General features: G+C 40.5%; 3 protein-coding genes across 6 annotated transcripts; 1 reads left to right on the top strand and 2 right to left on the bottom strand.

The window, feature by feature from the left end:
- Positions 1–41,687: 41,687 nt before the first annotated feature.
- On the top strand, positions 41,688–80,608 carry ECHDC1 (ethylmalonyl-CoA decarboxylase 1). 2 transcript variants are annotated; one of them, XM_048936336.1, is made up of 7 exons: positions 41,907–41,982; positions 42,445–42,604; positions 51,221–51,442; positions 55,859–56,001; positions 59,303–59,355; positions 61,258–61,338; positions 76,603–80,608. In XM_048936336.1, the coding sequence occupies exons 2-7, from the start codon at positions 42,583–42,585 to the stop codon at positions 77,006–77,008; spliced, it is 927 nt and encodes a 308-aa protein (XP_048792293.1). In that variant the 5' UTR covers positions 41,907–41,982; positions 42,445–42,582; the 3' UTR covers positions 77,009–80,608. The 2 variants fall into 2 exon arrangements, with proteins under 2 accessions (XP_048792292.1, XP_048792293.1); XM_048936335.1 differs by lacking the exon at positions 42,445–42,604 and having other exon boundaries at positions 41,688–41,982.
- A 1,692-nt stretch (positions 80,609–82,300) lies between these two features.
- On the bottom strand, positions 82,301–92,357 carry RNF146 (ring finger protein 146). The gene is made up of 2 exons (XM_048935406.1): positions 92,245–92,357; positions 82,301–84,065 (listed from the first exon to the last, which is right to left on the bottom strand). The coding sequence occupies exon 2, from the start codon at positions 84,062–84,064 to the stop codon at positions 83,006–83,008; it is 1,059 nt and encodes a 352-aa protein (XP_048791363.1). The 5' UTR covers position 84,065; positions 92,245–92,357; the 3' UTR covers positions 82,301–83,005.
- RSPO3 (R-spondin 3) lies at positions 83,951–174,452 on the bottom strand. Of its 3 annotated transcripts, XM_048935408.1 has the most exons (6): positions 174,127–174,452; positions 139,649–139,840; positions 138,137–138,283; positions 135,625–135,822; positions 87,684–87,841; positions 83,951–84,065 (listed from the first exon to the last, which is right to left on the bottom strand). In XM_048935408.1, the coding sequence occupies exons 1-6, from the start codon at positions 174,221–174,223 to the stop codon at positions 84,048–84,050; spliced, it is 810 nt and encodes a 269-aa protein (XP_048791365.1). In that variant the 5' UTR covers positions 174,224–174,452; the 3' UTR covers positions 83,951–84,047. The 3 variants fall into 3 exon arrangements, with proteins under 3 accessions (XP_048791365.1, XP_048791364.1, XP_048791366.1); XM_048935407.1 differs by lacking the exons at positions 83,951–84,065; positions 87,684–87,841 and adding an exon at positions 115,124–116,190 and having other exon boundaries at positions 174,127–174,451; XM_048935409.1 differs by lacking the exons at positions 83,951–84,065; positions 87,684–87,841; positions 174,127–174,452 and adding exons at positions 115,124–116,190; positions 173,844–173,929.
- Positions 174,453–277,686: the final 103,234 nt, after the last annotated feature.

Below are 277,686 nucleotides of genomic sequence, written 5' to 3'. Positions count from 1 at the left end.
AATGACCTAAGCATTGACCTTCCTTTAATACTGGGGTCACCTATGGAAGCTGATAGTTTTCCAAGTTATTTTTTAAAATAGGATTTTATTATTCTTCAATATGCCATCTGTATGCCATCTTCCTGGGGAAGTGATGGAGTTACTTTCTCTGGAGGTGTTCAAGAAATGTGTGGATGTGGCACTGAAAGACATGGTTAGTAGGTATGGTGGTTACTGACTGATGGTTTGGGCTAGGTGATGTCTTCCAACTTTAATAACTCTATGGTTCTATGAGGAAGTCTTAATGCAGATACAGATTGTTCTTACCTGTGCTCTGAATGAGTCTATGGTCTTGTTATGGCGTGGTTAGGGACATTAATACTGAAACGCAGCAGGAAATTTTCAAGGTGTAAAACCCTTAAATGGAGTTGCAGAGAGGACACTTGAATCAATGCCCTCTCACACACAAAAAGCCAGCTGCTCACTGGCACATTTACAAGCTATCAGAGCTAGGGGATACCACTGGGAATCAGCTGGCTGGTGCTTAGCTGATGGAAGGGATTGTTCTCTGTTGTGGTTGGAGATGGAGGCATTATCTTTCCTTCAAACTCTTAAGGAGGAGCATGGAGGGGCAGAGACACTGACTTAATCAGACCATGCCTACAGATACAGCATAGCAGGCTATCCCAGTTCTCAAGAACTGGGCTAGCTCATGGCTTTTGATAGAGGCAGAAAGAGTAGAGGAAAAAAGATGTACTTTTAAGCTTATGGATATCATTCTTCAAAGTCAGTGTATATTCCCACTGAATGTTTCATCTTTACAGTGTTAGTGATAGACTTTTATGTATGTTTAAGATGTTGCTGAGGGATGAATTTTGCATGTTCTCCATCGACAATAAAATTATCTTTTGACTATAATACATACTGTAAAGGAGTTAGCTGTTAGATATAGAAAAGAATCAGCAATCAGCAGAATGTAATTTTCCAGAGCATTCAGAGCACCAGTTTATTTCTGCAGTTGTTTTTGTTGCTGTTTTTCTTTTTAAGAATTTGTTTCTGTAAATAGGGATTTTGTATCCAATGGCTCAACAGCAGCTCAGCAGGCAGGCCATTTCCCTTGGAGTTTTGTTATTTCTGGACCAAGCCTAAATTTCCTAGCATGCGAGAACTTATGCAATTCTCACACTGTTGCTATGCAAACAATTCCTTTAGCTTTGAGATCTGTAATATACAGCTCTAGCTGTTACACTTTTGATATTCTCTATTGAACAAATCTGTTGCAGTCTCTTTGATTGCTTAAATGCTCTTTAAACTGGAGGGCAGAATGCATTTGCTCTCAGTGCACTAAGTCAGTGCCCCTTTGGCCTTTCCATCCCTCCTTGATCCCAGTGAATGTTTACTGACATTGCTCTTTATGTATATGCCATACCATGAGACTTTCTACTTGTATTGATGTCAAAATATTTTGGGACAGCCTATTCTTAAAAATGCTGGTATTATTATAGCCATTCAAAAACATATTAGACCTTAATCTATTGTTTTGCATCACTGAAAATACAATTTTTTCATCAACTGTTAATGGCATATGTTATATAAAACTTGTTGCTCTCGCTTTTTGAAATGAGGATTGATGTGCTTTGCCTCTAACCCTTGCCCATACACCTTTTCTGTTTTGCATAGTACTTGTATCAGCAGAGGTGTGTTTCTGATGTATGTGGTTCATCCTGTTATTGTGTGGCTGTGGGAGCTCATACCTAAGGGTGCCTTGCTAGTTGTATACCCTAAAATCAGCTGTATCAGATTTTCCCTCGGGGAGGAGAGCTTGAACCCTCAATGAGTTCAAAGTGGAAGTGTACAAATAAAAGTCAGAGGAAAACAGATCAATTGAGTAGGAGAGTGTAACACTTGTTCATGCTGTGGCTAGTTCTTTGCTTCTAATGGAAGATCCATGTGTTCTGCCTATTTTGAATCTCCTGGAACCTCCAGTAATGTACTCTTTTCTCAATCAGCATCTTTCTATGTATCCTTTTCCCATTCTGTGAACTTGTAGTAGCAAGAAATATTGAAATGTATGTTAGATTAACACCAGTCCTTCCTCTTTCCATATTTGATGGTATGATGTTTACTGAAGTATTTTAAAGTTTCATTTGTTAATCCTTTCATTGGCAGCAGTTGGTTTTACCAGCAGGTACATGACAGTGCTCATAGCATGAACATTCCTGAATGCAAAACAGATTGGAGCTTCCACGCACACAGGATTCCCAGCGCTGAGCAAGGGGACACTCTGTCATGCTGCTAAAACATAGAGATTCCTGGAAGATGAATGTAAACCAACATTTTCTTGAATACAACCAGAGCCAGACTGTATTTCATCTCCACAGGCTGTGCCAGGAAGCATGATGAGAGTACAAGCAAAGTCAGTTCCTTAGTACAGGATATTTTTCACCAGAGTGGTACAAAATTTACAGTCGTATGATCTTTTGTGGCTGGGTGCCCTTCTCAAAGGACATCTGGGGAAAAAAAAAGGGAATCACAGAATCACAGAATGGCACGGGTTGGAAGGGACCTGAAGGATCATGAATCTCCAACCCCCCTGCCACAGGCAGGGCCACCAACCTCCCCGTTTAATACTACACCAGGCTGCTCAGGGCCCCATCCAATCTGGCCTTGAGCACCTCCAGGGATGGGGCATCCACACCCTCTCTGGGCAGCCTGTTCCAGCACCTCACCACTCTCATAGTAAAGAACTTCCCCCTGACATCCAACCTAAATTTTCCCTCCCTCACCTTAAAACCATTTCCCCTTGTCCTGCTGTTATCTACCCTTTAAAGAGTTGATTGCCCTCCTGTCTGTAGGCTCTCTTTAGGTACTGAAAGGCTGCAATGAGGTCACCCCGCAGCCTTCTTTTCTCCATGCTGAACAAGCCCAGCTCCCTCAGCCTGTCTTCGTAGGGAGATGAACCAGCCCCTGATCATCTTTCTGGCCCTCCTCTGGACCCTCTCCAACAGCTCCCTGTCTTTTTTGTACTGAGGGCTTCAGACCTGGACACAGTACTCCAGATGGGCCTCACAAGAGCTGAGCAGAGAGGGACAATCACCTGCCTGTCCTTGCTGGCCACCCCTCTTCTGATGGAGAGCACATGTAGCACATATTCTAGAACAGGGCATCTCATGAATTTGAATCAGATCCATTTCATGTAGTCTTACATTCCTTACTATCTAGGGAAAAGTAGGGGAAAAAAATCCAACTACTGGTTGCACTAACAAATCAGTGTTTATTTTTGTAAGTGCTAGGAAGGCTCCTATCCAGGCGCTGCTGCTTTATGCCTTTACTTTAACAACTGCAATCTACAGTGTTTCTGTGGAAAGGTCCAGAATCTGATTTCTCCTAGTGATGCACTTCTGTGTGGCCAAAAAATCACTGTGGTCAAGGTTCTCTGAAAAATGACACTGTAGGGAAAAATCCCTACATCTTACTTTTCAGTCTCAAACATTTGGGCTGTATTGCATGAGAGGTTTCCCTACTAGGGAGTAGATGGGATCCCAATACAAAATAGAAGGGAGAGAGAGTAAACACTGCACAGATGCGTAATACAGATAAGCAATCTGCACTGCTTAATACCAATTAGTGAGCTAAAATCCCTTGACCAGTCACTCCAGTAAAGCAAAATGTTATTTAATATTTAGTCTCAGTGGACTTCTACTTAGTAGTACATTCCATCCTAAGTAGTTGACAGTGGCTGAAAGAATTTTTAGTTTCACCAAGTCTTATTCATGACAAAAAATGTCTTTTATTAAAGAAAATTACACTCACATGTGCACTGTGTGAACATGACACTGCTAGTTGGCATAGTGACAACAGAAAATTATGCTGAGTTTTACACCTGCATCATGAGATACCTACAGCGGATCATCTCTGCTGGTATTACGTGTAGTGGAGAGCTGCTTAGAATATTGTTGATGGAAGTGCACCACAGACAAATATATGCGTGTGTATGGACTGTATGTTCCTTTGCAGAATCCTTGTTTTCATAAAGATATTCTGACTGTTCTGGAAGTTTGGTTTTTCAAAATCACCTGGAGGCAGATGAACTACCTAAGCTGCTCCTGACAAGAAGTCATACGGAGAATTCTGAAACAAAAAGTAGCCTGCTATCAAAAGAGGTAACATGTTCACATGCTGGCTCTTATGCTGTTGTATCTCCTGTACATATACATATATATATGCAAAGGCACTGCATCTTCTGGATTGAATGATAACATCCCAAGTGACACATTAGCACTTTTCCCTCAAGGAAGCCCCATAGTGTTCAGTGTAGCTGGTTTTGCTCTAAGATACCATACAATTTGTAGATGGGTACCACAGTCAGACATATTGCAAACAAACTGTCTCCAATATTGTGTGTAAACAAACTCTTCATCCTACAAATGGTACTGAAATGCTTTATACATTAAAAACAGCCTGTGGGTTAATGAGACCCACAAGTTTCTGAGGGCTCATTTTCTTTTAAGTAAGTAAATGCAATCAAAGCTTTTACTGACAAAAAAATACTTACAGATGCCACATTTTCCTTCCAAATGTAAGCCTACTGTGCAACTCTGATTCCAATTTTGCCTCTTTTTCTGCAAGAAAGAAAAAACAATGTGGAAATCTGAGATAGTTAGAAAAATCCTTTGCTTAGGTACTGCAAAATGACATGTATTGTTCTCCCTGTGTGTGGGGCTGAGACTCATGTAGTACTGTGACATCTTAAGGTCAAACAAACAAAACCGCACTCTTGTCTATGCTGAGAAGCTGAACCTGCATTTCTCCCTGCTGTAGTTTCACTTCTTCACCACCACTCCTTCCATGAGGAGGTAAAGCTTCAAACACCCAAGCTGAAGGGAAATGGATCTTGGGAAAGCAGCTGCCTGGAAGGTTCTCTTCATTTTCCAGCTCTTCTTCTGCAGGTCAGCAGAGCTGTAAGGCATGAGAAGTTTCCATGGGCATGCTCTGAGCAGCCAGAGAATTTGTGTTTTTCTGGCAAGAGGTGTTATTTTGGGGCCAAATAATTTTACGGGTTTTTTGCTTTTGTTCTGTGCAAAAAGCTTTTGCCTCTTCTGCGCAGGAGAACCCTCAACAATGGATTTTTGCCATTGTAATTCTTTTTGTAGCAATTGCAGCAGCTTGGACAGAAAGTGAAGAATTCCTCATTCACTATTGAAAGGTAGCCAAAAGCTGAACTAGAGGCATAAAGGGCCAAGAAGAATTTAGAACTGTTTAAAAATCTCCAGCCTGTGATCTGCAGTCAACCCAAAATTTTTAGAACCGACTGATCTGTTGAAGCTTGGCTCTGGGAAATAGGCAAGCTTGTTTCTGTGGTAGTGAGTGGAAAGCAATGATGGAAATAATCTTCAAAATTCAGAAAAACAGTGATCAGGTTATTTAAACGTCACTCTACTACTTGTACAATCTCCTATGAGCAGTTAAGTCTTAGATATTTAGTTTTTCCAAGGAGATGCCATTCATCACTAGTTCATGTCTTTTGGTCTAGACTCCTGTGTTTTGTAGAAAGTATGCATTGATGTATGTCTGGGAGAACCAGGATGATGTAGTGCTGGAGATACCATCTCTGTGGCTCTGTAACATTTGAGAAAAATCAAAGCTCACTAGTTCACAATGCTTGCTTTGCTTTTATGCACCCAACACATGCATATATGCACTCATCTATTTTTTACTGCTTCCTTCTTGATTTCACTTTTAGTTCACTCTGTGGAAACATCTACGGTGGGGCACATATACTGAATCAATCGGAGCTAAACTGAAACAAATGGTGGTATTACATTGGCCTTGGATCTCAACTGACATCCTGATGAAAGTAAATGTTGAGACATTTCAGGGTAGGGACTTGGACCATGTCATTTATTATTCATTTCAGCTAAAGCAGCCCTAATCCTTCCTTGTGATATTCTGTTCAAACACAGTAGGTTTGCTGCTATATCTATAGGGCCCCTTTGAGTATGTTCATATTTTTCCCTGCCTACATTCTTTTATGATTGGGAGAAACATAGGCCATATGAAGAAGACTTGGAATAAAATTGAAGGTTTCCCAAATTCAAGAGTCAGTCAATTCATTTGGGGCAGAGAGGTCAAAAGTAAACTGTCTCTTTACTAAATTTATCCAAAATTGGAGAGGAATATAGTTTTCATATTCAGACCTCTGGTTTAGTCTAATATGTTCAGATTGGTTTTTTTTTTTTTCAAAGTTTTTTCCTCAATGTTGAATGTACTCAGATTAGTCTAATTTGCACAGTCTAGCAATGCAAATTTTGTCTGGCTTATTCTAGCTAGGAAATGTGCAACAGTGGATAAGTAATTCTGTAATTCTGTATTCACAACTTGAAGAGTTCATTTTTAAAATGGAACATCCACAGATATTCACCCATGTACTCATATTTTGGGCCCAACTGCTGCACTCGCTGTTAGTTTCCTGTTCTTGTTTGTCTTAATCCAAAGAACAGAAACAGCAGCAAGATGGAGCATGGGACTTAGACTGTGGAGATCTCTGCTCAGGTTTTTTGGGGAACCGAGAGGCAAATAAATCTTGCTTGAATCAGTGGGTCAGCTTATCAAAAAAATTTAATGCTTGTTTATTTCTGCAGGAGAGAGTAAAGCACTTGCATAGAAGGTCTGCACTTTCATTCCCCTTCTACAAAATAGTGGTTATAATATGCTTTCTTTGGCTGCCGTGTCTGTTTAGATTGTGTTAGTCACTGTAGATTTATCAAAGAGACAATGGGAACTCCCTTTCAGGACAGAAAGTATTGCAACGAATCCAAAATCCTTTGAAGTCATTCAAAGTCTTTTCTAGTTTGGGTCATGCCCTGTGTGTTTAAGATCAATTTTCACCTTATATTTCCTATCATTGAATTTGGGAGAACAATAAAGAAAGGAGCGTGGAAAAATGGCCTGAACAGATGTAAAGAGAATTCTTCAATTAACAAATGTTTCCAAATTAACTCTGGCAATATCTGCTGAGTGTTAGTTCTAGTCCTGGAAAAATGTTGTTGACATGCAAAAGGCTGACTAAGCATCTCACAGAATGTCATCAGAGAAGCTTTTTATTATCAAGCTAGTGGATAAAGTTATTAAAATATTGCTGAATCTACCATATAAGGCACACTGAGCTGGTCTCTGACTGACTGCATTAACCGATTCCAAGCAGTAGATTCCAAATCTGTGATTCTTTATTCTTCTGCCTCTAATTAAGGTCTTGGATCCATACGACTCACATTTAGTTGCACTCTTCTCAGTTAAAAGCACATTTTTAATCAAGCAGTGGCAGCCACAGCTTGCACAATCAAATGTTCTAATGAAAGAAAGAAGTGGTAGGTGCTGCCAGCAGAGCTCACACAAAGCACACTGAAAAAGAACGCAAGATGTTGGCTGGAAAGTTTCTGTCTTTTTCCTTCTCTTTAGTAACCCTTTCCCTCTCCTGCTGACATTTTCTAACTCTGTAGAAGCTGCCAAATTGCAGATGGTCGCAAGGCCTGTGTGAACCAGAATAAAACAAGGAAGTTATTATCTGTAGGAGAGATTGGAACAGTAACAAATATGACTGACCTGATTATTCAGGCATGGTCAGATATGATGCCAGAGTCCATTTTCTGATATTTGCTGAGTGCTTTATACACCAGCTCTGTACAGAAAGCAGTCAAAAAATCACTGTATCCCCTTTTGTCTCCTCTGGTGGGGCTCCATGGGCTGCCAGGTGCTTTGGACCTGCTGGTCTTCAAACTTTGCTGTATTAATACCTCAAACACAGCTTCCTGTGGGCAGCAATACCAAATCTGAAAATGTTTGCACATACAGTTATAAGTATAGATATCTTGTTACCAAGTTTTTCAATTCCTGTGCAGCCTCTACTCTGTCTAGAGGAAGATGTGATGCTGCTGAAACTACACCTGTAGTTTTAGCACTGTAACCTGTGTATGGAAAACAAGCAAAGGGTCATCACAGTGTTGCCAAAATTTGGTTCCAAGATTCATGCTGAATTCACATTTATTATCTTTTCTGATGCTTCTTTGTTGAAAGTCTGTTCAGGAGAAGAAGTGTAGATATCACTAAACATTTAAAGAACACAGAAAAGGTAAAGGGATGCTGAGTCACTGACAGGAGACAGTGAGTTCTTCTACCTCTATGGTGTCATAATAATCCCCACAAAATAATCCCCATCCAGGAGCAAGACCATTGCAGTGTGAGTCCTGCCTGCCTTGCTGGTTGTCAGCAGTAATGTATTATCTGGGGCAAGGAGAAAAAAGGGAACAAGCAGAAGTAGGAACTTGAGTTAATTGTGAAGTAATGTTTTTAATTTTCCTGGTGGCATGAATATGTATCAGTGCACTTCCTAAACGTTGATGGATTGGCCCTTATGCATTTTTTGGATGGAGAGCAATGCCATTGTTCCCACTTTGTAACTGGAAAGCAGAGGCACAGAGAGACCCATGTTTTAAAGGCACTGACATATGTAATTCCAAGGGCTCCTCATGGGAGTTTGGTTTCCAAACCAAGTTTCAGCATCTGGCTCTCTATTGTCTTTCCTCTCTCCCTACTCAAACTGAAATTACAGGGTGGAGAAGGAAATTGAACCCATATCTCTCGCATCCACCATTGCAGACACATCCAGCCATTCCCACCAACAAAGACTGGAACTTGGAACCTGTCTACTCCTATTGAAATTGTTTTCAGGTTTAAGCACAGCTAACCTGCACTTCTTTCTCAGGGGTGCTTAATTTAAGGACAACATACATTGTTCATGTGTTGAAAATGTGTATATTTTTAAACTATTTTTCTTTCATTTTCTCTCTTGTAAGAGAGAGAATAAATTCTGAATTTCTGATGCACTTTCTTGATCTGGATTGTTTCATGTTCTTCTAGTCTTGTTCCTTTTTGGTCAATCTTTTTTCTTCAGTCTACAAGAACTGCCTCCAAATTTTCATGGTTCTTTACGGTTAATTCTGCCATGTCTGATTATGCTTTGAGTTGCCTCTAATACCATCCAGTCCTCCCAGAATAAGCAGTATTCTTTGGATAAGAAACTCTCCATAGATTATCAAATGACCCAGAACATATTTCATACTGCTCTCCATCCTCCATTTTTTCTATTCTGTATTCATCAGCTATTATCAGCACTTCTACAAAGAGGTCAGAGGTCAGAGGTCTTCTGTAGCTCTCTATGCCAACACCAAGTTATTTCCTAACGGGGATGCTCTAGGCCACGTCTGCACAATGGAGTGGAGCTTGAGCAAGCACTGACGTGAGCTACTCTAAGCCACCAAATGTTGCTTTGTAGTCATCTCTGAGAAACTCAGCAGTGTTTAGTTATGAATTAGTACCTGGGTCACAGCTAATGAACCCTGCAGGTTCACTTGGTGGCTCTGAAAGATGATTCTTCTAGAAGCTCTAGACATTTACATAGAGGCAATTAAATTGCTGTGTCTATTTATTCTCCTGTACACACATAAAGAAGAATCAACTTTCCTTTTAGAAACTGGTCATTTTGTTTTGTATAGCAGTGGGCAGCAAATGCTAATGAGAGACTAAAAACCATCACACAGCCTAAATGACATGTCTCTTTCTGTGGACAAATATAACTTGCATTGAAGTCCATGGGAGTTTTGCCAATGACGAGTAGAAACACTAGACGTTCCTCAGGGACAGACAAGCAGTAAAACTATACAGGGAAAAGCCCATCTGAAAGCTGCAAGTCTTCCTTATAAGAAATTCACTGTCTAGGTCTGCACAGCTGCTCAAGAGCAGCCCCCAGACTAACCCTAGAGCCGAACTCTCCCTCTCTGGGACGCAGCGTCAGATGATGCTCCTCAATGGGTTCCCTGAGCTACAGCAGCTCCCCTGGCCCAGCTCCCTTCTGCATGGAGTAACCCTAGCACTGGCTCCTCTGGTAGTGGCAGATCACAGGTGGAGAGGGGTCAGTCCTGTGTCATGCCGAAGAAAAACATCCTTAACTTTTCCTAAAAAAGCTATTTGCCATGGGGCACATGAAACTTATGAGCCTGAGTTCAGGATGTCTGAAAGAGCAGGGGTGCTGCAAGTTCAGCCTGTACTGGTACAAAGCAGATGGGTCTTTGTGATACAACCCCATTCAAAGCTGCTAGTAAAGCAGAATCCTCTCCCCCTTTAAAAAGAAGATAACAGCCAAAATACACAAATGCAGCACACAGAATCCTGCTGCTAAGCACAGACCAGTGCGGTGATTCCTGACTTGATTAAAAAGTGTTTAAGTGGATAATTGTGTTTCAGTAAAAATAAGCCATTATCTTAGATAACAAGAGATTACTTAGTGTTCAGCCAAATGTAAGATTTGGAAAAAGATATTCTTTAGAACAGAGTAGACAAAAGGAAGAGGGTGGGATGCTGGGAAATTGATTAGAAACATCACAATACTAGTAGACATGCATTTAACATGGAAAACACAAATCCATGGAGTCAACAGATCTGGATAGCAACCGCTCCATACAAACACATGCTGATCAGAACTTGTGGGCATGAATAATTTACAACATAAAATGGGGAAAACAAGGCAATTAAAAAGTTGTCCTCGTGCTGAAAGTTGCTGCTGTAGGCGGAATCAGAGAGAAAATGTCTCTGTAACTGTTATAACTAAAATAAGTGTAGTTACTGCATCTCCAAATACCCTAGTGTAATTTTCCACACCAAGAAGCATCCTGCATTTCTTATAACTGTGCAGACAAATATTAAGAGACACTTTACTGCAAAATGAGATCAATTTTCTTTCAAATGATCTCATAGACTCAGTAAGTTTAAGAGATCAGCAGTAACTCATTTCTGAGTGAGTAGGTCACAGCAGTGCTACTAACTATAGTCTGGTATTGGAAGTATTGTGTGTGACCTCTTCCTAACATTGTGTGTTTACATATTTACCCTGGTGATGATATATACATAGCTGTGGTCATTTGGTGCCTATAGGCCTCAGTACTGCCTGTGAAACTGGATAGTATAACCAGAAATGGAAGAGGAGGAGGATCCCACCCACTGACCATGAGATCCTTGCACACCTGATGCCTATTTGATGCGTTAAAGATACAGAGCTTTAAGAAGCAATGATTTGGTAATGTGAACTCATGTTTGATGTCAGGATAACCACTGGACATCCTTTAGTAGATGTAAGACATGGTATCTGTCCTTGTGGGTGAGTACTACCAGGACTTTCCACAGCGAGAAGAAAATTAATTTTGGCTTCTGAAGAATGACAGCATCCAAATGTCCATCTCAGTAATATACAGTTTCTCTGGAAATGAAGATGCAGATATTAGGAACTCTTGTCAGAAAGTATTAAGCGCTCCGGAGAAACCAGGGATGTAATTGCTGCTATGTAAAATAGATACAGGAAATTACAATAATTACCATTGTGCTTACCATCGTAATGCAGTACATGATTGAAAGTTTTCCTTAAAGCTTTTAAAAGGCAGCTCCTGTTCTTTTCTCACAGAGATAAACACAGATCGAAAGATAAAACTTGCACTTTTCTCACTGTTAATTACTTCCAGTACTTCATTTTTGAAAAGGAAAAATTGCTGAAAGTTGAAATTATGTGCTTATTGTAAGTCCAATTCTCATTGTGTTAACGCACAGTATTTGGATTTAATTTACTTTTGTTTTGAACATTTGAAGCCTGCAGGTTGATCACGTTCAGTTAGTTTTCCTGACCTGTCATCTTCCTTCTTTCCCTTGTATTTTTTCTCTCTCCTGTTCACTGTAGTTAGGAAATCTTGAAGGGTCGTATGCCCTTGCAGTCTCTTGACTTCCCCATACAAAGAGATATTATCTTTGTTGAGGCTTGCATGCAGCTAGGATATGAATCTTTTCATTTAATTAGCTTAGAGAGTGCTCTTGTGAAGACAACTGGTCATGTGGGCAGTACAAGCTCAGAGAAGGGCCCTACATGTGGATTGCAACAAGCCCTGTGAATGGGACGTGGCCTGAACGCAGGCAACCACAGCCATTATTTTGGAATATTCCTAATTGAATGTGACTCCTAACAAAACCACTGCTGTGAGTCACACCAGTGCTGCAGCCTAAGTACTTCTCTCAATCAGACACAATAAAATATAATTGGAGTCAGGCTGTTGTTATTGATTAGATCATAATGCATTAGAGAACATCCTTTTTAATACATTCTATTTATAGTGTCTGCATCATGGAACAGTCGTTACAGCTTTTCCATCCTCAGTGCTCAATCATGAGCAAAGCATTAAAAATGCATTCCTGATAGCACACTAACTCATGCCTGTCAAAAATGACAGGCACTAAAGCCAACCCAAGCTTTTAAGGAGGAAGCACTTCTGTCAGAATCTATCCAAGTAGAGTGAAATGTAGGGGAGGAGGGGAGGGATTTATCAAGGGGTGTTAATTTTCGATGTGGGAAATGCTACATGTTGAAGACACGATATGCACTTGCACTGCCAAAACATTTACAGGAAGATGGCACTCTATGAGCCTTCTCTCCCTGGAAAAGCAAGCCCAGCTTCACAGCTTTCCATTCAGTCACTCCATAGACCTGCAGCCCCAGGAGAAGCCTTTCTTAAATTGGCTTAAAGAGGAAAACTAGGCTTGTGTTCTGCCAGATTCATTTTGCCTTAAATATAGTGCAAAAAAAGCCCCAGAGAAACATATGTCAATTGAACGAGGAATCTATTAATGGGCACGCAAGCAGAAAAGTACCTGTAGGCTAATACAGTGCAAGTGTGTGCACAGAGGGAAACTCGTGTGTTAATGTGTTCTTCCTATGCCTTGCTGTGAATGCCACAGAGGGTTCCACTTGGCTACCACTATGCCCAGTGCTGTAGGTGCTGGTGGTGACAGCGCAGTGTCACCTGAAACCTCTGATACAGAGGCTGCTTTCTGCAGAGGACGCACAAAGTTGCCCTCTCAAGAATGAGGTGTACGTTGGCCCAGATGGATGGTGAGTCAGCACGATGAGTTCCAGGGGAAAGAGGAACATGTAGTGCTCCTGAACTTTTGGATTAATGTGTGCAGTCACCTCACAGAGCCCCAAGGGCAAGTCTGCAGGAGCTCACTGTCATACACATAGCCAGAATCAGGGCCACCATTCTGCAAAGGAGATAAGCACATGATTAATAGCTTGAAGTCAAACACTTAGTCAAGAATTTCACTAAACTGGAGCTGAAGGTGACAGTGAAGGAACAACTGAAGACCAAAATAAGAAGTGTGTTACTGGAAACACTTGTGGCAATTCTTTCAAGTCACTATGTACAAATATAGCCCTCCTTGTTTCTCCCCTGCTTGCACCCTGTAGCAGCCATGCGGAGCTCAGCTGGACTGATTCACCTCAGAGGGCTCTGCATTTCAGTGGCAATTACTTCAGAAGCAGAATTTATTCTGACTGTTAGTAGTAATTATCTAGTTTTCTGGCACATAAATTGAGTTGCATTTAGAAGTGAGTAGCAAACAGCAGTGGCATCCTACAACAAACTGTTATTTACTAAACATGAGCAAATACATCTTGCTCCAGATTGCATGTCCATCAGCTACAGCAGACCCCAGACCCTGGAGCAGCACAGAGCAATGTGCACCTGCTACAAATAATCACTAGTAGGGCCATTTGAGAGTGTTCTGTAGGTACCAAGTATTTTTTTCAGGATTAGTCCCTTCATTTATCCTTCATGGTACGACCCAATATGAAATTATATTTGCATGATACATTAAATGGCATATTTTGAGGGGTCTGCCTCTCATTAATATCAAAATAGGCAGCAAAAACACCAATGGAGCTGATACAGAGTTTGTAATTTCTTGGTTGTATAAAAGGCTCACAGTGGCTGTGAACACCAGTCCCCTGGCATCAAAGACAGCCATGTCCCTCAGTGACATGCAAAATCTCTATTCAAGGGGAAGAAAGCATGTCATCCCCTTTGCTCAGGTAAAAGTATAAGAGGTGTGACAGAGGGAGTATAGTCCAGCTGGGTAATCTCATCAGAGTCCTGTGAGTCCCACTCCTCACTGCATGTGGTCCATGAGGTTTTGCTGAGCAGCATGCAGATCCACATGAAATCATAGAATTATAGAATCATAGAATCATAGAATCATGGAATCATGGAATCGTAGAATCATAGAATCAAAGAATGGCCTGGGTTGAAAAGGACCACAATGACCATCTAGTTTCACCCCCCCTGCTATGTGCAGAGTCGCCAACCATAGACCTGGCTGCCCAGAGCCACATCCAACCTGGCCTTGAATGCCTCCAGGGATGGGGCATCCACAGCCTCCTCACCAAGGAATGATTTGATGATAGCAGCAGCCTGTGGTCACTGAAAAGGTAAGTGCCATTCTTTGGTCCATGACGTGTGGGGTACTGGTTTTATCTTGAGCACTGTGTAATGTAAAGAGGTGTCTTACAGCCTCATAGGAGAGTGCTGGAGAAAGCACCCAAGTTGCTGCATAGTGAGGACAGAACCTGTTCAGGCACACAAAACTTTCATACAGCCACAAGCTAAAAGGCATACATCATCTCCAAGGGACTACAGGAGATCTCTGTTTTTTATGGGATGGAGCTAGAATGACTATGGCTTTTAACTGAGGTGAGCCAAACCCAGGAGCTTCTCCTGGCCCACTGCTGGACAGAGAGGACACTGAATGGCCTCCTGCTCCTCTTGAGCCTTCTTGTAGTGCCCAAGCTTCCATGGGAAGGCAGATTCCTTCTTGAAGGATTTCTGTCCTACTGCTGCCCTGACAGACTGAAAGGCATTAGAGCATGCAGCACTCAAATGGAAGCGAAGGTCACTACAGAAGGAAGCCAGGAGATCAGGCACTGTTCCAGGCTCTGCTTCTGATATATATCATATAATCCAATTGGCATGCGAGCCCCTATATCTTCCAAACATTTCCCAAGAAGAACTCAGGGTGGTCTCCAGGGCTGAACCACTGGAAGGAAAAAATGCACTAATGGCAGCAAGATGGGGAAGCTTTGCCAAGTCCAGACAAAAATCATATGTGTACCACTTTTCATGCCTCTGCAGAAAGCTCTGTTTTGTCTGTGAGAAAGGATCTACACATGGACACTGTCATGCACACAACCACTCATGCTCAGCTCAGGCATACACAGCCCCAGACAGCTCACAACTGCATCACTATGCCCCCAAAGGCATGCAGAACCTGGGGAGATGTCCAGCCGCTGCATGCAGGCTGAGGGAACAACAAATACTGATGTCCAGTCTGAGATATTTCCCAGTGTGTTTTGTCTTGTGTTCCTGCCTCAGCTGGTGGCCATTCAAAGGAGCTTTGGGAATGTGCAGAGGGGCCAGTCATGTCCCTTTGGAAGACAGTATGAAATCAGATCTGTTTAACTGCATGCAAAACCCCAGTCTGGTTCAGAGAGGTCAGATCTGCAGGAGAATTTAAAAGTTTGTTTCAAGGAGACTGTTTGTGCATCTGGACTATCCTTTGGACTAAAATAGAAGCGAGTATTAGCCATGAAGAATGTTACCCCCTAGGTACACAGATGAATTTAGGCTGCTTGAGAGACCAATCGCTGGCTGTCCCACTATCCTGCCCATTTCCCTTCACTTGCCCCTTCCCAGCTGTCTGTCTTCTTGCTGCAATGGATCTGGAGTCAGCTGAAGACCACGCAGAGCAGTTCAGCACATTAAAGCCTCAGCAAATTAACCCACCACCAAATGAAAACAAATTCTCCTCCATCAAGACAGGGGACTGACATACCTTTTGTGCAGGATCTGATAGTCATCAGAAAGTGCTTGAAACAAGTACGTAAGAGCAACAACTGTGGCAGTTTGTGGTTAAATTCATGTGGGCTCCCACCCTGCAGCAACAGCCCCAGATGAAAATAGCCACCTTTTGGTCTGGAACAGTGCAGTTCCTGACCTGGTTTGTGACAGGTGAAAAAAGTCAGAGTAAAGTTTAATTCTAGCCTTAGATCTTACTAGTGCTGTGTGGTTAGTTTTCATTGGAATAATCCCCATCTAAAAATACTATGGATTTGCATCCTTGGCTTTTTATCCATTGGTACACAGCAGGCAGAAGGTGTTGAAATAAGAAATATCTTGTCCAGCTGGAGCAGTTCATTGATGTTCAGGATCACTTCCACCAGGAAGAAGAACCAATTAACATGAATCAAGTATCCCTCAGTGTAATCTTATTTGCTGTACAAATACAACCCTTGACATCCTAAGGGCAATTGGAAGGAATGGGTACTTCCCATACTCAGTACCCACAGCCTGCCATACCAATGATCTCTGTGCCCATGAAGCCTGGTTTCTGCTTCTCCCCAGAAATCCCACAATGGATTTTCTTTGGTTTTGGCTGTCAACACATTAGCACATATGTTCATCCTGTGCATGTGACTTGTTAGATTTCAGTGCCACAACATATTGTGCAGACTGCACTAGCTGCTTCTCTTGTTTTCATGAGGCTTTACTGACAGCAGCTGGTAGTTGTTCCCACTGACTTGAGCACACCTCCGTTTTTGCAATCATGTCCCTCATGCCATAATACCAATTTTATAGCACAATCATGTTGTAGGACAGATAAAATTGTAAGGAGATGGTCAGAACTAGTGCACTCTAGAAGACAGGCCTTCAGGGGATGTGGAGAGGAACAGCCCTGAGCAGCCCTGTCTTCCTCTCACACATAGGGTGAACAGTTCCACTAATGCAACAAACTCATGGTCTACACATGACATGGTCCTGCAGCATCACAGGGTGATGCTGAAATGAGTGCCATGTACTTGCTTCTGCTCTACAGTGTATATGTTCTGATTTTCTTATCTATTAATGTCTGCTACAATTCTGTTCCCTTCAACTACATTTTTTGTTTTCTTGTTTCTTTCTTTACATTTTTGTCCATCAAGAAAGTGCCATTTCCAGCTGCCATCTCCCTAAGTCAACGTACAGCTCTGCATGCCTTTCTTGCTGTACAGACTTGCCTCTGTCTCAAAGAAGGCTGCTTGCCTGGTTCCTGGGAGTGCTTTTGAATTGCAGCAAAACACTTTGCACTGGCCTGAAACATTAGTATGTGTGCGGGCTGAGAATTGCCAGTATTGAACATTCACTGGCAAAAAAACTCCCTGCAACTCACATGGACAATTATTTGGCAAAGAAGTTATATAACAAAACAAAATAAGACTGGATACTAAGTTGCACACCAGCCCACTGGACTATTTTTCTTGTACCAGACGGATGTGAGAATGAAGATGATAAGTGGCACTGGAAACACTATGTCACCATTCTGTGCCTGGTCTGGATCCTTGTGTTTGAGAGGAAAAGAACAATATTTGTCCTCCCACAGTGTCCTGACAACTCATTAATTACCATTTGTGTCACATTCCAAAACTCTCTGCTGGGACACAGGATTGTGTGGTTACTACAGGAGTGGTTTCAGTCATGAAAGCAGGTCTGTTCCAGCGGCTGGACACAACACTGTGCCCTCTGCTGTCGTGCCAGAAACTCAAAAGTTCAAAGGTATTTCACGGGTCATGTTACTTTGGCCACTTCTCCACATCTAATATTGAAATCCGATGTGTTTTTTGGAAGAGGCAGCTTCCCCTAATCCAGCAGGACTGTTTTCATTATAAACAAGTCTCTTGGAGTCAGAGCAGCATGGAGCCTGCAGTCACCCGCCCCTGCTCCAGCACTGCTGCAGCCACAGTGCATCCCAAGCCCCAGTGGAGCCAGTGTGACCACAGCTTGAGATGGTGTGGGAGCATGGAGGGGTGGGAACACAACTCTGGTGACCAAGTGAGAGAGGCGAGAGCTGGGGTGGAGGGAATCAGTGGAGTGGGCAGAGGAATGGAGAGAAGACAGTTATTCAGAAAATCATGAAACACAGAAGAGTGCAAATAAGGAGAGAGGGTGACTTCAGGCTCCTGGCAGGGAAATGAGATGTTGGGAAATGGAAGAAAATGTAGGATGGCAGCAGAGGGACACATGGAGCAAAGCACCATAAGGAATGGCATGAGAACTGGTGGAAAATCTATGGGCAGAAGAGGGATGGGACCAGAGAAATACAAGTAGGAGAGGGTGAAAGGAAACTGGGCTTGGGGAGAAGAGTTGGGAGAAGAAAAAGGGAATAAAAACACACAAGAGGTTAAAATAATGGAGAGTAACAAAGAATTAACATGGAGAGGCAAGGAACAGTCTGTGACTTTTGGAGATTTCAGCTCATTCAGGCTTGTTCCAGCCAAGTTCTTAAAAGCGACTCTCAGGATGGGCTAAGGAACCCATGTTAAACAAATTCTGCATTTTGAAAATTTACTTCCAATAATAATGAAGCAAAGCGTTTGAAAAATGTTGTGCTTTCTGTAGCATAGAGGAGATGTAAGGAAAGAAAAATAATAGACCTGTCCATAACAAAATACAAAATGTAATTACAACCATATGTTCACATAGTAGAACTACTTTTAAAGGGTTGTTCTTTGTTGTTGTTGTTGTTGTTGTTGTTAATTGTCATTGGAGATGAAAGGGACCACTACAAGAACAGTAAGGAATTGATTAACCTGTGTTTGCAGTACTGCCTGCTGCTGAATACTCATGCTTGTATGTTGTAGGATATATGCTCATACCACGCATCCTTTGGCAAATAAGGTGCTGAGGTGCAGTTTCACCAGGGGCCTTAGCCATACTGTCACTGCAGAGCTGCTTCTGCTGAACTGCAGGACCCTGGGCTGCTCAAAACCCTCTCGGGGTGCCTCACCATGGAGTTGACCCCAGTCTCTGCACAACTTTGTTCTCATCAGCTAAAAGCAGGACCACTTACCATGTGGCCCCATCAAGGTCCCACAGCCCATGCAAGTCAGACATCACCCACACTGAGGTTGTTTGCAGCTGGATTGCCTAGAGCTGAGGTAGATCATCTTGTGCTGAAACAACTGCAAAGTCTCATATGACTTCACCTGGCAGTATGCTTGTGACTGTAAAACCAGTTGCTCACTTTTGATGCTGCTATATGTGCTGAAGCAGTGAGGAATGGAAAGCTGTAATACTGTGTTCCATGTCTTGTCACATTTCAGTCACAATTGCAATCCAGCCCTGTCAAAACTTCTCTAGCATCAGATGAGGCAGTCTCCCCTTGTACATGCAGCTTACAGGCTTCTGGACAAAGCCTCCACTATTCTTTTCATGAGGATGGGGAGGTTGGGCTGTGCTGCCAAACCAGGGGGCTGGGGTGAGGAGCAACGCCCCACTTGTGCCTGGGCATCAGCCTGGAGGAAAGGGAGTGCTTTCCAGAGAGAATCCACTGGCATAGCTCTGTCCATCTCCCAGGATGAGCAAAAGCAAAGAAATTTATTGCAAAAAGCAGCCATCTCTCTGCATCCTCCAGTAATGACAAAGCGTCAGAACAGAGGCTTTAATCATGGACAAGCAATGCTATGAGAGCAAGGCTGGGACTACAGAGGAATCTTTCCACCAGTTGTCCTGCTTTTGTGAGCTTACAATGTGCCTGCCTGGGGTGATGATATACTTCATCTTGTGCAAAGCATTTGACACTGTTCTGCACAACATCATTGTCTCTATATTGGAAGGACAAGGATTTGATGGAAGGGACCACTCAGAGGATCAGGAGTTGACTGAATAGTTGCACTGAAAGAGTTGCAGTCTCAGTGGCTCAATGTGCAAGAGGAGACCAGTGACAAATGGTGTTCCTCAAGGGTTTATAATGGGACCAGTACAACTTAACATCTTTGCCAGTGGCATGTACAATGGGATTGAATGCACCCTCAGCAAGTTCACAGACAGCATCAAGCTGAGTAGCATGGTCAACATGCTGGGAGGAAGGGATGCTGTCCAAAGGAACCCGGATAGGCCTGAGAGATGGGACAGTGCATGAAATTCAACAAGGGCAAGTGCAAAGCCCTGTGCCTTGGCCGGAGCAATCCCAAGCACAAATACAGTCTAGGAAATGAGTGGACAGAGAGCAGCCCTGCAGAAAAGGACTTTGCAGTTCTGGAACGCAAATCTAGCCAGGAGTGTGCTCTTGCAGCGCAGAAGGCCAACTGTATCCTGGGCTGCCTTAGAAGAGGGATGGCCAGCAGAGAGAGAGATGTGATTGACTCCCTCTATTCTTCCCTTGTGAGGCTCTATTTGGAGAACTGAACACAGGCCAGGGATCCCTAGCACAAGGAAGACATGGAATGGGTCCAGAAGAGGGCATAAAGATTATCAGAGGGCTGGAGCATCTCTCCCACAAAGACAGGCTGAGGGATTTGAGCTTGTTAAGCCTGGAGAATAGAGGGATCTGGGAAGATATCATTGCAGCCTTTCAGTACTTGAAGGGAGCCTACAGCAAAGCTGGGTAGGGACTCTTTATCAAGGAGTGTAGTGAGAGGACAAGAGGGAACCGTTTTAAACTTAAAGAGGGGAAACTTAGGTTAGATGCTAGAATGAATTTTTTTACTGAAAGGATGGTGAAGCAGTGCTTTAGGCTGCCCAGAGAAGCTGAAAGTGCCCATCCCTGGAGGAGTTCAAGGACTGGTTGGTTGGGGCCCTGGGCAGCCTGAGCAGGTGGGTGGCAGTACTGCCTATGGCAGGAGGGTTGGAATGAAATGGTCTTTAAGATTCTTAACAACACAAGCCATTCTGTGATTCTATGATTCTGTACATACAGTGAGAACAGAGGGCAGGCAAAATGATGACCATGATGACCATGATGACCATGGGAAAAGCCCTCCCTACTTGGTTCCACTGACTCAATTCAGTGTCATTCTTCCTACATGTGCCAGTGCTTCTCTCCTGATGGTTCTGAGGATGTCCTCTGCTAACAAAGCAGCTGTGAGTACCATATACTGCAACTATCCTGCTCAGGAATTTATCTGCACTGAATTTTGTTGAAAGCTTTAAATAAGCAATAGCATATTGAGCAGTTAAGTACTCAACAACATTTTAAATATCTTGTTTACCATGTGTTACATTAGAGAGCCACTTTTTAATGCCACGTTCAAAGAGGTGTGTAAGTCAGCATGCACTGAGATAATTGTTGCCTATTAGCACTGCAAATGTACTGGAGGTGTACTCAGAAGCCTGCCTGCCACAATAAGTGGGGAGGCATTGCCAATAGCAGCAGCTCAATTAAAGATAAAGCTAAAACGGAACTCTGTATAAGTCAGACTTGACTGAGCAGCAAACTCTTCTGAAAATCTAGCTGGAAGAAAAGGCTTTTGTTTCAGGATGGTATAACGAGATCACTTAACAGCATAAAAAACAGAATACATATTAGTTTAACTCCATAGAACACAAAAAAATAATAGTATGAATACCTGGAATTAAGAACAGAAATTCTTGTCTTCCAGGTAACCAGTGTATCTGACTTCAGCTGCATACAAGCAGCTTTGTTTACTTCAAAACTGTCAAGGTCATAATGTCTTAATAAAAAACCTTTTGAGATCATCATCTCATTTTATAGGTTATTCCTTGAGTGTTCTTAGGAAATGGTCTGGCTTACGGCATGGAATCTCATTAGAAACAGTATTCTATTGACTGAAATAGATTGTAAATAAATTTGAGCATCAGCAGGCTGTTTCTTGTCACAGCTCACATGTACTTGTTGGAACCTTATTTTGCAGAAATGCTGACACTTGCAGTTCCTGCTCATGTCAGAAACACTTTTTTTCGTACGAAAACATTTTGAAAATCAGGTCAAATGGAGTTTTCAGTATTGCAGGCCCCATTTCAAGAGCACCATGTTGGAGTGGTATGGCCATAGGGAACCTGCTCCCAACACATCTGTTCTGTGCTCCATTACAAGAAATTGCTACTTGTCACTGTCAGCGTATGGATTGCTTATTTTTAACTGGGTAGTGAATTCCCATAATAATTGCCAAGTTTCCACTATCCCACCAGTCTTTCCCTTCTGCATCCTTGCATTTCCAACTTGCTTATAAATTTATTCTGAGCTAGCTGTATCCTAGAACTATACCTGTGGCACAAAATGTGAATGGACTGCTTCTTAAGGGGCTTCCGAAGAAAAAGCAAGCCAAGGAAAGTGAGAAAAAAAGACCTGCTCCTCTTCACGGAAATGTCTGATGCACTGAAAACAAGGAGAGCAGCGGGCAATCTTAGCTTCTCTTCAGCAGGAGTGCCTGTGCACTTACAGCCTAATGGCTTTCCCAGAATGTGCTGTAAGGTTATCGCTGCCGTTTCTCATTCCCCCTTTCTGCTTGTTTGCTTTTGTGTTCCGTGATTTGTTTGTTCGATTTTCTTTTGCTTTATGTTGACTAAATGGCCATATATAGATGTTATTTCTTTCAATGACATTACTGACTTTCTTTCATTGGCTGATGCAGGATTAACCACTAAGGTAGGAATTCCCAGGGAATTACAGACATTTCTGAACGTAAGCAAATTGCACTCAAACCATCAGCACCTGGAATAAAGTGGAAAGCTCCCAGATGCTTAATAAAAGGAAAGTTATATTTTTGCCATGAAAGGCCTGAAAGAGAGGAAAACTCCACTGATCAGGCTAGTTTAATCCCAGGAAAAGGTAGTTGCTTTCTGGATTAACTCCAAAAAATGATGAGAAATAGGGATGAAAGCAACTTCAGGAGGAGTCTCAAATATCAAGGCAAGATCAGCCAGACTTGAAGCCCTTGGGAGAGCTCCCTTTCCATGCCTTGCTATCCCAGACATCGGGTATCTTTCTCCAGAAGACAAACAGGACTTCCAGTACTGAACACTTAATTTGAAACCCTTCCTTCTTGTTTTACTCACTGTAGTCTTGGAAAATTGTTTTCCCCTTTATTCTTGCAGTATTTGCTGTCTCCAGATCTTTGTATCAAGGATCCTGCTCCAGGGCAGTGCTGTCTGTGTCACTGCTCCCTCTGCAGCTGAACACTGCCAAAAGTCTCCTTGCTGCAGCTTTTAACAAGATCCCTGCAGAAGATTTAGGAAGACCTTTGTTTCAGGCCTGCATGCTGCATCTAAGCTATCAGACACAGTGTCAGATAGATGTAGAAAAAGTGCAAATACACCTCAATACACTTCAGCTCCTCTACCAAATCAACACACATTTTCATTGGCTTTTGGCTTCTTTGCATAAAAACTGTAAGTTTTGTGGGCAAGGGAAGTGGAGAGAGAGAGAGCACATAGAGCCAAGTATAGTGGCAGCTTATTATCTTGGATTATCACAAAACTGTGCTTTTAAGTATTTTAACCATGATAAACGTCTATCTGAAACAGATGGCAATCATTTAAAATTTAACTCAGTCTCAGCCAGCTTGCAGCACACATATTGTTTCCTGATGTCAAATTGTGATTTGGTGCCTTCTTACTTTATTCTTGCAAAAGGGCTGAGTATGCATCTTGAATGGATTAATTTCACTTCGTATGTAAAGCTAGAAAATTGTCCATAGAGCTAATCTATATGAAAATGAAAACTGTTCTCTTGGTAATAGCTCTTTCCTCTGAATTCTATATTTTCTTTCATTATTATTATTTTTAAGTTCTAAGAATCTATTTTTACACTACACCTGAGTTATGTGTATTTGCATTCTTGTTTTTTGTTTTAACTACAACTACATTTTTGGGACTCAGGAAGCAGCACTCTGTGTGAGCCCTGCTTCACAACATTTGATTAACAGTCCCAGAGCTGTACTGCCATCATAGAAGAAAAAATGCTTTATTAATGCACAAAGTAACAGACTTCCAAACAGCAGGGTCTGCAAAGGGACAATGTAGTTGAGAGTTTGACCTGTTGAGATGCCCATCTCTCACCTGAAGCCAATCTGATATTGATAAACTCTACCATTTCCCATGTATTCAACAAATACCAGTGGCCTCTGCTTTTATTAACCTCCTGTCACCATTTTAACTTCATCCCACACCAGGTATCATCTATTCTCCTGATGCTCATGGACAGTTTTGAGCTGCCACAGACTGCTGCTGTGGACTTGGGTTAAACTGGGAAGAATGGGGTTGATTGATCTCACCAGTCCTGATGGGGCAGGCATTGCTCAGGTGCACAGCAAATGACTGGAGAGCAGAATCATGAAAGAGAGATGGGGGAAAAAAGTTAAGCTTCAGGAAATAAGTAAAAGACAAACAATAATAAACTCCAAATGAAATGATTTGAAAATAATTAACCGAAGTGGTATGGTATGGGGAAAGAATAAAGCCTGATATTTCAGTGAAGCCTTTATCCAAAGCACTTCCTAATCATTGCAAAAAAGAGGCAGCGTATGAGATGGTTTCTCTCACTTTGCGGGCAGAGTGTGAGAGTGGGGGTATGTGGGTGGTGGATTTGCCTGAGATCCTGCAGGAAACCTGTGCCCCTGATGAATGAGTAGCTGTGCTGAATCCCAACAGCAAGTGAAGTCATCATTGCTAGGGTGAGCATAGCTGAGTTTCTACTTTGTTCTTCTCCTATGTAAGCACAACTTATAGCAAGGATCCCTGGTGCTCCCAGGTGCTTTCAGTACCTTCCAGCAGAAGATAAGACTGAGAACAGGATGGGCCAAGAGCAAAACAAGCCATTGAGCACAACAATAAAGTAAAAATAGAAATAGTAGTCCTGAGGGAGGCAAGGCCCTGAATTCACACAGTTAGACTCGTGCAGCTTTCAGCTCAGGAAACTGGGAGAGGGCCGGATAGATGTGCTCTTCCTATGCTGCTTTATTGCATCCTGCTGGGGGAAGATTCCATCTTTTCAACAATATGGATCTGGTGAAGGAGACAGAGCAATAAGAATTTGTGTGGGGAGAATTATTAAATTCTGCTCCCTTTCATTTTCTTGAGCTATTATGTAGCAGCAATGGTGAGCCAAAGATCAGTTTTCTAATTTTTTGTGAATCAGTTGCAGCCAAAAACTAAAAGGTGAGCGTAGTAGTCTGAAGCCCAAAACCCTTTAAACTATTCTAGAGCAGTTCTTGGGTGGGATGCTTGGTAGAGGGTGGTTATGGCCTTGAAATGGGATTTGCATTTACTCCTTTAATCCTTCCCTGTTACTGAGGCTTTTAGAGAGTTGCATCTTTAGGTGATGAGAGATCAGGTGATTTTATTCTGCTTCTTCTATATAACGGGACATTGAGATATTTTATTTCCTTGGGAATGAGGCATCTAAGTATTTGGGGGCAAATATTTGCAAAGATAAATCTTTCCTGCATTTACAAAATTTCTGTTCATCTATCCGCAGCTAAGTGCCATCATCTGCCCTGAATCTTGCTGTTCTCAGCAACATGTCCTGTAGTACTTTGCTGAGTCTGCAAGCTCAGAATCTCCCCTTTATGTAAGAACTACCTGCTGTGTAGCTTAGAAAGTAATGCGCTAGTGTGTGGGTAGCAGGACCTTCTCCTGCTACCATCTGCACAGCAGGGTGGAGAAAGTCAGGTATACCCTCAGAGTAGAGAATTTTCTCCTAACGTGGATCCAATCTCTTCTCAGTGACATCCAGTGATATGACAAGGGGAAACAGGTACAAACTGGAACATAGGACATCCTAAATAAATATGAGAAAAAACTTCTTTACAATAAGGGTAACAGCCTGTTCTAGTAACAGAACACTAGAACAGGCTGCCCAGAGAGGTTGTTGAATGTCTCCTTCTCTGGAGACATTCAAAATACACCTGGATGCATTCCTGTGCAACCTAATCTAGGTGTTCTTGCTTCAGCAGAGGAATTGGACTAGTCCAACCTAAATCACCCTTCTTTGTTTTCAAACCATTCTTCTTGTCCTATTACTGTTAAGCTGTAAACTTCCAGTACTAAATTGTCTGGCTTTAAAACATGTGCTCACTTGCACCGCTTCTGGAGAGTGCGTTTTGGCAGTAGGTTTGGCTTTTGTAGCACATCCTTCTTAAGGACTGATCTGACAGGGCAGAGGTGAGCTGCCTGTGTTATGTCCCCCTGCTCCCTGACAGCTCCAAACACACCGTAACATTTGCAACTGGCAGCTAACCTGAAGCAGTCTGAGGAAAATGATCTCAAAGAAAACAGATCCCTGTATGTGTGAAGGTGGAAAATAACTGTAAACTCATCTTCTTTGGGGAGTAAAGTGTAAAAATAGTCAGGACCTATTAAGGTGGAACAGATCAAGAAAACTTTGACAGTTTTACTACATATCTGTGTTTTCTCACACTCCGAATTGCTGTTTTCTCACTTTAATGGCCAGATCTGTTTCTTCACTAGAATTTCAGCAGTCAGAAAAATGAAGGCACACAAAATCATGCTCTAAATTTGCTCCATCTGCTGGCTTCTTTGCCTCTGCACTCCAACTTCAACCCTGGACTTTCACCATTCAGTCATTTCCTACTCTGATAAACTCTTTATTCAAAAGCCAATACCCTGCACAGTGTAATCCCATTAAGCCTCTAGTATGATCAAATCTGAAACAGTGATATGCGTATGGTTGAAGACACTCAGGTGTTGGAATGGCTTGGATTTCTAGATGATGCCAACTTCTTCACTTGTAATCATAATACTTATGTGAATAAAGGCTCTGGTCTTTTTCTGCACAGAGGATTTTACTAGGATTTTACCTCTTTGGGCCACTACCTCTGTGCACCCCACTTTGCAATGCAGTCCTAACCTTCTGCTACCAGAGCTGCAAATTAATATTTGGAAATATTTTCCACTTGCAACTGGTTATAGTACTTGGAGCAACAGCTCTGTTGAATTAAGGTGAACTCCTTGATTACAATAGTCACAAATCTTTCTGAGTGCTCCTACTGTGCCATCAGTGACATTATATATTGAATAGATAAGTTACCTAGTCCTAACCACTCAATGTACTATCATATAGTCTTGAGCAGTAGGTTTTTACCTTGGGTTCATAGTGTACGTCTAAAAGGTTTGTGAGAAGAAACAAAGGAACCCATTGACACTAACATAAAAGGCCAACTGCAAGAGGAGGCTGGAAGTTCTTTGGGTTAATTCCTGGCTGGTTACAGAGGAGCCAAACGCCTCTCAACACATGGCTATGATCTCCCATATCATACTGTACTCAGAGCATAATCTTTGGGGCATCACTGCAACAAGTGCAAAACATGGGTGCTTGGGTTGAGTGTTTTTCTTAAGGCTGACTTTTTGAATAATTGTTGCTAACACTTTTGTTAATAGGCCTGAAATCTATCTTGTTGATAGGAACAATTAGATCATCCAATCTGTCTTCATGCAAAATAGCAGACTATTACGCTTCACCCAGCTTTTCCTGTACTGAGTTCAGTGATTTATTCTGATCTAAAACTGATGTGTTTCGCTAATGTTTCTGGTAAGAGGCTAAAGATGAGAGAGAGTGAAGCTCTGCCATGCCATTCAATCTGTTCTGGAGCGTTTGGTTTATCTGTGTATGAATGCAGCCTTACACATACACAGCACAGATATAGGTATGTCTCTAACTTCTAGCACATGTTAGTTTGGCTTCATTTTCCAGCCACTGATTTTGTAACATCATGTCTATAGTCATCTTAAACCCCACTTATTTCTTCATGAAATGTGTTGTAGCCATGTGACCTTTTTTTTATTATCTAATTCTTGTGGTCACTTTGTTAGCTTGTTTCCTAGGATAGTGTTTTTCAGTCTGCTGGTCTGGCTTATATCTCTTCTTCCTTCATGTGAAAATACGCTGTTTTGTGTGAAAGCCATTTTCACTGAGTAAGTCCAGTTCACCAACTGAGTGAAATCATTCTGGTTGTCAGTTTTAGTTTGATCTCCATCTATTTTGTTTTGTCTTAGCCACAAGTTTTAGCACCAGGGATTTTATACTTATTTCTTGGTCCATTACAATAATGGTGGCTATTGCTGGACTTGACCAGAAGCACTCAAGATAAATCACTGTTCAGTGATGATTCCTCACTAAAAAACAATTTTGAAATATGTGGTCATATAGACTTTTCTACAGGAGTGCCAGAGATTTTAAAACCAGAATGTTGTGTTTCAAAACTGATTGCATTACACCGTTGGATGAAGCTTAAGTTTAAGGTCATATCTGTTATTAGAATTTCCAAAATCATAAAAGGTTACATATGTGCATGCTATTTTTCAGCAGCTGAGCTCCTCAATGGGTGAAATCAGATTGTCTTACACTAATCATTTTTGTTTAGGATCCCTTGAATGAAGTCTGGGTAGAAGGACATTTCAGCAGTTACACATATTACTGCCTTCCCTGAAAATTAATTGTTTTCACATGGCTTAAGAGAAGAAGATGAAACAAAAATTTAACTGCAACTTGTCCCTTGCTTTATCTTTCCTGTTAACATGGGAAAATTATTTAAACATCTGAGTTATTTTTTCAGTTTTATGGATAGTTGCTTGTGAGAAATGATTCTGACCTTTATTTGCCTGCAGAACAGGTGGATTTTTTTCCAGTGTGTTTTTTGCTTAAATTCACTCGTGCTGGCTCATGAAGGGAACACAAGAGCAAGTCACTCTGATGCTGCTTCTTGCTCTACTTACTGTCAGACTTCACATGATTGATTCTGATGGCACTGATTCAGACGAATGCAAGCTTAGATATATCACTACATTTATTTATTTATTTATTTACTTACTTACTTACTTACTTACTTATTTATTTTCCTGGGGAATGCAGTAGTGAGGAACTCCAGAAACTGAAATAATTTATTTTCCATCCAAACAGGCTTTATGTGGGATGTGTTTCCAACAGGAAAGAGGGTTCTGTCAGATTTATTGCCTGGATGCACAGTTTACATTCAATTTCCTTTCCCCATCATCACACAGGTTTATTTCCATAGAAATAAGGAATAATCTATGACTAAAGCAGAAACTAGAGATCCAGACTCTTAGCATGCCTTCTATCACCAAGGTAACTCCTCCTGCTTAAAGTGGAGACAAGGCATACAGACAGAAGATTTCTCAAATGATAAGAAGAAGCAAATCTGGGCTGGAAGGAAGAAAAGACCAAGTGCCATGTGATTCATGCGTTCTGGTTTGTGAGATACCTCTTTGGGCAGATAATGCAATGATTTACTAGAGACACTCTAAGGCTAGCTTGGTTTCTGACGGAAGTTAGGAAATATTACTTTCCTGAAAGAGTGGTCAGGCACTGGAATGGGCTGCCCAGGGAGGTGGTGGAGTCACTGACCCTGGAGGTCTTCAAGGAACGTTTGAATTTTGTGTTGAGGAACATGGTTTAGTGAGAGCTATTGGTGGACAGTTGGACTGGATGATTTTGTAGATCTTTTCCAACCTTGGTGATTCTACAAAGTTAAGTTGTCTCTAGGACGCTTTGGCATGATGGATTGGTAATGGAAAGCGCTCCTTGGCAAGGCAGCAGATGACATTCGGAACAGGGGCTGAACCTCTAGTCAAAAGAATAGGCAAGTTGCATTCTACTGACCTTCCAGTTGTAGAAATTTAGGTTAAATCCTCATTTTGATATATCATTTTTTACTTTCAATAGAGCATCAGAGAGCCTCTCTGATAGCTTGTAAATCTATGTCACACACAACCTGACTTCAAGAGCTGTCACTGGGGATGAAATCTCTTCTAGAATGTTCCTGCAGAAATAAATATTTTATCTTTGAATATAAACCTTCCAGGACAAAGAGAACAGCTGGAGTTCATTGTTTTCTGACTTATGACAAACACTCCTCATTGTATTTTGCAGTACTAGCTTAACTTTCCTTACTTCCTGAGGAGAGAAAACGTTACATCTGTCTTCCTGATCAGGTTGCAACAATTTATTCATTTCCTAGGAATGCTAATTCTGTGCCTTTCTTCTTTCAGTTTTTATAGTGAAATCACTTGTGAAAAAGTCTGGGAACAACCCATAATATTTTAAAGCATTTCACACTTTGTATTTCATTATGCTGTCTCATTGCTCAGCTACCTAAGAGAATCCAGATGATGACGTTACGAAAGAGAGTCTTTATTATGAACATAATGACGCTTGTGTGTGTATATAAATATTTGTAGCAGTTAAATACATCTCATAGACTGTGAAGCTGGTGTGCTAATCTGAAGCAGCAGGTTGTTTTGGCCTCTGCTTCTTTTCTGTGTAGCTTTATCATCATATGGATGTGTTCAGTGTTAGCACAACATGCAGCAGCTCTTCTTGCTAAGCAAGCAATACTACTTTGAAACAAACCCGAAATGTGACTGGGATTTTCATTTTTCCACCAAGGTGCTTAGACATTGGCAGAATTATGGGGAAAAAAAGCTTTTTAAGATGAAAATTGCATCCAGTGAGCCTGCAGGCAATTTGACTAACTATGCTGCCATGTAGTGCCTCTCTCAACCTTATTAGGACTGCTTTCTCTGATATATTATTACAACTGGAGGAATTAGTTGTTGAGCTGAACATTCTGTTAAATTGAGCCCTTATAATGTTTCTTTGAACTGATTAATAACAAATTTAAGCAAAAGCAATTTGTCTGTCATAGCTATGCCTACTTTAGAAAGAGGTCAATTTTGCATGGCCCAGGTTTTTGCCAGTCTGCCTATCTATCTATCTATCTATCTATCTATCTATCTATCTATCTATCTATCTATTTTGCCTCAATATAATGCAAAATCTGTCAGTTTGCTCAAAGTGGATACAGAACCAGACTTGTTTGAAGAGTTTAACTGAGATTACCTTGGGTCTTAGAGATTTGTTTGACTCTACTCTTCCTCCTCATTCCCTGCCTGACTCAAACAAGAAAGTAATCTTAGTCTTGCTTGCACAAACTAAATGTTTATAAGAATGCCACCCTGTAAATAATATGATTCTTCCGCCTTGTGCAATTTCTATCAAAATAACAAGCTGTGATATTTTCAGTAAATATTTTGCAAATCCGACAGACACATGGCCAGTTGTTTGCATATTGCTGAGGGGCAAACTGAGCTGTCTGCAGCTGCTGGCAGAGAGAACGAGGAAAGCAGAGGTCTGAAGCAGTGATTGAAAATGACTCCTGTCACTTTTGGCATGAATTCAGGGTACAGTAGTGCTGCGCTTGGGATGTGACATTGCCTGTTTTCTGGGTCTTGAGGTCTTCCATTTCACCTGACACTGCCTCAGCAATCATGAGTCAGCCACTGTAGCTTGCTGCAGTAGCAAATAGGCACTGCTCAGCACTATCTGTTTAACACTCTGTTTTTCTTTGCCCCAGTCCCCTATTATTTGTTTAAAGAGATGCTCTGGAGTTCACTTGGGGACTTAAGACTTTTGAAACACTGTCAATGAATTGAAGACACGGTTTCTTACAGGAGATTGTTCATCTCTCTGACTTTGAGCGATGATGGCAGAGGATGCATTATTCATGTGCATTACAGAGCACAGAAGGTGAGTGAAGCTTGGAGGAACTGAGGGACCTTCAGATTGTAATACCATGTCATTAATTTTAGGAAGTTATCAAATTATAGCCTGGGGCGGGGGGGCTTTTCTTGCCATTGGTCTTCATGTAGTGACAATAGAATGGAATGGAATAGTTGGAAAAGACCTTCAAAGACTATCCAGTCTCAATTCCTGCCCATTTCAGTGCCAACCAAAAGGTAAATCTCATTATTGAGGGCATTGTACAAATGCTTCTTGAGCACTGACAAGCATGGGGCATCAACGACCTCTCTAGGAAACCAGTTTCAGGATCTGACCATCCTCATAGTAAATAAATGTTTCCCAATGCCCATCTGACCCTCCCCACTGAAGATTAGTGTTGTTCCTATCCTGCCGTTGGTGACCAAGAGCAGCTCCCTCAGTTTCCCCTCCTCAGATAGTTGCATAAATAAATAATCTTATAGAAAATATATATAGAAAATAAATAATTGTATAGAAAATGACTCTGCTTCTGCACATTCATCTTCACTGTTAATGCCAGATCTTTGCACCAATACACACTTATGCTGTCTTATGTTCATAGTGAAAAACAAAGCAGTTAGCCTGGTGAATAGAATGAGAAATGCCATTGTGCTGTGCCACAAAAATTCCTGTGTGGAGCTCTGATAGCTATTTCAGCCCCAGCACCTCTTTGAGCCCTGTAGGCAGCACTAAGCCACTCTTGGTGACCTCCTTGTATTCATGTGCAGCTGTCAGATCAATGACCAGGATTATATACGAAGCACAGCAATAGCTTAAAAAAAAAAAATGCTCTTCCCATTCAGGTCTTTGCAACACCTTTAACTGAGGTGGAGCTGTGCTTCAGTGAACAGCATCTGCACATCTAACTTCTGCCACAGCTCTGCAGGCAAGGTAAGAGGTGCATGCCACACTGCAGTTTTTCCTGCTTGGACAATCAGAGTCTTGGTCTGCTTTTGAAAAGAAAAATAAAGACCTGCGTGCACATTTTAGTCTGGTTCAGCAGCCAGGCCCAAAGACTCCCTGCAAATTTACTCACCACAGCAAACCAGCTCTTTTATTTTTCATTCTGAGCCCTGAAATAGTAGCAACCTCTTATTTAATTTCCCTGGCAACTGTATGGAAGGGAATAGAGTATTCCCTGGCATAGATATGCAGAGCAGTAACTGAACCTCATGATGAGCAATTTCAAAATATCATCAGTCTTTCCTACTGCAGGATATTTTTTCCTCACTTCTCCCACAAAATCCTGCCTACAGTCAACTGTTTTTACACTCTCCCATTTGTTCCTACACAGGTTCCCTAACAGTTGATTACCACTCTGGTCAGACCCATTGGTCTGCTGTGGCTGTTTTGTAACACCACCAACACATTGCATTCATGAACCTGAAACTTGCTTTATAGCTACATGCATTAGCAGGAGCCTCAGGCCATAAGCTGAGCCCAGCCCTGATACAGCAGCTTGAAAAATCTCTACCAATGACTTTTAGGCTATATCATAATACATGCCTTGCCTGCACTCACATTATTTAAAATACTTGTTTTTATCTCCAGGGTGCATTCAGTCTGCTGTAACACTCTGCACTCAGCATGGCACTTGATGATATTTGACACTGATTTATGAGATCTGAGGTTAGGACAGCCTGACCATTTGAACAAAACGGACCATTGTGTTCCACCCATTTGTTCCTATGTTACTGGGGAATGTGACTCAAAAACATTTGAGTCAAAAGCACAGAGAGCTTTACTCTCTCTCTTGGCATTTGTTGCTGTGGGTGTAGGCCTCTTCTCCCAGGTAACTAGTGATAGGATGGGAAGTAATGGCTTTAAGTTGCACCAGGGAAAGTTCAGGTTGGATATTAGGAAAAATTCTCGGAAAGAATTTTAAAGCATTGGAACAGGCTGCTCAGGAAAGTGATGGCTCTGGAGGTTTTCAAGAAAAGGGTAGAATTGGGGTCATTATTTAGTGGGCATGGTTGTGATGGGAGGACAGTTGGAGTAGATAATCTTAGAGGTCTTTTCCAACCTTAATGTTATTATGACTCCAGGATTCCTCACTTTACCCATGTGCTTAAAATAAGTGTGTCTATTTTCTCACCTGTGGGCATGAAAGATTACTCACTTGACATTGACTCTCAGTCATTGGTTCCCACTGTGATGGGCACCATGGGGACATGAAGCATCCCATGGAAGCTAGTGGTTTTTCCTTCTGAGGGAACCTGGTCATGAAATCCCTCACAATATGTTGAAGACAGCAGTACATGAGGAGTTGTAGTGTTCTCCTACGAAGAAACTGTAACTCCTGAAGTCTGAGGTAAGCCCAAGATGCAAAGCTTTGGTATCTTCTTGAAGTCAAGATTGTCTCATGAACACCAGCCAAACCAAAATGTATGTTGGTTGCTGCGCTGCCTTCCCTGGAGTTAAATCATTAACAACACCCAGTGTTAGCTATTATGTTATTTGTTCCTCTTTCCTGCTGTAGATGTGGGTTTTTCTCACTTGTCTCAGCCTGCAGGGAATTTGAATTCACTTACTATAGTAGAAAAAATATATTTCCACTACAGTTTGTTAAGATACTCCTCACTTACTTCAGGAATGTATACCACTCCTCTTACTGATTAACAATAATTTTTTAATCTGCAAGAAATGCTGAGACACCCAGCAGCTCCTACACTGTTTGTTTTAAGGCACAGCTCTCAGTTGTTATCGCAGACCAAAGGCAGCAGTACAGTTGCTCTGGAAGTTCTATCCACTTGGCAATGGCTGCAGGAATCCAGGGCTTGGGCTGGGACGGAAAGAGGCTGAAACCAGGCAGTACTGTGCATGTTGCTGAGAATCATGGTTTTTCTATAGTCTTCTAGTCCCTGGTACTACACTTAGCCCTTCTGGAAACTCAGTGCAGCCCCTGCTGAAGGATGGACTTGGACAATAATTCGTGTCTGCTCTCTGCATCCATTTTTACCTCAGAAGAGAGGTCAGAGACCAGAGTGGTCATGCTTCTAAAACTGACATTTTTGTTTTATGCCAACACAAGGCTGTGTAGAACAAATTGCTCAGGACTATCAAACAGCATGGTGAAGTGAAACCAGACCAATATAATTATATGCCACACACACTTATCCATCTGTATAAACAGAGAGTGCTTCCTGGTTTCTTTTCCAGACAGGTCACTATGAAGAAACACTAGAGTACTTCATCTTTTCTCACATATGCCTCAGTAAATGAGTTCTGACCAGTGTCATGCACCCACCCAACAGGAATGCACCTGGGCACTTATATGCCATATGGACAGTGCTCACCTATCAGCACAAAACATCAAAAGGCACAGCCACAAAAGAATTCCTGATCAATGTCAAAAATACTGACTTGCCAATACCATCTTTGCAAACAGATCTGACTGCCTTCTGTCTTGGTGAGACCAAGTTATCTGCACTCAACACTTGACCAGCTTTCTTCCCTCCTGTTTTCTTGTTGCTCTTCTGACACTTACCTTCTGTCTTCACTGTATAAACTTGCCATTGTTATTAATGTCTTGCTCCTTGTTCCTTCCTGGCTTTACTTTATATGGAAAGAACAGAGAAGCTGCCCCCCTGAAAAGAAATAAATGTTATTGCAACAAGTGGAAGAAAGCTCCATGGCTCCTGGGCTGCAATCCGTGCAGAGGAGCTGCACTCCCCACGTTGTCCTCGTTCTTCTTGGAGAGTCAGACAAGGCAGCCAGAGTCCTCAGGCTACCCACACTGCACAAGCTGCAAAACCTGGGAAATTGTGTCAAGAATCTCCCAGTACATAAGGCAGATGACCGTGTTACAACAATAACATCCTTCTCTGGGCTCATTCTGCTTGTAGGTGACGGGTACAGACAGATACAGCCTTATGATTTAGTGCATGTGTGTCTAAGTGTGGTGCCAGAGAAATGCTATATGCACCAGAAGTTATGCCAAAAGCTGGTGTGTCTGATTGCCTGTGAAATTAAAAACAGAGGTTTCTCTGGGTTGGACTGCTGTGAGATACACATAGCTCCACGTATTGGATGGATTGAGTCCAGAAAAGAATCTCAGAGCACAGGGCAATGCGGATGAAATGCCAGAAAGATATTAATATATTGGGGAACTGAGAAAGCAGGAAGGTTTATATTTATTCTGTTGAAAAAGCTGTTATGATAACTCAGATATATGTCTAGGCTATGCTGTGTAAAAGGCACAGCTTTATTGATGAGACTGAATATCAGCCAAGAAAGTCTCATTTCTATATACCTTACCAAAGCAGGTTATAACAGTTGGTGCACGAATCATCAGAAATGCTAATCTCTGCTGAAGCAACCAAAGTTATGACTCCATGGACCTTTATTCTGCTGCAATGATTGCTAAAGTTCCCCCTTCTTTCTTTTCACGTTGTTGTCTCTCTCCTACACTGCACTTCCCTCCTCTGTTGGGTCTGGCACAACTGGTTGTACAGTCATGCAATGGACTAGACCAGAGAGCTTATCTGTCTGAAAGCCAACTTGTTTTTACCTGACCATGTTTCTTTTCTTCCAAACCAAAACACTGACTTGATGCCTGATCTGGGTACACAAACCCTCGCACCAGTACAATGGAAGAGGCATTAAGTTGGGGAAGAGCCCCTAGAGGAATGTAGTGTGTTGTGTAAACCTTAGCAGCACTGCTCTCAAAAGCAAGAAAATTATTTGTGCAACATCTGTAGTCTCTGAAACCATGACTAATGGTAACACTGTCCCAGCACATGATCACATTTGTAGATCCAATCAACATGTACTGAGAGATGCTAATGGTCCCTGCTCCAGGGCCTTGCTTGTCTTGCTATATCGGTAATTATCTCTGAAGTTATTATGCCATAAATAAGTAATGTATGCAAATTTATGTATGCTCAGAGGGTGATATAATCTGTCAATTTGTATTCACTTGCTGAAGCATTAAGATCAGCAGCAGCCATCTGGCCAGGTGGGATCTTACAAAAGCATCATTATGTTTCCAAATCAAAGCAAAAATAGGTGAACCTCCCTTATTGCAGGAGCCGGAGAAAAACTGGTGCCACTATCAAATTAAGAAGAAAAGGGATAGAGGTGAGAGAAAAAGGCATAAAGTAACGAATTATTTCAGATGACCCAGCTTTCACTCTTTATTAAGGGCTGCCAAGTTCATCCTTGCTACCAACCTCCTCCTACAGCATCAGCCACAGTGACTGAGTGTTCCTCTGTCAGGCTGCAGGGGCTGTCAGTGGGGACACCAGTTCTAAGTAAAGCTTTCCCACTGAAAACTCTTCCCTTCAAAGATGGGGAAGAATTTTGTGTTGTGGGACATGGTTTAGAGAGAGCTATTGATGATAGGTGGATGGTTGGACTGGATGATCTTGAAGGTTTTTTCCAACCTTGGTGATTCTGTGATTGTGTGCCTCAGCCCCCTTTTTCTACTTTCATCTCAAAGACCTCCATCAGATGCATTTAGAGCAGTACTTTGGCTTCTACTTTGTAAGGGTATGTCAGTTGTAGCCCTTTGGCAAAATGCTGTTCTGTACCACTGGACAACAGAGGAAGAGACAGAAATGCTGTAGGAGAGGTATATGGACTCTGTAAGTAGCATGCTCCTTAGTCTTCTTAGGAAGTGTCTGTTCCCACAGGTAATCCAATGATTTTGCAGTCCTGGTACTTCAGGCCAGCTGTCTATCATGCATCTATCCAAAACAAATAAAATATGGATGGACAGCACTGCTAATGAAAACGTAGCAAAAATTATGAGGAAACTCAAAGATACTCACATCCCTGTGTTATTCAAGTTAGCTGTTATTTGTCAATAGAGAGAAATGGGTCAGCACAGGAAGTGCCAGTGACATAACACGTCTATTCTGCATCCAGATCTCTCTGCCGGTACTAGCTTCAAATTAATCACAAAAACAGTAAATTTTAACACCATAAAGTGTGATGATCTAGAATAATACACATGTACAGGATTATGCTTTCAAAGGAGAAGAAATGCAGGTGCTGTTTATTCCTTAAAGAATGACCCAATGATGCTGCAGCCATGGAAGCAGGCAGGCTGCCTTGCGTCAGTCCAGCTGAGAACCTCATTACCCATCTTTTGAAATATTTCAGCTGCAGAAGCAACACACTTACGTAACACTCACTTCAGACAAATAAAACAACTCCACTTTTAAAGAGAAGTGCTCTGTAGCTCCTCCTGCTGCTTAACCCTCACTCTTACAATATGCTCTTTACCTATGAATTGTGAACCATAGTAATATTAAAAGCAAAAAGAATGTTAGTCCTGCAAGGTCTCTTCTGGAGTGGGCAGGTTTCAGATCAGTCCAGAGCCAAGAGCTTGCCTTTGCTCTAGTTTCTATATGAGATAAAGCTATGAGATTTGGCTGCTACATGGATAAAGCTGTTGTCAGAAATGAGACTGTTATTTTTATGTCTCCAGCAAAGTGTCTAAATGTGCTTCATGCAACACCATGGCACTGCTGCAGAAGACTGAAATCTTTAAGCAGGTCACAACACGGTTTCTGATGGATGGACCACCAGCATGGGCATCTAGGCATGAAACTGCCAGCACCTCCTGTGATCTCATGCTGCAGCCAAGATAACTACTGTAACTGCTCTTTGGGAATCTGTAATGCACCACAAAGGAAAGCATGAGGTCTGGCAGGCAGGATGGACCTGATTCAGCTTCAGAGTTCTTGTATGTCGCTGACATCAAGGGGACTGCTTAGGGTCTTAATTGCCTTGCTGAATCTGAGCCAAAGAGGAAAAAAAGTGAGATGGTAAGCCGCAAGACTATTCAGACTGAGACATTTGGATCCTTTTTTGATAGGATGATTCTCCCCAACAATTCAGGGTGGTTTAGGGGGCATATACCTTGCTTTCTGGCCCAAATTTAGCACACATTTTGGTGCCTGTGTGATATTATTTGTATGGATCGTGCTATTTATATAGGAAAAGAAAGACACGAGTGAAGTGCCGCAGTGGGCTGTTTGTAGGTCAGGGCTACATTTTAATATCTACAGTGTTCCTGCTAAGGTTTTACAACTGCTAGAGACATCTGGACCTAACAGTGACATATTCTCAGCTACCGTCCCTGTATCTGTGAGTGTTCTTGTGCCAGAATACTTATTCTTAATCTCTTTAAAAGAAAGAACAATATGTTCTGCAAGTTATAAAATGTTTTTATTAGTAGATAAACATTAGACAAGTAAAAGATAACTATTCCAATATCAATGTTGAAATATTTCTTTTTTGTTGTTGTTCTCACCGGTTAGTCAGAACCCATCAAGAATTGCTGTATTTGCCCTAATTAATGGCCCATTTTCAGAGAGGCTTTTAATTAACAGCTGACATTTAAGCAGCATTACAATATGCTGTGCAATTATCACCTGGCCTACTTCTGTGTGATTCAAATGCTCTTGCAGAAAAAGGTACAATGCCTGTTTTAATGAAATTTCATAGAACACCGTAGTGAGAGACAACTGAGAAAAAGAGGAAATAGAGTTGCATTGTCAGAGGGGCTTAGGTTGGCCTTTCCCAATACAATTTACCTGGTCCAACTGGACTGGTTGCCCCTCAGAGATGCTCACACATCTCCCAGCTTGGCCCCAGGGCACATATTTCTAATCTACTCCAACTCCTCAAATTCTCTGTGTCATGTCCACCACAGAGTAAAGCAACACAACTGAGCCCATTTTATAGCCTGGTGCTGTTAAGGCAGGACAAAGTTCTGCCTGGAATATCCTCTGTCTTTGTTCCACTTGTTGGCATTCCTGAGGCTTGCTTTCCAGCAACCCAGTCTGGTTCAATTCATTAGCCATGGGAACAAAACAAAAACTAGAGAAGTTTACTGCTTGTGGGTGAGCTCAGCTGGCTGTGCAGCCACCCTCACTCCAAGGAAGGAGAAAGAAGCGTGGAACCACCATGCACTGCTATGCAGGGAAAAGGTACTCATTTAAGCTGTACTGTAAATTGAGCTATGTTGTGAAATAAGATTCCTGCTTGTGCAGGAAGGTAGAACATACATGAGCGTATTTTTGTATTGTATACACTTTGTGCCAGAACACAAATGTCCAATCAAATGATGGGGCTGGTAGCAGGGAAAGGTGTGACCAGGTGGCAGAAGCCTTCTGGCCCTATGGCAGTAGCCATACCAAGCCCACTCCTACAGCACTGAGCTGTAATCAGAGGACTCTGAGGAGCAATCACTTGCTTCATCCTGCCTCTTTAAACTGCTCTATATTGCATGCAAGAACTTAAAGGAGGCATTAAGGTTTAAATACATCAATATTTGCTGGGTCACCAAGAGACTGAGCAAACACTGAGCTGTGGCCATGCTGAACCTCTCCCCTACTCTCTGGCCTGATGAATATTTAATTATTCTGCAGCAAGAGAAATAGCTTTTGCACGGATGCTTGACTAACCCAGAGTACACTGTGGCCCAGTGATCAGAGAAATGAGTTTGTCTTTCTGGGTAGAAGAGGGCCTTTGACACAGAATCAACACATAGTGGGATCGTAGGGAGTTACCCAAGGAAGAGTTGATCCCTTTGTATACATGTTCAGTGGCAGCAAGTTAGTTGGGAAACAATCCCAGCCATGAGTGTTCATGGCTTTGGTTCATGGCAGGGACAGGCTGACACACAAGTGACTGATAAGGTTACAGTCCTGAGGTATGCACAGTGACTGTGCTGTCCCCAACCAGCCCTGATCCAACGAAATCAAACCAAATTTAACTTGGCATGCAGAGCTGCATTTAGAAAGCTATGACAGCTCAGGGGTATTTCAGAGATCTGCGGTGGGGACAGGAGAGACAGCTGGGGTGGCAATCCCGTTAGCCAGCCTGATATAAACTCCCCCTGTGAACTGAGGCTGTCAGGCACCAATGGGATTTGGGAGCCTCCAGGGTTGGGCAGCTGATCAGCAAGGAGAAACAGAGTATCATGATCTCAGATTTAGAAATTCAAATTTGAGGAATCTTTGAAAAATACAATGCAGGTACCCAAGCTATTTTTGTGGATCTACTCTTTGAAGTGTGTGGCCTTTTATTCTTTCCAAACAAAGTTGATGATGTTTTCATCCCAAACATTACAGTCAAGGGACTATTTAAGAATTGACCATGGGGTCATGTGTTGGTTAGTATCTAATAATTCCTGAGATGTCATTGGTTTGTTCAATGACACTGAAAGGAGCTTGTAAAAATAGTTCCATGGAGCTGTGCATATATTGGAATTCGATATTTCAGTCTGACAGCCTTGAACCTAAGAGCGAGGCTTTGTTCTTTTAGCCAGTGCACAGCCATCAGCTATAATGGAGTCGAGTCGGGGTCAGTGATGGGAAACAAGAACATGCTCAATAATTCAGGCGATGACCTGACTTTCCTATGGTTTAGCAATACAAGGAGAAAGTGTCTCCAAAATTAGTGGGATTTTTGAGAAACTGTTTGCAGGATTGTTTGTCTTTCTTTCCTCTCTCTCTCTCTCTTTTTTTTTTTTTTTTTTCTTATTGCACAACAAAGCATGCAGGAACAAGTGTCACTGTCGTGCTGGTGCAATTTTCAACATGTAAGGGATCAAAGAGAATCTTATTAGTCTGTGTTTCTACAGTCTTCATTCCACAGTAGTAATATATCCTTTTCCAATCACGACAATATACAAGAATGAGACAAACAACGAAAATTAAGGTCAGGCTTGCGCTCCTTTCTTCAAGCACTGCTAGGTGGCAATATGTTCCCTAGAAAACCACCAACTTCCTTCCAGGCACTGCTCTGCCGTCCTCAGGACAGCCTGGGCACTGCTTCATCCAAGGCGAGAAGGTTTTGGAGGACGGCATGCTGAGGGCTGCTTCCTTCCCACAGTCTAATTTGGGACTGAGGATTATCAGAAAGAAATGCAGTACCAAATCCTGCTGGAAAAGTCTCCACGAATAGGAGAGGAAAAAAATCTTTACACTGAATGAAGGAACAAATTGCCTGGGGCATTATTTGTGTACTGGGAATGCTGTAACAAGGAAATGAATCCCCCTGTTCTATGAAGATATTGCCACTTAGGACTGGAGTGTTTCATATCCCTACAGGATTCTCTTAACAATGGAAAATTAAAAGTATCTATCTGTTCAGAGTGCAAAGATTTTGTTTCTTCTAAATGCATGACTAACTGAAATACTTTGCATGTTTAATCATAATATTTAATCAACTAGACCAACTACAGGACATTTGTATTGACAGTTCAGTTGATATACAGCTTTAATAAATGTGGAGAAGCACTTCCAAGGATATTTTTTTCATCCATGCTACAAACAAGTGAGTCATCTCACACACGTATATTAACAATAAAGGCCGGCTGGCATCTGCATATCGCTTTGTATGCACCAGATCTGCGCTGGAACCCCCATTTATGTTCCTGGGTTTGCTTCCCCCAGGAGGGGAGCTCAAGGCTCTTCTCTCGTTACAGCGCGGCGGGAGCTCCGTGGGCTAACTCCTCCGAGCCGGGGCCGTCCTTCAGCGGTGTCACCCACAGACTGGCACACAACCTGCCCTGCCCAGTGCCCGTCCACCGCCATCACCTCCCGCAGGGGGCTGCCCCGATATCCGCCGCAGCCCAGCAGCCCCCGGTTGTGCGTTGCGGGCTCTTAGGGCGCGGCGCCGGTTCCCGGTGGGGCCGCATTCACCGCAGCACCGCCCGCCAGTCCGGCAGAGCGAAGGGAGCGGTGGTGCCGTGTTGTGCCGTGCCGCTGGCAGGTCAGTGCCCGCCTCTTCTCGGGCAGCCCGAGTTGTAGGGCGAGCAGGTGCTCCGCGGGGTGCCGGGCTCGGGGCCGCTGCTGGGGCCGGCCATGCGGGAGGAGTAGCTCCCAGCCGAGACGCAGCCGGGCGGCGGGCCGGGCGGAAGGAGCCTGGGTGCGCTCCTCATTAGTGGGCCGGTCCGCGCGGCAGGCGGCATCTGCGTGATCTATTTTGGTCTGGGCTGGGGATCCCGCCGCTTGCTCAGCTTCACTGGAGATCTCTAGTGTTATTCTGCAGGAGCTGCCTCCCCTTCGGCTCTGCTCGGCCCGGAACTGGAGTGCAGGGCTTCTTTCCCTCCCTTTGCTGTTGGTTTTGTAGAAGAAAAACGCATCTGCACCAAAAATGCTTGCTTTGATCAGCTGAAGTGCTGCAGTGGTTTGCAGCTGGAATTAATTCACCTTCATGCTTTTTATGGCTTAGGGTTTGGTGACTGAAAACCTGCTAGTGGTAATTTCTATGCCTGCGGAGCACTGCATCTGTTCATCTAGCAATGTCCAAAGCTCACCAGTGGACTTTGAGCTGTGTGTGGACTTGAAACCTGGGTTCTGACAGTGCTACATGGAGTCCTTTGCTAACAGAGGTAAATAGAACCTCTTCACATCAAGACTTTAGAAATATAGCATCTGCAGAAGGTGAGGGGTTCTTGCTCTCACTCTCTGCTATGAAATTCAGTCCATGTACTTACCCTGTGAACACACTCAAGTGCTATCATGTAGTAGCATGTACTTTATTGAAGAGCTTCTTTTACCAGCTGTTTCCTATCCTTGAAGGCCATTATTTTTCACTGAACCTCAGATAAGTGTGATTGGTTTATTAAATCTTAAAAGTAATTGAAACCTGATTAAAAGAGAGCATAATTGCTTAGGAATGGAGAGACAATTCAAGTCTAAACTTTAGCCTGCAGAGACCATTAAAAGTATAATGCTCAGCAGCAGAAAACAGATAACTTGAAAATCACATAACTTGTCATCCCCAAAATTGAGCTGTTCAGTAACAAGGGAAAAACAAGGGGAAAAAGAGGCAGGAAGAAAAAAATAATAAGAGATCAGGTAAAAGAAAACAGGTATAAAGGGTAAGCCAGACTAAAACTGAAACCATAGACAAATTAACTTGTGAAGTTAAAAGGCTTTTTTCAAAATGTATTTTGTGTACATGATTTGAAGCAACTTCAATTAGTTTCACCATCTCACTTGTTCTCTCAGCTTCTGGAAATATAAACATATTTTTTTTTGGCTGACATGGGGAAATTGGGAGACCTAAATCCATTGTTCTTTTCTCAGTGGTACTATAATGGCTAAAAAAGCCCTTCTTTTATAGGCTATTTCTAAACTCCATTCTTATAGGAATTACAAAGCTCTTTAAGGATCTTCACAGTGAAGTGAAGGGATATTTGAACCTGCCTTGTCTAGCATGTAGGTACCAAAGACAATATACTAGAAGTCTGAACAGGGTTCAGCAAGTTAAGAGCTAGAATGCCTTGAGAAGGGTATGAGCCTTAGGTAGCTGCTCTTGGCTTTAGCAGGAGTTCCCACTTTGTCTAGAAATGCCATAATGAGATGCTTTTCACTTAGGGCTGTAGAATATCCCAAGATTTTTTTCTGTTTGTAGGTTATGTTTTGTTGCTAAGTTTTGTGCTGCTGCTCCCATAGCCTGTTCAAGATCTGCTTGCTGCTTTCTTCCAGCAGAATTAAGCCAGTTGAAGAGGTTATTGCCCTTAGCTTGCCTTAGCTGATAGTTAACGGAATGGGAAAAACCTGTCAGGTAAGGTGTTCAAGTAAACTTGACCACACATTGCTGAAGGAAAGAAGCATGGTGTATGTGCAGATGAGGTAGGCAGGGACTCAGTAATCTTCAGGTGAGCGGTTGTGACGACAGTTGGATGGGCTGATACATCCCACCTTCACTTCTCTTGCATCTTAAGCCAGGGTTCTCTGACTTCACTATCAGGCCCATGCCCTTGTTTGATTTTCATCTATGCTGGCCCTCTTGAATCTTGCAGTTTCTGAATTCCAGCACTGGATGTTTCCTCCCCTTTTTTTCCCCCCTAACACTCACCAGCTACTATCCCTGATTTCAGACAGCTGATGTTTACGATTATCACTCTTTGTACAAGAGAACTATTGTCTTGCTTCGGATATATTTTTCCTTTGCTCTTGCTCTTTTGCCTGCTTTCATGCTGTAGAGACCATCATGCTGGTCCTCAGCATTGGGTCACCACTTGTTTTCATTTGTTAGCTGGTCACTGTGGGGAGCTGGTGAAGCATCCAGCAGTCACACTCACTGCACCCTGGTACAGATGGGTACCTTCCATGCTGTCTGGTGATGCACGTGCATGTTGAGCCATGAGTCATCTCATAATCATCTTCAGTTTACCTCTTCTATCCCTTTCTCTATGCCCCTTCTTTACAATTCTGTGCTTGTCACTGAAATTACTGCTGTTGGAAGTCTTTGTCAAGGTCTGTGCTTCTTGAACTGTCAGCTGCCTTTTAAGTGTTTGACAGTGTCACATAAGTGTCTTTATAATGCTCTTTTGTTATGATGTTTAAATATTTTCTTTCTCTTTAGATTTCTTTTGTGGATTTTGTACGTTATATCCCTTTCTTTTCTGCTATACTTTATCTCAGGATACCTTTATCCGAGACAAAAAATTCAGCTGATGTCCTTTACAAATGACACATGGTTCTGTCTGCATTTCATACCTGTCATCTCCTGCCCCCATGAATGGGCTTCTTTATTTCTCTGGTCTCACACAGGTACCTGGTAAACTCTGCATGGTGAAAACACATCTCTGCATACTTTCTTTTTTCCTTATTTGTGTCAGTAATTCAGGCATTATTTTTGAGTGTTTAAGAGTTTCCCCTGCTTGCATATTTTAATTTGCCTATTATTTTTGTGTAGCTGCTCTGTGATGCATGCAGCTCAAGTTCTTATTTGGGCTCCCAACATCCAGTTCTCTGGATTGCCTTAGTTCACAGGATCGTAGGGGTTGGAAGGGACCTCCAGAAATCATCTGATCCAGTTCTTTTAAAGCAGGTTCCCTACAGCAGGTTACATAGGAAACCATCCAGGTGATTTTGAATATCAGCAAAGAATGACACTTCACAGTCTCTCTGTCACCATCACGGGGAGCCTGTACCAGTGTTCTGTCACATTCCCAGGAAAGTTATTCCTCATATTCTTCCTGTGTGCCAGTTTGTGCCCATTGCCCCTTGTTCTGTTGCTGGGTACCACTGAAAAGAGCCTGGTCCCATCCATGTGACTCCCACCCTTCAGATATTTACAAGCATTGATACGATTCCCCATTAGTCTTCTCTCCAGGCTGAACAGTCCCAGGTCTCTCAGCCTCTCCTCATAAGTGAAGTGCTCCAGGCCCCTCATCATCTTTGTGGCCTTCTGCTGGACTCTCTGAGGTTCCCTGTCTTGAACTGGGGAGCCCAGAACTGCACACAGTGCTCCAGATGTGGCCTCAGCAGGGCAGAGTAGAAGGGGAGGATCACCTCCCTCAGCTGTCTGGCCACACTCTTTCTAATGCACTTCAGGAAACCATTGGCTTCATGGCCACAAAGGCACACTGTTGGTTCATGGCCAACATGTTGTCCACTAGGACACCCAGGTCCTTCTCTGCAGAGCTGCTTTCCAGCAGGCCAACCCCTAACCTGTACTGGTGCATGTAGTTATTCTTCCCCAGGTGTAGGACTCTGCACTACCCCTGTTGAATCTCATCAGATTTTTTTCCTCCCATCTCTCCAGTCTGTCCAGGTCTCGCTGTATGGCAGCACAGTCTTATGGTGTATCATCTACTCCTTTCAGCTCTGTATCCTTAGCAAAATTGATGAGGGTGCATTCTATCTCTTAATCCAGGTCACTGATGAAGTTGTTATGCCCGTCTAAGATTTTGCTAGGTATATCCTGTACCTACTGCTCTGGCCAGCCAAATTCATGCTCTCTGGAAACTGCAGCTGGGTGCTGACTGAGGTTGCTATTTGAGGTAGTGTGTTTTTAGAGATTGGAAGAGAATAATGGCATTTTCTAGGACAAAAATACTTGCTTGAGTCTTGAGGTTTATTATTTACTCAGTGAATCTGATCAATTAGGGAGTGTTTATGGTTTACTTATGGTAATATTTTATTTTTTATTAACATCATGAGAGCTGAATTTTAACTAAGCAGTTACAGAGGTTTCCAAAAGGACTCTGAGAAATATATATATATATATACATAATATATTTATATATATATATACGTTTACATATATATATATATAAAATAAATACATGCACAAAAAATAGAAAATGCATGTCTGTGTATGTGTGTATTGCTCTGTACATTGTGTATTATTTCTACAGTGCTGAGTTGTTGACTTTCAGCATATGTTTGTATTAATCCATGATCTTCCAGTCCATGGATAAGTGCATTAAAAATCATTTAAGTACTATCTGGGATCTAAACTGTTGCATTATGTGACAGATACAACAACTGGTTACTGATGTAGCTGCAGGTTGTGGAACATGTAACTCTTGATATCTACCCTGGTGGCTTGTCTGTCCATTGTTACTGTTGATATGTTAGAACTCTAGCAGTTTTTACAAGCAGAAAATTGGCAATTGTCCATAGTGTACTGTGTTGTCAGAAAGTTGATCGTTGTAAAATCATGCATAAGTTGTGCGTGTTGCAGATGTTAATGGATATAGCATGCCTGACTTTCTGAAATTAGACAAAAACTTCATTTCTGTAAATTATCTAAGTAGACAAGTATATTAAACTGAAAACTTCAGTCTAGTAAATGTATCTTGTCGTGTCCTGTGGCATTGTGCTGGTTAATGCAATTTGCCCTTGCACTCCTTCATTTGCACTACAAAAAATCCATTTGAGTCACATTTTGGATTGCGAGCATTTCCTACTTGAATGTTGTTTATCAGAGATCAGCAGAAATTCCTTTAGTTTGAGAGCACTGAAGCATAAATATCACTGTTTTCCTGAGTGATCAGCTTTCTCAGTCTGAGCAGTTAAAATAATCCTGTATTTATTAGAAAAGTAGTGGGTACTGCCCAGTGCTGCAAAAGATGGATTTAAAAAGAATAATTCAGTGATAATACCTTGCATGAGTCATTAATCATGAATCATGATCAGCATGCAGTGATGTTTAATTTGTTTTTTAATTCGGCACTGGCTGATGCTCTTTATTACCATAGTGATAATATTAAAGAGCTGTTAATGCGTATAACCACACAGTTAAAAATGACAGACTTGGTTTTTTTGTTTTGATTTGTTTTTGTTTTTTTTTGTTTGTTTGCTTTTTGTTTTTTTGTGGAATAAAATTTCCATATCTTAAGTCTGCTTTGCTTTGTACCTTCTTTGACATGTAAAGTCTAGGTAGTATAAAGGTGATCAAACAATTGTGAATTGCCAGGGACTTAGGTTAAGTAGAGAGACTTTTTTCACCTTCTTAATTTTTTTTTCTATTTTTGTTGTTGTTTTAGGCCAGTCATTGTGGTTTCCCAAATAATTAATTCTAGTCCTTCCTCTTTGGAGGGTTGGGGAAGATTTGTATTCATTAAAATTGGAAACTAATTGCTTTGTGTTGAGTCAAGCATAGTACAAACTAGAGTTTGCAGCAGGAGCCTGTGCCCATCCCTGTTTTTAGTGTTTGTTCTCTCTGGCAAAAACTAGTAGCTGGGTGGGAGTTTTATTGTATGAATGCATATGTTGAAAAATGAAGTTTTAGAGAAACACTTCATTTTCAGTGCTTTATGTGGATTGCCATAAATCAGAGCTGAGTAAATTAATGGAGCTTGTCACATTATTCCCTTATGTAGTTGATTTATTTATTTATTTACTGTTCTCTAGCACCTTGCTAGTTAAAATGAATGAGAACATGGAAGGCTGTTTCTCTCCTGAGAGCCTGAACATAAAAAGAAGAATGTGGCTAAGAAATTGGCTTTGGTAACCTGTTTTCACTTTTAAATAAAAATTATAAAGAAGCGATTTTACAAGCTGTGAAAGTGATGGCTGAGGTGTTAGAGATATTAGAATGTGCGTAGATAAAGAACAGGAGGTTGATGTTATTTGTGGAATTATTCATCTTGTATTCAATCAGATTTTAATACATTTTAATTAGCTTTACATACATTTTTATTAGCTTATACATGAGTATGCAAAAAATGATTATGACAAATTAAAACCTTGAATTTCATAAGGAATTTAGATGGAACTTCAGAATATCTTATCAGATGTTAAGCAATGATTCCTTTACCTACTCCCATGTATATGATGTTATAATATATGGCTTTGTATAGGTCTTACCAGCATGTTTGTGAGATAGCAATGTGGCAGAACCAGTATGAATCTGTTGGCATAGGTGGCTCTCTTTGAGCTCCCCATATAGCATATACTGTTTTGCATTCTGTTACATGGCTGCTGTGCAGACTCCTGCTCTGTTTAAGTGGGGATTGTATTTGCCCCAACAGAAGCATTTTCCCACTTTAGTATCCAATGATACAAGCTAGTTGTATCACCTAACTGGATTGTTTTCTTCTTTCATTGTAAAATACTAGATAAAACGTGTGTATTTAACATGTATTTGCTCTTACATATATATAATAACGTTCTCAACAATTTTAGTCTATTATGAGCTGTGAGGTGACCTGGGCACAGTATAGAATATATTTTTCACCAAATTTCATCTCTATTTTTGCTTTAGTTCCACCTTAAAATTCACGGGGGCTACTTGCCAGTTCTGGAAGAATCTTGTTTCTGCCAAATATGTCTGTCGGAGGAGGTCTTTTCCCAGTTCTCCAAGAATTGAACGTTCACCATGTTTTGTGCACAGGTTTATGAATTAAAAAGGGACCAGAGATAAAGACAGGGCTAGTCTAGCAATACAGCAAGCCTTTTTATGTGTCCTGTTCTTTTACTTCCCACTCTGAGTGGCTTCTAAGACCACGCTTTCTTTTTCAGACCAACTCTTCAATTCGGAATTTACCCAGCTTTTTTCAAATCGCTTGTAAATCACTTTTTCCATTACAATGCTTTCCAAGTGAATAAAGTGAAGCCAAACATCAAGAATAGTGCTTTATGACTTCCTTTTTATTTCCTGGTGTACATTTTCAGGAATAGTAGATCCTGTCTGATAGATCTGATTTAATTCTATGTCAAGGTAGATGAAGGTAAGGCTGTCAGTGTGGTCTACTTACTGGACTTCAGTAAGGCTTTTGACACTGTCCCCCATAACATTCTAGTTGAGAAGCTGGCTGCCCATGGTTTGGATGGGTGCATGCTCCTCTGGGTGAAACACTGGCTGGATGGCTGGGCCCAAAGAGTTGTGATCAGTGGAGCTAAATCCAGTTGACGTCTGGTCACAAGTGGTGTCCCCCAGGGCTCGGTGCTGGGACCACTTCTATTTAACATCTTTATTCATGATAATGAGGGGATTGAGTGCACCCTCAGTAAGTTTGTGGATAGCACCGACGTGGGAGGGAGTGTTGGTCTGCCAGAGAACAGAAAGGCACTACAGAGAGACCTGGATAGACTGGTTCGATGGGCCAGTGTAAACTGAGTTTCAATAGGGCCAAGTGTCGGGTTCTGCATTTTGGTCACAACAACCCCAGGCTTGGCGAGGAGTGGCTGGAAAGCTGCCTGATGGAAAGGGACCTTGGTGTACTGATAGACAGTTGGCTGAATATGAGCCAGCAGTGTGCTCAGGTGGCCAAGAAGGCCAATGGCATCCTGGCTTGTATCAGGAATGGTGTGGTGTGCAGGAATAGGGTGGATTGCAGGAAGCAATCCTGCCCCTATAATCAGTATTGGTGAGCCTCACCTTGAGTAGTGTGTTCAGTTTTGAGCATCTCAGTACAGAAAGGACATTGAGGTGCTGGAGCAGGTCCAGAGAAGGGCAACAAGGCTTGTGAAGGGCTTGGCGAATGTGCCTTGTGAGGAGCGACTGAAGGAACTGGGGCTGTTTAGTCTGGGGAAAAGGACTCTGAGGGAGACCTTATTGCTCTCTTCCAGTACCTGAAAGGTGCTTACAATGAGAACAGAGTTGGTCTCTTCTCACTGGTGACAGGACAAGGGGACCAGGGGTGGTTTAGGTTGGATATCAGGAATAACTTTACAGAAAGGGTTGTTAAGCACTGGAATAGGCTTCCCAGGGAGGTGGTTGAGTTACCATGCCTGAGTGTGTTAACCATTTGGATGTGGTGCAGGGACATGATTTTAGGCTATTAGAGTTAAGGTAGTTGCTGGTTAGCTTGCTGTTTGGCTTGATGATCTATAAGGTCTTTTCCAACCCGAGCTATTCTGTGATTCTATGTGGTTTTTTACTAGAGTGGAGATAATGGAGGAATACGCCATGGGTGTGCTGGTACATACAAACAGACTACCAACGTTACGTAGCTGTGTAGGAAGCAAGGGCTATGCTCAGTTCATAATGCTTTTGTATAGTTGCTCCTCTGGGGTACTCCTTTGATTCTGGTGCTCAGTGTTGAAATGAGATCAGTTCAAAGAGGAACAAGCTACTGGAACGACTGTGGAAAAACTCAAAGCTACCCAGGGCCTCAGCAGTATCACAGGTTGGTGGAACATGACAAATGCATTAATGGAATTAGGCTACATGGAGCTGAATTCAAGGAAAAGTTTTCAGTTTTTAATTTTTGTGTTCCGCAAGTAATTAACCTGAGAAAATATTGCTGTAATAGTTGCTTGTAGCCAAACTGGAGACACACCTCCTGAAAACTAGAGGATTTGGTAGGATTTCTCCTCCAATGCAGATGTGTTTCTTTCATTTTGTTTTAGTTAGTTGGTTTGCTTTGTCAAGGGAAGGTGCTGAAACATTGCTGTAGAGTAAGCTGGTCTAATGGAATACACAAGTATTTTACTACATTTCTTGAGCCTCTTCCATGTTCTGCGTTGAAACATATTTTGGATAATTCTTACAAAAAAAGATTTTAAAAGATGCTACTTTCTGTCTTAACTGCTGAAATCACTGCATAACATTCAACTGTTAACTCTGTGAGAGAAGATTCCAGATAAGAATTTTGTGAGTACTGTCTTTCAATAAATTTTTGTAGATCTCTGTGATGGCATCACTTTGATACTAGGTTTTGCTGTGCTTCTTCTCCTTCTGTAGAGGACTGAATTAGATCTCAAAGGAAGATGATGATGATGATGATGATTATTATTATTTTACTGTTTCTTTCCAGAAATGGCAGTTTTCCTATGGAAAAACGTATTTCATACTACAAAGGGGAGGATGCTACAGCAGAGAAGGGCATCTCTGTATAATGGTGCTCATGGCTATGACGAAGAATTGATAAAGAAGAAACTTCAGCAGTTTGCTGGTGGATCCATCAACCTTTCCAAAGAGCACAGTGGCATTGGAATACTTACCTTGAACAACTCCCGGCTAATGAATGCCTTCACAGGTATTAATCAGTTGATGAGGATGCTGGTGGTTGCTTTCTTTTCCCCTTCCCTTTGCATAAACAAGGTGAAAAGCTGTATCTTATCATTTCTTAGGTAAAAGAAGAAATGTTTGATTTTTTTTTTAACCAGAGGTATAGTAAACATACATGGTTCTGTGTGGTAGCTTTGCCCTGTACATCATAAATACAAGAAGTTCTCAATGACACAAGAAATATCTGATAGAACCTTTTTTTCAATGGAGGTGATTCTGCTGCTGTGCTCTCTCTTATTTCTCATTTCATTTTGCCTCTACTGCTTTAGAAACATAAGGTATTTTTACAGAGAAGGGAAGATATGATGTAGATGTATTTGTAGATGATGTAGAAAAGACAATATTGTATTATTGTTTTTTACCTAAAATTTTATCTTTCTCTTAGGCTTCTGCAGTCTGTGGTAATTCACCTAGATATCTCTGCAGTTACTCTTTTGTTTCTTCTTAAAAGCTCTTCTATAAAATCATTGTCTAACTTGAGAAAATGCAGCTAAAAGAACTAGCATGGAGATTGTCCCTCTGAATAACTCCCTGTCAGCATGCATGTTATTATGCAATCACAATTACGCTCTTTTTCTACAGGTTTTTTTTCTTATTTTTGACTTAAAATAGATCTGTGCAAAGTACAGCTGTGGGCTGTGTGTTCGTAGCTTACTTGTTGTGGTAGTTGAAACGGGAATGAGAAATAAGCGGCAATAGAAAGAGAAAAGACAGAAAAATTGCAGTCTGCTGTGGAGATCAGGTGTGATATAAGCCATGTTGCTTAGACTAAACTTAATTTAAAACTGTGTTCTTTGTTTTCTGCTTGCTTGACATGAGAGTCTCAGAAGTGATATGTAGAAGTGTTAAGCAGTCACAATTGCTATTTAGGCCACTGGTAGCTATGTTTTGACTATACTGAGTGCTATATAATGTTAATGTTCTGAAATCACATCACATACCTCAAATCACAGTCAAAATTAGCTCATATTTTGTGTCTCAGTTAGTGTTCTGTAGTGTAATCACTCTTCATGTGATTGCTATGAAAATAAATTATTAGTATACACCAATAGCTTCTTGTTAGCCACTAGAACATAAGCTATAAAAACCCAGGGGAAATAAATAGCTGTGTTTTTGTAGTGAACCCAGATTAGAAAATGAGCCTGGGACCAGGCAGTTATCATAGTATGTAGAACCTTGTAGAGAGCAGTATTTCATCTTGCTACGTGATAGCAACAGAAATTTGCTCTGGGAGATGTTACTCTGTCAGTTTAGGAGATTATTGCTTTTTTTGACTGTGCATCTTTGCCAGAAATTTTTGCTGTGACAGCTGAGAGTGCAGAAGCAAAGTCATGCTGGCCCCTTGGACACTGCAAATGATGATATGGCCTACTAATGTACACTGCTCTTCATTTCATTTTAATTTTATTGTAAGCTGTAGATAATGAGGAACTAGTAAGCAACTTATCATTTTCAGTTTGCTGTATATTGATTAATACCCTTCAGGAGAAGTATGAAAAGGAATAGGATGAGCAAACCTTAAATTGCTACAACAAGACCTAGCTGTCTTCATTTGCCAGAGCCTGTAAAACGCAGTACCTAAATGAAGTACTGTTGATGCTGTATCTCAGAGCTTCTTGAAAATGGCAGATGTGAATTCACGATACATGTATGCTTCCTTTAGAAAGATGCAAAATATAATTAAACTGTTGAGAGAAATCCTGTTTGCCCAGGCATTTATTTTACACAGCAGCTTTTTATCTCAAAAGAGAACTATGTTTATTCTAAGCTCAAGCAACACATTGAGCTGAAAATAGAACAAAATTATTGGCAAATTGCTAATGGACAGTGTGGAGGTTGTTATGCCTTTTTTCTCTTCTTAATTGGAATCTGATAGCTACCTGTTTGAAATGGTTTCTTTGGAAACAAGTGTTAATAATGTCAGTTCAAGCCTAGTGGAACCAATTTCAGCAGCCCAACTTCTTTCTAAACTGAAGTTGAACTTCATTTAAGATAGAAAGAAGGTAGTCTGCGTGAACTAGATAATAATGGTGATGAAGTCAATTATAGAAAATAAATTCAAAGTATTTATTGTTGGATTATAATTAAAATGCAAACAAGTGATTTATTCCAAGTAGATTTAGTGCCGTATGGAGAATGAACTTACTGGTATCACATAATGAAGGACTAAGACTGGCAGGATGAGTATTTTCTTTGGTATTGTGTCCTCACGCATTGAATCAAATAAACTTGGTAGTGTCTGTTGGTGAAGTAATAGAATTAATGGTGGTTGTCAGTGTACACAGCAATGGAAGAGGTGATCTCCCTGGAAGGGAAGCAGTTGCTGACCTTCTTCTCTAGTCTCCCCTGCTATTGCACGCAACAGCCTGATACAGTTCTTTTTTGTATATTCAGTTTTTCAGTGTTAACTGATTAAAAACTAGATGTTTAACTCACAATACTCTGTGGAAAGACTCAGTAGCTTGCTGCTCTGATTATTTAGAGCACCACAAATGATTGTGCTGTATCTTGACTTTGGCAAAGATTTGATGTCAGTCAAAATAACTTTATTATAAGAAGGCTTGAGTTACATGCAAAAAAATAAATCCAGGGGAATGATACACATTTATTTAAAGAATATTTAATGTCCACTTAATTCTTGACTTCCTTAGGAACATTTTCAAAAAGTAGGAAGACTAAGGTGGATGTCCCTTACAGGGTATTCTTGACCTGGTGCTAACATGCTTCCTTTATAAGGAGTTGTAAGGAAAACAAGCAGGAAGAAAGAATCTTCCACATCAGGATGGATGCTATCAGGCCATTTTAAGACAAGAAAAGATTTAACTTAAGATTTAAGATTTAGATTTAACATTAGGAAGAAGTTTTCTAATATGAGAGTGGTGAGGCTCTGGAACAGGTTGCCCAGAGAAGCTGTAGTGACCCATCCTTGGAGGTGTTCAAGGCCAGGCTGGATGGGGTCCTGGGCAGCCTGGTCTGATGGGTGGCAGCCCTGCTTTAGCAAGCTTTGGAAGGGGCTTTAAGGTCCCTTCCAACCTAAATGATTCTATGCTTCTGTGATTCTAAGATGCTGCTGTCTGGGACTAGCTCTAGAAACGTGAGTATAGAAATCTGTGTCAGGAAGATTGGGAAAGTTGTCCTCACTAGTTGGTCAGTCAGCAACGATTGAACAGCTTTTAATCATATGTTTATGTGAAGTAGATTAAAAACAGAGATCCGTAACTGGAATGGAAAGCTTTTCTTGCTGGAGAATGAATTATTTTGGATGTCAAATATTAATTCACACTTCAATGTTATGCGGAAGAAGGTGAAAAGAATCACAGACATGGAATGTTGCAGTAATTGATCAAATTATGTATACAGTTGATGAAGACTATAGGTGTGGTCAAAAGGCTTTGGAAGTAGACCCTGCCAATGCAAGTTCAGGGGATTGCTTTGGATAGTGCATAAAAACTAAGTGTTTTCACTGAACAAACTATACTCTAACCTCAGCAGCTTGTGATGACACCTCTGAATTGTTCTTCAAGCTTCTCAATTCTGCACTTTAAATGTGATCTTCAACAAGCTCTCGCATAGCACTGATAATCTTCCACCTTTCAGCCTTTTTCTCAGTTTATTTAGAGCAGAAATTAATTAATCCAAAGAAATCTGTTTCATAACACAGGAGATTAGCATAGTTACAACAGTCCGTAGTACGAGAAAGTTCTCAAGCTAACGAATGAGAGTATTATGCTTAAGCTAGAAGTAAAGAGCTGGTATTATTCAATCCCTACATTTGAAGCTTAGGGTGTAATTTCCAGAGAGCTTTTCTAGACAGTTACCATAGAAGGAATAAAAGAAGTTTCAGAAATATCTTTTAAAACTATTCTTTTAAAAGACAAATGTAATTTGCTTCTAGTTTCAAATCTTATTTTTATTATTTTTTGAATGGATGCTTGTCATTGACCTTCAACATATTTTGCTCTTGAGCCTTTTTTTAAAATATATTTTTTAAAATCTTTTCAGCTGAATATGTAGAGTGAAATATGCAGTGGTGCTAAAATGAAGAGCTGATCCGAATAGACACAAATAAGTTCAGATGTCCTGAATTCATGCAATTACAAACAAAAATAAATCAAGTACAATTTGTGTTTACTTCTTTGCACTTCTTTGTTTAGCTTTGAGTGTAATGCAAATTGCAGAATACTCTTTAGAATTCCAAGTGCATCGCTGAGTAAAAATAGTCAGTGTTTGCATGAGGGGAGACAGGAATTTAAGATGATGCTTTCCTTTGTGTTTTTAAGCCTTTCTTGTATTAACTTGATGTAGATATTGAAAAATGTAATGTAAAACGTGCTGGTCATAATTATTTTGTTTTAAAAGTGTTGCTTTTCCCCTCTTGTAACAGGCACTATGATGCTAGAACTCCAGGAGAGAGTAACTGAACTGGAAAACTGGAAGGATGGCAAAGGCCTTATCATCTGTGGTGCAGGGAACACTTTTTGTTCAGGATCTGATTTGAATGCTGTCAAAGCAATATCCAATTCCCAGGCAAGTAGTGGTAGAAAGACTTTGGAGAAAAATGAGCTTTCTAGTTGTCTGAGGTCTCTTTCAAATGGAGGTGTTACACTGTGGTTATGCTGCGACTGTACATGCAAGTCACAGGAATGAGCTTTTCATGGTTGAAAAAATGCTGGCAGCCCTTTTAATCCACAATTTAAGTATTATGGTAATAGATCCATAGCCCTGAATTTCTGTATTAACATCTTTTTAGCCTTTTCTTTAAAAAAAAAAAAAAAAGTCTTTTCAGTTTCTCAGAACATTAGATGGATTAGATTGTAAACTGACTCATAAAAAAAGTGTCCTTCAGTAGCTTCATCTTTGAAAGCAAGGAGAAATAATCATTTCTCATATATTCTCAGGCCAGAAATAAATTTGAGTAGCATGGCTGCTATTGCAAGAACATTTCAATTTTGTCAGCAGAGTGTCTGGACCCGGATAAAAAGAGAGATGCAGTTCTTGTCCAGTTGAGCAATAGCGTTGATTGTGACCAGTTAGAGCAGTTGTGAGTAAGTTGGGCGTTGAAAAGGTAAGGGTTGGATGGCGGGTTTTCACTTATGCCTCCTTATGTTGACAGCTTTCACATGTGCTGTTGTTTGGTTTTTTTTTTTTTTTATGGGTTAATATATGGCTGTTGGCAAGGCTTGACTTCATTGGCAGCAAGGGAAGTGGGCCTTTCTGTAATACTCTCACATCCTGATTTGAAATTGTGGTAACGGATAGGCTGGTGCTTTTCTATGCCCAGTTACAGGATTTGACCACACAAATTAGTCCTTATTGAATGGTTTAGTAAAAAAAAATAAACTATTTTTTATTTTTTACTTAGTATTTTTCTTTAGTAATTGCTTCTGTTGATGAAATTAGGCATCTTAAAAAACCCTGTCTGAAGTATTTCTGGCCTGGTAACACAAGTAGGATGGTCCAGCTTTCAAAAGGTACAGTAGGTTTTGTTTCATCTGTGGAATACCCTGAGAGGTGTACTTTTTCTGATATGGGGGGCACTCTACCTTATAAATACATTTTTTGAGGAATTTTCATTTTCTGTGTTTATTAGCACTGCTCATTTTTAAAATAGAAATGTATTGGTGATTTTTTATTATTATTATTGATCTTTTTTAGTCTGAGTTTTTCATTTTTTTATAGCATTGTAGAAAGAGAAAGGGAGTGAAAACCAAGCATGGGCTTTCTTTTATCCACATCTGCAGTCTACGCTTTCTTTCAGACTTCTATGTTTAGTAATTCTCCATGATTCTGCTTCCATCCTCTCTTTGATGTTTAATATTCTGTCTATATGTTTATGTAAGTTAGTTTGAGCCACTGCAATGGGAGATAAGGCTCCTAATCTTTATATGAGACCTAGCAGAGATACTGGGCATGAGGAAATATGTTGGTATTAGTTATAACTGTGTTGAAAACTTTCTCTCAGAATGTAGATCTCACACTAGGACTTAAATAAAAGTGCAAGTCATCAGAAATAATCTGAGAACAGTTAAACCTGATTGCTTTATGTTTCTTTTGGAGAGTTCAAATTATTTATTTTGAAGTGAAAGTTCCTTCACAATAGCACACTCCTAAACCATCTATTGGGATTTAAGTCTTTATTAAATAAAACTTTAATAGAATAGGGAATAGCATTTGCTGCTCTTTAGTCTTGCTGAACTCTGCTTTCTAACTTGCTGCAAATCAGAGTTTTGTTTTCTTTCAGGTTAAAAGAAGATTAAGTTTTCTATCCACAAGTGTCTCTAAGGTGTTTTGTTTTGTTTTCTGTTTTGTGAGGCTGCTTTAGCCCGTAACTTTTAGCAATGACAGGTGATGCTCTTGAGTGAGGGCAATCCCAGACGTGTATACAGACTGAGAAGGGAATTTTGAGAGCAGCCCTGCCAAGAAGGGCTTAGGGATCCTGGTAGATGAAAAACTTAATGTGTGCTTGCAGCCCAGAAGACCAGCAGTATTCTGAGCAGCAAAAGTGGGGCAGCCAGCAGGGCGAGGAAGGGGATTGTTCCTCTCTTCTCTGCCCTTGTGAAGCCCCATCTGGAGTACTGCGTCCAGGCCTGAGGCCCCCAGCACAAGAAAGATGTGGAGCTTTTGGAGAGGGTGCATAGAGAGGCTGTGAGGATGACCGGAGTGTTGGAGTATCTCCAAGGCAGACAGAAGGAGCTGGGCTCGTTCAGTCTGGAGAAGAGGAGGCCGTGGGGAGACCTCATTGTGGCCTTCCAGTATTTAAAAGGAGATTATAAACAGGAGGGAAATGAACTTTAATGTAGGTATTTAGCAATAGGGCAAGGGGGAATGGTTTTAAACTAAAGGAAGAGAGACTTAGATTAGATATCAGGGGGAAGTTTTTCACAGTAACCTTATTTTATTTTATTCAGGAAGACTTTCAAATTATGTTGTCTGAGACTCAAGCTAGCCGATTTTGGTTTTTTTTTTCAGGGTGTTTTCTGTTTAGATATTTTTCCATATGATACACAGTAATCGGTCTACTAGTTGATTACAGGAAGACCTTTATTTTTCTCAGCTCAGTCATAACTACATTCATCAAGCTGGCCTGTTCTGGCATTAATCTTTCTTTATATACATCTCAAATTTTGGCATTAACTGAAGTGGCCATCTTGAATGCAAGAACTCAACTGTGATGAATTGAAAGTGCCTTTTTCTGCAGAGCTTCTTTTCCAGCCGCATCCTTGTGGTTATAGTATGGGAACTGTTCAAGTACATTTGAGAACTGATACCATGGATAATTGTGTGAGTTTTGAACTTCCTGATGAGAAATGTTAAGGCAGCTATCATGGAAGATTTATTATCTTTAATTTGGTGTGGACATATTGCTACTGATCTTAATGGACACAGAAGGTGGCTGCAGTGAGTAACAAAAGCCACTGTTTTTAAACCAAAATACTGAATTGAAGCAGGATCAAGTTCAGAGCCATCCATGGTCCTATACAGACCTTTAGATCTCTTTGGATGTTTGCCTGGGAGAAGTGAGAAGAGGAAAGGCTGTAAAATTTCACATCGCAGAAACTTGCAATTGTTTTAATAGTGTCTTAATTCTAAATGAAATTCTAAAAAGTGATTGAGAGTTTTGTTTGTTTTTAACTCAATCCATATATAGTTTTTCTATATGTTTTTAAATAGGTTTTCTATTGGTGCTTATTGAGTTTGGGCTGGAATTTGAGCAAGATTAACCAAATTCAAACCTTTTAGAGTGAATATAATGAATACTCATATCTACTCTTTTTAATTGTGACACGTTAGAATTACTTATCATTTTTAAATTTTCTATTCTTTGTAGGATGGGATGAATATGTGCATGTTTATGCAAAATACCTTAACCAGACTCATGAGGTAATATATTTTCTTTACCCTTCTTTTAAAGTAATTATAATGATTGAAATTTGTTTTGGCTAACTCTTTAATGAGATGTTGAAGCATGTGATTTTGAATCCCAGAGCTTGTATTTGTGTATACTTATTCAGGTAAGTATTTGTGGATTGAAATTAAACTTTGACAATTTGCATTGTTAGCCTTTCCAGAGATTGGAACAGAAAAAATTAAAAAATAACCTGTAAGTTTGTATATGGAGGGACTGGGAGGTAATTAGAGTTAAGGAACTCAAGATCTTGGAAGTATCTTACTCGCTAGAAATCAGTTGTTCTTAAGAAACAAGCAGGGCTAGCTTATACAGCCTACGCAGGTAACATTTATCTAATGTATTTATTTAATCTTCCCACTTCATAAGGAGAACATATTCAGTTCTACCATCTGGTTCTTCTGTTGTTTTTTGTTTCTTTTTCTTTCCTTTAGATTAGGCTTCTTTTAAGAAATCACATTTTTATTGCATGCACGTGTGGTAGGTTTTTGTTGTTTGTTTTTTTTTTTTGTCTGTTCAGGGCCCTGGAAAGATAATTATTTTTTCTTTTCAAGTAATATATATGAGAAAATGTTATAAGCTAACTTTATTTTGTAAAACTGCCCTGGAGACTGGTGACTTATTAATACTAATACTGTATTGTAAGGAATCCTCAGGATCAGAATTAGCATCCATTTGTATAAGCTGGCCTAAGTATAATAAAGATTGATGTGGCAAAGCGAAGAAAATGTATGAAGATTAAGACTTCACCTCAAGGGTTTTAACTTAGGGTATCTTACACTGTATTCCATTTGTGGTTCAGGTGGAGCACTAAATTGCTGTCTGGCCAAATCTATCTTACAGGGGATCAATTTCCATCAGAGAGAGCTGAGGCAAACTGTGGTCCTGAAGGAAGTGCCTCAAACGGATGACTGTGGATGTAGGATACTTGGACCATATCGTCTGGTTCCCTATAGACTATAGGAATAATGAGATTTCTTTCTCCTAGTGGGCTCCCCTGTGTGATTTATCGTGTAAAGTGTATTGCAATAAGTGGACTTGGTCTGTAAGAAATTGTTGGTGGTTCTATTAAGGTAGAAATAAAACCAAATACATGATTGTGGTTGGGAGGCTGACTTCTGAATGCATTTTTAACACTGAACAATGAATTAAATGTTTCTTCATAGTAAAAATGAAACAGCTTTACCAGTGTGAAAAGTCTAGGACTAGTTATCTTTATTTTCTAGGTTACTTAGCTTATCCTAAGTCAGTCACTGTTTATTAGTATTAATTTCACAATTAGAGAATAGGAAGGATTTATCCCTATGTACTGTTCCTTCCTTCTGTCCTTTAAATTACCTTGAATGTGATTAAATACAGCATCATCAAAGGTAGCAGATTGTTGCTATCCTCAAAGGACGGTTTTGTCCTCTAAGAAGTTTTGTTGGTTGAGATGCTGCTGTTTGAAGAACCTGCTGAGGTTGTTACACTGAATCTCATTATTTTTAGATAACCCAGCTGTGCAGTCCTTATCTATTGCTCTATGTACTATATCAACTTAGCGTTTAGTCTTGTGTCACTGTTCTTCTTGCAGATAATCTTTTCAGGTATAATCTGTGGCATATATTTTTCCATAACATAATACATGATCTGCTTTGCTGTGATTCTGTTAGCTACTTCTGTCTTGCTGCTTCAACACGAGAGCCTGAGTTAGTTGTGGAATAATTGTTTCTGTGCAAGTGGAGTTGGTATTGTGCCGATTATCTGCAAAAGATGTAGTTATTTGAATAAGATGGAGCAGTATGTTTTTCTGAGCTTCTACTATAGAGATAGTTTGTCTGAATCCTTATTTCTAGAACTTCACGTGTGAATTTTGCTCACAAAACTCTCTTGCTTAGGTTGCCATTGATCAGCATTGCACTAGTCCAAGGAAAAGCTCTTGGAGGAGGAGCAGAACTTACCACAGCATGTGATTTCAGGTAAGATTAACAGTTTGAGTAGTCACCACGTTGCTTTGACAACTTAATGACTGTACCTATGAAATGTAGGAAGCATTAGGCATTGCTTTTTCTTGGAGTCATGTCCGTGGATTCCAAGGTATTAGGAATTAGGCCTGTTTGCTTGGTCAGTAAACTTCAGGAAGCTCCATCTTTTCCTGTGATAGTATGAAGGAAAGATGTTTTACTGCTGAGTTATATAGCTAGAATCAGTGTGTAAAACAAGAGCAGTGAGGAACTTTAAGAACTATCACTGAACTATCACTGAACTATCACTCTTGTTACAGTCTGTATTGCAGCATTATAAATACTTGGTAAAAGGTGTCTTGTTTGACAGCTGTAGTATTGGCTGGAATGCACCTCAGAGTCCTTTGCAAGTCCACTGACAGAAAGTGGATCGTGCTATCCCTAAAGAGGAGTTTAAGGAATATAAGCATAATGAAATGGAATCTTTTGGCTTTCTGAAATATATACTCTACTCTTACTCCAGCTATGTTGTTTGACATACTCTATCATTATAATCATTGTCAAGTAGCTCTTATTTGCATAAGTGAGCAGCTGCAGTTCCTTTAATGCGCTGCCATAATTTTCGCAATAACTACAGTTGTTGATCAATTTTCCACTGCTTTCTAACACACTCATCCAGTGCAACTAAATAATAGCAATTCAGAAGCAGCAAATGGGGCTTAATTAATAGCAGAAACAAGCTAGAGAAAAATACCGTGTGCTGTTATTGCTCCTGAATTATATGATTTCAGTACTTGGCAACAGAATCGCAGTTCTTTTGAGAACTATGAGCAGATATTACTGGAACAGAAATTCTGTCTTGAATCAGGAGATGCCAAAAGAGGAACCTGAGAATGAATCAGAGAGGTTTGGTTTTTATCTTGAATAAACTGGTCAGAGAGAATGAGTGAGTTGTGGCTGCTTTTGATTCTCAGTTTTCGACTGAGAATATTTTTCACTGTTAAGCTACCAAAATGTTTGGTCCTGGCCTGGAAAACTTTGTTTATCTATACCAGTCTGTTCTGCATTATTTATGTTGATGTTGTTGAAGTGATTCACTTGAATGAAAATGGCTTATATTCCTTCTTAGAAATGTGTTCTGGTAACGTGTTACAATCTGTACTGAAGTAGAAATGTGGACAAATTCAATTTTAAAATAGCTGATGTGGTTTAAGATATTATTGGTGTTAATAGACTGTTCTTCCAGTGGCAGTTCTTGTGGTTGTCTCTTTATTCTATTTTCCACCAGCTCATTTAAAATTGGATTAGGTAGGTCTTGCATAAACTTTGGCAATTTATTGCTGACACAAGAGCAGTGATGGGAGGAGAAAGTATCTTAGGTTATTCCACCTTCTATCTGGAAGAGGATGTTTTCTCAAGGCATCTTCAGTCTTAGCTTACTTATGGAGTGTTGCAGTGTGACTCTTCATAAGAAGCAAGATCCTTTTAAGATCATAAACACACAATTTGTTTTTTAAATTGTTCTCTAGCCAAGCATGAGGTCAATAAAATCCTTTCAGGCTTTTTTTTCTGATATGAAAATTAGGAAGATGAAGCTTCTGTCATTGTAATTATCTCACTTGTCTATTCCTGTAAATCTGAGCAATGTAAAACCATGCATGTTTCAAACTTGTTTGGGTAGCAAAGCTTTTTAGTAGTTTCAAGAAATCTAGACTTTCTTCCAGCGTGCCACTGCTGAACATTTTCTCTTCTGAATCTGTGAAGGCACCTGGGGGATTCTGCTGCCTACCGTCGGTGTATGTTGCAGTTCTGCTCAGCACTGCAGCCATTTCAGTGAAGTACTCAAATGCTTGTGATGCTGAAGCTTTCACCTGATTCAGTGATGCAATTTTACAAAAAAAGTTAAATGAATTCTATGTGTGGAAACCTGAAATATGTCATATATTTGCACAGTGCATGAAGTTAAGGAGCATGGAGTTTGCAGATTGGCTAAGGAATTTGAGGAAGACTTGCTTACAGTGGGTTTCTGGGCAATTAATTAATGATTAGGTATGGGGCAGAAAGTTTGATAATGAATCTGTCTGTACAATTAGCAGAACATGGTAATCTCTGAGCATATTAATATCGATAGGCTAGCAGCCAATAGCCAGGAAAGCTAATTTTGTGTTCTGAACTGTCCTATTTCACACTGTTGTCTTTGAGAAATCTCACTGCTGTAATCTCACTGCAACAATCTGTGTAGGTCTTCTTGTTACTTGTGCAGCTCTGTAAAAATCCATCTGTACCCCTCTTGGTGAATGGACTTCACTGTACCTCAGCGTGTTTGAAAAATACACTTCCCTGGCACCACCCTTTAACCAGGATAGAGACATTGCAGTTCCATGTGAGTCCAGTGTAAAAGGGAGTATCTCCAGGCAGAGAGCAAGAGTAAAAAGATGAAAAGCCGCCCACGTCTTGTATCACTAATGTCAAAATGGTTCATCGATAGAAGCCGAAGTATAATTGCCCTTTCTAGAAAATAAGTTAATCAACTGTAATTTCTTGAGGAGGAACTGATTTGGCACAGTTGAATCACAAGGGCCCAATTTCACTGTTCTTGTTTGTGCTTAGCCATATTTTTACCTCATAAAAAGCACCAGTGATTTAAAGAGGCATTTGTTTTCTGAGCAGTCTCTTGCTGTCTTTAGCAATGGCAGAATCGAGCTTTTAACAAGGGAAGGAGCTAATACTGGTGGTAATGCATTGATACCATATTGGCCTTGCTGCATTTTAATCAGGTGTTTTCTGTATTTTTGTGAAACATGTAAGCATGCTCCTTAGTATTTTAAGGTGATAGGTGTGTTCCATTAGACACATAAGAAATGCACTGAAATGCACTATTATTGGATAGCTTTCCTTGTGTTCTTGTAATGATTAGTTCATGTACTTTTACAAGCATGAATTAAATGTAATTTACTCAAAATGATAGGAGCAGAAGAATACAGACGCATTATAAATGTAGGCCCACTATGACTGACTTCTCAGTTGTAGGCACTCATCCTTTTATTAGTTTACAGCTCATTTGTTGCTCCTTTAAAACAACAACAAAAAAACCCCATCAAAACAAAAAAAGAGTGCCTCAGTACTGAAGAGAGCATGGTATGAATGGTACAGTGTTACAGGAGGCAATTCACACATTCATGAGTTCTTGCAGAATCCAGGCTGACTTTACCACACGTGACTCCAGAAATAACATAGCTGCACATTGTCAGGGACAGAATCGGGAGCTAAATCTAAGAATGTGTTCTCACAGCTTGAGGTGCTTACTGGATGCCACCGATCACTTGTTTAGCTATATTTAAGTTCCCTCTCACATTCATATGTGTGAGTGTGTGACAATATCCAAGCATAAAATGCCCTTCAAATCAGTTGGCAATTTAAAAATTTCATTGCAGTCATGCACCACTTCACGTTTTTAGAACCTTGAGAGGTTTCTTATTACGATTTTCTGATGAATTTTCAAAGCAATGGATTATAGAAGCAAACTGTGTGAAACATTTAAGAATGCGGTTCTTATTTTCGACCTTGAATGTTTGGCATCTCATTAAGTAACCACAGTACTACTAAAAAGGGACACAAAAATCTGTACGTCTATGGATTTGTATTTTCTTTATTACCATTTTTAATTGGATTTTGATATAAGTAACAACAACATAATGTGAATTTGAGTTGAAGTTTTCTTTCTGAAGTCATCTTTTTGTAGAGATTTACTTCATTCAATTTTTTTTTTTCTTTAGGAGGCCAAACCATCTTATTGTGATTGAATGAGATTTTTGTTTTCAGCATCTATTTACACTACCTTTAACACTAGGCAACCTCATGTCCTTTTTGTGTACGGCTAATGCCATGCAGGAATAGTAGAGATAGCCCAGACAGTGAAAAACAAGATAAAATAGATTTTAGGGAATGCAGAGTTGGATACATGCTAACTCCTGCTGAGACACCAGGCTGTCATTTCGCTGTGGAGAAGCATTCTAGGTTCAAGAAGAATTAGTTCAGGAAAGGTAGAAATGCAAGGAAATCATCTATTACAACTGCATCTGTGAAGTGATTCATCCCCAGTGTAGATAAAACAGCCTCCAGGTATTTGACACTCCACTGCTGATTTTCACTGCCAAAATAATCTTCCTTTCCTTATTTTTTTTCTTTATATCAGATACCTCCACAAGTTGATTAATGTAAAGTCTGGGAGACACTTAGGTATTCAAGTCTACTGACTATGAGGTGGAGTTATACTGAACTATGATTTCAAAAAAAGGGCAAACTGACTGAACAATTCATCTTGATGTAGGAGGAGTAGAGTGTCCCTGCTGCTCTCCTCTGCTCACTGCTTACTCATGTGCCAGGTACCACTGAAAATGCCTGTATGAGTCAATTATCAAACCTAAAGTAATGGAAAGGCTAGATACTTTTTGTTTCTGGAGTGAGTGATTTGCAGAAAGCTGGAAATGACTAGAACCAGTGTAAAGGTGGAACTGGGCATCTAGGAGAGGATGACAATCAGGAGAGGATGGCAATCTTTTGGCTTTAGGGAACTCTCAGGTTTTTGCCTCAGTTTTGCCCTGGTACTTCCTGACTTATCTAAAATCGTGTAATTGTGTAATAAAGAATGCAGACTCTTCGGACCTGTAAACATGGGTAGATTCAGCTTCTTCCTTTCTGGATTCTATGGTTTGTAAAAAATGAGTTGCTACTGCTGTAACTCATCAGTTACAGTAAGGAATAAATAAAATTTTAAATTCCTACATTAAATTCCTATTTTCCTTAAATTGTCGTGTGTTTAAGAACCTATGGTTGAACGTACCACCAGTTAGTGATCTGAATCTGTCTTCACTTCCTCATCAATGTAACTGATCTGTCATATTAAAAAGTTAAAAGTTGGAGAAGCCAGGTTACTGTTGAATGTCAATGTTATCATTGTCTTTCTACTTAAGCTTTTTTGACATGTCCTTGTGACACCACTCCCCCAGTTCTAAAAAAAAATATAAAAAAAGAGATGAGCTCTGAATTCATATTATATCTGGAAAACTTGAAACAGCCACTGTGATCACTTTAAAAAAAATAAATAAATAAAAAAGCTTCAGTTCATTAGTGTAGTATCCTGACAAAGCGGCAACATGTTACGATTTAATCACCAGTGACATAAAATGATCTTGTTGCTGTAGTCAGAAATTGCTGGGTAGGATGTGCAAATTCAGCATCACTCAGAGCTGAATTTCAGTGTGCCTTGTTCTCTTCAATCTTGCAAAGGTTTATTAGTGTGATGTCATGACAGTTTTTAGATCCCTCAGTGCTGAGTGTTGCAGAAGTGTGGTGTTATCAGGCATATCCTCAGGTATCAGAGCAGTTCAGACCTTGCAACTCCTAGGGTCAATATTGAGAAACTTTGTTACTTTCCAATCAACTGAGTTTAGTAGACCAAAATGAATTTTGCCTGTTTGACATTTCAGATGCCAATCTGAATTTTTTAAAAACTCCCTCTCCCCTTTTACATACCAGGAACAAAAGCTTTTGAGTTTCGTCCAGGAGTATTTTGTTTGGCTTTCTTTGGTCTTGATAAACATATATGACAGAAATAATGATTTGGGAAACAGAGGTTATTAATATAGGTTATTAATATGCTGCAAAAAAAAAAAAAAGTTACTTATGAATGCCTGTTTTTCATTTAAAAAAAAATCTTGTAGAATATTACTGTGGATCTTTTCTAATGGAAATATTTTGTTCAGTCTGAAAAGCATATCTGCTGTTGAAAGCCTTTATTTGAATGAAATCCAAACAACTCTAGTTCCTTTTTCAGAAGAAAAGACAGGTAATATTTTAGGTTTCTAGCATGAATAATTTTTATGTGAGCCTTATTTGGCTTTCACTCGCTTGTGTTTTTAGGTTTTGGCAGCCTATAAAGAGTAGCTGAAACCTGCTTCATGGGCAAGACCAAAGTCCTATGTGAAGATGGAAACTACTCAAAATAATTGTGTGATAATGGAGGTTGCAGTGTAACTGTGGCTGAGACCCATTGAACTGACACCAGGGTAACGGAAATAAATCATAGCTGGGAATTAGGAGAGGAAGAGAGTAGGAGGGGCATCAGTACTTAAGGGAGGGACAATGTGGTGGAACCCATGGTACGTACTACACAGCTTTATCACAGCTGTAGGGAGGGAAAAGGGATCCAGGCACCACATTACAAATAACGGGCCTTCAGTCCCACATTGTTGTTCTGGTGATTTGTGGTAGGTTATCAGAGTTCATACCTCACACTTCAGTGACGTTACAGTCCCTGGAATAGCTATCTGTTTTGTTTTCTCTCTTCCATATACTTTTATAACATGCTGTGTGCACGCTTTCATAAACCTTTTCAAGGTCTCCTGCTGCTTTCTTGGTCTTCCAGGTTACCTTGAGTGCTCAGGCATGAGAGCGAGGATGAGGGACCAGTTCCACATCTTGTATAACTTTTCCTTCACATTGCACCTTGTAACAGGGCCACATGATATCTGCATGTAGCATGTCGTGGTGGGCAGCATGACCTGCTGTGCCAGAGCTGAGCAGCCTGGCCAGCCCTCTGCTTTTACCCCAGCACTTCTGGGGTGTGTGAACCACATCTGAACCTGGGAAATGGATTGATTCCTTTGAAGTTAGGCCAAATAATTTTCCTTCCTGTCAGCTTTCTGAAAAATGACAGGAGAAAAAAAGAAAAAAAATCCCTCTTTTTTGCTTCCTTTAATACTGCATTTGGAGTTTTAATCAGTCATGCTTTTTGGGTGCCTATTTCTTGCCCTGTGAACTGTCATCTAATTCAATTTTTCATTCCTGTTACAGAAAAAAAAAGACTCTGTAATTTCCAATATTGAACTTCATTTATACCTTTTAGAATAAATATAATTTTAATAGCAAGCTCTTCTGTATGAAACCACAGGCAAGAAAATGCCAGCCTGAGGTAAAAAATAGAAAACAAAAATAGATCTAAAACCCTTAATTCTCAGCTACTGGCTGAACCTTCATCCTTAATTGACTTTTGGGAGATTCTGTTTCAGAAGGTGATTAGAAGAGCCATCACCATGGATTGCAGCAAGTATTAGAATAAACATCACCTGTAGAAGACTTTTGGGTGGCCCTGTCTACCTTTTCTCGATGAGGCTGATTCCTTGGGGGGTATTTGCAACAACTTCTCTCCTTGCTTTTTATTTATTTATTTTTTTTCCATAATCTCTTTCTAATCAACAGTCTTTTTGGCTCTGTTTTACCCTCTTACCTCTGATCAGGGAACTGTTTGAGAAATAAAACTTTTTCCATGCTCCAGTCATTCTTATGCAGTCATGTTCTGGACTGGTTTTGGTCTGCTTTAAATCCTGTTATTCAGTAGACCTAGTAACAGTATTGCTTTTGTGCTTCTTCCTCCTGAAACTAGTAATCTCTTTGAGTTGGCCCTGTACTTTTTGGAGGCTCACCTTCCATTGAGTGCCTCAAAGTTTGGGCCATAGATGACAGAATTACCCATACCATTTTAGTTGACTCTGAGTTGATGTGAGAAAGCATGATAGGATTGTGGTTGAAAACAGTTAAGTTTCCCCATAAATGTGCTTCTCATTGTTAAGGTCTATCAGCTCTGGGAAGTGGACTCAGGTTCCATACCCAACTCAGAAGTCTTAGCTCTTCCACAAGATAACACATCTGTAACGAGGAGTCTATTTCTGGGTCCAGGTTTTGAGCTTAATTCTTAGAATTCTGAAAAATGCATTGGAAAAATCTGACTGGAGGGCAGCAGCAAAGTTAAAGGCAATGCATGCTGGCAAAATGTGAGATATTTTCTCTTAGGCTACTTTATGTGAATATTGAGCAAGGGGAGGCGGATGCACTAAGCGTGTTACAAAATAATTCTGTAACTATAAATAACATTCTGTATAATCTGTAAGGCAGTTTGAAAAGAGCTGTAAGAAAAGTGAGCTCCCTTGCTGGTGAGATTTGTTATGCTGTCCTTAAGCCTACTTCTTTGACACTGAGTTTTAGAAAGTACGTAGAACTCTCTGTGCTTGGGAGAATCTTTTTTATTTTGGTTCTTGAATATAATTTTAATGTATTTAAATCTCAAGTAAAGAAGAAGTGTTTGTGATTTCTTTTTTTTTTTAAATCCCTGCAAGGATTTGAGAGAGCTGACTGGATCTACATCTTTCCATTGCGTTCCTGTAGTGAATAGTACAGATTAATGTTTATGAGCAGGAGAGATGATTAATATGCACAATGTCTTCTGACCCCGGTGAAATTGGGGATTGCAGAGCAATATTGAGCCATTATACATGCATAAGAACGTGGTTTCTCCAAACTCCTAAACTGTCTTCTCTTTACACCCTCTACTGGTTACCATTTAGGTATCTGTCATGAGTATATTTATGACAAAAGGATTTTCAGGAAGAGCAAAGATTTGAGAGTCAGTCTGCATGGACTGTCGTGGTCAATTCCTTTGTTTTATCAGTTTTAGAGTATTTTCGTTTTAGAAATCTCTCTTCATGTTATCACTGCTCTGAAGCAGCTATTGCTGTGATGCTTAATTGTTTTATTTGTGTTGGGCAGAAACATGAGAGGCTCTCCATGAGACAGAAGATATGAGAGAGGAGTAGAGGGAATTAATACTAGTAAGTTGTGCTGGAAAGCACTAAGCAATTATGGCTGATCGATACTTACTGCACTGTTAGTTTGAAAAATCTGCTAAACATAATTAGCAAGGAGTCATTCATTAAGTTTATAATCGGGGCTTTTTGATCTCTTTAAAGCCTGTGAGATTGAAGGGACAGGTGAAATTATGACTAACTATTCTCAGGATGAATCAATTGTTAGTCTTTTCAGGAAACTGAGATGTTTTCTTGATGACAGTGTGTGTAGTAACATAGCTGAATTTCAGAAAAATCTTTAGATGTTTTATGTAGATAATCCCTTGATGGAGTAACCTGGATAATTATTTGGTGGTGTAGTGGTAAAGAGACCTTGCACTATAGGGCTTACTTTTTGGAGGAGACAGTCTTATTTTAACAGCATCTGTCAGGAAAGCTGAAACAAGGACAGGAAACTGTTCTTCATCAGCTTTGCTGACTGCCTAAATTACTTTGGTGTTATACTGCATATTTCTTCTGCAGAATATTCTTCCTGCAATACCTGCCTACTTCAGCATGCATTGCAAAAATAACTAGTTAATTTGACTGTTGTTTTAGTAGGACTTCCATAGAACTGTGGAATAGTTCAGGTTGGAAAAGGCCTCAAGTCCAGCGTTGCTATAATAACTATGGAAAGCTTGTGTGTTAGAATATGGAACAAACCTAAAACTTGGTTTGTTTGTTAGTTTGTTTTCCATTAAAAATGAAACTGATAAAAGTATTCCTAGCCTTTCTAATAAGATTTATAGTCCTGAGAACATTTTGAGAGACTAAATACTATTCAGGACAAGTTGTCACTAATAGAACATGATATTATTATTTAATTGCAGTGTATTAAATTTCCAAGTAAGGTCTCCATTGGTATGAACTGAGCCTTGCCTTTATCAGTTATATCAGGCTTTGTGTGCCTTTGTGAAGATGAATATGAACCACTGCCTTGACAAGTCTTATTTTCACAATTATACTCAGAAATTGCTTTTGTTGTTAAAAGATTCTGGAGGAGGTAGGCACGAGTTTTATGGCAAGATGCCACAGAACGTTCGTATACAAGGCCTTAAGAATTTGACTTTGTAGTATCTTAATGCCAAGAACGTGCCACAGTTTCTTGCATGCATTAACATCTGAACGTGTGGGCAGGGTTCAGATACATTGACTGGGGAGATGTGTGGTATCTGAAGTATTGTTCTGACTGAGATTTGATGTGCAGATATCAGAAGTTGATTGAGCATGAGATCAGCAGGGCCATTCCCCTGCTAAAGAAAAATGAGAGAAGTCAGTTAATATCCAAACTGCAGTTATGTGCTGCTATGTGAACCATTCAAAGTAGCATGCAGTGGCAGCAGTGCTTGACTGCTTTTTTGATGGCCTTGCCCAAGCTTCAGGCTGACTGCCCTGATTGTAGGTTTGCTTGGCCCTTTTGTGGCTATAGGAAGAGCTTTAATCTGTTTGTTGGCTGAAGGCCCTCTTACACATTTGCATCTCCTCAGGCACAGATGGACTCTGGTTTTCATGTTCCAACATGGGCAGTATGGGAGAATTCCAACTACTCAGATCCGATAGTTTGTACTGCACTTTAGAGACCTGTGGCAGTTCTTTTTCCTCCTGTGAAAGAAACATATGGCTTCTTTCTTTTAAGGAAATACTCTTGCATTCAACTGCCCGTGTTTTACCTCATCTAAAGTTTTGTTTTTCAGCCATCTACTTTAAAGCTATTTTCTTTGCAAAGGCAAAGATGTAGTATGCTGTCTGGAAGATAATACTTGATCTATGCAGTGTGAGAGACCAAGCTGAAGTAAAAGACTTTTGGTCCTAAATCAGGGCTTTTGTTACACAGATAAAGGAGCTGGTAGTTTATTTATTATTCTGATGCTGTAAGTTCAATAGATGCAATTCTCCCTTACTTTATTTTAACTTACTGCTCTAAAAAACCTTAGTTGGCTAAAAATGCCCAATCTTTTGCACATCTTTGGCAGATTTTGTGCATTAAGAGCAGTGCTTCTTTTTTTTCTTTTTTTTTTGTGGGTTTTGCAAGCATCAAGAGGAGAAGGGAAGTCAGAGTATGGATATTACCTGTGTAACTCTGTCTGCTGCCTGAGTCACAGACACTGGCTGCAAGGACCCACCATCAATACTGGGATCTTCTGTGCCACTTGGGATTATGGAAAAGTGTAAGGAAGGTGGAGTGAGACTGAGGCACAGTGTGCAGGTGAGATGATGGGGTGGGGATTGTATTTTGGGGAAGTTGAAGTACAGTAAGGGAAGAAGTGGCCAATGGACCCAGGACTTTCAAGCTCACTTATAGTTTAATGTGGATTTAAGAGCTAATGCAACTTCTGTTGGTCCTATTAGTACTTACCAAGCAAAGATAGAAAATCCTGAGCTAGTTACTTGTGACCTTTTATCACTTGCAAGCAAGGTCCTCGAATTTTAATGCCCACGTAGTGAAACAGTTTCTGTTTGCGTAATTAATGCCATCCACAGGCAATGTAATGTCTGACCTCTAACAAATTCTAGAACTTAAACTTTCCAGCTGCATTTATTTTAAAAAGCTGCTGTGGCTACCTGTCAGCGTTGCTCAGTTGTTGCTTAATTTAACAAGAGTTAATTAAGCTGATGGCATATTGATAAATGTGTTAGAAAAACATATACATTGGCAAAATTTTACTGAATTGTGTATTAACTTTGTGCTTCTATTGTCTGTTGGTTAAAATAAATGTTCAGCCCTTGGTTACCTTCTTTCTGTTACCATCGTCCTGTTGGACGATTTTTTTTTTTTTTCTTTAATATGTTTCTGTGCTTAAAATACTTGTATATGTGGTTTGGATTGTTGTCTGAAAGCTTTTGATGTCAGTACTGCATTCTTGCTGGTTTCACAGAGTACTGAGCATCTTAAGACCTTTGACTGTTTTTAGAGTTATCATTTTGTAAAAAAGAAAAATAATAATAATTTTTAAAAATCACCTTACAGATTTACCAAAATGTATAGATTTATTTCATAGAGTTACCAAAATGTATGGAAAAAGTTAGCTAGCACATTTGGTCAGAGAACCATATGACCCAAAGGCCTGTTATTTGTGTTGACTGGAGATTTGAGAGGAAGTGGTAGGAGGCCAAAGTATGTGTGGGAGAGATGAAAGTGAGCTCCTGCAGTTCTGGCTGCCTTCTCCAGGACAACTTGAGCTGAGAACCAGGTGCTGCAGCCCTGTGTGACGCTGGCTGCTTCTCTCCTTGATGTGTCAGTGTCAGGCCAGATCATAGGAGAAGACTGGAAGTAAGGATCTGTGTCCTTATATGACACTGAGAATCAAGCAGGGTTGAGAATGAAATCCAGGTTGCTGACAGCATGTTTAATGTTTTAGGCATCCTTTTTTCCATCATGGCATTCAGAAGCATAGTGGCAGAAACTTTTAAAATGCATAATGTGATATTTGTCATTAGTGCCTTTGCTTTGTCAGAATGCTGAATTGAATTCAAATCCCAGAATTTCAGTAGATGTGGAAGTGAGGGCCAGCACAGACTGTAAAACAGTTTGTATTCTACCTAAGAAGCTGATTATACCTATTGGAACAGTTCAGTAAAAGGAGTGCTATAAAAAGCAAATTTGAAAAACTTAGAGAATACATTTCAGTTTGCATTACATTTCCAGCCTTCATTGTGTATGCTCTATCTTCAAGTAGCTGGAAGGTGCATTAGTGCAGGAAGCATCACTCTTAGCTCAAAAGGAGCACTGTCTTTAAGGAAGCTCAAGGATGGGACTCATTTGGCTGCCTTGGTAATGGCAAACATGGTGTTTTTCTCACGTGCATTTTTGGTGATGTGATGTGATGTGACAGTCAGTTTGTGGCCACAACAAGATGCCCGTAAAGGAATCCTATCAAAGGTGTGGAGGGTTTGTAATATTTAGTGGATCTGAGAATACTTTAAGATGCAGAGCAGGAGTATTTGCTGCAGCTCATTTGCTTCAGACAAACCCAAAATTGGATGTGGCCCCTGGTAGCTGTGCTCTCTTCCTAGAGGTGTTGTAGTGTTTGTAACATGGGATTATAATGTTCTTAGAGAAGGTTTGTGCTGCTCTTTAGTGCTTCTAATGCCTTTTCTTCTGTGTTTTAAGATACAAGGATTTCACTGTTCTGAAGGATGTTTCTCTGCTTCTGAAGTCCTTCAGTTACATGGTATATAAATTGTGTTTGATAAATGTTTTTTTCAGCATTGTCATGCAACAGATTTTCATTTTTTTGGGGACAGAAGAGGCATGTGTCCAGGAGCCTCATTGTATGACCTTCCCTTGGGATGTAGGAGACCCAGATTTTAATTCTCTTGACCTAGAAGAGAAATACAGACATACTAAGTCACATCAGAGACTCATTTTGTATTCATCTCCTGTTGTGTTTCAGACAGGGCCAGTAATAGATGAATAAGCTATAAACAGCTCAAGAATAGAATGGTGCTTCTGTCTTTTTATGTCTGCATCTTTGTGTTTAGTAGCATTTGATGTACTTTTTGTTACATAAATTCGTTTAACATTAGATCAGATCTTCATGTCTCAGAAGACAGACTCAACTCCTTTAATAAAACAAAGAGGGAAGTATTTATGCAAGGCTGTAGCTGGTGGTGTTTCAAGGCTGGTTAGCAGCTTAGCAGCAACCTTTGCCTTTTGAAATGTGCAGAATCTGAGCTCAAGTCTCCTTCACTTCCCTGAGCAGAAGGATTGGAATTGTGCAGAGTAACTAAATGGAGAGAGTGATGGGTGGTTTCTAAAAGAAGTGACATAACTTAGGAGAGGATTCATAGTTGAAAAGCCTGAAAAACCACAGAAACCTTTCTTAAGTTTGAAGACAGGCAGAGACTACATTTACACCTTCTGTTGACCACTTAGTTTTCTCTGAGCAGCTTGTTCAAAGGTACGGTATAAGGAGAGGTGAGTGAGAGTGAGAGGTCTCTCACTTCCTGTGGGAGTCTGGAACTTGCAGCCAGACATTTATTTTCCTTTCAGCTCATTTGGTTTCATTTTCTCTGAAGAGGGTGACAACTGAGCAGGTTCACATATTCTTTCCCACACAGTAAATTCTTTTTTTTTCTTGATGGTACTGAGGGATTGACCATGCTTCTAACATAAAATTCAACTTTACATGTGAGCTTCCAACTGCATTGACAGAACTTACCAGATGAATCCATGCAATTTCCCACAGTGTGTTCGCTGACATGTCTGTCCCTATGTGCTTACACAATCTCAGATTCAACAAACATGGCACCACTTTACTCATCCATTGTGGCTGTGTTATGTGGCTGCCTACAGATCATCTAGCATCGTCTGACTCGCTGTGTATGACCACTTCTTTTTTTTAATGCTTTGTGTTGCTCAGCACAGCTAGAATTAAGCCCTTAATAATGTTTTCATTATTGCTTTCCCAGTAGGACATAGGGTGTCAGCAAATTGCAAAGTAAGCTGCACCAAGAAAGGAATTTTGGAATACTTGCAGAATTTGAACAGGAGAGACTTGAACCTCTTGGGGTTTGCTGCATTTGGGAAGCACTTGCTCATGTTAGCTAAAAGCCTTTCTTCCCCTGCAACATCATTCTCTTCTTTTTGTCACATTAACCTTCCTCCACTATCTCCACAAAGTGGCCTTCATGCAATCTGGCATGTCAGCTGTTGCCTTTGTGCATTGTATTGGGGGTGGGATAAAGTGTTGTAAGCTCTTCAGCCCTGGTGCTTTGTAATACATCATGAATGCTGATAATGCTCTCATTAAGAAAAAAGGAAAAAAAAAGCAACCAAACAAACTCACAATTAACAATAACTAAGCAGATTTGGGAACAGTGAGTTTCCAAAAGCAGTTCCACTTTCAAAGAAGATTTTCTTTTTCTTCCCCTTTTTAAAGCTGTTCACCTTGGTATTTTCAATTATAGAAAACTGCATTGTTAGGAAACACTCATGTAGATATTAGTATTACATGCTTTATCTTCAAAAAGCCAGTTAGTGTTTGGATGGAAGTTAATCTGCCTCACAAGTATAATTCACAACCCTTGTGTTAGAAGTAGCAGCAAGCAACCACACTGCAGAACCATATCTTAAGAATGAGAAGTACTGGCCTGCTTCTGTACATCTGTCCTTCGTGTTTCTATTTTGAGAGGCTTTTTCCACTAACCCAGTGTGTCAGTATGAATGCCATGCAGAGAGTACCATCCACTGCAGTAGAGCTCCTTCAGGGAGAGAGCTTAATCAACCCTGAGGTGAGTTCTTAAACAGGGAAGGTGACAGACTGAGGAAATGAAATAAAGATGTGAAATATTTGAAAACAGGAATGTGAGACTATCTCCTGGAGAGGAGCAATTCTATTGCACACCGTAAGGCATAAGCAGAATTCTGCTACACATTGTGTGGACTCTATAAATTAGATCAACAACAACAGAAAACATAATGAAGCACCAGTGATGTAAAAATTAAGATTTTACAGCTCTGGCTGTCATTAGCAAACTGTCATACTGCATTATCATTTGGAAGCAGAAGGGAGGAGATGGAGGAGTGAATGCCAGAGAGCTGAAAGCTGAAGTCACAGCTCAGACTGACCTCTGAATGTCTGTTTTTCATTGACAGGTTGATGACGCCAGGCAGCGAGATTCGATTTGTCCATAAGCACATGGGCCTGGTGCCAGGCTGGGGAGGAGCCGCCAGGCTGGTGCAAATTGTTGGCAGTAGAGCTGCCCTCCAGCTGCTGAGCGGAGCTCGTGGGGTGGACCCTGAGAGAGCGCTGCATCTCGGGCTGTCAGAGGGGACCTTGTCTTCTTCAGATGAAACTGAATCACTAGAAGAAGCTCGAGCCTGGCTGAGTCAGTACACAGAGGGTCCAGCTAGTGTGATTCGAGCTGTGAAAATGGTGGTCACAGCTGGAAGAGAACTGCCGCTGGAAGCTGCCTTAAGGACAGAGAAGGATGTTTTTGGAACTGTGTGGGGTGGGCCTGCCAATTTGGAGGCATTGGCTAGAAGACAAAAGCATAAGTGATTGTCAATATATAATAAATATTCTTGATATTTTACACACAAAGCTTTCACCAAAGCAGATAATAGATTGATCGTTTAGTGCCACTTTAAAGGAACAAGTTCTTAACATTCCTGTCATTCATGTCTGGCAGACATATTTGGTGTGCAACCACACAGTAATCCCCAGAAGATCCCTTACTGTTTTAATCACCTACTGAATGAAGATTAGTGAAATTCCTATGTAAAGGTAAATACTGTGCTTAGAATAGAATCTAATTATTTTGGAATGAAGCTGAAGATTATTTTCTTTGGAGTAATTTTGTTTTTTCTAACTGGTATAGAAATGAGTTGTGTGAGAGATGAGAGGTTTCTTTATTTACAGAACAGGTGTGCCCAAAGCTCTAAAAGCTCTAAAACCTTAAAGCAACTTTGAAGCTTTGATAACTGGTAAGAGTATCATTTTTTCATCTTCAGTCAGTTCTTGGTATAATTGTTCAGAAAGTATACAAGGATGTGTTACTTTTTAGGTTTTTGGTGTTTTTTTTTTTAGAGAAATTGTTCTAACTCACCCAAGAGCTTGTAGACTTTATTTGCTGTTGTGGATCCGGATCTTTAAGTGCATTTAGGTGTCTACTCACAGCTTTGGAAACCAGCTACCAACAAATGCATCTGTGCATTCCCACAGCATTGGTCTGTGTTGCTGGGCACACGCAAAGCTGCTGACATCATTTTTCACTTTGAATCTTCTTGAAATTTTAGAAGATTATGGTGTATAATGCTCCCAAATACAATTTTTTTTTAGCGAGATGCTCTCGGTACTTCAGCATTCGTGGGAGACGTGTCTGGAAGGACTTGTTTTCCTATTACTAGTAGTACATATTTGGGCTGTGAGAGACCAGATCATTGGAACTCAATAACCGTGTGTATGGGAACCATTAGGTCATGGCCTGAACCAGTGATTGAGCACCTGGTGAAGGGACACAGCCAGCCCTGGGATCACAGTGGAAGCAATTCACCAGTGCAACCAGAAGGGGTGAACCCAGGTCTGCCCCTCACTAACCTCATTTAAGGGCTGGCATCAAAAGGGAAGCAACTCTGCTTGAAGATCATCTCCCCTGATTGTTTCTAGGGAACCCTGATCTTGGGAAAAGGGGTAAGCTATTCATTCTTCATTACTGGGTTGTGACTGTTACCTTTCCTGGGTGATTCGAAACTGCTTAAAGGCAACTGTATCAACTGTCACCTTTCTTACACCATGCTAGTGTGACTGTGTGAATTACTAGATAGCAGGGAGAGTTTTTCCTTTAGAAATTAGAAACTGAGACAGAGTCCCTGCTTTGGCTGATGATTCTTCATTTAGAGTGCAACATCTGTGAAAGCAGAAATGTACAGGCATATCCATAACTGAGAATTTCCTATACAGCTGATCACCTTGTCTCTCAATCCAGTGATAATGAGGGCTGGACCTGGGACCCACGTACCCCAGGGGAGCATGTTAAGGAGGAAACTCTGGACTATTTGGCATGGATGTGCATTCTTGCTCTCACTAAGCGTAACTAACTAGGTGCATGGTTCAGTGTTCCTTAGGAAAAGGAAGTGATTCCTTGCATGAAAATCCATGTTATGATTTTCACAGTGTGGTAGGATTACCAAGCTTGAGACAGTGAGGTAACTATATGTAGGTTTGGGGATTTGGGGACAGATCAGTGACAGGAATCAGGCTAAATGGCCAGCTAAGATTCTGTAGCTTTTGAGTATATGCTACGTTCTGCTGGGTATTTTATTATATGGCTTTCACAGTGGGGAGTGTAGCATAAAGCAACCAAAAGAAATGCTGAAGAAAGGGGTGTGTTTTGAGCTGGCAACTTGCAGAAGATGAGCAACTTTGGCCTGTTGATCCCTCCTTTCTGCCTTTGCATGTTATACTACTTTCAGAGGATGATTTCACACCTCCCTATCCTAAAAATAATGTTTGTGATTTTTTTTACTTCCAGGTTAGAGATGGGAATAGGAATACAGGGAGAGAGTATTGTCTATTATGTGCTTTCCCTCTTCCCCTTTTTTCTCTAGCAGCTCATTGTTTGATAGCCCTGTGCTGGTGGGTGTTTTCCTATACTCTAGAGGGTTTCAACCCCATGACTTAAGAAATAAGGATGTTTTAATATAGTAAGGGAATACTTGATTCATTTGTAATGAAGCTGATTTGCTTTTCATGAAGTCTCTCAATCCCTGAGGGATTCCAGATTGCCCATCTGTCTGTACCTTCAAAGCATGTTCCGGTCCATGTTCCCTCCTCCTCATGCCCTATTCAACTTTGTGAAGCAATAGCACCTCACATTGTCAGTCAAAAAAATGTGCTTTCTATGGCAAGTAAGTAGGTCTCTGCCACCAACAATTTGCCAAGTTTGCTGTTGCTAATATTGTGATTTTTTTTTTAATTTTTTTTATTATTTTTAATAGCTGTGAATATTTGAACCTAAGAAAGGCCACTTGTATCTCTTTTATTTTAATCAAAGTGCTATAAGGCCCCCAGTAGTATATTCTGTGAGCTGAGTGATACAAATTGGGTAGGAAACCGCGGTGGAAATGCTGCATCTGTTTTATGTATACAGTTTGAACTAGACCTGTGCTGTCAGTAAGTGAAACTAGGTATGTATGTACGTCCTATATGCACAAGAGTCCTCTTTCCAGTTTGATTTATAGACACGGAGCTTCTTGTTTCAGCAAATGCCTTTCTCCAGCAATCCCCAGTGTTTGTTACTAAGAACTGGACATGTAATTAACTGGTGCTAGAACAGCCAAGACACTGTCAGAAAAGGTTACAGGAAACTCATTTTTGCCCTCTCAGTTGGAATCGCAAATACACCAAACACTACTGTAGGAGATTCTCGTAATTATAGGTGTTTGCTTTGATCAAAGATTTGGTGCACAGTCTAATACTGTATTATTCTTCTTCATTTTAAAAATAAGTACAGTCTTTACTATGAAAACCAGCCTAACTAAATTACTGTGAGTGCTATCATGAGGGCTCCAGACTGAGATGAAATGGAATCCCGTTTTAGAAATTTCAAACATAAGTGGTCAGTTTCAGAGCACTTACTTGTCATCCTGAAGTGCCAAATACCTGTAACCAGCAGCTAATAGGCATTTATATTTTCTTTAAATTTGTTAAAGACTACGTGCTGCTTTTCCTTTAGAAATGATCTAAAACTGAACAAGCACCAAATGCACAAAATGAATTAGAAACCCAATTCAGAATTGATCCTCCCTGGTCTCCTAATTAAAAGGAGTACTAGCTTTTGTATTTTCTAGGGGCTGATTTGCCACCTCTCTCCTCAGCAAATGAGGTTTTCTTTTCCATTGTGAAATGACTGCCTTATTTCTTGCCTCTGTGTATTGGGACACTCTTGAGTACTTAAAGTGCATGGATTCTTAGCTGAAAGCTTGAACACTGTCACACTGGGGATCACTTCTAGCAATATTGATACTTCCCCATATTTGCTGCTACCCAACCTTTGGCAGGAATATACTTACCCAGGTAAGCTAGGTGCTCCCCCTTCTTCATTAAAGAAAAATATATGCAGTGCAGCTGTAGCTTGGCTAAAATAGATGCAGAGTAAGTTTCATAGAATAGAATCATAGAATCATAGAATCACTAAGGTTGGAAAAGACCTAAAAGATCACCCAGTCCAACCGTTCACCTATTCCCAATAGCTCCTACTAAACCATGTCCCTCAACGCAACATCCAGTCTCTCCTTGAACACCCCCAGGCTCGGTGATTCCACCACCTCCCTGGGCAGTCCATTCCAGCATTTCCTACTGAAGATAACAGTTTAAATATAAGGTGGGAATTACTGGTTGCTACTTCTTCCTTGCATGATCTGGGAGAGGGTTTGCCACTCTGATTAGCTGTTAAGCTCCCATCAACCTTACTTTAATTTTAGTAATTCGTAGCTGCAGTCAACCCTAGGGGGGGAGCCAAAAGCAGTACTGATGGGTATTTGGCCTGAACAGAAGTCTGTTTCTGCTTTGGTCAAAAACCCCACTAGATAATCACTGATAAAATTCATTGTGTATATGGGTGTATATATATATATTTTTTTTTGTACTGAAACTCCTCAAATTAAGTATACAGCAGGTCCTGTACTTTGCCTCTTGCTTTAACAGGGCATGACCTTACCCTAAGTGAAATGCATGCAAACACTGGAAGCATTCTTACTATTTTACAGCACAAAGTTAGACTTTGATTAGAACTAGTGTGTGGTACTCAAAACAAAAAGAAAGGTGACAGCTAACAAATGAAAGTAAAAAGCGCCCCAAACTCTTTCCTGCCAAAGGTCACATTACTGGCTTTGTTCTTCATGGAACTGGAATGTGAAAATCTGTGACCAAGACTATCCCTTCCAAGCTGAGAAAGCAAGAAATACTCTTTTTATCTGTCTCAGTCTCCTGTGCAGTTTCCTTTGTTCACTGACCCACTGTTTCACCTGTGGGCAGAGAAATCAGAAATGGATACAGTTGTGCCCAGGAAAATGCATGTCAGCCTTTGTTACTGTAAGAAAGTTTTAGAAACTTAAATCTACCATTCTTAAAAGCCAGCCCATTTAATTCTCTTCAAATGATTGTGTACTTACAGCACCTTTTTGTTTGATGGATGGGAATACTTAAGAATCAGCTATCAGCCCTTTCTATTCAAGGCCACATGCACCAAGAACTATGGTTTAATTAGCTTTATCTTAAAGGCAATGAACAGATGTTTTTGAAAAAAATGAGAAACAACTGCTATAATAAAAACAAATTGTACTTAAGATCTGGCTTGTAGACTTCTCTAATACTCATTCTATAATAACTGGGGCCAATTTGTGAGTGCATTTCAAATACAAGTCCCAAATTATCTGATCTCTGTAGTTATGAGCTTTGCTATGAAGAACAGGTAATAGCAATCTAGTCCTTAACACATCTTCTGTACTTTAGGGTCAAGTATGATTATTTTTGCTCTTTCATTTCAACACTTCTGCTGCTAATAAGACTGTGTGATACTTTTGCCCACAACAACAAGTGAAGTGAGTTGGTCAGCACTTGAGAAGTATGAAGCCTGTGTTAGCAGTAAGCCTGTTACTTGTGATTTATTTTTTTTTCATTAGAAAAACATACTCCTCCTAGATCAGTGTTCTGGTTGAAATAGTCAGGAACATGAGAACTTAAAGATGCCACTCTAAACCAATCCTTGCTTTTGGCGAATACAGGAAGCTGTTTCATGATTGTTTTCTTTAAAGTTCCTCCATTTATGTTCAATTAAATTGGAGACATATCTAAGATGGTTACTGATAAAATGTAGTTTTATTAAATTATAAATTCCGTAACAAAAACGAGACGGATCAGGAAAGACCTCAAAAACAGAACTACAAGGACTAGATGGCAAAGCCGATGAAAATGCCATGAAGTGTATAGGTAAGAATTTGCAACAAAAGTTAACAGCATTTTTACATTTCCATTGAAGGAAGGTAAATGCTTGCTCTTTGTCTAGTAAAAACACATTTTAACTCCAAACTCACATCTATTTTTCTCACATTAAATTAAGCATCCTGCTCACACCCAACATCGTGTCTGCTCCCACGTTGCTTTAGTGTTCTTTTCATACATCAATCCATGCAGAAAGTAGTAAGACACTTAATGCAACAATCAGATAATGAAGACAATTCAAGTTGTACAGTAGATATACATTGGCCAAAAAGGGATAGAGTATCTTCAAGGGCAAAATGCTACAAAATAAACACAAGACATTTTCAAGAAAACCGGGTATTGCTAAGCAGCTTTCAAACCATTAACAGGACAACCCAGTTTCTTACAGTTAGTCTTCCAGCTAAGACATGTTAAAAGACTTAAGTTAGGCCAAATCTGCTGCTTCCCTTCACCCCACCCTCCCACCAAACACACTGCTAGGTCTGAGTGCAATGCCAACGTGGACAGAAAATTTACAGATAGGAGACTGAGTTTTTAAATTGCATGGCTCCAGATTTACACTTCAGTGACTGTGCACTGTCCATCTGGCCTCCTAGATCTTACACTTGCATTTGCCACCCCTCCCCCTGCCACTGGTCTATCCGCTCCAGGCTGGTTTGTGTTTGCATTCAAGTGTCTCTGCTGGGCAGAGGATGGGTGTTGCTGGAGGGGATCAGACACATCCTCGCTATCGCTGCTAGCATCCGATTCAGTCTCCTCCACAGAGGTGTCAGGGGCTGGTACCCTACCAGAAGATGATGATTCGTGGTCCTCCTCTCCCTCTCCTCTATGACTCCTTTCAGCCATACTGTCTCCATTTATTTGTAAGTGGGCAAAAGAGTTCTCCAGAGAAGTGCTTGCATCAGGAGAGGGTGTTGAAGGACTCACAAGCTGACCATCCAGTGATGGCAGGGGCCTAGCAGAAACAGGCACCAGAGGCTGTACAGCTGCAGCCCCTCCAGTCAGTGTGCTGTCTGCACCATCAGCAGAGCTCTCTCGTGCCAGGTTGACACTGTTAGTGTCACAGTCCAACCTAAGCCCAGCCACTCCCTTCTTTGGTATATCTATTATGTCCCGTTTTATTTTTCTGCGCCGTCCATGCTCATTTCTCCTATACTGAACCATGTTTTCCAGATCTGCTATGTACAAAAACCCAGCAATTAGCATTTCAGTGCTCTTTTTACCCTTGGAAAAGGCATCTTCCAGCTCCCTGCTGGTACGTTCATCATACTGCCACCAACCATTTCTTCCTTCATAGTACCAAGCGTATTCTCCATTGCCTCTGCTTGCTGCTTTGAGTTCTTCTGGTGATAATAGAGTTGGCTTGTCAAGAAAATCCTCTGGGATCTCCTGCCGGCAGAGCGCACAACGTTTCCCAAGCCAAGAAGCTCCCTTGACACATAGATAGCAGAACACGTGTTTACAAGGCAGACTTACTGGATGGACACACGTTTGCAGACAGATAGCACATTCAGGGACTGTCAGGGAAGGTGCAGCATTAGCACACGACTCATTTGTCTTCCTGTTTGTGGGAAGCATGTTGATTGAATGATCTATTTCACCACAGCCAGCCATCCTGCAGAAGATCAAAGAGAGGCTTAAGTCAGTTTATTGTGTCAACCTAAACTAGGGCCTTTACCTCGCAGTCCACATAATGAGATGTTTGCCTTATCTTAAGGTGAGATATCGTTTATGAAGCTCAACTTCTGAAGAAACTGACACAGGCTAGCATCCTGTTTCCTCAGTCAACAGACTAAGCTGAATTTAGGGAGAATTTCTTTTGTAATCACTAAGCTTTAATTTTCTGCTTCGTTTTTAATAAAATATCATGCCAAGCTTTGAAATTTCCTCTGTCCTCTTCTCAAAGCAGTACTGATTGATGAACTTCATGCAGCCTAAAGGTACTACAAAATGTCCAGCCATTTTGGAGCATCCTCAGAAAATTTTAAGAAGCTATGATTCTTTTCCCAAGGGGGTAACTTAACCACAGATCCATCTAATTTCACAGTACTGGGGTTCATCAGTTTGATTTGTGGATTATTGGAACAGTCCTTCAGAGTAGGGTCCCATAGTACAAAATGCATTTGGCAGAAGCACCAGACTGTATTCCCACTCTGTTAGTCACCATACACCCCAGTGTACTATTCCTGAGACTGCTTTGCAACAGCCACAGGGCTACAGAAAGAACTGGATTTGAAAAGTGTGAAAAAAATGAAAAAGTCATTTGAAGTGACTTTTTCAAAACATATCTTGCATTTCTTATTCCCAAAGCGCAGGTGAACTCGCTGATTTACCTCAAAAGGAATTGTTCCAGCCCAGCAGAAGGGGTAGTATATCACAGGAGATGAAACACACAGCCAGAATCTGATTAGTTTGTGAACTTCCTTCTCTAGTCATGCCTTACTTCTGTCATTAAAGATGATTTTTCTAACCAACTCTATGAAAAGTGAGGATAAGACCAAAGAATGCATAACTGTGCTGCTCTGTCATTTTGTAGCAGTTCAATAGGTGAAATACTCTAGCTTTAACATGCAAAAAACTGCTTAGAGATGTTTTAGTCATGCCCATCTTTTTACACATTGTTTCATGTTAATTTTCCCTTTATATTCTTACATATTAGCAATCAAAACAAAACACCAAATATCAAATGAGGGAGAAAATGGGGCCTGAAAAGGTACCTTTTCCATATTAAATCTCCAAGGAATTTGGTAGAATAGGGCTCATATTTAGCAAGATAGCCTTCTGGTAAAACTAGTCTTTGGTGTACAAACAATTGAGAACGGCTAAACCAAAATGATCACAGAATCACAGACAGGTGGGGTCGGAAGGGACCGTCACAGGTGATGCAGTCCCAGTCCCATCTCCTGCTCCACATGATCCAACCAACAGTTCTAGATCTGGCCATTCATGGCTTTGTCTAGATCAGTTTTTTGAAACCTGCAAGGATAGTTGTATCACAGTCTGCCCAGGCAGCCTGTTGCATTGTTAGCCATACTTCTAGCAAAACACTCAGGAGAAAATCTCCGTTGTTAACTGTAAAAGCCTTGTTGCTTTACACAAATATCGCTGGGCTATTAAAAAAAAACAAAAAACAAAAAACACATTATTATAAACATAGATACAGAAGCATATATAAGTGCTATTTACTTAAAATGTCTCTCTCCATACTGTTTCCTTCTATCACTGTAATTTCTCTCGAAAAAGTCCAATGCCTTTCCGTAATCCAATTATTTTAATCAAGCTATTTTTAAAAGCTCTACAGCTCATATTTTTCCCTGAAGTAGCACATAATTGTGTCCATCTATGTTTCGGTTTTGTATCTAAATTCTTCTCTGAGATTAAACCCTAATCTGTGTGCTAGTTCTTCATTCAGCATGCCAGCTGCAGACATGGCTCTACCTGGTAATTGTCTTTACTGTACAGTACATATACATGTGCAAGATCCATGCTAGCAGTGTTGAGAACAAGTTGCTTTCTGACAGCCTCACACATTTCAAACAAAACTTTACAACAAAATTCGTTTTTTGTTTTGTTTTTATGATGAGAAACTTGTTAGAAAAAGGAAAGAAGAAAAGCTATTTGAATTTCAGAGTACCCATGGATACAATTCGATCAGTGTCTCACAACAAAAGAGCTGAAAGAGAAATCCATGTATCGATTGATTTCTGCCAACCATGGCTGAGGAATAAAGATCTGAATTTTCAAATGTTCCCATAATGACATATTACTGTGAGAAAAGGCACAGCAGCTGAGATTTGTTTCCACGCTGCAGTTTTACAAAAGGCTTCCTTCCCTTAAATACATTTTACAAGCTTGTCTGCTTCAATTAAAAAAGAAACAACCAGAAGATTAGTAACCACTGTATAAACTATGTATCGTAATTAAGAATTTGCAATCTGCTCAGATCAAAAATCAGTTCATTTTGACAAATCAAATTGTATCTGGTATCATAAGTTAACTCAAGTAAACTAAAAGCAGTGAGTTCTCACCTGTTCACTGCGCAATGCTGTAACACCTGAGCTGTGTTCAACTGGTCACCTATTAATCTGAGGGTTCTCTGGTTCTTTAACAGATCAAAACCTTAACACAACACAGCACATGAACGTAAAGAAAGGATAAATGTCTTATCTTTAAAGTCTTCAGTGATTTTTAATGACTTGGAAGAAAACACTGTGTGCACAATTAATACAGTTAAGGAATAACTCTTTATCTCTAAGCAAGCACTACCCAGCAACGTAAACTCTTAATAAGAGATGAGACAACTGCAGTTGCATGTGCTCAGAATGCAGGACAATTATGCATCTGAAGATTTAGATGAACTAAACTGAGGCTGTCTCCCTTTTTGTTTCTAAAGAAAGATCCTAATTAATCCTTTATTGATAACCTATTTAAGTATCAGACCTAGTTCACAGTTGGTTTATAAGCAAGTGTGATGACATATATGCAGATTTCTATCAAACAAGTACTCCCTTAGAAAGGAGGAAAAACATCTAGGGCTGCTATTCCGCTAAGCTATGACTGTGGAAGCACTTTTTTCCAGCTCTGCGACATTAATAACTAAATACAACTGAGTACAGACTACTTTCCCTGAAATTAACTTTAGAACAAGACTTAACCAAAAAAAGTCTTCATATTAAAATGGCTTTCAAATGCTAAAGTTCTGCTTTTTTGAAAGTTGAGTTCCTTTAATCATTTTGGGAAGAAGGGAAAATTACATTATTGAATAAATTAAATCAAACTCATCGACGCTTTCTAAAAATAAATATTTTGATAATCAGTTCAGGTATAAAAAAAAAAAGAGAGCAACAAGCATTTCAGCACTGCGTTTTAACACAAATACAGCCCAAAGCCAACTGAGAAGAAGCTGGCTTACAGTCTTGCCAGATCTCACATCCTCTCCTCTCGCCTCTATTATCTTTTTCTTTTAAATTAATATTTAAACCTACATTTCACTGAGTAAGCTTAGGGTGCCTTCAGCAGCACACAAAGTATGCTGCTGAGGACTAGGTAATGTATAGGAGCTGTATGAGAATTCCCCTGGCCTACTGGGACTCCGTCAGAAGAAAAAGTAAATTCCCATAAAACCACCCAAAAACAGAGTAATTTTTCAGATTCCAGGTCAAATTCTAACTGCAAGCAGGCATTCTGTCAAGGAGCTGGCACATATAAGTCCATTCATAAAACAGCAGCTTACTTCTTCTAAGAAATTTCTACTGGAGCATGCTACAGGACTAAGGTGTCCTCTCTTCAGATGTCTCCAGCTGCGATGGCAGGTCCTCCTTCCAAAGGCTGGCTCATTCCTGACTTGTCTTGCCCAATGGTACACTACTGTTTCAGCTTCTCTGCACACTACTGGAAAGCAAACAGTATTGCCATTACAACAGTGTTGTACAGAGGTACAAGCAAGCAAAACACACCACCATGGTCCTGTTACACGAATGGAATTACTATTCTTATAGCCTGACAAAGGCTATTTTCAATGTACAGAAATATCACCATCAGACTTTTTTTTTTTCCCCACAGTTTGACGTCAATTATTTTGATGTCTTAATTTACGCAAGTTATCATTTCCTAAAGTATTACAAAAGGCAATTATCTTTAGCTATATTAAGTCAATGCCTTGTTTCCATAAAGTAACTATGTACACAAAAGGAGAAATGAGATCAAAGATAGGAGTATGTTATGTTAATGCAAATTTAATTTCTAGTATATGACTTCTGCCATTCTGGAAGTTTAGAATGTAACAACAGCTACCCAAATACATATGCAGAAAGAACATTTCATACCACATTATCCCAAAGGACTATCTATCTAGTCTTGTATCTTGTCTCGAAACAGGCAGGTGTCCGAGGAGAAAACAGTGCATGTGAACATGGGACATTCCCTAGGCACTCTCCACAATTCAAGCAGTCTGTTGACTAGGGCCTTCCTTATAACATTTGCTCAAGGAAGGAATCATTTCAGCATAAAAGCAGTGCATATCAAACTAATGTACAGACTAGAGAGAAATGGAGGAGCAATAACGCCCTGACGGAACATGGAACACTTTGCATTATAGTCTTCTGTGCCACAGTCTATCCAACGATTGAATGCTTATCATTAATAACACTGGAATGAAATGTTCAGATGGCTTCTAAGACACATTAGTCAAACATTATTTTCTTTACAGCTGAGCTTCACGTGGCATTCAGTGCAGCTATTTTTAGAGACCATTCCTAAGGAAAAAAAAAAAGCAAAAATTAACGTGCCTAACCATTTGTCCTAGCACCTTTTCAAAAGACAGATCTCCCCTCACCATTTCTTTACACATCAATCTGGAGAGCTGCAATCACATTAAAATTCTGGCTCTACTAATCCGCTCAGAAAAGATATGGTGTTTGCTATGATCAAAGAGACAGCTGCAACAAGCTCAGTGCTGTGAATGTGGCGTTCAGTCCTTCATCTTAGGGCTGGCTTTCTATGGTACATCTGTGGGCTTCACTCAAAGTCTTTTATCTATTACCTCTTGCAATCCGCTATTAGAGGTAGCGCATTGTGAGACCAAATGTTATGTGGAGATGGGAGAAGGAGGTTGGGTCATTTCTGACAGATTTCTCAGGGAAAAAAATGTGTGCACGTACTTAACGTATGTAATTATACCTAGAAGAATCCAATTAGGGCATAATTATAGGATTATGGCACAGCAACTTCATAATTGCTGCACAGCTATTAGAAAGAACTAGTTCACATACTGACTTCAGGTAACCTCCATGCTTCATTACATTGTTATTTATTTAATAAGCCAGTCCTGGAAATTTTACTAAACGGGATAAAAGATGCTTGTGGTTACACACACACCCCTTCCTGGACTCTGCTCCTTTGAAGTGAAGTGGCTGAGAGCTGTGTTCTATACATAGCAATTAACTTCCTACGCTAGAAGAACATCTCATACAAGGAGTTACGCTACCTGCGGCAACCTGCGTGCGTCCCTTCCTCCTGTGCAGTCACCAATCCCACGAAGCCTATTGCACACCGACTCTGAAACACAGCCCACAACAGATGAAGGACAATCCCACTCACTAGGAATAGGAATTCAAACTTGGCATCACCAGCTGGGCAACAACTGGTCCCACACTGCGGCTCAGCCAGCGTTAACCGCCCCTTGTTTCCTTGGAAGGCTGTCAGGACGCCTGCAGGGGAACCTTGTGCCAGTTTCTTCCCACACCATGTTAGGATGTTGAAGCGATGTTCCCCCTAGCAGACCTGACATCCAAAAATGGCACGAGGTCTTCTTTGATAAAAGCATCAAGCTTTTACTAAGCCAAGATGGAGTGAAACCATCTCTTGTCAGATCAGTCGGCTGCTGCCTATCAAATTCCCAGTAGCCCATCATAGCCAGGACAATTTTTTCACTTTTCTACTATTTCGGAGACATGAGTGACATGAGTGGAGGAAAAATATCAACAACAAACAGATTTCCAGAAGCTTACATAAGAAGCCAATCCTAAATGTAAGTGCAGTGTTTGTTACTGATAACCCTAGGAATTCTTTATTTACAAAGTTTAGCTATTTAGAAAAAAAAAAAACAAAAACACCACTGGTAAATTCAACTAAAGCCAGCTTTTCACTTGCTGAAGGCTATCACTTAAAACCTTGCCTCAAATGAAAGGTGATCTCACAAGTTCTGCAACACCAGACAGACCACTTTACAACAGTTACCATAAACTCATCCTTTGTCTGCCAGAGGCTGAAAATTGAACAGGTGCAGCACTACAAAGGAAATGATAACAGGTAAACGTTCTTCTGTGATTCAATACTTGACTGTTACCATCAGGCTCCCTACATATATCTCAGTTACTGAGGAGGTGGGGTGGGGGAAGGTAGAAGCGGGAGAAAAAGGATCCCAGAACTCTCCGTACAGGACAGCAAGAGCCAAATACTGGGAAAGGAAAGAAGGAAGGATGGTGGTGGTTGCTTTACGCAGGTGGTGTTCTGTTTCATAAGAGAGAAAAAAATAATCATAATAAAAAAATTGCTCTCCCATCTGTAGGCCTATTATCATCGATACAGTATCAGCTAAAGGTATGGAATCTATCGGTATTTCTGTAACTGCCAGCAAGCATTGGACCGCACAGCAGGTAAATAACCTCACCGCCTCCTCTCTCTCTTAAACTTAGAATACTTTCAGAAATCACTGATGTGATAATACTTCAAATTCCCTGTTGTCCCTTATACAGCATTACTACACGTTAATTTAAAAAAGCCTATATATATCGGAATGGATCAGAGTTACAGAAAAACAGTCAAGTGCAGAACAGTCAACCATTTTGGTACTAAACTGCTACAGTTATTCAAAATGAGTTTCTTCTGCTGTGCTATAACTGGGACCCTGCGTCCTATTTCATTTTACTTAAGTGAGGAAAACCTGTTTTGTACTCAAATAAGAGGACAGTGACAAAATTCCTGTGGGAAAACAAAGCAAAAACGGGCAGCTGAAGCTATCAACGTTTCTGAGAGAGAAATAAAGCACAGGAACACTGAACATGCACAGAAGGAGAAAAAAACTCATCAATTCCAAGAAAGATTTTTCCCCAGCAACTCCAAGAGCCTTCCAAACCTTATTCAACTCCAAAAGTCCTGCAGCTCCATCTCTCTGGGCAAATGACAATTCCATTACGTCTACACCAATGCCGTGGATTTGAAAGGAAACAAAAAGAACAAAACTTTCACTCAGCCATTTAAACAACTGGTACTTCGGTTTGCTTGGAAAGAAGCCACGTTAACTGCATAGGGCTATAAAGCAAGCCTGCACAAACATCAAATATTTAAGATTTACTCCAAGTGACCAAATCAATATTCAGATTTTAACATGCCTTCGGTACAACCACAAGTGATTACTTTTGGCGGTGCGTTTTCAGAGGCACTTTAAGGCCTAATTTTAAGCAACCCACTGCCCAGAGGCAGCAGCTAACAACGCCGCAGCGCTGTACCTTCAGCACGACCGATGTGACAGAACACTTTAAAGCTCCGCTCCCTTTTCTTCCTTGTCATTACCCTGCACACTGCACGCTGCGCTCCCAGCAACAAGCTCTACACTATTTCTCCTTCACACCGCAGGAAAGTTATGCGAAGACGGAAATAAGATGCTTTGATTGGGGTTTCTCCATATGCGGAAAGCAGACATCCACAGCGTGAGAAATCTCGTATTTACCGAGTATTTCGCAATAATTTCTCAGCGGTGACGATACGTACAGCACCAAGCGCAGGACCTATTTTTTCGTCCCACTTTATCACTCCCGAAGGATGCAATTAAAAACCTCGAGCCCGGACCGTCAGCCACAGAGAAACAAAAGCACCTGGCGGCACCGCTCGCAGCTCCTCACGCGCTTCCTGTCGCGCTCGCCGACATTCCTCGCTCCCCCTCCGGCTGCGAGGCTCCGGCGCTGACAGCGGACGGACGGCAGCCGAGAGCCAGCCCGCTGCCCGCCCGCCCCTCCACCAGGCCCAGGCCGCGGCCCTGCGCGACCGCGCACGGCCGCCTCCTCCCTCGGCGGCGAACAGCGGCGCCGCTGGACGTGGGCCCCTGCCCGGACCCGAGGGCGGCACCCGCCGGTCCTCCTCCGCCGCAGGGCGCAGGGCCGCGGCAGGCCCGCTCCGCCCGCCGGCCTTTTGTTTGGGGCCGGCGCCTACTTCCCGGCCAGATCTCGGCTCCCGCCCCGGCCCCGATCCCGCTGTCAGCGCGGCCACTGGTCCCCCCACCCGCTCCGGGGACTCACCCGCCGGGCCGAGCCGGCTCGCGCCGCTCCGCCGCCACCTGCCGCCGCCTCCGCGGGACGCGCCGACGTCACGCGCGGAGCAGAGCGGGGGAGGCCGCGCCACCGTGACGCCGCGGATCGGGAGGAGCCACAACCGGCTCCGCCGCTGGGGGGGGCGCGCGCATGTGACGCCATGGCGCCGCGCCGCCACACCCCGCTCTCGTGGTGCTGCCATGGCGACGGGGCCTGCAGCACACCCTCACCGCAGCTTTTGTGGGTTCGGCATCCCCATCGAACGGAGGTTATAGGAAAATAAAGCGCCCTGGATAAGGTGTTCTTAGTAATAAATAAATCCGCGTCTGTGTTTCAGAGTCTGACAGTTTAGTTCGTCTGAGAAAGTGCAGTAGTGAAAGCAGGGTTTCATTTTACTCTCCGTGAAGAGATGGTTAAAGGCAATATCAGGTTGTGCTGTAGTGGGTAGCCGAAGAACGGTACCTGCAATAACATCAGCCCTCATTGCCATCTTTTATTTCAATCCAAACACATGTTGTGTGCACATCTCTTTCTGTACTAGCTGCTGTAGCACCAGCACATTTACCCTGGTTCTGCAGTGGTTTCTGTAACATGCCTTAGCTCTGCCTGTCTCTTGCAACTGAAAGTGCCTCCACTCTTTCTTTCTGCCTCTGCTTCCTTCGCAGCTCTGTGCCCTCCTTTGTTTCTCTTTGTTACCGTTGCCTACAGTGTCATCAATCTGGAATTTGTGTCTGATGCTTGCCACTACATTATTAATGTGCACAGTGGCTTGAAAAGTAAAGATTCACCAGACAAGTCCTGAGAGGACACCTCCTCCCTTAGCAAGAGTCTGCACCCCCACCATTAATATTTTGCTGACGCTTTGACAGTTGAGAGCTATTAATCATGTTTCAGTCTTTCTATTTATGAAGACTTTTTTTCTGCTTTTTTAGATGTGTGTGATACTATGTAAGCCTTTGCAGATATGCAGGTATACTATGAGCTCAACCCTTGCTGCAGGTGACACAACTGGGGAAAGATGGGAGAAAACAGCCTCCTGCCATGGTTTGAGTTTGTATCAAGACAGATTTTGGAGAAGCTCCAAGCTTCTCCAAGTCACAATGGCAGCGAAAGAGTGGGTAATATGTGAATCACAGAATCACACAATGGCTTGGGTTGGAAGAGACTTCAAAGCCCACACAGTCCCAGCCCCTTGCCACCTACCAGATCAGGCTGCCTAAGGCCCCATCCAACCTGGCCTTAAGAACCTCCAGGGGTGGGGCATAAATGGGATAGGGTATGGAATCATTACCCCTTTTCCTCACACCTATAACTTCAGCAACCCATCTGTATAGAATGAGAAGCTGTAAAGCCACCAACATGACACTAGAGTGGCAGGTGTGCCCCTGGCTCCTTTGTTCAGGCAGCCAGAGGAGGGGCTGAGGAGTTCCAAAGCAAAAACATATTAAAAGCAAAAATCCTGACAGTGTTTTGATGACACATTTGTTCCATGAAACCCTATTGCTTATAGCTCACTGTGTTCCTATCCTCTAAGCTGTTGCAGAGCTCCCCCCACGCACCTCTAACATTTTCATTAAAGTGATATGTTGTTACCATCACAGAGGGCTGGGTGAGATATGGAAAATCTCCAAAATTCTTTCTTTTTAGAAATTAGATATGTTGTTTCTACAGTACTCGACACAAGTTTGTCCCTGATGCTACAGGCGTTTGAAGTACCAAGTGGCCTGGCAGCTGGTCCTGTGCTGCGCAGCTAATGTCAGGCCATTGGTCCCTGTCCCTGTCCCTGGCAGCACTGGCTCTCAGGAGCAGTCACTGGTGAGCACTGTCACAGCAGTAGGATGGACCAGTATGACGATCACTGAGACAAATGTAACTCTGCATCAGCTCCACAAAAGTGCAGTTGTTTTGGTGAAGTGCGAGGCCTGGCTGGCTGTGAGGTGATCAATGGCCCTTTAAAGGCTTGGTCTTACAACTTGGTTTTCAATTTGACCAGTTGGAGACTATTGAGGTGTGTCAGCAGTCTTCACTTACCGGTCTTGCTGTACTGTAGCTAAGCTGCTTTCTAGTCACTACTTGTAGATTTTGAATAAAATGCTAAGGCTTGAATTGATGTATCAAATTCTGTACCTCGTATAATTTCTGTATTTTTCTTACATAATTTAGATATGTAGCAATGTCTGCCAAATAGACTGTTATTTAACAGTTTTGGAAGGATTGTGCTGTTTAGTCATGGGAACAATCCCATTTTTCTCTAAAACATAAAGTTGAATGATGCTGAGGAGGAGAAGTGTGAGAAGAGGAGATGAGGGTGAGTTCTTTTTCTCATTTCTCCTAACCTGTGACTCTCACTGGACCTGTACCCATTCTGTCTGTGAACTCACAGGGAGAAGTCTGTATTGTTTTGCTTTCGTTTAGAGGCAGTAAAAAATTCCACACAGCACACACACAAACTTACTTTATTACCCCAGTTGGCAGGAAAGGTAAAATGTTCTTCCACCAGTAAGTAAACGTTGACTTTTTCCATAACCCCATCTGTCACAGTCATATCACAGTGTATGTTGCTGTTGAATTGAAGTCATCCATATGGCAAAGCAGACAAGCAGAAGGAAAAAAAAAAATAAAAACAACAAAAAGCCCCAGCTACTGTGTTATAATTTAATGTACTTAAATCCTTTCTTTTCCTTACAGTAGTTTTCCAGGATGAAAACCTACTTCAACATCTTTGTCACTGACCTGAATGGACAGATTTAGTAAGTTTCTTGACAGTATGTGCTGCCATTCAGTGAGACCTGGACAGTTTGGAGAGTTGAGCAGAGAGGAACCTGATGAGGTTTGGCAGGGACAAGTCAGAGTCCTACGCCTGGGGAAGAACAACCGCATGCATCAGTAAAGGTTAGGGACTGGCCTGCTGGAAAGGAGCTCTGCAGAGAAAAACCTGGCTGTCCTAGTAGACAACTGGTTGGCCATGAGCCAGCTGTGTGCCCTTGTGGCTAAGAAGACCAAGGTTTTCCTGGAGTGCATTTAAAAGGCTGTGACCAGCAGATCATCAGATGTGCTCCTTTCACTCTGCTCTGCCCTGGTGAGGCCACATCTGGAGTACTGCATCTAGTTCTGGGCTCCCCATTTCAAGAAAGACAGGGATCTCCTAGAGGGCGTCCAGAAGAGGGCCACAAAGATGATGAGGGGCCTGGAGCATCTCTCTTATGAGGAGAGGCTAAGATACCCAGGACTGTTCAGTCTGGGGAGTAGAAAACTAAGGGGAAGTCTTACCAACACTTATAAAAATCTAAAGGATGGGAGTCACGTGGATGGGGCCAAGGTCTTTTTATTGGTGCCCAGCAACAGAATAAGGACATAAACTGGAACATGGAAATTTCCCTTATGAATATGAGGAAAAGCTTTCCTATGAGGGTGACAGAGCACTGGAACAGGCTGCCCAGAGAAGCAGTGAAGTCTCCTTCTCTGGAGATATGCAAAACCCTCAATCAATTCTGTGATTCTGTGTTTCTGTGATTTTTCCAGTAGTAAATCTTGTGTTCTAGACTCTAGACCTCTAAAATCTCTTTCTTTTTAACTTCCTTCCCACTAAAAGAGAATATAGTATAGAAAAACATGATCCTCATAATAATGAAGTTTTAAAACAATAAGCAGGTTAATTTTGTCCCCTGTGTTTTACATCTTTTTAATGAATATTTATTTAGCTATAAGGCAGACTGTATTTTAACTGTAGTTGAAGTTGAGTTTGTGCTATGATAATACATTTTCACAAATCATATCTTCTTGCAAACTGGATAGAGTCACTAGATTTTGATGAAAATCTACTAGAGCTAGCACTATTATGCCTACATTTTATTTTAATGGAAAGAAAGCAAAATATCACAAATGTGATATAGTGATCATCATCTTTCATTTAAGGAATAATGAAATAGAAATTGCAGTTTCCCTTTGTATCACTAGATGGTATATGTTAACTGTAGGGAAACTGTGCTCTTCAAAACAGTGTTGGTTGAATACAGGTATTTCTCTCCCAGTCCAGCTAATGCACTGAGCAAACTCCTGGATTGCAGAGTAAATGCGTACAAAACCATTCCTTTCTTAATGGCATGAACTCTGAGCTGACAGGATTTAATTGAGAATTTGAGGCATCCTCAGTGCTTACGGGATGCAAAAACGCTATTTTAATATTAAAAAAGAATAAAGTTAAAGGCTCATCATTCTGATACCCACACAGCTCCAACACAGTACTTACACCAGTCTCTTATTTATACTTGTAAGTAGCCTCATTCAATCCAGCAGGGTAGATTGCCCAGTGGATATCTGTGTAATTCACTGCTGCTGCCTTGCAATTCCCTTACACTGGTACAGGCCACATACAAAGATTTCTATGTCCTCTCCTTCCTACAAAAGAGGACAAGAAATGATCTGAAAGCAAGGGAGTGTTTTTAAACCTTGTGTGGATCTTTGCCAGGGGAGGAGAAGGACAAAATGACATTCTGGTTGAAGTCTCTGACAAATAAGTTTAAAAATATCATGAGCAGGCTCCCCCACTAGCACCATTTATCCGGAAGAGGTACTTCAGCAGAAAATAAATGATTTGCAATCTCAAGTGAAGGAATGCATTTTCTGCAGCTCAGAGTGCAATGCCCTTTCACGCTGTCTGCTTAGTGCCTTAATGTCAGCCACTTCCTGCTCATCATGTTAGTTCTAGTGGTCCTAATTGTTCTGATAGAGTCTGAGTCAATTTTGTGGGTTTCAAAGAACGACAAAAATTAGCTACAACAATGCCATACTGCTCTCTGGACCCAAAGGAAGACGGTAAGCAGAAAGCAGAATGCTGAGAGGAAAAGTTCACAAAATCATTACTGTGCCTTTGGGACTCAGACTTCAGAGGGTACAGCTTTCTAATCTCTGCTCTGGCATGAGTTTTCCCAAATCAAAAGTAAATCTAGCCTTCTGTAAGATGGATTTTAACATTTACCTGTCTCATGGGAGCCTCATTTAGGTTTGTTAGTTAGAATCCTTTGAAGATGGAAAGAACAAAATGGTAGTATTCTGCTGACATCATCATCCTCTCCAGGCTCCAAAGCATCATCAGGGAATGCTCTGAGGAAAGCTGTTGTTCCTCAGTTGTGGTTGCTTACATTTATACTTTACTATGTATACTTGAGCTTGTAACTGCTTGGATTTCCTTTACGGCATTTTTTCTCTTCAGTTCGGTTGATGCAATATCAAGAAAAAATTCATTTGTTCATTTTGTGGTAATGTTGCCCTGGAAGTTACTACACCTGGGAGCTGGACTTCTTCCCATCAGTTCATAATTACTGGTTATTATTGAAAGTAAAGGGAGATAAAAGTCCCATGGGAGAGCTTCCTGATGTGTGAATTAGATTTATTTGGTGCATCTGGAATATTAGATTGGAGGTTTTAGATCTGATTTCTTAATCCTGAAAAGCTTTTGATGTTTGCACGTATCATTAATATGGGAGAATATGTATTCTTTCAAAATGTTCACGTAAGCAGATTAGGTATTGTGTTATTTTATTCTAAGTTCTCACATGAACTGCATATTAAAAAGAGTTCTAATTATGTGGAGCGTTAAATGCTGGGGTAAAGAGCAACGAATTAAGGTTGTTCCTGTTTCTTGACTTATGGCAGTGCCATCAAAGGCCGTGAGGGGCTGATATTGCAAACAGATGAGGAGCCTCAGTTCACCATTCCACCTGGTTTAGAATAAGATGTTAATATGAGCTCAGTTCTGGCCTCTGTTCCCCTCCAGAATTTCTTCTTCTGCTGTCAGTTAATTCTTTCAGATGTACGATGGTCACTTCTGCCACTGCTGTCATTCTTTCTCCAAGGAAGTTGTGATGGGGTTCTTTAAATTCAGACAAAAGCTACAAGTTTTCCAATAACTTTGAAACAATCTCTGACAAATCTGATTTTGCATGTCTCATATTTGTGTCACCATTTGGCACTGCTGACTTGGCTGCATATTGGATAGTGCCGTAGGGACACATTCACAGCTAGCTTAGCTGAGTGCAGTTCCACGGAGTTTAGCAGACTTTGGGGTGCTTACATCAGCATTGAATAATGCATAGCCTTTAAAACACAGAGCAGGTGAACAACAAGATGACTTTGGTGCCTCCTTCCCCGTATAAATTCCTAGATTTATACCAGAGCTAAATTTATGACATCAATTTACTTGAGCACTCAAAGCCATCCTCATAATTCATGTCAAGCAGTATGCTGCAGCTGTGTTGTTCCAGTGTGTATGAATTGTATTCATTGCTGTTGTAAGAATATAACTCCTTGAGTGAAGCAACACTGGGTTGTACAAATTGTTTCCTATGATTTCATCCAAGACTCAATTAGAGCTAATACAATGGGATAGTGAAAGAAAGTGGAATAGGATTGTAATGTCATAAGGCTTGAAGAGCTTTATTATATGAATTAGTAGATTAAATGCACTTTTACTTGCATTTCCATAGCACGAAAGCTACCCATATGTTTTTAAGCAATGTGCACAGTTTTGTGCATCCTCATATACGGTCATGGATGCATCTTGCTCTGTGTTCTGTGGCAAAATTGCTGTGGTGCTCTAGCTCAGCATTCTGATTTTATGTTCCATAAAGGCTGAGGTAAATTAGCACGTGTGAGTTTGGTTCAACTTGATTTTATGTCGACTAATTGTGTTAATTGAGCAATTGTTTGCATTACCTAGCTTATTATAACTCATTACTTTTATTTCAGATACTAGTAAAATAATAGTATAAGGAGGAGATGTTTCTCTGCAAGAGAAGGTTTGCCAACTCTGCAGAGGAATAGTTGGGACTTGGGATATCTGGACAGATGGGGTGGGCAGTTTGGGATTACTGACTGAGTGTGAAAGCTGGATATTTCTGCTGAAAAGTTTGGCAAAGATATGATTTCTTACTTCATAGTTTTACTTGATATCATCAGGTCACATCCTTCAGTACAGGGACTGTTATGTATCTTCTTTCCTCTTTGATTCACTGAAGAATTACTGCATCTTTAGTAGCCCAAATTCTATGGTAGTGTATTTTGAATACTATTGTCGTCAGCAATGGGGTAGAAAGCTGTCTAAAACAAGGCTATGAGAAAGCCAGCTTTATAAAGAGCAAGACATTTATACAGGAACATTCTTTAGCTGATCACACAGTTAAAATGCAGTAGCAGTCAAAATCTGTATGGAAAACATGTAAGTTCATATTGGAGAGGAGCCTGGGATGATGGTTAGACTGAGTAGTGTAGATAGGGTGTGACTTTTATTTTAAATGCATTTAAAATTGTCATCTCACTTTAGACTAATTCATACAGACAGTTCAGTTATGGCAGCTTAAGAGCTGATGGTCTCAGTTGAGTACCTATCACTGTCTTTGTATAATCTCTTAAACCAGAAGGAAGTAAATCAAAGCTAAGTCACACTGGGTAAGATTCAATCTGAGCCTCAAAAACAATTCAGCCTTTATATGGTGGTTTCTATAGATTTCTAGTTAGCCACTTAAGTCTGTGGAGATGTAACTAGTCTTTAGGTTCATATCAACAGGTGTCTCATGCCCCTTGAGATGCTGTGGAGTTTCTGAGACATAAACTTGGGGCTGGCAGATATAACACGGCCTTTGGGATACCCACATCCCTGTGCAGTAACTAGACACCAGACATGAACCTCAGGGCATCTCAAATGGCACTCTATGCTTCAGGCAGCTGCCCTCAGTTCTTAATCAGGATTGTCAAAAGAGTCTCTGGGTCAAATCAGCTTACTCTAAGGTGGACACCAAAGATCAGAAGCAATTACTGTGACACCTAATGATGTTTCAGAGATAAAGTAGGAGGTATGCATTGCCACTGGTATGACATGGGCCTTACAGCAGATCCATGCCCTCTCTGGAAGTTGCACTGAGTATGATAGGCAATGTAAAATGTCCCTGGTCATCTCTATTTGGATAGTTGAGTCATTCTTCAGGGTCCACTGTCTGTACTGTCTGTACTCACCTGACAACAGTAACAGGAGTTTAGACACCTAGCCTGTGTAAACACTGAGAAATGGGCAAGTTCATCTCAGACCAAACCTCATCCTTTATCTCAGAACTAGAACAGTCATGGTGCTCTCACCATGACTGATGGGCCACAGCCTGATAAGCTCAGGTAAGCAGCTGAGACTGGTGTCTCTTAGCAGGAATCATGCTTGCCTGTGACAATTAGGCATGCACTGAGAGAAGCCAAAGGTCTTCAGGGTAGCTGTGAGCAAAAGAGAGGCTGCTGCTAGCAGGGCTGTCAGCTGCCAAAGTATTCAAAGCTGCAAAAGCATTTTTATCCTGATGGCAGTTGTTGAAGAATTGCATCAGGTTAGCTTACACTTGTGACCTTTTTTTTCATGTATAATGAGCTATGTATAGAAATTCCTGTGTGTGATGCCAATGAGGGGACTGTACAACATAAATAAGGAATGCCAAAGCTGCCATCTTTCTACTGTCTGTCTGTCTGTGGGTAGTGCTGTGGAATAACACCGTAGTAGAATAATAGAATATTACTTAACAATGGCACCCTTACTGATAATTGAGCATGTTTAAATGAGGAAATACCATTTCTCATGATGCAGTGAAAGACAGCATTGTTAACAACTGGTAGCCATAACTTAACAGGTAATTGCATCTATATATGAACCATGCTCCTGTTTGATTAAATTCATTTGCTCAATAATTGAAGGCTTATTGTAATATAATGATAGTTGTAATATACTGTGTTATTTCAGAACAAAAGCAGATTAAAGGCTGAAGGGTATTCAGTGGAACAAACCACCTCCCGCATGCAAATAAATTATCCAGTCCCTGTCATAAACAAGAAGCATTGTTTTCTGCTGGACTTGTAACAGAGAAATCATTATTTGTCTACCCCTTGCACTGAAGAACAATAATCTATATATTTTGAGAATTAAAACCATAATTAAGCTGTTATCATGAGCCCACAAAACAAGAATGAGGAAAATGATAGTGTTAGGCCCTTCTGAATCTCAGATCTTCAATTAGCAACCCCTGAATCAATGGTTCACAGTTTTCCCACATAAGGATAGCTTTGCTTGGCTCTCTGTTGGTTATGGAGGTATCGTGCTGTGAGCCAGCCAAGTCACTGCAATGCTTCGTGTTACCAGCTGCCAAGCAAGACACTGCCAGGTTAGACAAACTCTCATTGGGATGTTCTTCAAACAGCTTGGGAGGGGATGAAGGCCCTACTTGGAACTGGAATCCAGAAAACTGTACAGCAGCACTCTGACTGACAAACAGCAGTCACAGGCTTTTCTAGAGCCAATGAAAATAGGTAGAAATCATTCCTAGTGACCTTTGGGGCTGCATTTGACTCTCCTTCACGTGCAGCTGGAAATCCTGCTCTTGATCATTGTGTCTGTGTAGAATCTTGGAAAATAGAGTGAAAAAGACAAAAGCAATTTTCAAAGTTTCTGCCACAAAGCAGACCCTCTAAATTACAACTGAGGATATGCAGATTTGAAATATGCATTTGTTCCATATTATTTTTAATTGTCAGATCAGGCCTAGATCTTCATAAGTCCTGTGTTTCGTATGTGTTATTAATATGTCATTGAATTTAAAAAGAAAATATTGTTCAGATAATCTCAACACTGCAACAAACAAGTTAGTAAGAAGTCTCCTCATTGGTTGGTAATATCTCTCAAGCTTTGATAGAAAATATAAGTGAAAACAGTACTAAATCATTTGCTACATTACCTAAGATGGCAGAAGGTGCAAAAAACTTCAGATTTGGAAATTCAAATATGCAGTGAGTCAGAATATATGGAGAGCAGTCTTCATTTGACATGACTCACTCGCATCCTAGCTCTGAATTTCAGGCTGAAGTTGATTGTCAAAAGAGTCTGAAATATACTGGAAGCGTAGGGCCAAAACAAAAGCAAGAAGACTTTTTTCTTTTCCTTCCTGAAATAGAAACTTCCTGAAATAAAAACATGATCCAGTGCAAGGAACAACTAAGTTCCGGGTAAAGTATGTTTTCACTAACATACCGTCCTCACCAAATTTTCTATTCCATCTGTTTTTTATGTAGCTTCATTCTTCCTTTATGGTTCTTCCAGCTGGAAAGCTGGTAAGTATTGATCTGGGATGCTGGGTCTCTCCTGTAGTTCATATTCTTCAGTGATGATGTAAAGAAATGTCTTTTGGCAGGAGGTGTATTACTGGGAAGTTTGTTGTGCTAGAGAGGTTGTAATCTATTCAGTGTGTGAGAAGTCAGCAATTGCTCAGATGCATTAACGCGTCCATCCCTCAGCTCCATTGCCTCAGACTCACACTGTAGATTGCCAACACCTGTCAGCCTTTGCAGTAAGTTGTGAGAAGCACACCCTTGAAGCCTGTAACTAGGCTCTTGTTTTGTTGCCTTTGACTCCTTTAATCACTGATTCCTCAGTGCTGCTACTTTACTTGTGCTGTTTATGCTGAGTAGGTAAATTATTCCGGCATTGGGAAGAGACACCTGTGACTGGGAGGAAGGAGGTGGTCTTCTAAACTATGCCTAAGACTTTTGAGAAATCCAGAAGAATCCTTCTTTTTCTTTAATTGTAGACATAATGTATGTGTGTACCTTAAGATGACAGAATCAACAGTTCTTAAAATGTCATCCGTCTGCCTAGAGAACAACCAGTGAGGCTGCCTCTACATCACCATCCCTCTGCCAAGTGCTGGGCACAGGAGTAGATTTCCTCGGGAGTCAGTAGGGCAGTGATGACTGTGCTCCCTCTGCTGCTTTCTCTTTACACTTACTGGAGCGAGCAGCAGTGCTTGAACTGTTGTGTTGAAGTCTGTGCTAAAGAAGATTTGCCTGAGCTGGACTAAATTTTGGTATGTGTGTGGCTGACATGGTCGTAAAAAGGGTCCTACAAATCTATCCTGTCACTGTCTGTGGGAGTGGCATCAGAGAGGGCTCTGCTCTTCCAGGCTGTATCATTCAGGTAGAGTGTAAAGCTGCAACTTTGGCTGCTAACAGGTATCACTGATCCCTTTAGAAATTACAAATTTTAAGTTTGGAAGGTAGAACTATTCTCTCCATGAACAGACAAAATAAGCAGCCAATTTCCTTTGAATTCAGGTCTTCTGGCCACAGCCCTTCTCTTTTTCCACCTCTTTTCCACCTCCAGACAGCTCTGGAGCTCTGCGTGTGCTGGCTGACAAGCCAAGACCTCTCTATCAAGTGTATACCTTGAATAAACCAGCAAGCTGGAAGGGTGCTAGCACAGCTAGCTGACAGATAGATAACATGACAGTACAAGTTTTGTTCCTATAAAAAAGGAGATTATAGAGTTTATGTTTTGTATTTTTCGTCTGAATTTGGAGGCTTTGCTCCTCATTTGAGTCACTGAGAAACAGAGAGACTTAAGTTTTGTTTGGAAAAGAATAAGAAGAACTGTGGGTATTTTTGTCTGAATGAATGAAAATGGGAGCTAGGAGTGCAAGCATTGCACATTCTGAGAAAAGGTAAAATTATAAACTGGCTACAGTTCGGATAGAAGTGATATTTTAGTTTTATCTATCTAGATTTTTCAGGGTGTTCATCATGTGTTGCAGTTTTCTTTTCTCTCTGCCCTCACTGGGTGTTATTGTTCAGTATACAGAAAATAGAGAAGTGAGATTTAGACATGTAAAAAAGTCCATAGCTCTGTTTCCTTCAGCTGTCCTCCAACTGAATCCCATTCATAGTCATATCCATTTCAGCCTCATTGGCATTGCTGTATATATCTGCAATCTGCTTCATAGATACAATCAGATGCAGGAAATCATACCAAAAGACAGCAAGAGAAAATTCTAGGAGATCAACATAGTCCATCCCTCTCTTCTAATGCTCTGGTGTTTAATAACTATTTTTCTAACTTGTGTTTGCTGAAGTTCATTGTCAGAGGCTCCACAGTTTCCTTATGGTATTGCTTCCACTGGCTCCCTCCTTTTGTCATAAAATACTGTTTTTAATGCCTCATCCAGATATCCCTTTCTGTAGTTGAAAAGTATAACATCATCTCTTTAACTTGTGCTTGCTGAAAGACCACTGTTACATACCTGAAGGATGTAACCCTTCTATCTGACCTTCTGCTCAGGGACATGATTTAGTGGAGGGTTGCTAGGGTGGTATGGTTATGTCATGGTTGGACTCGATGATTTTTAAGGTCTTTTCCAACCTAAGTGATTCTATGATTCTCTGGCCTAGCAGAATTTCCTCTTGCTGCTTCGTAAATACCCATGGGAATCTTCTCAGACTTTGCTGAAGACTTGTCAGAGATTCCTTCTTGTGCTTCACTGAGCAAAGAGACTGCCTGGTGCATGAGACCAGCCAAACGCCAAGGAAGTGTCCCAGGCACTTTTTTCATGGCCTGGCAGCAGATCTCACACAAGGCAGCAGAAGTTGTGCTGACAGCTTTATATAGATAAGTCATCATTATTGTTTACATGAAAATAACATGCAATGAAACCTTAACTGCGGATCTGTATCACTGAATTTAAAAAAATCAAGTTAAAAGCTATTAAAGAAATCATGCAATGCTGTCAGTGTATCCTCTAAATAAGTCACTGCCTAGATGCTTGTGTATAGCTTGCAAAGAATATCCCATTTTCAAATTAATATTGAAATTCCTCATGATACTGTCAACCATTTTTGAAGCCGTGGCAGTTATTGCTTTCCCACAAAGGGAGATAGCTGAAGGATGATGAAGATGCTTCTGCAGCTCTAGCTTTTAATAATACACAATACGATCCATGATGCTATTAGTGTGACTTTTTTATGAAGTAATATTTCAGTAAAAGCTGGTTACAAAACACACTAAGCAGGATTTATAGGCCTGAAACTATGACTATCCAACATTCCTGACCAATGACTTACTTATTCTTGTAGTCAGAAGACAAAACTTTCTATATTGAAAAATAGTTGATACCACTTTAATTACAGCTTAGGTACAATGCAGGGATTGTGCTTTTTAACCACCCACTGATGGTAACTGAACTGCAGTGGATCTGCATTTCCTAATGTATGAAAATGCTCCTAGGATTCTGTAGGACCCATGAGAAAATTGCAAAGAATTCTTACTTATCCCTGAACAAGTGTTCTTTGCCTGAATAAAACTTCTAAGTCTTTCTAAAAGCTTCATTCTTAAGATCTTATATTAAGGTGGCCCCCTAATGGCGTATGAGAATATCAGCTTAAGCTGCCCAGCTGACTTTCAAATACTTACTTTTAATTACCAGGCTTTTCTTTCCCCAGGGATTAATCTTGAAAATGCAAGTCTCAGGGTTAATGTGCTTAAGAAATTATTTTATATTGACATTTCTGTCTTGTATAACAAAGCAAAACAAATCAAAACAAGAAAATGATTTCTCAAGGGAATTTCCACTAACTTGGGAATGCTTGATTGTTCTTCTCCTTCCCTCTAAGGAGCAAGCACAGCATGTCTAGACTTCAGTAATGCATTAGACATTTCAAATGTAGTGTCATAGGAAACAGAATGTGAAAAGAAACTACACATGAGAAATGGTAATTACATCATTTGTTGCACTACTGAAGCTCAGAAAATGCCAGTAAGGCAAAGGAACCCCTGTAGAGTAGGATATATGCTTGTACTTCAGATCATCTGGAGAGCTATCACCAAAAGCTGCTCCAAAAGGGTTTTGTCTGGATAGAGAATGGAGTGTGGCTCAATCCTCACTATTTATTAACAGTAATGCAAGCTACTTCATTAACATTGAAGAAGAATGTAAGTTCGTACAGATCCCATTAGGAAATGAGTTGAGCATCAGTGGGGAGAAGGTGATACAGAAACAGTGTGGTATATTACAAACATAGAAATGGGCCATGCCTGCAGTCCAAGAGATCAGGCTGTGCTCTTGGGATTCGTTTCAGGGATGACTAAGGGAGATTAATACATGTAAAGGTTCCCTCTCAGGCTTTAAAAATGTCTAAAACTGTAATGGCATCTCATCTTTTTTTAGAGGAGTGTGATTGAAAACCAAGTTCTTCCCCAGTCCTTCCATCTCTGATCCTAACGCACATACATGTGCATATGGGCCTTCCAAGGCATACAGTCAGCAGCATGAATTAACTATCCTACTTATGGTCCATCTACTAGTCAGAAAGTATCTGGGATAGGAGCTGGTGGGTAGAATGTGATTTAGAAAGGTGTAACAAGAATCTTGAAAAACGAGATGTTTATTGCATGCTTGGAACTGCCAACGTCACTCTCCAGTGGAAGGGAGAGGCTGGAAGAGCAGTAATATCTCAGGTTCTGTTAATGAATAGCGTAGCAGCAGGACATTTGACATGGAGTCTGCCACAAAAAGTGTCAGAACCGTGCACATCTGCCACTGTTCAAGAAATCTGCTTTAAAAGCAGGGTGAGTGAATGCTCCTTGTCCAGGAGCATTGAAAAATCTGATGTTCTTCCACCAGTTAGCAGAATAGTGAGGAAAAATAGATGGTAGGATGACCATTGTTTAGGACGTTGCTTTTCCAATAAGTAGCAGTCATGCAGTGATGTTCATCAGTGTCATCTAGGGGCAGTTTACCCGTTTTTAGTCCTCTCCAGCTGTATGAGACTATAAACCCTGTTGCAAAGGATAGAATTATTAGTACCAGCATGACAGATTTGCTGTTATTTATTCACTGGAGGCTTCTTTTATGAACAAAATGTCACTGAGGTAAACTTCTCTTTATCATTTTGAATTACACTTTCGCTGTAAGATGTTTTTCAAAGTTTGCACCACTGTTCAACTTTGACATCAGAATAAAACAATATTAGAGTTATCATAAGAAAAGAAATACCCTTGAACAGGCTGTGTTACCTGTGAAATTTCATTCATCTTTCCTTTTTCCTAGAAGCTTACTTTAGGGAAGTATGAAGTACACTGATAGCATTTATAAGGAATGAGTCATCCAAAAAACCATGTATTTTGTGCTGTAGTATGGGGTAGAAAGAGGAACTGCCCTCCTGTTCTTTAGATATACCCAAAAAAATAAATTACAAAAGCATTTCTTTCATCTCTTTCTCTGGAAGAATACCTGTCTCACTAGTGCAAGGTGGTGGTTGCTATACAGGTTGCCCCAAACACCCATAGAACTTTATTAACCAGCTCAGCGATAGGTATGCTGGCTACAAATCAGTAGAGATTATTTCATGCATATATTAAATTATGACAGTATGTTTTACAACATCTTACTCATCCTCCTGTTCCCATATCTGCCTCAACTTGTCTTTTCTCTAGTTCCCTCTTATTGATGCATCAAAAATTAAATAAATAGAAATCTGGTAGTTTCATTCTGGGATCATTTTTCGTTGTCCTGTATTCTCATTACACAATGGGGAAAAGAGAAAAAAAATAGCTATGGCTAGATGAATGTTGTTCACATCACTCTTTTGAAGCTGACAGACCAGCTCACTACTCTTCTCCCTTCCTTTCCTGCTTTATTGCGTCCTATTTTTGTGGTGCCTGCAAATGTTCTTCTGCTTCCACGGTACTTATTACTGAGAAAGTTGTGGTGGAAATTTCATCCAAGAGAGGATTTTTAGTCTACTCCCCTGTCCCCAGACTCAGACTCTTTCATTAAAAGGGAGTCTGGTATTGAAACTGTTTTAACTTTACTTCCCAGCCTACATAAGATGAAACAGCTGAAGTAAAGTATGTGAGAGATGTGAAGAGAGTGAAAAGTCTCCAGAGGTCAAATACAAAGAGAGCACTGCCATTTGACCAGCAGATTTGCCAGTGACATTAACCAAGAGAAAAGAAGGAAGGGATTGGTGGTAGTGTAGAAGAAGAACAGGGAAGAAGAAGGGGGCACTTAGTAGGAAAGTGGAGAGGACACAAGGAAGAGATAAAACTAGAGGTGAATGTGATATCACTCTGTGTAACTCCAATGACTTGAGCTTCCAAAATTCAGTTGGAGACAGGGAAACCTGAAGGTGTGTGCATGCAGCTGAAGGAAAGCCAGTCAGAAAGGAGAATGGTTAAAGACTGTCAGGGATTCAATGTGAGCCAGAAGTGTGTGCTTGCAGCCCAAAAGGCCAACCATGTCCTGAGTTGCATCAAGAAAAGTGTGACCAGCAGGTTGAGTGAGGTGGTTCTGCCAGTTTATTCTGCTCTTATGAGACCCCACCTAGAGTACTGTCTCCAGTTCTGGCTCTCCCAAAATAAGACGGACATGAAGTTGCTGGAGCAGGTCCAGAGGAGGACCATGATGGTCAGAGGGCTGGAGCACCTCCTCTATAAGGGTAGGCTGAGAGAGCTGGGAGAAGAGAACCTGAGAGCCTGGAGAAGAGAAGGTCCCGAGGAGACCTTATAGTGGCCTTCCAGTACCTGAAGGGGGCCTGCAGGAAAGCTGGAGAGTGATTTTTCATAAGGGCAGATAGTGACAGGATGAGGGGAGATGGTTTTATACTGGAGGAGAGTAGATTTAGACTAGATATTAGCAAGAAATTCTTTTCTGTGAGGGCGGTGAGACACGGGAACAGGTTGCCCAATGAAGTTGTAAATACCCCTTCCTGGAAGCACTGAAGGCCAACATGGACGGTACTCTGAACAACCTGATCTAGTGGGTGGTGTCCCTGCCTATAGCAGGGGGTTGGAACTATGTGATCTTAAAGGTCTCTTCCAACCCAAACCCTTCTATGATTCCATGGTTCTATAGGGTGTATTGAGTTAAATGTAATTTAGCTCACAGCTGTGAGCACAGTGCAATTGCAGGCTTCTGAGGGTACCAGGAAATCAAGGCAGAAAGTTCTGTACTTGTTATTAACCTTCCCATGAATAGACCAGATTGAGCATGATAATGCTGAGTTGGAAATTGAAGCCACAAGAAATTGAAATACATTTTAGGCAACTCCTAGGAAATACTTAGTACATTCTAAAAAGGAATACCAAATGGCCAATTTTGAAAATCCTTAAAGGTCTGCTTTATTGCGCATCATCATTCTCAGACAGGTTTATATCTAAAAAAATGGTTAGTAAATGTTACTCAATCAAGATGCTCTTCCAACTAGACTTCTAAAGAGAACTTTCTTTTAAGAAATTGAATGACCATTTTGATTGTGAGGGATTGATATGGATGTTAATATATTGAGATACTCTATAGAACAGTATCAACAAGCATTTAAAACCAGAAATTTATATACCAAACAAATCAATGTGTACTCTTGCTTCTTACTGGCAAATGTAATTAGCATTCCGGAGCAGAAAAAGCAAACCTAAATCCACCAGGAGTATTGTAGCTAAGGTAAGAAAGAAAGATGTAAGTGACAGATAGGTTATTGCAATGGTGAACAAACATACTTACTTAACATCTATTTAGTTGATAACAATTTATCACAAATTGTAGGAAAGATCTAATCCACCTTTAACAAGAGGTTGAGTGAGAGAGTAAATTGGAACTGTATAACTGCTAAGTACATTTAAATCATAGAATCATAGAGTCATAGAATGGCTTAAATTGGAAGGGACATTAAAGACCACCTAGTTCCTACCCCCTTGCCATGGATCCACTAGATCAAGCTACCCAAGGACTCACCCAACCCAGCCTTGATCAACTCCAGAGATGGGGCATCCACATATTCTCTATTTAATTAACCCACCACCCTCGAGTAAAAAACTTTCATCCTAACATCACAGAATCACAGAATGGCCAGGAAGAGAAGGGACCTCAAGGATCGTGAATCTCCAACTCCCCTGCCACATGCAGGGCCACCAACCTCCACATTTAATACTAGACCCAGGCCCCATCCAATCTGCCCTTGAACACCTCCAGGGACAGGGCATCCACAACCTCTCTGGGCAGCCTGTTCCAGCACCTCACCTCTCTGTAAAGAACTTCCTTCTGACATCCAGCCTAAATCTTCCCTCCCTCAACTTAAAACCATTTCCCCTTGTCCTGCTGTTATCTACCCTTTCAAAGAGTTGATTACCCCCCTGTTTGTAGGCTACCTTTAGGTACTGAAAGGCTGCAAGGAGGTCACCCCATAGCCCAGCTCCCTCAGCCTGTCTTCATAGCGGAGGTGCTCCAGTTCCCTGATCATCTTTGTGGCTCTCCTCTGAATCCTCTCCAACAGCTCTCTGTCTTTCTTGCTTGAACTTCTTTCTGGCTTGAACTTCATTAGGTTCTTATAGGTCCACTTTTTGAGCATGTCCATGTGCCTCTGGATGGCATCCCTTCCTTCTATTATGTCAACTTCACCATTCAGCTTGGTATTATCAGCAGACTTGCTGAGGATACACTCAGTCCCACTGCTTATATCATTGATCAAGATGTTGAAGAGCACCAGTCCCAAGATGGGCCCCTGGGAAACACGACTTGTGATGAACCTCCACTTGGACATAGAGCCGTTGACACCAACCCTACAGCTATATACAACTATCCAACCAATTCTTTATCCACCTATGTATGGGATCTGTTAAGTCACGGTCTGAACCACTGATTGATTATCTGAGGCAAGCATTGAGTCAGCCCTGGGAGCACAGGTGAAGGCAATTCACCTGTGTGACCAGAAGAGGTGGAGCCTGGCTGCACCTCTCTTAGACCCCATTTAAGGACTGACTGGCACTGGAGGTCCCTCATCTGTGGAGTCTTTCTATGAACCTAGATCTTCAGTTACAGGTGAGCATTCCTTCCCTGTTTGTTTCTTTTCCCATTTTTACCATGATAATCTTTTCAGCTGTAACACCAACTGCAACAATCCAATAGTCCAGCCTTCAAATCCATATCTCTCCAGTTTAGAGATAACGATGTGTGGGACCATCTCAAAGTCCTGCACAAGTCCAGGTAGACTCCTTTGTCCACAGATGTCATCACTGTCATAGAAGGCTACCAGATTGATCAGGAATGTTCTGCCCTTAGTGAAGCCATCCTGGCTATCTTGGATCACCTCTTCATCTTGCACGTGCCTCAACATCTCTTCCAGGAGGATCTACTCCATGATCTTTCCAGGCACAGAGGTGAAGCTCACCAGCCTGTAGTTCTCTGGGTCTGTCTTTCTTCCTTTCTTGAATGTGAGAGGGGTATTTTCCTTTTTCCAGTCACCAGAGACTTCACCTAACAGCCACAATATTACAAATATGATGGAGAGCAGCTTGGTAACCACATCAGCCAGTTTCTTCTGAATGCTGGGATGTGTGTCATCTGGCCCCATAGGCTTGTATGCATTCAGAGGTGATGTTGGACTTGCTCCGAGTTCACAGGGGGAAGAGATATTGGTCCCCTGACCAATAGGGGTCAGAAGTTCAGGGATGTCAGAGGCACAAGAAGCCTGACTGCTAATTAAGGCTGGAGCAAAGAATTCATTGAACTCAGCCTTCGCCTTGTTTGTTGAAGTCAGTTCTCCCTTCTCATTTATTAGAGGAGGTACACTTGCTGTGTAAGAGTGTGAGATCTTTAATGTATGAGCACTGTGCTAAGACAACAAAGCTGAAAATCTGACACTTCCACCCAAGCCCTTCCTGTTGAATCTAAGCTAGTCTGAAACTGCAGCTTTAACAGCTACTTGCATAATTTCACTGTAAAAAGTAATTCCTGTAATAAGCTAGTATGTCATGCTATGCAGATTTATTGCTAGAATTGATGTAAATTCACACAAACTATGAAAACCAGTGCTGACCCTGAAAATAACAATGCATAGCAATTGAATACAAAAGACATTGTACATTCATGCTGCATCATGAAGTTGAGCCTTCAGTAAGTTTCAGAGCCTAAAGCCACAGAAACAAAAAAAGGAAATGACAGTGACTCATGATACTTCTGAATTAATAACAATATTCATGTACTGCTTTCCCATCAGTATTACAACCACAAATATCCGGAGTCAGATGGTAGAGGATATGACACAAGACTTTCATTGCGAGAGCTGGTTGATCCCATCCTGCTGATAGGTCCTTCTGCTACTGCATGCAGCAAAACCCATCTAAGTGGAGGATCTCTCATTCAGTGTGTTGATAAGCCTGATAGTTCTGCTGTGGAGGTGGCTCAGAATAAAGCTGCTGCAACAATTCCATTGAAGGGTTCAACAGTACAGAGCTCAAATTGTTTCTCATGTCTTACCACTACAGTCCCTTATTCAGGATTATACTAACATGCATCCAGGTGAGAGAACTAGGCATAGCTTGGTGAGACCTGGAGACTGGACCATAACTGTTGTTTTTTTGATATTTTTATGTCTTTTTTGCTACTGTTTATAGTACCCTGACTTGCTTTAATGAGATAATAGCACCTCATTTGTTTTGTGTTTTTTTTTTTTTTCTATTGATTTTAACTGATATTAGGTATTTTATTCCAGAACTGTTCTTTAAAAATTAGCACACAGTGAATTTGGTCAACAGTTTGGCCAACTGAGAAAGTTGTATTCACAATCCTTCTGTGGGAATTACTTAAAGTTGGAAATGTTAAGTAATCAAAATCTTAAGATTTTGAGCACTTTTCAACCAGGAAACAATTGTTTCACACAAATTTAGTCACAGCCATTTGTAGTATCTATTTGTAGTTAGCCTTTCTCCAGTAGCTTCCAACGACTCCCCTCCCCCTTATCTCTTACTCAGTTTGCATGTAAGCTCATTGACTGCTGATTTTTACATACTTATTGCTTGATGGACAGTAAGTATCACAAATATATCAATATTTGGCCTACAAAGGTTTGTATTATTCCTCAGTTTCTTGGGAGTAATTCACGTACAATCAGTGTAGTCTTCATTAGGTGCCAGGACTGGAGAAATTTTTAGTTGCCCAGATGAGTTGGACATACTTTTTAGTGCTTCACCATGGCTACAGGAAATATTATCAAACACTGTCCTGTGTGGGAGTGATCAACATGACAGCAGCTTCCTTGATCATTTCCAGGAAAAGTTGTATCATGTTTTTTCAGGTACTCATGCTATAAATTATTACAAGCACAAGCCAGGTTCCTTTTACACTTTTATCCTGGCTGAAATGTTATAGTATTCCAAGCCCTGTTCTTGGTAAGACAAACCATCTTTTTCACTACCACTTGTGTAAGAAGGGAAAGATGCACCAGAGTTTGTAATAAAGGTTTATATGGGAGTATATAACAAAACTCACATTTGTCTTAACTTCTTTTCCTTTCACTCTCTTTTTTCCTTCAATCTGTTGCTCTTAATACTGCTTTTCCAGTCTTCCATCTGTCTTTGCCAGATAAATGGCATTCCTTCATTGACTCCAAATGATGTAACAGAGAGTAACTGAGATCACTGACATTCTTGGTTTAGCTCCCTTATTTTGCTTTTTTTCCTCCACTTAACTCTCCTCTGAATTATTTGTATAGGTTTTGCTCATACCTTTATTCAGAAACCATTCTTCCATCTGAAGTCCCCATGTCATCTAACTCCCATATTTAATTACAGCAGGAAAAAGACATCATCCTGCTGAACATTTCTAATAGTTGCAGACAAAGCTTTCTTGGGTTCAAATTATCCATGTTGTCCAGCAGGTGGTCTTGTTTGACGGATCCAGCTAGGGATAGTTTACCTGGCCATCAGCCTGTCCCTGGAAGAAGTAAATTGAATAGTAAATTCTTCCCGAGCAACTTAATATTCCACCAGCACCCCAGGCAGATTGGTAATTGCAGCTGCCAAAGAGGGTTTGAAACACTGAACGCTTCTTCCTGCTGTGATGTCAACCCCTCTCAGCACAAAACTGCTGCCTGCAACTCAGCCTTCCGTGGCAATATCTGAGCCTGGCAGAAGCAGGATTTGCCCTTTCTTCTCTCTGCCTCCTTTCAACATTCTCTGGTTACTCAGTGCTGAGCACAACTTCTGTGCCCTCCGCTTCTCTGACACCAGCTTCTCCTCAGCTGAAGCTACTGAGAGAATGGGAAAATGCAAGTGCAGGAAGATTGCTGCTGCTAGGATCAGCAGTATGAGATGGAGACTAGCTCACTGTGAAGGAGGATGTAGATAAGTTACTTGATGGAGCTGGGAACCTGCAGGGAGCCACCTCCACTCAAGTTTCCCACTGTTAGGTGCCTCTCACAGGCATTCAACATGCCCCACTTTTCTCTTATCCTTACAGACATCATTGTATGTTGTGCATTGTCAACCTTTAGATTCAGCCAGCAAATATATAACATGAAAACAGTCTGGGTCTAGTCACACAAAGTTTTGACTAGTTCTCATGAAAGATACAGCCAAGCTGTGAGAGCCTTCAACAACCTTGTTATCAAAATACTGCATCTATACATGTATATTTAAGAGACAAAGTTCTTATAAAGCAAAATGTAAGAAACAATACTGCATCGCTGGCTGAACAATTAGTATCTCCCTCCAAAAGTCACTGAAGAGTCATTGATTGAGTCTTTTTTGAAGTCCAAAATAGACTGTATAGTCAAAATCATTCGAGAACTGGCAAGGAAGGCTTGCCTGCTGCATTTTCTAGACCACAGGGCACACTAGGCAGGCTATTACTCCTGTGAAAACTACCCTTGGGAAAAGCATGGCAACTAAGTAAATGTGATCAGTTGGCCCCTCAGTGTTTTTTTGTAAAGAGTAAATCCATTTCTAAGCAGAGAGACAGCATGTAGTGCAGCCTGTACCTTGTTTGAGTGTCACCCTAGCAGGAACATTACCATGGGGTTTTGCTTGCTCCATGAGCAATGAACATTTTCACTTCTTCTGTGTCAGATAGAAGAACTGGGAAAAGAATTTAAGCAAAATTAGACAAAAGTTGGCAAATTCTATTCATCAATATGCTTGAAGTTGTGATTATACTATGCACATTGCGGCTGAAGTTTTCTTTTTCTCTCTGTGAAGCTTCTAAATTTTCCCCTCCCCCAGCAGAAAAGGAGACAGCATCGCTGTGAGAAATACAGTTACATGGTCTATTTCTCTGTTTTTTATTAACTCAACATTGTCTCCTACAAATACGATTTGTCATTCACCAGAAGATTTGAAATGTAGACTTAAGTTACACATAGGTATAAAAAGCATAAAACAGCACACACTGTACCACTGTTTAGACCAGAAAACATTCTGTTGTCCCACAGATAAGAGTGCTATTCAAGCTCAGCACCATCACTTTCTGCCTCAGGGATTCAGTCTTCAAAGCTGCAGACATTTCTGCTTCTCTTCCCTCAGCTTTTGAAGCTCTGCAGGCTTTCCCCTGTGGTCTCTCATCCACATTTGGAGCACGGACCAGGGAACCACAGGCAATACCACTCTGCTCCACCAGAGGTTATAAAACCCTTGGTTCCTCCTGGCTCTTCAGAAATCAGAAGTGTTTTCCTCCTTCTCATAATAGTTATGTACAATATATGAAGGGATACGATTTGCATCTTTGATTTAGACATATCTCTTGCCTCATACTTAAACAATAACTTGAAAAATATTTTACAAAGAAAAAGAACATTGTTCATCTGAATGTCGTTCATTATTATATTGCTATATTTTATACCCTATTATTAATATATACAAAATTTCTTAATTGCCTTTTACAGATGCATGGAAGCATATAATATAACAGTTCTAAAGTATCCCATTATTAGACTTTTTCTTGGCTCATCTCAATCTCTTTAATAAACTATGTTTGCTTGGAGAATATAGGAAGTATTTGGAATGTTGTTTAAAGTTTAATAGTAACTGGTAGCATTGTCCATTTGCGGCCTGAACGGTTGGAACACCTATCAGGGCGATCTGGTAGAGATAGCAGCATCATAAGACTTAAACAATCATGGAAGGCTGTTAATGTGCAGTGTCGACAGGTGCCAGGTTCTGTTCTTTACTGGGGGCTTTTCGTTTCTTCGGCTGCGTTTTGTTGTTGTTTTCCCTCTGCTCTCGGTTTTGTCTTCGGGCTGCTCGCCCTTTGCTTTCCTGTTTTGACTCCTTACTTTCGTCTTTGTTGGACTTTTTTCTTTTTTCCTCCCTATTTTTTTTCCCTGAAATAAAAATGATGACACATTAGAAGACTTGCTCAGGCTGCAATTTCTGACTCCCCTGCTTTGCCACAGCCTGTAAAACTTGCCCTGGATTAGCACCTCCCATTAGGAGCTGGACACTAGTACCAGTGTCTGGGAGTGTCCAACTCTTCATCAACCTACTAAATTAGTACACTGGAACTAGTACCTCCCATCAGTCTGGCTCTAAACAAAGAGCTGAAAGTTCCCTGGAGACAATCAGTGTTTTAGAACCAATATAAATGCACTTCTCTCTCCCCCAGCCAGGGGCACAGCTCCATGTACTCCACCAAAACACAAATGGGAACTCCTGTGGGCTTTCTTACTGAGAGACTGGTGAGGTGCTGGAATGGATTGCCCAGAAAGATTGTGGATGTCTTATTCCTGGAGGTGTTTAAGGCCAGGTTGGATGGGACCCTGGGCAGTCTTACTTGGTACTTGATACAGCAGCTGACAACCCTGCCTGTGGCAAGCTGGAACTTGATCCCTTAGTCCCTTCCAACCCAAGCCATTCTATGATTCATGCTATGCTTCTAAGCCAGGTAACACTAACTATTGACTGATATAACTTTATAGACCTCATAAACTACAGTACTACTGCAAATAATCTATCATTTTATTCTATGTCAAAAACACTTCTTGTTTTTAAATATCAGCAGATATAACCCAGATTTCCCACAGATACTGGGGAAGTTACAAAAACTTGACAGTAGCTCTTGTGGTTGAGAATGCTGAATACTCAGAACTTTGCCAATGATGAATATTGAGAACTATTCCCATCCCAAAATCAGAGCTGGGATTTTTTGGCACTCCTGCGGTCTCTGCAGGAGTAAGACATAGTGGGGAAGTCGGTGCAATATAGTGGCTTCGCTGAAAACTGATGACCATCCAAGGTCAGGCAGAGTAGAGGCACTCAACCAATCCAAGATAGGTTGGAAAAATGGAAAGAAGTTCAGAGGTGATGAAGAAAAGGCAGAAAGCAAGGAGCAAGGCTAAGATGTGAGGATATGCTGTATCCTATACAGTCTAATTTTACAGCTTCCTGACCAATACTGAGGTAGGAGAGCATGGGAAATTCTATTTCACACTTATTGAGTCAAGTACAGACAAACATCTGAATTGTTCATGTTGCTTTATATGCAAAATGGCCCCTCAGTTTTTTAGTAACTAATCAGAGATAATCCCACATACATGCAGAATCCATCTCTGAATTTGACAATGCCACCTAAGATATGACGGAGCGAGCATGGCAGACCTGCAGAATGGGTGTGCCAGGCTCAGGGAGTGCTAACCACATCTGGGAGAGTTCCAGTCAGAATGAGCGTGCATCATACCCAGCTGTAACACTGTCTCTTAATAATGCATAAATTACAGTATGGCATTTCATTCCAGTGGTTTGTAAATATAGCTGGCCCAAGTTGAAATGTTTTTTTGAATGGAAACTGTCCAGCCATTCAGCGTTTGACATTGTTCATTAAGTGACTGGCCAAAGCAGCTTCAGCTGTGATTTCTTAGCCACAATTTAAGCATGTTGGAAAAATATTTAATGGCTTCCCTTTCTGTCATGGATCAAAATGTACATATTTTTATATACATGTGTGAATATACTAAGAATACACATGGCTACATATCTGCAAGTTCCGAGGAAGACTTAACATGAAGCTAAACTCATCTAGGTATGATTTCACTGTTTCTGTTTTAATCATACTGATATTTTATTATATAAAATGAGGAAAATTTATTTATTTAAAGTATCTAAAGTGGTACTTCTGCTCAGAATAAGCTGTGCAATTAATTTTTTTTTTTTTTTTTTTTTTTTTTTTTTTTGCGTGGTTTTATACCAACATCTCCATATTGTTGCTGTTTGTGAATGCAACTGTCTTCTAGATCTGATCTGTTCTGGTAATGCAATAAAGCACTGAAAGGTCACCTTTGCCCAAACTGGTTGTTTAGCTCCTTTCAGTATTTTTAGAAGTGGGAGTTTTCATGACAGTATAATATTACTTCATTTTATCCTGCTCAGTTTGGACCCAAAGGAAGATTCTACAAGCAGATTAATTTTGTTATGCCATCTGCTGGCACGGGGGTGTAGCTAGAGACAAATTCCTGTATGCATCTCTCTCCTTGCTCACATACATGTTATCTTCTTCCCAGAAATTTGTTCCTGATCCTTTGCTACAGCACACTGAACTGGACTCCTGAAATGGTAGAGATTGTTAGGAAATCTGGGCATTAGGCTAAATGAAAAGTGCAAAAATTATACAGGCTACTCAATTTACAAGTTTGTCCACATAATTCTTTGCATTTGGTGAAGTCAAGGCAAAGGCAGGAATAAAGCTGAAACTCACCAATGAAACAGGCGCAATGCAAGAATATAAACTAGGCAAAAATTATTCTGGGGAAAAGTCGCAGCCTCCCCGTGAGGGAGCTGCAGGGCAGGAGGCGGCCGCGAGGGGGCGCTGTGGTGCCGCGCACGGCGCCTCCGCCGGCGGACTCGGAAGCCGGGCCCGGGCCGGTCCTACTCACCCTACGGGTGCCTGAGGAAGTCAGCAAGCCCTTTCCCTACCGCCTCTTTTATTTGCCATTGGAACGCCTTTTTTTTTTTTTTTTTTTTTTTTTTCTTCAGTATGCCAGGAAGAGGATGTAAAAAAAGGCACTGTGTTGGAATTATTGCCATTTCCCGTGGGTTACGGAATTCTTTCATAGTGATGCACTGACACTACATCATTTCTTTCTTTTTATGCATTCAATGAGCCCTTCTGAAACGTAATTAAAAAAAAAAGGAAAGAAAAGAGGACAAGTCTATTGAAACAGGAGGTAGTCAAACACTTCCAAGCAAATGTTTTGCTCATGAAAAAGTGAATTCATGAGAGTCAAATAGCTCCGTGAAACAACTAGCATAAAAACAGCTCTTCTTTCAAACAGAAACTTTACATTGCCAACTGTACTGGAGTAAATAGTCTGTTCTGTCAGTTTTCTTGTAGATAGGAGATGCTTTGCTATTTCTAATAGTGACAGCTTTGTATATTGAAATAAGCCTACAGACATGCTGTAAGGCTGAGAAGTGCAGTAGTTCAAATTAAGTGCAGATGGTGAAATTAATTCAGAGAACGATATAATTACATGTCAAATCAGTTTAAAGGTGCTGACTTCTTGTTAACCTAATTTATAGCCTACAGTCTCAGAAATCCCCCCATCTGCATTTATATACTCCATGCTGGAATACATCTATAAATGTGCAAACTAGGCTGTTTCAGAGAAGTCCTTGCATTGTCACACCAAATGTGGAGTTTCCACTAGATCTATAGCTTTATCTTATGGTGCAAAAGAGCAAGAGTTGATCATGGGTTAGGAAAACTCGGGATTTAGAAGATACTAAATCACTGCAGTTGATTGCTGATGTGCAGGTTCCAGATTTTGTATTCTTTAGTCTTATGCTTAGTCTTACCCTATTATATTTTGTTGCAATTACCACAGGGGACTCAGAGCAGTGTATTTGTTCACTTCTCCTTTCCGTAGACAGAAAAACCCCAAACCACCATAGGAATAAGTGCAAGTTGATTGTGCAAACTGCGTTGCTCCAGTGGGAGTTGTCACAGAAGAGGCATCATGGAAATCCCAGAGGGGTGAGGATGTTATCCACTGAGGATGATTGTATTTCTTTGGGATACATCACTCCTATGAAGAAACTCATCCTGGGAGAGCAGAATGGGCAAGACAAGAAACAGAACTGTGTCTGCTGGGATTGCAGGCACATACGTAATGAGCTCCTGTCTGGAAGGGTTCTGGTACTTCCACTGTGCCTGTCACCACGGACCACAAATCCTCCCCACTACACTGTAATCAGCTGAAGAGCTATAATAAGAGACCACAAGCCACAGCTGCAACGTGCCACAATGTTCTTTCACACTCCTCACAGCCTCAGCTGACCCTTCAGCGCTCCCGTGTAGAGGCAAAATGTGAGGAATAAGTGCCCCCACTTCATGACCACACTCCATCCCAACTATTCTCATCTTTCTCAGAGACATTTGTTAGCCTTGTTAGGGGTGTCACCACTTCCTTACTGCTCTACCTGGACAACAACAACATGACAACCTGGAAGAAGTTGTGCCAAGTAAAGATACCAGTAAGAGGAGCATTCACCAGGCTCTTACATCACTTTGTACAGTTCTGTAATCCAGTCATGTCATATTTTGCAAATGGATCACTCTCATTTGCATGAAAAGTGACATATTTTTTTCTGGAACACAAACCATGGCATGCACTCACACTATTTGCTGAGATAACAAGCCTCCAAAGCCACAACTGCCCAGTGAGGCAGAGGACATTGTCCTTTCATTCACAAGCCATTAGTGACTGATTCATCTGGTAAGACTCTATGAAGTTTAAACAACATAACTTTCTTATCAGTGATCATTTCTTTCCTAGTTATGTTGGCCCACTTTTATAGTAACCCGATCTGAAGACGAACAGAATAGTGAGGATCACCTGTGTCAGAATTACCTAGGCTCAGTGCATTTCATCTCCTTAGTTGTTCCTCTTGAAGATGAAACAATTGCTGAAGCAAAGTTGAGTAAAAAATTAATAGGAGCTAAGGTTCAAAGGCATTTAAGAAGCAATTCATTTGGCCATATATACACTATCCTGCTGCTGAGCTGTATAAGAACAGCCTACCGGACCTTCACATACCACTCCAGATAGCTACAGATCTTAGATACATCAAGATACCTCAAATGATATTGACATGGTTGAACAGCTGCACAAGTGGACTTGTGGCTAACTTATTTCCTTGTCTCCTCTAGAAAATAGAAATACTTCTTTAGTTGCAGATGGGAGGTGACATTAGAGCCTGAAACCTACAGTAGTCTTTCAGGAGATTTAGGGTCCTTGATCTTCACTAAATCTGAAAATAGGATCTGGACCACTAAACTGCATTCACTTGAAAAATATTCTTACTAATCTCATGTGTACTTGTGGGTCCTTACAAGGAAAGGACAACACTGAGTTGGGCATGTTAGTAGGAATGAGAACATTGTGACTAAATATAGGAATAGATCAGACCTGTTCGACACCAATTTCAAAAAGCAAGCAGACAGGAAAAGAAGGATTCTGAGCATGTGAACAATGCCGAGGCAGAAGATATCAGAATTTGTTGCTGTAACAGTTGAAGAGTTAATTATATCCCATTTAGGTATATGGGAAGTAGTTTCTTTCTTGGGATGCTTGAGAAATGACACTGCTGCACTCACAAGCTCACAAGCAAGGCTTATGGAAAGTCCCTCACATAACTGGCTCCTGACAACTTCTTAGCAACAGAAATGGGTTGGAGCTCTTTCTTGTGCTGTAGAAAAGACATTGCCAGTGCCTGAAAATCCAAGAATATCCTCCAGTTGAAGAAGCAACCAGAGGAGGAAGATTTCTGTAATGAGTTCTGTTTGCTGTTTATGGAAGCACTTATTGCAGTCTGTTCAAAACAGAGCCTGTAGGCATCTATTTCCTTTGCACTTGCCTGTTGGGACTCAGGGAATTTGTTAGCAGCCTTGTTTTAATCAACACTAATGTTGTGCTAACAACAGCAATTTTATAATTACATAACAGTTTTCATCTTATAAGATCCCACAGCTTATAAAAGTTCAACAGTGTTTCCAAAGAAGGGAAACTCATGGCTATTTAGTTGAGCAAAAAACACTCCAATTGTTTAGGATGAGAAGTGACCTACACCATGCTGGTATTTAGGAATGCAGTGTTCTCCCTCCGACCTTCATGCTGAGCTGGCATTGAGATTTTTGAGAGTTACTTCTGAATGGAATTAAGTTTTCACAGCTCTTTAAAATTTACAAAATGGTAGATGAGTGTCCAAATCCTCTGTATAATTCTCTTTCAAGACTAATGCAATCAGATGACAATGGAAAGGCTGCAGATAGTTGTGACTGGTACCAGAAAACCCTACCCTATTGTAACTGTAGGATACTGAAAGAAATCTATAGTAGCTTGTATTCCTTAAAGATACCAACAAGCCATGCCCTCCTACTAGCCCACATTGAGGTAATAAATATAGTCCTTTTTAGAGACTTACTTCAGCTGGTGAAGGCTTTTGAGCAAACCAGAAATAAAAATGTGATGCTGCATTTTGTCAGAGTCGCATGTTTAGTCTGCCTCTCTAGAAATAATCAAGAAAAGTTATACATGATAAGAGACAGATGCTTGTGCCTCTGCAGACATTTGAACTCTTTCTAGTACAATAGTAAAAAGGAGAAAATATCCAAATAAATTTTTTTCTTCAGTATTCACATTTCTACTTGGAGTTTTTTGAAGAGAGGGATAAACAAGAGAGGCCTTTTTCTTTGGCTTTCCGTAAACCATTTGCATTAATGTAACCTGTTAGTTCAGGAGACAGTCATATTATCCAATATTTGGATGCATCCATACACAATCAATGCAGAATGCTTTTTTCCCTACATGAACACACTGGGCTCTGCTAGTGATCCCAAAGTGGATTTGCTAATACTGTTTCTAACACCAGGACCTGCCTCACTCAGTACTGGACCTTCATTCAGTGTCATCATTGTGTGTATGCATTCAAACACAAATGTGTGTGAACAATACATGTCTTAAGAGATATAAAAACGTAACTCCATCACTTTGAAGCTTGGGTAAAGCACATCAGTGCCAGGTAGGTAGACCTCAAAGGGCAGTTTTCCTTCTCAAGGCTGGTGGCTTTCCATCACCTGTCCTGTGCCAGGTGTCGTTTTGGAGCAGTATCTGAGGGCAGTTCTTTACTTATCCAACGTCCCAGGAAGGTGCAAGAAGATGGAGAGTCAACAGGATGTAACACTGGCCCTGCTTTGCATGGTTCACTTGTCCCGTCTCCTCCCTACTCCATTTGTTTGCTTTCCCACCTGTGGTGATGCCTGTGCTGACAGGTGGATGGGAACCTGTGCACACTTCGCAGTAATCCTGGCCAGCATGACTGATTGATCAGCCAGTGGAGCAGTAGCTCACATACACATGAGAGGCAGCTCCTGATGGATCCACTCAGCACAATCATCAGCCCAGAGCCAGGATGCCATTACTTGAATATGCCAGAGGCTTGGTTTTGCCTCTGTTGTACTTGCTTAAACACGCTGAGGTCACCAAGGTTGTTTTCTGGTATAAATGAACAAATAATTTGCTTTCAAGGGTTCTTTTCACAAGCAAGGCGTTGAAAAATGACCATTTCTTTTTGTTTCATGTCTCCAGTATCTGTGTACTATTTCTGTTGGCCAAAACATTGATCTTCCCCTCTCTAGGAAGTGCCAGCATTTCCAAACACATTTTCATCCCAATTAAAATGGCAGGTCATGTTTCTAAATTTCACTCAGATCAGCAAATCCAAAAGTCCCCTTTCAACAACAGTGACATGACATTTCACTTTGGCCATTTCCACTTGGTTCTATGAGGTTTTCTCACCTACTCGAAGAATGGCATTTCAGCAAGCAAAAAGCAGCTTGAGGAGAAGGGGATTGGAAACAACAAGATTCCTGAGCTGCCTCTGAAAAAGGCTCAGGAAATTTTTTTTGATAAAGGGATTCAGAATTGAGGTCTATGAAGCTTGAAGAGCTCAGATGACCAAGATGCTCTCATCAAAGGAATCTCAAGTTCTCAGGCTCTTGAGTCCTTGTCAGCCTGCCAGGTGGACTGCCAAGGGCCAGCCCAGCAGACAAGCTGAGAGAATACTGGGCAGAAACCTAACACAAAAGCCAAGTTGTTTCAGAACCTGCCTGCTTTCTCCTGGGTCCTCACTGAAATCAATATTTTTCTGGGAAATACGATGAGTTCCACAATTTGGCATTTTCCATTCCTTTGGAAAATTCAAGTGCATTAAAAACAAAACCCAGAGATTTCTGCGGGGGTCATGGAGGACATGCATGAAAAAAAAAAAACAAAACTGAATGCAGTTATTTTAATATTTCCCGTAAATCCTCAGTTTGAAACGTGTCACAGATAGAAGAAATTGTCCATGTAAATTTTATCCAGTCTCTCTAGTCTTTTCTTGTTTTTTCCAAGAATGTGATAAGTTTATTCTTTTTAAATCCTTCTGAGAATGAACGCTGGATCTAAAGCTGTTTGTAGTAACACAGGCTTTGCACACTGAAGTTAGCAGCCGGTTTTATGAGTAGCTTCAAGTGGAATGTGAAGAATGAGTATTGCATGTGATGATGCATCACTGGACTTCATTTTATTTAGTATACTTTATAAACTGACCACCATCCCATTTAGATGGGGAACAAATGAGGTTAGATAGCTCAAAGGTTAGAGGAGATGAAGCCCCCAGTGGGAAGAGAAAGCAGCCTCTCATGGCACAGAGCACCAGGCTGTGCTAAGGAATGTCTGCAACCCCTTAGCCACCTCCCCAGGAGATCTGCTCCAAGTTCCTGCCAGCAGGAGATAATGGCAGCCCAGCAGAACTTGCTGCAAGCATGTGTTATTTTTTCTCTTTTGTGCTCGGGGGATGAATTAGGAGTGCTACAGCACTGCTGGTAAAATTGTAATAATCTTAGGCATTGCACTTGTGAGTGTGCCCGTGGGGTGTGTGCAGCCTGTAAATAGGGCCAGTTATAAGAGCCATATTGCAGGGCTGCAAAAAGGTTCTGAGGAACCAGAAGCGAAAGCAGCATGAGTGACATTTCTTCAGTAGGATGTATGGCAAGAAGTCAGGACCTTCTCTGGACTCTGAAAACAGAGACTGTGGGGACCAGCAAAGGTCTCTCTTTCTAACCATCTCTTGCGTCCATCTGAGGAAGATCTTATACACAAATCAACTATTATGCTCATGCCTGTCTTTAAAACCAATCAGTTAAACACTTTCCTGCCTCTTTTAAGAGTTTTCAGATTAGTGAAAAATGAAATAATTCACTGTTTCTAAAATCTGACTGTCTCCTCCTTTTGCTCTAAACTCCTTAAGCACTCTTCTTATAATACTGAAGACCAACTCTGTAACCACTGAAATAAAAAATATTTTGCAAGGCTCTGGTATGGCACATTCTGAAACACTTTATGGACTGTCATACAGATGTGTAGCATTCTCAGGGGCAAGGAAACAGTAAACATACAGTACAGTAAGATAGTAATGAAGTAGAACACGCTGCACAAAGAATCCAGAGCTCCCACTCCAACCTTAGCCATAAATTCTCAAAAATTACTTACAGCTTTTCATGTACTTTTGAAAATGTTACCCTGGATTCTCGTATGTCACAGGAAGTTATTTTTTGTACTCTGAAAGAGTACATTGCTTTCAGCTAGAAAACAGAAGTTCCATCAACTTTAAACCTGAATAAGCCCTACAGTATTCAGAGGGATTCACAGAGATTCTTCCATCTCCATATTGCATCTTCCACAATGTCAGATTTAAACTTCAGTAATTCATCCATTATAGCTTTAGTTTGTTTTAAAAACACTGGGGAAAAAAAAAATCTAACAAATAAAATAAGCTGTGGCTGGGATTGCGATTCTTCATCTTCATGGTGGACTTTTATCTATATAATGGAGTCTTTATGACATCCTCATGTTCCACAACTATAGAACGGAGATAATGGTTCCTTAATTATGTTTAATGCTTTGACAGCTACAGATGAAAGCCATTACTAGTGCAAGTTAAAGCCAATGAAATGGATGAAAAGACTCCTCCCTACTTTTACAGCTAACGTTTTAAGGAACTGAACAACAGGCTTCAATCAGTCAGACAGCTCGGGTCCTTTATGGAGTATTGTTTCTTTGCTCATGCTTAAAGGTAGCAGGGTTCAGATCACCTACTGGCATTCCCTCCCACCACCCACATCCACATGAGAAATAAAGTCAGTTCCTCTGCATTTAAACAAAAAAATCCTTCTGGTTTAGCAATGCACATTTCTACTTAAGCAATAAACATCTGTCGTCTGCCATTCATTAATATTAATTATAAATGGTCACTAGCTCATGGGATCCAAGTCCACCAGCTGAGATTTTTCCAACTGTGACCTTGCAAGGGTTTGTATAAAAAGTGTTCAGAAGGGTCCTTCGAAGCCTGAAGCCAACAGTAAGTGCAGTTTGCAAAGTATAGCATTTATATCATGCACTTAGAACAAGAGCAGTCAGAAAGGGATATGGAAAGTGGGGGAGGGAGAAAAGGAGAGAATACAGGGGCTAAAACAGGGCTCCTTTAAACACTTAAGTGTTTTAGACCTTTCTGTAGGCTAATGACAGGGAGAGGCATCGTTCATAATGAGACTGGGCCATGCACTAAACATTACTGTAAATGAAAGGTTGCGTGAATTAAAGGTTGTTCATCTCATGTTTCAGGAATGTAGTTGTGTTTCATGTCTGAAGTCTGTTTTCCTTTTAAACGGAGTTCTTCAGATGACAAATGAGAGAGGGAATTTCAGAAAGCAAATGAGCAGAAGTAAATACATGTTTAAGAACAAAGCAGAGACATAACGGTAGTTGTAAATCTTTATGCTGGGGCTACTGTTTGCTATAGATATTGGGGAGGATTAGATTAGATTCAAAATTCAAAAAATTTCATCACTGGGTCATTTTGCTTGTAAACCCCAGAAAAATCCCCAGAGTTAATAATTACATACTAGCCTGCAGATGTTTAGCTTGTGGACCCCTGGTTAATTCTTTTTACAGCCATTTTTTGTTTCAAGGAACTAAATATTGAAAATTTTGGAAATGGTTTCCTTTTTTCTTTCATTAAAAACATGGCCACAAAAATTTTGCATGACAAATGACTGATGTCTTTCTTTCTTCTCATTAGTTTCTTGCCACTTAAAAATTAACAAACACAAGTGAAAAATATTTGTTTTCATCTGTCCTTAGAATTAACCTTTTTTTTTTTTTTAAACTAAATACAGCAATATTCCCCTGATGAACCACATCTTTGTCTACTATCAAATTTTGTATAGGTTCATTGACGACAGAGTGGTGGTAGCTTTCATCTCTAGTGAATTAGTGTGACAAGAGAGTGGTGAGGTGCTGGAACAGGCCGCCCAGAGAAGCTGTGGATGCTATATCCCTGGAGGTGTTCAAGGCCAGGTTGGATGGGCCCCTGGGCAGCCTGCTGTAGTATTAGATATGGAGGTTAGCAGCCTTGCCTGTGGCAAGGGGGGTTGGAGTTTGATGATCGTTGAGGTCCATTCCAACCCAAGTCATTCCGTGATTCTATGATTCTAAGTCCACTGAGCTATATACACAGGAATAGTTGGTGAGTGCAAATAGGAGCATGGCAGCATGGCAGGCATACCACCAGGAGAGGATACCTAAATTAAACAAAATGGAAGAGAATTTGTTTCAATGCCCTCATTCAGGCCCAAATGAAAATCTGAGCTTGGTAAAGACAGAAGGACACTTTATATTGAATGTGTCAATAGACAGCAATACTTGAAATAGTGCTGTGCAAATGTGCAGTATGTCTTCTGTCTGTGGAAGTCTTACAGAAGGCAATAGGCATGAAAAAAATTTATGGAAATGTTGTGGTAATTTTAGAAATGTAGGGAAGCTTATCAAAGCATTATCTAGTTCTTTACTGGACTCTGTGGCTGGATTGCTATACTTAGACTGTTTCTGATGGATGTTTGTCTAACCTCCTTAAAAATCTTCCATGATGGAGATTCCCACAACCTCTTTCCTGATCTTTACAGTCTCTGATAACAACACTGGATGTTATCTCATTGGGAACAATACAAAGCTCCTTTGGCTCTTTATAATGAAAAGCTATGGCAGCAGATGTTTTCTTTGTCAGAGTTAAGGGGCTGGAGGAGAGCTGGGAAGTGGCAGCCTAAAGGCTACAACAGGTGTCAGAGCTAGGAGGGAGCATGTGCTGAGAGAGATGAGGAGGCTGGAGATGCAGAGACCTGGGTGGGGAAAAGCAAACAGAGCTGCTTGGGTGGGAAGAACAGGCAAATACTCAGTAAGATGAGGAGAAGCAGCAGCCAAAAAAGTGCTTGTTTTCACTTTGTTACAAAGGAATGTTGAAAAATCTTTTCTTTACAGCTAGATCCAAAGTACCCTGAAGTCAATGGGATTTCGATGGGTCTTGGACAATGCCCCTTAAAAGAATTAGGCAGCTAAAACAGTAGTGAATGAGTGCCATTAGTCTCACAATTTGCTGTGCTATAACAGTATTGCTATACATGGAAGTGTTCCACAGCTCAGGATTTAGATGATTTTACAGTGCTCTCTGTGTCACCATTAAAACTTGAAACATCCACTGCCAGATTTACTCTGTAGATCACATACACCAAATATTTTGCATTCTTGGACTAAATCTGATGGATGTACTAGATCTGATGGATTTGTAAGAACTAATGCTTTCTTGCATTTGTTCTTCTTTCCAGGTCATACAGGCAAAAATGGAGTTGTAGATCCCAGATGACAAGGGCCAAGTGGGCTGTGCTATCAGTAGCCACTTCTCTTCATCTTTACTCTATGGTAATGTTGCCCAAGGACAAGAAAACAGCTTGCTCTGGTCTGCTGGGGAGTAGAGAACAGAAAGTTATCAAGATGTGTGGCCATGACGCACAGCCTGCAAGAGGCTGATTTCCTCTTCCAACTACGACAAATAAATCCCACTGCTCCTTACAATGCTAGAAGTTAGGGCAAGGCTTTGGAAGTACTAGCTGTGAGAAGTGGAGAAAAGGGATAAATGAGGACAGGCAGGCAGACTAAGGAAATGATGTAGGGTAAGAGAAAAAGATATTCTGTTCTTTTGCATGTGATCTCTGCCCTGCAGCTGGGAGAATACAGTAGGCATGGTTTCCTATTTTCGTCTCCATGGAACACAGTCAAGTGATGCCACCAGATACGAAGGTGCTGTGGATTAGTACAGTACAGCTGTGCAACAGAGGAAGGCCCTTTTGTGTCTGCACTGCATGACTGCTAGTTTGGTTTCAGTCTCTGACCTGCACCAGCTCCCTTTCTCTTCCCACCAGCCAAAGCAGGAGAATAGTCCCAAATAGTCTGGATGCAAACCAAAAGATGCTCCTTGGTCTTGTAGTCAAGGACAGTGCATCTTTGCATGCTTTTCCTTAGCAGTACAGTCACAGCTATGGACTTCACCTTCCCAGATAATTCTATTCAAGAGGGAAGATACTAGAAAGATGTTCAAAATTTGGTGCTGAATGGATGGGCACTTTGGAAGGGTGGAGGGAGAGGTATTAGTGATGTTGTGTTTTTCCTACAGAGCTCAGACATCTAAAGGATGTTTGCAAGCCACTTCTGGAGCACAGGGAACCTCCAGAAGGGAAGACTGGAAAGGGAAAAAGATGATTTCTATCCCTTATTTGGTTTAGTGATCTAGGGAGAAGTGCTCCCGCGTCATCCATATTTTATTATAAGAATGAAGTCAGCTTTTTTTACGGATTCACTTACTGCACAGGAAGAGCTGACCATCCACTTCATTCTCTGCTTTGAGATGACTGTCACACTGGATAGCACTGTATGTGCAAAGACTTGCAGCAAATTTGTGTTGCCTGCTTGCACAGTGTGTATGTCTGTCAGAACTGGGAGGTACGGTAAGAATTTGATATTCACCGTAAAACAAAGTAAGCACACTTGTAGCAAAATGGTACACTACTATTAATTCATTTGGATTTTAAGGTCTTAGTTTGCAGTTACATAATATGACATTCAAAAATGCCTAACTTCAATTATATTTTGAAAGTGCTTTGACTAAATTTTAAAATGGGTTTTCCCTGCCTTTCCAGCCCTTGAATTCTTGAGCTGTACATACTTGCTTACTAGCTATTTTGGATTCACAAACCTCTCTGACTCATACTGATCCTCTTTTTCCCTTCTTAACCATTCTCTCCCAAGATCTCTTTTCTGAATGGTGACCATTTGTGCAGGCCAATGGTGGTGGTCAGCTTTGTGCTGTCCGTGTCCTGCCTTGCTCAAGGTATTTCCAGAAAGCCATTTCCCTTGATGTTGCAACTAAGGAATTCCCAGTCGCAACAGCCCTGGTGTAGGGGGCTGGAAATGTGTTAAAGTTAAAGAGTCAAAACCCCTGCGAGGAAAGGAAATGAGAGGTCCTCTTGGCAGAAACAAACAGAAAATAAACAATTGAACTCAATTCCTCAATTATAGTAAGTCAGGCTCGCAAAGGCCAGAGTTATGACCCACTGGCGTATGCAGAATGTAAACACAGGGATGCAGTAATTAGCTTTGTGTTCATCTTGAAGCTTCAGAAGTCCTGTGACCCACCATGGAGTAAGGTCATTAACCACAACCACACGAGTGACCTTCACACAGGATACCCCATCTCTCACAGTTAGTCTAGAGAACAGTGCACTTGTGATGTCTCTCTGGCTCACATGCGCCAATCCTTTTGTTTTAAATACCACCAAGCTATACAAAGGAGAGAGGATCTGACTTTCAGGATGAGCTGTGATTGAAATATCTTATTCTCCCGTGCAGTTATGCTTAAGAAGTTAGCAGGTAAGATCCACATCATTCACCCTGGACTGTCCTTAGCAGTCATTGTGAAAAGGGAGCTCCCTCTGGAGAAAAAAATCATTTTGCTCTTTTTAGAATCCATCTAATGGCACATGAATCCCCCTCCCCAAGAGCAGTATTCCAGTATCCCACCTTTGATATGATACATCAAGGACCTTCTTAGACATAGGCAACTAATTTTTAGCAGGGGCTCAGTGATGACTCCCATCTTGTCATGCCTTTTATGAATTCTCAGAAGGCAAAACCCTTGTTGTAAAAATCAAGTGCACATCAACTTCAAATTGTCCAGTATGAAAAAAAAAAATTCTACAAAATGAGTAAGCAACTACTCCAGAGTCCAGAATTTTCAGGAAGAAATTGGTACTACTGCAGGAACAAACACATTGCTATGGCACATATTTATGTAAATGGGTACAAAGGGGTTTCTTTGTATTGTAGAGATTACAAAACCTTGATTTTATGGGACATGGTTAAAAACTCGTGCAAAGTGTGAAACTCTACTAATGGCTTCCTTCCCTACTCTACTTCCCTGTACATCTTAAAATTGTAATACAACTTACACACTTTCTCTTATTTTAATAGAGGCTCTCTTTCTCTTTCTCTGTGCTGCCTGGGACACCTCATCTGGCCATTAATGAAACTGATGCACCTTGAAAAGACGTTAAATGAAGATTTTGTTGCTATTGTTAGAGATACTAAAAGCGCCTTCTGTGTTCCCTTGTTACATGAATCCACGTGGCATCAGAGTGTTTACACTAGGGTGGGTAACTCACACTAGGGTGTTTACACTAGTGTTTACACTAGGGTGGGTGAGTTTAAGTTAACTGAATACAAATTAAGTAGTTTATTGTGTAATACCGGGGTTGCTCCAAAAGTAATGCCTCCTATGTTACTATGTTGGTCCATTACATCAGAAGCAGATGCTGGTGCTATGGCAGTAAAAGCTGAAACTTCCCATCAATATTCCGTTACATTTTGTTGCTGTGTGACAGATGGAAGCAGAAGGGCAATCTGACAGAATAGTGTCTGTCCTGGAAATGAAGCAAAGGTGTGGAATTGAATTCCTCTGTGCAGAAAAAATGGCACCCGCTGACATTTACTTATGCTTGCTGAATGTTTCTGGAGACCAAATGGTGGATGTGAACACAGCAAGGCAGTGGGTGATGTGTTTCAGCAGAGGCAACACTGACATTAAAGACAAGCCATGTTTTGGATGGTCATGCACAGCTGTCAGACTATGAAATGAAGAATGTCTTTATCCACAGATTGTTGGTTTACAACAGGAAACTGCATACAGAGCTGAAGATCAGCAACTTTGTGTTGGAAATGATGGCGGCAATGCTGGAATATCATAAAGTTTGCACAAGGTGGATCCCTTGAATTCTCACACAGGAACAAAAAGAACAACATAAGCAAGTTTGTCAGGATCTATTGAATCAATATGAGGCTGATCCAGTTTCTTGAATCACATCACTACCATTTATGAGATGTGGTATCACCACCAAAAGCTGGAGTCAAAATGACAGTACATGAAGTGACAACACATGAACTTCCCATTAAAGAAAAAGCTCAAGATGCAGCCCTAAGTGGGTAAAGTGATGAGCACTATCTTTTAGGATAGGAAAGTAGTGATCCTTCCAGATTTCCTAGAAACTGGACAAACCATCAACTCCGACCACGGCATCACAACCCTGACTAAGTTGAAGACTTGAACTTTGAGTCAGACTAGAGAAGAAGATAACCTTCCTCTTGCAACAATATAATGCCAGGCCCCAAGCCAGTTTGCTGTGGAGCAAATTGTCAGTCTTGGTTGGACTGTCTTATCATACCCACAGCATAGTCCAGATTTGGCTCCTTCTGAATTCCATCTGCTTGGACCAATGAAAGATGGACTGTGTGGGTAGCATTTTCCTAGCAATGACACCATCACAGCACCTGTGAAACATTGGGTCACCTCCACTGGTGCAGATTTTTACAAGTGCAGCGTGCAGGATTTTGTTCATGCTGCAAAAATGCATAGCTAATGGTGGTAAAATTAACTTTTTGTAGCTGTCATGGTTTTATGAGAGAATTTGATAATATTGATAATATTAAGAGAAATTTTTCTATCAAGTAGTGTTATTGTGCTCTTTGTATTGGTTGCAGTTATCATAGAAATTAATAGGAAGCATTACTTTCACTGTGACCTATCTATTAACCTTGTTAGAATAAAGTTACATTTTTTTCAGCTGAAGTAAAATCTTGACAAATGCCTTGGGGTTTTTAGCTAACAGGTGGTTTTGCATATTTAATGGATGCCTGATAGGACTCCTGCATACTACAGTCATCTGAAGACATGCACTCAAAACTCTACCTTCTTCTCCCAGTAAAACTCAATTTACTAGACAGAGAAAGGAAAAAAAAAAAAAAAAAGAGTTATACTGGATCACACCAGCTTTAATGGCATACTAGCAAGCAGATGGAAACAAAAAGCCATCTTCATTTGTCTTATCTTGTTCTGTGTAACCATTCCAGAAATATGCACTTGCCTCTCTGAGATAGCAGCAACTGAAATGACTAACATCCTGTCTCCAATTTCAACTTTTTGAGCAAAGTCACTGAGGGATCTGTGACGAGCATACCCCGTCATGATGTGGTCTTTGCCCTTACTCCCTCGGCCACAGACATATAGTCAACATGGAAATGGCAAAGACTGACTGAACTAACTTTGTCTTCTAACTTGTTTGATTGCAGATGACAGATTGCAGCACTGTTGGCTCTTGCTAGGTCTGCTGCTAGACTTAGTCAATGCACTGGAAGCTAGTCTCCAAAGCAATCCCCAAGTGGCAGTGTAAAGTTGTACAATGCAAATAGCATTTTCAATATTTCTTAACAGTAAGTCCAAATGTATTTACTTTCCCTTTCCTGTCCAAAAGAGTTTTTGTCGTTAACTCCCCTTCATCTCATTGACTGGACTAGCTAGCCATAAGAACAGAGCTTGCTTTAGCTTTTGGTACAAGCATTCTCTTGTTTGCAGGGGAACAAAAAATTTCTCTTGGAGTAATAAGGGACAGTGGCAGTAAGGAAGATAAGTTGCCTGGAGATTAAGTTGGAAAGCCTTATTTCCCTATCCCAGTAGGAACATAAGGAAACTCTGAGCCTAATGCATCCCTTCAACCTATTTTAACCTAATGTTTCATGTGTGAATTTCCTCAGTTTTATTAAGGATTACCTTTTATTTCATTTTAAATAAACTCATCTCTCTTTGAAGGTGTACAAAAATGAATTGGACGGACATTTGTGGGTAATATTACAGAGGATTGTACAGTGGTGTCTTTCAGAACATTAAAAAAATCCTCTCAGCTATACACATGCAAATCCCAAAGGCGTAAGCAGTATTGGAACATAGTTGTTGGAATGTAGGTTACATCTGACTGCATAAAGTTCAAAGGAATTGTCTACTGAGTGTGAAACAGGCTAGAAAATACTCTGTGACTTGCTCAAAAGAGAAGAATAATGGTGAGGCACATTGCAGGAAAAATAAAGATTTTAAAGGAATTCTTGTGGTGTGCAGTATTTTTCAAATTTGGCTTGGCTCAGATCCTGTTAAATAAGGATTGACAGTAAAATAGGTGAGGAGTTTCATTTAAAGTACGTATGAAATACAGACAATTCTCAAAGAGAAAAATCCAATCTGAGAATGCTGTCAAATTACCAAAAACAAATACATAGCATCATTATCACCTTAAAGAAAACCAACAGTTTTTAGACTCAAAATTGAAGTTCAGAACTATATTTTCAGCTCTGACGTATTGTATTGTAACTATTGTAGAAAAAAATACACTTTTCTTCCAGTTTCAGTGAAGTAACAGGTTTGTGCTTCAAGCTGTGCCACTGTGCAGGAGCAAAAGCGATAATATTCATGGACATATTGAATATATAGTCTAAATAGGAAGAAGTCTGTACATAGCTTGTCTTGGCTGCTCCCCTGAGGCAGACACACTGCTCTACCTTGCATCCAAGTCTGGGATCCCCAACACAGGAAAGAAGTGAAGTTTTTGGAGAGGGTCCAGAAGAGGGCCACAGGAATGATCGAGGGCTGGAGCACCTCTCCTATGAAGACAGGATGAAGAAACTGGGCTTGTTCAGCCTGGAGAAGAGAAGGCTGCGGGGAGACCTCATTGCAGCCTTCCAATATTTAGAGAGAGTTTATAAACAAGAGGGAAATCAAATTTTTACAAGGGCAGATAATGATAAGACAAGGGGGAATGGTTTTAAACTAAAGGAGGGGACATTGTGATTAGATGTCAGGGTAAAGTTTTTTACTGAGAGAGTGGTGAGGTGCTGAAGCAGGCTGCCCAGAGAGGTTGTGGATGTTTTGTCCCTGGAGGTGTTAAGTGGAGTTTCCCTTGCTTGCCATAGAGTTATGGTCTTTCTGCTACACTGGGACTCTGCAAGTAGAAAGCAAGATCATGCCACATTTTTCAACCAGAGCTAGTACAAAGAAGTCAGGGTGTGAGAGAGGTCACAGCGCTGCAATAGTAGGAGTTACAGGCTTACCTGAATAGGAGCTTGACATAGGAACCAGTTCAGAGGAATTTTATGGTTGAACCATGAAATTTGACTGCCTGATATTCAACAAAAACCTTTCACCATGCCGTGTTTTATAATGGACCTTTTTGCTGCATGTGCAACATCTCATTTATGCAGTTCTTTCAGCAGTACTTACTGAGAGTGCATCTTCCCATCCTACCCACGCTGTGTACTCTGCATCACACAAAGTGCATTTTTTTTCAGAAGCATTAGGACTTTATTTACACCAGGGAAGTGCACAGTTCCCTCCAGCTCAATGAATGTCATGTCATTGGGAGTTTTGGGGAAGCCAGCAATTGAGGCTTGAGAATTCAGATGCGAATATTTAAACAAGTACAATACAAAACTCAAATTATGATGATGATAACGTGGTACCTTTTCCTTCCTTCTGACATCTCTTTCTTTGTACCATACATTTTCTGCTCTCGCTTGTAGCTGGGCAAGGATTGCCCCTTGCTGACGGATGTTGTATGATCTCTCTGACCCTTACTTCATTTCCTCTTTTGAAACCACATGTTTTTCCTTTCTTTGTGCAAGGGCTCCATGGACTCCACTCACTAGCTTCACAGTGCACTGCAACAAACATAGGACAAGCTGAGCCTGGCCAGTATATTTTTGTATACATTATGCATATGGTACATTCATCTTATTCTGCATCAGCTAAATGCTAGCAAACACAAATGAAATGAATCAGGATTTAAATCAGTGAATTGAGTAAATTTGTACTACTGAAGGTATACTGCACACAATAATGTCAAATAATTATGTCAGATGCTATTTTGAACCTGCTATTTTGTAATTCTGTCCCTGATACATGGCAGCAAAAACACAATTGGTCTCAATGAAATCAGTTACTGGGATCTTTTCTTAGGTTGCCTTGGTGTTGTGGAGATAGAGCTCCTTTTGGTTTTAGTGGAATTAAATAGGAGAGAGCAGAAGGAAATCACTGTGTCAAGCTGCTGCAGCTGGTCTTTGAGGTATTGAATTTGGAAATCGATAGAGTTATAATGAAATAACTGTTATGGAAACATTACATTAGGAACCAAGCATCTTTGGTTATCTCTTGCTTGGCATTCAACTTAAATAGTGATAGATCTGGAACACATGTAAGGTGTAAGTTAGCAAAGCAGGGGAAATTTAGTACTAATGAAGGATTGTAGCCTTTTAGAAAAGTGTAAGTTGCAGTTTCTAAACTACAGTGATATTGGGAACTCAAAGGTATGCCACTGGACACTTGCCCAAAAAGTATAGACAAAAATGTGGGCAACCTGGAGCTTCAAAACATGGTCTTAATAGCTATGCTACTTCCGTGCCACCTCCTCAGTACCCTACTCTTAATAAAAGGTAGTAATTATTTGCTTTCTCATGTGTTACTTAAGAATCTAAGCCTCCACTGAAGAAGAAAAAACTTCTCTCTATAGAAGAAAAAACCTCTCTATAGGGAGGATTTCCTAAGTCAACATTTTTCCAGATTCAGAATTTACTTTAAAATTTTTCAAAACTTAAAAATGTAACTGATCTCAGACAATCTCTGAGCCTCCCTCCAGTAAACTGTCATGTGGGTAATCTTGTTTTTAACATTACACTGGAGCTCTCCTGTTAAAATAATTGGCCTTCACGTGCACAGAAAGGTTCTGTTTTTCCTCCATAACTTTAAATGGCTTTTCTGAGTAAAGACTGACTCATTGTTCAAGCAGCTAAGGCTATAGCACTTGGAAACAGCCACCAAGAAACAAAAATTATCCCTTGAATTGCTTCCAAAGATGAAAGTCTTTGCTAGAAAATAAAACCGTAAATATCGTCACTACCACCTGAACTAATAGCTACTTGAGAAAGAAAACACTGAACCAGCGCACATTATTTTTACTCCTGATTGCTTGCCCTGACAAATGGGCTATGCCAGGGAGAGTTATGTGCATGATGCTGTGGCGGAGGAGATTTCCAGTACGGCCAGGCTGTGCCTAAGCGCTCACTGGTTGCAGGTGGCTGAAGAAGTTACTGCTGCCACTGTGGCTCACAGCCCGCAGCCACCACAGTTCACAGCCAGTGCACCAAAATAAGCTGAGCCCTGCTGCAGCCTCAGTGTGTTCATGGCGGGGGACATGGATAGCAGCAGCCCGCAGGCAAACACATCACTCTTCCTGCTTTCGGCTGCAGGGGTGGCAGAGGGATGAACCAGACAGCTAGGTGTGTTGACCTCCAAAATCGCCCTGGCCTGAAGAATTGGAGTTTGTGAGTCAGAGGCTAGAAGAGATATAAAAGCAGCTCGCGTTTCTGCAGCCATGAGTCACCAGAGCAGTGCCGCCAATCTCACTCCTTCACAGAGAGCGCTACGCTGTTCGCCATCTGATTTTAATCCTCACTTTCTAGAGTCAGGTGATTATGCACGAATACCATTTTAATTTCTAGCCCTCCTCTCTGGGAATATAAGCTTCAAAATGCTGGTGCACACATGCTGTAAAGGCACAGATAGCACAAAGGACTAAAACCAGAGCAGTTAGTATTTTAAACTTTAAGATAATGTAAGACTTGCATTGACATTTTTATACCTTTGATGGTAGTGATGCAGCCAACACTGTAACAGTTCAAGCTAAAGGTGGATGCCATTCTACCTCAGCGCAGGCCAAGTCAGCAGGATGAAATGGGCTTTTTTTCCTGAGGCAGAACTGCCCTTAGCATCGGAGCTGTATTTTGGGGCACAACCAAGCTTGATTTTTATGAAGTGATGTGAGTTTGTTGTACCTTGTGATGCAGAATATTTCCTGGGTGGATTTGAGCTGTCCTTTCCCTGAGCTCTAACTGATCTTGCAGCTCGTGCCCTTCACAGATCCCCCATCCCCATGAGCAAACCAGGTAGGGCTGGGCCTTTATGTGGGGCTGGACTTACCAATACTAGTGCACTCCATTGTGTGGTTGTTGGCTTCCAGCCCATCAGGGCACTTTTCAAGGCACTTTCCACTGTATAAGTAAAACCCACTTTTACACTTTGTGCAGAAGTTTCTGGTGAAGCAGGTATCACAATCAGCTTTACATTCTGAAATGCAAAGAGGACACAACACTGACGCTCTTTGTTGTGAAACACCACAGACTCAAATACAATAGAATTCAAGGTAAAATCACTTTAAAAGGCTCTAGCAATGTTAAAGTCTTCAAAGGAAGCAAATTATTTTTAGGACTCCCTTATGACCTGTACATACATTGAGGACCACAACAAGTGTGAGTCAGAAATTAATAAGGATGGTCTGATGCTGGATGGTCACATGCTTTGTGTATTCTTGCAGACTTATGCAAACTGAAGACAAAGCACAGTCCATCAGAATAACAACACACTAGTTGTGGTGCATATAGCTACAGGTCCTGGGCCCAATTCCACGCTATCTATCTCCATCCATCCAGGAGAAATAAAATATTTAGAGTTTGCTTAAAATCAGCATAAACAATATATTTCCCAGTTCTCAGGTCTTTTAAAATAACTAAGCAAAAGTTTGTGTATGACACAGCTCATGTTTGATATGCAAGGCCACACACTGCTGAAAACTGAGCAAGTTCTTTGCAGTGTCATGTTACTCTGCAAGATTTTACTCTAGGGTTTCTTCATTAAATAGATTTTAGTACCAGGCAAAATCTGAAGAGTGTCTTGGCTGTCACACTTATGTTTTTATATCACCTGTGGGGTTAAAAGTTGAACTCAACAACAAAGATCACAGGAGGGAAGGAAAAAAAAGGAATGATAAGGATATTGCAAAACCAGTACATTCATGGTTCAAAATACATAATGGGGTCAAAATGTTGTCCAAATGGTAAATAAGATAATTCTTTAGAATAGAGTAGTTCTCTGCTTCCCAGCCTGCAGGCAACACGAATTAGGTAACCTCCTCAAACCAGGTTGAGACCTTGCATTTTGGTACACGCATTTACAGGACTACATTGCATGCAAGATGAGCTATAAGCAGACCAGAACAAAACACATCTCCACAGAGAGCTATCAGCCATCATTTCCTCTGTCTCAAGGGGAAGGCCAATGAGCTAAACTGCCCCAAGCTCCAAGGTTCAGTGGCCCACAACTTTCCCTAAGCCCCACTGCCACTCCAACTTGCTGAGCAGCCCCTGGAAAGCAGTGCCTGTGGCCTGCTAATGCTCTAGTTCTGTGTGAAAGTGTAGAGGAGGCCATCTCTCAGCACTCAGGCAGGTCATTCATGCTGAGCTGGAAGCCCTGAGCTTTAGGCAGTTTTGTGGGTTTTCACCTTAACTCCCTGCTCAGGTTAATATCTATTGCATCACTATAAAAGAACTGAACAGAAAAAGACTCAGCCTGTCCATTTGCTTCTCTGTTGTCTTGTCTCCTAAGGAGACAGAGCATTCAAACAAACCTGTGTGCTTCCCCTTATCCAGCACTTACTTGCACACTTGCTAATGTCAGGATACCGTGTCCCATAGTATCCACTTGGACATGAGGAAAGACATACTCCGATCTGTTTCATGCCGATCCTCTCCAGAACAAAAAAGAGTCTGGGCTTACATGACAGGCATCCATTGTAGTCCGAACATGTAGCACACCCTCCTTGGCAACCCTGGCTCACGTTAGGATGCACTGAGGAGACAAGCATTAAAAAAATAGGGAAGGGAGGGAAGAGAATAATAAGTTAGACAATTTCTTTCAAAATAACCATGGTACAATGATTCCTCTGTGCTCAGAAGGGTGGACCATCCTGCTCTATGACAGCTCTTACAGACTGCTTCATTTTTAGCTGTCTTTTATGACTTAACATTTCATTCCAGTGATTATTTCATCTCTATAAAACTGAGAATCTCAGCTGATGTGCCCATTTCTTGCAGAAATGACTAAGAGCAAATTATATTTGAAATAGATACTATGGAACAGTAGCATCCTAGAGAACATTTATTTTTCAAGTTTTCAGTGTCTTTTCTGCTGTTTCTTCAACTAACCTTGTATACATACAGCTCAGCAAATGAATTCATTTGTATTCATGTTCATTTGTATTTACTTTTATTAGCTGGATGACTGAAAAACAATTTACTTTATCATTTCCTCCACTGACTAAGTGACATTTTATTGAGTTCTGCTGTGCAGAAATATGCCCTTGTTAGATTTGATGCTAATTCGTGTTAATAAAAAGACACAGGAGGGCCATCCTTCTCGCCCTCCTTCTTTCCCTGGAATGTCCTCTCCAGCATCTCTAACAATCACAACCTGACGACCTGACGTAACTATGGCATTTACCCTGTTCCAATCCCAGCATGAAGCATAGGTAGGATTACATTTTTATTTCAATTGGATTGTTCTAAATCTTCAGACGTCAAAAGGAAAACTTATTACCCTCACTGCTCAAGTCTGTTCTGTTCTTATTTGAGGGCTTAGAAGTAGCAGAGAAGGGAGAAATATTGCAGACTGTCTTTTCAGTAGCAGATGTTCATCAGTGAATTACTTCTCAGTGGTAGAGAATAATGTTTTGAATATTTCAGTACTGTACAAATTCTTACCTCATTATTTCATTCCTAAATAAGATTTTGATAATTAAACATCAAGTAGCTTCAAGTCTGTGAGATTTTTTTTTTACCTCCTTTTGTAAGAAAAACCCAGACACTTTTCTGAGTGTAAGCTTTCATCTTTCAACTTGAGACATCTGGTTATACGTATATTTTGTGTGCAAGAGAAATCCAGACCTCATTTACATTTATAAATCTTACGTGTAAATACTGTTGTCTTTTTGCTCTGCCTTGTCCTCAGGCCTGTAAAACTTCTGTAAATACATATGTGCCATACTCTCATCACCTATTTCAGTGTTTTGAATTTATTTTTATCAGTAGACACTGATAAATAATTCATACAAACGATGAGCTTGCTTTTGTTGGCTCCCTTCTGTGGATCCCTTGGAGGCAGACCAGAAGCCCATACGAATCTATGGCTTACAGGCTGAAAACTGCCACTCTAACTGCTAGCCTAGGTGAGTTTGCCTGGTGTCAGGGGAAGTTTGGAAATACCTCTATGCTTTGTTCAGTTTTGGCAAAAAGACAGTCCAGGAATGGGAAAAGCACTTCTCTATGCTCTGAGATTTCACTGACCAGTTCTACAATCTGAGAAATCAGATTTCAGATTTACGTTTTTCATTGATAGAATACAGAATGGGGGATATTTCCCTCAGTAGAGCTGGACAGGTAGGAAAAGAACAAACTTTGGCCCTGCTGGGGCAAACAATTTCAATAAGAATATAAGAACCTAATTCTCTATCTCTGAGTTAGTTACTTTGTAGAGTAACCTCAAGAGAAGTGTTTTTACCACCAGAACACACTAACTATGCTCACTAAGTATAGAACATTTTTTCCAAGAAGACTTTAAAAGTATGCAGTACATTGATTTTGAAATTAAGACCTAAAAAAAATGACTTTTTAAAGTTAACTACATGAAAATGTCTTTCTCTCTCTCACTCTTATGTTGTGATTCTTGCAGAAGGCTACTCTCAAAGCAGACATGGTAATGTGATATAAGAAGCTGACATTATTTAAAAAATATCCATGATTTTCCTTCATTAAGCCTGACAGTGGGAAGAAAAAGCAGCAGAAGTACAAAGTGTTTGCCATCAAATCTTCTATATAAAATATGGATTATCACTTTTGACAGGAAAGATATAATGTGTGAGTACCTGTGACAGATCATTATGCATCAATTTGCTTGATAGAGAAGACACTACATGCAACTGCTCAAAGGTCAAGATTTGTGTGTGAGCCCTTGAGACAGACAGTACCTTATTGCCAAAAGAAAATAGTTTTCTGTAGCTAAGATCCATTACATGAACAATTTCCATCTCCAATTTACTTCCAGCAGCATTAAATATGAAATAAAATGTACTCTATCATTTTCATGCTTTCTCCCTTCTTCTGTTCCTCACAGATATATCTCATACAAATAGAACAGCAAAAATGAAAGCACACAGTTCTAAATGGAGAATCATACAATCACAGAATCTTCTGAGTTGGAAGGGACTTTTAAAGACCATCTAGTCCAACTCCCCTGCAATGAATAGGGACACCTACAGCTAGATCAGGGTGCTCAGAGCCCTGTCCAGCCTGACCCCAAATGTCTCCAGAGGCATCCACCACATCTCTGGGCAACCTGTTCCAGTGCTTCACTAACCTTACTGTAAAAAATTTCTTCCTTATATCCAATTTAAATCTCCCCTCTTTTAGTTTGAAGCCATTTCCCCTCGCCCTATCACAAGAGACTCTGCTAAAGATTCTGTACTCTTCTTTCTTATAGCCCTCCTTTAGATATTGGAAGGCAGTTATCAGGTCTCTCCTAAGTCTTCTCTTCTCCAGGCTGAATAGCCACAGCTTTCCCAGCTTGTCCTCAAAGGGGAGCTCTTCCATCCTTTGCACCATTGAATCATATTGTTAGTGTTACGGAACATGGAATAGGTTAAAACATGTAAGTCAAGCTCCATTTAAAGGCTGATTTCAGGCCATGTTATAACTCAATGTGTGAAACAAAGAAAACTTCTGTTCTTCGAAATGCAAAGAGCAAAATTCTCATGCCAGAATTGACATTTTAAATTAAGGTGGGTTTTTTTTTTTTTTTTTTTTTTTTTTTGTTTTATTTTTATCTTAAAAGCTATTTAAAAGATCTTTTTTTAATTGTCTCCTGTTGTGCCTGACATTTTTTTTGAGCCCAGTATCTGTGTAATGAAACTGTTTCATTATGCTTTGTTGGAATGCAATGCAGGCTCCTGGACTGGCTCAGGCAAGAAGAAAAAGCAGGGGCAGTGAAATGCCCAGAAACTGGTTCTGTATGAAAACCCAGCACTGGGTTTTGCCATTGAACTTTGGAAAAATAAATGGTGAAGGGAAAACATTCACTTCCAGAAAATGAGGGAGAGCATGACATTTGGACAAAAGGCATCTCCAAGCTCTACTGAGAACCTTGTTCTCTTCACCCCTTAGTCTCCTCCATTTCAGACTCCAAGCCAAGCACGTGCCTGAGCTCTGCAACACAGATCAGCGATGGCCAGGGCTGCTCCCTGCACTCCCAAAAAGTCCAAGTCTAATGCATTTCAGATGGAAATGAAGAAAATCAAAACACCTTTTTGTCACAGGGAGAGAACTTACTGTTGCGCAGTACAGAACTCTGCTGGAGCAGCAAGCGGTAGGTGCATGCAAATCTCAGGCACTACAGCTGTCACACATTGTAACCATGAGGAAGCAACTAGAAGTGGTGAAATCTGACCATGTTACACCTGGTACAAGCATTGTTTCAAATTTCTATACTTACCATAGAATCATAGAATGGCTTAGGTGAAAGGGAACCAGCCCCAAGATGGACCCCTGGGGGATATCACTTGTGACCAGCCTCCACCTGGACATAGAGCCATTGGCAACAACCCTCTGGCTACACCCATCTGATCTATTCTTTATCCACCTAATAGTCCAACATTCAAATTCTTATCTCTTCAATTTAGAATAAGGATATAGTGTGGGGCCATGTGAAAGGCCTTGCACAAGTCCAGGTAGATGACATCAGTTGCCATTCCTTTGTCCACCGATGCCACAGCTCCATCACAGAAGGCCACCAGATTAGTCAGGAATGTTTTGCCCTCTGTGAAGCCATGCTGGCTGTTTCGGATCACTTCCTCATCTTTCATGTGCTTTAACATCTTTTCCAGGAGGATCCACTCCAGGACCTTCCCTGGCGCAGAGGTAATGCTCACCAGCCTGTAGTTCCCTGGGTCTTTCTTTCTTCCTTTATTGAATATAAGAGGGATATTTTCCTTTTCCCAGTCACCAGAGACTTCACCTAACAGCCGCAATGTTTCAAATATAATGGAGAGCAGCTTGGTAACTGCATCAGCCAGCTCCTTCAGAACCCCAGAATGCATGTAATCTAGCCCCGTAGACTTGCAGCCTCATGATTATGATGATCATGATACGCAGCCCGTAGATTCAGCCTCATGAGGTGGTCTTGAGCTTGCTCCACTCTTACACCAGGAGGAATTTTGCTCCCCCAAACCCTGCTTAGAATTTCAGGAACACAAGAGGTGTGAGAAGCCTGAATGAAATGAAGACAGAGTCAACTAACTCATTGAGTACCTTAGCCTTTTCCATGTCTGAGGAGGCCAGCTCTCTCTTTTCATTTATCAGAGAGGGTACACTAACCTTTGCCTGTCTCTTCTGCCCAATGCAGCTAAAGACACCCTTCATGTTATCACATCTCTCATGATATTCAATTCCATCTGCACTCTGGCTTTCCCTGCAGATCTAGACAACATCCCTATATTCTTCTACAGCCACTCATCCATCCATGCTTCCACTGCTTACACTTTTCCTTTTCTTCACTTTTTTTTTTTTTTTAATTTTTTTTTTAATGCATATCCACCCTGAGAAATGCTGTGAAGTCTATACGTGAAAAATTGCTTGGAGAGCACAGCCACGCCTGTCCAACTTTTAGATGTGGCAGCCAGGCAGAGAGACATCTACTGCCTTGGCAAAGCGGGAGGCACTATGGCTGCATGGGCTAGGCGCTGGCTGCACAACAAGCTCAGGGTTCTAGCACTGCAAAAAGGTCCAAGGAGCACTCTCTTACACTTGTAACCATTTGGCCTTTGGTGCAAACTGCTTCATTATAAAGACAAAATAAAATAAAACGCAATATAAAAATTCCTGCACAACTGCCAAAACTAATTTTCTTAAGCTAGATTGACGATACTCTGTGAGTGGGCTGCTAGGAGCAATGTCGGTGAACAGAGGTGGCCTTATGGCCTTACCAGCAGTCAAGCAATCAGGTTTCTTGTATTCAAACACTCCTTGAGCATCATGAAATCCTATGCTCTCGAAGATAGAAAATACAGCACACAAATGGTCACAGTACGTGGTGGAAGCACAGAGACTCACATGGAAGTTCTTACCCACCTCTTATACGAGCACCAGCCAGAACTGCTGACGCTCAACAAATACAGAAGTTTGTAAGTAGTCTTGTGCCTGGTTTTAAGTCCAGAATCTAGAATCTTTCCTTCTATTAAGTCTAACTACTAGAGATGAGAGAAGATTTCTAAAGCAATCTTGAACTATTCTCTTCCCCTGCCTGGGCCTTTTTGTTTGTTTGTTTTTGTGTGTTTATTTGTTTTTGTTCAAGCTGTTTCTCCAGATTATTAGTTTTCAGCCTCATTAGGAAATGAAATCACTGGGGATTTTCCTTTCTCAAAATATTTTCCAAAGTTTTACTCTAGCCTACTCTGGAAACAATGATTTGCAATTTCCAAGTCAAAAACAGAAAATTATGGACAAGAACCTGAATTTGAAACCGAAATTTAAATAGTGGGATGATGAGTGATTTTAACAGCATGCAGCAAAGAAATTCTAAAACTCTTGGCAATAAAATTTTGCACTCAGTTTTACTTTACATATATATTAAAATTGATAGGATTAATAAAAGAAATAGGGGCAGGAGTATATTGTGACAGCCAGGGGACAAGCTTGGTGTAAAGGAATATCATTCTTCCACTTGGTGAAGCTAAGATGCACTGTCTCACCATTAATCTTCAACTACCAGAATTCAATTTAGAGGCTTATTCTTGAAATGAATGTTCTAGACATATGAAATCCATCCCTGCTAAAGAGCTGTTGTTACTCCTGGTTTCCCAGGCTTGTGAGTACGCACAGGAAATATTTTCACAGCAGTTACCCTGGAATTAAGCCTCTCCTGGGTGGACCTCACTGCAAGACCTGAGCCCTGCCCCAGGTTCACCGACCAAACAGGATGCCCATATTTACCAGCTCTGGTGATGGGAGGATTTGGAATAGGATATCCCTTGAGTTCTTGTGTCATTTTATCACTCCATGAGTTCATTGGCATTTGTTTTTCTCTCTCTTGCTTAGTGTGAAGCAGCTGTCTGTGGCAGTGGCCTGAAAACACTATTTCGTGTAAAGCAGAATTACTCTTAATCACGTGGACCGTCCTTCAGGCAAAAGCAAACAGCATTTGGCAGTGAGCTCTTCTAATGAGAAAGTCATTAAGGAATTCAGTTTGCAAACCACAACGCATTTCCTCATACACTTTCTTGGACAGCATTTATCTGTGTGGCAATGCATTAGAAATAGAACAGACAATTGTAGGATAAAAACACTGAACTAACATGTAGGTAATATACAGTGCAGAACATCGGAAAAGTCCAGGAGTGGTAGGACAGCACTGAGAGAGTGAGTACACATGGATTTGATTAGTCTGTATTATCACAACTAAAGAGATTGCCAGCCTGGCTGAGATGAAACCTGAGCTCAATCTTACAGGCTAAGCTCCATCTGATGGTTTGGCCTTAAATCACCCACGAGGGGGCAAAGGACATGTTGCGATGGGGCAGCAGCTGGGCTTGGCAGGTTAGGTACCCATCCACAGTAATTGCTATGTCTGACTGGCCATAAGTTTACTGAGATGCAACAAGACCAATGGTGATGCCTGAGGAGCATGGACTCTCCATTTTGCCTTCTCTGGGTAGTCTAAGGAAGCCTTGAAAGGAGAGACAGCCACAGAAAGAGCAAACAGGAAAACTAGTCTAAAAGTCAACTACTAAAGTCTTAACAACTTCTCTTCTTCTCTGTGATTTGTGTCAAAACCACCTTAAGATTACTTTCTAAGAAGACAGTATCTCTTCCAGAGGTCTGTCTGACTTCAGTTTTATTTCAGAGTATTACTGTCTTCTAGGATACAAAATAAAGCAACAAAGAAGATCCTCAAGTGTCCATCTGTGTTTTGAAAGAAAAGGATCTCATAAGGACTGAAAAAAAATCCTCAAACATCTGTCTGGCCTGACAGAATATTGGCTTCCTCAAGATATACTTCCTATCTGAGGGAAAGGAAATCAACCTCTTTTGTTCATGGAGGGTCAACAGTTCTAAAGGGCCACAGATACATGAATATGGGACTATTTCCAAGCCTAAGATTGTATCTGTAACCATTTTGTTTTGGTATCTACAAGCAAGGAGTACCTCACTAAATATGGCTGCAATCTCACTGGGGGATGCATTGTCATTATTAAACACACGTCTGACAAAGTGATCTTGAAAATTAAGCACACTAGCTGCCAGAACACATTTTCATCAAATTTAGTTACAAAGAGCATCAACAGGCTGAAAAATCTCACCAGGAGTACAGAGTTTTGTGCAGTCTCCTAGCATCTTCAGCTCAAGAGAAGTCAGCCACAGCAACCACAAATGGCTCCTTCTCATTCCAGAGAGTTTTGTAAATAAACTGAAAGATTCTTTTCATGGTGAGAGAGGGAAATTGACTTTTTTTCCCACGTACTATGGATCACCACCAAAGTTTACGAATCCAGTGAGATTAATTAGTATAGGAACCCAACAGGCTTCCTGAGGCACGTTGCTTTAAGTAATCTTGTGATTATGGAAAAAGTAGGACCAGGTCGTGTAATACCTTCTGACATCAAGTTCTAAATCCTATAAGCAATTACAGATTTAACTAGTAGAGTCAGCTGTAGTTGTTCCCAAATAACAAACTTTCAAGACTGTCTACTCTAAGAATCTACTCTAAGAATATGAAACTGAATTACATTACCACATCCTTACTGTCTAGATATAGCATCTACAAAAAGTATGTCCATGGAAACTACAGCAGATACAAAGACCACACTAAGACTACTTGATAGAGTAGATTCTCAGTTACAGAACAATAATTTTCAACATAGACATCACCATTAGCTCTGCATTTTCAACAACAATGAAAAAGAGGCTACATGTCAAGCTCATAACAATCTGCACCAGCAGAGGTGTCAACCACTGTCACTGTTGCCAGTAATGAAATGCACCACCCATTGCCTCACTGTGTTCACATTCACTGTTTGGTCTCCAGAAACATTCAGCAAGCGTTGGTGAATGCCAATGGTGCCATTTTTTCTGCATAGAAGAATTCAATTCCCCTCTTTTGCTCCATAGGCACTTCCACGTCAGATGACGTTTTGTCAGCCTGCCCTTCTGCTGCCACTTGTCACACAGCAACAAAATGTGAACAAATATTGGTGGGAAGGTTCAGCCTTTACTGCCATACCATGAACATTTACTTCTGGTGTCATGGACCAACATAATAACATAGGAGGCATTACTTTTGGGACATCCCTCATAATGAGACTCACCTAATAGTTGTATCAGCAATGTCTCATTATGCTTGCTAGGACTCAGATATATGCACAGAAGGCATCTGTGTTAAGGTGAAAAAAAAAAAAGCACGAGTGCTGGAAAGAGATTTTACTTGGTGTCTCAATACTTTAGAAGGGATTTTAGCAGTCCAATCCTTCAAGATGACATCATGAAAATCACCATTGGATTTTACCTTGTTTGTAAGTGAACAAAACTCTAAAACCAAAGTTGCCAAATGTAATTGTGACTCTCATGACTCTCAGATCCCTTCCCTACAACAGGCACAGTTTTTAATCAGGTAAAAAATCATACCCTTATATTGTACATGCACATTCTCTGAAATATGCAGGCACATTTTGTACTCAATACCAGCCTTCTGCCTATCATTGGTGTGTTTCTAAAGAAGCTCACTGGTGGTCATGTTGTCCTGGCAGCAGCAGAGCCTTTCCCCCAAGCTTATTTTGCTTGTTTTTCTACTTCAGCATCCTGGAGACTTTTATTGTTGCGTATTACACAGATACTTGTGTACTTCAAAGCTGTTTAAGGATCACTCAGCTCATACTGTCAATGTTACACAACTACAGTAGCATTTGCAAGTTTCCCATTTCCCACAGGGTCTTTTGAGACCAGAGCTTTTCTCTCAAAATTTTGTTTCAGAAACCACAGAAAGAACAGCAGGATGTAACCGATTTTACTTTCCATGCTAGGGACTAGGGAGAAGGATTTAGACAGCAAAAGCCTGTAATCCCATGTCAAAGTTATGATTTTTCTACTACCATGTTTATAGTGCTAAAAAATTAATAAGCCAAACAGAAAGCCAGCCCACTACCTTGGCATTGCTCAGATGTGTCTTCAGTCAATTACTTAATATCCTCTCAATCTTGTATATTTTCCTAAGTGGTATTGATCAAAATTTTGTACTGAATGAACTAATGTTTTTTTTCTGAATGACAATAAAATTTATACCATACGAAAACTAAGTGGAAGCCCCAAATTATGTTGTTTACAGTGGAACTATTCTGGATTGCTGCCCGCAACCACTGAATCAGAACCTGTCTCTTTAAATTCAAGCCTCACATCAAGAATTGGATCCAGAATATAGATACTAAGAAATACCACACTGATGGAAGGTCTCTAAACATTGGTTTCTATGATCTGTAACAAGGATAATCACCAATCTCTAATTTTCCTGGAGAAAAAAAAAAAGTCAAATTGTCCAGGCCGACACAACTACTCATCTTGTGTCAGTAATGCAAGATACTGCCCAAAATTCAAGTTTAATTTAGTGGTAAAAATACTTGGTCTAGTGACTGCTTCTTTGCTATAGTACTGGGTGGTGATGCATATGCTATCAACACCCATGAAATGATCCAACTATCTTCAACTTTCTCTTGTATCACTGGGAACACCAACAGTTTAAAAAAATGCCAAAGGTTTCTGAATGCAAAGCATGGATGGTACAATATGAAAACAGACAAAAGGCTTCATTATTACCCAGCTCAGACTGCCTGCAGTCCTGGCCAACCAACGTCAATGGCAAAACTCCTACAGAAGAGTGAGGATTCCACTCATTAGTCAACAACTTTAGAGTAGCCCTGGTTTGGAGCACCATTATCTGATTTTTAAAGGCCAGTGTGATTATATGGTCTGCTTTGAGTGGGATTAAATTAGAGGTTGTGTGGAATTTATGTAGGTGTCTGATTCTTGACAAACAGACCCAGTTCAACAGCTCCGTGCGCCTGGCCCTCTCCGTGAAGAAAATATGAATAGCACGTAGTTAGAGCTTATTTCATCACCCTGTATGCCTTCTGCCCTCTCTTTGAAGTTGGTGCCTTCCCCTCCCTACCGGCTTTGCTGCCTCACACACTGGCCCACGTGAAAGAAATTTTTCACTCCCACCAAGCATCCTTCTCTGCCTTAAAACTGTAACGTATCTACCATCACTGCACCAACATGCAGCAGGCAGCCTGCCACCAGTCTACAGCCATGCTGGGAAGTATTTCAGCTGAATTATTGGGGAGCTGATGAGGAAAGCAAGGCTATCACCCATTTTATTTCTAAACAGGGACACAATGTATGTCACACCGTGTGCCCCACCACTTCTCAAGTCTTTGCATGACAATCTGCTCAGCTGAGCACAAGAGAAAATGAATCTAAACTGTTCTTTTTTTATTATTTAAATGTAACATCTGCAGAAATATGTTCTTCATCCTAAAACCAATTAGCAGTAAAATGATGACACATCAAACTTTTCAGACAGTTAAATTAATCAAAAGCTTATGCAGAGGCTGCATTCAAAAGGGCAAATGGCAGCAGTCGCTGGTGGCAGCAGCAGCCTGACCTGGGACAGGACAGCCATAGGCCCATCATGACCTCTAGAAAACAAGCCCATCAGTCATCGCCTTCCTTTGCAGCTAACTTGCATGCAGTGACCTTGATGGATGCTATGGTGGCAAGAGTCTCAGGCAGAGGCCAAGGCACCAATCTGCCCATGCTGGAGACTCCTGCTGGGTGAGAATGGCCTGGAGAGGATGGCAACTGGGAGCTTGGCCCACTTGGCCAAAGGATGTGAGCACTTCTTGCTCAGATGTCTGCCCCTATGGACTGAAGACTGGAAAAGCTGTTCCACACGGATTTTTGAAAGTGGGTATCATGCAAAATTGACAAAAGAAGAAAAGATGATGAAATATTCAGTTAAAAAAAATGGAATGCTAAAATATATGGTAAATTAAAAAGGAAAAGGAAATTCTAAAGAAAAAATAATTAAATGGAGGACACCCACTGGCAAAGGTAAAGAAAAACAGATTAAACAAAAAAATATATATGCAATATAAGACCTATAATTAAACATCTAGAAAGCTTAGAGTCACTGTTACTAGTTTTACGAAGTATTTTAAAGAATTATAAAGTCAATGTTTTTGAAATTGTTTCAATGCTGCTTTTTTTTTTTTTTTTTTTCCTTTAAAATCAGTTTAACACAAACTGAACATAAAAACATCTGAAAAGATTAGCAGTTAGTCTAGGAATTACAACTTTCATGGGTAGCTAGTTTTTATTTGTCTAGAATATTATTTAACACTGCTGATGAACAACAAATGTACTCTCCAACACTTATTATGTACAGTTGAACAAATGGTCTTAAAAATATAGTTTTGCTAAAGTATTTTGCCAATGGAACTAGTATGTATCATATAATTCAGGCTGAATCACAGCAGTGTCCAGAGGGCACATGTTAACCTTACACTGCACAGGTAAGAGCAAATTAATGAAGCAGGTCTTCCTACCCAACTTGCTCCATAATTAAATGATCTGTTTGCTGACATGGCTGCTTTTTCAGGTGTCAGATGCCTTAGCCAGCTTGCAAAATATTTTTGGCACTTTGCAGCAGTGCTCTGTGGAATAACATTTTTCTAATAACTACAGTAATGAACAAGAAAGGACTGTTCTGTCATACTGTAAAATAATTAAGATGATGCAGAATAAATGATAGGAATAGAAACTATTGCTGCAAATAGAACTGTCTAATGTAAGTTACACCAACAATTAGTTAGGCTTCAGTGAAAAGCAAACATCCTCCAGATATTAGAAAAACATGAAATCACAGCAGTTATTTTTAAAGCATCCAATGTGATGAATGTTTGGCAGCTCAACTGGTGGCTAGTGGCTTGCGGCATCATGTCGGGCTGCCATGAGACAGGCCTCGGATATGAAATGACCGCAACAACACCACTCCAAATGCTGGGCTGCTGCAGTGACATTGTGATAAAAAAATGACACGTGTGGATGCCAAAAAGAAAGAAGTAAAAGGAAAGGTTGAACTGTGCCCTAGTATGAAAACATCCGTCTTCACCAAGTCCGTGACTTCATGGAGTGGCCTGAAGCAAATCAAGCAGTTCACTGCCAAAATGAGATATCAGCTCCCTATAAGCACACACTACTGGCAACCGAATTCAAGTGACACTGTGTATAAGAGTGATGTCCTGGGGCAGAGTGATGGACCAAGGCATCAACCTGTATTCTGTAGACCAACAGAGATCTTCATCATTTTAGAAAGTGAGAAAAATTATTGCACATGTATGAGTTCCCAATGCCAAAGCAAACTTACATACATTCCAGTACAGAAGAAAATAAAGCAAACATGGTGGAAGAAAATAAAAGCAGTAGGAAAACTTTCAACATCTAGTTATTTTGTATTTGCTTGTTTCCGGAGACCCTCTAACAGCACCACAGTTCTGTACTTTTTGGAGAAAGCTAGCAGTTTCAGGGCTGATGAAGTCACTAGCATACAGCTCCTTTCAGAAATCCTTTCTATCTTCTAGCATTGTGAATTTGAAAGTAATGACATCAACATTTTCAAATCTAGGGCCTCAAGTGAGATAATTAATCCCCTGCATCATTCCCAAATACATGACCTGAATTTCAGCATGCCAGTGGAAGATGCAAATGGTACACTGTCTGAAAAACCAACTGTTTATGTAGGAGACTAATCAAAGAGTAGTTGCTTCACTCCTAGAGCAAAACATAAAAGTTTTGGCCATGTCAACTATGGGCTTCAGTTTCTTCAGCTGCAAAGGAGAAATGATACCTATCTCTTAGGAGTGTTGAGGTGTTCAATTCATGGATGTTTACAATATGCTCTCAAATTTGGCCGAAATTTCTGGCTTTTTATTTGCACACACAAGCCTTCATGTGTAACTGTTCTTGGCACTGTGTTCAGTCTTGCGTTATATGGGATTCTCTCATATACATCAGATTGAAAGCAACTACTGAGTCATGGGTGCAAGTGTGGCAACCATTTGTTCTAGTCAATCATATGACATTTCCAAGTAGAGATTTCAAAGACAGATTGAAGCAAGTTGGGAAGTCAGTTCTTTTAACATTCTGATTTCTGTTCTGTGACTGAAGAGATTAGATTATTGGAAAACATGCTATTAGTGGTGGCTTGTGGCCAAAAGGTCTGCTTTGCATTCTGCAAGGGGTGCTGTACTTGCTGTAAATGAAGGAAAAGAGCTAGTTAAGTTACTCTAGCAAGGAATGTTCCCTTTGGGAATTGTCCACAGCAAACTAGAACTGTGGTTGGTGAGGAAAGAGCAGCAGGGAGAAGAAAAATAACAAAAAAGGTCAGAAATTTCAGGGAAATAAAAGGCCCTTTTTCTTCTATATTCTGAGCACCAAGTTAACGTTTAATGTTTGTTGATCCATTCTATGCTACTTTCTGCTTATCCAGACCCAAATGTATGAAAACCCAAACAATTACCATGTAAGCTCATTCTTAAATTCCACCCCACTCCAGAAAGCACATCAGCATATAGTTGCCTTCACATACGTGACGCAGACCCCTTGACTTCTATCAGACTTAAACGCCTGATTAAAATTAAGGACACATCCTTGATTAGAGGCTCTTATGCTTGTAGCCGGCACGTATCTTCCTGAAGTAGACAAAAGCATGACTCTTAACACACTAACCCAAACACTGAAAATAATGTTCTGAACTTCTCATCTCTTAAATAATTAGAAGACTAAATCATTTTTCATTTTTAATTATTTTCAGTATTTTTAGATTTCATAGTAAAGAACAAAAAGCTTCAAATGTTTGCAACAGGATTATGTTTTCAATGTGCTTCAGAGGAACAAAAACATTGCTTTTTTCCTTTTGGTAGAAGAGTTTTTTTAAGAAAATCTCCTTCCTAATTCTACAGAGAAAAGATATGTGAACTCAAAATGCTTATGAGAAGAGTTTGCTATTATTTTAATTTATTAACTCTTAAAAATTAATGGTTTTGCTTTTTAAATCACTGTCATAATATGTGGGAGTAAGATTCCTCCATGCTTAGAGTTAGCAGCTCTGTTTCTTTACTGCAGAAGACTCAATAAAGATGATAATTTCGGTGCTTTTTTAACAGAAAGATTTTCAAATTTGAGATTACCTATTGATTTTATCAAGAAATTCCTAAACTATATCCTGCTATGAATAAAATCAGATTTCTTCTATTTCAATAAGAAAAAAAATGGTGTTCTGGAAAGAGAGACTCAAATCCTGCTCCTTAATCTCTTAAGTATCCTTTTCAGCTCGAATCCACTGTTTACTCTCTAATATTTTCCATACCAATATAATATGTAACACTCCATATGGAAACAAAAAAGTACAACAAAGGTATGCTCACAGAAAATTGGAAAGAGGTGTTTGAAAGGAAACCAAGGGAGAATAATGCCAAAAGATCGGGGAAAATGATTACAGTGTTTTTCACTGATGTGAAAATGAGAGAAAAATACGATTATCACAAAACATGTTGTGATTTCCACCATCCTGAAAAAACCCTGGGAGCGTGATGTAATCTAATCTCAGCAGTAGCTGTAGCAATAATGCTCCAAATATACGTGCAAGTCTGTAGGACTTCTTATCCTGAGGTCTTCAAGGCAATCGAGTAACATTCAGCTCCATGATGTGAGAGCATTTAGGGATATCATTTTTCCCTTCCTTCACTGAAGCAACTCTTCAGCAGCGTATGTTTGGAAAAGAATACACTGCCTGTCTGAGAACTAACCAGTCATAGCTGATAAATCTGGGAAACCTGTAGAGCTGCTAGGCTCTTACCAAAACCCAACATGATTGCTGTTGGCCTCATTCTGCTTTACACTACATGTGAGAGATGTGGCCACCCCAATGCCTAGGATGAAGCAAGAGTTCAGTACTGGGCATTCAGAAGAGCTAGTGAATTATTTCACTGCTGTTTTCCTCCTCTGAAGATTTCTAAGCTTTAAAGTATCTTGATGGTACATGTCTGAGAGCTGCTGGAGGCAGGGTACAGCCATTAGGCAGTTTGCACTGGGATATCTGCTTTCAGCCCACAGCTTTGTGGTATTCACTTACGTCAGGAACACAGTTGTTTGGTCACAACACAGGAAAAATGCTTTGATAAACCCAATACTTCTCCAATTCTTTCTTCTATTCTTTCTTTTTTTCTAATCTCTTTCTTCTATTATATAAATTATTACTTTTTGTTATAAATAAATTATTACTTTTATTATAAGCAAGGAACAGTTCTCTGAAAGTTTAATACCAGAAGAATTATACTGGTATAAAACAGGCATGAGAACAGATACATTAAAGCTTCAGTTAGGCCTGCTTTAGTGATAAAAATGTACAATAAAATCTGTATCTAGATCAGTGGAGTGTTTTCTACAAAACCAGCCTCACCTGAAGTGCGCACTCAAAAAGCCCATCTTTCTCTAGGTAGAAAAAACAGTCAGTCTGTAATTAGGAGCTGCCTCTAAAATATCTGATGCTATAAAACCATTTGCTGTTGGAAGTAAGATACAGCAGATTAGTGGTTGGAAATAGGAATCAGTGAGTCTTGATCACATAATCCAAGCCAAGTTCAGGACACCTTCATAGTTAATAACTGCAGTGGCCTCAGGGGAGGCCATATGATCTCGATCACATGTGTGCTTCAAATAAGAGGCCAGACATCTTTCTGAAAGTATGCTGCAGCTCAACCATAAATTATTTCGCCTGAGAAAGGAACCATTGACCAGGTCCTAGTGCTTTTGCTAGGCAGGCGGTCATGTTACCCTCTCCCAGCAGGCCCTCTAATCCTAAAACCCCCAGCATCTCTCAGATAACACAGTCTGCAAGGCACTGCAGGTTGTGCAAGTGACAGAATCATGGTGGTGCTCTCAGGTGTACAATTCTGCCCATCTGAAGAGCACTTTCGAACAGTCAGAGCCCTGGCTGGGGGCTGCACACTCCGAGGGCTCAGCACTGTGTTAGCATTAGTCAGATAGTATCAGCAATATCATCGTTTTCTTACTCATAGTGAGTTATATTATACTCATCAATCTGATTTTGATGACATAGAAAAAAGAGAGTGAAATAATTGTGGATAAAAGCAAATAAAAATGCCATATTTTTAATATAGAGTGATGATCCAATATTTTCTTTGTGATTTGAGAACTACTTGCTTCACAGGAGTTTTCAGAAATAAAATAAACTTCAGTTTCGTTAAAACAAACTCCACATTGTTGCCTTATGAACAAAATTGGATTTTTATGTCTCATAAGGTTTCAATGTAGCATATCTGCTGGATGAAGCATCAGTGTAAGCAAACAGATGGTAGGAGACTTGTTGATTTTACCACAATATATTTGTGCAGGACAGAGAAGGGAAGAAATCAAGAAAGTATCCTTTTAATTTCACATAATCTTAGCCACTTGTCTAATGTAGTTTAACATTCACATGAAATTACTGAGAAAACAAAAGAAAATTAACAGTACCTTTTCATTTTTCAAAACCTAAACATTTATTTAAAATCTTTCAACAGTATGGTCTCTCCCTCAGTTTGTTTATTCTCTGTATCTGAGAAATTTAAGAAAGCACTGATAAATTAGTATTTTAAAGGGGATATAAAAATGGAATGTTGTTTCATGTGTTAATGGAATGAAATGATGGAATACTCCTCCTTGCTCAAAAAGCAGAAGGAATAACAAGCCAAGTTATTCACTGCTCCTGTCTTGTCTGAACTACAGCATGCATCTCACTGGGCTTCTTCGAACTAGCGTCTCTGAAATGTGTTTAAGGTGCTGTCTTATATACAACTTGGATAAAATGTTGCCTTAAACAGCATGTCCACTCAGTGAGCATGGCTCTTAGGAAAAAATAGAAAAATGAACTTCACTATTATAGTCTCTCTTTTTGCACTTCTTTTTCATCCCCAGAAAACTGGGCTCCTGTTCTAGAAATATAAAGCTGAGCACCTCAGCTCTTACTGGTTGCAGAGTAGTCATTCACAATTGGGCCAAGTGTCTGTAATGCCATCCTATCCTCAGTCATGTGTTTCACACTCGTGTTGTATATGCTTATGATATGACCAACCATATGGTAATGTGGAGCAAATTCCGAGAATCACTTTCATCATGGTCATAACACTGTAAGGTAAGCAGGAATGGCCCTTCACATCACAAAAGGGAGATGATATACCAGCATTTCCCCAGAAGTGATGGAGAATTAAAGCTTATGCTGCACTTGAACATTCAAGGATGACACTGAAGCATTCTCCATAGTAGAAACTAGGAGTCCTGGGGGTTCTTCTCTCTTTCAACTGTTTTTTACCATTTCTGAAAGGTTTCTACCCAACTTTGAAAATCAAAGTGCCTGCACTTAGGGATCCATATAGGGATTCGCCTTCCCTTTTTGTAGGCAACCAGCATTCCTGTCCCCTCAAGAATCTTTCTGGGTCTTGTTCAGTTTGACACTTCTGCAGATGGAGAGTAGGAGGTCCCTTGAGCTCGGGCATCAGGCTTTGTAGTCACTGGAGGCAACAGGCATTTTTAGGCCTCACTCCATCTGAATTATCTTAAACCTCTACCTAGGGATGACATTGTGCAAGAACTGCCATTTTTTTGTCCAATAATTAGCTTGGTTGTTAGTATTTATGCTTTCAGTTCCTACAGCCAAAGGAATTGATCAAATTCTTTATTTATTTGGGTCAGTCAAATACAAACATCAACAAAGACCTGCCAAATTATCCAATGGAAGATTTGTCCCTTGATAACCAAAACAAACAAAAGAGGAATGACCTTCTAGACTTCAGCAAGAATTGTAAGTGATCCGTGTGTCTTAAAATGAGATCATTACTGTTGACTAGACTTAGAAAATACTTTCTCTGCCTCTTTCATGCTTTTCATAAACTGATGGCAATGGTCTACTGAAAAACTTTTAAGAGGATAGATATGAAAGATGGACTGATATCTGTAAGGGTTTTGAAAGGTGCATTCTTACTTCTGTTTCTTAATGCTATTATTATAAGGAGAATGTTAACAGAACTGCTGGCACTAGTAAAGATGTTTGTGTTACTAAGCTCAACTCTTAAATTAATCTGACTATGCTATTAAAAATCTTGCTGTCTGTAATTGTAAAAAAGATTCTGGACCATCTTGATTCTACAATATCAACATGTGTCAGAAAATAAGCTTTTTCTCCTGACAGAAATTCCAAAATTGGCTCCAATTTCAGATCCACAATTGCTTAGAGGAGCTCTGTGTAGAACAATTCCATTTGCTTTCAGCTATCCAAGCCCACTAGCTTAGAAACACTCCTTACTTATGTACCTCTTGCTTGAAGAGACCATCTAGTCTGCCCTTCCAGAGCTTTTCCAAAGCATAAGCTTTGATTTTGCCTAATATCCCGAAGCTCCATATGCACACATGGCAGTATAGAAGTTGTTTCCCCATACCTGCTACTTGACATTCATCATCCTTGCCACTGTCAAGAAACTCTAAATACTCTTGTTCTCTCCTCCTAATGGCTTTAGGGAAGGAAATGTCAGCACCTGAAAGCCCAGACAGACCAAGGACCAAATAGCAGACAAAGGCTTTTTGTCTGCTGCTTTTGGACGTGAATGATGTCCAGTGATAGTGAAAGGCCAGTGCTCCATCCAAGACCTACTCTACAGCAGTCATTCTCTGAGAGATTGCTACTGATTTCAGCCAGAAATGATTTCAGTCAGAGATGGCCTTGCCTAATCAACACTTGGAAAAATGCACTGCATCCACCGGAGTCACACACATCTCCACCTGTACTTCAAGTGCATCTTATGCTTGTGAACATACACAAACAACACATTGCTTAATTTGTGCTGGGTACTAGTCAACTGCACAGAGGAATAGCTGGAGCAAACATCACCTTCATCTGTCTAGACACCAGTCCAATATCCTCTGCGAGGGGGATGTTAATTACTTATTTTGATGCATCCCTTTATTTAACTTGTGGAGGCTTACTTCAGATCAACACAAGCACTGTACCTTCTCCTTTTCACTCTCTAGGCAACCTGCAGGATACATGTTTACTTTAACAAGTTTCACCCTTCTTCTCTGCTGTGATGTTGAAGCCTGTGACTCCGTAAGTGACAGAAATAAGTAATGGGAACATCCAGTGAGCCAGCATGCTCTTGCTCAGCAGCTCTCACCTAACTCTCCCAGTTACCCAGCTCACTTTTACCTCCTCTTCAGTAAAGTTCTAAACTTGCATACTGAAAATGATGACTGAAAGTCTGAAAATTCAAATGTAACTATGAAACTTAAGATGAATTGACGAATAAAACAAATAACTCCCAGAAAACATCTAGACATTTTCTTTAAGATAGAGAGAGGGAAAATGAAAGGAGGCTGCCAACTTCAAAAATTATATATAATGCCAAGAGAGCTATTTGCATGCCACATATTCCTGAGTATCAGATATTACCACCCTAGGAAAACATCACAAGTGGCCTGGATGAGCTGCAGGCTTTTTTTTCTTGCAGGACTCAACAAGGAGGAAACTGGAGTCAAACTTTGTAATCCATTTTTGCCCCTTCTGTCTTGGAACCAGCATACACTTCTCACTGCAAAATCCCAATATATATGTATATATATAATGTAATTAAAATGAGGAAAAAAAATAACAGTAACACCAGCCTTTCTTGGAACACAAAATCTTGCAGTGCTATGCATGTCACAGAAATATACCTGCTGTTAACTGTGTTCCAAGCATGTCATATATTTTTTCAGGAAAAAAAAAAAAAACTGGCTAGGCTCTAGGTGCACCTATGCATCTTTCTCAGAAAGCTGTAAATGTGGCCCTTTTAATTCTCAATTCTGAGTCCACTGGAAAGTTATTTCTGTCAGCATTACTTCTTAAGAATTTTATTATCAGCCCACGAAGAACCTTACCTACTTCCAGTATCACACTGCACAGTAAACACTTCAGACATTGCAATCAGAGGAATTTTAGATAATGAAAGTTATATGTTCCACCAGAGAAGTGCTCATCTTTTCCCCTTTATCATGTGATAATAGTGCAAAGGCTGTTTCTGATGAAAGTAGGCTTAGGAGAGAGTTTGGAGTTGTGTATTTTTGTTAGTGATGTTTTGTTGTGTATTTTTGTTTGTTTTGAGGGGGCAGAAAACAGAAAGGCAAAAAAGTCCAAACTAGGACTTTGAGTACTTTTGCAGCCTGATACAGATCAGTTAAAACACATCAGTTCGGACACTTCCTTAGCATACTCTGCCCATTGCTGTCCTGAAGATTTGTGAGGAGGGTGCACACATTAGAGAATGCTGTCTCTGCACTGATTATTTATAATGATAACACACTGATGCTCAAATTACACTGTGTTCTGCCTGCTGCCTCCCATCTTGTCCTTCCCTACAAGTAACCCAGAGGTAAGGATGTTCACATGAGTTTGTAAAGCGCCTATTGCTGCAAACAATAATAAGAGCTATCAATTAGGAGCAGTTACTTACACTTTGTTTAATCTCAAACGGATTCTTCTAAATATTTACAGTAGAAGAGTTGTCAGACCAAATGCTGGAAATTACTGGCATCTTCCCAGAATCCAGAAAGGAAGAAGAAAAGAAACCCACTCGTTGCACTCTTCTGCAGGGTTTTAGCAGTCAGGATCTGCCTTCTATAACGTGGTGGTACCGAGCACCTCACAGTGTGGAAGGCACACACGGGCCTCAAGAACCAGAGCTGTTCATGTGAAGGAGGTGTGAAGGAGGAGCAGGAGTCCTGTGAAGCAAGGAGAGCATGTGGCCCCAGGGAAGGACCCATGTGCCAGACAAATGCTCGATGCATGGGGCCCTGACAGCAGGAGGAGTGGATGAAAGCTGTACCGCTTGCCCTGTCTCTGGTGGAACCTGAGGCAAGAGGCACTTGCGCAGCTTGTTATCTCCCTCTGTCACACAGCAGGTCACAGAAAACCTCAGAGAGTTGTTGTCTTACTTTGGAAAAAAAATCCATTGATTTTAAAATGAGAGCTTAGCTTGAACAAGGATCTGTGAATTTGTCCAGATCCAATAGTTTTCTGTAGTATTTGCCATTGTAAGGCCCTGCCCTGATTTTGAGATGTGTGTGTGTGTATGTGAATGTGTGTGTATGTGAATACGTGTGTGTATGAATGCAAGTGCGAGAGGGAGAGAAATCTCACTGCCTAAAACTGTTCTGCCAAAATAAACTTTGGAGCATTTTATAAATTAACTCTGCTCTGTGTGTTTATTTTTCTTGTGGAGATTCTAAAAAGAGACTGTTCAACTCATCTTATTAGGGGCAGCATACTTTTTTTAAAGAGAAAAATAAGTTCCTACTCTGCACTGGAAAGTATTTGCTATTTTCAGCTAAAAGTATTCTTTCCTTCTGACCTGGCATATTAGATAAGATTTATATTTCCGACCTGACATTAGGTAGTTAAGATTTATTCTTTTATATTAACTTTACTGAGCTTGCAAGCTATTCATTTACAGCACAGGGAATATATTTATGGCAGAAGCAAAGAAAGTTCACTACAAAGTAGTAAAATATGTTATTAGGAGTGTCCTGTAGACTGATGAAAATTGTGAGTACCCTTGCAGCTGGCTCCCTTCTGGCTCTTTTTTCCCTCTTTGTTATTTCAACTTTAAAATTTGAATTTGAAGTCAGTTTCAATGGTGAATAACTTAAAAGAGTCCAGATGATTCTAATATATCCACATATATATGTATGCATATGCTGTGTTTGAGAGGTGCAGGGAAAGGGATAACAAGTGACTTGAATTCTCTCCATGTTCTGCTGGCAATGACCCAGGCATAAGGAACATTGGACCTCACTCCCCTGCCAGTATAAATCAGGAGTAACTCTACTGAGGTATGAAACTGGTCTGTGAGTGAGAGCTGAATCAGATCTATAGCTCTCCTTTATCCAAAGGTGTGGGCCCAGGCAATCTGTTAATTTCCAATTTACTTAAAGAGGAGAACCGCAGACTGTGATGGAAATCTGGAAGCACTTCAAGCCTCTGTGGACAGAATACTGGAAAGTTAAAGGCCTCCTATTGAAATCAGTGATAAAACCTCCCATTAACTTCAATAAGAGCAGAATCAGGCCCTAAAAATGGCTGGAAGCCAAAGAACTGGATAGCTCATGCAGTAGGTAATAGGAGATTATGATTTTCACCAATAAATCACCGATACAAACCTGGCTGCACTTGGTTTAGACTCAAAATTGCTTTCATCTGATGTTTGTTTGAAACTGTCCATGTTGTAAAACCTTCAGAAAGAACTGGCAGACATGACAGCTGTCTCAGCAAGAGGCCGACGGCTGGATGGGGTGTGGTATCTCTTCCATTCCCACGTCATCAGAGGGAGTCCATCTTAACGAGAAGCAAGAAGCACTGGCCCGCCCATATGGAGAGCAGTGCTTGGGTTCTGTCACTAACCAGAGGTTTTCTGTTTCAGAAACTGTCAGACTAACTCTGTAAATTCACTTAGACTGAGTGTACTGGGGGAAGGGGTTACTGTTCTATAGCAAGCCAAGAGGAGGAGATATTTCCATTTGTAGACATTATTCAACTGCTGTCACAAGAGAGAATAGAGATGTGCAGAGCTTTGAGGAATTCAGTGTGTCGAAGAAAGGGCTTGGCATACAGAAAGTTAGGATGATCAGGCATTACGAAAGCTGGGAATTGCTCAAGGAGTGCAACATATTGCAGTTTGGCTGTCAAACTCCACTGCCAATCCATTCTGCATCTGAGAAGGAGAATTTCCTGCTAAACTGAGACCAGTTATTCTGGTATCTGAGCACTCAGTAGCACACTCTGACAATGTTTTGGGGAAACATTATTGAGAACATTAAGGGGAGGACCTCCCTTTCCCTTCCCCCAGATATTTCTGCAACTGGTAAACTTTTTCTGCTGGTCTCTGAAGGGTCCCTCCCTACTTCTCGGAGATCAGTAGACAAACTGGATGAATGTTTTGGTACTTGTGCTTGATCAAACAGTCCCAGCTATGTTTGATGTTAACTAGTACATTCACCACTTTCCAAACAGGACCTTTCACGCTTTTTGCACTTGATAGCCCTCAGGGCTATGTATTTCATTAAAGCACACAAACTCTTCCAGCTCACTTATTATTTTTCTACCAGACTATGTTTGACAATTGCTCCATGAATTTGCATCTTTGTGTACACACAGAGATTCATAGCTTATTTTTACAATGTGGCTTTGTAAATCAAAGGAGTCATTCACTACTTCTTTTTTTCCTCACCCAGAAATCCACTGCTAGCATCAATACCACTATACCATGGCTCAGTAGCATTTGTTCCCTTTTCACCATTTTTCCTCAAGACCCTGTGCTCGGAACCACAAGATGCAATAAACTGTGGCTTTACATTAAAAGGGAATGGTGAGAGGGAGACTTGCTCATAGTTACTAACTGGGCATGAGAGAATGTTCCCTCTCTTTTAGCTATCCACTGTCCATGCTGGCCTGGCATGGTGGATGTTTTCATTCTGCGAATTACTTCAGTGACTACTTTGAGAAATAGTAACCAAATTCATAGATATAGTAAGAGAAGGAAGTGGGAAGCCTGGCAATTGTAGCTGAGGAGATAACAGAGTAGGAGAAAACTCATGAGTGCTGAACAAAGTGAAAAAATACAGTATGGAGAAAACAGTGAAAGGATTCCTCCCACACTTCTAAATGGCAAATTGCAGCTGTACGTTGACAAAAGGGGGTGGAGTAGCCTCATGACCTCTACCAGCACCTCATGAAGAAAAGTACGGATTGCATTGCTGCTCCTTTCCTCGCTGAGTGAGAACAAAAATCCCCCACCATCATGGGTTTTTTTTGTTTTTTTTTTTTTTAATAGCCTATATAAATATCTAAGTTGCAGTCTGATAATATGCAAACTTTATGTTGGTAGTGCTCCTCGATCTGTTTGCTTCCTGACAATAGTTGCAACTAGAAACAGAATCAATCCCGTAATCTTTATGGGATGTTTATTCTGCTTAAACCAACTCCCAATAAAAACAAGGCCAAGACCCTAACTGAAAACCTGCCATGTGACTTATGATCATCACACTTCTCTCATAAATGACACAAAAGGTACTACTCCCTGCTGTTCCCTCAGCACTTACACAGACACATATACTCATGGACATCCCCAAATAATGTTAGCAACAGTGCTGTTCAGTTGCTATGTAGAACACAAAGACCCTTCTCCAGCACTACCCATCTCACCTGCCCATAGCTCACCTCAAGAAACATTGTTTTTCTCCTCACTGGCTAAAATTCCCAACCAGCTCATAGATGCCTTACAAAAAGCCAGATAGCTTTCACCTATATACCACCAAAGAAGGAAGGCTCCGTTTAAATTCCTGGTGTAGTTTTATGCTAAACAAAAAGAGGCTCCCATACCAAACTTCCAATCCAATTATTTTTGTTCTAGTTGAGTGTTTGACTTAAAAGATTTTGTTTTCTGTGACCAAACAGACCATAAAAAGAGTAGAAGACAAGTTTTCAAATGCATCAAAAGGATTTTAAAACTAAACCTTTTGTGCTTGGGGTGACTGACCCTTTTATTTTATTTTAAAATAATTTCAAAGTGAAAATACTTTAAGAATGTGTTAAGAAGACCTTTAATTCTTGCTTGTGTCTACATGAGTTTGTATGCATATATGTAGATTAAAATATGAATGTACAGCAACGAAGAGAAGAGTTGGCTAAATGTATGAGCATGTATAAATGTATGAGCATGTATAAATACAGTTTCAATCAAAATAATGAATTTTGCTAACATTTTGCAAGCAGTTTTAAACACCATCCTACTTTATCTGGTAAGTATATAGTTGGTTTTTTTCTTTCTTTCTTTTTCTTTTTTTCTTTCTTTTTTTTTTTTTTTTTTTTTTTTTTGACATTTCTGTTGAATGCTATGTGTGCTAATGGTTGAAAAGATCTTTTTAGCAGATCATAGCCAAACAGTGTGTTAAGGGTTTTTCCAGCTCAAGGATGACAGCTGTACGTCTGTGTGATTCCAGGGAATAAAATGCATAAAATAGAGAACTGGGAGCCAGAAAGCATGAGATGGAAGATTCTTCTGAATAAGCTCTCTTATATGTAATACTGCAATTTTTGTGGCTGATCTATTTTGGATAAGATGTGTCAAAGCTCTCTGCATTCCCCAGATAAAAAACTGAGGCCCTTTTTGATGCTCACAACAGTAGTCACAGGTAGTTGGAGAACAAGGAGGAAAGGGTCAACCAAGTAGTTCCATAAATAAATAACTGATTTTCAACATGTTATGCAAGGTTTCAGAGAGGATTATGGATTGACTTTTGTAATGCTCAGTGGTCTTTTAGTGGTAGTAATGAGTTGTATCCTACTTTTTTTACATTATCAATAAAGCTGGACAATGCAAGAGAATACAATTCATTTGATTAATCTATTTTATCTGGGCTCAGCTGTAATTTACAATGAGGAAGAAGTGGACTTTACTGCTAGATGGAAAGTGTTACTTCAGAAGGAGGAGAATAGCAGCCTGTTCTCATCTTGGACGGGTACAATTCTCATTTCCTTTTGTGCAGAGCCAGATCCCAACAAATAGGAATAAGACCCACAACCCATGCTTCTAACCTCTGTGAAAATTGTTCATCAGCATCCAGACCCAGCACATAGAAACATTGCAAAGGAAAGCCTATGTGAAATCTGTTCCATAATTTTCATGTTAGGGGAGCAATCGGGCCCACTTGGACCTTTAAGAGACCACATAACTTCAACATACTTTACCATTTGTTATGCTATTTCTCAAAATATATTTAATTCAGAGATACAAATGTAACAGCTTACTTGTCCTGAGATATTTGAAAGAAGATGTATTTTTTAGAGTACAATTAACATCTAAGTGAGTTACTGAGAAGAAAGCTCGTGGTATCCATTTGTGGAAGAAAATCAACATTCTCAAATCATACCAATTTTGTATGTTGTTGGCAGAAATAAATGATATCAAAAGAGAAATGGAAATACTTTTGTCCACTATCTTTCCAGGGGAATTTGTTTTTATATTTAATTTGTTACTCAGAATAACTTTGGTCTTAGAAAATAATATGTGACCTCCGCAGTTATATGGATGTCCTCTTGCTGATAGTAACATACACCTGAATCCTACTGATAAATTCTTACACCACTGAAGCTTTCCCTCAGTGGATGTATTAAATAGCACATTTAAGATGTTTTAGCCCTAAAAGCTGGGCGTTGGGCATAAAAATGCTTGTCCAGGGTACAGAACAAGTTACAAAGTTCTGTGCTCTCATGCAAAATTCCAGGTTCAGTTTTAATACACACTCAACTCTGAAACTCATTAACTGTTCAATTCTTCATAAAGCAGAAGCCTAATCCACAAATGCGTTATCTCATTTTGGACCACAAAATTGAACATCTTTGCAAATTACCATGTTGTGTAATTTGTTTACCTTTCCTGCTTTTACAGTTCTGTCTTTTATATTTTATGACATCTGCGGACGCTATGCCCACTGCAAGAAGGTCTTATCTGAGTGGATTATTTTTAATTCTGTGTTTTACTAAAACTTTCTGTAATCTTCGGATTTGCTAAATACATGCACTTAACATTCTCTGACTCCCGTGTTAAATAACTATCTCTTGGTCCCACTTGGTTTATTTTGAGGAAATAATTCTTCATTCATCTGTGTAACAGACAGCAAAATTTAAAAAGTAACCTCTTATTCTGCAGCAAAGAAAAGGTGTAGTGAAATTAACTATGGACATTCTAGGAAAAAAGGCTGTGAAACACTTGCCGACACTGATATTTGTAATCTTCATGAACAAGCGATCAAATAATGCAGGGCAAGTGTGTGTGGGAGGCAAGCTCTGAAGAAACTGGCTGTTTTCCTCTCTGACCAGTTGAGCTGTAATGAATAAAAAATGTTGTTGCTAAAGGAACCTGTAATAAATCCTGTTGGGAGTATTACATGTGCTGATAACACACATAAACTCTGTAAACATATTAAAGTGTCAGGTTTTAGTAGCTCTGGTTCATGTGGATGTTTGTAAATGTTAGCAAGAAACGCAATGGAAATCTCCTTTCACCAGCTGGTTGCTCCTGCATTTGCAGTTCACAGAAGAACCTTCTCCCCTTCCCTCCTCCAAGGAATATCATTCCTTGCTTCACATGAAAGACGAAGGAATCACATTAAAAGCCTACCTCTGCTGTAACTTCCCACCAAAACACTATCACTGCTCTGGTGAGTTATTTGGAGAGAAGCAGGGCAGAGGAGCTGGTGATTAGTAAGGGATTTATGCTGTCCTGAGTATCACTGCTTTGAGCAGCAATGCCCTCAGTCAGTGCTTTGGTGTCAATAGTGCTAGCAGCTCCGAGCGAGGCATCCAAGTTACCTTCCAGTGCATGGAAAGCATAGGGGGCTCCAAAAGGGGGGAACAGAAATGACCACACTGAGCAAGGAATTCTTAGCTGGGGCCAGAAACTGTATCACATCTTAGCTATCTTTAGTGTTTGGTGCCCTGGCACTGGTACCCAGACCTGTAAGACTACGTGTGTGCCTATGTTCTTTAACAGTGTGAAGGAGGCCTCACTCTTTGAAACAAAGGAAGGTGCAGCCTTATTACCCTTAATGTATCCAAAATCTTAGCTGCAAAAATATTCACCTGGAGTTGGAAAACGACGTTATGTCACATGCCTTTAGCTCAAGTTGATCTGCCCAAATAAACTGACTCTTATTTGCAGGTCATCTCAGGTGGTTTGGCTGCAGCCAGCAGCACAAGAGAGGAAAGGGTCAGTGAGCTGCTTACAGGGAAAACCATATTTCTGCGTACAGAAGCAGTCGCCAGCAAGATGATTGAGACCCTTGTTATCTTTGGAAGAAATCTGTTTCATTATTTTTATTATTCGGTATTATTTATTTATAACTTTTTTTACCCACGGTTTCTTTAAGAGAAAATGTCAGAAGGGCACTGAGCTCAAAAGTCTCCCATGCCAGGTGAATGCTCAGTCTGGGCAAGCTAACATCTCATGTAGAAACAACAAACCACCTGAGAACTGTCCACTTTAGGGCTGAGGTGGCAATTCAGCAGGGCTTTGAAAGTAAGGTGTTCCGATCCTGCACCAGACATACCTTAGGCATCTATGCCCCACTCTTGGATCTGAGCCCTGCTGTTTCTCCCCTAGCACCTTACAGGAAGCCACAGAATTCATACATCATTGCCATTCCAACACCCATCAGTGAGTTCCTGTTTTATTTTACAGCACCCTAAAATCTGCTTTACCCTGCAGAAAACATCCAACATCTGAAATCCCACATCTCGAACCTTTCATGTTTCAATGGAAAACGTGTCAGGACATGAAGCTGACACACAACAAGAAACCTGAAAGAATTATGTCTGTATCAAGACGCTACTATAGCTCCATGTAGAACGTGTGGTTCAGGGTTTTACTTTTGCTTAACAGTATCACCATAAGCATCCCGTTAAGTTCTTCCCCGTTAATGCCTTTGCTGTGGGGAGCAAAATAGTGCACTATGTGAGGAGCACAGTGCCACTCCAGCCAGAGGTCAGCCCCCCCCCCCAGCTCCAACCCCTGCAGCTAGTGCTTGTGTGCATAAGTTTTGCGGTTCCTTTTCTTGAGTGGGAGCTGTTTGTAATGATGTGAGTGAATAGTTTAAAGTGAACATTTTAAAGTGCATGATAGAGCTCGTAAGCTAGAAATCAAAACACAAGGATGTTTATTCGACAACTATTCTATAGCTATAGCGCAGTTGTGCTTTTTGTTCTTTAAGTAGCGTTGCTCATTTCAACTGCTAACAACAAAAATATGGCCAAAGCAATTGCTAATAAATCCCATTGGATTTCATTATGATAAAGTGTCCAGTAAGTCATTGTTTTGCCATTGTCAGAAGCCCAGTTGTTCAATTATTTATAAAAAAAAAAAAGTAGTAGATCTTCTTTTTTTGAGGGCCAGAGCATGTTTTGCATGAACAAATAGTTACTGCTGCATTGTTTGTGGTAATAGCAGACAGATTTTTGTTTAAAAACATGTATGGTTTCAGCTGCTTTTTCTCATCTGATAAGATTACTTTGTTCTGAATTATTTTGGTAAAAAAATTGGCAAAGCATTTTTGAATTGTTCAGAATCCAAAATTAGAAATGAGACAAAAATATTATTCCTTATTAGTTTTACATCTCTTTCACCAGACTTTCGCAACTTTTAAATTAATTTCAAGAGCAAATGGGACAATTTATTGTAGGGGAAAAAGGTTCTCAGGAACCCCCATGGTTTTAATGGAGAGTTTTCCCATTAGCCACTGCCTATAAATGATTGAATATGAAGCGATAGGCAGCTTATTAGTGTTAGTGGGTAAGAGCCATAGTCCAGACAGCATGCTTGCTTTATTAACTGGAAGGGAAAATGAACGGACTAAGCAACAGATAATGACTAAGTCCCATTTCTAAGTTCTAGCTCAATTTCTGTTATTAGAATTTCCATTGTCTCCAGAAAAAGAAAAGACTAAAAACAAAAAAACTGAACAAGAAGGAATGTACTAGGGATTTGCAAAGGCTTCATACACTGAAAACAAGCTTAAAAGAAAAAAGTCATCTCAGCATTTGCTGCACTGGCTTCAATTGGCTCAGTAAGTGAAAGTAGTAAAATAGCTGTCGTTTCCATATGCTTAAGAAAGAAGTTGCCTCCCAAGCAGATGATATGTCAGAGTTGTGAAAGGCACTGGGCATTGTTTTTTTTTTTCCTATGTAGGTATCTTACATATTTGGATAAGGATATTTTGCCAGTATTCCAGCACAGGAATCCTTCAAAACTCAAAATCTTTCCTGGGATCCTTTGAAAAGAGCCCTCTGCAGCTCAGGAAAGTCCACGGAACTTTCTCTACTGAAAACTATGGAGGCAGGTTCAAGCTCTAAAGTCATCACATTAATAATAGCAATGTTTTGTTCTGTCTGCGAAGAGAAGTGTGACTTCTTATATATCTGCTGATACACTGTCAATGGCTTTAAGAAGTGGCGGCATTACGTGTATTTACAGTTCAGCAGAACTTTTAAATAGATTAAGAAATGCCTTCAGGAGCTGGATGGAAAAGAAATGAAAATTATCACCATTTCAGATGTCAGGTATGAAATGGGAACTGATCTGTAGTGTTCTTTACTCTCACACGCCGACGCTCTTGGGATACGCGCCGCTCCACCAGCAGCTGGTATGTTTCAAGCCTGGGTCTACACGCACGCACAGCTATAAAAAAAACAACCCAAGCAAGCTACCCTATAATTCTTCTAATGCTTTCAGCAAGGGGTAGGGCTTTTTCCCTATTTGATTATTTAAGATATCACTGCTATGAAATCTGTTCGCAGTTTATGAAAGTACGATGAGACTGTTCTATGGCTGCTTTTGCTTCTTATGACTGTCCTAAGAATTTCACAGTATTTCGAAACAAACGGGCTCATCCACAAACGCGAAATATAGTTTCACTAAAAAAAAAAAAGACGCACTTGTCACAGCAAAGTATTTACTCTGACTATTCAAAGATGCAACCATCACCAAAAAAAAATGCATTGGCTGGACATAAATACTCTGAAAGAGAGCTAACAGTGAACAGTTTAATCTCACCCAAGGTCAGATTCAGCTCATTGATGGCTACTGCTCAGCTAAGTTCTGCCCTCCGTTACTGCACTCAGATATTAAATGATTTCTTTAAAAAAAAAATCAGTAATAACCCCTATATTATGTTTAGAATGTACTGTATCGCTATGCGTGCCGTGCCGACCCCAAGCATACATACAAGTGCTAGAAATATGTATATTGATGGTGAACTGTTAAAAAAATTACTTCCCAAAACACAATGTTATTTTAACTAGTAATGTAATTTCTCCTTTTTCTCTTGGGACAAAGGCAGGAGGCAATGCCAACAGTGGCCACCATGAGCCAACAGCAGTGTGCATCGTGGCAGCTCTGCACCCAAACTGCAGCTCCATAAGTCACACTGACAGCTGTACTCCCAGATGTAGGACTGATACGAGCGCAGGACTTTCTATCTGTCTGCTGTCACTTTGCTTACTCTGATGATACCCAAATTTAGCCCTTGGCGTGTTCACAGTCCATGGGGTCACAGCAAACGCTCTGGAGGTCACTGGCAGAGCCACATCAAACACTGCTCCATTTCCGGCAGTTAAAAGGTCAATGAGAAAGGTGCACAACTGTCGGTGCTGAGCGTGGAGGGCTGATGGTGGTCTGCAGAGCCAAAACACTTCGGAACTGTGGACTTAATCCTACTTCTTTTCTAAGAAAACTACTCACTGGCAGATACACAGAATTTCCTACAAGGTGGTATGTTAGTCTCTACTTGCTGCATATTAATCTCTCTTGTAGGACCCCAACAAGCAACTCAATTTGTTAATCTTAAGTGCTCTTATCAGAACGAACACACACATCTCTTGGCTAATGGCATGTTTGCTTTTGAACTTTTATTGATCGCGTCTGCCGCATCTATTTATGGACGCAACCCCTGTCTGCACCCCACTGTTGACTTCGGATGAGATCCACCTCTACTTCTACTCCTCCAGCAGCACATTTACAATTTGTAGAGGGACAGAAATTTTGGATATTCCAACTTGTAACTTCAATGAGAGTTTGGTCCACAGGTACAAAATAAGTAATGCCTCAGCACCAGGCCCTTCTGATGGGGGAAATTAAGAAAGAAATTTCAATTTACATGAGCTGAGCTTGGTGGCTGCATACTGCAAATTAGTCAGTTTAGGCTTTGTTATTCTTTTCTCTTAAAATGTGGTGGTATTAACACTCAGGATAGGGCCTCAGATATTTAACAAAGTGAAGTAACAGAAGTTCACTGGTTCATGGCTTGATGAAAATAGTTTAAACTGCATTTGAAGTACATAGGTGGGGTGGAAAATTGGAAGCACTTCCCAAGCAATGGGTCTGGGACTTACGTTTAAAGGAGACTGACTGGGGAAAAGAGACAAGAGATCCAGAGAAAGTCTTCATGTAATAGACACATCGGACAGGTGTCTTTTCTACCACTTCTGTCACTTTTTCAAGTGGCAGCATCCACTAACAAAGATCTGCAGATATTCACAGCTGAAATAATCTGTGCAAATAGTGTCCCAAGCCTCTTTTATAAGAGCTTCCATAAACACTCACGCTCTAATTCTCGCTTCACACCCAATAAGCAGCAGTGATACCTCAGTGTGTTTTACAGCCATCTGATCTAAGGACCTCAACCAGACCTCAACCACATCCCGGTGAGACATTCTGATGGATATGGCCCTTCACTTACAAAGCCAAGGGCCAGCTTTCCATCTCTAGCTGTAATTCTTTCCATCAATTGCTCACCAGTGAGTTCAGCTTAACTCTTGTCTTTTAAACAGAAAACTTTGAGCAAGTTCTCAGTACCTTCTCCACGTTGCACCATCCAGGTGTTTTGGTATTTTTTGGTTGTTTTTGTTTGTTTGTTTGTTTGTTATTTTCAGCCAACACCTCCAGTTCTAGCTCCCTAAAATCACTCAGCTCAACGAGTGGGGCTAAGACTCAGGTAGGACTGCACGAGCAGAGCCGAGCCGAGCCGAGCACCTGCCGCCGGCTGCCCGCCGCGGCTCAGGACAGCAGAGGTCGCCGCTGGCCCGGCTCTGGGTCCGGCACGGCGAGGCTCGCACAAGGTGCTCCTGGGGCTGCCCCCCGCTGCGTGGCCCCGACGGCGGAGAACGGTGCGTGGAACGACGACGGGGAGGGTGCAAGGGGTACGACTCCCGTGTCCCTCTGCCGAGCTCCTTCGGGGAGCCCCTGGAGCAGAGGGGCCGCGGCTGCCAGGGCTTAAGGGAGCAAGCGGTTAGCGCGTGAGACCGCGGAGCCGTCCCGTGCCAAAGGCAATATCCCCGAGCGCTCGCTGCGCTGCCGCGGGGAAGGGGTGCTGCGGCCCCCATCCGCTTCGGGGCACGCCGGGTGAATCGGACGCTGTGTGCAGAGCGGACAAAAAAGCCTTTCAAACGCTACTCATGCCGGGGAGGGGAGCACAAAATAATAACATCAGCCCCCGCGTCCTCTCCCTGAGGAAGTAATTCGATGTACTCCTCGCTGAATAAACGCAAGCTACCGCGCATTTCCCCGCTGTCCGCAGCTGTCAGGGGAAGGGGACATAAGAGCGGTAGGTGTGCAATAAGTGCCTCACCTACGCGATCGGCCGCGGTCGCTGCCCTCGGGGGCCGGAGAGGAGCACGGTGAGGGCACAGCGCGGCGGCGCTCGGAGCCCAGCGTGGGGCGAACCGTGCCGGAGCTTCGCTCCGTTCGCTTCAGCTCCGAGTCCCCCACCTTCGGGAGCTGCAGCCGTACATCTTGAGGGCTGCTCCCTCACGGCTGCCTGCGGCGTGCATCGGGGCGGCCGGGTCGAGAGGGAAGGATGCATTCAGCCCACTCGGAATCACCCGGAGAGTGAAGCAGAGCTGCTGCCCCGGGGGCTGCCAGGGCGGCCACACCGCGGGGGACTCCGCTCGCTATGAGGCGGCGATCCGTCCCGGCGGGTCCCAGCTCTGCCCTCTGCGGCCTCCTCCGATCACCGCAATGTGATCGAGGGGGGACGAAGGCTCTCGGGACATCGCGGCAAAAAGTTACCTGCATCGTGTTCTCTCATTGGGAAGCGCTAAGAAAATAAAGTTCCCCTTTAGCAGACGGAGAGGATCACGCGCAACTCATCCCGGAGCCGGCGCTGCTCATCCCAGTGAGGAGACACAGAAAATAGGAAAGAACCGAACCTCGCTCCGTCCCATCCGAACTCCGCGGAACGCGCGCAGGTCCGCTCAGCGCGGGGCTCGGGAACACCGCGGCAGCTCCCGGGCAGGTGGGCGGCACGGCGCGGGGAGCGGGGACGGCAAAGCAGAAAGCCCTTCGCACTTACTTCTTCCCTGTCGCCGTACCCTGGAGGCGTGCTGGCTGCCAATGTATTCCATAAAGTTCAAAGCGATAAAAAACCAAGAAATCAGTCGCAATTGCATAGTAACCCTTTGAGAGTTCCGCTTCTCCTTTCCGTTCGTTTTTTTTTTTTTCCTTTCCTTTCGAAAAAAAACCGAGGCGGCGCGGGATGAGCACAGCGGCACAGATACCTGCGCCGATGTCCAAAGCCAGGCTTGGCTGAGCTGGTGGCCTTTTTTTTTTTTTTTTTCCTTTTTTATTTTTTTCTTTTGCTTTTTGCGCTTTTTTTCCCCCCTTTTCTTTCCGTTTTCTTTTTCTTTTTTTTTTTTTTTTTTTTTTTTTCCTCCTCTTTTATTTATTTATTAATTTTCCTCGCCCCTCTGCTCTTCCTATACCACTTCAGCGCCGCCCGTCCCGCTGCTACCTGCGGCGGACCTCAGAGGGCACTCAGCAGCCGAGAGGAGCCGTGCAGCCGCCGCCGGGGTCCATGCCGGCAGCATGGTGGGGGGGTGCCGGTGGGCGTGCGGCAGAGCGGCCGTGCGTGCGGCGGGCGGGCGAGGTGCCGACAAGGCCGGGCGGGCCGACGGCGGTGCGAGAGGAGTGTGCGAGGGCGGGAGCGCCGGGGGGGCAGGAGGAGGACCCAGCCCCGCCGCCGCTCCGGAGCAACCGCGGGGCGCAGGTGGGCCGGGCCCCCCCCGCCCGTCGACGGGCAGCCCCCGCCGGGCCGCGTGCGGCAGCCGCTCCGGAGCGGGGCCCCGGGGGAGCGGCCCCGGGGCGGGGCGGGACGAGGCGGGACGAGGCGAGCCCGCGGCGCCCGGCACGGCATGGGGAGCTCCCTTGGGGCGTCCTCCTCCGGCAGCGGGGCCGGGAGGGGGGCGCGGAGCCCGCTGTCGTACTGCCTCCCGCGGCGGGGCGGGCCGGGACCGGGCTGCTCTAGCCTCTCCTCCGCCGTCGTCCTTCCCGGGATCCCGTGCCCTACGAGTTGCCCCCCTCGCTGGGGCCGGGTAGATGCGCCGTGCCTTTTTGTAGTGCGGAGGACATAGTGCGGCACCCCTTTGGCAATTGTCCTCCCGTATCCCTGCTCTAAATGGAGATGGATGGGGAGGCGGGAGTGGGGTCTGAAGCCTTCTGCAGCCTGAGGGCTTCTGCCCAGATGCTCCTCTGCCATTTGCCCCTGTGCGGGGCAGACCGGGACAGCCCCTCCGGCAGGACACAAGGCACGGCAGAGCAGCGGTCCCGCCGGGGCCGGTAGTGGAGGCGCGGGGACGGGCCGAGTCGCTGTGTCCCGGGGCGTCCGCAGCCGCCGCCGGGATCCCGTCAGAGAGCACAGCGGGGGCACAGCCGCTGTTGGACGGAGGGGTATCGCGTTTCCTCTCTACGGCAGGGACCGCTGTTCTGGGGGAAGGAGGAGGTTGCAAAGAAGGGCGTGAGGCTGATGCAGGGGGAAAGTGTCGACTTCGCCGAATCCTTTCTCGCTCCGCTCCTTATCTCCGCGGCTATCGCCGGGAGTAAAGAGGGCGGCGGATAAAGCGGCGCCGATGGCATCGGAAGCCCCGAGCGCTGCGAGCACTGGCTGCTGCGTAACTCCGTTCCTCGGTCTCTCCCCCTCGCTGCCCCGCTAGGAGCTGTGAAATATCCGTATCATAAAATGTAGGGGATTTAAAGGGCGGTGGGAAGGACCCTTTGAAAAAGGCTCTAGGAAAAGTCTTTCTAATCCAGGATACTTGAGCCGGATGGGGTGGGATTGCCGGAGAGGCATAACATAAAAGTAACGCGCCGAGCGAGCAGAGGGGCTGCGCGGGCACGGGGAGAGCGCGTTCTCCTCGGGTTGGGTTCGGGTTTGTTGGAGATTGAGCCCTCCCGCGTGCCGGTGCGCATGGGGACAGTTCTGATATTAGTGAAATGTGTGGAAGGAGCTCGTTCCAGAGCAATGCTCTGGAGTGCAGTGCCGTGTTTATGTCGCTCATCCCGAGAAGATATCGGTGGCAAAGTTCAGGCCGACATCAGCCCGGCCGAGCGGGGCCGCACAGCTGCGGGGCGGTGGGACCGGGAGCGGGGCAGGGACAGCCGCAGCGCCGGGACAGGGAGCGGTGAGTCGGAACGGCTCCTGGGAGGCTCCGTAAGCCCTCCGAGGGCTTGGGTCTGTGGAACGGGTAAAAGAAGCTGATGATCCTCATCGGCTGTGGAACTCAAGAGAATTCTTAGCCCTCTGTTTGACCGAACTGCATTTAGTTCATTGAATCTGTGACTGTAAGATCAGCCCGGAGCTGTTTTTAAACTGAAGCTGATAAATAAATAAATAAATAAAGCCTATTCGTCAAAGAATGGTGTATGGTGTTTCGCTGCTGCAGCTCTTGCCCAGGGGTTTCTCTGTGCAACTCGCTGTAGCCAGAAAATTTTCACTCTCAGAATAGTAAATAAATTAGGGAAAGGGGAGGTAAACTCATGCTGCTCAGTCTATAGCCAAACTAAGACTTTAAGATAATAGTATTCAATAAATAGCTGATATGATGCTTGCTTACAGCGGCACTCTGGTCACAGAAGTAGCCATGTGAACAGGACAGCTGAATACTACCCCCTTTGTTGTTCTTCTCTAGACTGGAAATAGTTTGTGTAAGTGAACAAAAGGGTCATTGCCTTCCCAACTTGGGAAGCACAGTAGAGAATTAAAGGCCATGGATTACTTCTGAGACATAATTTGGAAATGAAATTCAGTATCAAACATGAGATCCTTATTTTTCAGGTGCTCCTCATGTTGTGCATCACACAGATGAGACTTCTGCTGTTGAGGCATCTGTGAAAGCAACGCCTTTCCAAGAGGGGAGGGCTGGAGGGCTGCAGCACTCACCCTGAACAGAACTTGCATAATCCTACACATTACTGTTTGTTAATCACTAACAATATTCTTGGCACTGCTCAGGACCCCAAATCGTGGCAGTCTTTGCCCCACATTTTTTTCCTGTATGAACTAAGGGGGGAGCATGCATTAGGCAAGACGTGCAGAGGCACACATGTAGAAGCAATAACCCAAATCACACATATATACACATATATATGTGTAAGTATGTGTGTGTCTGTGTTACTGCTCTTTTCCAACTTCCAAATCTGACAGTTGTTCCATTTCTGTGTAATGTTTCCTAACACAACCCATTTGTTCTTCAGTCAACTTCAGTTTGGGAGGTTAATCTTCTGTAAAATCGCGAGCATTCTCAAAAGCTGTTAATATCACAAACAGAGGATTATAATTGTGTAGTCTAAATAAACCAAAAGAAGGGAGTGATGAGAAATGCTTCACTCACGGTAGGTTAAAACTGCGAGAAAGTGCGTGCTTTTTAAAAGTAAACTAGCTCCTGACGTTCCAATCCCAATATTTTTAATAATGTCTTTATGCTTTAAATATTTAAAAGACATAATGGCATAACATTAATAAAATGCACAATAGGGAACAATCCTACATTGGCAGAGAACAACTGGATGACCTAATTGATTTTTCCCATCTCTGACTTGTGCAATGACTTCTGTCATTGTAATGAAATCTCAGTGTAATCAAAGCCTGCAGGATCAGACCCTAAATTAGCATGTCGGTCTGGACGATCCCTCTGCCCAAGCCAGCTCCAAAGCCCGCTGCCGTCAGCTTGACCCCTCGTGAGTCCAAGAGAGGTTTGGATCTGGTCTTCAGGATAGCTCTGGAAGGAAGCTGAATTGTTGTTTTATTATATGTAGGGGAAAAAAAGAGTATTTGTGGGAAAAATGCATGGGTGGATTCCGCGGTACAAACCTTCCAGATGCAGCTCAGTTAAGAAAGTCCAACAGGAAGGCGTCAAAATGAAATGGAGAACTTTTTGGCACAGAGAAAGCTGTAGCAGTTAATGCGAGGATGTTCAAAACCTTGCTAACTCATTGTTTCTCTCAGTTCATCTGTCAGATGGCCATCTCTTGGACTTGCCATCAGATTGTAAAGCCTTTGGGATTGAGACCAACTTTTTGTTCTGTCTCTGCAGAATCTGTGCCTAGAGCAACAGTGATTTACTAGTAAAAAGCTCAGCATTGCCATGGAAGTCTCAGTGTAGTTTGGGTGTAAATAGCCTGGAATGGGGGTGATTAACACGAATACTTTTGTGATCTATGCTAAGTTTAAAAGAATGCTTTCAGTCTAGACAGGGGTAGCACCAGAATCACTACACACTGATCTAAATTCATGCATCACTTTACACAAGTTTACTTTTTGTGTGGTGATAGCCCACGAGGTAAAGCTGTGACTGAGTAAAACTGGAGGATGTGAGTAACCAACAACGAAAGTTTCACGGGGCTTTCTGACACATTCATTTGTCTGGCTGTTGAATTCTCTGTGATCCCAGTATTTGGGAGAACGACTCACAGCACCCAAATCATAGGCCTGGGTGTTTTCTCACTGTGGTTATGCTCCCAGTGAATTTGTTTGGTGGTTATGATCCCCTAAACAAATCCCACTGACTCACTGGAATGACTTGCTCATTCCCACTTCCTGGGTGGTGCTGACCCAACGATTAGCAGTAGCACATTGGATTGGGGAAATAGCTGTCTGAAAAAAAAATGTGAAATCCTGAGGGGATTAAAAAAAAAGTTTTAAAAAAAAGTTTTAAAAAAATTTCACTTCATCGCATTTGGTTTCCTAATCTAGTGCACAATGAAGAGCAAGGAGTAACGAGCCTGACATGTAAAGTAGACACTAAAGGACAGGAAGGTCTCAAAAGTGTTGATTTAGCAAGGACACTACTGATGAAATTATTGATGTAGAATCCTTCAGGAATGCAGGGAGTAGAGAAATCTGTTTCTTCATCTGAGTGCTCACTCTGTAGTATGGGTGATGTGCACATTGCCCTGCATGTGCACAAGTCAATGGGCAGGCATGAGGAAAGTCATGGTGCATGGCATGGAGTTTCTGTGCTGCTGTTATAGCTGTCCTCAGCAGCCACCTCCACTTGCTAGGAAGTCTTGATGCAGTTCAGCTCCGGTGACCTGAAGAATCTTCCTCTGTGCTAAGATTGCATATGCCCATGGACAGCCTTTCTGTCTGCCCCAGGCCCAGGCACAGATAGTTCCTCGTCCCAGTTCCATCACAGGAAAACCTCAGAAACACACCAAGAAAACTATCTTCTAAACATCATTTCATTTTCATTTAAAAAACAGAATATTCACCCAGGAGGAAGGGGATAGGTTCTGTAGCTGTGGGTTTCTCAAATCTAAGACTTGCTGGACCAGAGAGAGAACACGAGAGTTGAGGCTCCACCCTCATACTTCAAAGAAGACGAGCAGATCAAAACTCTTGTCATTAATTATCTGTTATCACAATATTGACAGTGTTACAATCTTTTCTCTTTTGAAAAAAGAATAAAGCCTGCTTATTTCTTGGAATGGAAGACCACCAGAGGTTCCTTTAGTCAATTCAGTGAAGTTATGTGTGGTGGATTTGTCACATATTGATGTCTTCTACAGTGTAGCAATAGCTAGGGGGTTGCCTGATGGTAGTAAGTGGCTTCTGGTGGCTTCAGTCTTAAAGGTGTAAGGCAGTTTTATATTAAGCCTTTGGTCCCAGTGTTGTCAGATGCTATTGGCACTGCCTTTGTACTAATACCAGCACTTTTGCACCTTGCATGGAGCTGGTTTGGGGAGCTAAATTACAAGAAAGCTGTACTGCAAGAAAAGCACAGGATAGGGTGGAGAGGAACAGGAACATCTACAACCTCTCTGGGCTGCTTGTTCCAGCACCTCACCATCCTCTCAGTGAAAAATTTCCCCCGACATCTAAGCTAAGTCTCCCCTCTTTTAGTTTAAACAGTTTCCTTTTACTAACTTACAAAGAACTTATTGCACGGTGCTTGTTCAGAGGTTGGACTGGCAGCCAGGTCTGGCTCCTCAGAGCATTTATGCTTTGCTTTGCTTGGGTTTGGCCCTCAAACTGCTCTCCCAGAAGCCCTGCCCGTGTTGGTTCCAGGTCTCCACAGGGCTGAATCCCGAGAGCATTCACCCCAAAGAGGGAAGAATGTGGCATGTTTCCAGGCTGAGCTGCTGCTGCTGCTGCTGATTCTTAGATCACAGCTTTCTGCAGAGTTATCAAAGTCCTTGTTTGGATCTGGATTCTTGTACCAACCTGCTTTAACGTGCTTGCAGTTACACATAGCAATAACATGTAGCACACAGCAGGGAAGTTTATCTGCTCCTTACGTGATAGCATCCCATCAACCTCTCTTCTAAAAGTGAAATAAAATCTCCAATTGCTTGGTTTGTTAGTTATTCATCTTTAATAATTAACTATTTGAGAGTATTTAAGTTTCCACAGATTCATTAAATGGCGTCTGGAGTTGAGTTTTATAGCAGGACTTCTAAAATTTTGTTAAGAAATTGTGCCTTTCTGGCTAAAATGTTATATATAATGCAGGGATCGGAGTAGTTTTTTATTCTCTCTCTTTACCGACACCAGTAGCTTCTAGAAGTGTGACCGCCCGGATGTTTAACCGTAAGGGTATAAAGAGCACCTGTATAAGGATTTTAAGAACTAGAAAGCTAATTTTGTAAAAAGGAGTCAAGCAGGGCATATGGTAGATAAGAGTCCCCTTTCACATTCTAACACAGGATTGAGATTTCTTAACAAAGGCAATAGAGTTGCAAAACAGCATGACTTAGTTGCAGTTAGTAATTAATGAGGTGCTAAAAGTGCCTAAACAGAGGATCCCAGACAGAGAATGCATGACTCAAGAGGATAAGAAACCCCCATCCTTTCAAACAACAGTGTCATTTAAATAAACAAGAGGCGAGTCCCCCGCTCCAGTGTGGTGGGAAGGATGCGGCCATCACGGAGCCCTCCGCCGCCGCAGCAGCATGCGGAATGCCTGCCCCCAGGAACCGGGTGTGCTGTCCTCCGTGTGAAGGCAGAGCCTTCAGGTGCGAAACATTTGTTTCATCCGCTACTGGAGGGGAGAGAGGGAAGAAAATAAAACACGGGCTCATCGCTGCTGCTGTTTTTCCAGTGGGATGTTAGTCAATTATAATCACACGACGGTGGTTGCCCTTAAGGCTGTTACCAGCTAAATACCAAGCAGGATGCAGTCTACCTGGCAGGCCTTTTTTTTTTTTTTTTTCCCTCATAAAATAAATCATTTCTGTGTTTGTAGATGAGGTATAAACCCCTTTGGTTTATGCTTTTTCATTTTTTCCTTCTTGCATTTTAATAAGCTTGGGAGATTTTGTGTCATTCTGTACAGCAGTCCAGGATTATTATTATTTTAAACAAAACCAATTCCAGTTTGAGTATTATATGAAAATAGCTAAGGTTTATAAAGTGTTTGTCCCAGAATGTTTACTTTCTTTCCAACAAAACATTTATAAATAGATTGAGAGAAATGTGGCAAAGCACCAAAGCCATCCACTAGAATATTTCATAAGAAACTATAATGTGAAAGGGGAATAAAGAAGCACTTTTGGAAGTGATGTTTGTTAGTGAATTCCTTTTTGTGTAGGGGGATATGATGCAATATGTCATGTTGACCCTTTGGAGTCTATGGTGTACTGATCCAAATTTATTCCTGAAGGGACTGCAGTGCAGTACGTGAGCTGTAGTGATTGAGTTTATTTATTCATTTCTACAGCTGAAAAGATGCTGCTTGCTTTGTTTGGTTGTTTTCCTTTGTGTTTTTGCAAAACTAGCAACTGAGAATTCATCACAGGCTGAGAAGTTAGTGAAAAATATATTTAATGTGTTTTCAAATCAGGCAGCTGCAGTATATTTAAGCATTTATTTCCTTTAGGTATTTTTGCATCTTAGTGTCTGGCAAAGAAGAAAAATCATTCCTGTCCTTTATTCTCTCTTCTTTGTTACATATGAAACTTACAGAATGTATTGGATATTCTGTTTTCATTAGACATACAAACACTTTGGAAAGACTATATGTGGTTTCTTGAAATTGAGTGTTTTATTTTATGTGCTACCTTTTCTTCTTCTGAACATCTGACTGCTACTTAATCCTTTGCAGCTCCCTCAGAGTGAGCAGCAGTGGAGTTGGCAGAGGATATAAATGCATGGCCATGCAATTTTGGATCTTGTGTTATGGACAACGGAGATGAGAGTGTTCAGCTGAAGCAGTTGTATAGATCTCATTAGCTACAATGATACTGTTAATTTTGAATGAGGTGATCTTCCTTCTAGGAAAAATAGACCCTTGGGATATGCAGATGTTGCAGTATTGCAGTATTGAGTTTGTTTGAAACTGCAGCTCAGGAGATTCTTGACCCCAAGGGCCAAAGTGAAGAAGATCTTGTCCTACTACAGTTCCCTGTAGATATGGGTCCAGTATGATCGAACTAAGCAGGACAGACCAAGGGTTGACAAAGATGGGCAAGACTTGATCTCCAGTCCTGAAAATGTCAACATACACTACTACAGCTGTTTCAGTACTTACTAAAAATGAAGGTCTTCCTTGGTTTTCTGTCAGTGACGTACACTGCTCTGAGCTGTGCAGGGCCCAGCTTCAATGGCACCAGGAGAGTGCTCTGCCACAAAGAAGCACAAAAGGATTGCACTTAGAAAGGAATACATTTCTTCAGGACTGCCAGGAGGGAGTTTCTGTAACCAAAAAAGAAACCTCCTCTATCAAGCTTTTCCTTAAAATTACTCTAGAGGGAGTCAAATCTAAAAGTTTATTTATCTTTAAAGTATTTCAAATACAGTTCCCTCTTTCAAGATGTTCATTTTGCTTCCTGTTTATTTATTTTAGGCCTGACTTTTAATACAGCATTTTTGTTTGAATGTGTTTGTGTGTTTTCAGATCAGATACATGCTAACAGTACTTAAGAGGCATTACTCAGAGCAATGTGTCACTGTCACATCAATAAATAGCCCTTGAAACCAGCAAATACCAACTTAGCTTTGAAGGAAACTTAGCACTAAGAAACAAAAGAAAAAAAAAAAGTATAAGAATTTCACATCCCAAAGAAATGGAGATATTGCTTGTATTGAAGATCATTTTCTACAGTGCTTTGTATGACCTCAGTATCTGGTGACACGCTATGTCTGTTGCATGACAACTCTGCATTTGAAATGTACCTTTGAATTGGATGTAGCATCCCATCAGCTACACACTACTAACTTATTTATTATCTGAATATCCTACCTACTATCCTTGCATTGCAAGGATCACTGAACTCTTTTTAAGAATTAAACATATACTGAGATAGACAAGAGGGAATACTGTTCTACCTCAAAAATTATTCTGAGGGACAGAGCAGAGCTACCTCTCCTTAACCTCACTTTGCATACATAACCAGTGCAGCAGCAGACTGGAAACTTTTCTGCTCTTATTAAGCTTCCACTGTTCACAGCTGCTGAATGTCTACTGGCTTTCTGACATCAGCAGAAAATAAGCGTTTGTCAGACAGCCTAAGAACTCAGAAGAGAGAGAGCAATACTCACGAGGTTCCCATCTAGGGATTCCTCCACAATCGTTGAAGGAATTACACCCACTGTCTCACAGAAAAGACTATCTGGTATCTGGCAACCCAGAAACTCCACAAATTCCCTGAGATCTAAACACGAAGCAGAGATAATGAGTGGGAGGCCAGAGCTAGCAGTTGAATTTCAACCTGGTTTTACTCATCAATGAACACAGCCCGGTTTGTGCTGAGACTTGTGCTTTCAGAGCATCTGCATTTTTTGATGGGGGAAGTGGGGAGGATGTGGGGGCAGTAGTTAGCAGTGGACAGAACTGATCTGATCACATATCTGCATATGAACTTGTCACTTAGACTGCCTTTGCAGTCATCGGAAAGACAGGGATTTCTATAACTGATTAATTTGTCTTAGGATAGATGTCTGAAAGAGCTGAGCTGAGCCCTAAGACATGTAGGTGTCTGAAATTAGCTGAAATAGATTATCTTCTGTGCTGCTGCATATGAAGGAGAGCACAGAAGGAAGCTCAGTCCACTGGTACAGCACGCGAAATAGCATCTTAGTTGACTGATATTTCCGATTTACAAAATGATTCTTTTTACCTTTGTTTCTCATAGGCCTGAGGCATTTTGAAGAAGCCCCTAGAAGGCACTACTCACTCTCCGTAATCTGCCTCAGCTTGCTGGGTGATGGGAACACATCTGTTCTGTGGGAAGTCTGTGCTTGTGTCTCTCTTTGTCATCACAATTGCTACTGACCTGGCAGAGAGAAATTGAACAGGACATCTTACCTGATAAGCTCATCCATGTTGGTGTAGGATTTTGCAGCTTGATCTTCTGCAATTTACCATCGATACTCTCCTGGGTGCTGAGCTCCAGAGCAGAGCTCTGTGCAGCCAGGTCAGGTTGCTTTTGCTGTCTGTGATCAGCCCCAGGGGTGGATAACCAGCAAGCCTATTACTGCAGGCTGGGATATCCCTCTTCCTCTGTGACTATATCCTTTCTGGAAAATTCCCACTTGATTTGGGAAAGAGGAAGCCATTGATCAGAAATCACTGGCTATGGTAGGGGAGAGTCATATTTTTTTGAAGCATTCTTTTTTGAAGCCAGGTGGGACATGAGTTTGACTTCCAGCCCTCTACACCCTCAGAAAGTGCCATGGTCAAGCCTAACACAACTCAACACAATGCAGTCCAATGATTTCTATCTAGGCATGGCTGGAAATTTTCCAGTCTTTCCTGATAGTCTAAACTAAACTAAACTAAATAACAAATAAATTAATAAATAAATGAGATTGCAATGAGAAACTTCATCTTCAATTCATCCCCTTTTCTTACAAAGATACTATATTGAAAAAAGTATGTTCAGATTTCTGAGCAACATTTTTCCTTGTGCGTTTTCTAACCATAACAAGTTTCCCTGAGGAAAAATGCAGGCCATAGGACTGGTGGATCAGCTATAGCTGTGTTTTTCGAAGAAATCAGCTGGACGAAAAGGAAACCAGGGTTAATATGAAACATTGCCCTACACCTTACTCTGACACAAAGAATGTATTTTCCTTTTCTGTCTCTCTCTTGCTTTTTCTTGCTTTTTATCTTTCTCCCATCCTTTTTTTTTTTTTTCTTTTTTTTAATTACTTGAGATGAATCAGATTTTCCAAAGTTCATGAAGAGAAAGTTCATCTCTCAGTGTCACATCTATCTACAGCAATCAACTGCTCTCTGTCACAGTCAAAGCCCAGCACCTATAGAACTTTCTAAAAGTACACTTCACTTAAATTAGAAGGAAGGCTACTATCTTTGCATCTAAGCTTTTATAACTGGATAGAATATTAAAAATTCTTCTTTTTCAAATAACTCTATATGCATTAGTTTGTTAGTCTTCATAGTAACCTTGAGAAACTCTTTTACTGTTATCATTGTGTTTATGAAGAAAGCTGAGATAGAGTTGATCTGTTCACAATTTTCCTTACAAGCTGTCCATCAGAAAAATTTGCATTGTACTACTGATGCTGGGAGATCTGGGTGGGCAAGCCAACAGCAACCACTAGCAAGGACTGCCAGCACAGCAGCCTGCCCTGGGCTACAATTAGACAATATTATCATTGAATTAGCTGTGGTCACTTGCATCAGTGCTACAGTTGTTCCTACCTACCGGTGGAACTACAGCAGTGGGAACATTCTGTGGATCAAAGTCAGTAGAGATGTAGCAAAACAGATTTGTCCACAACCAAGCCTATTAGCTGTTGCAACATAACTATTGTGTAAGTACTATCATTAAGTTTAGCTGGAATTATGAACTCTTAACTTGGGATGTTCTACAAGTCATAGCTAGGTTGTGGAGAGGTAAAAACAGTAGTGCCAGTAATTCAATTCAAATATATTTTCCTGGTTGTATTTATTTTATCTTTTCTTCCCAAAGAGATTGTTGATCTTGAAAGCAAATGCATTGCTCCTGGTGGAGGGTGTTGCAAGCATTTTTACGTGGCAATGAGGCCTGCCTCCCACACTGCCTCTGAGAGGGAAAAGAGCGGAGAGCATGTGTCAAAAATTGAGAATATTGGTCAGTTCCTGAAGGACACTGAGTAGCATTAGCCACACAAGGTGGTACCTAACCACAGAAATGCATGGCTGCCATCAGAAGTACAGTGGCCCAGATTTGTGCTCTCAGGTGATGCAGTCTGCAGAGTCTTTCAGTTGTCTGCCTCAGGACAAAAATATCCACAGATATGTAAAACTATTTAGAGATAGCTAATTAACTTGAAATTTATAACTGTTCTTCATCCAGATTATTTTGCAATAATCATCAGTCCTCAACATTTTGGCTTCACCTAATTTAGTTAAATAGGTGAAGACAAACCCATCCAATTCCCTATACAAATATTTTGATTTCATTTCTTAAAACTAGCTCACTTTAGCTCACTTAGCAGCTCTTCTTGATAATTAAAAAGACTTTTGAAAAGTGATGGAACTACCTCATCATTCAGAATTTATGCCATCTATTAAAGCCATGGAGAATACTTCACTGGGGCAGATTGTGTTGTATCTGCTCTCCCAAGGATTCTTGTTCTTGGCTCTGCAATGCCTTTTCAAAATTATTGCCAAAGACAAACATTGAATATTTGCAGATTCAAGATGGTTTCGCCTCTGCTATACCAGAAATCCCTGGTACAGCTAAACCACTTACCACTCATTGTAGAAGAGGTATCTCTTTCATGCTGAACTTTTTTTTTTTTTTTTTTTTTTTTTGTCCTTGCTTTTCTAACTAATCACTGAAAACACTGCTGAGCACTGTTTTTGTCCTTCGCAGCTTGTTCAGCTTGTTCACCAGCACAGAACAGGACTAGGCTGATTTTTTTTTTCAGAAGATTATTCGAAGGAAAAAAAAAAAAAAAAAGAAACATATACAGACAGATTTTTTGTAAACTCCTTACTTGCGGCATTGAGTTCTCATGGTGCATTTTGATGGAACTGAGCCCTGAATGATCATAAATTGGGCAGTGGATGTGGCTCTGCAATCTCATGTGGAGTTAGTGCTAATATCTGCTCGCTTATGTCACTGCTATGCAGTTTGTCTGTGTAGTAGAGTAACTGTACCATGGATAAACATACACAAGAGCAAGCACCACATGGAAGATTTACAACTCAGAGGTGATTACAAGAGATTAGGGCTTCACTATTCTAGTGCCTGCTGGAATCCAGAACCAAAGAAGTTGCTTTATTGAGTGTGAACCCTAAGCTAGGAGCCCTGCTGGGCCTGGGCTGGAGCTGTGTGGAGCCAAATGGGAGAGCCTTGCACTATCCCAGAATGCTGGATGTGGTGCAACAAGGATATGGTGATGCAAACACAGATGTTTATCTGAAGTGTAAAAGTCCTTGTTTGTTCTTGTCACTCGTACTCTATGACTCCATTTCATAGAGCTGGCCCTTGTGGCGCTGCAGGACTGGGGCCGGCTCCGTGTTCCACATCTCCCCCCACTTCAACTTCCTCAATTTCCTCAGCTTCACTCGGGGCCTCATGTCCCTGCCCTCCATAGCCCTGGCTCCCTGTGCCAGACCACATAGGGTTAACCAGGTCTGTTGGAGCAATAGAGCCTACATCTGGGTTTTCTCACGCTGAAAAACAGCTGTAAAAAAGGCTTTGGTGCCTATCAGTCCTGATATGAAAAGAGATGTCCACTGGAAAATAAAAAGTTCCTCCCTAAGACAAAAATACCAGAAAAGACGAGAAAATGAGCAAAAGCTCTGCTTTGCTGTGCTTAAGACAGTCTAGGTGGCAGCAAGCACAGCAGGTTAATGGAGTCACCTCTCACCCCTGGAAACTAGTTTAAATCTTGCCTTAGGGTAATAAAGGAAAATTGCATCTGATGGTGTCAAATTAGTCCCTTAGCGGACTTTTCTCCACATCACAAATTCACTGCAAATTTTTCACAATTTGTCATGATTGGCAGGATCTGCTGGGAAGAAGCTGGAGATGGGAATAGCTGGGGTTTGTAGGCCAGAAGTCAGGGGCTGTTTGCAGATGGCTTCCACACTATCGGTACTTTGCTGTCAGAACAAAGCCTCAGGTTCATTCCCACTCATCAAGGCAGGGGAAACAAACAGACAAGCACTATCTCACGGCAAACTTAAACTGCTATTCACTTTTACAGCCAAGAAGGTTGGCGGGAGCCAGATCCCACCTATTGGTATGCACCAACAGCCCACTGAGTAGAGTTATTTAGGGTTTATGAGAGTAAAAAATATAGCCACATCTTACTGGAGTTTAAAAAATTCAGGTATTTTAAAAAATGGTGAACTTGGCATAAGGAAAACTGAACATTATGGTGAAATTGGGCCATTTCATGTTAATCATGAAGTGTGAAATACCAACTTGAGAGAGATGCTGTCTGAGTCAGCAGATGTACCTCTGCTTCACTCACTGGTGCACATCTGCATTTCACACTTGTGCTGTCAACACAGAGTTAGAGCATTAAATGTCTTAAAGGGCAACTCTTGTGCATTAGAGACAATAGGATATCAGATTCTATCTCCTTTTGGTTTTGGTACCTCAGCAAAACCAGCATGGATGCAGCTGGGAGCTTGCTAATAAACAGGATGGAGAATTAACCCAAAGTTACCTTGCTCAGTGGTGTCATTTTAGAAATAGCAGATACCATCAGTGTAAGGCAGTGTACCATAATTCTGACACTGGTCCACTTGGGTATTGGTCAGCTTGTTCAGGCTGGTGTTATTACACCCTGCCTGTGAAAGCACCACCGCCCCTTTCTGTGTCGTTGTTGGATGTCCTTGTTGCAGGTCAGAGGACTTTGTCAGATAGCTGCTTTCTAGATTTATTGACTTTGTTCATACCCTGTTGAAAATTCTTAATAATGGTGCTGAGTTGGATATAAACATGTGTTTAATGTTTTTGACGGTGAAACCTGAGTACTTTGCAAACATTTGCTGAAATAAGTGGCAACAGCAGATGCATTTTCTTTCAAACAACACGCAACATCTCTGTGCCTTTTTTTTTTTTTTTTTTTTTTTTTTTTTTTAATGCATAGGCTCTCTTGACAAAACACTCCTTAGAGCAGAAACATAGAATCATAGAATCATCCACCACATCTCTGGGCATCCTGTTCCAGTGCCTCACCGCTCTTACTGTAAAAAATTTCTTCCTTATATCTGATCTAATTCTCCCTTCTTATACTTTGAATCCATTTCCCCCTATCCTATCCTATCCTATCCTATCCTATCCTATCCTATCCTATCCTATCCTATCCTATCCTATCCTATCCTATCCTATCCTATCCTATCCTATCCTATCCTATCCTATCCTATCCCAAAGAGTATGTCCCAAAACTTCAGACTATTTCATCCTGCTGGTCGTTGTTGCTGCTCCCTGCTGATCTCTCTCTGTTCTGATCAAGGAGGCAGATGACAGCATCCTGCAAGCCTAGTGCTTCTCTATGCCTCTTGCAGGGCTCAATGGTGCCACTAGATCCAGGAGTGCAGGCAGGGGAGAACAAGCTTCACTGCATCCTTGGGAAAAGCTTAAAGTCTGTAAGTGGAAGACGGCTGAAAGCTGCACTCTGGAAGCTAGGGCTGGATCAGGCCTGGCACTGTCTGTCCTGATTCTGTGGAGAACTCTTGCCTCCACAGGGGCAGCCACTGCACAGTGGGGGGCATGGCAAGCAACTGACATTAGAACTGTCTTTTCAATGTAAGTATGTTTGTTACATAGATAAAGTATTTAAAAAAAAAAAAAAAAAATCAGATAAAGTTCAGAAGTTCTGACTGAAAAGTGAAGATCTTACATCTATTTCCCACCTATTAGCACACTTAGCAGCTCCCTTTGAGTGATTCATAGCACACACTTGCATTTATTTAACAGTGCTGTATCACAAATCCCTGCCTGGGGGATCTCTAATATGAGTAAGTGCTAACATTTAAGGAAAAATAAATCTATTTTCTGGTGGAAGCAGACAATGACAAGAAGGAGCAATTAGGTGGATCATGCTTTAAAAAAAGTATCTATTTTGTACCTCTAAAGGCCAACTACAGAGCTGAGCTAAATGCATCAAGGTGATGGATACAGGCTCGAGCCCTCCCTCAGTACTGGAAAGGTGAGGAATGGAGAAAGGATTCAGAACTGAAATATATTCAACTTTTTCTAAACTTCTGACTAATTTCCTGTTTTCTTAAATAATAATAATAGTAATAATAATAATAATAATAATAATAATAATAATTCCCAGCATGTACCACATTAACTCCTAGACTGTTTGTCCCTAGTTAGGAGTAAAAATGACTTGAAATTCAGCTTCATATTCCATATTCCAAATTCTACTTTCATGTTCCACATAAGTGAAAGAGCAATCTCAATAACTCAGTGCATGCAGAGATGAATACAGACGTGTCCACCATCCCTGAACATAGCCTCCTCTGTTCTAACCTGTGCAAATAATGCTTTCATTAAAAAAAAAAAAAAAAAATCAAAATAGAAAAGGCTGTGGAATATGATGCGCAATGGGTAGCCGAGGATAAACAGAGACTATGTCATAGGCACAGTCTGACAGTGGAGGAAGGATACTGATCTATACTTACATTAGTCACGGTTTCTGTACAAATGTGTAGATTATTTTTCCTTCAAGAAAATACAGCCCTGAACTATTTTAATCTAAACCAGCACTCTGTTAGCTGGTAAAAACAGTGAGGTCTCATCTTTTGCTGGCTGCTCACTAGCAGCATAAATTAGACTTAGAAAATTCCTTCTGTCATGGATGTCTGATGCATAAATAACACCATATGTTCAGCAGCAGTTTAAATAAAATATCATTCTTACCTTGACAATGACAGTCTAATTTAGGAGCTTTGTAATCAAAATTCGAACACTGAGGTGTTTCGCTTAATCTTTGTAAAATACCACATTACTTCTCTGCTGCTCTTAAACTGTAGAAAGCATGACATTATGTGAGGAGAAATAAATCCCTATCATCTTCTAGCTTTGTGCTGCCAATATATACCAATCAGAAAATCTAAATGTCATCAGGAATGACCCACAGAGTGAAAAATTTGTTCCTAGGAGCATATGGACCCCCCTGGCCTCAGGAAATATTTGAAGAGTATATACACATTTCATCAAGATTTTTGAAATCCCAGGGGGAAAGGAAGGAATAAAAACATGACAGATTAATTTAAAATGGCAGGTATTGCACTTTTCTTGCTCAGCACTGGAAATCAGATACCTAATATTAACAGCAGCCATTATTTTTATTAATCCCATTAAGAAGGCTAGCGCCTGCCATCTCCCAGATTTCTGAGACTGATTTAATTTTTCCTTTTCCTTTAAGGTAGTGATTATGTGTAGATCGCTCTGAAAGTAATGTCTCCTATTTATTTCCATAAGACAGCTACAAAGAGCACCATAATATTATTTGACAGAGCAAATTCTCTGCTACAAAACACTATTTTTCAACGTAGTCACCACCATTAGCCAGTTCAAGTAGATGAACTATTGAGATGCTCTTCATTTCGTAACATGGCAGCTGTACGTGGCTGCCTGGAGCAGTCTGTGCTGAGCTCAGGGAGAAACAAACCCTTGCTGCTGGCAGCAGCAGAGGGTCCCAGGAGGACCAAGCAGCTGGTGAGTGTTTCCCTGGGGAAGTCCCAGGGACAAGTTGCCTGGCTGCTGCCCTGCTGCACGATGGAGGTCGCAGAGACATATCCCAGCACAGTGCCATGGAGACCTGCTTCCTTTCTGCTCTCCTGCTGCCCTGTAGTTCATTAAGGACAGGCATTCATTCACCTCCTGTGTGTCTCTCCACTCTTCGTTGGGGTTATTCAGATGGCAGGAGATGAGCTCCTTTTCTTATTTGGAGTTGAGCAGAGTATTTTAACAGTTTGGGATTATTTTAATCCACTCCAATGAACAAAAATGGAAAACAACTTACAACTGATGACAGCTCTTTTTCCTGAGAACATCGTGCTGTCTGCCCCAGCCGCTGCTCATCAGTCCTTCTCAGGGCCCCGATGCAGAAGAATTTGCTTTACTGATGCTGGTTTCAGATGAGTTCTTCAGTAACCTCAGAGCTTGCTTTGCTCTCCTCGTAGGAATTTGAACAGGACTTTTTCAAAGTCCTCGAATAACACTTTCAAACACTTCAGCGCTGCAATTACAGTATCCTTCTTTTCAAGACTAGTTAAAATCATCTCTCCCTCTCTCTTTTACAAATACAGACTTTATTAACACAGGTAAACTTTGTAGCCTTCTGACTGTACACAAGGGTGATGTGGGAAGTCTGACACAAGCCCTGACACCAGGCAGTGTTTGCTGTGGCAGCAGCCACAGCAGTCTCTCGGCACAGGCAGGTAGCCACAGAGAACATCGGTGAGAAATGTTCCACCAACCCTCAACCGCAAGATTTTCAAAGGCATTGCACATATTTTTCAGGCTACTGCACGAAGCATTCCCTGGAGAGCACAGTGGGTTGGATTTACTGCTGCTGGCACAGGGTGTGTGTTGCACTCATCTAGTGAGAGTTTTCCCCATAAATCACACACGAGTTACCTACTTTTGCCTTTGCAGCAAAGGAATGAGAGGCTTCCACTGGTGATGGATGGCTTAATGGTAGATGCTTTCTAGGAGTGTGCAGCTGAAGCATTGTCATGTTGGAACATAACACAGAGATGAGTTTGTTCTGTGGCATTCAGTGTCACAACACACTGCCTCTGCTTCTGAATTTCTCAGGGGTTTTCACAGCTCATTTGCGCCCAGGTTCAAGAACATGAGTCATGCTACCATCAACAGCAGAAAGCAAGCTCTGGTGATAGGATCCACATGAGGAATGCTACTTCATCTGCATGGTTCTTGTGTGACCAAACTGAAACTGTTGCAAATGCCATGATTAAATGCACGTGACTATATGTCCACATAACAAGAGTAGCTATGAGTGGCTATGAGCGTGGCTCCATTTCTCATCCTTTGCGTGGTGCCATGATGTGCCATGGAGTATGAGCAATACTCCATGAGCAATGTAGAGACATAAGATCTCAATGGGTGTGTCCTTTCCTATGCAGAACTGCAGAGAAAACAACCTTCATTACTGCTGGTGCAAAATCAGCAGGTGACTCCATACAAACTTTGCTATATTCCCTGTAATTATTCAAGCCCCAAGTCTCTGTTTAGCAAGCTTTGATTTTCAATGCTGTTCTAACACAGAGGATGCCCAGTGAGAGGCATGCAGGCAGAATCTGGCCTACAGGTCTGATCTTGCCCCTAGAAGAGAAAAGACCAGGCCATCGCAGCATGTACCACAGTGGTTCCTTTCTTTTTCTCAGGGAAGATGCATGCCTGGAGAGGAAGCATGTGCTACCTGGCTATCTTTCATCTCTTAGCCTGTTCTCTCACATGCCAAAAGCAATGCGCTGCATGCTGCAAATCTTTGTGTTAGCAGTGCAGGGACTGGGGAGAGAGTGGATGAAATGCCAGGAAAATGATGAGTTCTAGTATTATTGTGGTCCAATGGCTGGATGCAGAGAAAACTTGGACAGGAACGGACAAGTTAAATGACAGAGCAGGAGCCAGCAACATTTTCCACAAGACTCTGGTCAGCATCTGCCCACTTCACCCAGGCAGATCTTTTACATTAGTCAGGGAAATCCCAGCCTCACAGTCATCCTGAGACATCCCTCATGAAAAAAAAAAAAAAAAAAAAAAGAATATGCCAGAGAATAATAAAAATAGCTGCTTCAGTTTGGATAGTTCTCCCATAATTGAAGCCCATTGCCTAGATGTTGGATTCCCAATACGATAGTAACAGCTGAGAATTAGGTATGAAGGTGGGAAGGAGATATAAAGCTATTTATATCAAAGAAGTCTTCTTGCTTCTTGCTCAGAAATCCAATCCAAAAACTTCTGAAGCTTTTGACTATTTCTTCTGCACATTCAACATGAGAAAGCATGTTGAATGAGGATGGCTTATACTCTTTCCACAGCGGTAGCATGCATAAATTCTGCTTTATGATAGCATGGTAAAACTGGTCTGTATGAACATTTTAGGACGTGGGTGGCAAGAATGTCCAATACACATGCACTGCTTCTATACAGGTGATAAAGTACTCTGGTGATGACAGCACTGGATTTTCTTTCTGCTGGCTTAAAATTTATTTCACATATGGTTTGCTTTCTTTTGTGACTAGACGATGATTTCATTGATCTGATTATTATCTTATGAACCTTATATTGTCTTATATCACCACAACTATTTACAATGAAACATCTCTCCCATGTGATAAAAAGAATGCCAGGTCAATTTGCGTGCATGCTGGTGATAGTGATATGTGCAGAAGAGAAGAAAGCAGCGTGAGCAGGATAACAAATCTTAAAGAGACTTTCAAAGGCCAGACAACAATGTTCCAAAAGAGTCATAGCTTATTCTGCTCCATAGACTTTATGAACATGACTCTAAATAAAATTTCTGTTAAAGTTTCACAGTGGCAGATACCTGGTCTGGATGTTGTGCCTAAGAAAATCTAAAATCTGTTGAGATCAGAACTTCGTATTATATTTGTGCCAGAGGACTAACAGTGCTCTCTTCTGTTTGGGAGTTTTGTATTTAATTTATTGTAAAGCTTTCTTCAGCTTTTTATTCTTGCGTGATTTTAAACCAGATCTTTTTAAGCTCTGTATATGTATGTATTCCAGTTGAGCCTTCACTATACAGAACTGTCTGTCTAGTAAAATATCACTGACAATGGTACTGTTACATCTGTTTACCCTAGAGCTGAGATTTACTTTTGTTCTTCAGAGGGGGAGATGTCAGCCTATAGATGTGGAACAGTGGGTACGAAGCTCCCCTTGGTGATTTGCTCATCTCACTAAGCTATGTGTCAGGAGAACAGGTATGTCTTTTGCCTTCATGGCCAATTACTATTAGTGTCTGCAGAAAAACTGGAATGACTAGAGCTATTCCCCAGGGCACCATATCCCCGTTTCAGCTGGCTAAGGTAATGCAGAGGGTTCTTTTCTTATTAGCTTACTCCTGCTGAAGCAGGCATACACCAGGGAAAGATCACGAAGACAAAGGGAATTGATATTTCAGCAGGTACCACACTTGATAATAGCTCTGGAAATAGTACCTTCCAAAATTAGCATATGTAGGGCTAAATTTTGCCTCTTATTTAGCATAGACATCAGTATTAAATCTGATGGGAACTGACTGCGCTCCTAGAAGAGCGCAGAAGAGAAGAGAGAGAGAAGAGAAAGAGCAGAGAAGCTCCATTGTTTCTTTGGCCTGGATGAAGCAAGCAAGGCAGACACAAGCAAGGGAATTCACAGGAAACAGCTTTTGCTGAAAAATGCCAATTCATACTATGAAACACTGAGCTGGCTTTCAGATAACAGAAGTCACACTTTTTTTGGTGGTGCCAATGAGAGAACAAGAGGTAATGAGCACAAACTGGAATACAGGAAGTTCTGTCTGAATATGAGGAAAAAATTGAATATGAGGAAAAAATCAGGTTACTTTATTGTGTAACCTGCTCTAGGGAACACTTTTTAGCAGAAGGTGATGCCCAGAGGTCTCTTCCAACATCTATTACTCTGTGATTCTGTGATCCTCTCCCTTGACTGCAGTTTCTGATCAACATCTTGCCCTTTCCTGTGACTGGCAGACAGTGTGACTTTATATTCCTGAAGCTGCAAGAAAGGAGTTGACTTGGCCATGACTGTAGTCCACGCTCATTTTTTCAGTAGCCGTGAGCAATGGGTAAACACACAGCACACATCTAGGATCATTTGAATAAATCTAATCTGTTGCTGAAAGTGGTGGTCTCATCTTGTCCTGTGGGCTCACTCCTTCACTCACAGCCTTCCCTAGTGCTATCACTAGTGCATACGTGGTGAGCTGGATCAAAGAGATCATCCCATTGCAAAACCATTTCTCACCCACTCCTTTGATCACGAAAGGCATCATACCAACATGAACAAGTGCTTCCTCAGAAGTGCTCTGTCTGCCTCTGCTAGGAGTTTGCATCCTAAAAATGGCTCAGGACAGGAAAGATGGAAATTAAGTTAGCAGGGAACAATTTGTTGCTGTCCAGCTTTCCTGGCTTTTGTGATAGACTTTTTGAAGACTCTTCCCAAATGCCAAAATGGGATAAAACAGATCAAACCCAACTTGGAATAACTCAAAACACTTGTGAATTCACAACACCTCTTAGCACACTCCATGAAAGTTGCACCTGCTTACTCCGTGCTGCATTATTTTGTTTCATCTTGTACTTCAATGTTCCCTGCTATTTGAGAAAACTATACTTAAAGTGCCAGGAAACCTGACTGAAAATGTGTTCCACAAACTCCCCAGGGCAGTTTGTGAAAAAGACAGTGTAGTTCAAGTAGCATCACACATGTTTAAAATTGCAACAGACACTTTGAAACCATGTGTTGTGTAATGATCAGGGTGCTAAATTTTGTCAGAGCTGAGGGATCTGGTTTCTCTGAAAAGTGCTAATGTTTTCTGATGCTGAGTAGAAGCTGTGTTTAAAAGAAATGATCAGAAAGCAAAAGCCAGTTTATAAGAGCATTAGTGCTTCAGATGTGGTTTATCTACTTAGCAGCAAACACAGCCTGCAGCAAACATTTTGGATGTAGGAAACACATCATCCTATCTGCACACAAACCTCTCTGATAGTAGAAGTAACTAATGATTAAAGTGCTGTAACAGTAAGGTTGGTAAAAAGTGATGTGTCAGAAAGAATGCATTATTTAATGGTAGGCACCTTTCTGTGGAAATTGAAGGCTCAACTCTGCCTCTTGGCCAAATCTGAAACACATTATTAAGTCAAATGATTTGAATCTCATCCAAGACTTTCTCAGAGCTGTTCCTAATAATCTCTCTGCACTGTCTTGCACTTGGATTTGCCCCAGTAACGGTACTGCAAATCTGTTGCTCTGACATTCTTAGTGTATGGAATCCCTGTCAATGCCTTTGTCTGCTGACTCATCTGTCAGCAGAACTTGTCTGTAATATGATGGACCAGAACAATTACTTACACTTTGTCTAAAAAGGAAGTCCATTTCCATTTTGAAAAATGGGAGCTCATCTAAGAGAAGATAGATGAGAAGAGCTGGAACAGTCACTGGCATTTTGGGACGAGAGAAACAGTTTTCAGCCTTTGTAAACCCAAACTATCATTCTTTGATCTCCATATAGAGAAGAAGGAAGCTCTTTTTGAAAGCTCGATGTGTAACTTCAGTCTCCTGGTTGACTTGATTTTAAAATTCAAGAAACTGCAGAACTGTGCAGATCCCAAAGCAGGATGCAATAATCAGGGCTCCCGCAACTTCACTTAGCATCTTGTTCCTGTAAACACTAATTTCAGTGCCTGCCTGTACACTGATGCAGGGTAATTTCCTTTGTAGAAGAAATGTCAGGGCAGACTGTCAGAGAATGAACTTCTAGCATTCTCTCAATCTTCTTTGTGCTGTCACCAAATCTCAGGTAAGCTCCACAAACTAGGTAGATATGCTTCTGCCAGCTAAGTTCAGCAATTCCAGTTCTACCTCATCCTCAAAATGTGCCAGCACTGTAGGCTAGTATGGGATTCCTTATCTCTTGCTTCACAAATTCCAGTGAACTAGATGAAAGCCCTGATATTTTATTTGTTTCAACATTTCAGGAATTTTAGAAGTCTTCAGCAGTACCACTACCACAGCAGTAGCTCACCTGAAAAATATGTTACAATCACTATAAATTGTCAGCTGTTGTGAAACACAAACTTCTAGCCATTTAAAGGCCATTTATGTTATGTTTAATAATAGCTCATTTCTAGCATAATAGAGTCTTTCTGACTTGTTTGTTCTTATCTGAGTGGGAGCATGTCCCTTTTATAGTTTTCTGAACGTTTCTTACCAGAAAGCACAGTGATACAGTCTTGGTACTCTATTCCAGTATTGACCATCAGCACAAGGAAATGTTGTAGTTACTAAAGCCTGCTGTATCCACTTGCAATCTATGTGGTCTTCTTTACAAGGCCAAGATGCCTTCTTCAGATGCCAAGCTGCTCTACTGCGCATACCCCACATCATGAAGTCTGCTCTGGGGCTACAGAATGAAAACTGGATTAATGTCAGCAGCCAGAACAGGTCTGCACCCTCTGTAGAGTCTGTGTCTTGCCATCTGTTGGAGTAAGAATCCTAGGCAGGAATATGGAGCATAAGAAATAGGAAGGAAATGTTGAGCTAGTGGGCTGTGAGTGCTTCAGTGTAGGCATCTGGAAATGAACGGAATCACTCCTAACACGTAATGAAAACAATTCAGAGTAGTGCCAGTACATGCAGTACTATGAGTCACAGGATATGTCCTTATGAGTCCTAGCACCTCATATGAGAGGTGTTCACATCTGGAAGCAGTGATTAGAGGATGCTTTCTGCTGTAGCTGTTCACATCCAGATGCAGCTAACCCAGATGCTAGGGAGCTTCTGAATGACATTCACAGGAGTGGCATATTCTGAAGAACTCACAGAGACTGTTAAGATTTACTCTCTATGCTTGGTGAACACATCACATGACCTTTGCTTCAGCAGTAGGATAGGCATGGTGCAAGTCAGCACTTAGGTTGAAGATTCAGGGACCAAACAAAGCCAGTAGCTACAAGATAAGCTGAAGGTTAGGGGAAGGGTGAGCAATAACAGCCTTCAGTTGTCAGCCAGCCCAGGAGCAACTGCAAGTTCTGCCTGCTCCCACCAGTCAGTCACACAGGGTTACTTCAGCATGACCCAAAGCAATTGCTTATTCAGTTGTTCCTGCCAGGCCTCACTGGCAGGGAGGTCTGGTCCAAACCTAGGACCCAGAAACAAGACTTGGTTTTTATATGAGAAAAATAAACAGAGCTAGGGTTTCAAACTGAGGGTACTAAACACCCATGAAGAACTTGCATGGTACAGGTCATTCTCTCTCCTTGGCTTGAGAGATTCCACATGAAAATTTGGCAGACCATATCTAAGCAACAAACACATTTGTCCCACTGTGGGATCTATTTTGAGACGATTCTTGACCAAAGAAGGGCTCAGCCTGAAGAAAACATTTTCCCCAGTCAGAAGTAACTTGCAGAAGCAATTTTCAAATGTGCTTAATGTTGGACAGTCTTTATTAAAGTCTGAATTCATGAGCATCAATAGAAGCCAGTTAGTACCAGACAGAAAACAGTTTTGACAGTTTCCCCACATAATTCCTAGTGTTGGGAACACTGAAGGAAGATTAATATCCAATTAAGCTAATACGAAGAAATAAAGAAAGTGATCACCCTTTCAGCTTCTTGCATTTGTGTAACTCTACTCTTGCAAATGGTAATTCTGTCAAATGTCACAGCTATTTTGTAATTTTGTTTCTTAACTGACAGGATCCTTGAATGGCCATTACTAATATATCTTGGTATGCAAAGCATGGCTATGATACAATGCAGGAAAACTTTACTATTCAGAAGGCAAAGTGATTGAATGTTTCAAAAATCTTCACATGTACAGATTTTTACAGAGATTTTTTTACTTTTTTGGAAATGAGTGATAGATTGTGGACAATATTCTTATATTCCACGGGACTGAAAATTGAATGATGTCAACTGCATCACAGTGCAGCTAAGTGGAAGCTAAAGTAATTTCACTGATTTTAACTGAAATAATTCCAACTTTGTGTTAATGTATCTGAGAGCACAGCTCAGTATTTGTCTTTCCAGTAAAATAGTTTCATCCTGATAGGAAGACTCACTGAAGCTGATGATGTATCTATTTGTCTTCTGTTAGACAAACAGTTTACTAGGGTTACACAAATTATAGATGCCACTGAGCTTTGTCACGTGTTGCCTGAAAGCAAGTTTTAGTAAAGACTGAATAAGTTGAGGAATCTTGCACTTTTGATGGCATTTTGCCAAGCTGACAAAGTAAGCATTACATCATTTTAGAAAAACTTATTTATTACAAATGTATTTTGGGTTTATTTACTAGAGGGAGAATTGCAATATTTGAGAATAGTAGATTTCAAATTTTCTGAGCTTAGTGGATTTACTTGCAGCTCTGGAAATCCCCAAAATACTGGAAATAAAAATCACAATGCAAACAACAGCCTCTTCAGATTTATGTGGATCTCTGAAATGAATAGTTAGAACTTGAGGTTTCCTTAGGACAGTTACATGAAGAACAGCTTTGATGGCAAATCCAGTGTACATACGTGGGGATTGAGAAAGAATCATATGATGAGAAAAATGTTTCACCATTTAAGTTTCTGGCTCCTTTGCTGCAGAAGATAACAATTTTGTATTGACCAAGGTGGGAAATTGCAGGGAAGGGATAATCTCACAGCAGAGAAAGATAAATGCCCTCCCAGGAAACCTTGATATCATTACAGCATGATTTCTTGCACAGAGATTTATGAAGTTCATCCAGGTCATAATTCATTGCATTTTGTAATCTATCGCAGTTTGTAATCTATACAGTCTTTGAGGCTTCTTATGGGTATGGACTTTGAACAATAATTTACAGAAGACGGAAATTAGAATCTTTCACTTATATCTTTCTGTATTTTTTCTTCTGAGGGATTGAGGGAGGGGGGAGAATAACAAGATCTTATTTCCTCAAAGCTTTTTTTTCCATGTCTACAGTTTAGAACTATTCAGAAAACCACAACTGAGCTGACAAATACACAATATATTTCCCAGGTATTCTCTGCTGTTTAGCTACTAAACCTCCATAGTAGCTTTAACTCTGCTTAATAGTGTGAGCCAGTTCTCTTTAGCAAATACAATTCCAGAAAGTGCAGACAGGCATTTGGACTTGTTCTAATGATTTCCTATGCAATCTGCTAAGGTATTGCAAATTGGTAGCAATGGAAAATCTCTCACTTATTAAGGCCCAGCGTGTTTTTTTTTCAACATACAAATATAAACACAGAATTTACTTCCACTTTGTGAGAATACAACTTAATTTATTAAGTTCTGTTATTTATTTTTTTACTTATTTATTTATTTACTTATTTACAATTACTATCATTCTTATTTCTTATTGTTAGAAACTAGTTTGTTCGATGGCAAAAAAAAAACTTCTTTGGTACTTCTGCTTTCTGTTACATACAAGTATCATAGAATCATAGAGTGACTTGAGTTGGAAGGGACCCCAAGGATCATCAAGTTCCAACCTCCCTTTTGATTCTTTTCTTGCTGATTTTTCTGGTCAAAAATATGTCTTTTTTCTCATGCTATTTTACTGTCAGGAACCTCAAAGATACTCTACTAGAAAACTCAGTCTGTAAGTATTTGTGCAGAGAGCCATTTGTTTCCATTTTTTTTTTCTTTGCTGTTTTCAATATAAGCAGTTAATTACTTATTCTTAGAATATGGATAGAGCTGACGCCAAGGAATTTCCCAGAGCAGGGACTTTTCAATTGTTTGGCAGCAAAAAGTTGATACAAATTCATTCAAGAAAATGACACATTCCTAATTTATATGGTGATAATCTAAACCGTTTTTGCTGAATTCACATGTGGAAGGTTGGTGCACATGTATCACTTTGATCAATTCTATATATCACATTAATCAGAAACCAGGAATAAATCTAGAGATGTCAAAATCCATAGTCTTATGTTAGTTTATCTCGGGAATGAAGATAGAAGTCTGGTTGCCACACAAGATTCTTTTCAATATAGCAGTGCTTCTCCTACTTCAACTTCAACAGGTATTTGCTTCGCTTTACGGTTGCCTTGATGTTTGAAAAAAACAGATGATAATGGTAATTTCATACAAAGTGGAAAAGTAAAGAAAAAAGCTCCCAACCTTTTGATAGAAAGAGCATTAATGTTATTCATATAATCTGTTATTCATATTGCTGTGCACATGGTTATGATCAAACCCACTTTTTTTCTAACGGTTTTACACATCAGATAAAAAAAATGTAATATTAAATTGCCATTTGCAGGACAAAATAATTGCCATCAGGATGTTCTGGAGGCAGATTTGTTTTTTTCATAATCCTTTTCTAGTTTTGTTGGTAGAGAAAGAAACCCCAACAAATTTGAATGCAATTTTGCAGTCTATCTGCTGTGGAGCACTCCAGCGTGTAGAGTTGCATGCCTCATTTAGGAAGCACGGATTTGCTAAACGCAATTATAAGCATGTAGGAAAATTTGAGGCAGTCAAGGAAGAGAAAGCTACAAATGAAAGAACACAAAGAAGCATCTTGCAAAGAAGCAATGCCAAGCACCATTAGTATTTAATATGAACAAAACTATGTATATATTGTCCAAACTGCCACATAGGGAAAGTGTGGTAAAGTAATACTGATTACCATACAGATGATGTGCAATGAAGCCCAGCCAAATTAAGGCTCCTGGATAAAGCCAAAAATAACAACCATGTTAGGCTGGACAATGACAGCCTCTCATCTTAGTTATACCTATATTGTTAGTTCTCTCTGATTACAAACTAGGATTTCTCAGAACACCTAAGCTTTGGGCTTCACTTTGGGCTTTTGGTGCTTTCTGGAAGCTGAGACCCACTGAAGTCTCAAGCTGCCCAGGTGGCATGAGGAAAGGAGAAGCACTTAAGGGAACAAAGGCCTGCCCTCCTGTTTTGGCTGGTATTGATACACTGAAGAGTCATACATGGCTCATTGATCTATCCAGGATTCCAAGCTGAAGCATTTCCAGCACTAGAAGGTGGGCTGGAAACACTACAGAGCCTGATACCATCAAGAGTAGGGAAATACTACAAGGACACTCCTTCCCATCATCCAGGGATAGGCACTAAATCTCAGAGGTGTGCCTTCACACTGCATTCTTCTTTCTGTGCTTATGTATTTAAACAGCCATGGTTAAATTGAAAGGGTTTGTTGCATTCTCCTCACTACCTCAGCTCCTCAAAAATGAAACAACTGCACAAACATGGTGTGAACCCTCCACAAGCAAGGAAGGAGAGCATATCCAAAAGGATATTTGTGGAGTGTTCATACTGAGGAGAGTCTAGCACGGAGAGAGAAAAACCATTTAAATGCTTCCATGTTTTGTATTAGTTGCAATGGATAGATCTAGTAAGAAACAAGCTGGGATCTCCAAGTTCCCTTCAGATCTCAGTTATTGCCTCCTATCTATAGATCTGTTAAGCCTGATAGCTGCTTTGGGCTATCAGCTGTGACTAGTGGGAGGTGTCAGCATAGAAAGAAGCTGTTAAGCTGCATATGGGCCATGGAGACTTGTAGAGCCAAACTTGATCTTACCAAGATTTACATCCCATCTGTAGGTTAACATTTTTAGCTCTCAGACTGATTAGTGGAAACATCTCTTGTTAAAGACAGTGAGAAAAAGGAAGGGAGCTTTACAATTATGATTCTTGTATTTCTGCTGATCACTTTTCAACTGGAATTACTCTTGCGGCACTAGGAAGACAACAGTGTCTTTAATGACAATGGGGAAATTCCTAGAATAGCACTTAGGACATTAGAATTAGCAAAGGGTCTCCTCAATCACTGCAGATAAAAGCCTGGCTCCTGGAATTCAGTGGGAGTTTCATCCTTAGTTTCAATGGAGTGTGGATTTCAACATACCAGTATGAAGTCATAGAAATTAGAGATGGAAAAAGCTGCTTAATCGTTCAAACCAGAGGCTATCAAACCCATTTTATTTTAATTTTTCCCCTAAGGACTTCTTCAGCATCTGAGAACATTTCAAAGGCATTTTTGTTCTGAGATGCTCTTTTCCTTCCTTCCTAAGAATCTCAGATCCCTTATTTAGCTGAAGAGCCGGGAAGTAGGACAGCAGTTTGGAGCTCCTGGTGGTCCCGAACCACAGGTCCATTTGCCTTCTCCCTCCCATTATTCTCTAGTAATAATTCTCTCATGCTTCCAGAAAGGAAGTGAAGGAACTTCTGTCCCCAAGATGGATGCCAAGAAGGAGGCTTTGTGGAATGAGGCAAGCACAGGAGGTGGCTGTGGCTCCTACAGGGCCCGATGTCTCCATTACAGAGTGGCTGTTACCCTCTGTTGTGCTTCCTCTCAGCCAGAGATTGGGTCAGCCATCAATCCACAGGCAAACTCAGTCTTATTGCCAGTCAGCTGATGTAGACAAGGCTGGGCAGTCTCATCATATCAGGAAAGCTTCCTCTTCTTTCCTGTTATTTGTGTTGCTGAAGAACATGAAAGAGAATTTTTGTCTTAGCTTAACCAAGCTGAATTCATATGCCAGCATTTTCTGTCTTTCCTCATAAATAATCCATCTTGCTTCCAGTTTTTAAACGTGGTTGTGTTTTATTTGCCTAGTGGGTTAGTACTTAAGATGTTAGTATACTTACAATGTCCACAACACAGATATCTACATGGGAACCAGTTCCCTATCTTCTCTTTATTGTCAACATCAATAAAGGACTTTTTTTTTTTTTTTTTTTTTTTTTTTTTTTTTTTTTTTTAAGATGTGGCTAAAAGATTTACTCTGGAAATCTACTTCAGGAAGAGAATAGCTTTATAAGGTGCCACATTCTCTAACTACCTAAAAGGAGAGCTTAGATGACCAGCTCAGATGAGACATTTACATTGCTGACACATACATGAAGTAAGCTAAAGCCCAACTAGTTACCTATTAAGACATCTATATGTCTAAATGACATTTTAATTTGGAGGTGCTGAAATTAACTCTTACGAACCTAGAATAAGTTAAAAGATATAAATCTGGGCCTTTGAAGTTTGCAGTGAAGAAATATATTCATCTTTTCACCACCTTTTATTTGTCTATAACGAAGTCCTATTATTCCATCCCTATAAGGTTACATCCTATATCTAAACAGCAAAGCTTAAGGATCTGGTGATCTACAGCTGTGAATTCTCAGAGAGGATCTAGAGTATGCAAACCATGTGTTTGTCATGTCCTATGTCCTGTGTCCCATCAAATCCTGGAACTAAATTCATCTTTAGATTATTTTATCCACTACCATTTGGGAGGAGTATGTTGTACAGATCATAGATGAACATAGATGTCTAAATAGAGGCACATAGGCAAAATAACCGGTAAGATCAATTTGTATTGGAGAAGGAACATGTTAGTGAACATATTGCTTGCTCTTTATAGTATATTTTACATGCACTTATCTAAGGGTTTGAGCTGCAGGCCTCAGTTTTCCTATCTTCTTATGAAGAGCTGAGTTCTACATAGAATTATAGTTTAATGTGTGATCGTTTGGGAGGCAGAAGATCACATTCTTTGAAGTTTTGTACATGTGAAAAAATATGATAGCATTTAATTTTAAAAACTACTTGTCAAGAACTACATAGCAAATCAAACATAAACTCTCACCTCTTCCAAGAAAAATCCCTCCTTTAAGAAATGTGGTAATAAGCAGAGTCACATGGGATGTTTGGCAGCCTGCCCAAAAATCCCTGTGCCCAGTGAATAATGATTACATTGCGGAGCATCTGCCATCCAGAAATAGACTGTGTTTTCTCTTGAACCCGTGACTGTGCCTTTGTACAGAACGTGGTGGAGGTAAAAGGATGTTTTTCTCCTGGATGCAGTGATGTCATGTTTTATTTATTTATTTAAATTAGAAGTGTAATTAAACAAAGTTGAACAGTATAAAATGTTAGTGAAATATTAAAATGTATCATACATTCTTCTTCAGATTTCTCTCTACAAAACCTAACCATTTAGCCATTTGTTATTTAAACTTTGATCAGTTGTAATAGAAAGCTGTTTTCCCTTAGTCTCCTACTAAAAGTTTCAATTGATTAGGATGAATAGCTGACATCCCAAAATAAGTGTTTCAGACAACATACTAAGTAGATGGCTGTCAGGTCAGGTCAAGCCATTGAAACCACTCCTTCTCCACTCATAACAGGGAATTAATTTTCATTCTCACCAGAGATTCAACTGATCAATCAAAAGTAATCCCTTTCCTTCTTTACAGATAGAGGCATCCAGGGAAAAACATGGATGCCTCCAAAAGGTTGGGTAGAAAGAACAGGCCATAAATAGCTGGAACAGTTATGAAATGAATAGAATGAAGAGAATGTTCTTTCCTGTTTGTTTTTTGTTTGTTTTGTTTTGTTTGTTTGTTTTTCTTTGAGGCACAATGCATTTCTGTGAGAAATTAATGGGTGCTTTACTGCTATTGACAATAGTATCACTATTCCAACAAATCAGACATACTTGCATCAGTGCACTTTTTTTACCCTCTGAGCAGAATTCTACTCTGACTTGAATAGAATTCAAAGGGATTTACTTTGACTGTGGAGCAGAGAAAATAGTAATTATTCTCAATTCTTAGGGCTTTGAAAAGAATAGGATGTTAACAACAATTTAGGAGGATTATGAACAGGCTCTTCCAACATTTGCTTAAGTTAGGCAACCAAGAAAATTTAAAAAGCAAAAGATTACATGTGGGGCACTTGTCAGTACTAGAGTAGAGTCAACAGAAATGCCAGCCCAACTCTCCCATATGCTTCTAAGGGGTTCATTTAATACTTGTGGGTTTAAGATGTAAAATGCTGCATAGCACATAAATATATATATATAAATATTATGGAAAGGTTTCACATATTTGGGAATCAGTGGATTCAGTTTTTGCCAAGAATTCTCAAGGACACCAAATAATTACATATATATATAAGCAAGGCTTCTTTTTGTTTGCTTTCTGATGACTTAGAAATTAAGTTAATTTTAGCCAAATTATTCCAACTTGAAAAGATGTAGGAAAGTGGAAAGAATTATCTCTGCTGTGCCATGATACTGACTGCATGTTCTGAGATACAAGCTTAGGAAGTGAATCTGCAATTGCTTATGAATTAGCTGCAAAATCTTTGTCATTATTTGCATAGCATTCGGTATATGTAAACTTATGCATAACTGTAGACGCTGGCTGGATCAAAGTCACAGATGAAGTAACCAGCCAGCTCGGAAATCATGGATCCAAAGTCATACTTGGATAGTTTATGTATACATTATCTTCTTCTTTTTCTTCTCTTTTGTAGAAGTCTATAAAGAAAGCTGTGTACTTCTTTATTTGTTATAAATATCAAATAAGGTAAAATGATAATGTGATTTATCCCCTAACATGGAAATTACTGCTAAAGGGATACAGCATTTTAAATGTATACCTTATAGTTTCCTGATTCTTTACCTTATAAGGGAAGTTACTTACTGCAATTGTTTCCAATCAACATCATTCTCTTATTATATATCAACCTTGGTTCAAGCATCTTGAAACTATTGTCACATGTCAAACCAAACATTACTTGGCAACAGGGAAGGGCAAACAGATAGGCTTACAGTTTGCTCATATAATTAGCTACTATGTCAGTGTGAAAGCTAGGAAAAAGTCTTAGGATATGCGGCCAAAGTACGTGATCACATACTGCTGTGCAAGTTTACCTACTAGACTCATTTGTAGCATTTACTAATGTGAACAAATCAGCATGCAGCAATGTGAAATCTTTGGCAGGACAAGGGAGTTTGAATGATTGAAGTGTCATATTATTGAAGATGCATTTTGAAATTCAAGTGGAGAGGGACTATGGCAGGTCATCAAAATGACCTATAATCATTCCATCTAATTTCAGGACCTTTATAGGTGTACTTCAGTTAGAGGCAGACTTGCTACATTTCTTGTCATTGGAAAGAGAAAGAAACAGTGCCTGTGGTAGAAAAACTTCAGAATTTATGGTGTACAAGGAAACAAAATCCTTAAAGTACTTACAGAATCCATAGAAATCATTAAGACTGGAAAAGACCCCTAAGATCATCCAGTCCAACAATCAACACATCATCACCATTTGTAGACTGAAAATAATACTACAGTGCATTCTTTGTACATTGTAAAATGGTGAAAGGAAGTGTCAGGGCATAGAGAGAAGATGCATAGACATGACAGTGTTCAGTGCTGTGATGGCAGGAGAAAGTAACCTCATCAGTGGCATGGTTGCATCCCTAGGCAAGTCCTGTCATGATGCTGGTGTAAGAGGGACATTAAGACCACCTTGAGCCCCCTCAGTCCTCACCACTAATTAATGCATTTTCTTACACAGTGTGAAGATGTACTGCAGTTTACTTATATTCTGTTTGATAGGGAGAAGTGCTATAGTGAATTAATTGACTGTGTTGTCTTCTTATGCCTTGCAGCAGTTTAGGAAATCATGCAAACTCTGTATGTGCAGATGAGTTTGGACATATACATACATATAAAATCTGTTTTCTAAACTTCATATGTTTCTGTGGACGGAAATTACATGTTAAGTGCAACTGCTGTCATGTGAAGGGGGTTTTGTACTTATTCTCTTTGGTCTATGTAATTGATACAGCAGGGCATGCAAGAAAACCAGAACTGTGTTGTCCATCTTTATTTCTAGAATAACAAGTAAGTTAGCTTAGTGTTTTGGATATACTTCAAGAAAGTAATTACTTTCTTGAGTAAGTATCAGAGATGCCTGACTCTGAACACATACTTCAATATGTTTGAATACTTGTCTTTGTTAGTCTTATTTATTTTTATGCCTTTGTTCTTTGCTGTGAATACATCCTGCCAACATTTTCCTGATGGCAGAATGCTCTCTGTGTGATATGTGTATTTGTTTTCCTGAAAATATAATGAATTTGGGAAACTTTCGGCAAAGCAAAGGCATGTTCTGCAAATTCTCTTCATTCTTGACAGCTCTGCTCGAAGGGGAGGATCAGTGGGTCCCCAGCCTTGGGCAGTCAGTCTTGTTTGAGAACAGTGAAGCATCAGAAGCTCCTGTTACTGCTCAGGAAAAGTGTTGATTTCTCCAAAGAATTGCAAGATAGAGGAAAAAATGATTTGGGATTAATCATGTATTTTGATCCAGTATGGACTAAACACCAAAGGAATTCCTGTCCCCATCCCCTCATCACATGTTGTAAATCTGTTTCCTTGCTGACTCTATCTGCAGACATACTCTGGAACAACTTCAGACTAGCAGTTTAAAGTTTCAGAAGATTTGGTTGCTCATTTTGATCCACAACTTCATGGAAGTGAGGGTTTTTAGGAGCATAAATGCCTTACTGATAACAGAGGGAGTGCATAGTATGCAGATCTATTTAACTGAGTGCAACAGAAAACAGAACATTTTTCTGGGTCCCAGAGTAGATCTATAAACATTTTGCTAGTATGTGTCAAAAAAGACACCTCTGCATTGCCACTTGATTCAGGTTACTCAGATGTTTCTCAAACCAGACACTTGCTCTGTGTAACTTTCCTTTTTCTGCTCCTATACAGTTATGACTGGCAAGTGTGGATATACTGCAGAGAGGAAAGGAGAGAATTTTTGCTCCCTGAGTTGTTGGCCAGGCCAACGTGTGCTTCTGTATTACATGATGTTTGTGGCCGTTAGGTGTACACCCTTCCATCTAAATCATGGCTTCAGTTGCCACTGTTCTCAGCCCTTGGTACACCACTGTTCTTTAATCAGCGTTCCCCCAGGAGCCTTGTCCCAGCTGTATCAGTTGGTAAGATTCAGTTAACTAAATAAGGGCAATTGCCAGCTAGTTTTGTACACTCTCCTCCACCACCCACCTGAAGAGTTTGGTCATAAAATGTCTTATAAAAAAAACCTCAATTGTAAATATTCTTTTCTCTTCCAAGTGGCTACAATGGGAAACAAGGACAAGCAGTTAATGGGTTGATATCTAGGATCAAATGATTTTGGGTTTCATGACACTAAGAAACTTCTAATGATGGTACTAATAGCGTAATTTGAGTTGACTGAATATAGAACACTGAAAATTTGACCTCAAAAATTTGAGGGCAAGTTGCTGTGAAGAAACATACCTCTTCCAACATCTTCCTGTTGTACAGAAGCACTGACACAGGTATGAATAGTTTTTCCTTAATATGTATATGTATGGGAAATTTCAATTTATATTTGAAGAACCAAGGATATGGATGGATGAATTCTTACTTAACTAGCCAGACTAGTGTGTCATTTGCCTGCCCTGTTAGCCTGTTGTCACAGGCCCACCAGAGATTGCCACATCTCTTTTTGGGAGGATAGGACTATCCATATGAGTTCTCTAGGTTTGCCTCAGCCTGCTCAGTGCTTAGACCCTCTTTGCAGTGTTCTAAATACTGACTGCATCTTTTAAATACAGAAGCCAGAAGGGTTCTGCCCATATAATACCAGGTGGAGGACAGTGTGATGAAAGAGAGAAGGGCACCACTCTCTGTTATCCCCATCTCAGCTCAGGTGGTGAACTCCAGGCTACACAAGGGGGCACTGGGGATAACTCCAGATTTCCTGAGATTTAGTTTGACAGCTTAAAACTTCAATCACTCAAGCAAAAATAAAGGAAAAAACCAACATACTTGCAGAGAAGTTCATTGGTAAAAGGTGCTTTGTTGGATGCTAAAAAGTACAATATTTCCTTTTAAAATCTAGCAAGGAAAGAGTATTAAACAGACTACCTAGAAAAAGTTTTAGTCCAGGGTATACGTTGAATGCAATCTCTGCAATGCCTGAGATAAATTTATCGTCCAGTGTTCATTTTCCTTTAATTAATTTCACTGTATTCATGGCATATGTGATAAAATAACAGAAATGTGTCAAAATAAAGGGGAATTTTACAAGGCAAGATGCTGCCTTGTATTTTTTATTTGAATGGGATTCATTTGAAAGGCCTTTTTCAGTGTGTGACAGTCATGGACTTTTCTAAACGGACTAGAATTATTCATGATATTTCATTTCCTGTCTTTTGCCAAAATTAATAAAAGCATCAAAACTCAATGTTGTGTAAAATGGCAAATAAATACAGTGGAAGAGGAAAATTTTAAAAAAAGAAAAAAAAAAAAAAAAAAAAAAGAGATATAAGTGCCCAACAAAGTAATTGAAATTCTTAAGAACAAATGCTACTTAAAATTCACAAGCATAGATCAACATTTCAGAGAATAAGGACGTTTACCCTTACAATACTGGATTGGAATTCAGGAGTCAAGCAAGAGCAAGAAGAAGAAATGCTTTATTAGGATTTGGTGAGGCTATATGCCTGGATTCATAGATAGCAATTTCAATATACTCATTAAATGTTCTTTAAAAAGTTGCAGACTCTATAGGACATGCAAACTCATTTTCTGTGGTCATGGGCAAACAGCACAACTAGTTTGCTGGCATTTCAGATTTTCTGCATCTTGTTTTAAATTCTTTAGATTCACTGTACTACATAAAAATGTGACAGTTTGCATATAGGGAGTTGTGGTTTTGCTCAGATCTGCGGTTTTCGCATCCTGGAAGTCTTGTTTTGAGAGCAAATCTGGTCATTCCAAATTGATTACACAAAAGCTATACAGTAGGTTATAATTTCCATGGTGTGTGTAATGTGTGGTGTAGCTGATTGGGCCCTCAGAAATTGTGGTAGACCCTCCAGCTTGCTAACTTCCTAACTCAGCAGATCACAAGCCTTTAGATATATATGTCTTGTAACAAGGATGGTGATGTTATTACTGTAGGTCTAATTAGATACCCTCTAATGTTGCGTTCACTCAGAAGTCCTGTAGATGCATCTCATCTGGATTTGGTTCTTTTCCAGAGTCACTTAAAAAAAAAAAAAAAGAGAGAGAGAGAGAGAGAGAGAGACAGAGAGGAGAGGAGAGGAGAGGAGAGGAGAGGAGAGGAGAGGAGAGGAGAGGAGAGGAGAGGAGAGGAGAGGAGAGGAGAGGAGAGGAGAGGAGAGGAGAGGAGAGGAGAGGGGAGGGGAGGAGAGGGGAGGGGAGGAGAGGAGAGGAGAGGGGAGGGGAGGGGAGGAGAGGAGAGGGGAGGGGAGAGGAGAGGAGAGGAGAGGAGAGGAGAAGAGAAGAGAGGAGAGGAGAAGAGAAGAGAAGAGAAGAGAAGAGAAGAGAAGAGAAGAGAAGAGAAGAGAAGAGAAGAGAAGAGAAGAGAAGAGAAGAGAAGAGAAGAGAAGAGAAGAGAAGAGAAGAGAAGAGAAGAGAAGAGAAGAGAAGAGAAGAGACAGAAAGAAGAAAAAAAGTTGTTTATTTTGTCATTTGCTACAATTTAAAAAATTGAATACTTGTAGGATATTGCAAACTGAAGGGAATTAAAATAAAACTTCCCCAGAAAAAGGAAACTTACTCCAAATTAGAAAAAAAAATACTTTCTGCATGAGTAATTGGATCCCTAAATGTAATGAAATGTTGGCAGAACGTTGTGCTGCATACCGAATACTCCCTTTAACAAGCTGAAATCTGAAAACGATGGAAACATAGGTCAGAGTTTCTGCTCAGAAATGATAGTGCAAGAACAAGGAGCTGCATTAGAAATGGGTTTCCCATTCATAAATATATGATAAGCATTGTTTGGAATAGGCTTCTTTTTCATGAACAGCTAGAGTCAGAAGGGAACAAAAGCTTCAAATAAAAACCTACCAGGGCTTAAGGAGACTGACACATCCCATTAGGAGAATGACATTTTTCTTTCTGAGATAGTAGATCGTCACTTGACAGAAATTAAGAGGAAAAGAAATAAAAAATGTACTTTATATACTGAGGCAATACATTTGTACTGGTGAATTTTAGTGGAAATATCATCTCTCACAAAAATAGAATACAATAGCAGGTAAAATTACTTGCAGGCATTGGAGCTATTAATAACATGGACTCAGGTTGTCACCACTCTGGAAAAAATGTCAAAGATAAGATATGGTATAAACACATTTGCAAGAGCTCTGCCTATTTACTCCCTCTCTCCAGGTATGGACTTTTCTGTGTAGCACGGAACCAAGATGGATCAGGCAGAAACAGAAGCTGGATAAGTTTTCAGTGGTACAGGCATTGCAGGGTATAAGCAGAAAAGCCGCAGGAAGCCTAACACAGCATGAATGTTACTTGACACAACAATGGGATGCTGGAGGACAAGGATTTTAAGTCTTATGGGACTTGGCTGATCTGCCTACTAGGAAGAACTTCAGTTATCTTCTGCTGATGTCTGGAGCAGAACAGATGCAAACATAGAGAAAAACAGATACTTTAGTGCCAGGTGTCCTGCATTAGTTCTAAGTTCCATTTAGGTCTTATAAGGTCTTAAACTTCATTGTTTTGATAAGATGATATTTAGAACTCCAACTATATTTTCCAAACTGCTGAAAATGCCAAATCAAAGGAATTTGATTTTTTTTCCTCATCATCTAACCCTATGAAAGGTCAAAGACAAAATTGCAAAAAAGTCAGGCAGAGGAATCTTTCCAGGTTGTTTCTTTAAGAGCTGCAGATTATCGTCCTTCCACAAGGAAGCATAAAGCATTTCTTTATCGGGAATTGCCCTTAGTTTGATAATTTCAAACTCAAACTTGCCATGACCAACAGAGGTCAGATCTACAGGCATTGTATGACACCCAGAGCTAAGTTCCCCTAAACGTGGAGAATATGCTGCATCCTCACTTCCCCTCCCCAGCTTTTATCATAAAAATATTCATGCTATTTGTCCAGAAATCTAGGAACTTCCATGAGGTCCTATTAATATCTAGCAGTCCTATATAGCAGATACCCTCTCTCAGATACTATGAGGTCTGCATACAAGCAACTGAATCAAAGCAATTGAGATGTTTGTCATAGGATTTTCAAAAACATTTGTCACTATTCTCTCACTGAAAGACACTGGAGCTGCATTTTAATAATCAGCAACTGATCTGAAACATTCTAACCCATCACCTTGTGTCTTCTGACTATCTTGTGTAATAGCTAGTACATAACTGCCAGATAATTTGCAAAACACCAGGAAAAGTGTGCAAGTGTATCTATGGACAGGATAAACCACGAGACTTCAAAGTCAGCACATATCAGACAGTTTAGAAGATTTTATACTGATGTATAAAAGCATTTTAAATATTTATTATAGCAACGTGTAATCACAGAATTTTGGTGTTATACCTAAACATACTTGTATTTCAAGTAAAAAAGTATTATGTACCTAAAAGTTTTAAGCAGTGTATTTGAACTATAAGCCATATATTCTCCGCTTTTCTACATTGGGATTAAGCATATTTTTACATAACTGGGACAGAATTATCTTTTTTTTTTTTCAGTTACAGAATAGTAATGTAGGTATATACTCCAAATTCTACGTCAATGTCATTTATCCTCCTTTGCAGTGTCATAGTTCACAATCTTGTCTTTCAAAAGGTGATACTGACACAAGGGAAGAAGTAAGGCTCCTGTTTTGATCCACTGCAGTCCTGGAAATGGTCTGCTCAAGGAGAGCACCAAGTAGCAGGTCAGGCAGTTTTTCACATCCCAATCTCTACTTCCAAGCCAGTTTATTTCCTGGATGTGTTTAATAAAACAAAGAGAAAGGAAGAATAAATTTCCGATGTAACATCACTTTGTGGTGGTTAGCAATGAACAGAACCAGAAGATCACAATCTCTTCAGTCCCTGTGCTTTCTCCCTTTGAATTTCTCTCCATTCAGAAGCAGGAAGGGGTTGTTCCCTTGATGCAGTAGGAAACCCTCCAGCAGGATCAAAGCAACGATGTGTTCACGCTTCTTAAGGAGCTGTGGCATCACGATAGAGAACCAAGCAGACCCTCCTGCTGTCTTATCTTCTCCCTTTCCACCTGTTTCACAAACCTGTGAGCTTGTGCCCTGCACTCCTGCAGGCAAGAACGCATCCTATGCTCAACACCCAACTCCTTACAAAAGAGTAAAACCGGTGGAATGAAAAACTGCCGTCCTTAGTCCTGCCCCTGATTTCTGCTACCTTACTCTGCCCTGCCTTACCCTGCTCAGCCAGGCTGCCAAGCTTTGACTCCCCAGAGTTGCTCAAGAATGGTTGTAGATATAGAAGAATAAAGAGCACTTCACTGAAACACAGTAGCAAACCTTCACTTTTGTCCTAACCAGGTATTTTTCCCTTGGAATAGTGGCAGTAGGGGAATAATATCACAGTATAGGAATGATGTGAAAAGGACAAAATCAATCACTCCAGTAGATCCCCACGTGAAGAAAAGACGTCACCCTGCTTCACCTTGGCCTCTGGCTAGGATTTCACCTCATGTTGTGGCTGGCAGGTTGCACAGCATGCTGGAATGCAAACCTATGTAACAATATCTATATCGTCAGCAGCCATTAAATCAGTTTCCTCTGGATGAGGATGCCAGAACAGGACAGAAAATCTGGGAGTTTCTCCTCTTTGCTGGGTAGAGGACTTTCTCACTGAGGTAGGACAAGGCTCCTGGCTTTCCTAAAGTCACTAACTTTGTTGGGGATCCACCAGTTTAACAAAGCTGAAAAGCCAGGCCAAAATAGAGTCATGCATTCACATGAACAGTGAAAAATGTTTGTATCTGGGGGGAGAAAATGAGGGGAGAGAGGGCTGGCTGTGCTCAAAGCCTTGAATGTTTCTCCAAGCGAGAGTCACTATTATTCATCCATACCTCTGGGGCTGTGAACAAGGTCTCCTTCACCTCTGGATTTTATTCTCCTCTCTCTTCTCCTCTCCCCCACCCCAACATGTTTGGCATTTGGAAGTTTTGAAGTAATTTCCTCCCTTGGCCTCACCTGGGATCTCTGCTGTCCCAGAACCTCCTTCTGACCTCAGTGTTGTGTTTTCATTTAAAGTAGGGGATGTCTATAAATGTCAGCAGTACAGGGCAATTAGAAGTTTGAAAAGGGCTGTAACATAAACCAGCATTATAGTGAAATGGATACTGCCTTAAGCTGCCTGAAATTCACTTGCTGTTGGAAAGACAATATCCTGCCATTCTCCCATGGTGGCCTTCAATTGAACACATTTGGCTGAGGGTTGACCCGTTATTAGGATAAGTCTCTGCATGGCTTGAAACAATGAAGAAACACAGGGAGGGAAAAGCCAGCAAATTGGGCTGGTCGTTAGCCAGCACTGAGCAGAAATGTGACACTGGATTAGACCTTAATAGCTGTCTGTGGTGCTATCTGTGAAATCCAATGCTCTCCTTGTTTCCCTGCATTGCAGGGCATAAGCATGTGGTTAGATGCTAAGAGAACCCCCCCCCCCACGCTTTTTTTTTTTTTCTTCTTCACTAATAGCCTCTAAAATATACCTTCTGTAACTCTAAAAATAAACATTCATTGCAATAGCAATTTGGTTTGTTAACCAGGTCCCTTTTTTTCATATGTCATCACAGTATGCTAATTTACGATGTTTCTGAGTAGCTCTGTCCTTGCCCCTCCTGTGCATAAACGCTGCCCTTCCTCCATGTTCTAAATTGCTATATATAAACTAGTTCTGCCTTCAGACCAGCTCCATTAGAAGACATTAAAATATCCTCAAAATCCAACATGTTCCATCAGTATGAAGGGGAAGAAGAAGAACTGTTTTACATAATGCATTCTAGTATTAACAACACCACCTTCCCTTTTTCTGTGATGTAATCCCAGTGCGAAAGCAAAATGATAACACACATTGAGCATCTTGGACTGGGTGCTAAAACCAAGCAGGACAAAAAGGAAAAACCTCCAATGTTATCTATTCTATGGTTTTCTAGGCAAATATATGTATTTCTGCAGAGAAGTTCCAAAGGACCTCTCTCTATGTTGCTAAGAAAAGATTTAATCTTATTACGATCAGCTATACACAAAAATCCATACGTGCAGAATTTGCCAATTTCCGAAGGGAATTTTGAAAAGATATAGAATCATAGAATCCTTAGAGTTGGAAGGGACCTTAAAAAGTCATCTAGTCCAACTCCCCTGCAATGAACAGGGACATGCATAGCTAGATCAGGTTGCTCAGAGCCGCTCCAGCTTGGTCTTGAATGTCACCAGGGACGGGGCTTCCACTGCATCTCTGGGCAACCTGTTCCAGTGAATTTTTATTCCTGTGAACCTATTTTATAGAAACAGAGAGCTTCATAGCTTGAAAGTTGCATGTGAAAATAATCATGCTTTGTTGTGCATCCTCAAAGACCAGTTAATTCATCTTGCCTACTGCCAAACCGATACAGACATTCTTTTGCAGTATCTAGGCTTTTCTCAAAGACCCCTCCCAAACTGCACATCCACCTAAGCACATTTAATTCACAGCCAGACCAAGATGCCGTTATGTAAAACCCTGAAAAGATTCCCACTGCTTTAAGTAGACTTCAGGTTATGCTGTGAAGTCTTTTGAAAGGGGGAAGATTTCAGCACAGCCTCACCACCCCATCAGGGACTGTTTTGGGGCTGATTGCTGCAGGCAGTGCTGTGCTGTCCCATGAGTGTCCTTGGTAAGTGTGGCTACACACTGCTGTGGTGTGCATGTTGAAAAATGGGTATGGACCTATGTTACAAATGTTTATTTCAGAGCTTGTGTCAAAATTTCTCAGTCAGTATGATGCCATTTTAACACCTGTAACAAAACTAGTCCTCAACGTAAGATACACAAACAGGTCATGGCCTGTGAAAATATCTGAGGTGTCAAGGGAAAACCAAAGCTTGAAACTGACACTGGGGAAAAAAACTGGAATTTACTGCACAGTGATCAGTGCATGATATTGTTTTAAGCAGCACTCACTTCCCTGAAGAAAAACTGTGGCTCCATAGGGGGTAATATGGCTGATCCAACATTTCTAGATGCCCTGAGATGTTTTGAAGCAGTTTCATCTCTGACCTTAGCAGTTCTGTTATGAAACTAAAAGCATACATAGTCTCAAGTAACTACGCTGCTTGCACAACAAGCGTGTCTGCACAGCAATACAGTTCTGTGCTCTTCACCCACTCAAGGGTCAAGTCCTTTGTGAAGGAGTTGGGGATACCAAAAGAATATTAAATTTATCTAAAAATTTCAGTATGTTGCCTACTGAAGAGAGAGGTTTATGAGGTATGGAGCAGGATAATTGCAGAATAATTGCAAAGAAGAAAAGAGTGGAGCCCCCTTTTTTTTCTTTCTTTTTTCCTTTTTTTTTTTTTTCCTTTTTTTTTTTTTCCTGTTAGCAAGTATAGGTAGGCACTTCATTTAACTTTACAGCCTCTTGGAAGTTGAATAACCCACCCAACTCCAATCTCTGGTCTCCATAATACCTAAGTTACACTTTTCACTATCTCACATCCATGGTTCACAGATCTTCTTTATCAATGTGCTTCAGAAGTTGGGTACTGGAAGGAATGGTACTGGAAGGAATTTTGGTCTGGTGTTTGGCAACGCTGCCCATGGCAGAGGGGTTGAATCTTTGAGATCTTTGAGGTCTTTTTCAACCCAGGCCATTCTATGATTCTGCAATTCTATGATTCTATGACACTATGATTCTATGATTTTATGATTCTATGATTCTATGAATGGTGCTTCTCACTCAGTGAGTTAGAGTCTGCAGGGAACAAAATATTACCAAAATCCTACTCTGATGTTAATTCTGGATGCAACCCCTTTCTGAATACACTTCACAGGATGCTTCAAGGGAAGAATTTCTTCTGCATACAACAAAAGTGAAAGTGTAGAGGAAGAAATAACTCTTTTTAATATGAGTCTGGGAGAATATTGTCCCAAATGTGTACCAAGGGAAGGGCCCATGAATATTCAAGTCTGGACATTCAGTTTAATATAACTCACTGCTAATCACTCATAACTACTGCTTTCATACACCAGTGTAAAAGCTGACAAATATCCTTTGCAATACAGTTTTCCATATTACAGGGCCAAATACCATGCCCTATATGAAAACAGAACAAATCAAAACAAAAGAAAAAAAAAAAACACAAAATGAGAGACATATAGTTTGCTATGTTTTCACAGCAACACCTTTTCTACCCATCCAGAAAATGGGATCTTTGAAAAGATCTGCAGAAAATACGGAAACTTTCTAAGAGGCCAGAGCAATGCAATGCTGAATGTATCATGAGCCCGCCTAAATCACTCCCAGTTACAGATATGAGGCAAAAGTCAACCATGCCGATGCCCTGCCTACAGCCACTATGGTCTCCACTTACCCTATCATGCCTGTCTGGTTCACACTGACATACAATCCCTTTGGCCCTTGAGGCTGCTTTCAGAAGTGAAGGACAGTCAGAGAACCAACACATTTACCTAATTTCCATTGCTTGGAAGCATGGTAGAAGCTCTTCAAAAGTCTTCATGACCAGCACTACATCTCAGAGATATCAGTGTGAAATTCAATATGCATTTAACTGCTTTGCAGCCTTCAGCTGATGTAAAATAAGTGCACATCCAAATACTTTCAAGAACAATAACTGAGTAGGATCATTTTAGCTGATGTAAATGAGCGCACCTCCAAGGAGGGCTCATTGGCTGCTTTGATTTCACTGTGCTTAATCCTTCGCTGAGACAGACATTTTACCACTGGGGCAAATTCTGCCCTTGGTTTCACTAGTGTAAAACTGCATGACTCCTTTGCAAAAAGTAGTTATTTCAGCCTTACATGGGCATCGCTGAGAACAGGATTCAGCCACAACTTTCATCATTTCTCACAATACCAGCTATACTTTAGCCACAAAAACATCTTGGAGATGTTCGGGTTTGGTTCAGTGGTAAATGAAAACAGGTAATCCCTTCCTTAGAGTTGGTTGTGTGGGAGATTTTTTTCCCCTTTCACAAGAAAACCTCGATAGGGCTCTAAACCATCTTACTCGAGAGTCCGCTTCTGATCCTTCCTACATGACTTTATACCACAGTGAGCCAAGCCAAGCCCAAATCTGTATATAGCAAGCCACAAAATTGTACAGCAGAACACCACCAGTTTACAGGCCAAACACAGAACAAAATGTGGGATGCCCATAGACCACCTGATTACCTCCTGTGATAACCAACATGACAGGCAACAGAAGGGGCTGCAGCACATGGGGCTGTCAATTATAGGAAAATGCTGAGACTATTTTAACCTTCTCAGGGGAATATATATGAATGATCTTAAGGAAAAGTGGGCTGTATTTTTGCGGAGTTCAAATTAATTTCAGCTCTGATGAAGTCAGTGAGGATCTTCCAGAATATATCAAAATAAAATACAGGTCACCGTACCCAGAAATGCATACAAACCTATCATTGTTATGTGGTTAAAAGTGGTAGGAGAGAATCATTTGGGTGAAAAAGGAAAAAAATGAAGAATAAAGAGGGAGAAAAAAGAAAAAAAGTTGGCAAAATCTGTTGATCTGTAATATTAGGGAGTATCTATCTTTCAAGTAGGATGCAAACCAGATGGAAAATAGACACATCATGACACAGCATGTTAGCTATATATTGCAATTGGACTTCAGAGCTGAAAGGCAGATACTAAAAAAAAAAAAAAAAAAAAAAAGCAAAATACAAAAAAAGGAAAATAATACCAATTTCAGTTGTGATCTTGTTTCTCTAAATGCTCTTTGATCATGTTCTCTATTTGTAGCAGCTGACTGTGAACACAAGAGAAACATAAGCATTATCACTTGGTTTACAGCCATTGTTGTCACATAGATAAAGTATCTGTGAGACCTACATCTGTTTTACTAGACCAGATTGACCAAGACATGGACAATGAGATCACAGAAAAGTGAATAAACAGTGAAACAAATCTCTAACGCTTTTATTTAAGAAAACTGAGATGTTATGTTTGAATGCCATGTGGAAACTAAATAAAAAAATAATTACATTTACATGATTCAGTTCCGTCTTTTTTCTTGTCCACTCTATTCTTAAACTTCATTAACCAACTTGTACCTGTGGTCTCTGGTATAAACTTAAAGAGTCAAATAATAAGGGCAGGTGATATGCACATATACACATATCTATTCTCCAAGGACTCTTTACTACGAGCTCTCAAGAATGCAAGTTAAATGAATGAAAGTCTTCCCTGAGAACCTTGAGTAAATTCCTTGCACACCACACTGGCACATCATTGCATAATTAAATTTACTGCAAAGCTACTTTATCTTCATTACACATGACAATCTCACTTTTTGCCCTGCAGTCGTGTCTTTAAGTATTTAAATTGAGAAATCTTTGCTTTTCCAGACCCACATGCACACACAGTTTAATGAATTACACAAATAAATTAACTGGGAAGAGTCAGAGAATATTTTTGATTTATGTCTCAATTAGAATTGTCAGAGCTGTATTGTAGCCCAGCTTGTTACTTATCTATGTGAAATAGTATGTGTCATACTATTTCTCTCTGTGTGTTTACTTGACTACATTGATTACATCATGATAAAACAAGATAAAAATCAGTTGTAATAGACTAGTCTTTAGCTAGCAGATATCAAAACAAATGGATGATTTTATAGCCAAACTTCTCTTTAAAATCCTTGATATAGCATTCCAGTACTACTCAGAAGTCACCCAAACTTGTACCTTGATTTATAAGACTTTGAAGAATTTACAGGTCAGCAACTCAGGGTGAGTGAGGAACTTAAACCAGGGCCAGTGAATCATGGAGAAGTAGGTAAGGAAATAACTCTCTGAGATCTTATTTAAGTCTTTAGTGGGAAAGGGAGGAGAGGAGAGGAGAGGAGAGGAGAGGAGAGGAGAGGAGAGGAGAGGAGAGGAGAGGAGAGGAGAGGAGAGGAGAGGAGAGGAGAGGAGAGGAGAGGAGAGGAGAGGAGAGGAGAGGAGAGGAGAGGAGAGGAGAGGAGAGGAGAGACAGCTCGGTTTGACAAAGGACCCCATGAAATGAGGTCTGCAATTGTGCTAGGGAAAGAGAGAAAGAGATTTGATGGAGAATGGGCTGATGGGCTGATGATTGCTGTGATGAGCCTGGGGGAAGGGTGATGGCAGTAGCAGACTGAGGGGTGAGGATTTTACATGGCTGGCAGTCAAGATGGAACAAGTAAATGGTAAAGGTTTTTGAAAAAAATAGAATGTGAAAATACGATGATTTTTTACAGAAGGACCATATCTTGCTGTGCCACTCTGTGAGAAAGGGGAGGGACGGTTGCCTAGATCTGGCACAGGAAAAACATAGAACTGCCTCTTTCTTGTGATCCCTTGCTGAGCTATTGAAGTATCTTCATTTCACTGTTTTTCAGCATGCAGAATATGTAAAGTTACATACTAGCCTGGCTTTCCCTAACAAGCATTCTAATTTCAAGCTTCAGTAAATAGGTATGGCAAAGCCCAAAGCTGATGATTTTTTTTCTGGGATTTTTAATAATTTTGGCCCAAGACCTTGCAGTCAAATGAAAGACTGATGTTCTGTGGTCTGGAGGACTTATCACATTGGTGGGATTTGAGTGGGATTTGCAGCTTAGAAGAGTCCTACCAGAAGTTGCACAGGCATTCCTCCCAAACACATTTTTCACAGTCTGCGTTTATGTACCGGGTTTTAATTTTTATCCTTGGTTGTGACTTTCTGGGTTTGGATCAGACATGGGACACTCTTAGATCAGCTTGACAGGCTGTTCTGTTGCTTTCTTTTGTCAAAACAAGCAGAGGGGACCATGATGAACAAACCTCCTAAGGCTGCGCTGAAGCACAGCCCTGTGACTGTGTATTTCACAACACGCAGAAACACTAAAGGCAGTTACAGAAGTCTCAAGGAAAAAGGTCATGATCCCATTGCTGCTGATAGTGGAGTGACTGCTATGGGAGTGACAGAACGTCCACAGACTGAAAACAAAAAACTTCCCGAAGTGTGTTAGCTGCTGAGACTGGATTCCTCTGCCCCTATTTGTCTCCCTTTCTGCCATATCATGGTGTTCAGGGGGATCGTGGCAGTGATGGGGATAGAGGCAAACAGCAACAGCATCCTGTTCCTTCTTCCATTGCCTCCAAACAGCAGTAAAATGCATTAATGACTTATGCAACAGACTCTGAAAAAAAGATTGTAAATTAATGTGTGGTTAGAGTTGTTATACTTGAGATGCTAATAGCTTCTGTTACAAAGCATATTAAAACCCACAGCAATGATGTCCATGGCAGCTTGGATATCAGTAAGCTCATACTACATTTATAACAACAGCCTTTCTTTTGTTTCCTTTTTTGTATGGAATATTTTTGACGCTTTATTTTTGTACTGTGGTTCAGGGAGTCTTTTAGCGAAGCCTCATGGCTTATTCTGGGGGACTGAAGATCAAACATTACAAGCCTGATCATGCCAGCCACCTGCTGCATCTACATGACAGAAACAGGGAGGTGGTATCAGTCTGTATTTGCCACTTTCCTTTTGTGACTTGTGTGTGAGTCAGAAGAAACATCCATATGGCTCGTATGTGCATGACATATCAGCATCCTCTCCTGGGATTAAATGTCAGCTCTGTTTATGAATGCAGGTTCAAATGTTGGTTATAAAAGCACGGTTGGTACTGCTACCTCAAGGATGAACTCTGATAAAACCTTTTGTGGTTTCCAATTGCAGCTGGTTTATGTTCCCTTCTCCTTTCAAACTCCTGTGAGAGGACAGGTGTGGGACTTTCTAAAATGCTCAACAGTTATAATAATATTTATGACTGAGAGAGAGGACATTTACTGACATGCACCTATGTAAACAGCCATCCAGGATGCCAGTCACTACACAAGTGCCTGACAGCAGTGCCAGTCCCTAGGGAGCTCACAGTTCTGTCAGAAAAACAGAAGAGAAGAGGGAAGAACAGTCAGTTCCTGAGTACTCGTGGTGGCAGAGCAGGTCACTGGGACAGCCAGGATTTCAAGAAGGCAACTCTGGCTCCCCAGTACTCAATCTATACCACACACACACAGTATACAGTGCAAGTAACTGTCCTAAACCAACCATCTCCAAATAACACAAAGAAATGACTCTGTATGAGCCCAATATAAAACATCTGTCTTTCAAGCAATTGAACTCTTATCTCATTTACTTGAAATTGTAGATGAGCTTCAAAATAAAACTGGTATCCTGAAAAGACAAATTGAACTTTTTGTCCTGAGACCATTAAAAGAAGACATTTGGTCCTTAGGAATGCCTGCATTTTCTCTTCATCTCTTTGACTGAAGCAAGTCATTCAATTCCTACCTACATATTGAGGAAGACATAAACAATTTTGTATTTGCAAAAATGCCTTCATTCACATCTACACATAGCTTTCCTGCTTCTGGAGTGAAATAAATGAAATGAATATTTATTAACAGTTACAGAGATACCTACAGCACTGTGTGAATTTCTTGAACCATGGCTATGCGAACATGCAAGACAAAACAACTAGTGCATCTCAGTTTCTATTCAGACATCCCAAAGAATCCCCCCTAACAAGCTGACAGCTTATATTCCATGCTCCCATCAACAAGGATATGATTCACAAGTTTACAAGTTTTCTTTCAATAACCCTGTAGTTCTGAATCAGAACAGAACAATGAAATAGGCAGTATTTTCTTTGGGGCAAGAAATGTAACTGTCTTCTGTGATTGTAAGGAAATGAGAACAGGGCTTTCTTGGTGCTAGCGTGAGCAGGGGAAAGCTACAGTGAGGCAAATAAACAGAATCACAGAATCACAGAATCACCCGGGTTGGAAGGGACCTCAAGGATCATGTAGTTCCAACCCCCCTGCCTAGCAGGGCCACCAAACATACACATTCAGATCAGGTTGCCCAGGACCCCGTCCAACCTGGCCTTAAACACGTCCAAGGACGGGGCATCCACAACCTCCCTGGGCAGCCCGTTCCAGGGCCTAACCACTCTCCTAGTAAAGAACTTCCCCCTAACATCCAACCTAAATCTTCCCTCCTTCAACTTAAAACCATTTCCCCTAGTCCTGCTGTTGTCAGCCCTTTTGAAGAGTTTACTCCCCTCCTGGGTGTAGGTTCCCTTCAGGTATTGATAGGCTGCAATGAGGTCACCCCGCAGCCTTCTCTTCTCCAGGCTGAACAAGCCCAACTCCCTCAGCCTGTCCTCATAGGGGAGGTGCTCCAGCCCCCTGATCATCTTAGTCGCCCTCCTCTGGACCCTTTCCAAAATCTCAATGTCTTTCTTGTACTGAGGGCTCCACACCTGGACACAATACTCCAGATGGGGCCTCACAAGAGCCGAGTAGAGAGGGACAATCACCTCCCTGTCCCTGCTGGCCACCCCTCTCCTGATGGAGCCCAGGATCCCATTTGCCTTTCGAGCTGCCAGAGCACACTGCTGGCTCATATTCAGTCTCTCGTCCATCAGGACCCCCAGGTCCTTCTCTGCCGAGCTGCTCTCAAGGACCACTCCTCCCAGCCTGTACAGGTGCCTGGGGTTCTTCCGGCCCAAATGCAAAACCCTGCACTTTGCCGTGTTGAACCTCATCAGGTTCACCCGAGCCCAGCCCTCCAGCCTGTCGAGGTCCCTCTGAATGGCATCCCTTCCTTCCACCGTATCAACTGCACCACTCAGCTTGGTGTCGTCAGCAAACTTGCTGAGGGTGCACTCAATTCCCTCATCGATGTCATTAATAAAGATGTTAAAGAACACCGGTCCCAAGACAGACCCTTGGGGGACACCACTTGTTACCGGCCTCAAACCCTTTGTGTTGTACATACACCCATACTGCGATGTTAATAGGGTTCACAGTATTGAAAAGCAAGAAGGTAGACAGGCATATGATGAGTAACAGCAACCAGATTGCTAGTAGACATCAACTATGTGTGATAAAGGTAGGGTCTGAAGAGACCCAATGGCTTAGGCAAGGATAGTCTTAAGGGCAGATTGAGGGGAACTCCTGCAGGTAGACAGCATAATCACGTTACTCTGCATTTGATGACTGTCCTGAGTCAGCATAGGAGGAGAGCTGCCAAGGGGTACGAGCCTGGCATCTTCATCATATCATTTTCATCCATACCAGATGCTCTAGACTGGTGAAAATGAACCCAAATGCCCCTGCTCTTCCTTTCTTAAAGCATTCCCCTCATGATGCCAGCAGTGTAATCAGGCTGTCCCAAAAACAAGTCTTGCATAAGGCAGACTGAAGCCTCTACACAAGCTGCCCAATGAGGGTTCAGAGTGTGGGCAGCAGAGAAGCTCCTCCAGCATGTAGCCTGAGCTCCTCTGTGGGAGTGGAGGAGCTGGATCCCATTCACCTCCTCTGCAAATAAAGGAATCCAAGCAGTTTGCCTCTGATCCTTCTAGTGACACCAAGTCATGTAAACACGCTCGCTGCCGTTAACAGCTTGCCATTTTTACTGTTTGAAACATAATCAGTTTGTATAAGGAAACGGACCGACTTGGGTCGCCAGCCCAGCACACCCTGCCTGCTGGCTAAACATTTTATTGTTGCTAATTTATGGGGACTGTGCTGGCCCCTTTGAAAGACCTTTCAGAATTGCAGCTGTTTATAACGATACCGCAATGCAATTCAGCATTTCCAAGAATTACTTTTGCTTTCTTTAGAACAGAAACATTTTTTTTTCTGTTTCTGACCAAACAGAATTATTTCTATTTTTTTTTCTTTTTAAAAGCATTCCCAGTTTCTTCCTTCCTTCCTTTCTTTCTTTCTTTCTTCCTTCCTCCCTTTCTCTTCCTCTCTTCCTTCCTCCCTTCCTCCCTTCCTCCCTTTCTCTTCCTTCCTTCCTTCCTTCCTTCCTTCCTTCCTTCCTTCCTTCCTTCCTTCCTTCCTTCCTTCCTTCCTTCCTTCCTTCCTTCCTTCCTTCCTTCCTTCCTTCCTTCCTTCCTTCCTTCCTTCCTTCCTTCCTTCCTTCTTTCTTTCCCTTTCTTTCTTTCTTTCTTTCCCTTTCTTTCTTTCTTTCTTTCTTTCTTTCTTTCTTTCTTTCTTTCTTTCTTTCTTTCTTTCTTTCTTTCTTTCTTTCTTTCTTTCTTTCTTTCTTTCTTTCTTTCTTTCTTTCTTTCTTTCTTTCTTTCTTTCTTTCTTTCTTTCTTTCTTTCTTTCTTTCTTTCTTTCTTTCTTTCTTTCTTTCTTTCTTTCTTTCTTCTCAGCAGTTGGTCTGATCCTATGAGATAAGAACAAGACAGGAGATGGAAAGGGGTGCATTTATACCTTGTCATAAAGCTTGTCCATATCCTGGATGGAGGTGAGAATCCCCAACCCTGCCACTGGACCCTGTGCATGCACTGGGGACAGATCGTGGACACTTGGGACCATGTAGCGTGGCAAACTTGTGCATAGAGGAAACGATCAAACATTCACAGCAATTGTTGACAATTTCCAGCCACCACTAATTGTTTGGAGCTTTCTTGGACCTCAGCCACATCTATACGTTTGTGTCCTTAATCACTAGGCACCCTTTGGATAATATGTCACACCTGGGACAGAAGATAATTTATCGCTTGCAGATGGATTATCATCACAGCTCACTTAGATAAATTTTACTTTAGCCTCAGTCCCAGAGGCCCTTCTTTTATAGCACAGTTTTATCCATTAAAATTATGACTTCCAGAATTCTGTTGTATTTTATAGCTTCCATGAGATATTTATGACCCTTACTGCTTAAGTGGACATTTTAGAGATTTACTGCAGAAATAATTCAGGCAAATAGCTCAGAAGAGGTACTGCCAACAGCTTACAGTTTAGTTTTGGTGTTGTTAAAAGACACAGAAAATAGTGTGTATTTATAAGTACAGATTCGTAATATATAATAATAAAATTGCACTGAATATATATTCAAAACATCTAACCTTATGGATTAGTTCTACAGAAAATCCAAACACTAAGTCTTAATCTTCCAAGTTCCCTCTTCTGCAAAACTGTTCATATACTTTGTTTTGTGCAAATTGTCTTCAACCAGTGAGCATGAGAAGATTCTGAAGGAAGTGATTTGAGATGTAACAGAATAGATCTTAGCCCAAATATAAAATACACCAGGTAAAATCCTAGTTGCACTGCAGTCGGGCCCTGATGAGCACATTTGTGGTTATTGTTCATTAGTCTCAACTGGCTCTTGAGACCCCAGCAGGACTCACAGTTGTCTGGAAGAAACGCACTTCCACAGGCACTGCGTTGGAGGCAGAAATGAGAGGTGTTTCTGTTTTCCTATCTGCTTAGTTTTGTCTTAATTGCACTAATGGTATGGGTGGCCGGGGCCCCAGAAGGCAGAGCTCAGGTTGCAATTTGTCAGAGCCACTGAAGGCTTAAGCCACCACAGGAGGAAAGTCATACTCTGCCTGTTTGGTCCTTTTAGGACTAGAACTGTTAATCTGCTTTATTCTATAGGGAGTCTGGGGATAGTCAAGTAGCCTCCATTGCTTATGGTGTGTCTCTGTGAGAAGTGATTGGTGCTAATGGACAATTCTGCAGTATATTCCTGAGGTTTTTTTTTTCCTCCTTGGAATAAATATGGTGTGTTTCATAGCACTGAAGTGCAGAAACAGAAAGCACTCTTGTTAGCTTGCCAGTTTCCACTCTTCCAGGATCCACCTATTTTATGGCCTTCAGCATCCCAATCCCTTACTGAAGGTTGGCTGTTCAGCTGACACCTTGAAAAGTCTCCAGGTGCCTCTGGGAATGGCACTAGGCTCTAAGGGTTCTGGGCTCAAAGGGCCAAGGAGTAGCAAGAGGAACTATCAGAGCGAGAGTGCCTTAAGCACATGGGCTTTAAGTGAAATTTAAAAGGTAGTCTCATCCAGATATTTATGCTTGCTACGCATATTTTATATTAGGAATCAGATTCCTAAGTTCTTCTGAAATCTAACACAGACAAACATGGAAACCACCACAGCGTCAATAATTTTTGCACATTATGTTAATGTAATTCAAGACAGAAGATCAAATCCCTTCTCACAGCTGATAGGTTTTCCATTATGACAATATTTCCTGACAAAACCAGCTTGAACCTGCTAAAGTTATGAATATGGCACTCACAAATGCCTCAAGGACTGATTTTGGTGAGGGCTTATCTGTTTGTGGGAACAAATCTGTGAGGTGTTGGGAAGAAGATAGCAAAATTTAACTGCTAGGTAAAGGCAGCCTATCTTCATCTGTCTGAGAGAGAGATAAATGCATCAGTGGGCAGATATCCTGAGCATCAGCTCCAGCTACTAAATGGCTCACTTTGGTTCCAGCATTTCTGGCTCTGTCAGGGAGCCATAGTCAATATAAAGAGAAGGGGTTTAAATTAAAATAAGGTGATTTATACTAACTTAGGTCTTGGATTGACCTTTAGACATGGCAATTCTTATCCTTCAAGTTTCTTTTTTTCCTTCCCCCTCAGAAATATGCTCCTTTTCCCTTCATGGCTCACCCCTACTGAATTTAGTCTATAGAGTTTTGTAACAGAACTGAAAAAACAAGAAACAGACACACTATTGTACCTTCAAGCTCATACAAGACTCTAAAACTAATCTTTGTTCTGGCAAATCTCACGCAGCATTGACTGCTTTGCTGGCTACTTCATTCATCATGTGGAAAATGCATCTTACTGACTACCAATTACGAGAGCCAAACAGTGGCTTTGTCAGTATTACATGGTTACCATTACCTTTGTAATTGCATAGTGACTGATGTACAGTATGATGTAATGACAGGTTAAATAAATGCATACTAATTTCTTCTGCTAAAAGAAAGGAATGCCATCACGTTAACACAATTGCAAGCTATTTTATATGATTATACATGAAGCAAAGGTATACATTTAAACTCATGAATAGCTGCTATTTTTCAACTTTCAAAAATTCCACCTTTAAAATGTCAAGAGATGTATAGTCACTCTACAACCTTGTTAATAGTGTTTACAAAAGAAATATTTCAGAATATGCTAGAAATATTGATGTTCCCTTGTTATAAGACATGAAATGAGTTTATTTTTAATTTTTTCATGAAATCGTAGAATAGAATTATAGAATCACCAAGGTTGGAAAAGACCTCCAAGATCATCCAGTCCAACCATCCTCCTATCATCAATATTCCCCATTAAACCATGTCCCTCAGTACAACATCTAAATGTGTTTTGGACATCGTCAGGGTCAGTGACTCCACCACACCCCTGATCAGCCCATTCCAGCACCTCTCAGAGAAGTATTTACTAACAACCAACTTGAATCTCCCCCAGCACAACCAGAGGCCATTCCCTCTAGTCCTATTGCTGGATACATGTGAGATATGGCTGACCCTCACCTCATCACAACCTCCCTGCTCCATTCTATTAAAAATTTTCGCTCAATTGCTGAAAACTCAGTGAAAAAATGCATTTTGGTAGCTACCTAAAACTATGCATGCCTGGGCAGAATATGTTGCTATATGTTTAAAAAACAAAAACAAAAACAAATGGAAAACTACTGAGATCAGATTAAAAAAAAAATAAATCTACTACCTTGTAGTTAAAAAGACAAGATTTTAGACAGGAGATGTTGAAGTGAAAATTGTTAGTGAGGCATGATTGAAAGGCAGGGAATTAACCTAAATAGCATTTCACTCATGGAGAAGCAAAAGGAAAATTAATGACAAAAAAAAAAAAAAAAAAAAAAAAAAAAAAAATCAAAACCAAACAAACAAACAAACAAAACCCAACCCAAAATATTGTCATAATGGGAGCAAAACTCAGAGACTTTTGAGTTTCTGTGCCAAGAGCACTATTATCTCAGGAACACAGAGTGAGAATGTGAAAAGATGCTGCCTAGGGCAGTAAGACCATGTGGTCATAAAATAGGTTTCCTCTACACCCACACTTCAGTTTGGATTCTCAGGTTAGATTTCCTTCCAGGCCATCGAAAGCCCAGCTTTCCCAATTCACAACCTGTAACTAGGACTGCCTCTAGCACAGTGTCAAAAAGGCAGGAAAGGACAGGTTACGGCTGTCTTGCTTTGGATTTGGCAAGTCCAGAGGAAAAGAAGGAAACTGAGTAATTTGGAAAACTGTGTGTCAGGAAAATCCATATCTAAATTTTTTTAGAACCTTTTCCATTTTCTTATCTCTTCCTCACATCTAAATTAGCTTTCCAAAAACCATTTTTCCTTTCCAAAAATGTTTTGCCCTTCCTATAGAGGGCATGTTCTCCAGAGTATATCTCTCCTCAATACTTTAACATTTTGTTAAAACATACTGTGCATTTACTATAGCATGTTTTCTCTTTCCCTGAAATAATCCACTCTGGCTCTGCAATTCACAGACCCTTCATGCTCCCAACAAACTCTGGAGCCAATAATAATTTATAGAGGAAATGGATTAGCTTTTCCCTATACGTGACAATTCACAGGAACCTAAAGCTGTTATTTAGTTTTTATACATTCACTATTTAAAGATGCTCTTTCCTCTGTTAGTGCTAATAGTTCCAAGAGCAACTTTCTGCATTTGTGAAGCAGAGGAAAAGAGATCGATAATATGAATCTAAAACCTGGATTCTAATTTTAAGGTAAGGTTTTCACCACATACTATTCATACATAAGACAGAGAAAGACTCAAGTCTTGAGAATACTTTTCTTGTCTGTTTGGAAGTCAGAAATATCCCCTCTTTGGTGGAAATTGTGCCCATGTTCAGAAATGATAGGTAGCCTTTTCTTCTCATTAGTCACAGAAGTAGGCTTCTTCTTTTCAGACTGCCTATGTAAAAGTGAGAAGGCTAAACAGGATTTTATGCCAAATTAAGGAACAGGAGTCAGAGAAGAAATGTAGAGGCATTCTGGCTCTGTTTCTAGTCTGCACGGCAAGATGCCAAACATGATGAAGCCAAATGCTTTGGAAGGTGCCAAAATGCTCCTGTTGAACAGAGAGGCTTGCGATACAGGGGCATGTAAGTAGATTTGCAGGAACAGCTGGGTGAAGGGAGCATCCGTAAGGCTGATCTACAAAGGGAGCTCTGGTCAGGCTTCATACCCAGGGGTAAGAATAAGCCCTGACTGATGGAAGTTTTGAGAAGGAATGAGGGGACAGAGTCCAGGAGCTAGACAACCAAGAAAGAGAAGACGGTCAAAAAGTAAATGGGTAACATACCACTTGCTGTGGTTTCTAATCCTAATTTCTTATTCTAAGTACTGAAAATCCTGACCCATCATGTTCAGCAGAGTTGCATTTTTTTGTACATCTTTTTGGAGACACCTGAGCCTTGGGAATCTTATTAGATATAGTCATCCTTTCTGCTTTGTTGGACTAAAATGTAATTGAAGCAGTAAAATTTTGAAATGACATCTGGAGGAAACAGTCTTTTTGATTCAGAACACAAAACAAGGTTATGTTCTTATGCAAAAGGAACCCATTCCTCCTTTCCAAGTATGCAACAAATGTTAGAACTGGTGAGAAACTTAAAGAATCTATGTTTAAGTTAAAGAACAGTGGTATGACGTGAGCAATCTTCAAATTATGTATGGTAAGTATTCAGAATTGATTGCACCTTCCATACAGTCGCTGGATGTGGTAATTATTACTATATCATTGCAACATAAATACATGATCAGTTTGTCTTTTAAACTAGGAGTTCAGCATACTGAAATTACATGGTTACTGCGGAGAAGCAATTGCCTCGACTGACAGACAATTTTAGCAAATGCTAGTAACCAGGATTTGCATAATTACATTCAGTTATTCAGCAATATTTTTCTCTAATTTCTGCTTACCGCCATGCAATTATGTTATAATTACACCTTATAAAAGAAAGTTATTTCACCTTATAAAAGAAAGTAAACCATAAATTTTCAGACCTTGCTTCACAGGTCCTGCTTAGCTTTAAGCAGAAGAATAATCCTAAACAAAGCTGATGTGGCTTTTCATGGACTTGATGCTAAGCAGGGCTAGGGTACCACAACATGAAGCATGCCATATTCCTAAACTGCTTTTGCATTTGAGCAGGGAAAGTCAACCTCACTTTGGTATTTTATCTTAATTAAATATATTGATCTACATACACAATTTAGTCCATTTCCACTTTGAAACAACCAGGGGAGAAAAGGTGAGAAAAAAATGAACAGCAGAAAACACACTGTTTAAACAATTTTTTTCCACATGTAAATGTGTGTGTTCCTAGCTGAAGCTAGACTATTACTTACACCGATTTATCTTTGAATTAAAATATGTTTAAATAACAGAGGGAAAGCACTCACAAACGCAGCACCTTTCTTGTGAATGCTGCAAGCACCACTGACCTGGTGGCTCCCAGTACATCAAGGTGCTTGGAGTGCCAGCTTTCCTGGTGCTGCAGGGTGCCTGCAGCTTTTGTAAAGAGCATTTGAGTTACGCTTTTGTAACATCCAGTACTACCTTTATTTTGTCTGCAAGGAATTGTAACCAGTGGAATTTGAAGCCCTTGTCCCTGGACTAGATAAAGTGCAGGCAGCTGCATGCCAGGCCTCCTCCTGTTGTCTGCCAGTGATGGGAGGGCTTCTTCTCCATCAGCGAGGGAGGTAATTCAATCTCCGCCCTGGATCAGGCCTGGGCCATGTCTGAGCTGAGGCAGCATGTTGTGTTAAATTACACTTGCTTTTTTTGTGTTCTTGTACTGTATGAACTACTGTTTGGAGAGACTAGAGCAAGACCACCCAGCAGTCTGTGCTCTGGCACACTGGGGCAGGCAGGGAATGTTTTGGTCAAAGGGCAAACCCTATTCTCCATGGTCTCTATGGCTCTTACCCATCTTACTCCTTCCATATGCAACAGTTGACTGAAACACAGCTGAGTCCTGAACAACATTCTAACCTCTTCCCAGACCATTTTTGCTCTTGCTACTTTAACCTCCTGGGTTGGAAGAGCTAAGGCTATCAAAAGTTATTTTCCAAGTGCTGTAGATCTAGTTCTGAAAAACTCTGAGTACACTGAAATGCCTTAGAATTTATATGTGGATTTTGCAGCCATTAAGAGCACCAACTTCTTGTGACATAAGTGATCTGGAATAAATAAATAATGAATGTAGTACAAGAAGGCAAAGCTAGTCTGACCTCTGACGATAAATAACTAACAGTAGGAAAAAAAAAACGGAAATTAAAATTGTTTATGAAAAAAAAAAAAACCAACAAAAAAAAGCAACCACATTGTCTCAAGATGACTGTGGTTTACAAAAAGAATTTAATTTCATCCTCTTGACACTACTGTCTGGCTACAGGCTCCAGAGATTGAATGTGTAGGCAGATGCATCCGTGTCAACGGATCAAAAAGGACTAACTCCTGACTGCTCTAGAGAAGCAGCTTATGAAAGGACAATAACTGCTAATGGGATGTGAACCCATCCCACTGTATTCTTTTGCTGCTTGTTCATAACGTTTTTTCATACCCATAGTTGCAACTGGAAGGTTTGAAACAAATAAGGGGTGCTCCTTCCCAGGAAGTATGGCTGAGTGGTGGCATTCCTAGCTGCAAGATGTTATGGATGGTAACAGTTTATGTGGGACTAAGGACAAAACAATGAAGGAGGAGCTCACACCGTAGTTAAAAGCGAAGATATCACTTCTGTCTCAAGAGGTCCCTAAAAGAATTGGTGAGGCCATGAGAATATCCTGAAAAACAATTTCCAGAATCTTGACCTATTATGTTTTAACATCACTCTTGATGATTCAGGAAAAATTCTGAAATATCAGTTTGATTGGAATGTATGAGTCTGATTTCTGTTTTCAAACTGAATGCAGCTATAGTGTTCCTCAAATAAATTTATTTCACAAGAACCAAAAGAAAGAACTAAAATAGACCAGAGAGATCAAAAGCGGCTTGTACTAGGAATAGTGAAGTCAAGACTCTGTACTCTCTTTTGTATATCAGAAAAATTATTTCTCATTATTCCACACTTTTTTTTTCTTCATCTCATTACTATTTCCTCAGATATTGCTGAAAGTCACTGAAAAAGAATGGCTCTGCCATTACCACACCACTTCTCTCTGCCTTGATCTACATTTAACCAAAGTGCATAAAACACGATAGCAATTTTCTCCCAGTACTGTAATCTTCAGTATTGCCTTGAAGTGTAGATGAGTTGAGCGTGATGGCTGGAAGGAGAAAGTATGAGGTGGGATAAAGTCAAAAGCTGCATAGGAGCCCAGTAGGAGCTGTAAAAATGTGGTCACTTAAAAGTGCAAATCTGGTTTATTTTTCAAGTATTAAAAACAGACATTCCCTTTGGCAGCAGTTTGGAGAAATGTGTCTTAGCAGATTTCCTGACTGAACCAAAGAAGTATTCAACATTACTTAAAGACTTGAAGCTATGGCCTAAACAATAATTAGCATACTTGTTATTGGCATTGATTTTTCTCTCTGCAGGAAGCAGATGTAAAAGAAAATATGAAAGCGATAAAAAGTTTAATTTTTCACCAGTCCTGTAAGCCATTTTGGGATATTGCTTTATTTTCCTTTTTACCATCATGTCATTCACTGTTTGCACAGTTCTACTAATATTATTCATCCGAATACAGAGGGATGAAACTAGCCAGAGATCTAGGAATATTTCAGTGCTGTTGGCATGGCAAATAGCCACTGAGATTTAATGGAGATCCATAAAGGATGCTCTGTAATCCCAAAGAGATATGAGTCAATGGAAGTGATGAACTATCTTGCCATTTCTCACTGTGGCACTGATGAACAGCCAGCCAAGGCAACAGTGAAATTTGGAGCTGCCCAAGATTCCCTCCAAAATAACAATTTCTGTTTCTTTATTATGAAATTTACAACCTGATATTCATAGGTTGCTTGGTGATCAGCTGCTTCAAGGAAGGAAATAAATCAGCCTCTTTCTATGAGACAGTGTTTCCTTATATTACATATGGTTTGTCCAGTGATACTTATTTTAAGAGGAGGTATCTCGTGCCGTGGCCTGACGTTCATCTTCTCCAACCCATACGATAGCTGAGATAGGTATCTCGGGAACCTCATCCTGAATTGCTGAAAGAAAAAAAAGAACAAAAATTTTGTTTTGTGGAAAGAATATTCTGATCCTTATTGTTCTCCTTTTTAGAAGGTCTAAGATAAGGAAATCATACATGATTTCAATTTTTAAAGAAGTAAAAATGTGGGTTTTTTAAAATATTATATTAAGGACTAAAGAAAGGACTATTATATTAAAGACTAATGAAATTCATTAAGGAAAAGGGTTAGAACAATTAAATAGTACTAAATTTTGGGAAAATCAATGATCATGAGTGTTGACCAGGATATTTGATGGCCAGTCCTTTGGAGGTTTCTGAAGTAATTTTTATTTTATACTAGAATGAAAACTAAATCTCCTGGAAAGTGAGCTATACATCTTTCAGAGCAAAAAGGGTTTAATATGTGTTCATCTTTGATATGCAAAACCATTTTCTAGAGTTTCCAGTGCGTAATTTAGAGTAGATCCCTTCAGGTCAAATACATCTCAGAACAGATAGGAATTCTCTCTTCCATCCTGTTACCAAAGTCTGAAAAACGTGGTGAATTATAGATAGACCAAGTGGGATTTGCTTAATCTACTTTGAAACCCTACAACACACGACCTAATGGCCCCCTTTAAAATCAAAAGTATTTTTAGATAGATATATAGATGCTTCTGGGATGCAATTCACTTGCTCTAATTATATATCTATGTTAAGATGTTTTGTCTTAGGATCCATATCCACTCTTCATAAAGTCACATAAGCACCTGTGTTGGGAAAGACCTCCAAGATCATCTAGTCCAACTGTCCACCTACCACCAATATTTTCCCCACTAAATCACGTCCCTTACTACAACATCTAAATGTTTCTTGAATACTTCCAGGAATGGTGACTCCACCATCTTTCTGGGCAGCCTGTTAAAGTAGCTAACCTCTCTTTCAGAGAATAAATTTTCTTAACATTTAGTCTGATTCAAGTCAGGATGCCATTGACCTTGGCCACCTGGTCACACTGCTGGCTCATGTTCAGCTGAGCATTGACCAATACCTCCAGGTCCATTTCTTTCACAGAGTCTTCCAGCCATTTTTCCCCAAGCCTGTAGAATTGCCTGCGGTTGTTGTGGCCAAAGTACAGGACCTGGCACTTGGTCTTGTTGAACTTCATCCCATTGGCCTCAGTGCCGTGAACCAGTCTGTCCATATCCCTCTATTGGGCCTTCCTACACCCAGGCAGATGAACACTTCTTCCCAGCTTGGTGTCATCTGCAAACTTACCAAGGGTGCACTCAATCCCCTTGTCAGGGTCATCAGTAAAGATACTAAAAAGGACAGTCCCCAGAACCAACCCCTGGGGAACACCGCACACCGGGTCACCAGCTGGATTTAACTACATTCACCACCACTCTCTGGACCTGGCCATCCAGCCAGCTCTTTACCCAGCAAAGAGTGTATCTGTCCAAGCCACAGGCTGCCAGTTTCTCCGGGAGAATACTGTGCAAGACAGCATCAAAGGCTTTGCTGAAATCTCAGTGTACTGTGTTCTTCTAAAGTGGACTGAGGCTAAGAAACTAGTGTTCATTTTTAATATGCGGTTATGTATCTGAAACCTGGATTTATTCCTTAAACTAGTTCTTGTACAAAATGACTAGAATCCAAGATCTGCATAAGATCAGTCTTCATTCTCCACCAGGCAGAAAGAAGTTCACTTGAGTTTCATTTTTTCCTCAGTGTGTGAGAGCACATGAATGATTAACTTGGATGGAAACATTCACTAAATGAGCATCTAGATTTTAGTCAGGTTTCAGTATCCACATATTTTCCTTCAAAAGTCAATAAGAAAAAAATTACTTCCAGTGAACATTTTATTGAAGCCAATACTACTCCAAACAAGGCACAAATGCAAGAGCAAGATTTCATCAAAGCTTCAGCTTGTGATCATTTTCCAACAGGATTACTCTGAAGAGATATAATTCTATGAAATGAAAAAATTCAGCTGTGTCCTATCCTTCAAGCAAATAAAACTGCTATCAGTCAAAATATAAAGTAGTACATTCTGTCACTGGGAGGAAGTTTTACATATAGTGGCTGTGGGAAGAAAGAAGCTGTGCTGCTTACTGCAGCATTTTACCCATCCTCAGGGACACACCTTTACAATGGCTGTTTGGCTGCAGCATGAGGGAAACAGATAGACAGTGCAAACAGTGGTCAGAAAAAAATGTACCACACAGCTTTACAGAAAGCGTATGCCCTCAAACCCCAGCTTTGCTACTGCTTACCTACTTCCTCCTCTTTGGTAAGGAAGAACAAGAGACAATGTATTACACCCACTATTTTATTGCCTTTGTGAGTGGTATTTTTTATGTTTGGTAAAAATGTGTGTTATTGTTTATTTTTTAATTCCTCTGCCAGACTGACATCATGCTGTGCACATTATGAGAAAAAAATACTTCAGGGAGTTTTCTGTTTTTTTTCTTACTTTCCAGAGAATGTAGTGTTGCAACTACTGGCAAGTTGCATACATAAACAGCAAATGGATGCTACCACATTTAACTCCTCACTGTACTCCTTATTCCTACATAGTAGGATTTTCATTTTTCTTTCTTTCCTTTTTTTTTTTTCTTTTTTCTTTCTTTCTTATAAGATATTGCTGGTGAAAGGTGCCAAGTACCCATCAGTGGGATCTCTGTTCTGAATCTCAGTTCCTAGAACACCATCTTTTCACGTGTTTACTACTAAGCTGCCAAGTTTCTCAGTGAATGACTAAAATTTGAAGTCTTTAGCTCTTAATTCATTATTTTACCTAGTTACTCCCTTCAGCTGTTCTAGCATGTTCCCTGTAGTCCAAGCACTTCCTCCTGCTCTTGGCTCCTTATAGTTCTTTCTTGATTTTTCTCTTGCCCCTCAGATTGCCTTATCATCTTTCTTTCCTTCCAAAACTGACACCAAACTTACTATGCTGGGAGCTTCTTCTTCTAATGTGAATTTCAAAACAGTCTGACTTTTGCTCTGAATGGCTTTTATTCATATGTATTCAAGGAATGTGAAGGAATTAGGAATGAAAGATTGGATATATTTAGTTATTTCTGTAATATGTTGCAAAACAGTTTCCGAGCACCATAAATTCTTCTTCAAGTTGGTCTCCATCACTAATTTAGGAAGGGCTTGCCACTTTAGATACCAGCATTCCCTGTTTTGTTTACTAGGTCAATCTGTAATCTCCTGGGACTATTCTGAGATTATAATAGAGTATTTGCTCCATCTGATACAAGATCAGCCCAATAAGGTTCCATTTGCATGCGATACCCCTATATGTAAACAAAAGTGTCAAATCCCTGAGGCACCTGAAGGGAAAAAACTCTAATGGAGAAAGGGGTAATAATAAAAACAGTGTCTTATCCTTTATGGTTTTCATCCTTTATGGTTGTATGATTTCACTGCTGAGAAAATAAACAGCAAAAATCTGAGGCTTCTATAGAAATTTGACTGTACAACATCCTTCCTCCTCACTACAAGATCAGTTGCCCTCTACCAGCTTTCAGAGAAATGACTCACAGGCCAAAGGGAAAAAAAAAGATCCTACCAATTTCAAAGCCTGTATTTTTTCACTTTAAGAATGGCATTAAAAAGAAACCTAATAGGTTGCAACAAGTGACAAGTTATTGCAATCAGCTCCACAGTCAGAAAAACCCTGTGCAAGCCCAATAGGCTGGGGAGGAAACTCTAATAACCTGGATGCAGACCAAGATCAAAAGATATTTACCATTTTATTACATGTGACATAAAGCTAATACAATGATTTAGAGATGGTGTTGAACCAAAACATTGGGTCTAAGCCACATTTGAGCATACAAAACTTCAGAATCTAAACTCAGAAATAAGCTCTGAAATTTATGGCTGTTTTTTTATTGGTGTGCTGGAGAGAACAAAAATCCTAGCTATAAACCACTGAGAACTGGAGAAGAGTTATCTACCAGATCAGGACCTTGACTCTGCATCTTTTGTGTACCTCCAAGTTTACTTGCTCACTTCCCGCACAAGAATCATCTTGGCTCTGTCTATATTGGTAAATTAAAGGTGCCTGGGATAGTTCTCCGGCACTGATCCCAGGACACATGTAAGAGTGTGTCCACATCATTGAATACTCTTTCCCTCCAAAACTGTATGGCTGTGTCCCAAACTGTCCATTTGAAATGATCCTTAGCCCTCTGCGGGGGTGCTTGGACATCTCACCCTTGGAAAAGGGCCTGGATAGCCCCACCTGCTAAGATAAGCATGTGGCTGTAAACAGCATGACATATCAAATATGCAAAACTGCCCTGAAACTCATAGTGTTAAAGAGGAAGATGACTGTAAACCAGAACAAACAGTAACCAAGCAACTACAAAGAGATTTTGAAATATAGTAGGAATTAGCCTGAAAGAGAGGAAATCACTTTTTAAGGAAAGGGCAGAGATTTTGAGGTAGAAACAACAGCAGTCAAAACCTCGTGTCACACCTCAAAAGATGTCCCATGACAACTTGTGCTGACCTCTGAACTGTGTGTGGGTATTGTCAGGGGAGTGATGGGCTGTAAAGCAGGATCTAAGATAACACTTCCAATATCATGGACAATCAAGCTGCAGTGTCCAGGAACAGTTTTGATCTTATTTAATTTACCGGGATAGACAGAGCATATATTTATCTCATGAGAGAGCTAGCATCCTATGCATAATACATACTTCATTTGCTCCTTTGGAGATATTCTCCTGCTGAGTGCTGGGAAACAATTTGTGTCTATAAGAGCAATGCAAAAACTCAAAGAGATAAGAAAACCAGGAACATCTTTTTCTTTCATGGAAGTATAGCAATTGCTGTGGGAATGAGTGAGCTGGTGAGCAGTTTGAGACATTTGTTTACACTGATCTTTCACTTTCCCACCCTTATGAGTTCTGCCATATTTCTTTGTTTACTTGTTTTTACTTTAAAATTACAAAGTGCCAGTTTGGGCCCTGCACTGGTACAGTGGTGGAGAGAAGTTCAGGCCCTCAGAGATTTTTTCCTTCTACTCAGCGTTCACTGGTGCTTACTTTGGGAAGTGGGACCAAATAGATGCCTGAAATCTCCATGCAAGTAGTTGCAGACAGACTGAAGAGTCCTGTGGGCCTGGTCTAACACCCAGTAAAGAAACGGGAAATTATCCTGCTTGTTCCACTCAGTTTCACAGGCTCTTAAAAATAAATAAACAAATAAATAAGTAAGTAAGTAAGTAAGTAAGTAAGTAAGTAAATCTGCGTTTGTTCTCTCTTGTTATTAATATAAAGTGAAATGCAGAGAAGAAATTTTTTAGTACAAACATTCTCACAGAGACCAGGATTTTTTTCTTTTCTTTTCTTTTTTTTTTTTTTTCTTTTTCCACAGGGGAGAGGAAGACAGCAAGGTGCATTTTCAAATGGCTCCAGTAGCTATTGTTGCTTTTCAGCCCCATCAGTGGAGTACAAGGCTGTGCAGAAACTCCCAGGCTGGCTGTGAAGGAGTGTTCTGCCTGGCCTAATATCTGTGGCCACTTTAATTGCATGTGATATGGTGCATTAAAGTAACAGTCATAAAGCGTAGAACAACAGTCATAAAGTGCAGTGCAATATTTTAAATCTGGATATTTTCAGCAGAGATTCAGTGCAGTCTAAGAGAAGCAGGAAGAATAAAACCATACCTTGCATACAAGTTATTGCCCTCCTTTGGCACATGAAACTACATCAAGATTCTCCTATTCAGGAAAATTAAGAAATGAGGTCCTCAAAATTATGGCATTTTAACTAATGTTAAAAATATAAGTGCTGAAGTGAAATCACTTCACCTGCTATCACTGATTGTATTGTCAAGTCTGCTTTGGCCTATAGTCTGACCTAAATTCTTTCCATTCAATCTCTTTCTAGATTTAAGGCTAGCTTTACTAGGGAATTTGGGCATGACATCACCACACTGAAGTAGCTGCCTGTATCCAGATCCTCCAACTAACTACTCACCTAATGGCCACTGAGGAGCACAGCTCTCATTTAAATTAATGGGAGAGTTAGGCTCATAATAGCTTTCTAAAACACACATTTAAGTTCCATTAGTGAGCTTGTTGTTGTAACTTATGGACAGAAAGAATGCAAGTAAGGCGATACATCATGACAGTAAAATCACAGCTAATGACATCATCTAAAAACAGTAACAGTTAGCAAATGCCTGGGGCTGTGTCAGGAAAGTAATTGGACACTTCCTCATATTGCAAATGAGGGAGAGCTGGAGCCTCGCCTGGGATTCACAACAGGCCACTAACTGAGTGGAGACATACCTACACCATTCACTTGGCAATATCACTACTAGTGACTAGGAGACATCTCTCCTAGTCGGCAGTCTAAGTGCTTATCTTCAGCCTATGCAGCACTGAATTTAATGACTCAAGTCTTCTTTTTAAACTAAGGTCTCAAAAATCAGTTTATTTAGAAAAAGTGATCATCCGATCATCCTGTTCTTTTTGTTTTAAATTACAGCAGTGGTTAGCATTCAATTTATACATTAACCTGAATAACAATCCTCACTCTATGGACAATTTCTTTATTTTAGCAAATGATTGCCTACTGAAAAATGCATCAAAAGACCGAAAGACCTCAATGATAACATCAAGTTTGTCTGTTTAGCTACATGTTTTTACACTATGTGGATAGAGTCAGACTTTAACTTCAGTACTGCATTACAAACAGGATAAAAACTATAACCTTGAACTCAGGAAACTTAAGGAAAGAAGCCAGAACAGAGACTTCCCTTTGGTGGGTGAGTACTGCAACCAGAAGACTGGTAAACAAAAGGTTTCACCTTTTCTTTTTAAGAGGAAGGATGATAGTAAATAAAAACAGAGTTAACCTGGTCTAGAGGGAGGTATTCCCCCGCTTCTTCCCTATAGCAGGTAGGTTGGAATTAGATGATCTTAAAGGTTCCTTCCAACCCAACCCAAACAGTTCTATGATTCTGTATTTAGCTCATGGGTAGACAATGAGGCTTTGGAAAATTGCAGGTACCTGGACTTGTTTTTAAACAATGTTTAAAATTTCTGGATCTTTCTTTTTCAGACTTTACATCCTTTTATGAACATGTTTAGAATCTTAGATGTATGAACTAATGTTATTAGGAACATATACTCATCTTCAAGGCATTTATTTCGGTGTGTATGTTTGGAATTTACTCATCTTGCCTTTTAAGTTTCACAGAAAGATCAATAGAAAAGCTGGGAGCTGAATATGGAGCTACACAGGTCCTGCAGAGTTACTGTCTTCTTTCTTAGCTGAAGTGGAGGAGAGCTTGCATGTTTATTACAATTTAAAATTCTGCAGTATTTTCTTTCTTGGATTCCTGGATTTGTGGGTTGGTGGCACAGTAACCATTTACTAATATCTATTAATTATATTTTCAGAAAAAGAAACAGTAGGTGTCTGGAAAATTTTATCTGATTTTATCTTATTTGAGTTCAGAGATCCATCTGCTAGATGTTTGGCTTGGCAAAGCTAAGCAAGTACTGTCATCTCCAGCTTAGAACTGCAGTTTTTCCTCCTCAAAATCTTGGAAAGTTGTATGGCACAGTCTCATCAAAACAGGACTTTTCTTCTCTCCTCCCCCCTCTCCTTCTAGGAGTTCAACTGCCTGTGATCCCAGGCTTAAATTTGATATAGCCCAGCTGTGTAACCTTAGCTCAAACTTCAGAGAAAATGCTAAGTTATGAAAAAGAACTGTGACACAGTACATAGAATGCTATCAACAAAGTGAAATGTAAAACTGGAGACAGAGGTAAGATCATTGAGACAGGCATAGGTAACAGCTAAAGGATTCAAGAGTAGCAAGATGTGTGATGCTTTCCATCTGACGCGTGTCATCCTGGCCAGTAGCATCCTACTGGGTGTCTTACTGGGTGGGGATGGTGAGCATGCTAAAGCTTAGCCTTGTACCAAATGTTAATGATTAACTCCTTACAGTCGAGCTATCTTTTCTTACACATTAGCCAATTCATAATTGTTTTGCTTTTCTTTGGTCATTTATACTCTCTTTGCAGAGCCTGTGTCTTTGTACATGGTAAAAGGTGCCTGGAAAAAAGAGAGTTGATAGAGAAACAACCTGTAAAAACATAGTTCTGTAACACTGAGTACTAACACAGAGTTATATAGTACTACACAGAGTACATTTAAATCACTAGGGGTGTTTTTATATTTCACATTTCCTTCCCAGGAACTATTACTCTTAAGATGTGCTGCTTATAATGGGTTAAAAATCTATGGTTGCCTAACTGGAGACACATGCCAATCTAACTCCGTAATACAAAGAGCAGGAAGTATTCCGGACGAGTTCAATGCTTGAAAAGAAAAATACTGAGACCAACACCACTCTCTCACAAGCAAAACCTACACACCTCTCTCCCTTTCTAGGAGAGAAAGGAGGTTATGGAGACATGTTCTTGCTTTAGTTTTGCTAGCATAAGTAGGGAAGGGTCTAAGAAACAACCCTGCTTGTGCAGTGTGGGACTGAAAAATACTCCTAACATTGGCAACTGAAATATCTCTTACACTGTTTAAACATCATCTACATTACTACCTGTAGAAAAATGATGGTATGTAAGGTGTGCATGAGGTAGCTCCACATTTCTCAATTCTGGGCATGCAACATAGGAGGCAGAAGTCCTGAAATACTAAGAACTGTTGGCAGATGAAAGGCAAACTTTTCAAATCTGCAAATGCCTAACATTAAAAATAAAAATTTTTGTCATTATTGTGAAGTTTTATTTTGTTTTGCTCTACTGGCTAGGAAACAGCATAAAGCAATATTATTAGTCTCAATGTATAAAAAGGTGTCTTGTGATTACTGGCTGGTATAAAACTATCAGACTGTTCCTTCTCTTGATGGTAGTGACAATAGCTTTTCAATCATTGTAAATATTATGCTTCCTCAGCTATTTATTCTTGTATGTTTTTTTTATATTACCCCCTTTGAGTATATCCCCAATTATCTGAAGTAGAAGACGTTGAATACTTTAGAAGCTATGTATTAATATATCAGGCCTTTTATTTATAAGCTCCAGGCTTCTTCAGATTTTACTTTTACTCCTGTATAAATGTGAACTTTTCAACTTGGATAGTTTTGCAAAGCATTAAAAAAAAAAAAAAAAAAAAAAAAAAAAGATAAAATTTGCCAGAAGAAACATATATCTTAAAGTCATTCATGTTCTGGCACATAAGTCCCTCAGTATAATGGTTATTTTATATTGTTCCCTTCATTTTCTCCTTCTTTTTGTTTCTACATTTGACTGATTATGTCCATGGAAACTAGCCCTAATTGTAGCTTTACAGGCAGGCCATGTTTTCCATCATTGGCACATACTGATGTAACTCACTGGGGAGTAGCACAGAACCAAGCTGCTGTTTTCTGTTATGCTGCAAATCAGAACAAGATTGGTATTTCTGATGAATCATTTTTGCAAGTGGCCTACCAATTCCCTGCCAGATTATCATATCATAAATAAAAGTATCACCAAAAATAGTAGGCTCAACAGTAACTAAAAGGAGGAAAAAAAAAAAAAGCAAAGTCTTTCAAAGAAGATGCATCTAAGTTTGTATTTTAGTGATCTTCATGACTGTGGTTCCTTTTAACAATGAAAAGCTTGAGTATTCTGCCTGTAAGTGCATTTCATATATACACCATCCCTCCTTTCATTCCTGACCCAGGGATGTGAGTTGGGGCCTATAACACACATGGGCAGACTGCTGCAGAGGTACACAGACCATCCTGGTGTTGCAAGGATGCCTCAAAACCACCCTTCACCAAGTGAGGATGACCAAGTGAGGTATATGAGATCTGGGAAAGCTAGGACAAAAGACCTGGCTTGGGGTGGGGTCAGAGACGATTCTGAGTTACTCCTCACTTAGACCTCAGCCACACAGCTACCTACCATAGAGATATTTAGAAGCAGAGAAGGTGAGCCAAACTGCCTGCTCGGGAACCAGAACTTGCTCCACAGCTACTGTGGTTGGGGAGCCTGTGGCCCCCCAAGCAGCCACATGCTGTACCTGGTGGGAGGGCAAGGGATGTTTCATTTGCAGGAGCTGATGAACACCACACCGGTGAAACGCTACAGCATGGACTTGCTGGTTGGGTTTCACCACCTTGTTTCTGCATCGCAGGGCTGGAAGATCTCATGTCTGTGCTGGTGCCAGTGTTGGTCTCTAGTTATTGGCATTGCTTCTTTATACTTTAGCCTGTGATTTGACTGTGAAAACCTACCTGTAGCTATCTTTGATACCTCCCTGTCACTCTGTTTTCTAGGTGAATCTGAAAAGGTGTCAAGTACAGCTTGGGTAGGACCTTATTTGGTGCCTGCATGCCCCAGCAGCAGGTCATCTGCAGTACCCTGCCGCCACATTAATATCCTGGGCACATTTTTTTCACCTCCTTAGCCAGAAGCATTGAAAACGGTCAGCATTTTGCTAGGATCTGCCACTGCAAGCTGCCTGGTGCTTCCTCAGAAGTCTCTGTGGTAGAACAGTCCCTTTGCTAAGACAGATCAATTTTTCATTACACAGAATGCCACTGATAATAAGCCTTGCTGTCTCCTGGCTGACAACCGTCTGGAGAAACAACTATCATAGTCTTTTTAACTTCTTGTTGACTATTGCACTATTGCAATCAAGCTCTGTTCATTTCTCTAAAGCCAAGTGGCCAACAAAGACAATAAACGTTTCTTAAGGTGAACGGGAAATTTCAACTCTTGTTGGATGGGGCAAGAGTTAAATTAGCTAGAGCATTAACACTTCAGATCCTTCACTGTTGAGTGTGCTATGCATAGATAGACAGGATGAGCTTTCTATCAATGTAGTTTTGATTTCTGGCCTTTTCAAACCAGCTCTCTTCTGAAACATATTTTGGCGAGGTAAACTGAAGTTTAAACATTCTGCTGTGAAACTCACTATTGTATTTTTCTGCACTGATTGTACTGTAGAAAGAGATACTGTCTTGATTATTACTGTTATACAATCTCTTTTCTATTAATTTGACATCCATACATAATAAGCTGTAGTTTTTGCTGACTTTAAGAAAAACTGACTTTAAAATATCTGAGAGTGGGAAAAAAATTGATTTTTTTTCATTTTCTTGAATTTTTGATTGAATTTTTGAGGCTTCACTATGTATTTTACAGCAATTAATTACAAATACCAAAATGTAAAAAAAAAATAGACTAAAATGTGCTTACATTTCTATTTTCTTTATTCTGATACATTAGATGATGTTAACCTGACAGTCTGGAAATATAATCATAAAGTCCCAAAACTGAGCGCTGGATATTAGCTGTTGGAAGCCATTGGAGCTTGAGCACATGTGCTTTCCTAATGACACCACTCATTCAATCACATTTTAGCAGTCTCCCAACAGGAAACACTGATTTGTTTAACTCTATTAAACTTAGATAAGAAAGGTAAATAATATGTCTACCCAATATAAGACAACTGCTCCAAAATAAGTTTGACATGGGCCAATAATCACTCAAACATTTTTGTGGCTTTAGCAGCTTTGGAGCCTGTTGCATGGCACAATGGGAAAAAAAAAGAGAGGAAAGAACGCCCGCTTGTTGCTTTAGCCTATTCAAGATAAATTATTAGGAAGGACAGCCAACACTCTGGCTAAATGCTAACAGATGTGTAGCTGAGTATGCCATTTAGATGCTGGTGGTTTGCTGCAGAGCATAAGGAAGTGGCCACAGTGGGTGGCAATGGGAGCTGGTGCCAGTGGTGGTGGATGATGGAGGGAGGAGAGCTGTGCAGGCTTTCCCCAGAAGTCCTCTACTGCACCTAGCACTGCACCACTGCCAAAAATTCACTATAGTCTTTTAACCTGACTTTTCTGATTTCTGCCAGGAAATACCTTGCTATCATGCATGTTTATGACAGCTCCTCCTGGCATGAGGTAGGAGAGTTAGGTCCAGGCCTTTTGAGGAGCATCGGCAGCTCTAAAACTGCGCTGCTGGGTGGGAGCTGGTGCAGACCAGACATCAAAGCCAAAGAGGCCACACAGAGGGTCCTCACTCAGCTCACTGGACTCACCTAGGATGTGCTGAATGGAAACTTTGTCACTGACATATTTAGGAAGGGTTTTCACAGAATCAGTATCTCATTTTAGTGTAAGATGAGTCTGGTATCCATTAAGTGCAAGTCTGGGATGTTCTGGGCAGTTGTGACAAAACAGGCTGGTGGCTTCACCTTGCAGACATCTGCCAGTCATTTTCCAGGGACTGTTTTTCAACTGCTCAGCATGCAAACATAATGACTTAGTTGTGTGTTGAAACCTGACAAGTCCATAGCAAACTGGTTTAATGCCATGTGGTGTTCAAAGCTTCACTGACAAAAAGATTTTTGACACAAAAAGGAACATTGCACAGTGATGCAGGAGGTCGAGGATTGCAAAAAACAATAGCAAAGAGCCACAATGGGAAAAGATGTGATTAATTTTTGAGCAGACCACAAGAAAAAATTACTCAGAAAAAAACATCACTGAACACATTTGGTGAACCAAATGAAAATATTCTTATCACAAACAGGTTGTAACAAAGAGCAGAAGATATGCTATCAGCCAAGATCTTCTACTTTCTCCTGCACCTGCCTGCTTTTTAAAGGCTGCTGTGTGATTCCTGAGAGATGGAAAGTAAGGAAAGATGTCAACCAATGGGTGAACTTTTTTTTACCAGAAGTACATTCAGGGAACTTATCTTCCTGTGTGTACTGAATGCAAACAGTTTCTGCCACAGTTTATTGCTAGGTTGACTTTTTTTTGATGGACAATTCAGTTTGATATGGAAAAAAATGTATCCCCCCGAAGATAGATTGTAGTGGCTTCTTCACATTCTGAACCCTATTTTGGCATTGACTGTATTCTGCCCTGTATTCTCCCTGGGATGAAAAGTCTTTTCATCAGCTGGATTAATATCAAGTCATAGAATCATAAAATTGTTTAGGTTGGAATAAATGTTCAAGATCATGAAGTCTAGCCATTAACCTAACTTACTGAGTCCCATGGCTAAACCATGCCCGTTAGTGTCATATCCACACATCTCTTAAATATCCCTCCATGCCAACTCAATAGAGGAGAGGTGTACACTGTTTTTCTTCCATTATGTCATCTCACCTACATTTTTTGAGTCTCAAAATCCAGAGCATTGCATGTTTTCTTCTTGTAACCTGTTTTGACTGACCAAATCCATTTTCATAGGGATAAATAATTAATCACTGAAAGCCGGATTTCTCATCTATCACTCTGGTTCCTTGGCTGCCAAATGGGACAGGACAGCAGTGTGGCCAGAAGTCTTCTAGAGACCATTCAAGATTTAAAAATGATTGCTCGCAGCATGATGAATTTTATAGCTATTAAAAACTCCCATAACTTTCCAGCAAAGTGGTGGGACTAGTCTTGGACTACCTTGCCTGGGGAAGAGGTGAACAGTTCACCAGCAATGGCTTACAGGTGCAAGTTAGACAAATGTCTCCCAGGAACAACACAGGCTCAGTGTTACCAAGGGTTTGAGGGTGATCAGGAGACCTTCCATAGTTCCTATAGCTGTCTCTGTCTGTCTAGTGGAATATCAGGACCTGCCTCATCTCACAGGGAAGAGGTTACATACCACTATGGCCATAATCTCATTAGCCTGATGCTCTGCTTATTCACAGGTGAATTTACGAACTGTTCCTTTTATGAAGATTTTAACAGACCTGAATAGAAGTGTGTTGGTATCTCCTTACAGTGTGATAGCTTTTGCTAAAGAGACCGCAATAATTGGATAGGTAGTCTCTATTCAAAATCCAAGTCTAGACTTCTGTGGAAACATCTGGTTTCACTTGACTCTTGCAGGTGGGAGTGTTATTCCTGGTAGTTTCATGAAACTGCTAACACTGATTTTGAAATCATTGTAATGATAGAAATGCAAGTGAGCAAGTCATAGGAAATAATGCAGTATAAGCCACTCCAGTGCCTCTCATCTAGGTTAGTTTGTCAAGGGCTGAAGATTTTGAGAGACATTCCCAGACCGAACTTCATCATGGCAGAAAATACAATTTTAAATTCCACCTTTAAAGGGACAAAGGCATCAGATTTGAAACCATGTCTTAGGGCTGTTACTTATGTAGCAATAATGACTGTTGGGCTCTCAAACTTCTACTTTCCAAACACTTTTCCAGAGAATTCTGCCCTCAGCATTGTTGCTTTCACCAAGTCAGTTGGATTTTCAGGGTCCTTGTTCTTTTATGTGGATATTATCTCCCATGATTTAGTTTATGTTCATCTAGATCAGAATGTGGGTCCCAGTATGCATACTTCAACCCTTTTCTTTCTCTCTCCCAAGATTTCTTTAGCATTTTAGAATGTGTTTGTTATTATATTGTCTGCATCACCATTAACCTTTGTAAAGTGATAGTGAAGCACCACAGTGGTGACTAGAAAGACCAGAGTGAAAAGTCATTTAGAATTACAAATGAGTTGGACAGGGAAGAGCTTTCCATTTAACTACTTTATCTAACTTTTCTCCCTCTTGCTATGAAGTTAATGTGTAGAAACTGAAGTCGCAGAATTGGCTCCGAATGATACCTCCGAAACTCTGCTAGCTGGGAGCAAAGCTTTTGTCTCAGTTTTGAACTGAGCAGACATCCATAAATCAGCAGACATCCACTAATTTCAAACTTTCTACTCCTGATTTATGCCAGCTGAACTCTGGCCCATTTTGAGACTTGCCATCCTTCATCACAGTAGGCAGCAAGCGCACAGGGTACATTCTTTTCTATCATATCCACCACCTCCAAAATGGGGCCAGAGAATTTAGGAACAAGTTTTGGAATAAAAATTCATTTGGGAGAGGGAAATTGTTCAGGAAAAAGTGTAGGTGCATGGATAACGCTTCTCTCTGTTAGGGAGGAAGGTCTTCATTACCATGGCTCTGCCCAGTGGTGAGTGCCCTGACACTTATTCCATAAAAGCTGCCTAAATATTTTTGTCTCTTGCTCAAAATGGTTACATTAAGGATTATGCAAAATTAAAGAGCTCTTTTTATTCTTGTTTTTAAATGACATGGAACAGATAATTAAATTTTCTGACAATGGCAATAGACTAACTAAACATGATTCATTCTTCCCAAGGCGTTAAGGAGTATTAACTGCGATAGTCACTTACTCAGCAAGGATTCCCTGTTACTTGAAAATACACTCTGCAGAGTTGTTTTACATACTCAGTAGTCTGCAGTTCTGACAAATCAATTAGTTAAACAACTTTTTTTTCATCATGAGAGCTATTGCCTTATAACTTGCTCTATCTGTTTTGTCTGTGTTTTCCTATTGGCAACTTTGGTTGCAATTTCCAGCTTTTTACCAACTGGCTGAAATGTTTCCAACAAAATGTATACTTGATGCCTATTCTTACATTTGTAATCTTTCACCCTATTTCTGAGATTATCCAGCCTTAAGTCTTAGTTTCAAAATTAATGCCACTCTTATTTTTCCCCTGTTCTTTAAAAATTCAAGTCAACTTTCCACAGTGACATGTTGGATGTTCCAGCCATTCAACTTACACACTGATTTGGACTGTTTGAACAAATCACGGCTGTGCAGGAACATGTTCATTGAATACATATTCAAAGCATTTGCTGCAAAGATGAAGGATCTGTGATTCATTCATGACACAGCTTTTTTTAGTCTCTATTTCCTTCACTTGTATTCATGTTATAAATTCATCTCTTCTGTTGGATGTACTTTTTTTTTTTTCACACCCTATTTTTATACATAAATATTCATTTTCTATTTTCACTGATAAAAATTATCAGTGAAAACTGTAGGAAACTGTTACATCACAACTTCAACAGGTGATTGAGCACCTAGTTGAAGTGGCGTATCTGGTTCAGAGTGTGCTGGCAAATTGTTTGCACTTGTGCTGCCCATGTGACCAGAAGGAGTGGGCCAAGGGTGGAACCACCTTGGGCTTATATAAAGCCCAGCCACAACATGGGATCATCTTTTTGACCTAGGCTGCTTATTGAGTGGAAATGTTGTATAGTTAGAGAGTCCTTTCACCTGCTGGGTGAGCTTCTTTCTGTATATGACTGTTGACTTACCTGCAAATTTTTTGCCTGGTATTGCCAAGAACCTGTCAGAAGCAGTTTTACTTATTTCTGACTGGAATAAGCCCATTACTGAAAGGTATCCTGCATTTTCTCTAGGCTCATAAGAATTTTATTGCGTGGTTGTATTATCCCGTATAAATAGAGAGAGAATGATAAAATTATCTCCCTGTTTTGTAACAAAAAAGGTTAACTGAATAGGTTTTTCTGCTAAAAATCACACCAAACTTCCATACCTAGCTGCAGATGTGTAGTTTCATAAGTCACCTGTTTTGCCAGTAATTTAAGAATCCAGCTTTGGGGGAGTTTCTCCTGTAGATGAATGCTCTGAGGTAAATGTGATATGAAAAGCAAAAATAAAGTAGATTAAATTTTTACTGAGTGATTGCCTTGATTTTGTTGAGCTCTTGTAGAAGAACCTCTGCAGTGCGGAAAGAAGACTGTGGTCCTGTGGTCAAATAATGAATGATATCTTCAGGAGGAATTATTAATTATGCAACAATTCTGCTCCTCTCATGAGGAGCCGAACCACTATTAGGGCGATAAGACTCTGGAACAGGTGGTCCAAAAAATTTGTGGATGTTCCATGGCTGAAAGAGTTCAAGACTTCTGGAAACATTCAAGGCCTTTGGGCAACCTGATTTAAGGAAATATTTCCTTGCCAGCGACATAGGGATTGAACTGATGATCTTTAAAGGTCTCTTCAGATCCAAACCATTCTATGAACCCATGAATAATCTAATTTCCATCCACAGGTGGGTAATATATATGCCAGATATTCTTGAATATATATTCAAGCAAGAAAGCTAGAAAAGCCATAACCATGAGAGTAAGTGGTTTAGAAATTTAGAATTTTTCACTCTCCCATAGAAAGAATGTATGAAAAGGAGTTGCATGGACTGTGACCTTACCAGGTTCTATTCAGTGCTGTTACAAATATGGTCAGTGCTGGATAAAACAGGCTTACTACATTTGTAGATAACATGATTTTTAGAAGGTTCATGGATATGCTGAAGCCAGGAGTAAGATTCAAAAGTATATAGAGGAACTAGAGAAATGGTCTAAAATAGGACTAACTCTGTACTATAGAAGCTTATACATGTTTCTGCACTTCGGTGGAAACACGCTTCTGAAGTAGACAAATCCATCAGACAGAACCTGGGTTATAAAAGTACTTGCAGCTCAGAGTAAGTGAAAAGACATGAGATGCACCTGACTGGAGGGAACCACGGAGGAGAGCACCGACAGGAGAATGGATTTCTTAGTCAGCAATTTAACTATAGTGGGAAGAACCATGAGAAGAAATAAGTAGTCTTTCAGAATATCATAACTGTGGTGCTGTTTTTAAGCTGTTATCCCTATATAAAATCCAACAACACTTGACTGGAAAAATATAGTCTTTATCTGAAGGTATCAAGAGATTTTCCATCTCTTTTTGTAATTTTGTAAACCACTCCTTTTGTAATTTTCTCTAATGGTTTAATGTTTTCAAGTCTGCAAAAAAAAAAAAAAAGAAAAGAAAAAGGCAAGTCAACAAACCAAAACACAACAAAAACCACTAGCCTTCCTCCTATTCTTCATCATTTCCCGTCTAATTTTGTGTGGATATAATTTTCATCTCTTCTTTCTTTTTCACAGTAGTTTAGAGAGCCCTTGAGTGACATTTTTTTTTCCTCAGAAGTGTGAGGTAAAATCCTGTTTCTCTCTTTGATATGTAAACAGAAGAATTATTCCCAGTAAAATTTAATCCCTGTCTTTCTGGTGGGTCTTTTTTTTTTTGTTTGCTTTCCAAGTTCTTGACATCCTCTTAAGAGTACAGTTACCAGAAGTGGATATAATATTGTAGTATCTTCCTTCCAGTGGAGAAATACAAAAGTTAATTTGCCTCTCAACTCCTGCTCACTGATTGCCTATTTATTCAACCATGAATTGCAGAGAGAGGAAGTGAGGTCTTGCATCATGATTCTGGCTCCCTGCTGTTTTAATTGCCTAACAATTTATAAGAACTAAAAAGGCTGTACTGAGTCCAACCTAAAGTCCATGAAGGCCACTATCCCATCTCTGACAGTAGCTAGCCACGAAGAATAAAGAAAACCAGAACAAACTTGCAATGATTGTTTCCCAGTATATTTTTCAGTTTTCAGCGGTTTCCATTTTAAAGACCTTGCAAATCAAAAGCTATATCTTTGTGCTTATTAATCTTCAACAGACTTTTTTTTGGTCCCATTAATTTGTATTATTTAATACCTGCTAGTCCTTTGGGCTGTGAAAAATAATGAATTATCATCCTTCTCCATACTGTTAATAACATTCTTTTGGATTTCTCTTTTCCAACATGGAAACTCCTAGTCTGTTTCACTTCATAGAAGTCATTGCCTAATTTTGCTCATTATTGTCATTTTTGCATAATTTTCTGCTTTCAGTCTTTCATTTTGCAAACAGGTAATCAGAACTGCACATAGGTTTCAAAATATAAATGTTATTTTCAACTCACTTGACCAGGTAAAAAAAAGCCCTGCAAAAGGATTCAGCACCAGGACTTAAGTTCCTAAATTACACATTTAAATTTACTGGCCAGATTTCCAGGACTGTTGAGTACCCATTGCCTTTCACTGAGGTAGTGAGTGGAAACTGTGGGTTGCTCTTCTGAATATCTGAATCCCCCTGTGGACACTGAGCACTTTGGAACTAACTTTTATAGTACAAATATGCATAGGTTGTTCCAAAAGTAATGTCTCCTACTTATTTCCATGGAAACTACAACAGATAGGAAAAACACAGTAACACTCTTTGATTGAGAAATTTCTCAGCTACAAAATACTATTTTTCACCATAGTCACCACCGTTAGCTGATTTGTGCAAATGAGCTGATGGTACACTTTTTATTTTGTGGTGTGACATCTGTGCATCACCATCCAGAACATGCCTTGTCTTTAATGTCACTGTCACTAATGCTGAAATGCATCACCCACTGCCTCACTGTGCTCTTGTCCACTGCTCAGTTTCCATACATGCACAGCAATTGTCTGTGAATATCAATAGGTGCCATTTGTTCTGCATTGAGGAATTCATGGCACACCTTTTCTTCATGTACACTTACATGTCAGACATGAATAAAGCATAATAGAATATTGGTGGGAAGGTTCAACCTCTACTGTCATAGCACCACCGTCTGCCTCTGATATCATAGGCCAATATAATAAAATAGGAGGCATTACTTTCAGAGCAGCCCTCTTGTCTTGGAAAAGGCATTTTTGCCTGAACAGCAACAGAATGAAGAAAATTCCTGTAACTGTCTTGCATTTTTTTAAATGTTGAGATCAGATATGCAGTCACAGGCAGGAAGAGAATGTGCAAATACTCTGTAACTGTGTCATTTATCATTTTTATGTGATGTGGGGATTATTTTTGTGCAAAGAACACTATGCATTATAAGTACATCTGAATTGAAGCATATTTCCTGGTATCTTAGACTTCAGTAATATTTTTCTTCTATTTTCTAATTAGAGTTAATCATGAAAGATATCTTGGGAAAACTGTGACTATATCTATATCTAACTTAATCTACATTTACATTGATCTATTTTAAAAAATGTTACTTTTCCCAATAACAGTGAGAATGATGGACGGCTTTTCTAATAGTGATGTATTCAATTGGAACAGATAGGGACATAGTCTCATTTCTTTTTAAACAGAAGGCTTTTATTGGTACAACCCTTACTCTTTACCACGGATTGTAACTTCACTGAAAGGCCCAAATGAAAAAAGGGACAAATAATGAAACAAAATTCATGAATTCGAGTACACCTGCCTCTGGTACCAAACTTAGTCTCTTGAAAAAGTAATGGTATTGTTCTCCTCTATCATCAACCTGTCCTCTTTCATAAGCACAGCACTTTTTTCTCAACATAATTAAAAAGGGAGAGGTAGTATCCTGGGAATTGTATGCTTCGTTTGCTAGCACCTGTTATACCTCTTCCTGTCTCTTGCTTTGTCTTCCAGAAAATATATGTAGAAGATTATATAGCGTAGAAAAGGCAGGACAGTCTACACAACTGCTTCTTTCCAAAGAAGCTTGACAATGCATTTTTATTGTATTAAGAAATACACAAGCCTCCCTTGTCCTATGTGTGAGTACTTCAAATACAAGAATAACAAATACAGAACTAACAAATACTAAATCTCTTTGGTGAACTCTACCAGTGTGTTTTTTTAGCAAGAAAACCCCTCATCCTAAGGACTCAAAGTGAAAGATCTTCAGGAGTGTTTTGAGCAAGTTTTGTCCATCTTGTTTTTTGGAGTATAAATCACAATTGCCAACATTAGCAGTGCTTGGTGGCTAAAAGGATTTCACCAAATAGGATCTGTTTCAGTAATAAACTACTTAAATTATGCCTATGTGGATTTGTTACAAGAAGCAGAGCATTGCATAGTGTCAGCTGAAGAAAAGTTACTTGTCTACTTGCTTTTTAAAACCTGCAGCACTTAGCACTGAAGATCAAGTGTGTAATATGCTGTAGACATCTTTAATTGCACTTTGTCCCTGTTTCTGTAAAACTTGGCTGAATTGAGGTTTTAAGTAGATAATAATTTAATCATTTAATAATTTTTAAAGAATACTATAGCTTAGATGATGATCATATTCTGTAAACTTGATTTTCCGTTCACAGATAATGATATTTAAATAAGAGAATTTTGACCTCATCTGTGCTTTTGTGTTGCCTATAAACCTGGGGAAGTGATTACAATGACATGTTTGTTTTTTAAATAACAAAAACTGTTTGTACCTAAAGCTGTAAATTTGGACCAATGTCCCAGTTTTTATCCCAGTGTCCACTGCTAACTTTAATGGCTACTGTTGTCCTCCTCTTTGTGCTGGCCTGTCATACATCTCTCTGAGCAGCAGCACTGCTGCAGGATATTCCTGTGGCCTCAGACATGACAGCCTTCACCTGGCATCACCTGAGAGTATTGGTGATGGCCTTGTCATCCTTCTCATCCTGTGCCTGCTGTGACCTTGCTTATCTCCTCTTTAATCTGCCTTAAAATCTAGATTTCACTGTAAAAAAGGTAGGTTTACATTATTATTAGAGTTGGCAGCACCTTTGTTAAAGAAGATATCTGAATACTACCTCTCAGAGCAAGCAACAAAGATGTTTTTGGGAGAAGATGGCAGATGAAAGCTAGCAACTGCTTCTTCAGAAAGCACTGGCAAAGCTCCTGGGAGTCCAGAGGACAAGTGGTGACTGGAAGCCTTCTAGGAGATAGCTGCTGGAAGTGGTGAGATCCCCCAGAGTTTGGATCAGCCCCAGCTGAATTGTCTTTGTTTTTGCTGAATCTCAGGAAGAGTGAGACCTGTCTTTGAGAGGGTATTAGGAAGACAGGATTTTTATACAAGATTTGTATATCTTCAAATAGGCTGAACAAGTGCAGTAAAATAAGAATACAACTGTAGACTTTGGGTCTGTTGTATTTTGTTGTGCTGGGGAAGAAAACTGGGAGAAAAATGTCTGCTTAGGGATTTGCCTTACAAAATCTCAGCATTCTTCTCTTCTGACACACTGTTCAGTGGGATGGCGTGGAGTGAGAATGGATGGTAGAGAGATTAAGCAGAAATGTGCAGTGTCCCACTTAGATGAATTAAGTACTCTGTGTTTATTAGGAAGGTATTATTAGATTCACAGCTTCTGTTTACACAAATCCAATGTTCCGGTCTTGCATCATATGTCATCTACCACCCCTTCCTCAAAGGAAGATCGAAATCCCTTTGCACCATCTCTGTGAAGGTCAACTGGGGAAAATTGTAGAAGTTGTAGAGTGAAAACTAGAGTCAAAACATTCAGAAAAAATAGAAGATGCCCTACTTAATCTGCTTGTGCTGTGTTGCTTCCTGACATGAACTATTTGATGCTATAACAATATCTTAATACTTTTTTTTAATTCCATTGTTATTCAATTGTCCAACTGATTTTTGGAAAAAATAGAACATACCAAATATGCTAGCAGATTTTTCCAGATGCTTTGTTTAGATGAAGGCTGTGTTTCTTGACCAGCGAATTTACTGGCAATGGCAGCATATTTTATTAAATTACTAATTGTTTCACATCGTATACTAAGCAGCTGTGTGATAGTTTGTTTCTTTGAACAGTCAACATTACTTTTTCCTTACATGGAGTGGACACTTGGCCTTTGGTTTATTTTTTGTGCCAGGGCAATTTTAAGATGTTTAAGATCCTGAAGAAGAGTCCCTTAGTAAAAAAGTACCAGATGGAATTTTTAGTTCGACTATCTGAAGTCTAACTCAAGTGCTGCTATGTTAGAAACTTGAGGAGATCTAATTGACCTGTGAGGAGAGGGAAATGAAGGTGGAAGAGAACTATCAAGTTCATAGAACTGTAGAATATCGTGAGATTGGAAGGCACCCACGAAGACCATGGAGTTCAACCTCTGGCTCCACACAGCACTACCCAACATTCAGTAATTTACAGTGGTTAAAACTAGTGGTAACTGTGCAACCAATTTTTGTTGTTGTTGTTTGGACATTCCTGATTTCACTCCTCATTTCTACCTCCTGCTGAGATAGGCATCTTTTTGTTTCTTAATCAGATGAAACTATATGAAAACAGGAGAGCCTCTTGAGGCTGGTGATGTAGCTGCCTGTGAGAAGAGCTCTTTATTCTTACAAAGCTGTTTCCATTCTCCTTCTTAATGACATTTTTGATTTTTCTTTTAGGGACTTAAAGACAAATGTTCTACCTTAGGGAAGTCAAAACAATTTTTTACTCCAAGCTTCAACACTGCTGCAACCTCACCCTCAGATCTTTTCTAGACTAGGGTCATGTGCCTTGGGCTCACACTCACCGCTCTGGCCTCTGATGAGGAGTTACAACTGAATGAACATCATATCATGTTCAGTAGAAACCAACCTGGTTGTGGTCAGAATTATCTGTTGTTCTCCCGAACAGAATTAGTTCTGTTATTTCATGCAGGGTTTATGTCACTTTTTATATTTTGCAGAGTCTAGCTTTGTATAGTACAAATGAATCAGCAGCCTTATCTGTGCTAGTGCCTTATCTGATGCTAGTGCAACTCACTTTCAAATGAATGTTGCAAAACAGCCTGGCTGGACTGTGACAGTTTGCTTTTCTCAGGCTGCCTGACTCAAGAAGAAATGGAAACAAGCTTGCATATTACTTAGAAATGAATAATATTCCAGATGTTGTTAACCCCATCTTCTGTTGGACATAGTAGAGGCATTTGGTGGGTGCAACTATAATATATCTTAAATGGGTGGAAAAATACCAAAACTGGCTCTGGTTCAAAAAGAGAAAAAAAGAGCCATAGGAGTGATTTGTTTTACTATAAGAGCTTCACAACATGTCATCTTCAAATTAATCTTACTGAAATCTTAAAAATTAGAGGGGTGCCACAGGGTGTTAGGTTAACAAGCCAGAAGCATTTGATGTGAACTTCAACTTCACTTGCCACAACTCATGCCAACATCTCCAAATAAGCAGATTTGTATTCTAAAGTGGTTTATTACATGGGTGAAATGGCTATGTGTAACCTTTTCTATTTAAAAAGAAAAAGAAAAAGAAAAAAAAAAAAAACCAGAAAAAAAAAGATTGCACTTGAGAGCAACTAGGAGACACTGAAACAACAAAATGAAGTGAGAACTGTAGGAGATAAGAATTCAGTGAAAGTCAGAACATGCTGCTGGAAAATGCCTGCTGAAGGTACGTACCACATTACACAGAAAAGTTGTTGGTTGAGACCTGCTATCTCCTCCAGCTAAATGTCTGCTCCTATTTTAAAGGATTATTATTTATTCATTTAATAAACTACTTAAATGCACACACTATGATAGCTCAACAATGCAAATCGTGGAGTAGATAATCAACCAAAACTGACATGGTATCCATATAGGAATAAGGGACAAAGAAATACCTCATCTACCTGCTGTTTACTTCTCAGGATGCCTAGGGAATTTGGTGGATTTGGTCAGCATTGCAGATTATGAATTCCAAAAGCAACCTCAAAAAACATGTCCTGACATTGAGAATGTCCCATCAGTAGTTCCTTTGTTTCTCCCTTCTTGAAGGGTTGAATCAGAGAGGAGCAGAAGCTGGAAAAATAGAAAGACACAAGAATCCAGATGAAAATTCCTAACCTTGAAAAGAAAATTATTGTACTGAAGGATAAAATTAAAAAACAGGTTACAGTCAAATTAAATGTAGGAAAAATCTCAACCATATTGGACCACCCAGCATGTACCAAGCTCAAAACTTTCACTCAAATGCTTTCTGGCTTCTTTCCTGGCAGACATGCCACAGACAGCAGCCTGAGACTGAGGAAACCTCTGCACTCTGCCTTCACGGTCAGCAGCTGATATCCAGCCAGACTCGACCAGCCACAGGGAAGCATCTCATCGTACAGAGCAGGCATTTCCAGAAGAAAGGAAATCTTTAACACTCAAAAAAAAATATTAATTTATTCAAGTCATGCCCAGAAGCAGAATTTTTGATATGATTGTACCTGTCTTCACTTTCTTCTGTGCTCTGAACAAGTGCCAGGTGTATGTTCCATGGACAGCTTAAGACAGCTATGCTGGCCTTCCACAGAAGGATGAATACCACCCAATGGCTGGATTTTTCCAGAAGTGTTGGCTTCCTTCTGCTCTTCCTGAAGGGCATCACTGCCCTTCATCAGAGGAAGTTGGACAGAGTAGCAAAAGCACCTGAAAAATCAGTTAGAATCATCCTCTTGCCTAGATGTGCACAACATTTTAAACACATCCATTCGATATCTGTTGCTGAGATAGGTATGCTTTTCAGGTTCTTCTTCTCTTCCTTATACTTTCTTTACTTTTCTGTTGGCTATTGTCTGTATTGTGTAAACAAAAGGACAAATATTTTTGAATCATTTATTCTGCCCCCACTTTTCATTAATTTGAACACGAGGAAACGGGATTATGATTAATTTTATTGGAAGAATGGAGATTGGTAATGTGACTCTCCATACTATATTTATATTTTAAAATATACAGCATTTATATGATATAGAATTACAGAAGCATGGAGTACACTATATTCTATATAGTACATTACCAAATTAAAGTATGGTTCATATAATATATGATACACCATACAGCATAATGTGTATGTGTATATATCACACACATGGTAGCATATATTTGTGTAGAATCCTGAAAATGTTACTGTGCAAGTTGTGATGGACAGTTAATCCATATGGATTTATACAGTATGTCTTTCTGTACACTTTCATCAAAAAGTCTGAGATTACCTATGAATTCAAACTTATGCAATACATAGTTTTCCTTCAAGCCACCAGTTTTCTGATGCCTCTTTATCTTCTGGATTTTGGTTAGAGAAGTTGAAGTATGAGCTGTATGATCGCCAGTGGGGATTGATCAGACCAGTGATGTAGCGTCTCAGTTGACAGCTAATTACCACTCAAACTGCAGCTTTTTGCTTTGATTTTAAACTGGGCTTATCTCCATTACCAAGCCACTGACTCCACAAACTCTGTAGAACTGTAATTTTGTTGGAATCTTCTGCCATTATGTGAAACTTAGTTGAAGTTAACATGTAGCTGGTAGGAAGAGCGACGCACACACATACAAACAGAGAGATGGGCTGAATACTCAAGACCTACCTTCTTAGAAGCCTATGAAATCATTAATATTTCAGGGTCACGTGTCTATTCTAAATGACTTGTCTTTGTCACTTCTGTACTCAGTGAAGAAGATAGGAGCATTCAGTAGGCATTTGACTCAGTTTAGGATGTGCAGAGGAGCATTTCTCTGATAAAAAAATGTGTAGCACTATATTAAAAAAATGGACAGCCGTTGATTCAGGAAGACTGCCTGCTGGTTTATCACACCAGTTAGTCAAAGCAGAAGTTATGCATTCCAGTGGCTGTATTAACTAGAACCCTGAAAGAAGCAGACTCCTAAAGAACCAAAGCAAGATCAATGTCAGTGCGCTCTGTACACCTAGACCTGAGTTGCTATGTGCACATCCCCTTACACTCCAAATTTTGTACAGAAATTATGATAACATTGGACCAAATGTTTTGCAGACCAGAAAGAACTGCTGGAAGTAGGAAAGACCCAAGCAGGTGGACTTCATGCATAAAGATAGCACTGGCAAGAGGCTCAGTGCAGACTGAATGCGTCAGGCTTCCTCCCATCTGGACAGTTGAGCTCATCCAGACTGCAGCAGATTCACTGCAGAGTGCGGGTGTAAATGTTGAGAGACAGCATGGGGATGTTGGGCTTTCTGTAGGTGAAACACCCATTTCTCTCTGGGAAATCCCAAGAGAAATAAAAGAACCCTTGTAACAATGAGTGTTATTGGAAAATATTAACAAGAATATTTTTCAGACTAATTTTGAAGTGTGCAAAGTCTCACTATATAAAGTAAAACTGCACAGAGCATGTTGTGGATGTGGAGCATGAATGCATTACTGGTTTTGCAAATATGTAACTAAGTGAAAGTCCATCAGGAAATTGGTATAAACCTGGGGACGAAATGGTAAAGTTTACAGAAGTACTGCAATTGCACAAAAATTATTATTTTCAGTACAAAAATTACAACCAGACACAGCTTACTTTCCATTGAATGCTCAGAGAAGTTATGAAAGCAAAAGTTCTGAGGTAATTTGCTTTTACGTCTTGAAATACAGTATTTACATTTCTAAATCTGAAGTGTAGCTAAATTTGAAAGTGTTTTCTTGATCTCTTATGATGGTGATGCAAAATCTTTATATTCTCAATAAAGACAGGGTTTCTCAGAATGATAAACAAGCTTAGACAACCAATGCTGAACCTATAGAGGTACACTAGCAGCTGCTGTGACCAGCAGTATTGTAGGGTGGCAGCCTCTCCTGGCTGCCATCGACTGTGGTCCCCTCATGGATGAGAAGCAGTAAGCTCAGGTCTTGAGGGGTCTTCCCTGACTCCTCACCACATTGGGCTTTCTTCCCTACCTCACTTCACTCTCCCTGACAGAAGTTTCTTGTGTTTTTGTCCCTGTCAAAGGGGAACTCTGTTCTTGCTGTGCTTGTTGAGGAGCCTTGAACTGGCACCAACTTAACACAGAAATATCTATGCAAAAATTGCCAGTTTTGAGGTTTGTTCAGTTCCTGTTCAGTCACTGTGCAATGAACTTCAATATATTTTAGTTCACCTTAGGTGGGAGAAGAGTATTCAGCAAAGGTGGTGGCTAAATGCAAATTTTTCTCAATTCCCTCCAAAGCACACATGGAATAACTGCAGACATACATAATGCTATATTTGTTAAAGGTAGGAAAATAGAAGTATAGCTACAACCATGTCCAATACTTTGGTTAAGCTCTATTCATTCTATACACAGTTATTTTTCTATGCATGAATCAAAACAGTTTTTTTTTCCTCGCTATCAATAAAGGACAATGTCTTATTTATGCAGGTGCAAAGTGCTCTGTGTGTGTGTACCCTGGTCTAGGTGAATGCTGACTTACTTGGAAGCCATATGAAAAACACCACTGATTTGTTTTGATTTTTTTTTCTGGCAAGGATTGGTCACAGGGTCAACATATGGGACTGATTTAGAGCATTATTCAAATGAGCACCCTCTGCCACTGCTTTCTTTCTGTCTCCCAAACCAGCACAAAAACATTTCAGCCCTCAAAGCACCAGTCATTTTGGTAGGAGATATGTCTTACTCCACATTCTGTGAGTTATGCTTTGATGATTCATCCAGACTAGCTGATTTTCTAATCCCTGAAATCTTCTCCGTGTTGTTATTTAAAAATATATGTAAGTATATATAGCAAACAAAAATGTGAGTATGCATTTGTCTTTATGCATTTGTGTGTTTGTGTTTGTGGTGGAAAGTTTAGTTTTACAGATGACTTCACACTGCAAAATTCATCCCTGCATATATGTTTTGCTAATGCAAATCAGTGTTCTGGCAGGGTCAGTGACTGGGATTAAAATGTTTTAAATTGTTAAAATGGATGTGAGTTAAAAATACCTCCTCTCCTCTCACAGTTTGTAAAGTATTCTCCAAATGCTGGGGAAGAGGCAGAACCAGGAATGTAAATGTTCAACTGTTATATAACCTGTTGTTCACTACAGCTACAGTAAATGTTTCCTCCCTAATACCAAGCTCTTTAGCAGAAATGCTCTCTGGATGGAATCTGCCATTTCTGGAGATCTCATGCTGCTTTGTTCTTAGGCAGAGGAAAAAATGATTTGAGAAACCACAAGTCATAGAAGAATCTATGGAACATTCATTCAGGTAGTTCCTTTGTAAAACTATTACTTAAGTGATAATAATGTGCTCCTGGAAAGTGATGATGAGTAGTAACTGGAAACCAAACAAGAAACTGAAATCTGCTGATGTCCATCCGAGGGGTCAGACTTACTCAAACTTTAGAACAAAACTAGACTTTGTTAGGATCACAGCAGACAGATCAGCAATCTATGTGTTAGTGTTTGTGTGTCTGCAGACATACCCAGAAACGTATACAGTAGCATGCATGGTGTATGCACACTGCAGGCATATATATCTCCGCTCTAATGGAAAAGTTAATAATCTAGATAGATAATGTAGCTGCAGCACTACACTATCTCATTTTTAAAAAGATCATTCCGATCCAGAATGACTTTGTTTTATCAGTAAATGTTCATAAATCCATCATACTGGTTCTTCTTAATTATAAGCAATGTTCTGTGCTTCTGCAGGTGATGTGTTTCTATATTTTCTTTGTTCTTGAGAGTAAGAAGACTCCTTCTTAAATGGTAGCCTTTGAAATATGTTTGCGTAGATGAGATGTAAAGTCAGACATAAAGAGTACCAGAATACCATCTATTGCCAAGGGAGGCATTAAAGTGGGAACATCCCTGTGTTGATGATTACACCCAGTTATGCAAAGATAATAATGAGAGTGTGGCATTTTAATTTTGGGTGCCAGACGTTTGGTTCTGGATGTCATTGTAGGCCTGGGCATTGATAAAGCCAGTGATACTGCTCACAGAACTGTTCTGTCTTCCTTTTGTGATTATATTGCCAGGTGGAAAGGCAAGTACTCACACGAGGAGATATCCAAGACCATTTCATCTGTTTCATCATCCGTTTCATATAATGCCATTCTCATCTCCTGTTCAAGTCACCAGCAGAAAAGGCAGAGATTTGTGTGAATAGCCTGGAGTGAATTGCCTGATTCAAGCCTCCTGTCAAGCCACTTACATGCAAGTAGATGAACTGTTTCCACAGCTTTACCGATGCTTAAAAAGAGATCTCCAAATCTTAGCTGAAAGTGAGAAGCTGCATATTTTGTTGCTCAGCTTCCTCTACAGAAAAATAAATAATTTGCACAGAAAAAAAACCCCCACATTGTTTAGTTTATAAACTTTCACTATGAGATGGAGCAGCTATGGGCATGCAGTTAATTTATGTCATCCCCTACAATGACTGAGTACACAGGGGACAGGAAACTCAACATTGGTTGATGTGAAAGCTTACAACACATTAAAAAACTCACTGAAAAGCTTTCTTCCCTAAATCAGCTAAAGCAAGACTTTCCTAAATGTGCAAGATAGCAATCAGCTCCTTAATAACTTGATTTGAGTTGTGAGACAAAGAAATAGATGATTAATGCCCAGAGAAGTTGTTTATTCCCCATCCCCAAGTGTTCAAGGCCAAGTTGGATAGGGTTTTGGGCAATCTGGTACAGTGGGGGGTTTGGAACTAAATGGTCTTTAACTACCCTTCCAACTCAAAGCATTCTATGAGTATCTACATTGCTTTATGTATGTGGTATCCAATGTGATGCTTCATCCTAGCCCTCACATCACTGGGGATACAGTTACTTTAGCTTTTTCTCATAAAATTCTTTGCTCATTAGTACCTCTTTCTCATTCTTTTTTTTTTTTTTTTTTTTTGTTTGTTTGTTTTCTTCTTTCAACATTACATGTAACCCTCCAGTTTAATGCTTTATCACTACTTGATTATTTTCAGGTTAGTTTTCAGAGATACTGGCATCACACAAACATAGAATCATCTGAGTTGGAAAGGACCCTTAAAAGTCATCTAGTCCAACTCCCCTGCAATGAACACGGACAGCTAGATCAGGGTGCTCAGAGTGCCACCATCCTGAACCTGAATGTCTCCAGGGCATCCAGGGATGCCAGAGATATGGGCATCCACCATATCTCTGGGCAACATGGTCCAGTGCTTCATTAACCTTACTGTAAAAAACTTCTTCCTTATATCCAGTCTAAATCTCCCCTGTTTTAGTTTGAAAACTTTTCCCTTGTCCTATCACAACAGACACTGCTAAAGAGCCTGTCCTCATAGGAGAGGTGTTCCATCCCTTTGGATCATTTTTGTGGCTCTCCTCCAGATATGCTCCAGTAGGTCTATGTCTCTCCTGTACTAAGAGCTCCACATCTGAACACAGTACTCCAGATGGGGTCTCACCAGCACAAAGTAGAATCATCTCCCTTGGCCTGTTCATGCTTCTTTTGATACAGCCCAGGATACAGTTGCCCTTCTGGTCTGCAAGTACACACTGCTGTGTCATGTCAGGCTTGCCATCCACCAGTACTCCCAAATCCTTTTTGTCAGAGCTATTCTCAATCCCTTCATCCCCCAGCTTGTACTAATTATGGAGCTTGCTGTGACACAGATGCAAAACCTTGCGCTTGGTTTTGTTGAATCTCATGAAGTTCTCCTGAGCTCACTGCTTGAGCCTGTATAGGTCTCTTTGGAAGGTATCCCGACATTCACATGTGTTAACCACACACAGAGCTTGGTTTAATTTGCAAACTCGCTGAGGGTGCACTGAATCCCACTGTCAGTGTCATTGATTAATATATTAAACAGCTTTGGTCCCAATACTGACACCTAAGGGACATCATTTGTCACTGTTCTCCATCTGAATATTAAGTAATTGACACCACCCTCTGGATACAATCTTGCAGCCAGTTCCTTCTCTATCAAGATCAATATCTTTCTGAATTAGAGAGAAGGATGTTGTGGAAGATCATATCAAAGGTCTTAATGAAGTCCAGATAGATAACAGTGGCACTTTCCTTGTCCATTGATGCAGTTATGGCACCATAGAAAGCCACTTGATTGGTCAAACAGGACCTGCCATTGGTGAAGACGCGCTGGTTGACTTGTATAACATTGGTCGTTCCCGTTAGTTGTCCTTTCTACCATTCTTAAAAATGGAGAAATGTATATAGAGGAAAAGAAATGGAAAAGAGGGGGAGGAGAAATACAGGTGGAAGGACATGGTGGCAACCCATCAAGTCAAGGCTAGGAAATTTTCTTGATGATTCCTGAATGAGGCATCAGTGAAGAAGCCTTTGCTCCTGTGCACATAAGTCCAAGATTTCTTAGATATCATCTGTTTTGAGTAATGGCATACCAGGTTTCCAGAGGCTTCCTTTCCTGCTTGCACAGTTCTTTAGGAGGAAGATTTTCTCAAGTTAATAAAACGGGCACAATGAAGCCTGTCCTGGAAAACAGTATAATAATATCATGAAAGAAAAATTTTGGAGGGCATCTTGAGAATGGATTTTTTTGACAATACTCGGGATTTGTGCATGAATAGGTTGCTAAAGGTTAATGTCCCTGGACTGGTCTTTCCTCAGTGATAATACTGCACAAGAGATGCAGATGAAGACATCAGATGCCAGGTTCAAAATCCGTCTGCTTTTCTACCATAATTAAATAGCACACCACAAGTTTAAAAGAACAACCAAAATTTCCAAATACTTCCTACAAAAATATCTTGTGCAGATCAACTTTAACCATTAGCGAGACCTGCATTAAGAAAAACAACAAGCAAGGTGCTCCTGTTTAATGGTGACATCAAATATCTAGAAGGGCAAGATTTCTATATGTAGCTATATCATTGGGACCTAGGAGTACATCCCAGATCTAAATTTGGAGCATCTTCATGAGACCATTTCCTTCTTCTCCCCCCCCTCTCCTGTCAAGCTGGGAATACGAGTGCTGCAAAGGCCCCACTGTCTAGATACAGTCAGTGAGTACTGGTCTGAGAAATACTGAATGACAATTGTGTGGGATTTGGGACATGATATTTTCCTCCATTATAAAAATGATTATAGAGCTAGATTTTTGGTCTTATTCACATAGATATTTCATTAAGAGTAACTCTTTTATCACTGGTAAGGTAGTTCCAAAGTAAAACTGTAATTGAGAGCAGAATTGAGGATCAGGGCTCAACATGCAGAAGCAGCAAGTCTTTAACTTACTATATTTATGGATCTAATTCCCTCAGACCACATTTATTCCTTTATAACTCTGTTCAAATCAATAGAATTACACAGGGGATTAATTTCAACCTTACATTTAACCGCGTTGAAAATAATTATAATAGCCTATGACTATAACATTTTTGTTTTCCAAGGGGAAAAATTTGCCAATATGTAATGTGGTCTCACGCACCTGATTGCACATTACCTTTACATCTGTGAGAGCCTGTGATAATGGTAAAGCTGAATAGGTCACACTGTTTAGGTAGGAAGAGGGCCAGCTGCATCACTGACTGAACATCTAGGCTGCCTCAGAGATAAATGTACCAAAACGATATTGAAATGGTACGACATATGTCGATTACTAAATCTCAAAACTCCTTTGTTGTTGTTTCACCAAAACTCTTTGTATGAAGAAAAGGGGGCCCAGTCCTAGGAGGGCCAGAGCAGCTGCAGTTCCTGCTGACCTCACTAGGAGCTGGAAGAGCAGTGCTGGATGCTGAAGGATTTGTTCTGGTCTCATTTGTCTGGTACATACTTATAGAAGTTTCAGTAGAGCCAGTAAAATTATGGACATATAAAACTCATATCAGCTTGGTCCTAACTAAGGTCTTTGAGATGGTGTGCTGTGAATTCTTAGTCTCTGTATTATTTAGAATGATCAGTAATTCTCTGAAAGTTAAAAGTAGAAAATTTCTTTAGAAAAGAATAGACTCAAATCTGTTCATTTACACTGGTAAGAATTTCACAAGTTTTTTTACTGGAATGTAACAGGACAAAAACAAATATTTTAAAGAAGTGGAAAAAATCTCAAACATTCTTATAAAATTTCAGTTTGGTTTTCATCAACAGCTTTAAGTTCATAATTCCTTATTCCAAACAATTGTTTTAAGAAAGTGAAATTTCCTAAGATTTTCAGTGAAAAGTTTTGTAGGTTTTCATATCCTGCTCTTCCTCAGTGATATTTTACAAAAAACGTGGGATGTTGAAGCCTAAATTTATTTCAATTAATTGAGAGGAAAATAAGGTATATTGAAATGAAAATATTTTTATGACATCGGTTTCCCTTGCAAACGGATTTTTATTTTTTATTTTTTAATTTTAAAAACGTGCTGAGGACAATTTTAAAATCAGTTTTGCAGGGAGCCAATGTGGCTGCCCAGGGAATAAGCACTACTGAAAAATGGGGATTCTGTTCAAATAGGTGACTTTAAGCTAGTCTTCAAAGAATGATAGATATTTTAAATTCCTATTACTCAGTGCTAAAAATCTTGGAAGTTTTTTTGCTGGCTCTTGGGATCTGCCAAAAGATCTCTCTTCCTCAAGTACTGCTTATATGCTATTTCTTCATTTCATGGGTTTGTGACCATCCCTAGTTTAAGAAAGATTTGAGTTGGTAGTACAAATAAATACCTTCTGAAGCATGAAATGTCATCATCTTGCAACATTTTAGTAAAGGGTGACAATATTCTGTTTTGACACAATGTCATCATACTGCACCCCAGTAGGAAGACATTATGACACACAGTGCTGGCAAAACATCAAAATGTTAACAATTGCTCTTTAATATTCATGTGTTCTGTGATGCCTGGAGCATACTGATAACAGCAAGTCACAGAACCAGCCAAGATTGCTGTTAAGAATATTTATTAAATTTTTATACAAACAATTTCCCACTGAATATTCCTACCCAGGTGAAGGTGAACATGTGTCCTCCATATGGATTACTGAGCAGAATTCTACCAACTTAGCATCTTAATCTACATGGAAAAGAAATGCCAACTCCCCCTTCTTTTCCATGCTTTTCTTCTGTATTTGCAGTGCATAGAGAAAAATAAACGAATGGTCAGAAATAACTGCATGGAGAAAGTATGATCTTAATATGAGAGAATGGAAATAACATTTGGTAGAATCTATTTTAACTATATTTGAAACATATTAACAGGCCTGTATAAGAAAATGATTATCTTCTAAAAATGATCTGAGGATTTTGGAGAGCGTGACTTGGTGGGATAAGATTTCAAAGTGAGCAGCTAGCAAGAAATCAACCTGTCCCAGTTAATTGGTCTGCACTGAAACCCACAGCTGAGCATCCTTGACAAGCAAATAGTCAAGCAGGCAGATTCTTGGAAGCCTGCTGTAGGTGTCTCTGCTTGAGCAGTGGGTTGGACTACATGACCACCACAGATCCCTTCCAACCTCAACTAGTCTGTGATTCTGTGAAAACTGAAAAGGCTGGAAGAAGAAACTTTTATCAATTAGCTTACCCAAGGCAAAGGCCCTCACATGAGTTCATGCTCATAGAAGACATGAGACATGCTTCATAGAAGGATGGGTAAAGAAACACGGGCAGCAGACCCTAAATATGTGATGGTTTTGTGCAATGCACCAACAGAAGCTGGAGTAGAGAGGCTGCAGATGGAGATTGGCCAGCAGGCAGATGGAGAGGAACATAGTCTGACACTGGATTGAAGGCAGTTTATACAGTCATTTTTCCTACTGTCCATCCTGTTCCCACACAGCATCATCACAGAAAGCTGCATAAGGGGGCTTATAACAGGAGAGAGACTGAGTTTTTACACTGGCAGATAGTGATAGGACAAGGGGGAATGGCTTCAAACTAAAAGAGTGGAGATTAAATTAGATAGTAGTAGGAAATTTTTTTATTCACAGGGTGGTAAGGCTTTGGAGCAGGCTACACAGAGAAGATGTGGATGCCCCATCTCTGGAGACATTCAAGGCCAGGTTGGGTGAGGCCCTGGGCAGCCTGAGCAGGCAGGTGGCAGCCCTGCCCACAGCAGGGGATTGGAATTGAGTGGGCTTTGAGGTCCTTCCCAATCCAAGACATTCTATATTGTATGAATGACAGCTCCATTATTCATACTTCATGTTTCATTTATTTTCATCAATCAACTAAAATGCATCAATTTTTTTAGCCACTGGAAACCATTTATTTCAAGGCAGTGCTAATAAACCAGTGAATGAATCATTTGACTGAGCAGGACGATTGATAAAAAAGTTATCTGGCTTTTTTAAGATGAACATCTTCTGGAACCATTGACAGTGTTGACAGTTTAAGATCTGTCATTTTTCAGTCTTGAGCTACACTTCTTTTTATGACTTTGTGATTAAAGAGTATTCCAGAAAAAAGTAACATTCAGAAACACCAAATGATTCTGGAGAAATTTTCAAGCCACAGGTATGCCTTAGTACTACAGGTCAGCATAAACATAAAAGTATGCTTCATCTTCTGCAAACACATAATATTATGCATGCAAATCGATTCTTAGTGAATAAAGCTATTGATTTTCTTCAGATCAACCAAATGATTAAAAGTTACTTACTTGCACAAGTAAGTGTGTATACAGAATCAACCCCTTAGTAAAAAATATCTAGACACGTTGCTCCTTCCTCATGAATTTTCATTAGCTATTAATAGACTCATTATTGTTTTAGCTTTACTTGCATTAATTTTCTTAAAACTTAAATTTCATCTCTTTCTTTAGAAAGTGAGAGCCAAAGAAAGACTTGCATATTCTCATGGTTTGAACCAAACAATTTTTTATTTTAAAGGATTACCATTAATGTAAAAATTTGGTCTGGAGCCCATTTCTCCAAAGATTAGTCTCTCCAAAGTTTCTGGCATGTTTAAGTTATATTTGAGTATAACGAATGACTGTCATGAAGAATGGCCACAATCAGCAGTTGTGCTATGTGCTCTGCATTGCTATAGGCTGAATCCTGTAATAGCCCAGCAACTTCATTTCTTATTGATTTCACTAGGACTCAAGGTGCTTGAAACAAAAGCTGACAAGATGATGACAATTCCACTTTATGCAGCTTCCAAGTTTTAACATTTGTTTTGATTTTACACTGAATTGTCTGTTATTATACTGAAAAAAAATGAACCTGAGAACCTTTGTCCAAGTAACTCATAGGCTTTAACCTCGGCTTTCCCTCAGCTGTATGCTCCAGGCAGTGTGAGCACAAGTGTGCACCACCATCACCTTGCCTGCTTGGGCAACAGATGGGTTCACACTCTGGTTTGTCCCACTGAGAATATATCTGCACTCCTAATACAATTTCAAGTAATTTCTGGAATGTATTAATTTAAGGATGTATAGGAGAACTGCAGCCCGCTCCCTGCCTCTCCACTCCCTCATGCCTTCTGATGAAGCCAAGTATTCAGACCTGCCTTTACTGGCTGTACAGAGCTATCTGCATGTGCCCAGCAAGCCTGATGCACCCTGACACACCACACATGTGCTGGCCATCTGCATGGTGCACAGGCAGGAGGCTCACTGAGACACATATTTTTGCCTGTGATTTTCTGGACAAAGAAATGGGAGCCGTGTCCACTTGCACTCACATCATGCTAACTTGGAGTAACCACACACTTGGTCAGTGTGCCAGTGTGGGTCTGCTTTCTTGCTCTGAGCTGTGGGGTTTTCTCCTTTCATCTCTAGTTACTCTCTTAGTGCCTGCATTGATCTCCATTTGACTCACCTTTCAGAGTCCAGACAGGCTGAGGAAGTGGTTACCCTTTGCAACTGCAACCATGTGAAAGTTCTCTGAGCAGAGCCTCTCACATACTCAATTATCCCTTCACTGAAGTGATTTGCACTGCTGTGGGCGGGTAGACCCGAACTCCCAGTGCACCACACTCATTTATCAGGTGAAATGAGGCAAAGAAAGCAAGGTCAGCAAGTGTCCGTGCTGCTTACAAGCTGCAGAACCCTCAGGCCTGTCATTGCCCAGATTACTTAAAAACTCATTCCCTTCCCACTGTATGATCCCCCTTATCAGCAGCTGCTCTCCACTCACTAGCAAGAGGAAGCATATTCGTTTATGTTGCCCTATCCAAGAGAGCAATTGGCACTGAAGACAAAAGCCACAACAGTGCTATCTGTGCTAGTGAAATGGGCTTCCTTCAGTCTTAAAGTGTCTGCTGAGAGATGCTCATCCTCCTGGTGAGTTTTGATGGAGATCACTGCTGGCAGATGGACAAATCTGGACTAGGCAGATGGAAAGTGATTTCTTAAATATTAATTGACTTTCCGGTTCATGGACAAGAAATGCCAATAAACTACACTGTTGTCTTAGCAACTGTTAGCAAACACATTAAAACTGTTCTCTTGCGGAAGGAAACTTCCTATGGTTATATTTTCTATCTCTTTTCATCTCTTGTTCCTAATAATTCTAAGTTCTACACAGATTCAAAGAAAAGTAGAAGTGTTTAAGAAAAAAATTCACTACTGTAAGTTTTGTGAAGATGTATCAAGAAAGAAAATAATGCTTATACGTGTCTCAGCTAAAGCCTAGAAGAAGTCTGTAGGACAATACACTTCAATACTGTTCATGTCATACCAATAGCTTGTCACTCTTACAGTCACTTTTAACCATCAAACTAGGTCTAGTCCAAATTTGAAAGGCCTCTGAAGACAGCAAGTCAGCGAGGACAAGCACCCAGCAGGAAAATTTGATGAAGAAATTTTGACAATCTGGATATGTATTTTTCAAGTCTAACTTCCAAATTTGATCATTACTCTAATTAAACCTAGCATTAATGTGATTTTCCAGATTTTCATGTCTACAGAAGATACACTACACCATTAAACAGAAAAGATGGTTCTGGATTCATAAGCTATTCAGTAGAGCTCAGTTTACAGGTCTTTGGAGGAAAATGCATTGTGTTGTCTATATTATATCAGTTAAGATATGGATAAACATAGATATATGCATACGCACACAAACACGCAGCATCACCAAATACTTACATACAAATCTGGATAGTTAATACAGATAGTCAATTCTGATTACATTTTGTCAGAAAATGATGTACTTTTAGTTCTACCATGCAGCAGAGCTGTGAAATTATTACCTGAGACCTGAAATGTAACAAATTAACAGCTTGGTCTACCTCACTAATATTTCTATTACTACCAACAGAGAAGTTACATGATTTGTTTGTCTAGTCCTTCTGCAGTACATATAGCAAACAGCCCACTAAGAGATATAATGAAATTTTGAACTGAGTTTTCCATACTTTGAAATTTGATGGAAGCACATGTAGTGAAAAGTAATTACATGAGTTTTCAGGATCACAAAAAAAAAAGCTGATTATAAAAATATAAACTAAGTTTAGCTATTCTTCTTGTCCTGTACTTTAAAGGGACACCAGTAGGCCTGCTTATCCTGACATCATACCTGCCAAATTTCTTTTGATTTCAACACAAATTCTGTTTTCTGCAGCATTTTCTGCTTCCTATCCATCCTTATCAACAATCAGGATACTCTGGCCTTATTCTACTGTTCATACAATATGTTTACATCTATATCTTGCTTACAAGGTAAGCAAGATACAGGAACGACTGAATTCATACATACTTCTTTCTCAACAAATCTTGAGCCAGTGACAGTCACGTTCCCCAGTCAAGAAGAGGAGGGAGACATGAGGGATAAGGGATCTGTATCTCTACAGTGTAAGGATGGGAACTCTGTCTTTTTTTTTTTTTTCTTTTTTTTTTTTAACACAAAACAGATTTTTACTTAGAAATTTTGGGCTTTGTAAATTTAATCTATTTTTTTTAACATGGTTCTTTCAATTTCACTAAGTATCATTTTTTTCTCTCTTAACTAATCTACTCAGTGCAGGACTAACTTAAAAGCACTAACTAATGTGAGCTCTTCCATGGAAAGCCTAGCATTGCAGAAGGCACACCTAAGAACATTTCTTGCAAATGCTCTTGGAGCCACTTTCCCACCCTTCCTGCTGGAACAACACAAATATTGTTAATTATTGTGAATTTCTTCAATTTCTTGTACGTATACACAGTATATGAAGCACACAGTTTAAAGTTCCTGCATTATTTATATAGCAGTCCTGGGGACAGACTTTGACTTATGTTGATGTTGGACAAAGTGACCAAAGCTCTGACCTTTGCTGATGGTCTTCAAAATCACCGTAGGTCTGGCTGCAGATCTGGGGAGGCGCATATCTCTTCTACAGTGTCCACATCTCTCTAGTGGCTGATGAGGAAAGGGACAGTATCACCGGGCTTGAAATTTCCACTTAGAATATATCTGCTTGTCATGGGCAGTAACAGATGAGAAAAAATGGAAGGGAGACTATAGGGTACTTGTTTTCTAGACAGCACCCTCCAGTAACTGACATCAATGGGATTTCAGATCAGCTTTTCTCTTGTTGGAATAGTAATGTTTAACCAGCATGTAAGGAACTGAAAAAGAAAGCAGGGAAAACATGTTCAGTGCCTCGCTCCATGACCCTGCGGTTTTCATTTTTTATCTGTCTCATCCTTTTTCTCTTCTATTTAGTGGTAAGTACTTTGCAGCTGGGATTACCTCCCACATTCAGTGCATGGTGGGGCCCTGATCTCAGAAACTGTCTAATGGCACAGGTAAAATGATCCAGAGCAAAAGTTACAGTTCCTTTCTGTTTTGAAGCTGATGAAAATATGCCAAAGGCTAAAACTGCACACAGAGTCACACTGAATTCAAAGAAAATATTCAAAGGAAGACCAAAGACCTTTCCCTGGCTGCACAACTGCTGAATTCTCTTTTCATATGCAGAGAGTTTTTAGGGGGCTTTCGTTAACAGCTGAGTTCGTTTTCTCATTTTCTGTACACTTGGTCTGATTGTCCCTGTTCTGAAAGCTGTTAGTAAGGATGAAACAAGGAAGCAATCTAAAAAGGAAAGCTGTATTTGCTGAACTGGCAGGCTCTGAGGAAAACGTATTTTTTATGCATGAGACAAATGCAGGGTCTTGCTTTAAGAAAGGATGGAGCTTTGATAGAAATCTTAGCGTCCAAGAGTACTCGCACTGTTGAGAGCTAAATATCTTTGATGAATATGGAGTGCAATGTGGTGCACAGATGACAGAGCAGGCGCTTAGAAAGTACAAAACAAAACAAAAAATCCTAACCCTTGGACAGTGAGATTAAGCAGATAGGATGATACTACACAGAACTCTGAAGACACTACATGAGCGGACACACACTAAATCACAGCCTTTTATAAAGTCATGCAGGCTGCCATTTCAGATCTATCATCAGCTCTGGTGAAAATGATGGAGTATCTGATGAGTGGGTGCAGTGCCATGCTAGTCAACGGGTATGAATGTAAACAGGCAAGAGATTACACAGGAGCTTCAGGATTGGCCTGCTGGGGTCACAGATCAGATTTAGGAACACGGAAACTTTCTTCTTTTTTTCTGTGATTTCTACATCTTTGTCATAGTCAGTGATTTGCCTGCCTATCTGGGTCTGGACTACTACTTAAGAGTTATAAAACAGTTCTTTTGGGTGCAGAAGGTGAGATTGTTAAAATCCAACTTCTTTCGGGGATTCAGGAAAGAAAGTTGATTGGGTGGGGAGATAAAAGCATGCATGAAATCTCTTCTTTTCTTGTTCAATTGACACAGGCCTCCTCTGGTCAGCAGAGGTCTGGATGCTGTCATCCTTCCCAGTGCTATCTACACTGAACAAATATGGAAGATGCTTCTGCCATGAAGTCGTTCATCTTGCAAGCAGAGTCTGCTAACGAACAGCGCCTTCTGTGTGGTCACAGTGTGACCAAGCAAATTTCTTTTAGTGGGTAGAGATTATTCTAGTGGCTTTGGCTTCTCAAATTGAAAACAACTTGTTTGAGCAGCAATCTGTTTATTTAATCATTTGCCATACAGTATGCATAGCTATCAGGTGACAAAAATCCACCTTACTCCGTCAGACGAAACTAACATTTTGTAAATAATGACAGGTTTTCTTATCTCACTTCATCTTTGAGGAATTAAATCCCCCCTGATATCAGATCTTTTTCTCTCAAGGTTCCTCAGATAAAAACATGCTGCAGCTCTATAGTTTTCAAGCTTGTGCTTGTCTATCAATTATATTGTTTTTGTTTCAAGGCACCAAGTCAAACTCTGTCCTCGCTTACACTCATGCAACCACAGAGACTTCAGTGTGGCTGCAATCGAGGACAGAATCTGACCGATCATGTTTGTTTATAATGGGAATATACATGATTTAATGTTGCCTTATCCTTCATTTTAATCTCCCAGAGTAGTCTTAAGAATCAGACGTTGAATCTCAAGAGACTTCTCCCTTGTGAAATATTCTAAGTATGTCAGAAAAAAATGTTTTGTCAATTCCAGCTTGTTGTTTCACCCCAGCTAGCTGGCTGGGTAGGGAGGTTGGAGCAAGGATCATGTGGGCAGGATGGTGGGGCCATCCAGCAGATTGGATGGACTCCACATATTGTAGAAGACAATGTATTTGGTCATCTGAAGGAAGAGAAGGATGCAGGCCATTTGTCATTCATGTCTTCATTTAACTAATTTAAGTGATGAGAAGTTGGTGGCCTACACTCACCATCCTTGTCACTAGTCTCTGCCCTGCCATTTTACCAAAGGCATCAGAGTAAAAGGCTGAGAGGCTTGGAACTGTTGAGCCTGGGAAAGACTGAGAGGGGATCTTACCATTTCTTATAAATATCTAATGGGTGGTAGTCACGTTGATGAGGCCAGGTTCTTTTCGGTGGTGCCCAGCAACTGAACATGGGGAAATATGCACAAACTGGAACAAAGGAAGTTCCATCTGAACAGAAGAAGTAATTTTTTTCTTTGAGGGTGACATAGAACAGGAACAGGCTGTCCAG

Source organism: Lagopus muta, chromosome 2 (genome assembly GCF_023343835.1).
Source record: "Lagopus muta isolate bLagMut1 chromosome 2, bLagMut1 primary, whole genome shotgun sequence".
In the NCBI taxonomy this organism is placed as follows: domain Eukaryota; kingdom Metazoa; phylum Chordata; class Aves; order Galliformes; family Phasianidae; genus Lagopus; species Lagopus muta.
This window is presented reverse-complemented; position numbering and strand designations above follow the sequence as displayed.

What these genes read in the sequence shown, in the direction of transcription:
- RNF146 (XM_048935406.1), bottom strand. Translation starts at nt 84,064, where the DNA reads ATGGCTGGCTGTGGTGAAATAGATCATTCAATCAACATGCTTCCCACA.
- RSPO3 (XM_048935407.1), bottom strand. Translation starts at nt 174,223, where the DNA reads ATGCAATTGCGACTGATTTCTTGGTTTTTTATCGCTTTGAACTTTATG. An exon ending in TGACATTAGCAAGTGTGCAA is followed by an intron (nt 138,284 to 139,648) that starts GTAAGTGCTGGA and finishes TTTGCATTTCAG; the next exon opens with AATGTAAAGCTGATTGTGAT. An exon ending in ATGTCAGAAGGAAGGAAAAG is followed by an intron (nt 116,191 to 135,624) that starts GTACCACGTTAT and finishes TTTTTATTTCAG; the next exon opens with GGAAAAAAAATAGGGAGGAA.
- ECHDC1 (XM_048936336.1), top strand. Translation starts at nt 42,583, where the DNA reads ATGGAGTCCTTTGCTAACAGAG. An exon ending in GGAGTCCTTTGCTAACAGAG is followed by an intron (nt 42,605 to 51,220) that starts GTAAATAGAACC and finishes GTTTCTTTCCAG; the next exon opens with AAATGGCAGTTTTCCTATGG. An exon ending in ACCACAGCATGTGATTTCAG is followed by an intron (nt 61,339 to 76,602) that starts GTAAGATTAACA and finishes TTTCATTGACAG; the next exon opens with GTTGATGACGCCAGGCAGCG.